This window comes from Ranitomeya imitator, chromosome 2 (assembly GCF_032444005.1).
Source record: "Ranitomeya imitator isolate aRanImi1 chromosome 2, aRanImi1.pri, whole genome shotgun sequence".
Lineage (NCBI taxonomy): Eukaryota > Metazoa > Chordata > Amphibia > Anura > Dendrobatidae > Ranitomeya > Ranitomeya imitator.
Window position 1 is genome coordinate 26,314,738 of NC_091283.1, and position 243,793 is coordinate 26,558,530.

Here is a 243,793-nt window from a genome sequence, read left to right on the forward strand (position 1 = left end):
GAGAGGACATTGAGGCCTGGTGGGGAAGAACAATGATGAGGGTGGTGGAGAGGACAGTGATAGTGGTGGAGGAGAGGACAATGATGGGAAGTGGGGAGAGGACAATGATGGTGCGAAGAAGAAGACACTGAGGTGTGGGAGACATGCAGTCCCAGGTGATGGAATATGCTTCATTCTGTGAGCTAAAGGAAAATGTTTAAAGGGAAGGGAGAAAAATCAAATGGGTTGAATCAGGCAGTTGTTGGAGTGACTTTGAAGGGAGAGGATCCATGCTGGGATGGATGGATTGTCTATGGAGTTTTGGAGATCGGTTGCCAACTGGGCTAGATCCTCCTGCTACGGTTGAGAGATCTGTCGTCTGGATTTAACAAGTTTTCTTAAAGATTATTGATCCTGGATATCCTGTGATATTTGTCATCTGGAGGAGCTTGGACTGTGACTACAGACTATAATGGTGAGAGACACAAAATCTGTGGGCTAACCAAAAGATGGGAGACAGCGAGTATTGCCTTTTACCTGGGCAGTGAGACTATCGGCCCCTGGGAAGGGATCTTGTGTATTGAGGACATTGTATTTTGGCCATCTACCTGGATTTGTTGTACAACCATGGATGTATGGAATAAAAAATACTTACATCATTAACCTGCCTAGGTGATTTTTATAACTCACAACCTCAAATCCTCACATAGATCCATGAGGGTCAGAGAAAAATTTGTTCTGATGCGATTTTGAGGACATGCTCAAAGCGCCTGTAAAAGCGGGCAGCACACCGACACTTACTATGTATAAGCACAGTCCCTTAGTATATAGTGTATTCACTTATGTATAGCACACTCCATTAGTACATAGTGAACTCATTTACTATATATAGCACATTCCCTTAGTATATAGTGAATTAACGTATTATGTATAACACAGTCCCTTAGTATATAGTGTACTCACTTATTATGTATAGGACAGTCCCTTAGTATATAGTGTACTTGCATATTGTGTATAGCACAGTCCCTTAGTATATGGTGTACTCACTTATTATGTATAGTGCCGTCCTTAATTACATTGTTTCCTCTTTTATTATGCATAACACCGTCCTTTATTACAATCCATCCTCTCTAGTTAAATATGGTCCAGTCCCTTATTATATGCCTTCCTCTGATGTCATGTACAGTGCAGTCCCTTACATAGCGTATCTTGCTATTTTTCTTAATCACAGCACCCTCTTTTATTACATAGTCCCCTTTCTTGTTAGATATAACATGACTGCTGATGGAGAAATCGATGCCCAGAAGACTAGTCTATCAGTTCGTCCATCAGAAAAGAAGCTTTCCCTTGCTCCATCAGCAGTCATTGAATTATTATATAGCTAACAAGAGAGGATGGTATGTAATAAAGACAAGGGGTGCTCTAAATAATCCGATATGTAAGGGATGGGGCTGTGCATAACAAGAGAGAGCACTTTGTAATGAGGATCCGCAAGGTACATACTAAAGGAGACTATGTAAGATACAGTATATATACAGTTGTGTATAAAAATGTTTGCCCCCTTCCTGATTTCATATTCTTTTGCATGTCACAGTTAAATGTTTCAGATCACCAAACACATGTAAATATAAGACAAAGATAATACAAATAAACACAAAATGCAGTTTTTAAATTAAAGGGAATCTGTCACCCCAAAAATGGTATATGAGCTAAGGCCACCGGCATCAGGGGCTTATCTACAGCATTCTTTAATGCTGTAGATAAGCCCCCGGATGTAACCTGAAAGGTAAGAAAAAAAGGTTATATTATACTCACCCAGGGGCGGTCTGGGTCCGGTTCGGATGGGTGTCGCGGTCCGGGTCCGGTGCCTCCCATCTTCATGCGATGACGTCCTTTTCTTTGCTTCCTGCTGCGGCTCCTGTGCAAGTGTAATTCTCTGCCCTTTTGAGGGCAGAGCAAAGTACTGCAGTGCGCAGGCGCTGGGCCTCTCTGACCTTTCCCGCCTCCTGCGCACTGCAGTACTTTGCTCTGCCCTCAACAGGACAGACTAAGTACGCCTGCACCAGAGCCGCGGCAGGAAGACAAGAAGAGGACATCATCACATGAAGATGGGAGGCGCCGGACCCGGACCACGACACCCATCGGACCCGAACAGTCCCTGGGTGAGTATAATCTAACCTGTTTTTCTTACCTTTAAGGTTACATGGGGGCTTATCTACAGCATTACAGAATGCCTTAGCTCATATACGATTTTTGGGGTGACAGACTCCCTTTAAGATCTTTATTCTTAAGGGAAAAAGAAATCCAAACCCACAGGGCCCTGTGTGAAAAAGTGATTGCCCCCTAAATCTAATAACCGGCTAGGCCATTTTTAGCAGCAACAACTTCAATCAAGTATTTGCGATAACTGGCAATAAGTCTTTTACAACGTTCTGGAGGAATTTTGGGTACTCATCTTTGCAGAATTGTTGTAATTCAGCCACGATGGAGGGTTTCCAAGCATGAGCCCCCATTTTAAGGTCTTGCCACAGCATCTCAATTACATTATGATCAGGATTTGACTACGCCACTCCAAAGTCTTAATTTTGTTGTTCTTAAGCAATTCAGAGGTGGACTTGATGGTGTGCTTTGGATCACTGTCCTGCTGCATAACCCAAGTGCGCTTCAGTTTGAGGTCACGAACAGATGGCCGGACATTCTCCTTCGGGATTCTTTGGTAGACAGCAGAATTCATGGTTCCATTTATCACAGCAAGTCATTTAGGCCCTGAAGCAGCAAAACAGCCCCAAACCATCACACTACAACCTCCATATTTTACTGTTGGTATGATGTTCCTGTTTATAAGAAGGAAGGTGACGGTCAGAAGGGGGCATTCTCTGCGTCTGGAGGAGAGGAGGTTTTTCCACCAACATAGAAGAGGATTCTTTACTGTTAGGGCAGTGAGAATCTGGAATTCCTTGCCTGAGGAGGTGGTGATGGCAAACTCAGTCGAAGGGTTCAAGAGAGGCTCCCTGGAGTGTAACAATATTGTATCTTACAGTTATTATAATTAGATTTATTCTGATGGAATATAGGCTGAACTGGACGGATAAATGTCTTTTTTCGGCCTTGCTAACTATGTGACTATGTTACACCTTCCAAAAAGTTCCACTTTTGTTGCTTCAGTCCACAGAGTAATCTCCCAAAAGTCGTGGGGATCATCAAGATGTTTTCTGGCAAAACTCAGACAATACTTTATTTCAAAACAGTGGTTTTCGTCTTGGAACTCTGCCATGCTAGCCATTTCTGTCTGGTCTCTTTCTTATGGTGGGGTCATGAACACAGATTTTATCTGAGGCAACTGAGGCCTGCAGTTCTTTGGATGTTGTTGTGCTTTTTTTGTAACTTCTTGGATAAGTCATCGCTGCGCTCTTGGGGTAATTTTGGTCATCTGGCCACTCCTGGCAAGGTTCACCATTGTTTCATGTTTTCATCATTTGTGGATAATGGCTCTCACTGTGGTTCGCTGGAGTCTCAATGCTTTAGAAATGTTTTATAACCTTTTCCAGACTGATAAATATTAATTTCTTTGTTTCTCATTTGTTCCGGAATTCCTTTGGATCGTGACATAATGTCTAGCTTTCGAGAATCTTTTGGTCTACTTCACTTTGTCAGGATTTCTTGATTGAGAACAGCTGTGGCAGTAATCAGGCCTGGTTGTGGCTAGGGAATGTGAACTCAGCTTCCCAAGGATGTGATAAACCACAGTTCATTTATGCTTTAGGGGTGAGGGGGCAATCACTTCTTCATGCAGGGCCCTGTAGGTTTGGATTTCTTTTCCCTTAAAAATAAAGACCTTCATTTAAAAACTGCATTTTGTTATTACCTGTGCTATCTTTGTCTTCTATTTAAATTTGTTCAGTGATCGGAAACATTTAAGTGTGACAAGCATGGAAAAGAATAGGAAATCGGGAAGGGGCAAGCTCTTTTTCACACGGCTGTATGTGTGTGGTTATATATACAGTACAGACCAAAAGTTTGGCCACACCTTCTCATGTAAAGATTTTTCTGTCTTTTCATGACTATGAAAATTGTACATTCACACTGAAGGCATCAAAACTACGAATTAACACATGTGGAATTATATACTTAACAAAACAGTGTGAAACAACTGAAAATATGTCTTATATTCTAGGTTCTTCAAAGTAGCCACCTTTAGCTTTGATGACTGCTTTGCACACTCTTGGCATTCTCTTGATGAGCTTCAAGAGGTAGTCACTGGAAATGGTCTTCCAACAATCTTGAAGGAGTTCCCAGAGATGCTTAGCACTTGTTGGCCCTTTTGCCTTCACTCTGCGGTCCAGATCACCCCAATTCATCTCGATTGGGTTCAGGTCTGGTGACTGTGGAGACCAGGTCATCTGGCGTAGCACCCCATCACTCTCCTTCTTGGTCAAATAGCCCTTACACAGCCTGGAGGTGTGTTTGGGGTCATTGTCCTGTTGAAAAATAAATGATGGTCCAACTAAACGCAAACCGGATGGAATAGCATTCCGCTGCAAGATGCTGTGGTAGCCATTCTGGTTCAGTATGTCTTCAATTTTGAATAAATCTCCAACAGTGTCACCAGCAAAGCACCCGCACACCATCACACCTCCTCCTCCATGCTTCATGGTGGGAACCAGGCATGTAGAGTTCATCCGTTCACCTTTTCTGCGTCACATAAAGACACAGTGGTTGGAACCAAAGATCTCAAATTTGGACTCATCAGACCAAAGCACAGATTTCCACTGGTCTAATGTCCATTCCTTGTGTTCTTTAGCCCAAACAAGTCTCTTCTGCTTGTTGCCTGTCCTTAGCAGTGGTTTCCTAGCAGCTATTTTACCATGAAGGCCTGCTGCCCAAAGTCTCCTCTTAATAGTTGTTGTAGAGATGTGTCTACTGCTAGAACTCTGTGTGGCATTGACCTGGTCTCTAATCTGAGCTGCTGTTACCCTGCGATTTCTGAGGCTGGTGACTCAGATAAACTTATCCTCAGAAGCAGAGGTGACTCTTGGTCTTCCTTTCCTGGGGCTGTCCTCATGTGAGCCAGTTTCTTTGTAGCGCTTGATGGTTTTTGCCACTGCACTTGGGGACACTTTCAAAGTTTGCCAAATTTTTTGGACTGACTGACCTTCATTTCTTAAAGTAATGATGGCCACTCGTTTTTCTTTACTTAGCTGCTTTTTTCTTGCCATAATACAAATTATAAGAGTCTATTCAGTAGGACTATAAGCTGTGTATCCACAAGACTTCTGCACAACACAACTGATGGTCCCAACCCCATTTATAAGGCAAGAAATCCCACTTATTAAACCTGACAGGGCACACCTGTGAAGTGAAAACCATTCCCGGTGACTACCTCTTGAAGCGCATCAAGAGAATGCCAAGAGTGTGCAAAGCAGTCATCAAAGCTAAAGGTGGCTACTTTGAAGAACCTAGAATATAAGACATAATTTCAGTTTTTTCACACTTTTTTGTTAAGTATATAATTCCACATGTGTTAATTCATAGTTTTGATGCCTTCAGTGTGAATGTACAATTTTCACAGTCATGAAAATACAGAAAAATCTTTAAATGAGAAGGTGTGTCCAAACTTTTGGTCTGTACTGTATATATTTATATATATATACAGTGGGGCAAAAAAGTATTTAGTCAATCAGCAATAGTGCAAGTTCCACCACTTAAAAAGATGAGAGGCGTCTGTAATTTACATCATAGGTAGACCTCAACTATGGGAGACAAACTGAGAAAAAAAATCCAGAAAATCACATTGTCTGATTTTTTAACATTTTATTTGCATATTATGGTGGAAAATAAGTATTTGGTCAGAAACAAACAATCAAGATTTCTGGCTCTCACAGACCTGTAACTTCTTCTTTAAGAGTCTCCTCTTTCGTCCACTCATTACCTGTAGTAATGGCACCTGTTTAAACTTGTTATCAGTATAAAAAGACACCTGTGCACACCCTCAAACAGTCTGACTCCAAACTCCACTATGGTGAAGACCAAAGAGCTGTCAAAGGACACCAGAAACAAAATTGTAGCCCTGCACCAGGCTGGGAAGACTGAATCTGCAATAGCCAACCAGCTTGGAGTGAAGAAATCAACAGTGGGAGCAATAATTAGAAAATGGAAGACATACAAGACCACTGATAATCTCCCTCGATCTGGGGCTCCACGCAAAATCCCACCCCGTGGGGTCAGAATGATCACAAGAACGGTGAGCAAAAATCCCAGAACCACGCGGGGGGACCTAGTGAATGAACTGCAGAGAGCTGGGACCAATGTAACAAGGCCTACCATAAGTAACACACTACGCCACCATGGACTCAGATCCTGCAGTGCCAGACGTGTCCCACTGCTTAAGCCAGTACATGTCCGGGCCCGTCTGAAGTTTGCTAGAGAGCATTTGGATGATCCAGAGGAGTTTTGGGAGAATGTCCTATGGTCTGATGAAACCAAACTGGAACTGTTTGGTAGAAACACAACTTGTCGTGTTTGGAGGAAAAAGAATACTGAGTTGCATCCATCAAACACCATACCTACTGTAAAGCATGGTGGTGGAAACATCATGCTTTGGGACTGTTTCTCTGCAAAGGGGCCAGGACGACTGATCCGGGTACATGAAAGAATGAATGGGGCCGTGTATCGTGAGATTTTGAGTGCAAACCTCCTTCCATCAGCAAGGGCATTGAAGATGAAACGTGGCTGGGTCTTTCAACATGACAATGATCCAAAGCACACCGCCAGGGCAACGAAGGAGTGGCTTCGTAAGAAGCATTTCAATGTCCTGGAGTGGCCTAGCCAGTCTCCAGATCTCAACCCTATAGAAAACCTTTGGAGGGAGTTGAAAGTCCGTGTTGCCAAGCGAAAAGCCAAAAACATCACTGCTCTAGAGGAGATCTGCATGGAGGAATGGGCCAACATACCAACAACAGTGTGTGGCAACCTTGTGAAGACTTACAGAAAACGTTTGACCTCTGTCATTGCCAACAAAGGATATATTACAAAGTATTGAGATGAAATTTTGTTTCTGACCAAATACTTATTTTCCACCATAATATGCAAATAAAATGTTAAAAAAACAGACAATGTGATTTTCTGGATTTTTTTTTTCTCAGTTTGTCTCTCATAGTTGAAGTCTACCTATGATGTAAATTACAGACGCCTCTCATCTTTTTAAGTGGTGGAACTTGCACTATTGCTGACTGACTAAATACTTTTTTGCCCCACTGTATTTATCTGTAGCTTTGTCGCCATAAAAGGGGGATGGGGCAGACACATTTCTTGCACAGGGACCCCAAGCTGTCAGTGTCCACTCCATGTAAGTTACTAATTAATGTGTTAGCTAGTAATATGTGTAATATGTTAATGTGCTGTTCTACCACGAGCTTGTCCAGAAGAACGTCTCTATTTTCACCTTTCCATCTTATTTGACATCCTGAGCTGTTCATGAGGATGATGAATCACACGTCTGTAATCCTTACTATGGTAATTGGATCGTTTCCCCGCCCGTCAGCTATTCTTTAAATTATGCCATATTCATTATGTTTTATTCAAATGCTTTTTATATGTCATACATCCTGAATACAAAATAGACAACTTTCTTGATAGTCCTCATTAAAAATGTGTCAAATTTGGCTGCAGTGTCTACCTAAAGGTGTGGTCCAAAACAGAAATTAATTTCCATCCTAAACCCCTATCTATGCAATGCCATAATCTGATTTATTTTTTTAATATACATTAATTAAAAAGTCCCTACCATTTCCTCTCTACACTAACTGCTTTATTTATTTTTAATAGTTCCTAATTGATGACGCTTCTTTTGAGAATCCCAGTGAATCATTGCCGCAGCCTCTGATCCTCCCTAAAACCCGCCATAATCAGAGACATCTGTTTCAGGAGTTGGGCCACTCCCTGCTCGACTGAGCATGCATCGGTTGTCAATTCCAATGTGTGCTCAGTAGATTCCTGTCACTGTGCATTATGCACAATTAAATAGTTAAATAAATAGGGCAGCACACTGCAGCGCCAAAACATGTAAACTTGAAAAAACGAAATTTAAACTGCATTACTGTACTAGAAATATGAAAAATGAGAGCTTTTAGCGCACAAAAATGGCCAATTTTATGTGTACCTCGTAGCCACGTTAAGGCATCTCTCTTATACGAGGTCCTAAGTTTGACCTACCTCACTGAGAATAAACGTCTCCATCTCAATGGGTACATGCAAAAACCTCTTCTTGGACTCAAATTCTCTCTCTATGTGGAGGGGTATTGGACCTACTATAATTAAAACACCTGAAGCTAGGAGGCGGGGAGTGCACGATCAGAAGGCTAGAGAATACATTTCAAAAACCTGACCTGCACATCCAAACATAGACTGAGTGTGAACAGGTGCTGAACCCAGAGTCGCCAACTCGTATATAGTTAAATAAATAGGGCAGCACACTGCAGCGCCAAAACATGTAAACTTGAAAAAAAGAAATTTGAACTGCATTACTGCACTAGAAATATGAAAAATGAGAGCTTTTAGCGCACAAAAATGGCCAATTTTATGTGTACCTCGTAGCCACGTTAAGGCATCTCTCTTATACGAGGTCCTAAGTTTGACCTACCTCACTGAGAATAAACGTCTCCATCTGAATGGGTACATGCAAAAACCTCTTCTTGGACTCAAATTCTCTCTCTATGTGGAGGGGTATTGGACCTACTATAATTAAAACACCTGAAGCTAGGAGGCGGGGAGTGCACGATCAGAAGGCTAGAGAATACATTTCAAAAACCTGACCTGCACATCCAAACATAGACTGAGTGTGAACAGGTGCTGAACCCAGAGTCGCCAACTCGTATATAGTTAAATAAATAGGGCAGCACACTGCAGCGCCAAAACATGTAAACTTGAAAAAACGAAATTTAAACTGCATTACTGTACTAGAAATATGAAAAATGAGAGCTTTTAGCGCACAAAAATGGCCAATTTTATGTGTACCTCGTAGCCACGTTAAGGCATCTCTCTTATACGAGGTCCTAAGTTTGACCTACCTCACTGAGAATAAACGTCTCCATCTGAATGGGTACATGCAAAAACCTCTTCTTGGACTCAAATTCTCTCTCTATGTGGAGGGGTATTGGACCTACTATAATTAAAACACCTGAAGCTAGGAGGCGGGGAGTGCACGATCAGAAGGCTAGAGAATACATTTCAAAAACCTGACCTGCACATCCAAACATAGACTGAGTGTGAACAGGTGCTGAACCCAGAGTCGCCAACTCGTATATAGTTAAATAAATAGGGCAGCACACTGCAGCGCCAAAACATGTAAACTTGAAAAAACGAAATTTAAACTGCATTACTGTACTAGAAATATGAAAAATGAGAGCTTTTAGCGCACAAAAATGGCCAATTTTATGTGTACCTCGTAGCCACGTTAAGGCATCTCTCTTATACGAGGTCCTAAGTTTGACCTACCTCACTGAGAATAAACGTCTCCATCTGAATGGGTACATGCAAAAACCTCTTCTTGGACTCAAATTCTCTCTCTATGTGGAGGGGTATTGGACCTACTATGCATTATGCACAGTGACAGTGCACTTTCTATCTGGCTCTGATCAGAAGTGACGAGCTGGAAAGAAAGCGCACCGTCAGTGCACGTTGTACCCGACATTCACAAACTGGTGCAGCTTCACAGGTGACGTTACAATTGTCTTGATTGTAAACTCTTTGTGCCCTCCCTGTCCACCTTGTCAGTATAAAATTGGCCATATACATGCAATACAGTGGGGGAAATAAGTATTTGATCTCTTGCTGATTTTGTAAATTTGTTCACTGACAAAGACATGAACAGTCTATAATTTTAAAGGTAGGTTAGTTTTAAGATTGAGAGATAGAATATCAAAAATAAAATGCAGAAAAATCACATTGTATAAATTACATACCGTATATACTCGAGTATAAGCCGACCCGAGTATAAGCGGACCCCCTAATTTTGCCACAAAAAACTGGAAAAACTTAATGACTCAAGTATAATGCTCCACAAATGTGGATTATGCCCCCATTAGATGCCCCATACAGATATTTGCCCCATATAATGCTGCACATGGCCCCATACAGATATTTGCCCCATATAATGCTGCACATGGCCCCATAAGATGCTCCATACAGATATTTGCCCCTTACAATGCTGAACATGGCCCCATACAGATATTTGCCCCATACAGATATTTGCCCCCATATCATGCTGCACATGGCCCCATACAGATGCCCCATACAGATATTTGCCCCATATAATGCTGCACATGGCCCCATAAGATGCTCCATACAGATATTTGCCCCTTATAATGCTGCACATGGCCCCATACAGATATTTGCCCCATATAATGCTGGACATGGCCCCATAAGATGCTCCATACAGACATTTGCCCCATATGCTGTTGCTGCGATTAAAAAAAAAAATCACATACTCACCTCTCGTTGCTCAGGCCCCCGGCACTTGCTATACTCACCTTTCCCGTTCCACCGCCGAGCGCCGCTGTCTCTTCCCCGTCTTCTGCACCGACATTCAGGCAGAGGGCGGCGCGCACTAATCGCGTCATCGCGCCCTCTGACCTGAGCGTCACTGCAGAGGACGCGGAAGACGCAGCGGTGCCGACAGTGGAACGGGGAGCAGGTGAATATCCACACTGCGTTATACTCACCTGCTCCTGGCACGGCCCCTGCACGTCTGTTCCCTGGCGCCGGCAGCTTCTTCCTTTAGTGAGCGGTCACATGGTACCGCTCATTACAGTAATGAATATGCGGCTCCACCCCTATGGGAGTGGAGCCGGGTCCATATTCATTACTGTAATGAGCGTTACCATGTTACCGCTCACTACAGGAAGAAGCTGCCGGCGCCCGGAGAACCAGGGACTGCGCCAGGAGCAGGTGAGTATTAATACACAGCTCCGCTCCCCCTCCACTGCCGACACCTGGATATGACTCAAGTATAAGCCGAGAAGGTTACTTTCAGTCCAAAAAAGTGGGCTGAAAATCTCGGCTTATACTCGAGTTTATACGGTAAATTTATTTTTATTTTGCAGTGAGAAATAAGTATTTGATCCCCTACCAACCATTAAGAGTTCTGGCTCCTACAGAGCAGTTAGACGCACCTAATCAACTCGTTACCTGCATTACAGACAGCTGTCTTACATAGTCACCTTTATAAAAGACTCCTGTCCACAGACTCAATTAACCAGTCAGACTCTAACCTCTACAACATGGGCAAGACCAAAGAGCTTTATAAGGATGTCAGGGACAAGATTATAGACCTGCAAAAAGCTGGAATGGGCTATAAAACCATAAGATGCTGGGTGAGAAGGAGGCAACTGTTGGTGCAATAGTAAGAAAATGGAAGAAATACAAAATGACTGTCAATCAACATCGATCTGGGGCACCATGCAAAATCTTACCTTGTGGGGTATCCTTGATCATGAGGAAGATGAGAGATCAGCCTAAAACACTACACAGGGTGAACTTGTTAATGATCTCAATGCAGCTGGGACTACAGTCACCAAGAAAACCTTTGGTAACACATTACGCCGTAAAGATTTAAAATCATGCAGTGCCAGCAAGGTCCCCCTGCTCAGGAAGGCACATGTGCAGGCCCATCTGAAGTTTGCCAGTGAACACCTGGATGATTCTGTGAGTGATTGGGAGAAGGTGCTGTGGTCAGATGATACAAAAATTGAGGTCTTTGCCATTAACTTAACTTGCCATGTTTGGAGGAAGAGAAATGTTGCCTATAACCCAAAGAGCACCGTCCCCACTGTCAAGCATGGAGGTGGAAACATTATGTTTTGGGGGTGTTTATCTGCTAAGGGCACAGGACTACTTCACCACATCAATGGGAGAATGGATGGAGCCATGTACTGTAAAATCCTGAGTGAGTGACAACCTCCTTCCCTCCGCCGGGACATTAAAAATGGATCGTGGCTGGGTCTTCCAGCAAGACAATGACTCAAAACATACAGCCAAGGCAACAAAGGAGTGGCTCAGAAAGAAGCACATTATGGTTATGGAGCGGCCTAGCCAGTCTCCAGACCTTTATCCCATAGAAAACTTATGGAGGGAATTGAAACTCCGAGTTGCCAAGCGACAGCCTCAAAATCTTAATGATTTTGAGACGATCTGCAAAAAGGAGTGGTCCAAAATTCCTCCTGACATGTGCACAAGCCTCATCATCAACTACAAAAAACGTCTGACTGTTGTGCTTGCCAACCAGGGTTTTGCCACCAAGTATTAAGTCTTGTTGGCCAGGGGGATCAAATACTTATTTCTCATTGCAAAATGCAAATAAATTTATATAATTTATACAATGTGATTTTCTGGATTTTTTTTTTCATATTCTATCTCTCAATGTTAAAATTAACCTACCCTTAAAATTATTGACTGTTCATGTCTTTATCAGTGGGCAAACTTACAAAATCAGCAGGGGATCAAATACTTATTTCCCCTACTGTAGATGACAGCCGAGTGATCATTTGGTTTTCAATGCAGACACCCCCTTACACAAAAATGTTCGGTTTGGCAGAACTTTAATGTGTTTTTAAGGTGGAGAGTCAAGAAAGCCACTGTCAAATTGCACAGGGAGTGGGTTATCTACCGAATTAATCAAACTACCTAACTCTTCTCTTACCTGAAATCATGTTTTGAAAGAGATTCAGCTGGTCCTAATAATATCAACAAGTTTGGTCTAATCTGTACAAGGCCTTCAGACTTAACACTAGTAAATAAGAATAGGAATCAAATGGCAAATCAGAGAATAGAGAAGGGGAGAAAGCATCTTCAACCTCTTATCCCAAGAATTCCTGGTTATCTCAAAGACACTTTGGCAATTTTTAAGGTTTTTGACACATTTCAATGGTGTCATAACTTTTTTGTGACCTGTGATCTCAGAGACCTACACTCGTGCATCCCCCACTCGTTGGCCATGATAGCTATCGCACGTCATTTAAACAAGTTTTTCAGCTATTCAGAGTCATTAGAAGAATTTATCCTTTATTACTTAGTAAAACACAACTTCTTCATGTTTCAAAATGAATACTGTATACAGACCCTAGGAGCTCCTATGGGGACTAAATTCTCCCTGTCTCTAGCCATTTTATTTACAGCATGGTGGGAAGAAATTTACATCTTTACAAAGGACAATCCATTTCTCCCATGCCTTAACTGGTATGGGAGATATGTAGATGATATTTTTTTTAATTTGGCAAGTTGATGTGACTCAATTTTGAATGAATGTAACTTGCGTTTTACCTGAAGTATTCCATCCAATGAGGTCCCCTTCTTAGACGTGCTCCTCACTGGCAGCAGCACAACACTTCCCTTCATAGAAAAAGTAATTCAGGCTAGAGATCCTTATGTCCTGAAGCGCACATCCCAACACACCATCCAAGCTCACTAGAGCGAGAAGAATCTGCTCCAGCGAGGAAAGTTTTTAGAAGGAAAGCAGTGCCATTAGCAATAGGCTGCTTGATGGTGGACACAAAAAAGCCAAAATAAAACACGCACTCTTCAAAAATCCCACGAGCTGATTTACTATATTCTGCCAACACAAATTTAAATGCTATTCCTGATACACAGGAATGCAATTCCTCAAAATGGATGCGGAGTAGTGGCCTGGAGAGGCTGAACACTGGGAAATATACTGTCTCCCAGCATGGTGCCTCAGGTCACAACTCCCACATCATGGATATCAGTAAAAAAAAACAAATGTTCTGGCAGCAGATGTAGTGTCTGCAGATTTGCAGACAATAAGAGAACTGCTTTTTCATCCAATCACAATACCATTTATAAAATAAAATCATTTATTAATTGTGATTCGAATCACGTTATATATTGCACAGAATGCCAGGCATGTAACATTTGCTATATAGGTTATACCACAAGGAAAATGAAGAGAAGAATTTCAGAGCACATAGCTAAGGCCGGTTTCACACATCAGTGCCTTCAAATGAATGGGTCTATGCACATGTCAGCGTGTTTTCACAGACCGTGTGCCCATGTGCAAAACACGCAGACATGTCCATTTTTACACGGACACACAGGCAGCAAAATGTGCCACACACGTGCACACGGAGAACAGTGTACACTGTCCTCCGTGTGCACGGACGACCGCTGGGGAAGAAGCGCTACTGTAAGCCGCTGTTCCCCTGCGTGTGGTGCTGAATGCGGCTGTCATCCTTTCTCCCCTGCTCTGCCGGCAGCAAAACTGTTATTATTGTTTCATTTCATTAAAAGATTTTTTTTCTTACTGTGTGGTGTTTTATTAACCCTTTAACAACTATAGGAATAGTAATGGAGATGTGTCTTATTGACACCTCTCCTTTACTAAGCCTGCTTAATGTCACCTTACAATAGCAAGGTGACATTAACCCCGCTACAGGGTAAGTGGGAAGAATCAGGCAAAGTTCCAGATCTAATAGATGCGCCTTTACTGTGCAGATGTGGGCTGCGGTTTTTAGGCTGGGGGGCCCATATCCATGGCCCCTTAGCAGCCTGATAATAGCAGCCCGCACCTGTGAGTTTTGCCAGGTTGGTTTAAAAATATAGGGGGACCCTACGTCGTTTTTTTCTTTTATTCATTCTCCCTTGCTCGGCGGCCGAGCAGGGGAGAAAGGATGACAGCGGGCTTCAGCACCACATGCAGGGGAACAGCGCTTACTGTAGCGCTTCTTCCCCGGCGGCCGTCCGTGTGGTACTGATGCGGCACACCGGCGGCACACGGTTGGCACACGTGTGCGGCATGTAGTACACACACAGACACAGATATCTCCGGTACTGTGTTTTCCGGTACTGGAAATATCAGGACGTGTGAAACCGGCATAACATAAACAGTAATAATTCAGGTTATTCTGGAGCCACAAAACATTTTTTTTCTGTGCACAAGGGAGATTTATTAAATGTCTCATTTTTCAGCATAGACAGGGTTAATCAGTCACCAAGGGGTGGTGACTGGAAGAAACAATTAGCGACTGCCAGGTTTACTAAATGCTAAAACTGACCTGCTGTTATGATTCTCCAGGTCATTACGAGTTCATAGACACCAAACATGTCTAAGTTCTTTTTTATCTAAGGCTACTTTCACACTAGCGTTAACTGCAATACGTTAAAATGCGTCGTTTTGCAGAAAAAACGCATCCAGCAAAATATTTTGCTGGATGCGTTTTTTCCCCATAGACTTGTATTGGCGACGCATTGCGACGGATTTGCATACGTCGGTATGCGTCTTTCGACGGATGCGTCGAAATTAGGCGACACGTCGTCTGGAAAAACGTAGATTGCAACGTTTTTTGCCTCCGACAAAAAAACGTGTCTCGGCGCATCCATCGGCATGCGTCTTTGGCTACAATGAAAGTCTATGAGCGACGGATGCGTCGAGACACGTCGTACGACGCAATGCAGCGCTGCAATACGTTTTTTTCTACTGAGCATGCTCAGAAACAGGATTTTTTTAGCTAATTGGCCAGACATCCCCAAATAGACGGATCCGTCGAAATGCTGTATGCGTTGCATACATTTTGCACTTTTTTGACGCATCCGTTTTTTTGGCAAAAAGACGTTTTTGTGACGGTTTGCAGTTAACGCTAGTGTGAAAGTAGCCTAAGTGGTAAAAAAAATTCCAAAGTTTGCTAAAAAAAAAAAGTTGCGTAATCTTCCGATATCCATAGCGTCCCCATTTTTCGTGATCTGGGGTTGGGTGAGGGATTATTTTTGCGTGCCGAGCTGATGTTTTTAATAATACCACTTTTGTGCAGATACGTTCCTTTGATCGCCTGTTATTGCATTTTAATGCAATGTCACAGTGACCAAAAAAGTAATTCTAGCTTTCCGATTTTTTTTCTCGCTATGCCATTTAGCTATTAGGTTACTCCTTTTTTTATTGATAGGTCGGGCGATTCTGAACTTGGCGATACCAAATAATGTCTATGTTTGATTTTGTTTTTATTGTATTATTTTGAATGGGGCAAAAGGGAGGCGATCTGAACTTTTAATTTTGTTTCCTTTTTTTTAATATTTTTAAAAACATTTTTCTTTAACTTTTGGCATGCTTCAATAGCCTCCATGGGAGGTTAGAAGCTGCCATAGCTTGATCGGCTCTGCTACATAGAGGTGATGCTCAGATCGCCTCTATGTAGCAGAATTACTGCATTGTTATGAGCGCCGACCACAGGGTGGTGCTCATAGTCATCTGGCATCAACAACCACAGAGGTCTCAATGAGTCCTCTGGTTGTTATGCTGATGAATCGATGACCCCCGATCACGTTACGGGGGTCAGCGGTGTGCGTATTTCCGGCCCGATGGCCGAAAGCGCTAGTTAAATGCCACTGTCAGAGTTTGACAGCGGCATTTAATTAGTTAACAGGTGCGGGTGGATCACCATTCCACCCGCACCTATTGCTGGCACATGTCAGCTGTTCAAAACAGCTGACATGCCCTGGCTTGGATGCGGGCTAACCTCCGGAGCCTGCATCAAAGCGGGGGTTCTGCCATCGGACATACTACTCCATCCGATGTCAGTAAGGCTACGTTCACATTTGCGTTGTTGGGCGCAGCGTTGGCGACACAACCAACAACGCATGTACACAATGCAGCGTTTTGTGACGCATGCATTGTCACAAGATCGTACAGAGCAGGAATTTCGGCGCAGGGAAAACGCTATAGCGTCCTCTGCACCCTGTCTGTGCGTCAATATGACGCATGCATCGTAAAACGCAATACAACGCATACCGGCGCATGTTAAAGATAGGGGCGCATGACGCATGCGTTAGCATGCGTTGACGACACTGCGCCCATCAACGCAAATGTGAACGTAGCCTAAGGGGTTAAAATGTCCCAATAAATTTTTTTTCTATTTAAACTGGATGGATGCGCTGGAAACACCCCTCCTTCTACCTCACTTTGGCTGAAATCACCAGCAGGTACAGCACCCACCAGCTATATTCATTTGCAATGGTTTAAGATATATGTCTCAGCGTGTCAAGCTCCAACTTTTCCCTCTCCCCCATAGACACTAATCTACTATATAATTGTCTAAGGGTCACTTTCGTCTTTCTGTCCTTCTTTCTTTCTGTCACGGTTATTCATTCGCTGATTGGTCTCGCCAGCTGCCTGTCATGGCTGCCGCGACCAATCAGCAACAGCCACAGTGCGGAAGAAAATGGCCGCTCCTTACTCCCCGCAGTCAGTGCCTGTCGCCCGCACACTCCCCTCCGGTCACCGCTAACACAGGGTTAATGCCGGCGGTAATGTACCGCGTTATGCCGCAGGTAACGCACTCCGTTACCGCCGCTATTAACCCTGTGTCCCCCAACTTTTTACTATTGACGCTGCCTATGCGGCATCAATAGTAAAAAAATGTAATGTTAAAAATAATTTTTAAAAAAACTGCTATACTCACCCTCCGTTGTAGCTCGCGCTGGCCGCCATCTTTCGTTGCAGGTTCAGGTGGCAGAAGGAACTGCCATGACGTCACGGTCATGTGACCGCGACGTCATCACAGGTCCTGCGCTCATACCAACCCTGGGACCGGAAGCTGCCGTGGACTACAAGGGCTCCCTCGGAAAGGTGAGTATATGTTTTTTTTTTTTTTAACCTGTGACAAACCTGGCTGGGCAATATACTACGTAGCTGGGCAATATACTACGTGACTGGCCAATATAATACGTAGCTGGGCAATATACTACATGGCTCTGTGCTGTATACTACTTCGCTGGGAAATATACTACGTCGCTGTGCAATATACTACGTGCCTCTGCGCTGTATACTACGTTGCTGGGCTATATACTACGTGGTTGTGTGCTGTAAACTACATCACTGGGCAATATACTACGTCGCTGGGCAATATATTACGTGGTTCTGTGCTGTATACTACGTCACTAAGCAATATACTACATCACTGGGCAATATACTACGTAGCTGGGCAATATACTACGTGGCTGGGCAATATACTACGTCACTGGGCAATATACTACATCACTGGGCAATATACTACGTAGCTGGGCAATATACTACGTGGATGGGCAATAAACTACGTGCACATGCATATTCTAGAATACCCGATGCGTTAGAATCGGGCCACCATCTAATCTAATATATAATTGCCTAGAATACTACTTCCTGCAATTTGTGCCAACTTCCTGTCCGGAGCTAATGTCCGGAGCTAATGTCCGGAGATAAGTGACGTCAACAGTGTCCAGTGTCTGATTGGTTGCCGCCTGCTGCGAGCGACCAATCAGAAACGTGCCGTACTGTGACACACTCCGCCCGCCATTTTGGTGTGATTTTTGAATTTTTACCTCACAGCAAGTTTCTACTGCGTGGAGGCGGGCCCAGTGACGTTGCTCTTCAAGCTCCTGCCGAATTTCGTCAAAAAAATGATAATACTATTTACCAACCTTAAATAACAAGAATTGTCAAGAGCTGGTGAGTGCAGCCATTTTTTGTTCTTTCTTACTATTATTTATTAATTGTATTATTCTTACATTTGAATAAATAAAGTATATATGGATTCTAGACTCCCGATTCTTTAGAATCGGGCCGCCATCTAGTAAGTTATAATTACATTGATCTCTAAACTGACACAAAACACAAAATAGAAGCAATTACTAAAACAAAATACAATGTGAAACATACGTGGACTGTTTGATGAAAAAATTGAAAAGGCCATGTTCTATAGATGGCAAATTTTATACCATATTTACAAGTATTGTCCAAAATCTCCCAGAGATAAGTGTCTGGCTGCCATTTTTCTACATTTCACCTGCTCATTTGGCTGAGTTGCTGGGAGGAATTTGACCTTAGGCCATTCTGTCTGTAAATGATCGACTACAGCAGGAATCATCTTATGGTAAGCTAATGACAACTTCATTAAAGAAAGGTTCTTCGGGCATAAAACGAGCAGTCACAAGAGCAAGAAACTCATTGATGCTATGTTAACATCATATAAATATATTTTACTTATACAGGGCATTTTTTATAATAATATAAACGTTCTTTCATTAATTTTTCAGTATTTATTTTTTACTTGGTAAATTTTGTCGACGACCAATCCTTCTTTAATACGTCCAGATCTAAATTTTTCTGGTCTTCCTTGGTTCTTACAGGTAAATAACCAAACACTCTCATAGATCCCTTACACATTAGTTGAACTTGGTGGACAAAATTGAAATCAGCAGCAGTCCTCCATTTCTCGATAACCTTTGAGGACACTCTAGAGAAGGGCATGAATCGTTCAGTTCCTCGAATCTCTTCATGAGTGATGTTATGCATCCATTGTTCCATGTCTTTAGTTATCCGAAGTTCAGCAAAATCAAACATTTGTCTCATGCTTTCAACCGGGTATCTGGCCAGATCCTCATGACGGATGACCATATAGCGATCGTTCAAGAACTTGGAGGTTCTGGCCAGCAAATTAATATCAGCCTGAGCTTTACAAATCTTTGCCATGACTTTGCTTATTGTAGTATTCCTGTTCTTAGAAACGACTTCATTTTTAAGTAAAATCCGGTTCTCGATGTTAAGGACAAAGCTTTTCCTTGATAAGGCAACTGCTCGAGGGTCCCTCACTAGATGAATAATCCTTAGATTTAGATTGGGGTCCCGCAAAAGTGGAAGAAGGATGGAAAGATCCAGGATCCTAACTGTTTTCATCACCACATGAGAATACATTTGACAGACATTCAACATTTTATCCATAGAAGAGTTCACACATCGGAGAAAACAGTTTTGCCTGTTATAGCCTTCAGATGGGATATAGGCAGTGCAAGCTGGTGGGGTGCAAAGAGCTCGACTTTCTGCAAAGAACCCAATCTCCGAAATGTATTTTCCTCCTTTTGGAAGGTAATGTTGGAGGGGGGAGAAATCACATGTGAAGAAAGAATGGAGGAGATCCCTCACTGCATAATGAAGAAGCTCTGAACTTTCGTCTCGAAACTTCATCCACACAGCATGACCAGGCTCGAAAAGGTAGAAGACATTCTCGTGGTGGTTGAAGATCTGTCCAAGGAGCGAAGAACCGGATCTCCAAGAAGAAATAATGAGGACGTGGACGGGCTTTGCTTCGGAAGAAGAGAAGGAAGAAGTACAAGAGGATTTGCTAAAGAGGAATTGTGAAATGCTCAAGAGTGAACAAGACATAAAAAGTAATAAAATCACAAAATGAAAGCGTAGATTCATCACGTGGGAGATTCTTGGGATCATGGAAAGAGGAGAAAGGAGGACTGAAAGAAACGAGGCCTGAGAAGCTGAAGAAACGTCTCCCGGGAATTCATTTACAAAGAAATCACTGAATAGGAGGAACAAATGGAGAAGAAGACAAGATTTAAACATTTGGGGAAAAAAAACACAAAAACAAAGATTTAGTAACTAAAATCCCCAAAATATTAACTAAAATTAGAAATTTAGAATCAGAATTCTGCAGTTAGTAACTTTCTACGAAGATTCATGCCCGTACCTTTTGGAGACTTTTCGAAGGCAGCTGCATAATGTCTAAACTGTCCGGACCATAAATGAGGACTGCAGTTTTTCATTAACAAGAGAGATAGCAGAATAGTCCATAAAACCTGCTGTTACGTCACACTACAGCTCTTATCACCTGTTATTTTCTACGAACCTACTTTTTTTTTCATGCTTGTTCCTTGAAAAAATGAGTCAGGGGATAAGATTCCATCATGGTTTATGCTTTTGGACTTCACCGGGCAAAATTATTGTTCAATTTTTATTATTATAAATTATTAATTATTATCATTATTATTATATAGTGTCACAATGTAAAAAGGTATTGAAGGGATTCGTGTTATGTATTTTTTCTATAAAAAATAAAAGGAGAATTTGACTCTACGGGTTTGTCCTCCAATGGCCGTAATGTACGTGTGAAGGATGCAGGAACGTTACCTCCTAATGGGTTTTTGCCTAGTAAAATTATGGATTAAAAAGTGATCAAAAAGTTGTATGTAAAAAAAAACACGCTAAAGTTTATCCCTCCAAAACATTCTATGCCATCAACTATTATAATACATATGCGAATTCCATACTATTTTTTTAAAATATATTTAAAATATATTTTTGGTGTAATTAGAAGCTGTAACAATTAGAACGATGTCGTTTTGTCTACACAGGACTTAATGGCTACAAACCAGGATATAAACGTAGATTACTGTACAATAAAAGGGATTTATTTCCCTTTGTCCTGCCTGTTAAATGGCTTCTGGCAGATGAAGCAATAAGGAACTGAATAAACAATTATTAGTCACAGCTTTTGACAATAAATAACAAAGGATATAATCACTCTCCCGTATGGTGACATGACGATGGGTAAAAAACATATTAAACCTGAATACAGCAAAAATAGCAAAAAAAATTTCTCATTTTAAAGAAAATGTAAATTTTTGATTTTTGACAATCACTTTTCGTAAAAATGTTAATAGTAGCACCGCAGGGGATGTAAGGAATTACACAGGCAGCTCCCATCGGAACCACTCCCATTCTCATTGGAATGTCCTGAAAAATGGAAAAGAAAAAAAATTCCAGGTGCTGAAAAATCTTAAAATAAAAATAAAAAATAAAAAATCGCAATTCCGCCATTGTTTTTTGGGTTTTGTTTTTACGGCGTTCATTGTGCAGTGACAATGATTCTCCGGGTCCGTATCCTTACGGTGATACCAAACATATATGATTTTTTTGGGGTGGAAAAAAATCTGAAATTTATGTCGCCATTTTCTGGAAGGCGTAACATGATAACTTTTCAGTCCATGGAGCTGAGGGAGGGCTCGTTTTCTGTGTTTCGAGCTGAAGTTTTATTGCTTTTGTTTTAAGGTTCATACTGATCGCTTTTTATTGCTTTTTTTCTATCATATGTGGCACCAAAAACATCAATTCTGGCATTTACATTTGTTTTTTTATTTGTTTATTGTATGAGTTTTTATTATTTCGATGGACTGGATCTTTGAATTTGTTAATGCTTTTTAAATTTTATATTTGTCTATATTTTTAAAGATAAATGCGGGTCATTTGATATTTTTTTAGTTCACTTAGAGGACTTGACCTCTAAGGGAACTAAATCTAAAAAAAACTACAAAAAAACGAAAATCTAAAACTAAAAAACTAGAGCAAGCAATCATCTGATTACTTGCTCTATAAACTGCAACACTGCAAAATTATGTTTTCCTATGAAGCGGTGTTTGTGGCAGAAAACCTAATATGGCGGCACACTGATATCATGTTGTAGTGGGGCAATGAGTACCCTACCCTGCGATGGTCAGAGGTATTTAAGAGGTTAAACAGCAATTATTGGGGCTAACACCGGTTGCAGATGCTGGCTGTATAACACAGCTCCTGAGCCCAACTAAGTTAAAAGAACAGGACCGATTATAACATATATGTAACTTTATTAGCTTACAATAAAATATTCACGGCCGGGGGTGTTGAACATGCTGAGTGTGCAAAGCCAGACGACGGCCGTTTCGTGGTCACCCGACAGGCGCGAAACGGCCGTCGTCTGGCTTTGCACACTCTGCATGTTCAACACCCCTGGCCGTGAAGATTTTATTGTAAGCTAATAAAGTTACCTGACTCGGAGGATCGGTGAGTGCTGCCTTTCTGTTCTTCGTTCATGGAATATTCAGCATGTGTTTTCGGATATAGCACCCGTGGTCCGACGGCCAGCTTCCGCTGCATGTGAGCAGGCTTGGCTATTACTAGTAGCGGTGGTGCGGTCAGCTGTGCTTCTACGAGATTTACGTTATATAACATATATGTGTTATGGACGTAGATCCCACCAAAGCGATGTGCAGCCACTTGACAGTGTGTGACGGAGGCCCTATTCTCAACATCAAACCAGCTCCTATCAGACTCAGACATGACTAATAATCCTGTAGATATTTCATGACTGCCCCAGGTAGAACAAACCCTTTAAATATATGGTTTATAAACCAGACAGCTCCTTTCTTTATCAGCATTTTTACCAGGAAGGCTGAATTTCCACTGTAACTGGGGCTAATATATTTGCCCTGGTTTCAGGTGTAATCCGATTTAAAAAAAAATAAAACTTTAAAATATCCTCAAAGGCCTTTTCTGACCGTAAGGTCAGAAGGAAAAATAATTTAATAAATAAAAAATTTGACAAAAAATAAATGAAAATGCCACAGCCAATCCAAATTGCTGTAATTAGCCCCACCCACATTGGAAAAACAGCAGCGCATCCAATATATAAAAATATTTTTTGCAGAGAGGGGAATTAAATGTAATTTAGTTTAAATGAGATTTAGTTTTCATCACCGCAGCTGAATGATTTACATCTGTTAGGCAGTATAAGTACATGTGGGGGTTGCCTGGCTGCTAGGGAACCCCCACATGTAGTCAAGCTGGCTAAGAGATGTAAATCATACAGCTGAGGTGAGGAAAACTAAATCTCCGAGCACTAAAAAATACTCGGAGGACCCCCGAGCATGCTCGGGAAATCTCGAGAATCGAGTATATTCGGTCATCACTAGTCATTACTAATAAAATATGTGCAAAACAGACAAGATTTTCCTTTATTTTCCCACTGATATCACCCGATATTGGCAAAAAGATAAAAACAGAGAGTATGAATATAACATAAAACCAATGTATCACAAAAAAAGGTGCAAAAATTATTTGACTAATCAAACAAGAAAAAAAATGTGTACAAAGGAAAAACAAACTGTGCGGGGTCAGAAATGGGAGTAAATGGCCCGGGCCTTGTGAAAGACATAAGAGTAATTATTATTTAAGAATAAAATTGGAATTATACAGTATATACAGCACTAAAAAAAATAAAATTTGTTCCCTTTTTGGGAACCTCCATGGGTTAAATAAAAGGTGACCCTTCCCCCATTTATGGCCAGATGCTCCTGCCCCACAATGGCCCAGACAATGATTTATGATGATGTTTTCAGTTCTCGTGATGTCAAAGTGAACAAACTGTTTTCATCTTATAACAATCATCTTCACAAAGTAGTAAAAGGGCAAGGAATATAATAAAGTGCGAGTATGTAAAGATAGACGGAGATAGAAGATGCAGGTGGGCAGAGAATGCAGTTGGGCAGGTTTCCTTCACACACAGGACACTTTGCAGCTTCCTTTATGATCCTCTCTCAGATAAAAGCAGGGGCGTATTCGATCACCGGCACCGAGGTCAAGGAAAGTGTTTTGTGCCCCCCTGACCCATGGACCATTATCACTCCCAGTCCATGCCACCAGTCCAGTATCGAAACCCTCATTCCTCGGGCCCATGTGTTATGTTTTAAGAAAATAGTGATGCACCATAATTACACTTTGTCCTTCACACTTTTACATTTTTATATTTTTTTACTAAAATCCAACAGAAAATGTAAAAAACTAAAACGATATAATTTAAGGAAAAATTAAGTATTTTACTATCCTAGCCCTAAAGGAGAAAAGTTTTACACCCCATCGAATTTGTTACCCTGAGCCATTTTCCCCCACAATGGGCCAGCTCGGCAGATGATTATTGTCCTCACCTCAGTGCCCAGAACCCAAACGTCCTCAATGAAATCATTCATTCCAAATGTATTCTAAATCGAAGAGTTACGAAACATCCAAACTTTGTTTTTTAGGAAAGCATAAATCACTACTCCAAATCCAGGAATAACAGATTCATCCAAGCAACAAGTGTCCTTCATCTTGGCATGTAAGACTGAAGGATGTGGGGCCAAGAGGTGTCGAATGGTGAAGCTGAATTGGAACTGATAAAGAGGTGGTTCACTACCGGATAACCTCGTCTTACATGGTAAAGTGCCCTATAACAAACCCATACTCACCTCCAGGAGCGATGTGGTTCTAGCCATTCTTTTTCTTTTATGTTGTGCTTTGTGGCCGTTAGGAAGGGTTTTCGTGCAGTGGACAAACACTGTAAGCTTTGTACTGATATGATAAATTGCTAGCTTTGTCTTGTGTACTTAGTTTTCTGATTGTTACAGCAAATAATACTTTATTCTCCTGTCATGCCGCATCACAAAAATCACATTATGCAAATCCGAACGGTCACCAAGGAAGCACTAACAAGCAGTAAATGTTCTCACTCTCAGGACAATTCGGTTGTCCCTGATGTATTGTTGTGGGGTTACATGTCTCGGACAATGTGTTCCTCAGGGCCGGATTAAAGAGGTGGGTGGCCCGGGGCCCATTTTGGAGGGAGGCCCATTTTTCAAGGTGTTGCAATATGTCATGCAAAAACACAAAATGAAACGAACGCAAGTTTATTTACAAAAATCATTTACACAGAGTAATTCAGGTAAAATCATTCATTTTTTACAATCCAGGCACTTTCCTTGATTTTCGTGCTGCAAAATCACTAATGATGTCACTAAAGTCCAATTCACACAGTATATCTGACTAGATGCTTGTAAAAAATGTAACGGCACTCAATTGAGTGCCGTTACATTTTTTACAAGCATGATATGGGTGTGGTAACCCTTGTTTCGGGCACCGAAGTTCCAGAGGAGTGACGTGTTAACAGTTGAAAAATTATCTGACTAGATGCTCATGATCGCCAAATTTACAAGCCGCTCCTGCTTCATGGACGTCCTTAATCGCTTTTCAACTAATTTGAGTTTTGAGAAGGAACGCTCACCACTGCAGTTTGCACTGCAGATAAATGTAATGTCCAAGTCATCTGAATAAGACCTGACAAGTTGATCTGCTGTGGCCTTAAGCTGTTCTGAAGACAGTTCTGTCAGATGGCTAAAAAACCTAAATTTGCTTGATATTCTGTATCTTTATATGCTTGAAGATGTTGAGGGCTGAGTTGTACTTCTTCCGAATGGCCATAATCAAATGGATTGAGACACACGTTTCGGCGCCTGTGTCGAGTTATCGTCTGAACATACTCAGATGAACCAGGCAGCTCTTCGCCTTGCTTCTCATAAATTTTGAAGGAGTCATGCTTTGATGCAACATAGTTTTTTAAGCTGGTCAGGGATGCAGTGTTTAGATCAGTTTTGCGTGTTGCTGAATAGGTAGCGCCTAGAAGCTTCTGTTGGGATTCGAGAAGGCTGCCGCATGCCATAAGCTAAGCATTAGGTACAGGGAGGGCACTAAGGAAGTCTGGCTAGGCTAGCCAGGTCGGTGGATGCTGACACAGGTAAGGTACCATGACTCTGCCGCTCTGCGCCAGCCACTGACATGTAGGACCATAGCCAGGTCCTTACACTTTCAATAGTTTGATGTTTGTTAAATGTTCCTTAACATTAGAAGCGGTTCACAGCAAAGAGATGTGTATTTTACATGTTTTGAGATATTTATCCCTATGTTGCTGGGAGGCCCCTGCCTGGTGGGTGGCCCAGGGCCCGGGCCCCTTGGGCCCACCCCTAAATCCGGGCCTGGTGTTCCTTGCTCACCTTCAAGGCACCATGGACCGACCTTTAACAACCCCCACTTCTGAGAAGGATTTCTATAGCATTTTCTAAGCGTCTGTGTGAATTTTTGTCCCTTCATCCAGAAGAGCATTGGAGAGGTCAGACCCTGATGTTGGGGGGAGGCCGTGCTCACAATCTCTAGTGCAGTCGATCATGTTTCCCCCTCCATGTCTGTACAGATCTTGTGCACTGGGCACAGTCATGGGGGACAGGTCAGGGTCTTCTCCAAATTGTTCCCACAAGGCTGAAGCTACATTTTTCCACAATGTCTTGTGCTGAAGGTTACGATTTCCCTTCACAGGAGCTGAGGGTCCGAGGTCGCCCCCTGATAATGACCCCATAGCATTATCCACCTCCACCATCTGTACTGGGGCACAATGCAGTCAGGGGGGAACGTTCTCATGGAATCACCAAACCCAGACTCCTTCATCAGACGCAGATAGAGAAGTATGATCCATCAGTGCACAGAACAAGTCTCCTCCTGAGTCCACTGGATGGTGACAGCTTTACACCACTCTATCCGATGCTCAGCATTGTGCTTGGTGATGTACGGCTGCTCGGCCATGAAGATCCCGTCGGGGGCGCCATGTTTGTACTGATACCAGGTAAGGTCTGGACTCTGCAGTTATGGGGTCAGCAGAGCGGTGGTGGCTTTTCTGCCCTCTGCTCCTCAGCACTCGGCCCCTTATTCTGTAACATTATGATGTTTCCACTTCATGGCTGAGTTGTAGCGCTTCCTTACACTTCTCAACATATCACTCAATGGTAATGGGGAAGATTCAGGAGCAAGAAATGTCATGAACAGATTTGTTACATCGATGGCTCATACTGTGCTGATATCAGAGAACTCTGCACCACCAATCATTCTGTCACATGTTAGTAAAGGCAGACGGCATGGGGGGCAGAGATTATACACCAGGGGCCAGAGATTATACATCGGGGGCAAGGGGCCAGATCTTATACACCGGGGGAAATGGGGCCAGTCTTACACGCTGGGGGCAATGAGAGTAAATGAGAACTCTAAATTCCCTGTTTAAGACAAAGGGCTCAATAATTTAGTGCATATACTGGCAGCCCCATAGACAATGAATGAAGCTGTGGTGCTCAGCTGCTGCTCCATTACAATCAGGTGTTTCAAAGCCCTGTTCTCATGATTAGTGGCGGTCCCAGTGATAAAACCTCCAAGTTATAACCCATACTGCACAAACTCCAGTAATGCAGTGACCTTCCATGGCTAAACGAGCAGGAGATCATCTATGTACCTGCCACACCAAAAGGGTTGTTCACAGAAAAGATTACTTTTTTTCCCACCATGATGAGGAGTAGCAGGACCCCCCAAAAAACTCCACTAACCTGAAAATAAAACTAATTATCAAAACTAAAATAATTATATACAACAGACCCTCCTTCTCCACTGGAGACATAAGCATCCGATTCTGCAGGCCCCGATAGTTAGTTCTGAACCAAGAGTGTGGAAAGCAGAAATCGGGCACACAAAAGAATACTGAATGATACATCGTTTTTGGTTGTGACCTTTGAATTCTGCACCATTTACTGTTGTGATATCGGGACCTTGTACACAACATGATGGAAGTTCTGTATATAAATGACTATTGTTCTCATCCACCTTTACTCTTCTGTATCGATCATCACCTTTATATTCCCATCATAAATACCATGTCATAGCCCAGGCCCACAATAATCAGCACACTGTGTAATGGATAGCACCTGTACAAACAACATAAAGGCACCAGGATCTAATATCTATAAAGCACGACTTCTTCCCAGCAATGATAATATTGGTCTATGATAATCTGCGGCAGTAAATATTATCCAGAACATCAGTAGAATGGATTTTGTACCACAATACAGAGCAGAGAGAATAAACCAAATGTCCAATGCAGCTGTTACAAAACTGTAGTGGCCGGGATCAGAGACAACTCTGATCCTGGTCGTGGGCAGCACAGGGGATCACACTATTTGCTTTACAGAGCTGGATCCTGATGTTTAAACCTGACTACAGGCAACACCTGCATGGAGCTTTCATATTCTCCCCATATTTGTGTGTTTCCCTCCAAAGACACAAGGAATTTAGATTGTGAGACAATGGGGGAATTTATCATCCACTATACATCAGTTTTCGGATTGCTAAAAATCACAAACTTTGGCCCAAATGGAATTTGTAAAAACATTTTGCAACTTTTTGTACTTTTGTGATTGGCATGACAAACTTCCAAAAGATTGGTGGGGCTTCGACCAAGGGGCAAAGACTGTACCAGTGAGACAAATGTGCTATAACATAGCGTACATCTTATCTACGACCTACGGCCACTCATGGTGCCAAAGATTTTATTTCCTCATGTAAAGTGCCAGTTTTGATGAAGAGGATTCAGTGTGCATTGGTCATGCTGCAAAGGGAAAGATTTGCAGCCAGATTTAACATATGGAAGTACTGTGGTAGACAGAGATCCATTAAGGACCACACCTGTGAGTGCATTTCGCCTGATCGGATGTCTCACTGCGGCACGGCACTCATAGGGTCACTGCGGCACGGCACTCATAGGGTCACTGCGGCACGGTACTCATAGGGTCACTGCGGCATGGTACTCATAGGGTCACTGCGGCACGGTACTCATAAGGTCACTGTGACACGGCACTCATAGGGTCACTGCGGCACGGCACTCATAGGGTCACTGCGGCACAACACTCATAGGGTCACTGTGACACGGCACTCATAGGGTCACTGCGACATGGCACTCAAAGGGTCACTGTGGCACGGCACTCATAGGGTCACTGCGGCACGGCTCTCAGGGTCACTGTGGCACGGCACTCATAGGGTCACTGTGGCACAATACTCATAGGGTCACTGTGGCACGGCACTCATATGGGCACTGTGGCACGGCACTCATAGGGTCACTGCGGCATGGCACTCAAAGGGTCACTGTGGCACGGCACTCATAGGGTCACTGCGGCACGGCTCTCAGGGTCACTGTGGCACGGCACTCATAGGGTCACTGTGGCACAATACTCATAGGGTCACTGTGGCACGGCACTCATATGGGCACTGTGGCACGGCACTCATAGGGTCACTGCGGCACGGCACTCACAGGGTCACTGTGGCACGGCACTCATAGGGTCACTGTGGCACGACACTCATAGGGTCACTGTGGCATGGCACTCATAGGGTCACTGTGACATGGTACTCATAGGGTCACTGCGGCACGGCACTCATAGGGTCACTGTGGCACGGTACTCATAGGGTTACTGCGGCACGGCACTCATAGGGTCACTGTGGCACAACACTCATAGGGTCACTGCGGCATGGCACTCATAGGGTCACTGTGGCACGGCACTCATAGGGTAACTGTGGCACGACACTCATAGGGTCACTGTGGCACGACACTCATAGGGTCACTGCGGCATGGCACTCATAGGGTCACTGTGGCACGGCACTCATAGGGTCACTGTGGCACGGCACTCAGAGGGTCACTGTGGCACGGTACTCATAGGGTCACTGTGGCATGGCACTCATAGGGTCACTGTGGCACGGTACTCATAGGGTAACTGTGGCACGACACTCATAGGGTCACTGTGGCACGACACTCATAGGGTCACTGCGGCATGGCACTCATAGGGTCACTGTGGCACGGCACTCATAGGGTCACTGTGGCACGGCACTCAGAGGGTCACTGTGGCACGGTACTCATAGGGTCACTGTGGAACGGCATTCATAGGGTCACTGTGGCAGTGCCTTCATAGGGTCACTGTGGCATGGCACTCATATGGTCACTGTGGCAACTGTGGCACCGCACTCATAGGGTCACTGTGGCACGGCACTCATTGGGTCACTGTGGCACGGCACTCAGGGTCACTGTGGCACGGCACTCATGGGGTCACTGCAGCACGGCACTCATAGGATCACTGCGGCACGGCACTCACAGGGACACTGGCACGGCACTCATAGCGTCACTACAGCACTCATAGGGTCACTGCGGCACGGCACTCATTGGGTCACTGTGGCACGGCACTCATAGGATCATTGTGATATGGCACTCATAGGGTCACTGCGGCACGTCACTCACAAGGTCACTGTGGCACGGCACTCATAGGATCATTGTGATATGGCACTCATAGGGTCACTGCGGCACGTCACTTTAGAGGTAGCCTTGGGGAACATTAGGTGGCAGAGTTATAAGGAAATTCATTATACTAAAGGGCTCTGGCTGCCATTGTTATGAAGAGTAACTAGTAATTCTGGGTGCACTGCGGTTGACATTTTGTTGGGGTAACTGTGGCTGACAGTTTGGGGGGATGCATTTTACTGGATTTGAGCTGGTAGTTAAATATCGCTAATAGTGGAGCTCAATGCAGTGGAGACGATAGTGAACTGTCGGGGATCGCTCCCCCAGATTCCCTACCTGCTGATGTATTACAGTGGTGGCTATAAGTTGGGTGCAATTGGTGACTGGAGCTCACGGGTCCAGAGTCTTGGAACATAAAGGAATATGTTATCAGTGCTTGAACATCGGTTCTGGAGATGTGGTGGTTATTATCAGTGCACGTCCCAGCTCTGCCGCTCCCTCGTACTCACACATTACTACGCTTCCACACCTTTAACCTAAAGTGACATATATGACATATATACATCAATAATGCGTACAGAGAATGTAGATAACAGGAAATGATGATGTATAAGATGGTAAGAGGCTGGTAAATCACCCGCCACGCCTGAGCCAGAAAACGGCAAACATTACATGAACCCAACTGTGAAAAGGACACAGGACTTGTTGATATTGATTAATAAATCATTAATATTCATGTGATGTGACAGATGTCGCATAGGAAATATGAATGATGGCGCCATGACATTTGGGTTCGTGGGTGAGGGTCCGTTGGTGAGAGACCGTGTGCGGGGGTCCGTACAGTGTGAATTTTAAGTTGATATGCACTAAGATGTTGAAGAAAGGGCTGATTCATGGGTCGGTGTGATGGTAGCACTGTCGACATCTTTATGCCCCCTGTAGTGTCTCAGAAAGCATAAATGCCGGGATTGCGCCTTTCCCCGCAGCAGAGGTCAGGCTTATAGACAGCACAGACAGTCACCAGCACCATCAGGCAGTTGAGGTGAACAGAGCTAATGAATAAGTGGTGCCACCCTTGGCTTAGAAAAGCATAACGAGCCTCAAGGCTGAGATGATTTGAACAATGGCGACCTCCCCGCAACGTCAACTCTAATCAAACCCAACCTAAATCACTATCAGTGGGAGACAGGCTGGCCATACTATCTCTAACAATGTATACATAATGCATTACTGTCTGTGGACATATCATTTATAAAAAAGAGTTGAGGAGGCAGTACTGTCTGCACCTACATTATTTACTGGGAGAAGCAAGGAGGCAGTACTGTCTGCACCTACATTATTTACTGGGAGAAACAAGGAGGCAGTACTGTCTGCACCTACATTATTTACTGGGAGAAACAAGGAGGCAGTACTGTCTGCACCTACATTATTTACTGGGAGAAACAAGGAGGCAGTACTGTCTGCACCTACATTATTTACTGGGAGAAGCAAGGAGGTAGTACTGTCTACACCTATATTATTTACCAGGATAGACAAGGTGGCAGTACTGTCTGCACCTACATTATTTACAAGGAGAGACAAGGAGACAGTACCGTTTGCACCTATATTATTTACCAGGAGAGACAAGGTGACAGTACTGTCTGCACCTACATTATTTACTGGGAGAAGCAAGGAGGCAGTACTGTCTGCACCTATATTATTTACTGGGAGAAACAAGGAGGCAGTACTGTCTGCACCTACATTATTTACTGGGAGAAACAAGGAGGCAGTACTGTCTGCACCTACATTATTTACTGGGAGAAACAAGGAGGCAGTACTGTCTGCACCTACATTATTTACTGGGAGAAACAAGGAGGCAGTACTGTCTGCACCTACATTATTTACTGGGAGAAACAAGGAGGCAGTACTGTCTGCACCTACATTATTTACTGGGAGAAGCAAGGAGGCAGTACTGTCTGCACCTATATTATTTACCAGGAGAGACAAGGTGACAGTACTGTCTGCACCTACATTATTTACAAGGAGAGACAAGGAGACAGTACCGTTTGCACCTATATTATTTACCAGGAGAGACAAGGTGGCAGTACTGTCTGCACCTACATTATTTACTGGTAGAGGCAAGGAGGCAGTACTGTCTGCATCTACATTATTTACCGAGAGAGTCAAGGAGACAGTACTGTCTGCACCTATATTATTTACCAGGAGAGACAAGGTGGCAGTACTGTCTGCACCTACATTATTTACTGGGAAGAGGCAAGGAGACAGTACCGTTTGCACCTACATTATTTACCAGGAGAGACAAGGTGGCAGTACTGTCTGCATCTACATTATTTACTGGGAAGAGGCAAGGAGACAGTATTGTCTGCACTTTCATTATTTACTGGTAGAGTCGAGGATTTAGTACTGTCTGAACATGCATTATTTACCAGGAGAATCAAGGAGGCAGTACTATCTGCACCTACATTATTTATAAGAAGAGTCAAGAGGCAGTACTGTCTGCACCTACATTATTTACAGAGAGAGTCAAGGAGGCAGTACTGTCTGCACTTGAATTATTCATAAGGAGAGTCAAGGAGGCAGAGATAAATGACAAAAAACTGATTGGCACATCCAAACTAGTGTGAATTGCTGCATACCAGGAGGCGCTACCTCCATATACAATATGCAAAAAAAGGCTGCACTCTATCGTGCTAAAGCATGAGAAATCTATGAAATATGAAGAGCAATACGGCTTTTGAATATTAGGAAAAAAAATGAGAGGCTTTGCATACAATGTGGCCAAATTAGATCTGCCCATCAACCAACTTCAGGGTGGTCTCAAAGACTGATGGGTCCCTATGTTTGTGAATACCTCAAAATTCTAAGAACCCTTTATAGCTGACTCCCACTCGGCCATCACTATGTACAAGGAAAGTGATTTCACCACTTTTTAAGGAGGCATCACTTATCTCCGACCAATAGATGTCACGGTAAATACTGACGGATTGTCCCGCCAAAGAACAGGATGATGTCAGACTGTTCAGTTGTAGACCCCTTGTCAGTACATACAAGGATGAAACTTTCATGTACTTCTTGGAGTTGGATGTTGCCCCCATTCATTAGTTTTTAGAAGGTTTACACCAGGCTGCAAGTTTCCCAGGGGTATTTAGTCACCAGCTGTAAAAGGAAAAGTCAGTAACGGGGTTAAACTCTCATCAGACGGCACAAGGAGCGGAAATACAATGGTAATCAGTGATAACATCTGCGGCCAATCCAAGGCCGTCCATAGTCAGACTCTCGTGAGTTATGAAGCTACTTTCTATTCTTACTGCTGATAAATTTTCATTTTTCTCCAGGAGCTCAGCCAGAATACCAACCTGAAGAAACTCTGCCAGACCTGAGCTGATGTACCAGGCGGATTAAACTCTGCCAGTCCTCACGAGTATATCACCATGACCTAAATCTGCCAAGTCTAATGAGTATAGCAACCTGTGTGTGACCAGCGCCCTATACAAACCTCTTTGGTGCAATCATATAGTAATCAATCTCCCCTCCATTAGTTGGTAGGTTGTCAGTGATTGCCTCATCAGTATTTTGCGCCTGTATTGCCCCCATTCTATGTTGCCAATAAGTTAAATTAGTGATGGGGGTGTGGTGCCGGGCCCCATAGTGGCCGCATGGTGTGCCGCTATTAGCGGCATGCCACTGGCTGGGGGCCTTTGGAGAATCGGAGGCCCTAGGCAGCTGCCTCGTCTGCCTGCCCCTAACACCGGCCCTACTGGACAGGTAAGAACTACCGTTCCTTTTTTACTGTTTTCATTCTTGAATTTTTGTAGGATTTGTAGTCCTGTTTTGTGGTTTTTCTGTAACACCCTGGTCCCTTTCTGCCAGCCCTGACCTCAGCCAGTATAATGACCTTATGTAACTCTGCTAGCTCTCATCCCCACCAGTATACCAACTTGGTCACTTTCTACCAGCCCTGACCTCAGCCAGTATAATGATCTTACAGTTAGGTCCTTATATATTTGGACAGAGACAACATTTTTCTAATTTTGGTTATAGACATTACCACAATGAATTTTAAACAGATGCAGTTGAAGTTCAGACTTTCAGCTTTCATTTGAGGGTATGCACATTAAAATTGGATGAAGGGTTTAGGAGTTTCAGCTCCTTAACATGTGCCACCCTGTTTTTAAAGGGGCCAAAAGTAATTGGACAGATTAAATAATTTTAAATAAAATGTTCATTTTTAGTACTTGGCTGAAAACCCTTTGTTGGCAATGACTGCCTGAAGTCTTGACCTCATGGACATCACCAGACGTTGTGTTTCCTCCTTTTTGATGCTCTGCCAGGCCTTCACTGCGGTGGTTTTCAGTTGCTGTTTGTCTGTGGCCTTTCTGTCTGAAGTTTAGTCTTTAACAAGTGAAATGCTGCTCAATTGGGTTGAGATCAGGTGACTGACTTCACCATTCAAGAACATTCCACTTCTTTGCTTTAATAAACTCCTGGGTTGCTTTGGCTTTATGTTTTGGGTCACTGTCCATCTGTAGTATGAAACGACGACTAATCACTTTGGCTGCATTTGGCTGGATCTGAGCGCACAGTATGTCGGCTCTGAATACCTCAGAATTCATTCGGCTGCTGCTGTCCTGTGTCACATCATCAATAAACACTAGTGATCCAGTGCCACCGGCAGCCATGCATGCCCGCGCCATCACACTGCCTCCGCCGGGTGTTACAGACGATGTGGTATGCTTTGGATCATGATCTGTACCACGCCTTCACCATACTTTTCTCTTTCCATCATTCTGGTAGAGGTTGATCTTGGTTCCATCTGTCCATAGAATGTTCTTCCAGAACTGTGTGGCTTCTTTAGATGTTTTTAGCCTTTTTATTCTTGATGCTTATGAGTGGCTGCACCGTGCAGTGAACCCTCTGTAGTTACTTTCATGCAGTCTTCTCTTTATGGTAGATTTGGATATTGATACGCCGACCTCCTGGAGAGTGTTGGTCACTTGGTCGGCTGTTGTGAAGGGGTTTCTCTTCACCATGGAGATTATTCTGCGATCATCCACCACTGTTGTCTTCCGTGGGCGCCCAGGGCTTTTTGCATTGATGATTTCACTAGTGCTTTCTTTCTTTCTCAGGATGAACCAAACTGTAGATTTCGCCACTCCTAATATTGTAACAATTTCTCGGATGGGTTTTTTCTGTTTTCGCAGCTTAAGGATGGCTTGTTTCACCTGCACGGAGAGCTCCTTTACCGCATGTTTACTTCACAGCAAAACCTTCCAAATGCAAGCACCACACCTCAAATCAACTCCAGGCCTTTTTATCTGCTTAATTCAGAATGACATAATGAAAAGATTGCCCACACCTGTCCATGAAATAGCCTTGGAGTCAATTGTCCAATTACTTTTGGTCCAATTAAAAACAGGGTGGCACATGTTAAGGAGCTGAAACTCCTAAACCCTTCATCCAATTTTAATGTGGATACCCTCAAATGAAAGCTGAAAGTCTGAACTTCAACTGCATCTGAATTGTTTTGTTTAAAATTCATTGTGGTAATGTCTATAACCAAAATTAGAAAAATGTTGTCTCTGCCCAAATATATATGGACCTAACTGTATGTAACTCTGCTAGCTCTCATCTCCACCAATATACCAACCTGGTCACTTTCTGCCAGCCCTGACCTCAGCCAGTATAATGACCTTATGTAACTCTGCTAGCTCTCATCTCCACCAATATTCCAACATGGTCACTTTCTGCCAGTGGAGCGCCCCCAGACACAGGGCCACAGGTTACTCGGTACTGGTCCTTTCTGTCTCAGTTCTGGGGTTGTCACGGTGGCTGGACCCGGTCCGTGACTCTGCTAAGGGGCGTCCAATAAAAGGTGATAGGAGTCTGTCAAGGTTTCATGACGCCACCTGTGGTGTTCGGTCAGGATGACCGACGCTGCTTGGGGTCCGCTGGGGTGATGGAATGGCAGCTAGATGGTATACCTTCCCACAGGTGAAGTATGTCCCCAGGGCTTCCCAGTGATGTAGATGGCGATGGTGCGAGGTGCAGACAATAACGAGGACACAGGGTTGCAGTCTCTTTACCTCTTTACTGAAGACTTCAGGATCCGCAATCCAGAGCACTGTTAACAGGACTGTCTGAGACCGGCCGGTCCGATGGCACATCCAGAGTTCCCTTTACATGTGGAAATCGTTGCCTACCAATAGCGCCTGTGTGTTGTAGTCCTACCCTGCTGAGCATTCGGAATAGTCCTCACAACTTCTGTTCTAGTTCGTTCGTTCGTTCTTTCTAGTTCTTTCTATTTTGTTCCAGATGTTACTAGTTTCTCGTCCCCCAGGTATGTTATGGCTAGGATGCACCAGTATGACGGGAAGGCTCGGAGCTCTTCCAGGACCCTAGAGACGCCCCTCTCCACGCGTTGCCCCCTATGTCTTCGTAGGAAATTTAAGGTAGACAGCCAACCTATAATTAACTGTCCTGCGGAGTTTGAAGTAAGGCATGGAGTCAGTTACTTCCTCGGTGTTCCGGCCACCGGCTACGCGCCTCTGTAGGATGTTGCCGTTCTCGGGGCACGACTCCTACTGGCTCTCCTTTGTGCTTGATCTCGTTTCTCACTGTTCCACAATATCCTTCCCTTCGTGTCACTTTCTTAGGATACCGCCGCAAGGTAGTGCAGGCGCGGTTCCGTAACGTTCTGTTCGCTAGGTACCTGCCAGGTTCCCACGCCTGACAGGCACCCCCCTGAATCTTCTCCCTGCAACACCCCCTGCCACGGGATGTTGCCTGAATCCAACCCAGTCAGCTTCTGACTAACTTCCTATCCAACCCCAAGTTTCACCAGTGTGAGGAGTGGCCTAATAAATAAAGCCTTTTTCTCCCCCTAGTGGCCGGAGTGTGAAGTGTAATGTGTGCTGGTGATACCTGGTCAGAAGAATTCCTTCAGTGCCATCAGACGTACCATCACTCCCCTTAGCGGCAGAGTGTCATACTGCAACGAACAGATCTCTGGGGTGCTGCACCAGCCCTGACCTCAGCCAGTATAATGACCTTATGTAACTCTTCTAGTTGTCATCTCCACCAGTATACCAACCTGGTCACTTTCTGCCAGCCCTGACCTCAGCCAGTATAATGACCTTATGTAACTCTTCTAGTTGTCATCTCCACCAGTATACCAACCTGGTCACTTTCTGCCAGCCCTGACCTCAGCCAGTATAATGATCTTATGTATCTCTTCTAGTTGTCATCTCCACCAGTATACCAACCTGGTCACATTCTGCCAGCCCTGACCTCAGCCAGTATAATGATCTCAGCTTATCTGTATCTCTGTATCTCCTGCAACAACCACAATTGTTTATGGCTCTGTACTTTGTCCACGTCAGCGGTTGGTCGAGTGCCCTACAATGTAGATTCGTCCTGGGTATCCATCTGAGTAATCAAACAAAGCAATAAACTCCTTGTGACAGGAGTCAATACTGGGAACAGCAGAAAGATACAAATATGTGAATAGGAGTAAAATCTAACTTGTATTTATAGTAATTAAAACGTAACTAGGCGTAATAAAACATATGAGCTAATATCAAATCCCACTATTACCCCAGATGTTACTGTCGCCAGCTGCCACGTCACCATTCTGGTCCTGTCATAAATACTCAGTCTGAATCTCTTCTTCTCTGTATAAAGAGTTCCTGCTATGTGATGACAATGTAATCATGGCGGCAACATCTACACCCGGTATGAGCAGCAAGAAGATGTCATTATGTGTATTGATCTCTATTGACCTACAATCTGCTGATAATAACGGCCTCGTGATTCTGCGCCATGTACGGTGAACCTCCCATAGGAATATGTAGGAACCTAGGAACCTTTCACCACCATTTCCCCTATACATTGCTATGTGTCACTGATACTTTGCTAATCCAAGGAGTCAGAATCAGTGCAGAATATGTAATGTATGTACACAGTGACTGCACCAGCAGAATAGTGAGTGCAGCTCTGGGGTATAATACAGGAGGTAACTCAGGATCAGTAATGTAATGTATGTACACAGTGACTGCACCAGCAGAATAGTGAGTGCAGCTCTGGGGTATAATACAGGATGTAACTCAGGATCAGTAATGTAATGTATGTACACAGTGACTGCACCAGCAGAATAGTGAGTGCAGCTCTGGGGTATAATACAGGAGGTAACTCAGGATCAGTAATGTAATGTCTGTACATAGTGACTGCACCAGCAGAATAGTGAGTGCAGCTCTGGGGTATAATACAGGAGGTAACTCAGGATCAGTAATGTAATGTATGTACACAGTGACTGCACCAGCAGAATAGTGAGTGCAGCTCTGGAGTATAATACAGGATGTAACTCAGGATCAGTAATGTAATGTATGTACACAGTGACTGCACCAGCAGAATAGTGAGTGCAGCTCTGGAGTATAATACAGGATGTAACTCAGGATCAGTAATGTAATGTATGTACACAGTGACTGCACCAGCAGAATAGTGAGTGCAGCTCTGGAGTATAATACAGGATGTAACTCAGGATCAGTAATGTAATGTATGTACACAGTGACTGCACCAGCAGAATAGTGAGTGCAGCTCTGGAGTATAATACAGGATGTAACTCAGGATCAGTAATGTAATGTATGTACACAGTGACTGCACCAGCAGAATAGTGAGTGCAGCTCTGGGGTATAATACAGGATGTAACTCAGGATCAGTAATGTAATGTATGTACACAGTGACTGCACCAGCAGAATAGTGAGTGCAGCTCTGGAGTATAATACAGGAGGTAACTCGGGATCAGTAATGTAATGTATGTACATAGTGACTGTACCAGCAGAATAGTGAGTGCAGCTCTGGAGTATAATACAGGAGGTAACTCAGGATCAGTAATGTAATGTATGTACACAGTGACTGCACCAGCAGAATAGTGAGTGCAGCTCTGGAGTATAATACAGGAGGTAACTCAGGATCAGTAATGTAATGTCTGTACATAGTGACTGCACCAGCAGAATAGCGAGTGCAGCTCTGGGGTATAATACAGGAGGTAACTCAGGATCAGTAATGTAATGTATGTACATAGTGACTCCACCAGCAGAATAGTGAGTGCAGCTCTGGGGTATAATACAGAATGTAACTCAGGATCAGTAATGTATGTACACAGTGACTGCACCAGCAGAATAGTGAGTGCAGCTCTGGAGTATAATACAGGATGTAACTCAGGATCAGTAATGTATGTACACAGTGACTGCACCAGCAGAATAGTGAGTGCAGCTCTGGGGTATAATACAGGATGTAACTCAGGATCAGTAATGTAATGTATGTACACAGTGACTGCACCAGCAGAATAGTGAGTGCAGCTCTGGAGTATAATACAGGATGTAACTCAGGATCAGTAATGTAATGTATGTACACAGTGACTGCACCAGCAGAATAGTGAGCGCAGCTCTGGGGTATAATACAGGAGGTAACTCAGGATCAGTAATGTAATGTATGTACACAGTGACTGCACCAGCAGAATAGTGAGTGCAGCTTTGGGGTATAATACAGGATGTAACTCAGGATCAGTAATGTAATGTATGTACACAGTGACTGCACCAGCATTATAGTGAGCGCAGCTCTGGGGTATAATACAGGAGGTAACTCAGGATCAGTAATGTAATGTATGTACACAGTGACTGCACCAGCAGAATAGTGAGTGCAGCTCTGGGGCATAATACAGGATGTAACGCAGGGTCAGTAATGTATGTACACAGTGACTGCACCAGCAGAATAGTGAGTGCAGCTCTTGAGTATAATACAGGATGTAACTCAGGATCAGTAATGTAATGTATGTACACAGTGACTGCACCAGCAGAATAGTGAGTGCAGCTCTGGGGTATAATACAGGATGTAACTCAGGATCAGTAATGTAATGTATGTACACAGTGACTGCACCAGCAGAATAGTGAGTGCAGCTCTGGAGTATAATACAGGATGCAGGGCCGCCATCAGGGCATTACTGCCCTCTCTGGCGTATAGGGCCCAGTGGGCAGAGGAGGCCCACATCGGGCCCCATCTCATCTGCTCACCGGGCCCCTACCAGCAGGGCCCCCCCTCACTAGGCTTCCAAACCGGCCCTTAGCGGCGCTGCGCAACACTATTGACGTGCAGGTGCCCGCACGTCAATAGTTAACAGCCACCAGCAATCGGAGGCTGGCAGCTGACATCAGTGTCAGTTGTCGGCAAGTGCGCGCTTCAGCTGAGTGGAGGGAGCTTCGTCTTCGCCGCAGGAGCGCGGCCAGGTAAGAAGAACTTTTTTTTGTTATTATTGAGAGCTGCGATCCGGGGGGCCCGGGGCTGAATGCTGGACACACTGGAGGTAGAATGCTGGAGCACTGGGGGCAAAATGCTTGACACACTGGGGGCAGAATGCTGGACACATTGGGGCAGATTGCTGGACACACTGGGGGCAGAATGCTGGACACACTGTTCTGTCTCCGCCATCTAATATTGTTGCCCTGATTATTTGCTTGCATAATTGCAGTTTCCTCAGTATACAGTATTGATATATTCATGCCTTTATTCATCTGTGATGCTTTGGCTCCCTCTAGCAGCCAGAGTTATGTTGGCAGTTCAATCTTGTTTTTGTATTATCCATGTCTGATTCTCTTCCTCCTTTGCAATGCATTATGGTAGCTCAGCCTCAATTTCCCTCCATTTTTCCTTTCACTTTCCTCAGTCTGCCTTCAAGGAAAGACGCTTCACTTCATCCCCCTTGCGATTGCATTGCCGGTATGTCTTTATGCTTCCTATAGATATTTCTGCTCCATATTAGCCTAGCCTAGCCAGTTGTACTCCCAGTTCAGTTACTAGCTTCCTAAATGTTATGCATAATGTACCTCATGTGTAGTATGTATCTGTTCTATACCATGCACTGATTCTATTTATATCATTGTTCACAGTTTCACCGCATCAATATACCACTACGTTTAATAAAGCACAGACTCAACCACAGTCTCCTTATTGGACCCCGGTATAGCGGTTTAGCTGACTGTATAGCTACGTATGAGCCTGCCTCAGCTAGTGAGGACAGAACAGTGAAACGGCAACCATCCAACTAGTGGGATTCAAGTCACCGGCTACACAGAGACTGAATACAGCTGCAGCAATCTCTGCACAGCCAAGCACTTTCCCAAGACACCATGTCTCACAAATCACATAGGACAAGATCTGTTACTTCCGTCTCCTCAAAGACAACATCCATCAGCAGCGCGGTCGCCATTGCCCGCGCAAATGCTGAAGCGGCCAAAATACGAGCGAGCTTTGCTGACCAAGAGATGCAACTTAAATTAGAAAAAGCACGCCTAGATGACGAAGAGAGAAGGTTGCGCTTAGAGAGAGACGAGCAAGAGAGAAGGTCGCGCTTAGAGAGAGACGAGCAAGAGAGAAGAATGCAGTTAGAGAGAGCCGACCAAGAGAGAAGAATGCAGTTAGAGAGAGCCGACCAAGAGAGAAGAACGCAGTTAGAGAAGGCACGTGTGGATGCCGCCTTAGAAAGCCTAGCAGCAAAAAGGGAAGCTGCCGCAGCCCTCGCCGAAGCAGAATCGCTAGAAGCCGCGCAAAATCCCAAGCTGCATAGCCAAAGCAGTACGGGAGTTTCCACTGCAAGACTCACCACAACGCACATCTCAGTATGTTAATGACCTTCCTGATCCAAACTATAACCCTGAACCAGTACCAAAACCAGAATACGACACCTCCAGCGAAGTGAGCGAGAGTCGTCACGAGGCTCAGGACAGAAACAAACTCGAAAATATGAGGCAAAACAACTCTGCTAATGACTACCTTGCCCCTCGTCAGGTAACCAACGTGGATCACCCTGCTGACGCACCATACATCAGGCCGAAGCAATACGACACCGGCTGGCGCCACCATGAGGACACTAACAGGTACGAACGCACCTCACATCACTATCAGGGCGACCCATCACCAGTATACTCTGCTGACAACCGGTTCACGACAGAATTTGCCAAGTTCTTCACACGACGTGAACTGGTTGCCAAGGGACTCATGAAATTCACTGACCGAGCTGAAGGTTAGAGAGCTTGGAAAGCTTCTTTCCAAAATGTCATTAGAGACTTGGGGCTACAACACAGGGAAGAGATAGACCTGTTAGTCAAATACCTGGGAGAAGAGTCAGTCAAACACGCAGTAAGGATCAGAGACATTAATATAAACCGCCCTGAGACTGGCCTCTAAGAGATCTGGAAAAGGCTGGATGAGTGTTACGGTTCAGCAGAAGTAATAGAAAGAGCCTTGTTCAAAAGAATAGATGACTTTCCTAAAATATCTAACAAAGGTCTCCAGAAACTTAGAGAGCTAAGCGACTTGCTAAAGGAAGTCCAAGTTGCCAAATACAAGGACAACCTACAGGGACTTGCATTTCTCGACACAGCCAGAGGTGTTAATCCTATAGTCCAGAAGTTGCCCTACAATCTACAGGAGAGGTGGCTCACACATGGTTCCACGTACAAATACAAACACAGCGTTCCATTCCCTCCCTTCTCCGTTTTTGTAGACTTCATACACCAACAAGCGAGAATTAGAAACGATCCCAGCTTTGACTTTGCAATACCATATGCCACACCATCACCACCTGCAAATCCATGCAGAACATCTGTGGCAGTACACAAGACTTATGTTTCTTCTTCAGATTCTAATTACAGGTCTGCTGGCTGCTCCCAATCAGAGACAAAGGTGCAGGACCCTGACAAGCAGTGCCCACTTCATCAGAAGCCTCATCCTCTCCTGAAATGCAGAGCCTTCAGAGGAAAATCTATGCCAGATCGCAGAAGCTTCCTGAAAGAAAACGGTATCTGCTACAAGTGCTGCTCGTCCACAGCTCATCTCGCCAAGGATTGCAAGGTCAGTGTAAAATGCACAGAATGTGGCACCACAGATCATAACACCGCTCTACACCCTGGCCCAGCTCCATGGAGTACACAAAACACGCCAGCTGACAGTGAGCATGGCGGGGAGGAAAGGAACACTGATACAGCTACGCCAGAGATCACTTCACAATGCACCGAGGTCTGCAAAGGGACAATAGACAGTAGGTCCTGTTCAAAAATATGCCTCGTCAAAGTATGCCCGAAGGGCCATAGAGACCAAGCTGTAAGACTGTATGCTATCTTAGCTGACCAAAGTAATCGATCCTTGGCTAGATCAACGTTCTTTGACCTATTCAACATCAAAGGGCCAAGCACTCCCTACTCCTTAAAGACGTGTGCAGGTACTGTGACAACAGCAGGCAGGAAAGCTACTGACTACCAGATCGAGTCTTTAGACGGACAATTCTGCCTACCACTACCTACGATCATCGAATGTAACCAGATCCCAGACAACAGATCTGAAATCCCTACGCCAGATGTAGCAATCCATCACGCTCACTTAAAACAAATAGCACACCTCATACCGGAACTCGACCATCAGGCCCAGATAATTCTGCTGTTGGGGAGAGATATCCTACAGGTTCATAAAGTGAGACGTCATATCAACGGACTCCACAATGCTCCCTATGCCCAAAGGCTAGACCTAGGATGGGTCATAATTGGTAACGTATGCTTGGGACGCATGCACGCCCCATCTTCTGTGACAAGCATGCTGACAAATACATTGGAGAAAGGACGTCCATCTCTGTTTCAACCTTGTAACAATGAGTTCCATGTCAGGGAACTGCCACACAGCATCCAACTACCCAACCATCTAATAGACTTTACTCACGACAGCAATATAGTGTCGGGAAGCTATGAGGAGCAGTTAGGATGCACAGTCTTCCAGAGAACTAAGCAGGACAACCAAGTGGCAATGTCGGTAGAGGACAAGTTGTTCTTAGAGGTAATGGACAACGGACTCGTTAAAGATGAGACCAACAGCTGGGTCGCACCTCTTCCCTTCAAAACCCACAGACCACGTCTACCGAACAACAGAAATCAAGCATTACAACGTTTCTCCTCTCTCATTCGTAATCTGCAAAAGAAACCAGAGATGAAAAATCACTTTTTCTCCTTCATGTCAAAGATTTTTGAAAACTGTCACGCAGAACTAGCTCCCACTCTCAAAGACTCTGAAGAATGCTGGTTCCTACCCATGTTCGGAGTATACCACCCTAAGAAACCAGGCCAGATCAGAGTCGTGTTTGATTCCAGTGCTAAATTTAATGATGTCTCCCTGAATGACGTTCTGCTGACAGGACCAGACCTCAATAACAAACTACTGGGTGTACTTATGCGCTTCCGTAAGGATTCCATTGCCTTCATCGCTGACATCCAGCAAATGTTCCATTGTTTCCTTGTGAGAGAGAGAGACAGGAACTTCCTAAGATTCTTCTGGTACAGAGACAATGATCCTACTAAAGAAGTCACAGAGTATCGCATGAGAGTGCACATCTTTGGCAACAGTCCTTCACCTGCAGTCGCCATTTACGGAATCAAAAGGTCAGCTCAGGAAGGAGAACCAGAATACAGAGCAGATGTCAGACAATTCATAGAAAAGGACTTTTATGTCGACAACTGTCTAAAAGCCATGCCTTCAAATGAGACTGCCATCAGTCTTCTCAGGAGGGCCCAAGACATGCTTGCCTGCTCGAACCTTAGGCTTCATAAAATAGCCTCAAACAGCCAAGAACTCATGGAAGCGTTCCCTTCTCAAGACCTATGTAATGGTCTCAGAGACCTGGACCTGGGGTCAGACCCTGCACCAATGCAACGCAGCCTCGGGCTTCTCTGGAATCTACAGTCAGACACTTTCACCTTTCAGGTCAGCCAGGAAGAAAGGCCTTTCACACGTAGAGGCGTCCTGTCTACCATCAACAGTCTGTACGATCCCTTGGGTTTCGCAGCTCCTGTTACTATACAAGGCAAGGCCCTACTAAGAGACTTAACTAGGGAAACATCTGACTGGGATGCACCTCTGCCACCTGATAAGAGGATCCAGTGGGAAGAGTGGAAGAACTCATTAGTGGCACTCTCCAACCTGCATGTGCCAAGACCATACACCCCTGTGCCATCTACTGAGATACAGAGCCAAAGACTGTACGTATTTGCAGATGCTTCTGTCAAAGCAATTGCCGCTGTTGCCTACCTCAAAACTGTAGACTCCAAATGTCAGTGCCACATTGGTTTCGTCATGGGAAAGGACAAACTCGCACCACAACCAGAGCACACTATACCCAGGTTAGAGCTTTGTGCCGCAGTCTTAGCCGTTGAGTTAGCGGAGTTCATCGCATGCGAAATGGATATCGACCTGACACAGGCCAAGTTCTACTCAGACAGCAAAGTAGTCCTGGGATATATCCACAACGAAACCAGGCGATTCTACGTTTATGTCAATAACAGAGTGCTACGAATCAGGAGATCAGTTCACCCACAGCAGTGGCATTACATACCCACAGACCAGAATCCCGCGGATCATGCAACTAGAGCAGTTGACGCAAGTCGACTAGGAAGCACAACGTGGCTCTCTGGACCAAAACTATTGTACATTGAGGAATGTTTTCCAGACACCTTTGAACTAGTAGGAGAGGACTCAGATGCTGAAATCCACTCTCAGGTGTGTACACTACATACAATGACCTCTGTTATCCAGCTCGGATCTTGCAAGTTCGACAGATTCTCAAGTTGGAAGTCACTTACTCGAGCCATTACCTGCCTGACTCATATAGCTCGTTCATTCAGGACCACCAGAACTCGTGACATGGAAAAATGTAAAGGAGCAGCGAGGCTCACCCACGAAAGCCTAATCACCTTCATGGCTGAAGCTGCAGCTATAATCAATGCGAGACCCCTGGTTCCAGTTCCTAACGACCCTGGGGAGCCCTTGTTATTAACTCCAGCTACTTTACTTACCCAGAAAACGGGACTGTCCAGTGCCCCTCCAGGAGGATTTGACGCGAAGGACCTCTACAAGCGCCAATGGAGACAGGTACAAAGTCTTGCAAATACTTTCTGGGACAGGTGGCGCAAACAATATTTGTCTACCCTGCAGCCACGTACAAAGTGGCAATCTACTAAACCTAATCTGAACATAGGTGACCTTGTTCTTGTGAAAGACTGTCAGATTCACTGGAACCAGTGGCCACTTGGTCTAGTTACCGCAACGTTCCCGAGCAAGGACGGCAACGTCCGCAAAGTTGAGCTAAGGATGACCAAAGGGAATGAACCTAAGACATTTTCCAGACCGGTATCTGAACTGGTCCTATTGTTGCCTTCGGAAGAAAGGAGTAGTGACATCCGTTGATGCCAGACGGGGAGTGTTCTGTCTCCGCCATCTAATATTGTTGCCCTGATTATTTGCTTGCATAATTGCAGTTTCCTCAGTATACGGTATTGATATATTCATGCCTTTATTCATCTGTGATGCTTTGGCTCCCTCTAGCGGCCAGAGTTATGTTGGCAGTTCAATCTTGTTTTTGTATTATCCATGTCTGATTCTCCTCCTCCTTTGCAATGCATTATGGTAGCTCAGCCTCCATTTCCCTCCATTTTTCCTTTCACTTTCCTCAGTCTGCCTTCAAGGAAAGACGCTTCACTTCATCCCCCTTGCGATTGCATTGCCGGTATGTCTTTATGCTTCCTATAGATATTTTTGCTCCATATTAGCCTAGCCTAGCCAGTTGTACTCCCAGTTCAGTTACTAGCTTCCTAAATGTTATGCATAATGTACCTCATGTGTAGTATGTATCTGTTCTATACCATGCACTGATTCTATTTATATCATTGTTCACAGTTTCACCGCATCAATATACCACTACGTTTAATAAAGCACAGACTCAACCACAGTCTCCTTATTGGACCCCGGTATAGCGGTTTAGCTGACTGTATAGCTACGTATGAGCCTGCCTCAGCTACTGAGGACAGAACACACACTGGGGGGTAGAATGCTGGAGACACTGGGGGCAGAATGCTGGACACACTGGGGGTAGAATGCTGGAGACATTGGGGGCAGAATGCTGGAGCACTGGGGGCAGGACTGGATACACTGGGGGCAGAATGCTGGGCACACTGGGGACAGGACTGGAGACAGGTGGGGCAAGAATGGAGATACGGGGCATGATTGGAGACATGGGGCAGAATGAAAGACATGGGGGCAGGATTGGATACGAAGGAGACAGATGGGTCAGGATGGGGAGATCATATGGGGCAGGATGGATACTCATTAGGGCAGGATGGGAGAACATATGGCTGGAGCCAGGAATGAGATACACGGGGCCAGGATGGGGAACATTATTACCATAGGGGCTAATTAAGGGATATTACTGCAGTGATGTATTTATTTTATTTTTTGAGAACACTGTTTTAAATGGGGGGGCGGTCCTGTTACTGTGTAGAGTAACACTATTTCGCCTTTTTTTCTTCATGTGGTGTAATGTAGAAGTTGGGAAAAATTAACTAATGTGTTCTGCAAGCGGAGCTCGAGATAATTGTGTTATTTCCTCCAGAGGCGAGTCCTGGCTGGATGAAGTGATGGCGGTTTGTGCTGGATGAAAGATGAAGGACTTCACCTAGAGACGTCACTGGTGAGTCAGTGTGTTACCTATACACTGTATACTATATACAGAGCTCCTGTGTATAATACCAACGGTGATCACTGTATTACTTGTACACAGACACTGCATACTAAGTACAGATCTCCTGTGTCTAATGGCACTTATGGTGGTAGTATTGTATTTTTTTTTATTACTGATCAGTAATGTAGTATTCTGTCACTATGTGGTGGAAATATGTGGTCTGGACATGGTGTTGCGGTATTTGTTCCTTGTATATGATATTATTCGATCACTGTGGCGGTAATATGTGGTCTAGTCATGGTGCGGTGGTATTTGTTCCTTGTATGTGCTATTTGGTCACTATGTGGTGGTAATATGGTGTCTGGTCATGGTGCGGTGGTATTTGTTCCTTGTATGTGATATTATTCGGTCATTGGTGGTATTATGTGGTCTGGTCATGGTGTTGTGGTAGTGTTCCCTGTATTTGATATTATGCGATCACTGTGGTGGTAATATGTGGTCTGGACATGGTGTAGCGGTATTTGTTCGTTGTATGTGATATTATTGGTCATTTAAAAAATTGAAAAATTAATAAAAATATACCTAAATTGTATTACAGATTTTAACAAATATTTAGTAGATTACAGTAGAGTAGGGTACGGCCAAAAGTGTCTACCATGTTATGGTGGCGGCTTAAAAAATCTTTCGGCCAAATCAAAAGCTGCCGGCTATATGTGAGATCTGGTGATGGGAACTGTTAATGTGTGATAGGTGAGAAGTGGAGTTTTTCCAAGAGAGAGCGGTAGAGCTGTGGACATTTCGAGGGGTGCAGGTGGGACTGGGGTGGAGCCTGGGCGGAGTCTCAAAGGGGCCTGAAGATTTTGCCAATATGGGGCCCCGAAATTTCTAGTGGCAGCCCTGTATACCAGTATTATATATGCACTTTATGGCGCTGCTATGTATTAATAATAATAATAATATTTATTTTTATGTAGCGCCAACATATTCCGCAGCGCTTTACAGTTTTGCACACATTATCATCGCTGTCCCCATTGGGGCTCACAATCTAAATTCCCTATCAGTATGTCTTTGGAATGTGGAAGGAAACCAGAGAACCCGGAGGAAACCTACGAGACATGGAGAGAACATACAAACTCTTTTGCAGATGTTGTCCTTAGTGGGGTTTGAACCCAGGACTTCAGCGCTGCAAGACTGCTGTGCTAACCACTATGCTGCCCCTATGTATTCACTATATACCAGTATTATATATGCACTTTATGGCGCTGCTATGTATTCCCTTTATTGAACCTTTATGAGCGCACTTTATAGAAGTATTATTAAGGCTAGTTTCACATTTGCGCTCGAATCCGCAGTGTTTAATCCGCTTCTGTTAGTGCAGGAAAAAACGCATAGAAACACGTACAAACACAGTGTTTTTTTAGACGCATGCGGGAACGCATGCGGTTAATAAAACGCCGCGTTTCCACGCTTTTCCATGCATTTTGTCATGCGTTTGCGGTTTTTGTGCGCATGGCGGAAAATTTTACAGGAGAAAAATCTAGATAACCAGACACCGCCAATGGGACTACAGAGGGCGTGTATTATGGGATATCTTTATATAGACCCTTGGACTGCTGAAATCTTAACAGTGTGCTACTGTATCCTGTGTCATGATGGATCTTCGCATGGAGAGCTTTTATTTCAACCTGGATTTAAGCATCAAGCTGTTTCTTGCCTTTGCGTTTGCTTGGGAGCAAGACAGAAATCGCGAAAGATGGAGAAGGACAAGGCGTAGGCGTTTTTGGCGACACCCCATTATCGAACTACGTGAGAGCCGTGGAGCCTATCACACGCTATATGGTGAGCTTAATGCCAACCTGGAGAAAATCCATGAATATACCAGGATGTCGCAAGACTCTTTTCGGGATTTGCTTGGTCGTGTCCATGAGCCATACAGAGACAGGACACCCAGCTCTGTAGAGCGATTCCACCAGAGGAACGTCTGCTGGTTACATTAAGGTACGTAACAAATCTAAACAAATGCTTGTCCTAATTTTGGTTGGTCTGACATGTATTCTTTGTATTTCCTTTATGTCTTTAGCAGAAAAACACCATAAATAGAATTGATTGTAAATTATTTTTTATTTATTTTACTACAGATTTCTGGCAACCGGAGAGAGTTTATCATCCCTCCACTTCCAATACCGGCTTGGAATATCCACCCTGTCCGGAATAGTTGTGGACACCTGTCGGGCTTTGTGGAATGTACTCCGTGATGAGTTTATACCCGTACCCACCGCGGACATGTGGATGGGAATTGCAGAGAAATTCCGGAGTGTGTGTGACTTCCCCAACTGTTTAGGATTGGTGGATGGAAAGCACATCCGCATTATCAAACCAGCCAGAACAGGATCGGAGTACTTCAATTATAAAAAATATTTTTCTGTTGTGCTCATGGCAATAGCAGATGCGGACTGTCGCTTCATCGCTGTGGACATTGGAGCTTTTGGCCGTGGCAACAATTCCCAGACTTTCAAGAACCCGGATATGGGCCGACATGTGTATGGCAAAAATTTTAATTTTCCACGGCCACAACCTCTCCCCAACACTCAAGGTCCACCGATGCCATTCGTTATGGTTGGTGATGAGGCCTTCCAGATGTGTGAAAACCTACTGAAGCCCTATTCCAGTCGGGACTTGAACCACACTAGAAAGATCTTTAACTACAGACTGACCAGGGCCCGAAGAACAGTAGAGTGTTCCTTTGACATTCTGGTCTCTAAATGGCGCATTCTTGCAACGGCCATTAATCTAAAAATGGAGACAGTCGACGAGGTGGTCAAAGCCTGTGTGGTTCTCCACAATTATATAATGGCTAAGGAGCAACCCAATATTGAACTGGATGAACCAGTTGCAAACCCATTGCCAGATTACCAGCATCACCCGCAGTGGTCAACTGTTTTTTTGCCACATTCCATCCGCTAACAACCGCATACGTTTCTTTTACATGTAGCATTTACATGCGTCGTCAAATGCGGCAAAACGCAATCGATTGCAGACACATGTATCTCTAATGTTAAATATAGGAATACACAACGCATGCGGATAATTGCGGAAGAAACGCTGCGGACACAACCGCAAACGTGAAACCAGCCTAAGCCGTATATTGTGCTATAGACTAATTGCAGGGATGTGGTCGGGTTAGGCTACTTTCACACTAGCGTCGTGTGACGGACGTCGCAATGCGTCATTTTGGTGAAAAAAGGCATCCTGCAAATGTGCTTGCAGGATGCGTTTTTTCTCCATACACTTGTATTATCTGGATGGACAAATGTCTTTTTTCGGCCTTACTAACTATGTTACTATGTTACTATGTTACTATGTTATTATCGACGCATTGCGACATATGGCCACACGTCGCATCCGTCGTGCGACGGATGCGTCGTGTTTTAGCGCATTGTCGGAACAAAAAAGTTACATGTAACTTTTTTTGTGCGTCGAGTCCACCATCCGCCCCTCTTCCCCGGACAGTACAATGGGGCAGCGGATGCGTTGTAAAACTGCATCCGCTGCCCACGTTGTGCTAATCAATCACACTGTCCGTCGGTACGTCAGGCCGACGGTTTGCAGCGGCCCATACCGACGGACTAGTGTGAAAGTAGCCTAATGCGGGTTACATGTTTTGCCACGGCTTTACCACAATGCTGGAAGATGTCCGCCTGTCTGACACAGAGCGTTTTTCAGACAGATCAGTGATGGACATCGCTCTTTGGAGACTTCTCTGTGGACAGAAGGATGGACATTTAGATTTTTTAAAGTTCCTCTTCAGAATTGCTGTCCCTCTACCTCCATCTACTGGTCAGTCAGCTGTAGTGCACATCTCACATGGTCATTCTGGCAACAATTTTCTGACATGAGCAGCAGCTGATGATGGAGTCACCTGTGGGGTCCGCACTGCCCAGGTGTCATCAGTGACATGTACAGGGGATCAGTGCTTTGCATGTTCAGAGCTTTTCGCTGCTCTTTATCCTCTTCGATGCTGCTGGAAACGTCGTCCATTGAACCTCCAGCGACATGAATCCGCGGTGCCAATGGCATTGTCCCCAAAGGCCCCTATGTCAACCATGTCTGTACACTACTATATGAGGTACTATATGAGATCCGAATGTCGGATCAGACTATTGAAGTCTACGGGTGCGCACAAAAATCAGATGCCAAATAGATCAAACATATGGCATCTGATTTATACGAACACAATGCAATTCTGAACACCTGAAATTGTATTTGGTTTTGTACATTTTATTCTCTGCCGATGTTTGAAAACGGACTTCATACGGATTTAGAGAACGGAAACATGGAAGAAAATCTGCGCCTTATCCTTGTTGAAAGCCGGACGATTTTTCAAGCCCTCGTCTGAGCTCGGCCTGATGCTACAGTCACATTTTTACAGCCGTGTAAAACAGACCATTTTTTGCTCATGGTAACTGTTCTGCCTCCGTTTTTGTGACAGGAAAAGGAAGTTCAGTTAATAAGTAAGTTTGGACAAGGAGAGAAGTAAGTACACCCCTCCGGTCCAAGTGATCTTCACCGGAGTGTGTGTGTGAACAAGATGATCAGAGAAGCACACAGAGAAGAAAAATGACTAAAGAAAGGAGGTCGAGCGGTGGCCGTGGAACACCTCTAGAAGGCGAGATGAGGAATGGAACTGTCAGGGGGCTACCACGACAAAGAGATTCCAGGGAACCGCAGCGCTCTGGGCCTCATTCACACACGATGAACAAAAGCTCTTCTCCTGAATTCTGACCTGGCTGTTTTGTGCCAGCAGGGCAGGAGTTAAACCTAGTTGCTGAAGTTGCTGAGAGCTTGGTCTCTCAGCTGAATTGGTTTTTGTAATCTCCTCTCCTATATAGACTCAGCTTTGACTACTACTGTTGTCAGTGATCAGTTCTGCTGCCTGGTTTGGAGTGTGAAGGAGCGTAGTGTTGGAGCTTGGAGGCTTATCTACAGAGATTGTTGTCTGCTGTTTTGGTTGCATGTTAAACCTGTTTTCCTTCCTAGTTTTTTCCCCCCTCTTCCCTTCTCTGTGTTTCCTGTTGTGAATTCTGTGGTCAAGCTCCCTCCTGTGGTCATGAGTGGTACTTCGGCTGGTTCTGTCCATGGGCTTCCTATGGTGGATGTGAGTGGGGCTGCGGCTTCTGAGTTTCCTTCCTCAGGTGACGAGGTTAAGTCGTTAGGTGCTGCTCTATTTAACTCCACCTAGTTCTTTGTTCCTTGCCTCCAGTCAATGTTCCAGTATTGGTCTTGCTCTCTTCTGGATCATTCTTGTGGCCTGTCTTCCCTGCATAAGCTAAGTTCTGCTTGTGTTTCTTTTGTTTGCTATTTTTTCTGTCCAGCTTGCTATTTTGGTTTGTCTTGCTTGCTGGAAGCTCTGGGACGCAGAGGGAGCACCTCCGTACCGTTAGTCGGTGCGGAGGGTCTTTTTGCGCCCTCTGCGTGGTTGTTTGTAGGTTTTTGTGCTGACCGCAAACCTATCCTCGGTCTATTCAGTAAGTCGGGCCTCACTTTGCTAAAATGTATTTCATCTCTGTGTTTGTATTTTCATCTTTACTCACAGTCATTATATGTGGGGGCAGCCTTTTCCTTTGGGGAATTTCTCTGAGGCAAGGTAGGCTTATTTTTCTATCTTCAGGGCTAGCTAGTTTCTTAGGCTGTGCCGAGGCGCCTAGGTCTGGTCAGGAGCGCTCCACGGCTACTTCTAGAGTGGTGTGATAGGATTAGGGATTGCGGTCAGCAGAGTTCCCACGTCTCAGAGCTCGTCCTATGTTATTAGTAACTATCAGGTCATTTTGTGTGCTCTTAACCACCTGGTCCATTGTGGTTCTAAACCACCAGTTCATAACAGTACTGGAGGCCCAAAGCACTAATGCTTCTCAATAGAGGGAAAAGAGAAGTTCTGAGACCATTTTTTTTTCTTTGCACTGTGTTTTGTCTTTCTTTTCCCCTTTACATCTGGGTGGTTCAGAACACAGGTGTAGACATGGACATTCAAGGTCTGTCCTCTTTGATGGATAATCTCACTATAAGTGTACAGAACATTCAAGATTTAGTGGTTCAGAATCCTATGTTAGAACCTAAAATTCCTATTCCTGAGTTATTTTCTGGAGATAGAGCTAAGTTTCTGAATTTCAAAAATAATTGTAAACTGTTTCTGGCTTTGAAACCCCGCTCCTCAGGTGACCCTGTTCAACAAGTAAAGATCATTGTTTCTTTATTACGTGGCGACCCTCAAGACTGGGCATTTTCCCTTGCGCCAGGAGATCCTGCATTGTGTGATATTGATGCGTTTTTTCTGGCGCTCGGATGGCTCTATGATGAACCTAATTCAGTGGATCAGGCAGAGATAATCTTGCTGGCTCTGTGTCAGGGTCAGGATGAGGTAGAGATTTATTGCCAGAAGTTTAGGAAGTGGTCTGTGCTCACTCAATGGAATGAATGTGCTCTGGCAGCAATTTTCAGAAAGGGTCTCTCTGAAGCCCTTAAGGATGTCATGGTGGGATTTCCTATGCCTGCTGGTCTGAATGAGTCTATGTCTTTGGCCATTCAGATCGATCGACGCTTACGTGAGCGTAAAACTGTGCACCATTTGGCGGTATTATCTGAGCATAAACCTGAGCCTATGCATTGTGATAGGACTTTGACCAGAGCTGAACGGCAAGAACACAGACGTCGGAATGGGCTGTGTTTTTACTGTGGTGATTCCACTCATGCTATCTCCGATTGTCCTAAGCGCACCAGGCGTTTCGCTAGGTCTGCCACCATTGGTACGGTACAGTCGAAATTTCTTTTGTCCGTTACTTTGATCTGCTCTTTGTCATCCTATTCTGTCATGGCATTTGTGGATTCAGGCGCTGCCCTGAATTTGATGGACTTGGAGTTTGCTAGGCGCTGTGGGTTTTTCTTGGAGCCCTTGCAGTATCCTATTCCATTGAGAGGAATTGATGCTACAACTTTGGCCAAGAATAAGCCTCAGTACTGGACCCAACTGACCATGTGCATGGCTCCTGCACATCAGGAGGATATTCGCTTTTTGGTGTTGCATAATCTGCATGATGTGGTCGTGTTGGGGTTGCCATGGCTACAGGTCCATAACCCAGTATTGGATTGGAAATCTATGTCTGTGTCCAGCTGGGGTTGTCAGGGGGTACATGGTGATGTTCCATTTCTGTCTATTTCATCATCCACCCCTTCTGAGGTCCCAGAGTTCTTGTCGGATTACCGGGATGTATTTGATGAGCCCAAATCCAGTGCCCTACCTCCGCATAGGGATTGCGATTGTGCTATCGATTTGATTCCTGGTAGTAAGTTTCCTAAAGGTCGACTGTTTAATTTGTCTGTGCCTGAGCACGCCGCTATGCGGAGTTATGTAAAGGAATCCTTGGAGAAGGGTCATATTCGCCCGTTGTCGTCGCCATTGGGAGCAGGGTTCTTTTTTGTGGCCAAGAAGGATGGTTCGTTGAGACCTTGTATTGATTACCGCCTTCTTAATAAAATCACAGTCAAATTTCAGTACCCCTTGCCGCTGCTGTCTGATTTGTTTGCTCGGATTAAGGGGGCTAGTTGGTTCACCAAGATAGATCTTCGTGGTGCGTATAATCTTGTGCGTATTAAACAGGGCGATGAATGGAAAACAGCATTTAATACGCCCGAGGGCCATTTTGAGTACCTGGTTATGCCATTCGGGCTTTCCACTGCTCCATCAGTATTTCAGTCCTTTATGCATGACATCTTCCGAGAGTACCTGGACAAGTTCCTGATTGTATACTTGGATGATATTTTGGTCTTCTCGGATGATTGGGAGTCTCACGTGAAGCAGGTTAGAATGGTGTTCCAGGTCCTACGTGCGAATTCTTTGTTTGTGAAGGGGTCTAAGTGTCTCTTTGGTGTTCAGAAGGTTTCATTTTTGGGTTTCATTTTTTCCCCTTCTACTATCGAGATGGACCCTGTTAAAGTTCAGGCCATTTATGATTGGACTCAGCCGACATCTCTGAAGAGTCTGCAAAAGTTCCTGGGCTTTGCTAATTTTTATCGTCGCTTCATCAATAATTTTTCTAGTATTGCTAAACCGTTGACTGATTTAACCAAGAAGGGTGCTGATGTGGTCAATTGGTCTTCTGCTGCTGTGGAAGCTTTTCAGGAGTTGAAGCATCGTTTTTCTTCTGCCCCTGTGTTGTGCCAGCCAGATGTTTCGCTCCCGTTCCAGGTCGAGGTTGATGCTTCTGAAATTGGAGCAGGGGCTGTTTTGTCGCAAAGAAGTTCTGATGGCTCGGTGATGAAACCATGTGCCTTCTTTTCCAGGAAGTTTTCGCCTGCTGAGCGTAATTATGATGTTGGCAATCGAGAGTTGCTGGCCATGAAGTGGGCATTCGAGGAGTGGCGTCATTGGCTTGAAGGAGCTAAGCATCGCGTGGTGGTTTTGACTGATCACAAGAACTTGACTTATCTCGAGTCTGCCAAACGGTTGAATCCTAGACAGGCTCGTTGTTCGTTGTTTTTCTCCCGTTTTGACTTTGTGGTTTCGTACCTTCCGGGCTCTAAGAATGTGAAGGCGGATGCCCTGTCTAGGAGTTTTGTGCCCGACTCTCCGGGTTTGCCTGAGCCGGCGGGTATTCTCAAAGAGGGGGTAATTTTGTCTGCCATCTCCCCTGATTTGCGGCGGGTGCTGCAAAAATTTCAGGCTAATAGACCTGACCATTGCCCAGCGGAGAAACTGTTTGTCCCTGATAAATGGACGAGTAGAGTTATCTCTGAGGTTCATTGTTCGGTGTTGGCTGGTCATCCTGGAATCTTTGGTACCAGAGATTTGGTGGCTAGATCCTTTTGGTGGCCGTCTCTGTCGCGGGATGTGCGTTCGTTTGTGCAGTCCTGTGGGACTTGTGCTCGGGCTAAGCCCTGCTGTTCTCATGCCAGTGGGTTGCTTTTGCCCTTGCCGGTCCCGAAGAGGCCCTGGACACATATCTATATGGATTTTATTTCGGATCTCCCTGTCTCTCAAAAGATGTCGGTCATTTGGGTGGTTTGTGATCGCTTCTCTAAGATGGTCCATTTGGTACCCTTGTCTAAATTGCCTTCCTCCTCTGATTTGGTGCCATTGTTTTTCCAGCATGTGGTTCGTTTACATGGCATTCCGGAGAACATCGTTTCTGACAGAGGTTCCCAGTTTGTTTCGAGGTTTTGGCGAGCCTTTTGTGCTAGGATGGGCATTGATTTGTCTTTTTCCTCGGCTTTCCATCCTCAGACTAATGGCCAAACTGAACGAACCAATCAGACCTTGGAAATATATCTGAGATGCTTTGTTTCTGCTGATCAGGATGATTGGGTGTCCTTTTTGCCTTTGGCTGAGTTCGCCCTTAATAATCGGGCCAGCTCGGCTACTTTGGTTTCGCCGTTTTTCTGCAATTCTGGTTTCCATCCTCGTTTCTCTTCAGGGCAGGTTGAGTCTTCGGACTGTCCTGGTGTGGATACTGTGGTGGATAGGTTGCAGCAGATTTGGACTCATATAGTGGACAATTTGACATTGTCCCAGGAGAAGGCTCAACGTTTCGCTAACCGCAGGCGCTGTGTGGGTCCCCGACTTTGTGTTGGGGATTTGGTTTGGTTGTCATCTCGTCATATTCCTATGAAAGTTTCCTCTCCTAAGTTTAAGCCTTGTTTCATTGGTCCATATAGGATTTCTGAGGTTCTTAATCCTGTGTCGTTTCGTTTGACCCTTCCAGCTTCTTTTTCCATCCATAATGTATTCCATAGGTCATTGTTGCGGAGATACGTGGCACCTGTGGTTCCATCCGTTGATCCTCCTGCCCCGGTTTGGTTGAGGTGGAGTTGGAGTATGTGGTGGAGAAGATTTTGGATTCTCGTATTTCGAGACGGAAACTCCAGTACCTGGTTAAGTGGAAGGGTTATGGTCAGGAAGATAATTCCTGGGTCTTTGCCTCTGATGTTCATGCTGGTGATCTGGTTCGTGCCTTTCATTTGGCTCATCCTGGTCGGCCTGGGGGCTCTGGTGAGGGTTCGGTGACCCCTCCTCAAGGGGGGGGGGTACTGTTGTGAATTCTGTGGTCAAGCTCCCTCCTGTGGTCATGAGTGGTACTTCGGCTGGTTCCGTCCATGGCTTCCTCTGGTGGATGTGAGTGGGGCTGCGGCTTCTGAGTTTCCTTCCTCAGGTGACGAGGTTAAGTCGTTAGGTGCTGCTCTATTTAACTCCACCTAGTTCTTTGTTCCTTGCCTCCAGTCAATGTTCCAGTATTGGTCTTGCTCTCTCCTGGATCGTTCTTGTGGCCTGTCTTCCCTGCATAAGCTAAGTTCTGCTTGTGTTTCTTTTGTTTGCTATTTTTTCTGTCCAGCTTGCTATTTTGGTTTGTCTTGCTTGCTGGAAGCTCTGGGACGCAGAGGGAGCACCTCCGTACCGTTAGTCGGTGCGGAGGGTCTTTTTGCGCCCTCTGCATGGTTGTTTGTAGGTTTTTGTGCTGACCGCAAAGCTATCTTTCCTATCCTCGGTCTATTCAGTAAGTCGGGCCTCACTTTGCTAAAAATCTATTTCATCTCTGTGTTTGTATTTTCATCTTTACTCACAGTCATTATATGTGGGGGGCTGCCTTTTCCTTTGGGGAATTTCTCTGAGGCAAGGTAGGCTTATTTTTCTATCTTCAGGGCTAGCTAGTTTCTTAGGCTGTGCCGAGGCGCCTAGGTCTGGTCAGGAGCGCTCCACGGCTACCTCTAGTGTGGTGTGATAGGATTAGGGATTGCGGTCAGCAGAGTTCCCACGTCTCAGAGCTCGTCCTATGTTATTAGTAACTATCAGGTCATTTTGTGTGCTCTTAACCACCTGGTCCATTGTGGTTCTAAACCACCAGTTCATAACAGTTTCCTCTGTGGCTGTGTGAGCATTTGGTGAGTTTGAGATTTTAGTTACCTTGTCTGCATACCCTGTTTACTTGTCATAGTTATACACTGGTGCAGTCCTCCTCCCTGGGGGGGAGAGGGGGCCACTGATAAGGCCTGCATAGGAGACAGGGATACGCTGGCGGCTCAGGCCTCCTAACCATTATAGGTAGAACTGAGATAAGGGAAAGCCAGGGCCCCTTTACAGTGGCAGGGACAGGTGTGGGTCCCAATACGCCGTCCTGCTCCTTTATCGCCATAAACGGCGTGACAGTATCACTGACCTATAAAAAAATTTTGGTCCAATATGGACCCCATTGCTGCTTTAGCTGGACAATTGCAGCAAGTCAGTCTAGAGGTGGCTGACCTCTGCTCGGCGGTTGTACAGCGCACTCCAGTGGCCACTGCAGGGGTTGCTACACCTCCACAAGCTTCACTGGAGCCTACAATTGCATTACCTGACAGGTTCTCTGAGGGGCGTGACAAATTTGTTACATTCAGGGAGGCCTGTAAATTATACTTTAGGTTGCGTCCTCACACTTCAGGCTCAGAGGACCAGAGGGTTGGAATTGTAGTATCGTTCCTACAGGATGATCCCCAGGCCTGGGCTTTTTCACTTCCCACTGACGCTTTGCCGTTACGGACTGTGGAGGAGTTTTTTGAGCCTTAGGTCAAGTGTATGATGATCCTGATCGCGTCTCCCTCACTGAGTCCACAATACGCCACCTTCGGCAGGGAGACCAGCCAGTAGAGGAGTACTGCTCTGAGTTTCGGAGGTGGGCTACTGACACAAAGTGGAATGACCCTGCACTCCGCAGTCAATTTTATCAGGGACTATCTGATAAGATAAAGGATGCCTTCGCCCTACAGGTGACGCCAACCACACTGGAGGCAGCTATGTCTTTTGCGATCCGTGTGGACCGCCGCCTGCGCCAGAGACTTAATGAATCGCCGTTATTCAAGGGTTACTCAGATTTGGATTTACCAGAACATGAGTCTCTAGGAGAACCTATGCAGTTGGGTGGCGCTTCTTGTTCTAAAGGGGCTACAGTAGTACGGCGTAAGGGAGGTGCATGTTTTTTTGTGGCAGAAGGGGTCATTATGCAAATGTGTGTCCTTCTAGAAGACAACCACCGGAAAACTATTGAGCCCGGGTTGCGGGGAGGTTGGCAACTCGGGTGTACTTGTTTCCTCCATAGGTAAGCCACAATTTTCCTTACCAGTCGAGATTCGTCTTGGTGAAAGTAGGCTCATAATCTCTGCATTCCTGGACTCTGGGGCAGGATTTAATTTAATTGATGCTGGGTTTGTTCAGGCACAGGGCCTTAAAACTCAAGAGTTGTCTAGACCCATATCTATAATTGCTATTGATTCTGCACCTTTGAGCCAGGGAACTTTCAGTCAGATCGTCCGTTGGGTGAGGCTACAAATAGGGGCGTTGCACTCCGAGTTAATAGATTGTTATGTGTTGGGGGGATTGCCGTCGCCTGTAGTTCTCGGTTTACCATGGCTCACGTTACACAACCTGGTGTTAGACTGGCAGACTCGGGAGGTTACTAGATGGAGTGAGTTTTGTCAGGAACATTGCCTGGGCACTCAGCTGGCCGGGTTGAGTTCTCAGGTTCTGCCAGAGTTCATCTCAGATTTTGAGGATGTATTCTCTGAGGAGGGGAGTGAAGAGCTACCTCCACACCGCCCTTATGATTGCGCCATACGTCTCATTCCTGGTGCTAAAGTAGGCTATACAACATCTCTGTCCCAGAGAGACAGGCCATGAAGGACTATATCACGGAGAGTCTGGCCAAGGGTCATATCAGACCCTCGTCATCACCCATTGCTGCTGGGTTCTTCTTTGTAAAGCAGAAGGACGGGGGTTTACGCCCATGTTTAGACTTCCGTGAATTAAATCAGATTACGGTCCGGGATTCTTTCCCACTCCCTCTTATTCCGGACCTCTTTAATCAAATTGTGGGGGCTAAGTAGTTCTCCAAATTAGACCTCAGGGGGGCATATAATCTCATTCGGATGAAGGAGGGGGATGAATGGAAGATGGCGTTTAATACTCCAGAGGGACATTACGAGAACATGGTTATGCCTTTTGGGTTATGTAATGCTCCTGCTGTGTTTCAACACTTTGTCAATGATATACTTAGTCACCTGATTGGTAGGTTTGTGGTGGTATATCTCGATGACATCTTAATTTACTCTCCTGACCTCGAGTCTCATCGGGCTCATGTAAGGCAGGTCCTTCAGGTACTCCGGGACAATAAACTATTTGCCAAACTTGAGAAATGCATGTTCGCGGTCAAAGAGATTCAGTTTTTTGGGTTATTTCTTATCCTCCACAGATTTTGTATGGATCCGGCTAAGGTCAAGGCGGTCTTGGAGTGGGAGCGTCCTGAGGACCTTAAGGCCTTACAGAGGTTTTTACGTTTTGCAAACTGCTATCGCAAATTTATTAAAGACTTTTCAGTGGTAGCCAAAACCTTAACAGACAAGACCAAAAGCGGCACAGACTTCTCTGTCTGGTCCAGTGCAGCCTGCCAGGCTTTTGAAACTTTGAAGAAGTGTTTTTCCACTGCACCCATATTAATACAGCCTGACATCACTCAGCCATTTGTGGTAGAGGTGGATGCCTCTGAGGTGGGGGTGGGAGCTGTATTGTCACAGGGAATTTCTCCGAGTAAGTGGAGTCCATGTGCATTTTTCTCGAAAAAATTATCTCCTACTGAGAGGAATTATGATATTGGTAACAGGGAGCTGTTGGCAATTAAATGGGCATTTGAAGAATGGTGCCATTTTTTGGAGGGAGCACTTCACCCTGTCATGGTGATCACAGATCCCAAAAATCTGTTGTATTTAGAATCTGCGAAGCGTGTCACTCCTAGGCAAGCTTGGTGATCTCTGTTCTTCGCCAGGTTCAATTTCTACATTACGTATAGGCCAGGAAGCAAGAATGTCAAGGCTGATGCGTTATCCAGGGAGTGGGGATAATTGTGAGCCAGGTCCTATACTGCAGAAGGGTGTAATTGTCGCTGCAATTAATTTGGATCTTGAGAAAGAGGTGTTAGAGGCGCAGAGGGACGCCCCAGCAGCCTGTCCTTTAGGTAAACTTTATGTTCCTGCTAATCTTCATCTTAGGGTCATCAATGAACATCATGATTCGGTTTTGGCCGGACACCCTGGAAGTAAAGTTACCACGGGCCTTCTCACTCAGTGTTTTTGGTGGTCTGGGGTAAATCATGATGTACAGGAATATGTCGCTGCCTGCAGTGTGTGTGCGCGTTCCAAGACCCCTCGTACTCGCCGTCTGGGTCTCTCCAACCTATGGAGATTCCCAATAGACCTTGGACCGATTTGTCAATAGACTTCATCACTGACTTACCGGTTTCTGAGGGTAATACAGTTATTTTAGCCGTAGTTTTGGGGGGCTTTTTGCAGCCGGCTGGGGATTCATTTGTCGTTTTCTTCAGCTTTTCATCCTCAATCCAATGGTCAGACTGAACGCGTAAATCAAAATCTTGAAACTTATCTCAGGTGTTTCATTTCAGAATATCAGAAGGACTGGGTTAAGTATTTACCATTGGCAGAGTTTGCAATAAACAACCGTACTCATGAGTCTACTGGTAAGTCCCCGTTTTTCGGGGCATATGGTTTTCATCCTCAATTCAGTTCGTTTAATAGGAAGGATTCCTCAGCGGTGCCTGAAGAGAAGAGGTTTTCTTTGTCCATCACGTCCGTATGGCAAGGGGTTCTTGATAAATTAAAGAGGATGAGTTCCAAATATAAGAATGCGGCTGATCGCAGACGTATGAAAGGTCCGGACCTATGTGTGGGTGATTGGGTTTGGTTGTCCTCAAAGAATATTAAACTGAGAGTTCCCTCGTGGAAATTGGGCCCTAGGTTTATTGGCCCTTATAGGATTGTGGCCGTCATCAATCCTGTTGCATTTCGGCTGGCTTTACCTCAGTTGTTTAGGATCCATAATGTTTTTCATCGCTCATTATTCAAGAGGTTTGTGGTGTCACCTAATCCATCACCTTTACCTCCCTCTCCGGTCCTGGTTGATGGAAATCTTGAGTTCCAGAGAGCCAGGGTCATGGATTCTCGATTTGTTTGCCGGTCTCTACAGTATCTAGTATATTGGAAAGGGTACGGTCCTGAGGAGAGGATGTGGGTACCTGCAGCCGATGTCCATGCGGTTAGGTTAGTCCAGGCATTTCATACAGCTCATCCTGAGAAACCTGGTCCTGAGGTTCCGAAGGTCCCTCGTAGAAGGGGGGGTACTGTCACGGTAGCTGGGGGGGGTACTGTCACGCTCTGGGCCTCATTCACACACGATGAACAAAAGCTCTTTTCCTGAATTCTGACCTGGCTGTTTTGTGCCAGCAGGGCAGGAGTTAAACCTAGTTGCTGAAGTTGCTGAGAGCTTGGTCTCTCAGCTGAATTGGTTTTTGTAATCTCCTCTCCTATATAGACTCAGCAATGACTACTACTGTTGTCAGTGATCAGTTCTGCTGCCTGGCTTGGAGTGTGAAGGAGCGTAGTGTTGGAGCTTGGAGGTTTATCTACAGAGATTGTTGTCTGCTGTTTTGGTTGCATGGTAAACCTGTTTTCCTTCCTAATCCCCCCCCCCTTCCCTTCTCTGTGTTTCCTCTGTGGCTGTGTGAGCATTTGGTGAGTTTGAGATTTTAGTTACCTTGTCTGCATACCCTGTTTACTTGTCATATTTATACACTGGTGCAGTCCTCCTCCCTGGGGGGGAGAGGGGGCCACTGATAGGGCCTGCTCAGGAGACAGTGATACGCTGGCGGTTCAGGCCTCCTAACCATTATAGGTACCCCTGAGATAAGGGAAAGCCAGGGCCCCTTTATAGTGGCAGGGACAGGTGCGGGTCCCAGTACGCCATCCTGCCCCTTTATCGCCATAAATGGCGTGACAGGAACTTTTGTCCAGTAACTTTGTGAGAGTATTCATGCCTAGAGTCCCTCGATTTGCATATTCCAGTGCCATGTTGTCAGAACTCAGTGTAAGGCACTAAATAAATAGTCCATTTTTGGATAAATTGATCCAGGATCCTCCCTTTTTGATTAGGGAACCCAGTGGAAGGATTCCCAGATGAGATCAGCATGGGCCAAGTGCTCCAGTCAGATCTGTAAGCAAAAACAAGTTTGGACATCGTATTTGTCCTTGAAGCCACTGGGTCTCCATACATGGCACCTTCAGTAAGGATTTTGCCCCTTTTGCTCTCTCGTTTGTTTTTGCTCTAAATGATTAGGTATCACACTCTGAGTGTTTCTGTAGGGGACAATGCCATAAGATGACAATCTTGCAACTATGATGGGACCAAAGGACCATCATTCTTTAGTGGCCCAGTCAGATGGGGTCTTCCATAGACCGCTTCATGTTTGTTCTTGGCTTTCACAATTCCTCTGCTCAGTGTGTCTGGGACTCAGTGATAGACAACTCTGTCGTCCTATCCTGTGCTGGGGCATGCGAGATCTTGGTGCTTGATTGACAGCTCAGTTGACCTATCTGAGCCTGGGAGGTGCAGAGATTTCTCCAGGTGCTCCCTGTTCTTAGTAGTTGCCCTGCTATTTAGGTGAGCTGTCTGGCCCAGATCACGGCCAGTCAAGGCTTCTGCTCTCTGGTGTGTGTTTGCCTGATTTCTGTACTTTGAGTTCTGATCTATTGCTGCTGACCTTTGGACCGTGTTCTGATTTCCCATTTGCTTTTGCCCCTTTGCTTAGATCTGCTATTTCTCTGGCATTCTAACCCCGCACTCACTGTGACCTGACTTACGCCTTCATCTTTTCCCTTAGTTTCCTATGTGCTGTCTTGGCTCTGACCCAGGAAATTCTGACTTCTCTGCCTCATGTCCGTGAGTAGTGGCTAGCATCACATTGGCTTTTAATAAAGTTTCTTTGTTTTCTCTTGTTTTTAGGCAATTGTAATAGAAATACAGAAAATCTCATAGAGTGTATGATTTTTTTGAGGTGGAAAAATTCGCCGAGTTTTTCAGGCAGAAGCTTCTTCAGTAAACCGTCCATTTTATGTCATTTTAAAGAAGTTTCTCTTTTTCTGAAGACTTTTTGAAGAATGTTTGCTTGTTTTTCTTGAAGTGTTCTTTGTTTCTATCTGATTAGACAGTTCATTATTTGAAGTAGATTCCATCAGGCTTCACAGAAGTGACATGCACTTTCTTTCTTTTCACCAGACGTTTTTAAAAACGTCTTCAGAATAAAAACCACTTAATAATTTCCTCATATGAACTGCAAAGTGTATCTCCCATACGTTCATGTGTTTTTGCTGAAAAAATAAAAATAAAAACCATGAAAAAATGCACATTTTGCAACAATTTCCGTAAAGAAAGCTCAACAAAAAATCGACAGTCTAGTACATTAGAATGAATTAAAAAATGCACAAAAAATAATGCGATGTGCACTACAGGGGCATTTTCTTATTCAAATGAATGGGAAGCTTTCTGCAGGCAGATGCAAAGTGTTTTTATGTGATTTTTGGTGCAGAGTCCGAACCAAAACCACATCAAGAAACTCTGTGTGAGCATACAGTCATGGCCGAAAGTGTTGGCACCCTTGAAATTGTTCCTGAAAATGAAGTATTTCTCCTAGAAAATGATTGCAAGTACACAAGTTTTGTTAGACACGTTTATTTCCTTTGTGTGAATTTTAACAACACAAAAAAACAGAGAAAAAAGGCAAATTGGACATAATTATACACAATTGTTGGCACCTTTCCAAAATCGTGGGTAAACAAATTTCTTTCAAGCATGTGATGCTCTTTCAAACTCACCCGTAGCAAGTAACAGGTGTGAGCAATATGAAAATAACACCTGAAACCAGATAAAAAGGCGAAAAGTTGTAGCTAATCTCACCGGATGTGGACGGCAGAGAAAAATTGGTGCAATGTAGGATAGTCCAGATGGTGGATTAGCAGCCCCAGTGAAGTTCTCAGGATATATCAGTCAGTTTCAGCGCAAACTATCCATTGACATTTGAATGAAATTAAACACTATGGCAGGATACCCAGGAGGACTCCACTGCTGACACAGAAACATAAAAAAGCTAGACTGCAGTTTGCCAAAATGTACGTGAGAAAGCCAAAATCCTTCTAGAAAAGCGTCTTGTGGACAGATCAGACCAAGATAAAGCTTTTGGTGAAGTACATCAATCTACTGTTTACTGAAAACTGAGTGAGGCCTATAAAGAAAAGAACACAATACATGCCGTCAAATATGATGGAGGTTCAGAGATGTTTTGTGGTTGTTTTTCTGCCTCTGACACTCCCTACCATGACTGCTTGCAAGGTATCATGAAATCTGAAGATTACCAAATGATTTTGGGTCGCAATGTAGTGGCCAGTGTCAGAAAGCTGGGTTTGTGCCCTAGGTCATGGATCTTCCAGCAGGACAATGACCCCAAACATACTTCAAGAAGCCACCAGAAATGGATGGAAACAAAGCAGGACCCTCAGAAGGGTGAGCTGCTCTCTGCCACCGCTCTTCTCGGGTAGGGCAATTTTTGGACATGTTTCCCACCCTTCTGCACGACCAGCACTCACGTCTGCGTCCCTCTGGAGGGCGCTTTAGTCTGGATCATTGACCTCGGCAGGAGACATCTCTCATCTGTGGTTGCTCTTCAACCCAGTATACGGAGTTACACTCTGGGGCCACCACTGAAGCCTTCTTCATGCTCCTCTATCTCTTTCTGGCTGCTTCCACACGTTACTTCAGGGTATGCCGCTGGTCCCCAAAACGGCAGTCAGGGCTTTCCCCAGACTCTCAATCTCTTTCCAGATTCTTCTTATCTTCAACCGGGAATCCTGGATCCATGTCATCTCCTCTTCATTCTCACTGGGTGCTCCGCAATTGTAGCATGTCGGCAGTCTTCTTCGCTGAGCGGCACTAGTCTCACTTTGGGGGGTGGTCTTTCTTTCTCGCACCGGAGGGCTGCACTCTGCAGCAGGGGTCTTCTTATATTCAGCCACTTCCTCATGGACCCGCTTAACCTCCTTCTTCAAGTCTTCTACCCATTGAGGGGCTGTTACCTCCCCGCTCCATACCTTCCCCACTGGCACTACCACCCCTTGCTCTTGCTCGCGCATGCGTGCCTCGCTCCCGACCTCAGAGAAGGTCATATCTGGCTTTACACGCATGCGCAATCGCAGGGCCTGTTTCATCAACACATCTCACAAGCCTGTCACCAGGCCTCGCAGCACAACGTCAACTGACCCCACACCTATGCCATCCTTCCGTATAATGGCAGTATGAAGCACCTGCAGTGCATTCATATATTGCGTCACGGTCTCCCCCTCTCTTTGTACCCGGCAAAACAGTCGCATGTGCAGCTCCCCTACATCAGTGGGGTCCCCATGCATCTCCTCAAGTATACGTAATAATAATAATATTTATTTTTAATAATCTTTATTTTTATATAGCGCTAACATATTCCGCAGCGCTTTACAGTTTGCACACATTATCATCGCTGTCCCAGATGGGGCTCACAATCTAAATTCCCTATCAGTATGTCTTTGGAATGTGGGAGGAAACCGGAGTACCCGGAGGAAACCCACGCAAACACGGAGAGAACATACAAACTCTTTGCAGATATTGTCCTGGGTGGGTTAGAACCCAGGACCCCAGCGCTGCAAGGCTGAAGTGCTAACCACTGAGCCACCGTGCTGCCCTACGTAATACTTTGTCCAGGGTATCTCTCGCCTGGGGGGGGTCTGAGCATAACAGAGTCCCATGCATCCCCCTCTAGGGCCATCACAGCTATTTCCGCATGTAGAGCAGGTGTCATAGGATGCATAAGCATCATCTCTCGGATGTGCACCATCCAACTCCACAACATGACATCACTCCCCGAGAATTTTGGCAGGTTAACTAACATGGCTCCCAGGGAGATGCTAGACCTGGTGCCTCCCCCAACTTCTTGGTGTGCCCTTTCCACGCTACCATGTGACATCCTGCTGACTACGCCAAGTGTAATAGAGTGCAGGGTTGAGTATGTCACCACGGAACAGACAGACCAACTGTTGAGGGGAATTTATTAACAGGAGTTAGATTCTCCTCGTAGGGAGTAAACAGGGGGTTAATAGAGATAAAGCAAGCAGTAAACAGTTAAGCCGAATCAAAATGGTTAATGAGTGTTCTTGTAACTTATCAGTCTAAGGAGGTCCTGACTGGAGGGTCCTTATTCCAACGTGGGTACAGTCACCAGCAGCACTTGAGATCATGAAGTCTCTCCTCTGTCTCCTGGGAACTGGAGACTCCGGGGTTAAGTCTTTGCAGTCTTTTCTCCCAGTGAAGCTGGAATGTTGTGAGTTCTGTTTTTGGGCTCCCTCTGGTGGTTACTGATGGTACTGGGTGATTTGTGTTCTGCTGTCTCTGGTGTCCACCTGTTCTATTAGGATTTGGGAGTTTCCTATTTAACCGGGCTTTCTTGTCATTTCCCCGCCGGCTATCAAGGTTATCAGAGTGTTTTTTTACCTCAGCTTCTGGCTTCAGTAATCTTCAGGACAAGCTAAGTTTTTGATTTTCTTGTTCCACGTTTTGCTTTATTTTTGTCTTGTCCAGCTTGCATATAATTGTTTCTTTGCTGCTGGTTGCTCTAGCGGGCTGTAATTGCTCCTCATGTTCCATGAGTTGGAACATGAGTTCAAGTAATTACAGGATGGTTTTTTGAAGGGTTTTTTGCTGACCGCGCAGTTTACTTTTGTATCCTCTGCTATCTAGTTTTAGCGGGCCTCATTTTGCTGAATCTGTTTTCATACTGTGTATGTGCCTTCCTCTCATTTCACCGTCATTATATGTGGGGGGCTGCTATTTCTGTGGGGTATTTCTCTGGAGGCAAGAGAGGTCTGTGTTTCTTCTAATATGGGAAGTTAGATCTTCGGCTGGTGCGAGACGTCTAGGATCAACGTAGGCACGTTCCCCGGCTATTGTTATTTGTGTGTTCAGGTTTAGGGTCGCGGTCAGCTCAGGTTCCATCACCCTAGAGCTCGTTGGTGCTTGTCCTTTTGTGATTCCCTGCCATTGGAATCATGACACTGGAAGCAGGAAGTAACACAGCCACTCTGCTGCACAGTCACTGTATATTAGGCTGGCAGTCTTTCTGCAGCAGCAATGCTACACACACACTGAGCAGTTTACTTGTCACACTCAGGGGTCCTGGCTTGTCACTGCGGTCACCGGGGCTGCACGCTCAGGTCACTGTCAGAGGATACGTCTTCTCTGATTACGGAGGCTTCCAAGTCCACACTCTCACATCCAGCCTTCACTACAGCTGGTATCTCAGCCTCAGTGCCCTCACAGGGAGCACTCTCTCTCGGGGAGCGCGGCGCTGCAGCCGGCTTTCTCTCTGGCGCCCTGGCGCCCTGTCCCCTCCGTCTCACGCGCTCCGCTTTCCTGCTCTTTTCTGATCACTCCCCTCTCTCTTACTCTCTGCCCCCAGCAGTCACATGGTCCCCTCTGTCCAGGGCAGAAAGTCCTCCCCCAACAACCCAGCTGTCCGACTAAGTGGTTCCAGGTAAGGAGCAGAGAAAGCAACCTCCTTACAAGAGCATCAGATGACGCTCCCTCTCTCATCATTCCCCTCTGCCTCTGACACAGCAGGTGCGCGATGACGTAATTTAATTGCGCACCCGCTGTGTGTGCCAGGCAGACTGCAGCTCAGCTCCTGACACAGGATCAGAGCCGAAATCAGCATGGGAACAAGGAGGAGAGGTGAGTTTTGTGTTTGTTTATATATATATATATATATATATATATATATATATACACATTGTGTGTCGAATTATTAGGCAAGTTGTATTTTAAAGGATTATTTTTATTATTGATCAACAACTATGTTCTCAATCAACCCAAAAGACTCATAAACATAGTAACATAGTAACATAGTTAGTAAGGCCGAAAAAAGACATTTGTCCATCCAGTTCAGCCTATATTCCATCATAATAAATACCCAGATCTACGTCCTTCTACAGAACCTAATAATTGTATGATACAATATTGTTCTGCTCCAGGAAGACATCCAGGCCTCTCTTGAACCCCTCGACTGAGTTCGCCATCACCACCTCCTCAGGCAAGCAATTCCAGATTCTCACTGCCCTAACAGTAAAGAATCCTCTTCTATGTTGGTGGAAAAACCTTCTCTCCTCCAGACGCAAAGCTTAAATATCAAAGCTTAATATTTTTTGAAGTTGGAGTGGGGTTATTTTTAGATTTGGCTAACTTAGGAGGATATCTGTTTGTGCAGGTAACTATTACTGTGCAGAATTATTAGGCAACTTAATAAAAACCAAATATATTCCCATCTCACTTGTTTATTTTCAATATAACTGCACAAAATTTAGAAATAAACATTTCTGACATGCAAAAACAAAACCCAAAAAAATGAGTGACCAATATAGCCACCTTTCTTTATGATGACACTAACAGCCTCCATCCATAGATTCTGACAGTTGCTTGATCTGTTTATGACCAACAATGCATGCAGCAGCCACCACAGCCTCCAGACACTGCTCCGAGAGGTGGACTGTTTTCCCTCCCTGTAGATCTCCCATTTTATGAGGGACCACAGGTTCTCTATGGTAGTGATTTTCAACCTTTTTTGAGCCGTGGCACACTTTTTATACTTAAAAAATCCCGAGGCACACCACCAACCAAAATGGCACAAAATGGTGCATCCAGGTTTGAGATGAAAGTCTGCAGTCATTCTATGTGACTGCAGGCTTCTGAATTCTCACAGCGCAAGCACTGCACACTTTCAGGATTCTCCCTTGCCGGTGGCCAGAGTGGACGGTCATGACAGCACAAGTATGTGATTTGGATACTTCTGGCCACATTCTAACTAGACGTGTCCGGCAGGGGCGGACACAGACAGCTTGGGGCCCCTGTGCAGGAAATGTGTTTGGGCCCCCCCTTCTTTAAAGGCGACAAAGCTAATATATATATATATACTGTAGAATATGCCCATGTATAATAAACACCTGTGTCTACTGCATATGTGACATAGTATACATTAATGTATAAGGGTATGGTTCCACGGTCAGGAATCGGCAGCGCTTTGGATGCAGCACATGTCCGCTCGGTCCAAAGCGCTGCCGGCTTTTGTACGAGTGATGCTTCCGCATGTGTTCATTGAACACATGCGGAATCACCGCATCCTATACATTGGACTGTGATATTTATCTTGTGGAGACTGAGCGTCTCCGCAAGATAAATAGACATGCTACAGTCTAGAAAGATGTGCCGCATGTCCGTCTCTGCAGGGAAGCTGCGGGTGCCGCTGCATACATAGTGGACATTGGATTCCTTGAAATCTCATGCACTATGCTGTAACATCGGGAGCTGCGGACTGGATGCTGCGGATGTACACAGCGTCCAATCCGCAGAGTTTACTGACAGTGGAAACATACCCTTATATGTGTGTTTAATGCAACAGATACAGTATATGTGAAAAAGTCTTCACTGGGGGATGGGCTCAGGGGTCAGTCCCAGCCTGGATCTGATACTGATGACTGGAGTCCAGTCAGAGAATAGACCCAGTGATTTAGTGACTGTGTTCCTGAGCTCTGAACTCTCTGGTCCCTGCTGTGTGTGGATGAAAATCCTGCACTGACCAGAGAACACAAAGCTCCGGGGGTCACAGTCAGTAAATCACTGCTTCTAGTCTCTGACTGCAGCCCCTGTCTCCCCTCTTTACTCTGCAAACAATCCGTCACATTCAGACCGTTCTTTACCTCCTGTTCAGGGGGTGATTGAGGTCCTGCACAGCTGCAGCTTCCTTCCAGGCATGAGTGTGCAGAAGCCAGTGTGCGGCAGCTTCCTGTCTCGCACAGCCGCAGCGCGTAATGATGATGTCATTCAGCTGAGCCGCTGCTGTCTGTGTGAGAAAGGAAGCAGGAAGCATCCATTCCCTGCAGATCCGTTGCCATTTTCTCTTGCAGGCAGCGGAGCTGCAGGGATTGCTCCATGCCTGCCGCACATGAGGGCAATCTGGCCAGGGGGCCCCCGGAGCCTCGGGGCCGGATAGGCTGGCCAGATTGCCCTCTATATTAGCCGCCCTCAGGGGTGAACCTAGCCTCTCTGCTGCCTGAGGCGAACGGAAAAATGGCTCCTAACATAAATAAAAACATGAGAATTAGTTAGTATCACAAATAACATTTACATCCAGGTACCTTATAGATAACGTCGTCTCTGGAGTCGTTCTCCTTCATTTCTTCATCTTGTCCAGATCCCATGATGAGTTTTCTCAGCCACAGCCGTCTCTGCAGACCTCCATCTTTTCCGCTCTTTTGCAGAAAGTCTCCACAAGATGCCCTTAAAGATACAAGTGTCATTATAATGCTCCAGAATAAAAAATTGCCCCTCACTATATTGTCTGCACAAAATATGACCCCCACACTGTCCCTCTTATGGTACATGCTCTTCACACTGACCTCTCCTTTCTATACCGGCCCCCTCTTCACACTGTCCACTCACACTGTGTCCCCCCTATAGGGCCTAGTATTTATACTCCATATTTATACTCCATCCTCCCACTCTGTGTGCATGGCTCCCCCATCCTTCTCCCCTGCGTTCACGGCTCCCGTAATTCCTTCTCCCCTGCGTTCACGGCTCCGCCATCCTTCTCCCCTGCGTTCACGGCTCCCCTATCCTTCTCCCCTGTGTTCACGGCTCCCCCATCCTTCTCCCCTGCGTTCACGGCTCCCCCATCCTTCTCCCCTGCGTGCTGGGCTCCCCCATCCTTCTCCCCTGCGTTCACGGCTCCCCCATCCTTCTCCCCTGCGTGCTGGGCTCCCCCATCCTTCTCCCCTGTGTTCACAGCTCCCCCATCCTTCTCCCCTGCGTGCTGGGCTCCCCCATCCTTCTCCCCTGCGTTCACGGCTCCCCCATCCTTCTCCCCTGCGTGCTGGGCTCCCCCATCCTTCTCCCCTGCTTTCACGGCTCCCCCATCCTTCTCCCTTGCGTTCACGGCTTCCCCATCCTTCTCCCCTGCGTGCATGCCTCCCCTATCCTCCCACCCTGCGTGCATGGCTCCCCCATTCTTCTCCCCTGTCTGCATGGCTCCACATCCTTTTTCCCTGCGTGCATGGCTCCACATCCTTTTTCCCTGCGTGCATGGCTCCACATCCTTTTTCCCTGCGTGCATGGCTCCACATGCTTTTTCCCTGCGTGCATGGCTCCACATCCTTTTTCCCTGCGTGCATGGCTCCACATCCTTTTTCCCTGCGTGCATGGCTCCACATCCTTTTTCCCTGCGTGCATGGCTCCACATCCTTTTTCCCTGCGTGCATGGCTCCACATCCTTTTTCCCTGCGTGCATGGCTCCACATCCTTTTTCCCTGCGTGCATGGCTCCACATCCTTTTTCCCTGCGTGCATGGCTCCACATCCTTTTTCCCTGCGTGCATGGCTCCACATCCTTTTTCCCTGTCATACTTACCTCTCACCGCGCAGCACAGAACAGAACTTCCTTCCTGGCATCTCTTCTGCAGCGTCTTCCTTCCTGTCTTCAGCGGTCACATGATAGCGCTAATTAAGGTCATGAATTTGCGCATATTCATGACCTTAAATTAGCGGTACCATGTGACCGCTGAAGACAGGACGCGCTGCCGGCGCTGGGACGCAGTTGCAGCCACCGCTGGAGGAAGGTGAGTATTACGTCTTCAGGGAGGGGGGCGGGAAGGAGGGAGGGAAGGAGGGAGGAGGGGGGGCGGGCACTTGACCCCGGAGTTTTAGGAAAAAAAAAAAAAAACTAGCAGCGCAAATTCACTTACTATAGAGTCTGCCGCCCTCTCTTCTGCCGCCTGATAGTCAAATCGCCTAATGGTAGCAGCGTCCCTGGCCGCCCTGCAGGGGCCCCCCAGAGCCTCCGGGCCCCGGTGCAGCTGCACCGGTTGAACCGGCGGTATGTCCGCCCATGGTGTCCGGCCTCAGTCAATTAATTTTCATTGAATGAGGCCACACATGTCTAGTCAGCACGTGACCGCATGTACGTAAATCACCAACATCAGATAATTATGATAGCAGTGTGCACTGTGAGAATTCAGAAGTCTGCAGTCACATAGTATGACTGCAGACTCATCACAACCTTGGACATCCCCTTTAATGTTCCTAACAAATAAAAATGAGAATTAGTATCACAAAAAAAACACATTTACATCCAGGTACCTGATAGATGACGTTGTTTGTGGAGTCGCTTCTTTCTTTTCATCTTCACCTTGTCCAGATGCCATGATGACTCTTCTCATCCACCGGCAGAGCTCGTTTCTGCAGACTTCCATCTTCTCCTGTCTTCTGCAGCACATCCCGACACAACACCCTTAAAGATAGCAGTGTTATTATAATGCTCCGGAATAACAATATCTGCCCTAGGCTGAGCCCCTGAGTAAATAATTGCCCCTCACTTTATTCCCAGCACATATGACCCTCACTGTCCCTCTTATGGTACATGCCATCCACACTACCCTCTCTCTCTTTTCCATACTTCACACTGCCTTCTCATACGGTGTCCCTCATAGAGAGCCCAGTCTCTCTACTGTGCCCCTTCATTACACTCCTTCTACTTGGCATACTGTCTCCTCCTGGCTGTTACCCTCACACTACTCAGTATCTATTATGTGTCCACTCACACTTTCATCCCCCCATACTGTCTGCACACATTTCTAATAGCCTCCTCCTGTACATCCCCCCCCTGCTAACATACCCCTTTGCTCTCTCCATATTTTCTCCTCACACATTCCCCCGACTCCCCATACTGTCCTCACACATCCCATCACCGTTGCTCCCAGTACTGTCAGCACACATTTTTCCCCTCGCTACTGTGTCCACCCCCATCTCCCCACTCACCCCCACAGAATATATCCACTGCCCTTCCGATAGAATAAATCCATCCCCTTCCACAGAATAAATGCACCCTGCCCCACACATGCTAAATAAATTCCAGCCCCCCCCCACGTACACACTGAATAAATCCCCCACACACACTGAATAAATCCCCCCACACACTGAATAAATCCCCCCCACACACACTGAATAAATCCCCCAAACTCACTGAATAAATCCCCCACACACACTGAATAAATCCCCCCCACACACACTGAATAAATCCCCCAAACTCACTGAATAAATCCCCCCCACACACTGAATAAATCCCCCCACACACACTGAATAAATCCCCCAAACTCACTGAATAAATCCCCCCACACACTGAATAAATCCCCCCCACACACACTGAATAAATCCCCCAAACTCACTGAATAAATCCCCCACACACACTGAATAAATCCCCCCCCACACACTGAATAAATCCCCCCACACACTGAATAAATCCCCCCACACACTGAATAAATCCCCCCCACACACACTGAATAAATCCCCCAAACTCACTGAATAAATCCCCCACACACACTGAATAAATCCCCCCCACACACACTGAATAAATCCCCCAAACTCACTGAATAAATCCCCCCCACACACTGAATAAATCCCCCCCACACACACTGAATAAATCCCCCAAACTCACTGAATAAATCCCCCCACACACTGAATAAATCCCCCCCACACACACTGAATAAATCCCCCAAACTCACTGAATAAATCCCCCACACACACTGAATAAATCCCCCCACACACACTGAATAAATCCCCCCACACACTGAATAAATCCCCCCCACACACTGAATAAATCCCCCCACACACTGAATAAATCCCCCCCACACACTGAATAAATCCCCCACCACACTGAATAAATCCCCCCCCACACACTGAATAAATCCCCCCACACTTAATAAATCCCCCCACACACTTAATAAATCCCCCCACACACTTAATAAATCCCCCCACATACTCCCCATAAACCCACCCCACGCTGAATCTTCGGTGTCTTCAGCTCCACAGCACAGGAGCACTTACCACCAAGTGTCTTCTGTCTCCTGCGCGCCGGATAGTGACGTCAGCAGCGTGATCACATGACTTGATCACGCTGCTGGCGTCGCTCTGACCCAGCGGTCAGAGCCTCAATTGTACTCGCAGCTGGTAGATGTCTGCGAGTACAATTGATCTCCGGGAGCCGGCGCGCTGCAGCTTCTCTGTGCCGGCTGTCAGCTTGACAGTCGGCACAGAGAACAGCTGACTCCCGTTCCCCGCGGCACACCCGACCATGTGTCGCGGCACACTAGTGTGCCGCGGCACACTGGTTGAAAAACACTGCTCTATGGGGTTCAGATCAGGTGAACAAGGGGGCCATGTCAATATTTTTCTTCTCTGAGACCTTTACTGGCTAGCCACGCTGTGGAGTAGTTGGAGGCATGTGATGGAGCATTGTCCTGCATGAAAATCATGTTTTTCTTGAACGATACCGACTTCTTCCTGTACCACTGCTTGAAGAAGTTGTCTTCCAGAAACTGGCAGTAGGTCTGGGAGTTGAGCTTCACTCCATCCTCAACCCGAAAAGGTCTCACAAGTTCATCTTTGATGATCCCAGCCCATACCAGTACCCCACCTCCACCTCGCTGGCGTCTGAGTCGGAGTGGACCTCTTTGCCCTTTACTGATCCAGCCTCTGGCCCATCCATCTGGCCCATCAAGAGTCACTCTCAATTCATCAGTCCATAAAACCTTTGATAAGTCAGTCTTAAGATATTTCTTGGCCCAGTCTTGACGTTTTATCTTATGTTTCTTGTTCAAAGTTGGTCGTTTTTCACCCTTCCTTACCTTGGCCATGTCCCTGAGTATCACGCACCTTGTGCTTTTTGTTACTCCAGTAACGTTGCAGCTCTGAAATATGGCACAACTGGTGGCAAATGGCATATTGGCAGCTTCACGCTTGATTTTCTTCAATTCATGGGCAGTTATTTTGCGCCTTTTTTGCCCAACACGCTTCTTGCGACCCTATTGGCTATTTGCCCTGAAACGCTTGATTGTTCGGTGATCACGCTTCAAAAGTTTGGCAATTTCAAGACTGCTGCATCCCTCTGCAAGACATCTCACAATTTTGGACTTTTCAGAGCCCGTCAAATCTCTCATCTGACCCATTTTGCCAAAGGAAAAGAAGTTGCCTAATAATTAAGCACACCTTACATAGGGTTTTGATGTCATTAGACAACACCCCTCCTCATTGCAGAGACGCACCTCATCTGAATAACTTAATTGGTAGTTGGCTCTCAAGCCTGAACAGCTTGGAGTAGGACAACATGTATAAAAAGTATCATGTGATCAAAATACAACTTGCCTAATAATTCTGCACACAGTGTATATATATTGTGGTGCGGTAACCCATGTTACAGCCACGGGGCGCTGTGTGTGTGCTTCTGGATGCGCTGGGAGGCATAATTATGGTAATGAGACAAAGTCCGGCAGGACTGTAAATGGCCGGTATCTGTCGCAGAGGTGCTCTGCGCTGTAAGCCCCAAATTATATGGTTATGCTGGGACTTATTAACTAGAGTTTGTTGTATTTACTTATAAGGCCGGGCTTATAGGGTTAGCTGGTGAGGTGGGCGGGACTGGCTAACCACACATACTCCCATCTAGGGGAGTGGTTACAACCATATAATGTGACTGAGGTCTGGTCACAGGGTCAGAGTGTATGGATCTGTTTGGTCCATGTGTAAGGTCCTGGACGATCGGTGTTGGAAGCTCCTGTGACTGGAGTCTTCCTGGAAGCACCTGAGAGACCATGGACCTGGTGGTCTGTGTTGGAGTCTCCTGGGAGTGGAGACTTCCTGGAAGCACCTGAGAGACCGTGAACCTGAACGCTCAGGGTGTTGGATTGTCCTGGGATGAACTGGAGTCCTGCAAGCACCTGGTGAGAGTGTGAGTCCTGGAATGGTCAGGGTGTTGGATTGTTTTGGGATGGACTGGAGTCCTGCAAGCACCTGATGAGACCATGGACTGATGGCCTGTGTGTTGGAAGTTCCTGTGACTGGACTTCCTGAAAGCGCATGGAGAGGCTGCATCGACAGAGCCTGAGACGTCTTCTGTGTTGAGGAAGCTATAGTTCCTACTGTGGGTTTTGACTATCCGAGGTGCCCTGGTCACAAAGACGGTGATCCCAGTGAGGCAGCTTTCCCCTGTGAACCAGCATTGACAGGAGTCAGCGTGAGGAGCGGAGCTCCTGGAAGGTAATCCCGGACAAAGGGGATTGTAATATATAGCAGAGAAGTTAATCTGCTGCATGAACAGACTGGTGGTCGTAATAAGTTCATGAATGTAATGAAATAGACTGTATGTCATGTGGTTTATGTTTAATAAACCAAATAGACTGATTTAAGTGGAGAAATCATGCCTGAGTGCTTAAATCCCATGCCAACCTAGTGTTCCCCAACCCACTCAGGTAGCGTTTCACCACATTTGGTGGACAATGTAGGCAACGGTCCAGAAAGCACGTGTGGACGTAATTGCTGTGGCTCGGTGGGGCCACGAAGATTGCAAGCGTCTGGCTGTAACTCGGCAGGGTTACGAAGTTGACAAGCGTCTTGCAGTGGATCGGCACGTCCACGAAGCTGACAAGCGTCTTGCTGTGGATCGGCGGATCCATGAAGTCTGCGGTGCAGAGCCTTGTGGAGAGTAGTTGCAGTTGCCGCAAGAGGTTCTGCAGCAGCTTGTGATTAGCACACGGAGGTGCTGGTGGTGTGTGACTGCAGCAGGAGCTGTGATAGCACCAGCAGGTGCTGGTGAGGTGTCGTGAGAGGACATTGGTCCAGAAAGTGCAAACTCTTAAAGGGCCAATGCTGACCTGAAAAAAAAAAGAGACTTTTTTTTTATGTGTGAACTGGTGTCTAAGAGTACTGTGCGGAGTCCACGGGGTGTACCCCAGGGAAGGGGTGGTGTCCCTAATAGGGTGGTGTCCCAAAAAAAGGGCGGTAACCCAAACAGCGTTAGTTGCTTAAAAAGGGGCGGAGTCCAAAAAGGGGGCAGTATCCCAAAAGAGCGTAGTTGCCTAGAAGGGGGTGGAGTCCCAAAAGGGGGTAATGACCCTGAAGGGGGAGGATTCCCAAAAGCGACGGTAACCCAAATAGGGGTGGTGGCAAAAAAAGAAGCGGCGGTGAATGCATCATTGGGCTGTCGCCAGGGGCAATTGTGCTATGCAGGTCCACGTTATACTGTGAATTGCTCAGCCAATGATTTATTACAACAGGACTCCTTTTAGTTGGATGGAGAATGTGTGATGGGACTGATAGACTCGGGGAGTGGAGTGTCTTGGATGCGGACCCCTCCTGAATGCACTGTGTCGCCTGGGATAGGGACAAGAATGAATGACACAGGTGAGGACATTAAGGACGTTTGACAGCCTGCCTCTACATTGACTGTGACGTGTCATTGCCAGTAGCAACCGCTAGGGCTGAGTATAACGGTGTGCTGACAGAAGCACTGACGCAGTGGAACGATAGTGCTCCACAAGGTGAAGTCAGGATGACGGTGGTAGCCATGCCAGAACGTATGACCAGACAGGAGTGTGGGTCTGTCCAACCCTGGGACTTGGCAGAGGTGAGCAAAGGTGTGACCGTTGAAGATGGGCCAGACTCGGACCAGACAGTCGGCTCGACTGTAAGCAGGACTTATGACTGTATCAACCGGGGAAGCCGGCCATGGAAAGAAAGGTCATGTGAAAGGGTACACTTGGAATGTGGGTTGACTAAAAAGTGTCTGGTGACACAGATGGATAGTGACTCGGGGGCTGAAGCTCAGGGCCGACATACTGACTGCTGGGGGCGGGGGAGGCCTAACAAAGGTGTGATGCTGAATGTTGACCAAAACCGACTGAGACGTTCCTCTCGACTTGCAGGGCAAGGTGACATGTGTACCCAGTATCGGGACCCATGGTTTATGTCATGTGTGCAACCCCGTAAGTTGAACAGAGGGAGAGGGTATGTTGTGCAGTAACCCATGTTACAGCCAGGGGGCACTGTGTGTGTGCTTCAGGATGCGCTTGGAGGCATAATTATGGTGATGAGACAAAGTCTGGCAGGATTGTAAACGGCCGGTATGTGTCGCAGATGTGCTCTGTGCTGTAAGCCCAAAATGACATGGTTATGCTGGGACTTATAGTTCCACAAGAGTTTGTTGTGTTTACTTACAAGGCCGGGCTTATAGGGTTAGCTGGTGAGCTGGGCGGGACTGGCTAACCACACATACTCCCATCTAGGGGAGTGGTTACAACCATATAATGTGACTGAGGTCTGGTCACAGGGTCAGAGTGTATGGATCTGTTTGGTCCATGTGTAAGGTCCTGGACGGACGGTGTTGGAAGCTCCTGTGAGTGGAGTCTTCCTGGAAGCACCTGAGAGACCGTGGACCTGGTGGTCTGTGTTGGAGTCTCCTGGGAGTGGAGACGTCCTGGAAGCACTTAGAAAGACTGTGGACCTGAATGCTCAGGGTGTTGGATTGTCCTGGGATGGACTGGAGTCCTGCAAGCACCTGGTGAGAGTGTGAGCCTTGGAATGGTCAGGGTGTTGGATTGTTTTGGGATGGACTGGAGTCCTGCAAGCACCTGGTGAGACCATGGACTGATGGCCTGTGTGTTGGAAGTGCCTGTGATTGGACTTCCTGGAAGCGCATGGAGAGGCTGCATCTACAGAGCCTAAGACGGTTTCTGTGTTCGGGAAGCTATAGTTCCTACTGTGGGTCTGGACTATCCGAGGTGCCCTGGTCACAAGGATGGTGATCCCAGTGAGGCAGCTTTCCCCTGTGAACCAGCACTGGCAGGAGTCAGTGTGTGGAGCCGGAGCTCCTGAAAGGTAACCCCGGACAAGGGGATTGTAATATATGGCCGAGAAGTTTCTGCTGCATGAACAGACTGGTGGTCGTGATAAGTTCATGAATGTAATGAAATAGACTGTATGTCATGTGGTTTATGATGTTTAATAAACCGGATTAGACTGTTTAAGTGGAGAAATCATGCCTGAGTGCTTAAATCCCGTGCCAAGAGAGTGTTCCCCAACCCACTCAGGTAGCGTTTCACCACATTATATATATATCGGTGAGTCCTGGTTGCATTATATTCTATGAGGGGGGTGCATTATAACCTATGATGGGGGCAGCATTGTAACCTATGAAGGGGACATCATTATACCTTATGAAGGGGGCAGCATTTTACCCTATGAGGGGGGCAACATTATACCCTCTGCGGGGGGCAGCATTATACCTTATGAGGGGGCAGAATTATACCCTGAGAGGCGCTGCATTGTACCCTATGAGGGAGGCAGCATTGTACCTTATGAGGAGGCATCATTATACCCTATGAGGGGGCTGCATTATCCCTATGTTGGGGGCAGAATTATACCCTATGAGGAGGATTGTAGCATTATACCCTATGAGGGGGCAGCATTATACCCTATGAGGGGGGCAGCATTATACCCTATGAGGGGGACTGCATTATACCCTGTGAGGAGGGCAGCATTATACCTTATGAGGGGCTGCATTATACCCTATGAGGAGGGCTGCATTATATTCTGAGGGGGCAGTATTATACCCTATGGGAGGGGCTGCATTATATTCTATGAGGGGGCAGCATTATACCCTATGAGGGGGGCAGCAATATACACTATGAGTGGAGAATCATTATACCTTACAAAGGGGCAGCATTATCCCCTATGAGGGGGGCTGCACTATATTCTGTGGGGGCTACATTATACTATATAAGAGGGGCTACATTAAACTATATGAGGGGGCTACATTATACTCTGAGGTGGGCTACATTATATTATATGGGGGCTGCATTAAAGTACATGAAGAGGTCTGCATTATACCCTATGAGATGGCTACATTTTATTCTATAGAGGGGCTGCATTATACCCTATGAGGGGGCTGCATTACACTCTATGGGAGGCTGCATTATACCTTATGAGGAGGTGCATTATACTTTGAATGAGCTTCATTATTTTCTGTGGGGGTCTGCATTATAATATATCAGGCTGGCTGCATTATACCCTATGAAGGGGTTACATTATATTCTATTGGGGGGCTGCATTATAGTCTATGGGGACTGCATTGTATTCTATGAGGGGGATTACATTATATTCTATGAGGGGGCTGCATTATACTATATGAGTGCTGCATTATATTCTATGAGGGGGCTACTTTATATTCTATGAGGGGACTGCATTATATTCTAAGAGGGGGCTTCATTATATTCTATGAGAGGGCTACATTATTTCTATGTGGGGGCTGCATTATACTATATGAGGGGGCTACATTATATTCTATGAGGGGGCTACCCCAACTCCTGCTATATCATTAAGATTTGTACTACCTTATATTATACCCTATTATACCCTATTACTGTGCTTTACTACACAATTGGTGGTCTTGTATTTATTTCTATGTAGCTACATAGTGGGCCCCAAGAATGATTTTCTCTGGTGGGCCCAAGGTGCTCCAGTCCAACGCTGATTGCAGTTATTTATTCAAAAGTGTGCAACCAGATATTAAGTTGAGGGTGCCAATAATTGTGTCCGGCCCATTTTTGGAGTTTTGGGTGAAATTATGTCCAATTTGTCTTTTTTTTCTTTATTTTTTGTGTTGTTCCAATACACACAAAGGAAATAAACCTGTGTATAACAAAACATATGTAATTGCGATAATTTTCTGGGAAAAATACTTCTTTTTCAGGAACAGTTTTAAGGGTACCAACACATTCGGACATGACTGTATTAGAGATGGAACTCGAAGCTTATGGGCCACAAATTGTCTAGCAGGACCCCCAATCATCACTGGTCTCTTTCTCAAAATTTTCCATGTTGAACTGGACACATTATGTTATTGTGTCTGCAGAGCAGAATTACTCTTTTTTTTTTAATTTCACGCCTCTGTTGAAGAGATATTAGCAATCAAATATTTGGCGCCACATATTACATATTTCACAGGGGGCGTGTACTTCTGCCTCCTGTACGACACTGTCCAATCATAAACAGGCAGCAACATAGAAGTGCAGAAGGACCTGTGATGATATCATCAGAGTCACATGACCTGAGTCCACAGATCCTGACAGTGTGCAGCCTAAATAAGCACTGAAGATCTATTACACAGCATAGAAATCTCCAGTTTCTATTTCCAGGCAAAAATGTAAAAAAAAAAAGACAAAAACTAAAAAATTTTATTTCGTTCTGCACTTATTACAATTTGTGTTGAATTCAACATGAAAAATGTGGTGAAAGGTTCTGATTCAGAGGGAAGAGTTACATTTTGTGGGGGAATGTTCCAGGTCTGTTATTGGGCATAGGGCACAGGCTGTAGTCTTGGTGTTGTCAGAGAGGTCTCGTTGCAGCTTTGTGATTTATACAGTAATTTCACAGCATGCAGTTACACTCCTTATCCTCATGGAGGTGATAGAACTCCATGAATAATCATGTGCCGCTCCTTTATTCTCCTTATCTCAGGGGCTGCACTGCGCCCCCGCTCTGCTCTTGTTCTCCAGCAAACCCCTCTGTGCCTCTTCTACAAGCATGGCCTCTATGGCCAGATCATTGGGCCTCTGGGTTCTGCTAAGCAGGAGGTTGTGGATCGGCTGCAGGTCACGAGGATTTCCCATTCAGTGCACTTATAGATTGGGGTCCTGTATGTCGCTAGGCCATTATCATCTGCAGTTTCCCTGAGTGGAACTACAAGTATCAAACTTCTGGAGGGAGTGGAATTAATCTAGAAAAGTCCAGCGAATGTGAATTCCTAGATTTAATGCAAATAATTTCAGCGTCACAAAATTTGTTCAATTCATGTTTGTGTTTTTTTTTCTGCATCAAGTTCTATGTAGATGTATTGAGCTGTTAGGCTGGAGTCACACTAAACGTATAAAAAAAAAAATCGGTCCAAGTCTCTCTGCTGAGAGTGACATGTAATGCGAGTACAATCCGATTTTTCACACAACATGGCGTCCCATCTCAATTCCAGCCAATTTTGCATTGAAAAGGTAAAACGGTAAAACAGCGCTCCTTCCCTTCCGAGCTCTGCCATGCGCCCAAACAGTAGTTTACCCCCACATATGGGGTATCAGCGTACTCAGGACAAATTGCACAACAGCGTTTGGGGTCCAATTTCTCCTGTTACCCTTGGGAAAATGAAAAATTGGAGGCAAAAAAGATTATTTTTGTGGAAAAAATATGATTTTTTATTTTCACGGCTCTGCATTATAAACTTCTGTGAAGCACTTGGGGGTTCAAAGTGCTCACCACACATCTAGATAAGTTCCTTGGGGGTCTACTGTCCAAAATTGCGTAACTTGTGGGGGGTTTCAATGTTTAGGCACATCAGAGCCTCTCTAAACGCAACATTGTGTCCGATCTTAATTCCAGCCAATTTTGCATTGAAAAGTCAAATGGCGCTCCTTCCCTTCCGAGCTCTGCCGTGCGCCTAAACAGTGGTTTACCCCCCACATATAGGGTATCAGCGTACTCAGAACAAATTGCACAACAACTATATGGGTCTAATTTCTCTTGTTACCCTTGGTAAAATTAAAAAAAAATTGGAAGCAAATTTTTTGTGGAAAAAAAGTGAAATGTTATTTTTTTTAAACATTACAGCAACTCCTGTGAAGCACCTGAAGGGTTAATAAACTTCTTGAATGTGGTTTTGAGCACCTTGAGGGGTGCAGTTTTTAGATATAGTTTTTGGGTATTTTCTATCATTTAGACCCCTCAAAGTTACTTCAAATGTAAGGTTGTCCCTAAAAAAAAAAAGAGAAATCGCTGGTCAACTTTTAACTGTAAGAAAAAAAAATGTTGGTTCCAGAATTGGCTGATGTAAAGTAGACATGTGGGAAATGTTACTTAAGTATTTTGTGTAACATATTGTTAGGACTAGCGGAACGCATCAAATAATAAAGAGGTAGATATGAGATGCGTTCGCAGCCCGGGTTCCACCGTGCAGAGATGGTACCTGCTGCTGAGTAATGGTGGACGGACACTTGCTCACACGTGGGTTAGACTTCGCCCAGTGTGAATGGAAGCGAACTCTGTTGCTTCACAGAGTCGCCAAAACACGCTGCATCCTGTTAGCAGTCACAGGATGCAGCTGCAAGACACTAGTGGGATCCCTATGAATCACCCCCACTAAACAGGTGATTGGACTCGCTGTGACCCTCGGTGGCTTTTGAGCCCGCGCCTGAGGACGCCCTGAGTCAGATGCAGAGTCCAAGCGGGAATTCCCACCCTACACTAACAGGCTGTCAGGAAAGCGCACTGATTACGTACGGTGCCGTACAGACGGGCACTACGTGTGCTACGTGTGCCGGTAGCACTGTCGGGCGCTAGATAGCTTCCACCATTCGCGAGCAGACAACAACACAAGAAATGGGAATGATTAAGGAGCTTTCATCCATCGACAGTCATTCATCTACACACACACGTTATCAAGTTTATACTAGCGCATGGCCGTGCGGCCATGCAAACCTTTTATAGTGGAAGCTCTCTGGGACCTTCCTAGTGATCCAATAGGAGCTGCTACAGGACCTGAGCATGTGACCCCCGACCTCCAATGAGAGGTCGTCCCTTGGGCATGCTCAGTAGAGAAAAAGCAGGACTTAGTCCAAGGAGCGTCTGCTCGCCGCTGATCAGTGCTGGTTACAATGGCAGGACCTGGAAGGGAAGCAGTAACCAAGCGCACAGTATCTGCCTGAGCCAGACGCTGGGACCGACGTCTCTGCAGCGGACATGGTTTGAGATTCCCCCTGTGCAGAGGCGGGAACTCGACACCTAACACACATCTCTGTGATTTAAGGGCATAAAAATTCAAAGTTGGAAAATTATGAAATTATCCCCAAATATCAGTTTTTTCACAAATAATCTCAAGTGATACCAAAGAAATTTTACCACTATCGTGAAGTACAATATGTCATGAGAAAACAATGTCAGAATCACTGGGATCCGTTGAAGCGTTCCAGAGTTATAACCTCATAAAGGGACAGTGGTCAGAATTGTAAAAATTGGCCTGGTCATTAAAATGCAAACCACCCTCGGGGGTAAAAGGGTTAAACTCCTCTTAGTGGTCAGGAAGGTACGGTCACCATTTTACTGCCCTAGACCCTTGTGGAAGCACCCAGAAATCCCTTTATTGTTGCAAGTAAAAGGTATTAGAACAATCCACTGTAATTTACTCTCTAACCAGCGGATGGCGCCTGCGTCCCATTACTGCGAGGATTTGTCTTGTTGACACAATGTTGATAGAAGTGGATGTAATGAAAATAGTAATTATCTCGTAAATGTATCACATTATTGCTGTGTAATTGTGTGACATACCGCCATTATGTGTAACAGGTAGATAAATAATGTTCCAGGGCAGCGGATAAATCAGACCCAGCATCATCATCATCATCGTCATCATCCAGCCTTGTAGAGATGCTGTCACTGATTCATCGCAGGATCATTCCTGGTGATAACACGCATCCTCCTGAAGTCTGCGCTGAGGCTCCTGCTGTAATGGAGTCGCTGCCCGTCAGAGTCCGGAGAAAGCTGAGCGCAGGCTCCAATGTGCAGGAAGAGCTCCAGAGCTTTATTCATCCAACCATGCAGGAAATCAGGATCTTTCACTTTTTTTTGCATATTGGGAACTTGTACAACGTTTTTCCCTCATTTTGCTTTTTGTGTGTGGTTTATGGACAGGATTCTGACAATGCAGCAATAGGAGTCTGGTTACAGCGGGGATCCATGAATGTAATTTATATTTGCTGCTGATCTACATTACTTAAAACACAAGAAATAAGAAGGAATTAACTTAATTATACCCTGTTACATCTATGTCACAGCACAAAGTCAGAATAGTTAGAATAGACTACTATAATACTGCACCTATGTGTAAGAATATAACAACTATAATACTGCCCCTATGTACAAGAATATAATTACTATAATACTGCTCCTATGTACAAGAATATAACTACTATAATACTGCCCCTATGTACAAGAATATAACTACTATAATACTGCTCCTATGTACAAGAATATAACTACTATAATACTGCCCCTATGTACAAGAATATAACTACTATAATACTGCCCCTATGTACAAGAATATAACTACTATAATACTGCTCCTATGTACAAGAATATAACTACTATAATACTGCTCCTATGTACAAGAATATAACTACTATAATACTGCCCCTATGTACAAGAATATAACTATTATAATACTGCTCCTATGTACAAGAATATAACTACTATAATACTGCCCCTATGTACAAGAATATAACTACTATAATACTGCTCCTATGTACAAGAATATAACTACTATAATACTGCTCCTATGTACAAGAATATAACTACTATAATACTGCTCCTATGTACAAGAATATAATTATTATAATACTGCCCCCATGTACAAGAATATAACTACTATAATACTGCTCCTATGTACAAGAATATAACTACTATAATACTGCTCCTATGTACAAGAATATAACTATTATAATACTGCTCCTATGTACAAGAATATAACTACTATAATACTGCTCCTATGTACAAGAATATAATTATTATAATACTGCCCCCATGTACAAGAATATAACTACTATAATACTGCTCCTATGTACAAGAATATAACTACTATAATACTGCTCCTATGTACAAGAATATAACTACTATAATACTGCCCCTATGTACAAGAATATAACTACTATAATGCTGCTCCTATGTACAAGAATATAACTACTATAATACTGCCCCCTATATACAAGAATATAACTACTATAATACTGCTCCTATGTACAAGAATATAACTACTATAATACTGCTCCTATGTACAAGAATATAACTACTATAATACTGCTCCTATGTACAAGAATATAACTACTATAATACTGCTCCTATGTACAAGAATATAACTACTATAATACTGCTCCTATGTACAAGAATATAATTATTATAATACTGCCCCCATGTACAAGAATATAACTACTATAATACTGCTCCTATGTACAAGAATATAACTACTATAATACTGCCCCTATATACAACAATATAACTACTATAATACTGCTCCTATGTACAAGAATATAACTACTATAATACTGCTCCTATGTACAAGAATATAACTACTATAATTCTGCTCCTATGTATAAGAATATAACTACTATAATACTGCCCCTATATACAACAATATAACTACTATAATACTGCTCCTATGTACAAGAATATAACTACTATAATACTGCTCCTATGTACAAGAATATAACTACTATAATGCTGCTCCTATGTATAAGAATATAACTACTATAATACTGCCCCCTATATACAAGAATATAACTACTATAATACTGCTCCTATGTACAAGAATATAACTACTATAATACTGCTCCTATGTACAAGAATATAACTACTATAATACTGCTCCTATGTACAAGAATATAACTACTATAATACTGCTCCTATGTACAAGAATATAACTACTATAAAACTGCTCCTATGTACAAGAATATAGTTATTATAATACTGCCCCCATGTACAAGAATATAACTACTATAATACTGCTCCTATGTACAAGAATATAACTACTATAATACTGCCCCTATATACAACAATATAACTACTATAATACTGCTCCTATGTACAAGAATATAACTACTATAATACTGCTCCTATGTACAAGAATATAACTACTATAATTCTGCTCCTATGTACAAGAATATAACTACTATAATACTGCTCCTATGTACATGAATATAACTACTATAATACTGCTCCTATGTACAAGAATATAACTACTATAATACTGCTCCTATGTACAAGAATATAACTACTATAATACTGCCCCTACATACAAGAATATAACTACTATAATGCTGCTCCTATGTACAAGAATATAACTACTATAATACTGCCCCCTATATACAAGAATATAACTACTATAATACTGCTCCTATGTACAAGAATATAACTACTATAATACTGCTCCTATGTACAAGAATATAACTACTATAATACTGCTCCTATGTACAAGAATATAACTACTATAATACTGCTCCTATGTACAAGAATATAACTACTATAATACTGCCCCTATATACAACAATATAACTACTATAATACTGCTCCTATGTACAAGAATATAACTACTATAATACTGCTCCTATGTACAAGAATATAACTACTATAATTCTGCTCCTATGTATAAGAATATAACTACTATAATACTGCCCCTATATACAACAATATAACTACTATAATACTGCTCCTATGTACAACAATATAACTACTATAATACTGCTCCTATGTACAAGAATATAACTACTATAATGCTGCTCCTATGTATAAGAATATAACTACTATAATACTGCCCCCTATATACAAGAATATAACTACTATAATACTGCTCCTATGTACAAGAATATAACTACTATAATACTGCTCCTATGTACAAGAATATAACTACTATAATACTGCTCCTATGTACAAGAATATAACTACTATAATACTGCTCCTATGTACAAGAATATAACTACTATAATACTGCTCCTATGTACAAGAATATAATTATTATAATACTGCCCCCATGTACAAGAATATAACTACTATAATACTGCTCCTATGTACAAGAATATAACTACTATAATACTGCCCCTATATACAACAATATAACTACTATAATACTGCTCCTATGTACAAGAATATAACTACTATAATACTGCTCCTATGTACAAGAATATAACTACTATAATTCTGCTCCTATGTACAAGAATATAACTACTATAATACTGCTCCTATGTACATGAATATAACTACTATAATACTGCTCCTATGTACAAGAATATAACTACTATAATACTGCTCCTATGTACAAGAATATAACTACTATAATACTGCCCCTACATACAAGAATATAACTACTATAATACTGCTCCTATGTACAAGAATATAACTACTATAATACTGCCCTTATATACAAGAATATAACTACTATAATACTGCCCCTATATACAACAATATAACTACTATAATACTGCTCCTATGTACAAGAATATAACTACTATAATACTGCTCCTATGTACAAGAATATAACTACTATAATTCTGCTCCTATGTACAAGAATATAACTACTATAATACTGCCCCCTATGTACAAGAATATAACTACTATAATACTGCTCCTATGTACATGAATATAACTACTATAACACTGCTCCTATGTACAAGAATATAACTACTATAATACTGCCCCTATGTACAAGAATATAACTACTATAATACTGCCCCTATGTACAAGAATATAACTACTATAATACTGCCCCTATATACAAGAATATAACTACTATAATACTGCCCCCTATGTACAAGAATATAACTACTATAATACTGCCCCCTATGTACAAGAATATAACTACTATAATACTGCTCCTATATACAAGAATATAACTACTATAATACTGCCCCTATGTGCAAGAATATAACTACTATGATACTGCTCTTATGTACAAGAATATAACTACTATAATACTGCCCCTATGTGCAAGAATATAACTACTATAATACTGCTCCTATGTGCAAGAATATAACTACTATATTACTGCTCCTATGTACAAGAATATAACTACTATATTACTGCTCCTATGTACAAGAATATAACTACTATAATGCTGCTCCTATGTACAAGAATATAACTACTATAATGCTGCTCCTATGTACAAGAATATAACTACTATAATACTGCCCCTATGTACAAGAATATAACTACTATAATACTGCTCTTATGTACAAGAATATAACTACTATAATACTGCTCCTATGTGCAAGAATATAACTACTATAATACTGCTCCTATGTACAAGAATATAACTACTATAATACTGCCCCTATGTACAAGAATATAACTACTATAATACTGCTCTTATGTACAAGAATATAACTACTATAATACTGCCCCTATGTACAAGAATATAACTACTATAATACTGCTCCTATGTACAAGAATATAACTACTATAATGCTGCTCCTATGTACAAGAATATAACTACTATAATGCTGCTCCTATGTACAAGAATATAACTACTATAATGCTGCTCCTATGTACAAGAATATAACTACTATAATGCTGCTCCTATGTACAAGAATATAACTACTATAATACTGCCCCTATGTACAAGAATATAACTACTATAATACTGCTAGAATATGTACAAGAATATAATTACTATAACACAAAACTAACAAGACTACATTTTTACAAGGGATAGTGGTAGCCATATCTCAGAGAGGCTCAGAAACAAAAGCAACGCAACGCTGGATGCAGAAGAACAGTGGCATTTACACCAGGCAAAGAAAATGTACATTTGTGATTGGATAAAATGAGGAGAAAGAAAGAAAAAAAAAGTCATAAGTTCAATATAAAAAATAAATTTTATTGAAAAATGTAAAAAAAATTACATAGGATATTTAATTTGAGCATTATATAGATAAAACTGATGAATATGATCAGTTATATCTAGCACATGTGTTTGGTCAGCAGGAGGCACCACTGGTAATACTGTAGCTGTTATTTATTGATTTTTTATCAACTTGAATTTTTATTCCCTTTCCTTATTTTTTAGGATTATTTCCTTCATTCTTCATGCCTGATCCCACCTGATCCCACCTGTGAATCATTTTTTGCGCTCTGCATTCCTCATGTCCCGAGCGAAGCCAATGAAACAGTAATAACACCGTCTGTACGAGAACTTACATCTCATCTTTTGTCAAGGTCATCCTTGTAGTTGTGAGATTGCACAGAGCAGATCTGAACCCGGAGCTTTGACCCGAAACGCTCCAATTATAATCCACCTCAAAAGATCAATACCAATCTGCAGCGATTGATCAGAAGTCACTGGTGAAGCCTCGCGGACGGCTGTCATTCATACCGCCGGATCAATATCTTCTCTGAAAAACAAGCTTTCTTTCTGCACACAATCGGAATTTTAAATGGGAAGAATTGTTGTGGTTCTCTTTTTTCTCCAAGTTTTTGTAGAACCGGTGGATCACAACAGATTCAACTAATTTATTCCTTTATTGTGGGACATGAAGCCAGATAAGAAAAATAAAAAAAAACCTCCCAGTCCGAGATAACACCGATTTAGTCCTTCATTCCTTGCAGAAAAATGATCTCTGGCACCATCGGCCACTCCATAGCGGTCCTGCGTCTATTTAGAGAGGAATTTCTCGTAAGTTCACATCATTGTGTGAAAAGTTGGGGGACAAGGCAGTGATGACAAAAAATGTATTGGTCTGTTTAACCCCTTCTCCGCATAGGACATAAAAGTACATCCTGTGCAAGGTTTCCATATAAATGGCTGGCTCAGGAGCTGAGCCTGCACCATAAAATGCAATATGTAACAGCCTGTATCTGCAGCAACCAGAGCTTGCTCTAGTCGCTGTAGTTTATTTATATGCCACTGTCCATCTCTGATTTAAAAGTCATTTAAATCACTAACTTTATTGCCAGTGCACATGTGCCAGCTCCCATCTACTAAGTGATACTCAATCGCGGTAAACCAATAGGTTACAATGTTGGTCCTCTCATGAAGCTCAGCCACAGGCTGAGCTTCACAAGAGAGCTGAAAATTTTCTATACACTGCAATATAAGTGGGACTAAAAAAAAAGAAAGTAAAGAAAAAAGTTTCTAAAAATATAAAAACAAAAATGTAAAAAATATAAAGGCTCGAATCACCCCGCTTTTCCCACATTAAAAATAAAGAAAGAAATAATAAACATATTTAATGTGGCTGTGTCCGTAAAAGTCCAATTTATGCGGAAAAGAGAAAAATGACGAAATTAGTTTTTTTTGCCAAAAATGCAATCAAAATGTCATACATATCCAAAATTGATATAAATAAAAACGGCGGCTTTCCATGCTAAAAACAGGTTCTCACACAGCGTGACCAACTGCAAACAATACGGGTCTTGGAAAATGGCGACAAAAACAGATTTTTTTTTTAATAATTTTTCACCACTTAAATAAAAAAAATACAAGTCTGATATTGCCGTTATCGTACTGACCTGGAGAATCGTATCAGCGGGTCAATTTTAGAGCACAATGACTATTGTCAAAACAAAAAAAAACTATTGTTTTTCGCAATTTCAACACATTTGGATTTTTTTACAAGATTTTCAATAAACTGAATGGCAAATTGAAGGGTCAAATTAAAACCTACAACTCGTGCTGCAGAAAACAATCCCTCATATGGTAATGAAGGCGGGAAAATAAGAAAAGTTATGGCTCTTGGAAGAAGGAGGAAGAAAAAAAAAAGGAAGCGCAAAAATTGAAAATCGCCTGGTCAGGAGGGGAATTAAATAAATTCCTTCTGTTTGCTTTCAGTGGATAGAAACGTCAATCTTTATAGCCATGGATTGAAATTTAAAGAATAGGTAAGATAATATTACAAAATGTTTTGTGTTACTTTCTGTCTGCTGGACCTTCTGACCAGCCCTGGTGGAAGGAGTCCAGGGAACAATGTAGGGGACATACATTAGATATATTGCTCCATTTGTTCTGGCACCTTATCTCACTGCTCTTTGTCCATGTTGACTCAGTAGATAAGAGCACTCTAAAGGTACCGTCACACATAGCGACGCTTAAGCGATCCCGACAACGATACGACCTGTCAGGGATCGTTGCTGCGTCGCTATGTGGTCGCTGGTGAGATGTCACACAGTGCGATCTCCCCAACGACGCAGCAGCGATGCGGCGACCTGTAGCGACCTGTACAACGATGCTATTTCATGACGATTCAGTGGGACGTCCTGTCAACGAGGTCGTTGGTAAGGTGTCAAACACAGCGATGTGTGCTACCCATCGGGACCTCAACGATCAAAAAATGGTCCAGGCCATTCCGACACGACCAGCGATCTCACAGCAGGGGCCTGGTCGCTGCTACGTGTCACACATAGCGAGATCGCTACTGAGGTCGCTGTTGCGTCACAAAACTTGTGACTCAGCAGCGATCTCGCTAGCGATCTCGCTATGTGTGACGGGGGCTAAAGTGGAGTGAGCACAGATTACGGATGTCACAGGTTTTTTCACCTTCGGCCTTTATGGTCCATTTTACCTGGATAACAAAAGTAAAAAAAATGCTTCTAAAACAATTTGCCAATTCTAATTTCTTTTGGTCCCAATCTTTTCAGCGATCCTTTAAATATTAGTTTAGTCATATAAAATGTTCTACAAAATCCAGTGGGATTCATTTGAAGGCATGAGACATGGAAAACAATTGAAGTTGACTTCTCTTTTTCTGGACTCAACCATATCCATACTCAAGCAGTGAAGAATTTGTGGAAATATTCGGAAGGAACCCATGGTTCTTCAGAGCCACCAAGAAAAAGGTTACTGCTATGGACTTCAGCCTTCAAGGGTTTCTCCACCAGTGGATTTGAGACCAGTACTAACTCACCTAAAGTCCATGGACTCCCGTTCAACACTGAGAAATGAGATTCCTGGACCAATATAATAAAATGGTATCACAGGGTGTGGAAATTGTGCTTGGAAAGTATAGAGGGGCTCAAAGGTGTCCACATCATAAAATGAAATCCTTCCATTCTCATAGTCTAGAAGCGTGCCAACTCTCTTTATCCTTTCAGGTTCATGTGTTCCTTGATCATTGAGTAAACCAGGTATTTGTGGTCTCGGTGTGCGAGAACGTACAATAATAGGCTCTGGAGGTGAAGAAAGAGCATAGTAACCGTCCACTGTTCCTCTGATTGCCCATATCCCATTTTCCGGACACTCTCTTTGCCCTCCTGTCCTCCTCACGGTTTCAACAGCCACCCCAAGGGACCAAAACTTTCCAGTTTTCTCATGGATTTCCGTCTCCCAGTAACGAGTCCCATGTTGGAAAGAAGTCTGACCAAGTACGCAGGGCTCAGTGTCAAACCTTTCAATGTTTTGAGGGACATTTTGAACAGTTTTACTGGTTGAGATGTGACGTCTGTCCGGAGAGACGATGAGACCAGCGTAAGCTGTGAGAGGGTCAAAGAAGATGGATTCTGAAAAGAAGTTAGAAAAGTGACATGATGATTAGTGATGAGGAAATAAAAATATGTTATTTGTTGCAAAGATGTTTTCTCTGATTGATCCTTGTTTCCAAGTTCACTTCTATGGGAGATAAGGAAACAATGTAGCTCAGCTGCTTCCGGAGACCACCCCGGATGTTGGCACTTAGATGCTGATATACATGTGCCCGGTATGAACGACTGAGATAGTGTAGGGATGAGGCTGGGGTGATGAAGACTTCGTAGCAACAGGGGGGTTGTTATGATGATGTTTGATGTACTGATGTTGATGTGTGAATATTTATATGTGTGATAAAAAGGGTTTTATTATATTCCTATGGCCGGTGTGTGTTCGGTTCTCCTATAGGTTTTGCCTAAGGCCGTCCCTGGGAGGTCTGTACACTAGGGGAACCACACTAAGGAATATAGCTTGTACTACACTAGGGTTAGATAGTTAATATACTTGGGATTAGCCCACAGTTGGGGAGGGGTTAGGCCGGTTTTATAGAAAAGTTTTTTCCAGGTGAGTGTGAGTTAGAATCTAGGACTCAGGACGAGTTCAGAGTGGAGTGCAGTCAGTGAAGGAGAGTGGAGTGAAGAGTAAATCTGGACAAGACAGTGTAGCAGGTGCAAGAAGAGGCAGAGCTGAACGGGTGCTGTCAGTCCAGGTTTCCCCACAACATGAGGACACATTCTGAGATTTGTCTGGATGCCGCGACAGTCTTGGGCTTGAGGTCCAAAAGGGGCACTGAGAGCCTTACCCCTGTTCCCCCTGTGAGGAAGCTGTTGGCCGAGTCACAGAGAATGGAAAGGATTATGGTCCTCAGGGGAGTGGTTGTGCCAGGAGGAGGGTCCCTGGGGCCGGCTAGGACAGTTGGGATAGGGACTAGTCGGGCAGAAAGGAGACGAAGACTGACAGGCCAGGTTACAAAGGAAACATCACTAAAGTGGGATTATGTCTTATTCTGTATGCTGCAGTCATGTGTAACCAAATTCCACAGTAAAGCTGAACCTGTTAACCTGGACCCAAGGTCTCCTGACTTGTCTGAAGCTACAGCCTGATCTGATCCCATGGAAAGGGAGGTAGAAGGTACTCCTGAAGGAACAGTGAGTAAAGCACAAACTTCACAGCACAACATCCTGCACCTGAGAAACTCATGTTTAGAAGATGGGTTTCAGGGCACAGTAAACTCAGTTCTGGCCCACAGCATACCGTCCCTGTCCCTCCTTTAATAGGAAGCACCATTTATGGTTTCCATATTCTCAAGATAGCTGTAAACTTGTTTGGCCAAGTCCACCTTATCCTCCATACACATACATACTCGGTTTCTCCAAATGTGCACATGTTCTCAATAAAGGACCACATCGGCCACATCAGTGGTCTTTGGCACCTGACTAGAATCCTGTAATCCTCCTTCTACTTCCTGGCATGCTCGGTACCTATTCTGATTTGTAGAAACGGACCAACGTCTTTATTTAATGCATACTAATCAAAGGAGGAGCCAGGGATTCCGTCTGGCAGGAGAAGGTCCATAGTGCTCTAATCCAGTGCCACTGACCATTGAACCAGGGTCCTGAAAGTCTTTTTGCTCAACTCTAGTTACCAATATGGAAAGGGGAGGAAACATTTGGCCAACACAAAAGGGTCTAGAAATAAAGTTCTTGACACCCATTGTTACGCCTCAAGGGAGAGTCTCGAGGCCACCAGATACATTAGAAGGTCAGCTAATCCTGTCAAGATCAGCAAGTTGGGCCAACATTTTACTAATGGGACCTTTATGGTCACCAGGGAAACAGTTCTAAAGACTAGTGATGAGTGAATATACTCGTTATACACGCTCGGGTGGTCTCCGAGTATTTGTGACTGCTCGGAGATTGTTTTCTTCGCCTCAGCTGCATGATTTATGGATGCTAGCAAGCTTGATTACATGTGGGGATTCCCTAGCAACCAGACAACCCCCACATGTACTCAGGCTGGCTAGCAGCCATAAATCATGCAGCTGAGTCAACAAAAACAAAATCTCAGAGCAGTCGCAAATACTCGGAGACCACCCGAGCAACGAGTATATTCGCTCATCACTACTAAAGACCCAACCTCCATCTAAACAGACCATATGAAGTTGTATCATGGACACAGAGTCCGTCCCACCAGAGAATCCTATACTGTGGTGGGCCAGTCCCCGTTGGGTGGTCCTATGACTGGGTAACTTTGGTGGGCTATCCGGGCCAGTGAAGGTTATGCAGATAACTAAAGAAATAAATAATGTAAAATAAAAGAAAAACAGAGAAAAGGGTATAGACATTCTCCTACCTTTCTTTGTGGATACTTTTCTCCATTCTAAAAATAAAACACGAAGATAAGGTGGGAATTAGGATCATTATTGCAGAGTCTGCCCTACACACTGACTAATGGCTGAATAATGACATTGTACTCTCACGTTGAGTAGGATCCTTGAGGTGTAACATGATCGATATATCGACAAGGTCACATTGGAGGTAAACAATTTGAGGGAATAATTAATGATAACGCGGCTCGCCAGGAACTGGTGACATCACAGCGGCATAAGCGGCAGCCGCCCCGGAGATCTCGAGAGTATTGGATTGGTCAATGTCGTACATTATGTTCCAGGACAGCTTCATATTAGATAATGCAAACATAATGGAGATTGAAAAATGTACAATAGGTTGTGTCCCATCATTGTTCTGCTTCCTTTACGGTGAATAACCCCTTTAAAGGGTAGGTATACTTTATCTAAAATAAACAGTAAAACAACTCTGTAAATAGTCTTGATTAAAAATCTACAGTTTGGTGTCTACAGCTCCTGTGTAGTGATGAGCACGTGTACTCATTGCTGGGGTTTTCCAGAGCACGCTCGGGTGGTCTCCGAGTATTTGTGGCTGCTCGGTAATTTAGTTTTCCTTGCGGCAGCTAGATGATTTGCAGCTACTAGTCATCTTGATTACATGCAGGGATTCCCTAGCAACCAGTCAACCCCCACATGTACTCAGGCTGGCTAGTAGCTGTAAATCATTCAGCTGCCCCGATGAAAACTAAATCTCCGACCAGTCATAAATACTTGGAGACCACCCTAGCAACGAGTACACTCGCTCATCGCTACTCCTGTGGTGAACTATGTGAGTTCATGGCTACAGACTACAAAAGTTGTCATGTGTTCTCCACACCCTTTTCTCCCTCCTCTTTTTACTCTGGAGACAAATTAAGGTACCGTCACAATCAGCGACACTGCAGCGATACCGACAACGATGTCGATCGCTGCAGCGTCGCTGTTTGGTCGCTGGAGAGCTGTCACACAGACAGCTCTCCAGCGACCAATGATCCCGAGGTCCCCGGTAACCAGGGTAAACATCGGGTTACTAAGCGCAGGGCCACGCTTAGTAACCCGATGTTTACCCTGGTTACCAGCGTAAACGTTAAAAAAACAAACACTACATACTTACATTCCGTGTCTGTCCTCCGGCGCTATGCTTTCCTCTGCACTGTCAGCGCCGGCCAGCCGGAAAGCAGAGCGGTGACGTCACCACTGTGCTTTCCGGCTGGCCGGCGCTGACACAGGATGCAGGAGGAGTGCAGAGAAGCACAGCGCCGGGGACAGACAGCTGAAGGTAAGTATGTAGTGTTTGTTTTTTTAACGTTTACGCTGGTAACCAGCGTAAACATCGGGTTACTAAGCGCGGCCCTGCGCTTAGTAACCCGATGTTTACCCTGGTTACCAGTGAAGACATCGCTGGATCGGCGTCACACACGCCGATTCAGCGATGTCAGCAGGGAGTCCAGCGACGAAATAAAGTTTTGGACTTTCGTCAGCGACCAACGATCTCCCAGCAGGGGCCTAATCCTTGGTCGCTGTCACACATAACGATTTCCTTAACGATATCGTTGCTACGTCACAAAAAGCAACGATATCGTTAACGATATCGTTATGTGTGACGGTACCTTAAGTGACTGCAAGATCAGACTACATAGGTTTGTTTGTAGTCTGTAACCATGCAGACACATTAGCCTGCATAGGAGCTGTAAGCACAAAATGGTAGGATTAATAGTCAATCAGTTTATTTTATTTTTTTTATTTTAGATAGATATATAATAGTTGCTAAAGCTTACACATCTTTCTATTTTATTTTTTTGTGATTGGGACTGACGGGGGCTGTGTGGAGGGGACATGAAATAAAAAGCAGGGACACTCACCAACTTCCCACTTGAGCTGCTCTGTTAATAAAACAAAAGAAAAATATCTCAGATGAACAATGTATGATGCAAGGAGAACATGAAGCTTCCAGCAGAGTAAGGGTGAGCCGTGTCGGCCATGCCCCGTTCCCACCATGGTCACAATATCTTTCACTATTGTGACTCTGCCCACTAATATGTGCTCGCACCGCCGATCCCTTGAAGATATCGTGATGTGTTCTGCTTCTTATATATTAGCTAATAGTCAATAAAGGGTTCCATTAATAAGGACCCTCAGCCATTCACCAGAACACAGAGCAATTCTGGAGGACCCGACACATCCCTGCATTACAAGGACATCCTATTGATAGTGTAATGCCTTATTTCACCCGTGGAGGTGCTGTAGGGAACATTTACACTTCATTATCATCAAGATGTGGTATAATCAGATTATTATGGATGCAAGTGAGATTGTGCAAAGGAAATAGTCCCCATAAAGGCAATGGCTTCATCCATCTTCCCCAACGAGAATCTCTGATGTCTTCACGTTATGACCCCAATTATTGTTTAAATATACTAATTACTATCCTTTGGGTGGTATAGTCAAAACAGACAATGGCAGAAAAAAAGGAATCTGAAACTCATGTACAAGACAGGACATTATAAATAAACTCTTCCCAAGTAGCTGCCGATGATCTGACTTAAAGGGGTTTTCCATTCTGGTCTGGCCTTCATCTAAATGTCCTCTGAAGGACTTGACACAAAAGAATTGATCAATATAGCCTTAACCAGAGACAAACCCGTTAAGATTGGAGCCATCACGGCGATCCGACCAGACATTTGCTTAGCACGGCCACTACAGGGAACATTTAGTATTGCATGAATTGGTGTCCATTGACGGATCGAGTCTGCCAGATGGGAAGCCATCTTGGAACCACTCTCTACGATGGAGAAGTTTTATCTTCATGGGGTAATCTCTTAAAAGGGTTCCCGGTAGGAAAACCCTGCCCACCTAGCAATTAAAGACCTCCCCTTTATTAAGCATTAATGACCACCCAAAACGAGGCTAAACACAGCTATGTATGTCATATTCATCTACATTTATCATTGGGGCTTGAGCCCATGGGCAGCTTCATTCTACAAAGAGGTCCTCCAGGTCAAGTCAAGGAATTAAATGGTGGAGGACCATGTGTCGCGTGCCGAGCACAAGTAAAAACATGTAAGGCACAATGTAGAACGAAGGGGGACAGTTGTAAACAAACAACACAAGAAGATTACTAGGATTAGAAGATGAAGAGAGTCACTTCTGTAAAAGGCAACTCAGCCAGTAAAACTAGAAAATGAGGTTCCACTACCTCCATTTATCACCCAGTATCTGCAGCTGCTCGTCCTATATTATCTAATTGATACAAAACCAATTTTTGCCACCTCTAAATCTCCACTTTTGGTTTGATAGGAAACATCAAGGTTAGAAAAATATAGCTGTTATCTTCCCAAAACAGCACTCCCGCAGGTTGTGTGCAGTACTGCAGTGCTGGAGCATGATTGGCCCGGACAGACATGAGGGACACTCGTGTGCAGAAGTTTTCATATTAAGACGCAAAGAATCAACTAAAGTGTCTGAATGTGTGCAGGTGCAGGACCCGTTATACGGGAGGGCTGTGTACACAGGACGAGCCGCGCAGAGACCACGGCAGCTGTAAGGAATGGAAGCAAAGTATATGGAAACATAAAAACCATGAAATGTGCTGCGATTAAAGCTGAGACACCATAAAGCCCCTTCTCTGCAATGTGTCGAGGAGCCGGTGTTATATCCGTCATTTTCAGTCTAGTGTCAGTAGGACGCGGAGTGGAATTTATGGTGTAATTTACAATTACTGTCAAATGTTCAGATACTGAGAGACGTGAGAACAATATATCCGGCGAGTGCTGCGGCGTCCTGCAGGTGCTCAGTAATAACCACAAAGCTACGCAGGAAAGAAACAAAACTTCACAAGATTAGTGTGTCACCTACAGAGAGACACAAATAAGGTCAGCAGAATAGTGAGCGCAGCTCTGGATACAGGAGGTAACTCAGGATCAGTAATGTATGTACACAGTGACTGCACCAGCAGAATAGTGAGTACAGCTCTAGGGTATAATACAGGATGTAACTCAGGATCAGTAATGTAATGTATGTACACAGTGACTGCACCAGCAGAATAGTGAGTGCAGCTCTGGAGTATAATACAGGATGTAACTCAGGATCAGTAATGTAATGTATGTACACAGTGACTGCACCAGCAGAATAGTGAGTGCAGCTCTGGAGTATAATACAGGATGTAACTCAGGATCAGTAATATAATGTATGTACACAGTGACTGCACCAGCAGAATAGTGAGTGCAGCTCTGGAGTATAATACAGGATGTAACTCAGGATCAGTAATGTAATGTATGTACACAGTGATTGCACCATCAGAATAGTGAGTGCAGCTCTGGAGTATAATACAGGAGGTAACTCAGGATCAGTAATGTAATGTATGTACACAGTGATTGCACCATCAGAATAGTGAGTGCAGCTCTGGAGTATAATACAGGAGGTAACTCAGGATCAGTGATGTAATGTATGTACACAGTGACTGCACCATCAGAATAGTGAGTGCAGCTCTGGAGTATAATGCCGCATATAACTCAGGATCAGTTTGTCAGGTTGAACTTGATTCTGGTTTTTCTTGATTTTTTCGTGCACATGATAGAACCGGTCAAAACAGTTTCCAGTAAACGTTGGTTACGATAACAGAGGGACTGATCAGGTGGGATCCGGAGGCGGGAGGGTAATAGGAATGTCAGATACTGAGGACCACAGCCATGCGGCACCAACACTGCTGAGCCAGTCTTATGACAGGGGTCCCGTGGGCCCCTAGGAGCCTCTGTGGACCCCAATCGTGCAGACCCTCCGCATTGTAAACCCTGCACAACGCAGTCACGGCCATCAGATCTGGTGATGACTGAGCGCAGGACGGAGGAGAACTCACCAATATGGACGTCCTTCTCCTTCAGCCGCATTTCTGCAATTACAAAAGGAAAGAATTCCATTTTTAGAAGTGATTTATTCTAGAACAATTGAATAGTTTACAGGGGAGAAGATTGGGCTTCTGACCCGACCTCCTTTTCTAGGAGGAACCTGAACATTGGACTTTTAGGAGCAGCCGGAATATTTCCCCTATGGTTATGAACGGGCGGAAATGGATGACAACATCGTGCATTGTGACATCTACGGCAGGGTTATTTCTATATAACCATTATGTGGCGATATTAATTGCATGCTGTATGGAAGCAGAAATCCTGCAGCAGATGGTGGTATAATAAATACACGGATTCTTTACTGTAACAGCAGGGAAACTAAGCACTCCTACAATTACCAGCCAGCATTGTAGAATGAATTATTGGATAGACTACTATGAAGTAAAATAAAACACAGGATTACCGACACAAATATCACATTATTAGTTTATGTTCTTGCCATTTCTGTGTGATCCTTTATGTGAAATTTATTGGGTTTAAAAAAAAAATGCTTGGGGGGGGGCGCTCTTGTATTGGCGTCTATGATAAAACATGCCGTCCAAAGTGGTAAGAAGTGGTACTGCAGCAGATATGTTGGACTACACATTAAAGTTTGGCGAACGTATTCACACAATAATATTCTGCTTCTACTTTACCGCTCCTTTTTTGTTTTGAGTAGAGAAGCCAAGCCATCACTGCGGAAACGGCAATAGTGACCATCAAGAGTAACCAGAAGAGGATCGCCCAGGGCGAGGTGCGGGGAAATATGGCATCTGCATGACAAAAGCATACAACAGTGATAAATATACTAATAATGACTGGTAAGTACAAGCTACGCCTTATTCAGAATTAGTCGAGAACTTTTTACTTTTTTGAAAACTTTGCCCCCCCCATTATAGGTCCCACCCCCACAATGATCATCAAAGTTCCTCCATCTGAAGGCAGAATGATGCAAGTTACAGAGCCAGTAAAGTTCCCTTACTGAATATGCTTCCTATAGAGTGCCCCCCAAAGTATCAAAATGCTGCCTGATTGCATCCACCACTAGGGGGAGCTCACAGCACACAACTGTATACAGTGTGATCAGTATCACCCATGTGCAGCAGTTTCCTCCACTGGTGGCTCCAACAGTCCCTCTACTTGGTGTGTGGGAGGCTTCCTTTAATCTGGGAGTCCTACAGACAATCTGGGGCAGTAGAGGAGCACAATATGCTGATCCCCTCTCTTTAAAGCAAATTTGTACCTAAAAGCATCCAATGATCTACTATTAGATCATAAAATAATGATTTTATGAACTATTAGAGCATAAAATAAAGGAGGCCCAGGAAGCCATCAGAATTAAACTTGAAAAGAAACTGTCCCACAATAATACCAGGGAGGTTTGGTCAGGAATGAAATTACTGACTGGGCTTAAGCTGAGGCCTGAAAATGATGGAGGAACAATGGACAAGGCTAATGAGATGAATGAGTATTTCAATAGATTCAGCAGTACATGTGTAATGCCAACTGATAGTGGATGGGAACTGGGTGCAAATTCTGCAACATCGATATTGGAGGAGGAGCAGACTAAATTTAGAGTATCCGAAAATGATGTGAGGAGGCAGTTTAAGTCACTTAACATTGGTAAAGCTGCAGGACCTGATGGACTCAGCTCACGTGTCCTTAGTTTGTGCAGACCAGCTGTGTACTGTCTTTACGCGCCTATTTAATGGAAGTCTACAAACACAGAGGGTACCGGTGTTATGGAAAACTTCCCGTCTGGTGCCGGTACCCAAGACTTCTTCTCCTGTAACCCTAAATGACTATCGTCCTGTAGCCTTAACATCTCACGCTATGAAGGCCTTGGAAAGAGTAGTGCTTGCTCACTTAAGACCGAGGGTCAATGCTTTTATCGATCCCCTTCAGTTTGCCTACCGACATAGATTGGGGGTGGATGATGCTATTCTTTCTCTGTTACATAGGGTACATTCATTTCTGGAGTCTGACGGAACCACGGTGCGAGCGATGTTCTTCGATTTCTCGAGTGCATTTAACTCCCTGCAGCCACTTTTACTACACAAAAAGATGACTGATATGAAGGTTGAGGAGGGGATGAGAAATTGGATAACTGACTACCTATCAAATCGGCCACAGTTGGTACAGATGGGAGCAGTGGTGTCAAGCAGATTATTGAGCAGTGTAGGTGCCCCCCAGGGAACGGTGCTTGCACCCTTTCTATTCACACTGTATACTTCAGACTTTCAGTATAAATCTGAACTTTGCCACCTTCAAAAATTTTCGGATGACTCTGTGGTTGTGGGATGCATTAGGGGAGATCAGGGGGATGAGGAATATAGAAGGGTGGTGTCGAATTTCGTGGATTGGTGCAATGGTAACTATCTACAACTAAATGTTAAGAAAACTAAGGAGTTGGTGGCCAACTATAGCAGGATAAAGTTGGAATGCTTACCGAGCACTATTGCTGGTCAGGAGGTCGAGCAGGTGGAGAGTTACAAATATTTGGGGGTCCATTTGGATAGCAAACTGGACTGGAGATGCCACTCAGAGTTTGTCTATAAGAAGGGGATGAGCAGATTGTATTTCCTAAGGAAACTGAGGTCTTTTAATGTGTGCAGCAAAATGTTAGAAATGTTCTACCAATCTGTGGTGGCAAGTGCCATCTTTTTTGCAATCACGTGCTGGGGTAGTAGTGTGCGGGCCTCTGATGCTAATAAGCTGAATAAGCTTATTAAGAAGGCAAGTTCTGCTGTGGGCTGTAATCTGGACTCTTTTGGGGAGGTAGTGGAGAAAAGAACTCTGAGAAAGTGTATGGCGATTATGAACAATAATGCACATCCATTATATGAGCTATTCATGAGACAGAAGAGCACCTTCAGTAACCGGCTAATACTTCTGAGGTGTAAGAAGGAAAAATATAGGAAATCGTTTGTACCAACTGCCATGGGGATGTACAACAATAACACTAGGGTTAAACCACCAAGGTGAAAGTCTACTTATTTCTCTACATTTCAGTTCACTCGTTGTGTATGTCCTATTCTAATGTATAATGTTCTTCTGTCAACTCCACTGTCATGTCAACTATGTAATTCCTTTATGATTTTTATGATTTAAGTTGTGCTGCTGTGATACCATAATTTCCCACGGGATCAATAAAGTATATCGTATCGCATCGTATCGTATTATTGGGAGTGACAACCGGTACGGCAGCCATGACAGCGCATACATAAGTTGTCACTCTGGTTTTCCCGAAATCTGAATGATAGATCTGCCTGGATGAATCATTGCTAATCTGGTCGGCTTCAACATTCTGGAAAATCTGGTGATAACATCTAATGAAGACCTATAAAAAAAAAGCAGAAAAACAGGTAGGGGGCACATACATTGGGAATTTTTGTATTCTTGGGGGGTCACAAACCTGAAACTTTCACATATAAGCCGGTCTCTTTCCCAGTTACTGGGTGTCTCAAGCCACAGTAGACTTGTCCCTCCGAGGAGCCGTTCAGAAGAATACGGCTCTTCACACGGATCAGTTCACCCATGTCAGTATTGGTTTCTATATCAGTTGGATCCAGGTCTCCATTTTCCTTTTTCCAGAAGATTGTGGGTTTTGGAAACCAACCATCAGAAGAACAGGAGACAACCACAGCGCTGTCCTGGAGAGCAACAGCTATAAGCGGAGGAGACCCTGACCCTAGGAGAGGAAATTCACATCAGTGAAGGTTTTGTGTGGTCATTTATTTATACATCGTCCATATATCTACCAGTCGACACACTGCTCCACTACTCCCAGCTACAACTACAGTCTACACACTGCTCCACTCTACCAAGGAACATCTACAGTCTACACAGTGTTCCACTACACCCGGCTACATCTACAGTCTACACATTGCTCCACTACTCCCCGCTATAACTACAGTCTACACACTGCTCCACTACACCCAGGAGCATCTACAGTCTACACAGTGTTCCACTACACCCGAATACATCTACAATCTACAGACTGCTCCACTACACCAAGGAACATCTACAGTCTATAGACTGCTCCACTACACCAAGGAACATCTACAGTCTACAGACTGCTCCACTACACCCAGGAGCATCTACAGTCTACACAGTGTTCCACTACACCCGAATACATCTACAATCTACAGACTGCTCCACTACACCAAGGAACATCTACAGTCTATAGACTGCTCCACTACACCAAGGAACATCTACAGTCTACAGACTGCTCCACTACACCCTGCTACATCTACAGTCTACACATTGTTCCACTACTCCCCGCTATAACTACAGTCTACACACTGCTCCACTACACCCAGGAGCATCTACAGTCTACACAGTGTTCCACTACACCCGAATACATCTACAATCTACAGACTGCTCCACTACACCAAGGAACATCTACAGTCTATAGACTGCTCCACTACACCAAGGAACATCTACAGTCTACAGACTGCTCCACTACACCCTGCTACATCTACAGTCTACACATTGTTCCACTACTCCCCGCTATAACTACAGTCTACACACTGCTCCACTACACCCAGGAGCATCTACAGTCTACACAGTGTTCCACTACACCCGAATACATCTACAATCTACAGACTGCTCCACTACACCAAGGAACATCTACAGTCTATAGACTGCTCCACTACACCAAGGAACATCTACAGTCTACAGACTGCTCCACTACACCCAGGAGCATCTACAGTCTACACAGTGTTCCACTACACCCGAATGCATCTACAATCTACAGACTGCTCCACTACACCAAGGAACATCTACAGTCTATAGACTGCTCCACTACACCAAGGAACATCTACAGTCTACAGACTGCTCCACTACACCCTGCTACATCTACACTCTACACACTGCTCCACTACACCCTGCTACATCTACACTCTACACACTGCTCCACTACACCCTGCTACATCTACACTCTACACACTGCTCCACTACACCCGGCTACATCTACAGTCTACAGACTGCTCCACTACACCCAGGCACATCTACAGTCTACACACTGCTCCACTGCACCCAGGAATATTTACAGCCTACACACTGCTCCACTGCACCCAGGAATATCTACAGTCTACACACTGCTCTACTCCACCCGGCTACATCTACAGTCTACACACTGCTCCACTACACCCGGCTATATCTATAATCTACACACTGCTCCACTACACCCGGCTACATCGACAGTCTACACACTGCTCCAGTACACCCTGTTATATCTAGAGTCTACACACTGCTCTACTACACCCAGTTATATTTACAGTCTGCTCACTGCTCCACTACACCCGGCTATATCTACAGTCTACACACTGCTCTACTACACCCAGTTATATTTACAGTCTGCTCACTGCTCCACTACACCCGGCTATATCTACAGTCTACACACTGCTCCACTACACCCGGCTACATCGACAGTCTACACACTGCTCCACTACACCCGGGTATATCTGTAGTCTACACAGTGCTCCACTACACCCGACTATATGTACAGTGTACCCACTGCTCCAGTACACCCGGCTATATCTACAGTCTACACACTGCTCCACTACACCCGGCTATATCTATAGTCTACACACTGCTCCACTACACCCGGCTACATCGACAGTCTACACACTGCTCCACTACACCCTGTTATATCTAGAGTCTACACACTGCTCTACTACACCCAGTTATATTTACAGTCTGCTCACTGCTCCACTACACCCGGCTCCATCTACAGTCTACACACTGCTCCACTACACCCGGGTATATCTAGAGTCTACACACTGCTCCATTACACCCAGGAACATCTACAGTGTACACACTGCTCCACTACACCCAGATGCATCTACAGTCTACACACTGCTCCACTTACATCCAGCTATATCTACAGTCTACACTTGCTCCACTACACCCAGCTACACCTACAGTCTACACACTGCTCCACTATACCTGGCTATATATACAGACTACACACTGCTCCACTACACCCAGTTATATTTACAGTCTGCTCACTGCTCCACTACACCCGGCTCCATCTACAGTCTACACACTGCCCCACTACACCCGACTATATGTACAGTGTACCCACTGCTCCAGTACACCCGGCTACATCGACAGTCTACACACTGCTCCATTACACCCAGGAACATCTATAGTGTACACACTGCTCCACTACACCCAGATGCATCTACAGTCTACACACTGCTCCACTACACCCGGCTATATCTATAGTCTACACACTGCTCCACTACACCCAGCTACATCGACAGTCTACACACTGCTCCACTACACCCGGCTACATCGACAGTCTACACACTGCTCCATTACACCCAGGAACATCTATAGTGTACACACTGCTCCACTACACCCAGATGCATCTACAGTCTACACACTGCTCCACTACACCCGGCTATATCTATAGTCTACACACTGCTCCACTACACCCGGCTACATCGACAGTCTACACACTGCTCCATTACACCCAGGAACATCTATAGTGTACACACTGCTCCACTACACCCAGCTACACCTACAGTCTACACACTGCTTCACTACACCCGGCTATATCTATAGTCTACACACTGCTCCACTACACCCGGCTCCATCTATAGTCTACACACTGCTCCACTACACCCGGCTACATCGACAGTCTACACACTGCTCCACTACACCCGGTTATATCTAGAGTCTACACACTGCTCCACTACACCCGGCTATGTATACAGTCTACACACTGCTCCACTACACCGGGCTATATCTATAGTCTACACACTGCTCCACTACACCCGGCTCCATCTATAGTCTACACACTGCTCCACTACACCCGGCTACATCGACAGTCTACACACTGCTCCACTACACCCGGTTATATCTAGAGTCTACACACTGCTTCACTACACCCGGCTATATCTATAGTCTACACACTGCTCCACTACACCCGGCTCCATCTATAGTCTACACACTGCTCCACTACACCCGGCTACATCGACAGTCTACACACTGCTCCACTACACCCGGTTATATCTAGAGTCTACACACTGCTCCACTACACCCGGCTATGTATACAGTCTACACACTGCTCCACTACACCGGGCTATATCTACAGTCTACACACTGCTCCACTACACCCGGTTATATCTACAGTCTACACATTGCTCCAGTACACCCAGCTATGTATACAGTGTGCTGCTCAGTTTATTATGATAGACTTTCAGCCATACATGGACATTATGTAGTGCTAATAAGCCTGGTTCTATAATTTGTTATACTTTGCTGCCATCTACTGGCCGTTTGCTATATCACTGTAATATTTGTTATGGAATTTTCCCACAACACCTTTCTGTCTTTAGCTCCTCCTATCTTTTTCCTTCTCTTCCTGTTTTGTACTCCGTGCCATCTTGGATCCCACATGTGCTGCAGAGCTGGAGAAAGGATTCTCTTGTTACCTCTAACCTGAAGCTTCTATTATCTCTGTCTGGTGATTCTGTAACAGCTCTAACCTACAGTCCTCACTCTCACCAAGGTACTGTAAATAAACCTGTTGAATGTATCACTGCATCATCCTTCCGGATCACCACGCGCGGCTGATAGAGACTGGCGGCACAGGTTGGCGAGTAACGCTACCTGCCATTGCTTATATAGCGATTTGTGATCACATCCCTCAGACACATCTCATCCACGTATATCGGTGGCAGAATAGTAACAAGAGACCTAAGTCTACAGTGTCTGCGTGCATATGCATTGTCTGCTAGCAAGTCTTAACTGTCCGCCATCTTATCTAAAACATGTCCACAAAGGGCACCGTGGACCCATCTGCAAGTGAAGCACATCAGGTTCCCGACACCATAGATGCTGCAGGAGCAGAGTCCACACTTACTGCAGAGCAGGACGTACGACCCAAACGTGTAACCAAGCCGACACAAAAGGCCAGAGAGAACTTTGAGACTACTAGAGACGAGTTCCATGATAACCTAGAACATTTATGGGGCAGAGTTGATCACTATTTAGCAGCTCTTCCACGTTACCACAGTGACGCTGCAGGTTTAACCGCCACATTGAAGAGTTTATCTGCCGCCTATGATCGCTACCAGAGACTGTCTGCAAAGTTCATCACATTCCTGAGTAACTGTGACATGGAAGATGCCCCAGCAGAAGTAACTGAAAGGGAAACTCTTCTCCAAGAAAAGACCTCATTAGTGCGAGATGCCCAGGATAAAGCAGAACTCCGCATCGCTCACCTCCAAGAGGTTAGGTCACATCGCACAACATCGACCAAAATCACAGCTCGGTCTTCCAGATCATCTCATTCCAGGAAGTCAACATTGTCCGACAAGCTACTGGAGATCCGTGCAGCTGCAGAGGAAGCTAGAGTAAAAAGCTCCTTTGCTAAAAGGGAGGCTGAAGTGGAAGTGGAAGCTCAAAGAAATGAGATGGAAGCTCAAAGGAAATTAAAAATACTCCAAGCAGAAAGGGAAGAAGCAACAGCCCTTGCTAAACTGAAGGTCCTTGAACAAGCATTGGGACAAGAAGACAACTCGGACTGTCTTATTCCAGAAGAAATGGAGGACTCAGCTGATCGCACCTCTGACTACGTGCTAAGACATCTAACATCTGCACCAGCACCACCTCCAGTTTCTAACACGGATGCGCCCGCAAGTCAAGAAATGTCGCCACCTACTGCCGACAAGGTAACTTCCAGCACTAACTCACAATTTAGGCCACAGCCAGCAGAACCTATAGAGACTAAACCGCAGTTTAACCCTTATGCCGCATCATTTCGTCCTGATTTGTCGCAGTCATATAAGCCAGAGAACTTACATTCCCTACGGATACCACAAGTTCATCCTGCAACAATGACCGGGAGATCGGATATGTCTGACTTCGCCAGATACATGATTCGCCGGGAGTTAATAAACATTAGTCTCTCAAAGTTTGATGATCGTGCTGAGAATTATAGAGCCTGGAAATCCACCTTTCAAGCAGTGATCCAAGACCTTAATCTCACCGGCAAGGAACAACTGGATTTGCTTGTTAACTGGTTAGGCCCTGAATCAGCAGAGCGCATAAAGACAATAAGGGCAGTTCATGTGGACTATTCAGATGCAGGTCTTATTGCAGCCTGGGAGAGACTGGAACAAACCTATGGCAGCTCAGAAGCTATAGAATGTGCCTTATTTAAAAGACTGCAAACCTTCCCAAAGATAACTAACAAGGACAATAGAAAACTTCAAGATCTGAGCGACCTGCTAAAGGAAATAGAATTGGCAAAATTAGACCCACGTCTCTCAGGACTGAGCTACCTAGATACTGCTCATGGCGTTAATCCAATAGTGTCCAAGTTGCCACACGGCATGCAGGATAAATGGGCAGACCACGGCTCACGGTATAAAAGGCAGCATGATGTGTCCTTTCCCCCCTTTTCATATTTTTCCAGGTTCATCAGTGACCAAGCTCGGAAGAAGAATGATCCCAGCTTCGACTTCACTGAGCCTACTCCACCAGCATCATCATCATCTACAAGGTATGATAACATTGCCAAACGTAGCGATTCAAGGAACACAGTATCTGTGAGAAAGACTGACGTTCCACTTACTGCACCTGCCTTCACTAAGACAAATAATGTTGCTCCTAAAGTCATGGACAATAACTGTATGTGCCCTATCCACAAAAGGCCTCACCCACTTAAAGAATGCCGTGGATTCAGAGCAAGGACTTTGCAGGAGCGTAAAGATACCCTCAAGGAGCTTGGGATATGTTATAAGTGTTGCACCTCCTCAGACCACCTCGCTAAGGACTGTAAGGCCGCCATTAAGTGCACTGAATGCAGCAGTGATAAACACGTCACAGCCATGCATCCCACGCCAGCTCCATACAACTCACAACCTTCTGCAGCATCTAACCCTGCTCAAAAGCATGGCGGGGAGCCACAGGTCCCTGACCCAACTGCAACTGCTGTTTCCTCCTCATGTACTGAGGTATGTGGAGAAGGGACTGATCCTAAATGCTGTGCCAAGGTATGTCTGATTGAGGTCTATCCAGAAGGACAACCCGACAAGGCCTCCAAAATGTATGCCATAATAGATGAGCAAAGTAACCGATCTCTAGCAAGGCCCAAATTCTTTGAGATCTTCAACATAAAGGGACAAACGACTCCATACATCCTCAACACCTGCTCTGGTCGTGTTGAGACTTCTGGCAGGAGAGCCTCTGGGTACATAGTCTCTTCAATCAAGGGAAACGTGCATATACCCTTGCCAACCCTAATTGAATGTGACCAGATACCTGATAACAGGGAGGAGATTCCCACTCCGGAAGCCGCACTTCATCATCGCCACTTGAGGCACCTGATTAATGAAATTCCTCCTCTGGACATGAATGCTGATATTCTAATCCTACTCGGAAGGGACATTCTGAAGGTCCACAAGGTACGCCAACAATGCAACGACCCAGATGATGCTCCATACGCCCAAAGACTCGACCTAGGCTGGGTAATCGTGGGCGATGTATGTCTGGATAGGAGTCACAAGGCTTCCGAAGTCAACGCCTGTAAAACGTATGTGCTCCAAAATGGTCGAGCAACTCACTTTAAGCCATGCCTTCATCACTACGAAGTGAAAGAGAGGTTCTCTGATTGCATCCAGGAGCCTGACATCATTCCCACTCCCTACGGTGATGACTTAGGGAGAACAGTGTTTCACACAACAAAAGATGACAACAAAGTCGCCTTATCCATAGAAGACAAGGAGTTTCTTAAAATCATGGACAGTGGATTCTTCAAAAATGAATCTGACCGCTGGGTTGCTCCCTTACCCTTCAAGGCTTCAAGGACCAGGCTTCCTAACAACAGAGAACAGGCCTTATCTAGATTCATCTCACTGCAGAGAACATTAAGGAACAAGCCTGAAATGAAAGAACATTTCATAGCTTTTATGGACAAGATATTTCGCAATGATCACGCAGAGCCAGCTCCACCATTGCAAGCTGATGAAGAATGCTGGTATCTACCTTCCTTTGGAGTGTATCATCCAAGAAAGCCGAAACAAATCAGGGTGGTGTTCGATTCAAGCGCCAAACATGACGGCGTATCTCTGAATGACGTTCTCCTCACTGGTCCGAACCTGACTAACAACCTGGTTGGAGTGCTCATGAGATTCAGAAAGGAACCGGTCGCCATTACCGCCGACATCGAACAAATGTTCCATTGTTTCATCGTGCAACAAGATCACAGAAATTATCTCCGTTTTCTATGGCACCGAGACAACGACACCAACAAGGAAATGATCGAATACCGCATGAAGGTGCACGTTTTCGGAAACAGTCCTTCTGCAGTCGCTACCTGCCTACGTAGGACCGCCTCCGATGGTGCAGCAGAGTTCGGGAAGGATGCCCAACAGTTCGTTGAAAAGGACTTCTACGTGGACGATGGTCTTAAATCCCTGCCCACGGCGGAAGAAGCCACAGATCTGCTCAAACGGACACAAGGTATGCTTTCTAAAGCTCATTTAAGATTGCATAAAATTGCCTCCAATAGTGCTGTTGTCATGAAGGTCTTTCACCCTACTGATCATGCCGCAGAATTTAGGGACTTGAACCTAGGCTCAGACAATCCACCAGTACAGAGAAGTCTAGGCCTGAGGTGGAACTTGCTAAATGACTCCTTCAGCTTTCAGGTTAGTGGTGCAGAAAAACCATTTACTAAGCGTGGGGTTCTGTCAGTGGTGAACAGTCTATATGATCCACTTGGGTTTGTCGCACCCCTGACTATACAAGGAAAGCTCCTGCTGAGACAACTCTCAGAGTACATTAAGGACTGGGATATACCACTCCCTGCAGACAAACAACTAAAGTGGAAGTCATGGAGAGAATCTCTTTGCGCCTTGGATAAGATCCACATACCAAGTTGTTACACTCCAGCATCCCTAACTACAAGTCAAAGGAAGGAGATTCATGTATTCGCTGATGCCTCCACTGAAGCTATTGCCGCTGTCGCTTACTTGAAGGTTGTAGACTCTAATAATGAAGCCCATGTTGGATTTCTGTTTGGAAAGGCTAAACTGGCTCCTAAACCCGAGCACACCATACCCAGACTCGAGCTCTGTGGGGCTGTACTAGCCATAGAGATTGCAGACTTCATACAGAGCGAACTAGCTATTCACGTGGATGACATAAGATTCTACACAGACAGTAAGGTAGTTCTGGGCTACATATACAACCAGACGAAACGCTTCTACGTCTATGTCAGTAACCGAGTGGAAAGGATCAGGAAATCCTCCAAACCCCAGCAATGGCAGCACGTCCCATCCCATCTTAACCCTGCGGACCTTGCTACTAGACCAGTGTCTATTGGTGCCTTCGCAAGCTCTTCTTGGTTGACCAGACCGGAGTTCCTTCACGAACAGTGCAAAGAGACTGCCGTTGAAGACAGCTTCAGCCTTGAGGATCCAGATGTCGACCCAGAGATCCGTCCTGATGTCAGCACCTTCATCACCAAATTCAAGGAGAAAATTGGCTTGGACTGTCAGCGTTTTGATCGCTTCTCAAGATGGACGAGGCTGGTTCGTGCCATTGCAAGGTTAGTACACATTGTACAATGCTATCGCAATAAGGACAGTAACACTGATTGTCATGGTTGGCATATCTGCCATAAGACTCTCTCTGCTGAAGACATTGCTCTGAGTGAACTCATTGTGATACGCAATGTGCAGCAGAATGTTTTTCACAAGGAACTGGAATCTATGCTGATGGACTCAAATCTTTCAAGACTCACTCACGAGACCTTGACCACTTTCTTAGCAGAAGTCTCTGCTATAGTAAACTCAAGACCACTTGTACCCATATCTACGGATCCAGAATCTCCTACAATTCTCACTCCAGCAACTCTCCTCACCCAGAAACTTGGAACTGTTCCAAACCCGCCTGAAGACTCTGTGTCTGGTAACAAATATCAGAGACGGTGGAAATATGTGCAACATCTGGCTAATTGTTTCTGGAATAGATGGAAGAGGGAGTACCTGACACTTCTCCAAAAATGAAGAAAATGGCAACAAGTAAAGCCAAATTTACAAGTAGGAGATATTATCCTCATGAAAGACCAGAAGGAGGAAAGAGACAAATGGCCTATGGGACTTATATCTAAAACCTTTCCAAGTGACGATGGCAAGGTACGCAAGGTAGAAGTGACAGTTACTAAGCAAGGTGACCCCAAAACTTTCATTAGGCCTATATCAGAGATTATTTTACTCATACCGGTTGAGGATTGATTATCCATCCAATCAGTAGGAACTCTTTCAAGGAACTTCAACCTTTGGATTACAAATGGGTTGGAGACAGTTTGGCCTAGCGCGGCTTCTCCAATCCGAAGATGGGTTATCCTTTGGATTACTTCAAGAAATGGTTCTAGACTTGTTATTCAATATGTTATTGTTGCATTGCATGCGTTGTTTTTATCTTACAGGTTGAGGTATCCCTCCATGCACTTCTGGTGAACACTCCCAATTCGAGACTTATGGTATAGTGAAATCCAAGGATTTCAGACGGGGAGTGTGCTGCTCAGTTTATTATGATAGACTTTCAGCCATACATGGACATTATGTAGTGCTAATAAGCCTGGTTCTATCATTTGTTATACTTTGCTGCCATCTACTGGCCGTTTGCTATATCACTGTAATATTTGTTATGGAATTTTCCCACAACACCTTTCTGTCTTTAGCTCCTCCTATCTTTTTCCTTCTCTTCCTGTTTTGTACTCCGTGCCATCTTGGATCCCACATGTGCTGCAGAGCTGGAGAAAGGATTCTCTTGTTACCTCTAACCTGAAGCTTCTATTATCTCTGTCTGGTGATTCTGTAACAGCTCTAACCTACAGTCCTCATCTCACCAAGGTACTGTAAATAAACCTGTTGAATGTATCACTGCATCATCCTTCCGGATCACCACGCGCGGCTGATAGAGACTGGCGGCACAGGTTGGCGAGTAACGCTACCTGCCATTGCTTATATAGCGATTTGTGATCACATCCCTCAGACACATCTCATCCACGTATATCGGTGGCAGAATATACAGTCTACACACTGCTCCACTACACCCGGCTATATCTATAGTCTACATACTGCTCCACTACACCCGGCTACATCGACAGTCTACACACTGCTCCACTGATTGTTTTCTTTTTAGGCTTTGTCACATAATTTGGAAACTCCCCAGTTCGCTTCTAGTCACAATTTCTTTTTTGAAGGTAAACTTCACATTTGAGGAACCACTCAACATTTCACAAAAAAGATCTTTGTCAGATGCTGAGGCATATTGTAAACACTTTTCTTGTCATGCACTGATATATTCTTCCATGGGAGGGTACATGTCGAGTTTGCCTCGGTTGTGGTGCTTTACAAATTTTGTTGAGCAGTTTTATGGTAGGGAACTCAATGAATTGTGACAAGGATGAATCACTGACCCACAACATTGAGCTCCATAGAATCCTCTTCATAGTCCTTTGTGGTGGTGTTTTCGACAAAGCAGTTATATATCCCAGCATCAGAAAGTTGTACATTATGCAGATTGAGCGATAAATTGCCACTGGTAGGCCGCTCCTTCATGAAGGCTCTGCCCCGGTAAGCTGGGCTCTGATGCTGCCGGTCCTCAATTCCATCTTTAAGCAAGAAGACTATATTGGTAAAGAGGTTGTGAAACCAGCGCACTTCCAGCTCGGCCTCGGGCAGTACTGGGGTGAGGGTACATGGCAAGAGTACGTTAGATCCCACCTCTGCCACCAATTCTTTACTTGGAGAGTGGACCTCAAAATGCCCTGCAATAGAGATAATTAGCATCAGAATGATCAGGAATGACATAGGAAAGGACCTAGACCCTACTTTAGGTACAATCATAGGCGGATTATAATGAGGGCAATCTGGGTGACCTCTTGGGGCCCGAGGCTACAGGGGGGCCCATGGACTGAATACCCTCATTATGTTTTGTCAGTGCCCATATCCCAGCAGTGTAGACGCTGTAATGTATGGGCTCCTTCCAGGTATGATGTCACTTCCGTCATGTGTTATGGTGTGTTCTAGCGTCGCATTATGGGTGTGTTCTGATATAGCAAGGCGCGATGCACGCCATTGACTTGTGGACGCCATTGTCTCATTTGTCTCTGCCCTGCATAGATGATAAGCTAAAGATACAGGCAAACAAGGGGAGTGTTCTCAGAATTAAAAGCAGGAGTTGTTGTTTTTTTTTGTTGGTTTGCTGTTTTTTTTTTATTTTTTATCAAGGGGGCTTGATACTGGGGGCTGTGTTCTGAAATTTGGGTGGTTAATGCTGTGAGCCCCATGTGGTGAGGGCTTATGCTTGGAGGGCTGTCTGATGGGATTTGGAGTGGAGGGTTATGCTTGGGTGGCTGTGTGGTGGGATTTATGCTTAAGGGGGCTGTCTTGTGGGCATTTATGTTTGGGGGCTGTTTGGTAGGATTTTATGCTTGGGTGGCTGTCTGGTGGGGGTTTATGCTTGGGGGGACTGTCTGGTGAATGGGAGCTCAGCACGATGATATCATCAGCCAGTGCACACCAGCATGTATGCTCTGGCCACAAATAAAAGTGGAGCCTCGGGGACTGGAGCAGAGCACTGAGGTAAAGGGAGTGAGGTGAGTATGTGTTTGTTTTATTTAATTAATATGTGTATGGGATGTGTGCTTATATATATGGGCTATGTGGGGGCTTGTACTGTATACAGGAGGCAATGTGGGGGCTCATACTGCATATAGGAGGCTATGTGGGGGCTCATACTGCATATAGGAGGCTATGTGAGGGCTCATACTGCATATAGGAGGCTATGTGAGGGCTCAAACTGTATATTGGAGGCTATATGATGGCTCATACTGTACATAGGGAACTATGTACCGGCTCATACTGTTAAGGACTGAGCTGAGTTAGAGTAGTGATATTGCAACCAATAGGGGCAGCACCAGGAGGTGGCGTACTCAGGAAATAGCCAGAGGTACACGGTAGCATCAGTAGAATCTTGAGGATAAGCAGCAGGTAGGAAGAAGCTAGACTAAAGGCCGGTAGCTCAGTAATCTCACAAGGAAAGAAGTGAAGTGCTGGTTGGTTTTAAGTAGTGTGTTCAACCAGGAGATCACAGGGTTAAGCCAATCAGGAACTCGTGTGGAGACAATCAGAAACAACACAGGTACTAGTATCTGGTATAGCTTCTGGGTTCGAGTCCTGACAGTACTCTCCTCCTTCCAGGATGGCCTCTGAACATCTCAGGTGTTGGCTTCTCTGGTTGTCTCTGGTGAAAGGCTCTTTTAAGCTGGGTGCATGGACGTTACCCTCCGGCTCCCATGAATTATCTTCTGGTCCGTAACCCCTCCATTGAACAAAATATTGAAATCTTCCTCTAAGTCTTCTAGAGTCCAGAATTTAATGCACAATGTACTCTTCTTCACCATGGACTTTATCTGGTGGAGGATGTGGCTGAGTTCTTCCTGGAAAAGGGTTTTCTCTGAATGGTTTGAGGCTTGAGCAAGGATACATGAAATACAGAGGGCATTTTCAGGCTGTTAGGAAGTTTTAAATGGAAAACAAGCAGGTTATTTTGTGCAAAAATGTGAAACGGGCCTATGAATGTTTGACCCAACTTAGAAGACGGTACGTTCATTTTCAGATTTTTTTGCTGAAAGCCAAACTTTGTCATCAACCTGAAGGATAGGAGGGGCTTTGCGATGTTTTTCTGCTGTTTCTTTGTAATCTTCTTGGACCTTTTGTAACATCTCAATTAGTTCTTCTTGAGCTTTCAGTAACTTTTAAGTCTGTCAGTAACAGCAGAAACCAAAGTATTCAACAAAAGATTAGGAATAAATACCGAATGCAAGCCATAGTTATCAAAAAATGGACTTTGGGATGTAAAACTGTACATGGAGTTATTATAGGCAGATTCTGCTGTTGGTAAATAATCCACCCAGTCATCTTGAAGGTAAGAAATAAACTATTGTTCAAGGGTTTCGTTAGTTCTTTCAGTCTATCCATTGGATTGTGGGTGGAAGGGAGTAGACAAATTGACAGTAACTCCTAACGCTGTACAGAAGCTTTTCCAAAATTCTGATGTAAACTGAACACCTCTATCAGAAATTACATTTCCAGGCATTCCATGCAGCCTAAATACATCTTTGACCACTAATTCTGCGGTTTGTCGGCAGTAGGAATCCCTTTAGTTGAAATAAAATGGGCCATCTTTGTGAGCCGATCCACCACAAGAAGGAAAACAGTCATTTCTTCTGAAGGAGGTACAGTAGGTCCACGATAAAATCCATTGAGATTGATCCCCGAGGCCCGGATGGAACTGGAAAAGGTTGAAGGAGTCCTAGAGGTGAAGATCGTGGCGTTTTGTTCCGTGCACATGTTGAACAGCAGGAAACATATTTTCTCACATCCTTCTACAATTAGGCCACCATAAAGATCGAAACAGTAGTTCTTGCATTTTCATGACTCCAGGGTGTCCTACAAGTTTCCTTAAAAGAAATAACAACATCTATAGAAGGATAGTCAAGAAAAAAGTCAGTTTGGTGTCCATCTTTAATCTTTGTTAAAAATTCTTTGGTGTCCAGTATTCCCCAAACATTTTTGGGGCATAGAATGATACCGTCAGTGTTAGACCTCTCCCGAGGTTCAGTAAATATCCTGGACAGAGAAGAAATTATAAAATTTAACCTGGAGAAAAATAAGGACCAACAAGCTTGTCGTGCAGTCAAGTTCTTAGCTGTACGGATGAATTTTAAAGGGAACCTGTCACCCCCAAAATCGATGGTGAGGTAAGCTCACTGTCATCAGGGGCTTATCTACAGCATTCTGTAATGCATTCTGTAATGCTGTAGATAAGCCCCCGATGTTACCTGAAAGATGAGAAAAAGACGTTAGATTATACTCACCCAGGGGCGGTCCCGCTGCGGTCTGGTCAAATGGGTGTCTCAGGTCCGCTCTGGCGCCTCCTATCTTCATTCCATGACGTCCTCTTCTGGTCTTCACGCCGCGGCTCCGGCGCAGGCGTACTTTTTCTGCCCTGTTGAGGGCAGAGGAAAGTACTGCAGTGCGCAGGCGCCGGAAAGGTCAGAGAGGCCTGGCGCCTGCGTACTGCAGTACTTTGCTCTGCCCTCAATGGGGCAGACAAAGTACGCCTGCACAGGAGCCGCGGCATGAAGACCAGAAGAGGACGTCATGGAATGAAGATGGGAGGCGCCGGAGCGGACCTGAGACACCCATCGTACCGGACCACTGCAGGACTGCCCCTGGGTGATAATAATCTAACCTCTTTTTCTCCTCTTTGAGGTTACATCGGGCGCTTATCTACAGCATTACAGAATGCTTTAGATAACCCCTGATGACGGTGAGCTTACCTCACCATCGATTTTGGGGGTGACAGGTTCCCTTTAAGTTTTTGTGGTCAGTAAGAAAAGTCACTGGATGATTGGCCCCTTCCAAAAGATGTCTCCATTCGGAGAAATCGACTTTAATAGCTAAAAGTTCCTTATTTCCAATGTCATAATCCTTTCCTGCAGATGGCATAGTGTGAGAAAGGAATGCACATGGATGAAGCTGCATCTTGCTTCCAACTCGCTGTGATAAAACGGTTCCCCCCCCCCGCAGAGTCTGAGGCAGATCAGGATTTGGATGGACCAGTAATCGTGTGAAAGTAAAAAGAGTCTTTAGTTTGTCAAAAGCCACTTGTGCATCTGGAGACCAGGAAGACACTTTAGTAAAATGATTTGGGAAAAGTTTTGGCAGGTGATGTAATTTTTTTTTTGGGGGGGGACAGATTTGTGAATATGGCGCTGGAGATGGGTCTCTACTTGTGCTTTTGCTTTTTCTGGCATCTACTAGATTATTTGCTTTCACAATCTCAAAATCACCGGTGAAACATGTTTGTACAAAGAAGCTTTCCAAAGTTTCGTAAGTAGGTGTGTACCCGAGAATCACACATGATAAGCTTAGATACGTAAGCTCCAGAGGAAGTATCACACATGATAAGCTGAGACATACAAGCTCAACATGATAATGTGAGATACATAAGGGGGCCATAGGTACTGTGTACAAGTTAGTCACTCACGGATCTCCCCTTCCTAAATGTAATAGCAAATGTGGCTGGTAGAAATTCACATATGTCTGTATCGGCCCTAAGAATATCCCAATGTTTGTTTATGATCTTCCTAACCTCGTAGGAGCAGTCATCAAAGTTTTCTATGAGTCTCACAAGGGGTCCTTATTTTTATCATCAATCAGTCATAATAGACTAGTTCTTGCTTGTGATTCAGCATAGTTGAAAGTTTCCTTTATGACTCCCTTTTGGTAAACTCTGTCCAAAAACCTTTCCCTTAGTTCTCGTGCTGGGGTATATAAAGATGATGTGGAGGAACAATTCATTTTGACTCTTAAATATTGTCCCTTTTGGATCCCTCTTCTAAAACTAAAGGAGTGATGAATGTTCCATCTAAGTAGATTGTTCGTCGAGATGGGATTTCTATAGATGTTGGCTTGTTAGCGGCCTTCGCTATCCTTCCTGATATTGATATCCAGGAAGTTAATAGAATTAGAGTCAATTTTAGACCTGTACTATTGTCATTTAATTCCCGGACGAATTTGTTGAAGGAGGAGACATCTTCTGTCCAAAGAATAAGGATGTCGTCGATGTAGCAACCTCAGAACATTATCTGAGCACACCGCCAGGATGACCTATCCTCACCAAAAATGACGGTATCCTCCCACCAGCCCAGGAGCGGGTTGGCATAGGTGGGGGTGCAGGGACTGCCCATGGCTGTGCCCCTGGGATGATGGTAGAATTTACCATTGAATAAGAAATAATTCTGCATCAATACAAATTTTAGAGATTCACAGATGAATTGACGATGCGAATTCTGGCGTTTGAGGCCGAGCGCACCATGACACGCTAAGCTGTTAATTCGGCCTAGATCTCTGGGGCGCACTCTGACATGCACGCAGTCTAGATGCGTTTCCGGCTGAGGTGGAGGGCTTCCACACCTGCACAGGTGAATTGGGCAGTTATTTTGGACGCTATATAATGGTTAGTTTTGCCAGTTGTACTTGGGCACTATATCAGAAGGGATTGGACCTTGTGAGCCATCGACCTCACGGACATCATTGTCATCCAGTACTATATGGATAACTGTCGGCTAAGTAGTCCTTTTTTACCAACTGTCTACCATTATTTCACTCTTGACGAACCTTTCAGAGGCGAAACGCATTGAGTGTTAAGGTTTTAAAAAATATTGATATATATTTTGAATATGAGTCGCTTCCCCATGGGCTTTAGAGAAAAAAACAACATTATAATTTATCTGTGATTATCTTTAATTCTACGTACTATTATCACAACCTGACATGTATAGTTTGCCATATTGTCCCCATCTGATACACTTATCAAATGGGTTCATCTTCATTTAATTATTTAAAGAATTGTGTGATTATTTCGGAGTAACACGACTATGTGATATGAGTCACACAAATATATCCTCTTTCAGGATTTCAGAATTTTTTAGAATTTTTTCCTATTACATGATGAGCTCCTATTTCTGAGCGTGTCACTCTACTGCTGAACCACTCGTCCACCACATCATGAGTTCTGTATGTTTGCCTTTGTGTGTGAGGCTTTAAGCACTTTTCATTGGATTAATGATTCTTGGACTGTATGACTAAGCTCATCAGAGGGCTAGGAGGGTCAGCTGTCGAAGAGCGGAGGCACCATCTTTGTCATCATAGGGTGCCAACCTCCTCAGTCAGGCTGAGATAATACAGGGGCAAAATATCCCCCCCATCTTTTCCTGTCTTAAATATACAGTGGGGGGGAAAGTATTTAGTCAGCCACCAATTGTGCAAGTTCTCCTACTTAAAAAGATGAGAGAGGCCTGTAAATGACATCATAGGTAGACCACAACTATGAGAGTCAAAATGAGAAAAAAAAATCCAGAAAACCACCTTGTCTGACTTGGTAAGATTTATTTTGCAAATTATAGTAGAAAATAAGTATTTGGTCACCTAAAAACACGCAAGATTTCTGGCTCTCACAGACCTGTAACTTCTTCTTTAAGAGGCTCCTCTGTCCTCCACTCATTACCTGTAGTAATGGCACCTGTCATAGTAACATAGTAACATAGTAACATAGTTAGTAAGGCCGAAAAAAGACATTTGTCCATCCAGTTCAGCCTATATTCCATCATAATAAATACCCAGATCTACGTCCTTCTACAGAACCTAATAATTGTATGATACAATATTGTTCTGCTCCAGGAAGACATCCAGGCCTCTCTTGAACCCCTCGACTGAGTTCGCCATCACCACCTCCTCAGGCAAGCAATTCCAGATTCTCACTGCCCTAACAGTAAAGAATCCTCTTCTATGTTGGTGGAAAAACCTTCTCTCCTCCAGACGCAAAGAATGCCCCCTTGTGCCCGTCACCTTCCTTGGTATAAACAGATCCTCAGCGAGATATTTGTATTGTCCCCTTATATACTTATACATGGTTATTAGATCGCCCCTCAGTCGTCTTTTTTCTAGACTAAATAATCCTAATTTCGCTAATCTATCTGGGTATTGTAGTTCTCCCATCCCCTTTATTAATTTTGTTGCCCTCCTTTGTACTCTCTCTAGTTCCATTATATCCTTCCTGAGCACCGGTGCCCAAAACTGGACACAGTACTCCATGTGCGGTCTAACTAGGGATTTGTACAGAGGCAGTATAATGCTCTCATCATGTGTATCCAGACCTCTTTTAATGCACCCCATGATCCTGTTTGCCTTGGCAGCTGCTGCCTGGCACTGGCTGCTCCAGGTAAGTTTATCATTAACTAGGATCCCCAAGTCCTTCTCCCTGTCAGATTTACCCAGTGGTTTCCCGTTCAGTGTGTAATGGTGATATTGATTCCCTCTTCCCATGTGTATAACCTTACATTTATCATTGTTAAACCTCATCTGCCACCTTTCAGCCCAAGTTTCCAACTTATCCAGATCCATCTGTAGCAGAATACTATCTTCTCTTGTATTAACTGCTTTACATAGTTTTGTATCATCTGCAAATATCGATATTTTACTGTGTAAACCTTTTACCAGATCATTAATGAATATGTTGAAGAGAACAGGTCCCAATACTGACCCCTGCGGTACCCCACTGGTCACAGCGACCCAGTTAGAGACTATACCATTTATAACCACCCTCTGCTTTCTATCACTAAGCCAGTTACTAACCCATTTACACACAATTTCCCCCAGATCAAGCATTCTCATTTTGTGTACCAACCTCTTGTGCGGCACGGTATCAAACGCTTTGGAAAAATCGAGATATACCACGTCCAATGACTCACCGTGGTCCAGCCTATAGCTTACCTCTTCATAAAAACTGATTAGATTGGTTTGACAGGAGCGATTTCTCATAAACCCATGCTGATATGGAGTTAAACAGTTATTCTCATTGAGATAATCCAGAATAACATCCCTCAGAAACCCTTCAAATATTTTACCAACAATAGAGGTTAGACTTACTGGCCTATAATTTCCAGGTTCACTTTTAGAGCCCTTTTTGAATATTGGCACCACATTTGCTATGCGCCAGTCCTGCGGAACAGACCCTGTCGCTATAGAGTCACTAAAAATAAGAAATAATGGTTTATCTATTACATTACTTAGTTCTCTTAGTACTCGTGGGTGTATGCCATCCGGACCCGGAGATTTATCTATTTTAATCTTATTTAGCCGGTTTCGCACCTCTTCTTGGGTTAGATTGGTGACCCTTAATATAGGGTTTTCATTGTTTCTTGGGATTTCACTTAGCATTTCATTTTCCACCGTGAATACCGTGGAGAAGAAGGTGTTTAATATGTTAGCTTTTTCCTCGTCATCTACAACCATTCTTTCCTCACTATTTTTTAAGGGGCCTACATTTTCAGTTTTTATTCTTTTACTATTGATATAGTTGAAGAACAGTTTGGGATTAGTTTTACTCTCCTTAGCAATGTGCTTCTCTGTTTCCTTTTTGGCAGCTTTAATTAGTTTTTTAGATAAAGTATTTTTCTCCCTATAGTTTTTTAGAGCTTCAATGGTGCCATCCTGCTTTAATAGTGCAAATGCTTTCTTTTTACTGTTAATTGCCTGTCTTACTTCTTTGTTTAGCCACATTGGGTTTTTCCTATTTCTAGTCCTTTTATTCCCACAAGGTATAAACCGCTTACACTGCCTATTTAGGATGTTCTTAAACATTTCCCATTTATTATCTGTATTCTTATTTCTGAGGATATTGTCCCAGTCTACCAGATTAAGGGCATCTCTAAGCTGTTCAAACTTTGCCTTCCTAAAGTTCAATGTTTTTGTGACTCCCTGACAAGTCCCCCTAGTGAAAGACAGGTGAAACTGCACAATATTGTGGTCGCTATTTCCTAAATGCCCGACCACCTGCAGATTTGTTATTCTGTCAGGTCTATTAGATAGTATTAGGTCTAAAAGTGCTGCTCCTCTGGTTGGATTCTGCACCAATTGTGAAAGATAATTTTTCTTGGTTATTAGCAGAAACCTGTTGCCTTTATGGGTTTCACAGGTTTCTGTTTCCCAGTTAATATCCGGGTAGTTAAAGTCCCCCATAACCAGGACCTCATTATGGGTTGCAGCTTCATCTATCTGCTTTAGAAGTAGACTTTCCATGCTTTCTGTTATATTTGGGGGTTTGTAACAGACCCCAATGAGAATTTTGTTACCATTTTTCCCTCCATGAATTTCAACCCATATGGACTCGACATCCTCATTCCCTTCGCTAATATCCTCCCTTAAAGTGGACTTTAGACAAGACTTTACATAGAGACAAACCCCTCCTCCTCTCCGATTTTTACGATCCTTTCTAAACAGACTGTAACCCTGTAAGTTGACTGCCCAGTCATAGCTTTCATCTAACCATGTCTCGGTTATTCCCACTATGTCAAAGTTACCTGTAGATATTTCTGCTTCTAGTTCTTCCATCTTGTTTGTCAGGCTTCTGGCGTTTGCGAGCATGCAGTTTAGAGGATTTTGTTTTGTTCCAATCTCCTCACTGTGGATTGTTTTAGAAATGTTCTTACCTCCCTTCAGAGTATGTTTTCCTGGGTCGTCTTTGTTCGAGTCTAATGTTTTTCTTCCCGTCCCCTCTTCTTCTAGTTTAACGCCCTCCTGATGAGTGTAGCGAGTCTTCTGGCGAATGTGTGTTTCCCAGGTTTGTTGAGGTGTAGTCCGTCTCTGGCGAGGAGTCCATCATACCAGTAATTCACACCGTGGTCCAGGAATCCGAATCCTTGTTGTCTGCACCATCGTCTTAGCCAGTTGTTTGCATCAAGGATCCTGTTCCATCTCCTGGTGCCATGCCCGTCTACTGGAAGGATAGAAGAAAAAACTACCTGTGCATCCAGTTCCTTTACTTTCTTCCCCAACTCTTCAAAGTCCTTGCAGATTGTCGGTAGGTCCTTCCTTGCCGTGTCATTGGTGCCAACATGTATCAGAAGAAATGGGTGGACGTCCTTGGAGCTGAAGAGCTTTGGTATCCTATCGGTCACATCCTTGATCATCGCACCTGGAAGGCAGCATACTTCTCTTGCAGTTATGTCCGATCTGCAGATGGCTGCTTCTGTGCCTCTCAGTAGTGAGTCTCCCACCACCACCACTCTTCGTTGCTTCTTGGCTGTACTTTTTGCTGTCACTTGTTGCTGTGTGCCCTTTTCTTTTTTGCTTGCTAGTATTGCTTCATTCTTAGGTGTGCCATCTTCATCCTCTACAAAAATTTGATATCGGTTCTTCAGTTGTGTGGTTGGTGATTTCTCCATGGTCTTCTTGCTTCTTTTGGTCACATGCTTCCACTCATCTGCTTTTGGAGGTTCTCTGACACTTTTTTCACCTTCTGTGACCAGTAGAGATGCTTCTGTTCTGTCTAGAAAGTCTTCATTCTCTTTGATGAGTTTCAAAGTTGCTATTCTTTCTTCCAGACCCCGCACCTTTTCTTCTAAAAGGGCCACTAGTCTACACTTCTGACAGGTGAAATTGGATTCTTCTTCTGGTCGATCTGTGAACATGTAGCACATGCTGCAGCTCACCATGTAGGTTGTCACATCTGCCATGTTGCTCCTAGATCCTGCTGACTTGCTGTGTGTTTTCCTTCTTGTGTAATCTACTCAGCCAAGCTCTCTTGCAATAATGACCTACAGGCAAGGTTTGGTGATGCTTTCCAAGCAGCTGGTCCCGGCTGTACCCAACGATCTTCTAGCTTAGGGAGACTTCGCTTCTCCCAGAAGGCACCTGGAATATGCAAATTAGCCTCCTGAAGCTTGAATCCCTGGTTTGGTGATGCTTTCGAAGCAGCTGGTCCCGGCTGTACCCAACGATCTTCTAGCTTAGGGAGACTTCGCTTCTCCCAGAAGGCACCTGGAATATGCAAATTAGCCTCCTGAAGCTTGAATCCCTGGTTTGGTGATGCTTTCGAAGCAGCTGGTCCCGGCTGTACCCAACGATCTTCTAGCTTAGGGAGACTTCGCTTCTCCCAGAAGGCACCTGGAATATGCAAATTAGCCTCCTGAAGCTTGAATCCCTGGTCTGTCTGAACTTATTAGTATAAAAGACACCTGTGCACACCCTCAAACAGTCACACTCCAAACTCTACTATGGTGAAGACCAAAGAGCTGTCGAAGGACAGCAGAAACAAAATTGTAGCCCTGCCCCAGGCTGGTAAGACTGAATCTGCAATAAGCAAGCAGCTTGGTGTGATGAAATCAACTGTGGGAGCAATAATAAGAAAATGGAAGACATACAAGACCACTGATAATCTCCCTCAATCTGGGGCTTCACGCAAGATCTTATCCCGTGTGGTCCAAATGATCACGAGAACAATGAGCAAGAATCCCAGAACCACACGGGGGACCTAGTGAATGACCTGCATAGAGCTGGGAAAACCATAACAAATGCTACCATCAGTAACACACTACACTGCCAGGGACTCAGGTCCTGCAATGCCAGACATGTCCCCCTGCTTAAGCCAGTACATATCCGGGCCCATCTGAAGTTTGCTAGAGAGCATTGGATTATCCAGAAGAGTATTGGCAGAATGTCATATGGTCTGATGAAACCAAAGTAGAACTGTTTGGTAGAAACAAAACTCATCGTGTTTGGAGGAGACAGAATGCTGAGTTGCATCCAAAGAACACCATACCTACTGTGAAGCATGGGGGTGGCAATATCATGCTTTGGTCTGTTTCTCTGCAAAGGGACCAGGATGACTGATCCATGTACATGATAGAATGAATGGGGCCATGTATCGTGAGATTTTGAGTGCAAACCTCCTTCCATCAGCAAGGGCATTGAAGATGAAACGTGGATGGGTCTTTCAGCATGATAATTACCCCAAACACACCACCAGGGCAACGAAGGAGTGGCTTCGTAAGAAGCATATGAAGGTCCTGGAGCGGCCTAGCCAGTCTCCAGATCTCAACCCCATAGAAAACCTTTGGAGGGAGTTCAAAGTCTGTGTTGCCCAGCGACAAGCTCAAAACATCACTGCTCTAGAGGAGATCTGCAAGGAGGAATGGGCCAACATACCAACAACAGTGTGTGGCAACCTTGTGAAGACTTACAGAAAACGTTTGACCTCTGTCATTGCCAGCAAAGGATATATTACAAAGTATTGAAATGAACTTTTGTTAATGACCAAATACTTATTTTCCACCATAATTAGCAAAATAAATCTTGCCTAATCAGACAAGGTGGTTTTCTGGATGTTTTCTCATGTTGACTCTCACAGTTGTGGTTGCCTATGATGTCAATTACAGGCCTCTCTTATCTATTTAGGTGGGAGAACTTGCACAATTGGGGGCTGACTAATTGCTTTTTTCCCTACTGTATATATTTTCTTACATATCATCATTACTGCTGACCCTCTACGTCATGTGGCCCCGGTGTTCTCACAGTTATGACGAGGTACGTGGACTCTGACCTCCGCTACACTGAGCTCCAGCCTGTGTTTTTAGTGGTGATAGTTTCTGCCCCTCTGTCCTACATGGGGCTTTTTAGGGCCAGCAAGGTGAGCTGCCGAGGAGCGATGTAGGGTGCCCACCTCCGCTACCAGGCAGGGGGGATCAGTAGTAGGGCCGGGTCAGGCGCCCCCGCTGTACTCTCTAGGTGTTGTCTCTCTGATAAGCATCTGATGGTGGTTGGGTTTTCCTTCACTCTTGTACAATTTTTATGAACAAATAAAAGTTATATTTTAATATATTCTAATAAAGTACAGAGTCTGCATGGTGAATTAGATACATAAAGCCAGAGGACAGTATCACACAGGATTAGATACATAACCTCAAGAGACAGTATCACACAGGATTAGATACATAACCTCAAGAGACAGTATCACACAGGATTAGATACATAGCCTCAATAGACAGTATCACACAGGATTAGATACATAGCCTCAAGAGACAGTATCACACAGGATTAGATACATAGCCTCAATAGACAGTATCACACAGGATTAGATACATAGCCTCAAGAGACAGTATCACACAGGATTAGATACATAGCCTCAAGAGACAGTATCACACAGGATTAGATACATAGCCTCAAGAGACAGTATCACACAGGATTAGATACATAGCCTCAAGAGACAGTATCACACAGGATTAGATACATAGCCTCAAGAGACAGTATCACACAGGATTAGATACATAACCTCAAGAGACAGTATCACACAGGATTAGATACATAGCCTCAATAGACAGTATCACACAGGATTAGATACATAACCTCAAGAGACAGTATCACACAGGATTAGATACATAGCCTCAAGAGACAGTATCACACAGGATTAGATACATAGCCTCAATAGACAGTATCACACAGGATTAGATACATAACCTCAAGAGACAGTATCACACAGGATTAGATACATAACCTCAAGAGACAGTATCACACAGGATTAGATACATAACCTCAAGAGACAGTATCACACAGGATTAGATACATAGCCTCAATAGACAGTATCACACAGGATTAGATACATAACCTCAATAGACAGTATCACACAGGATTAGATACATAGCCTCAAGAGACAGTATCACACAGGATTAGATACATAGCCTCAATAGACAGTATCACACAGGATTAGATACATAACCTCAAGAGACAGTATCACACAGGATTAGATACATAACCTCAAGAGACAGTATCACACAGGATTAGATACATAGCCTCAAGAGACAGTATCACACAGGATTAGATACATAGCCTCAAGAGACAGTATCACACAGGATTAGATACATAACCTCAAGAGACAGTATCACACAGGATTAGATACATAACCTCAAGAGACAGTATCACACAGGATTAGATACATAAAGCCAGAGGACAGAATCACACAGGATTAGATACATAACCTCAAGAGACAGTATCACACAGGATTAGATACATAACCTCAAGAGACAGTATCACACAGGATTAGATACATAGCCTCAAGAGACAGTATCACACAGGATTAGATACATAACCTCAAGAGACAGTATCACACAGGATTAGATACATAGCATCAATAGACAGTATCACACAGGATTAGATACATAACCTCAAGAGACAGTATCACACAGGATTAGATACATAACCTCAAGAGACAGTATCACACAGGATTAGATACATAACCTCAAGAGACAGTATCACACAGGATTAGATACATAACCTCAAGAGACAGTATCACACAGGATTAGATACATAGCCTCAAGAGACAGTATCACAGGATTAGATACATAGCCTCAAGAGACAGTATCACACAGGATTAGATACATAACCTCAAGAGACAGTATCACACAGGATTAGATACATAACCTCAAGAGACAGTATCACACAGGATTAGATACATAAAGCCAGAGGACAGAATCACACAGGATTAGATACATAAAGCCAGAGGACAGAATCACACAGGATTAGATACATAACCTCAAGAGACAGTATCACACAGGATTAGATACATAGCCTCAATAGACAGTATCACACAGGATTAGATACATAGCCTCAAGAGACAGTATCACACAGGATTAGATACATAGCCTCAAGAGACAGTATCACACAGGATTAGATACATAGCCTCAAGAGACAGTATCACACAGGATTAGATACATAGCCTCAATAGACAGTATCACACAGGATTAGATACATAACCTCAAGAGACAGTATCACACAGGATTAGATACATAACCTCAAGAGATAGTATCACACAGGATTAGATACATAGCCTCAATAGACAGTATCACACAGGATTAGATACATAACCTCAAGAGACAGTATCACACAGGATTAGATACATAGCCTCAAGAGACAGTATCACACAGGATTAGATACATAGCCTCAATAGACAGTATCACACAGGATTAGATACATAACCTCAAGAGACAGTATCACACAGGATTAGATACATAACCTCAAGAGACAGTATCACACAGGATTAGATACATAGCCTCAAGAGACAGTATCACACAGGATTAGATACATGGCCTCAAGAGACAGTATCACACAGGATTAGATACATAACCTCAAGAGACAGTATCACACAGGATTAGATACATAGCCTCAAGAGACAGTATCACACAGGATTAGATACATAGCCTCAATAGACAGTATCACACAGGATTAGATACATAACCTCAAGAGACAGTATCACACAGGATTAGATACATAACCTCAAGAGACAGTATCACACAGGATTAGATACATAGCCTCAAGAGACAGTATCACACAGGATTAGATACATGGCCTCAAGAGACAGTATCACACAGGATTAGATACATAACCTCAAGAGACAGTATCACACAGGATTAGATACATAGCCTCAAGAGACAGTATCACACAGGATTAGATACATAGCCTCAAGAGACAGTATCACACAGGATTAGATACATAGCCTCAATAGACAGTATCACACAGGATTAGATACATAACCTCAAGAGACAGTATCACACAGGATTAGATACATAGCCTCAAGAGACAGTATCACACAGGATTAGATACATAGCCTCAAGAGACAGTATCACACAGGATTAGATACATGGCCTCAAGAGACAGTATCACACAGGATTAGATACATAACCTCAAGAGACAGTATCACACAGGATTAGATACATAGCCTCAATAGACAGTATCACACAGGATTAGATACATGGCCTCAAGAGACAGTATCACACAGGATTAGATACATAACCTCAAGAGACAGTATCACACAGGATTAGATACATAGCCTCAATAGACAGTATCACACAGGATTAGATACATAACCTCAAGAGACAGTATCACACAGGATTAGATACATAGCCTCAAGAGACAGTATCACACATATAATTTGGCTCAGGTGACAATAACACACATGAATGAATTAGTTACAGTGATTCTGCCGACTGTATCACACATTGCAGACTTAGATACTTTAACTCCACAGACAGTATCACACAGGATAGGATTAGATACACAGCTCAGCACAGTATCACACAAGAGAGGATTAGATACACAGCTCAGCACAGTATCACACAGGATGGATAAGATACATAGGACAGCACAGTATCACACAAGAGAGGATTAGATACACAGCTCGGCACAGTATCACACAGGAGAGGATTAGATACACAGCTCAGCACAGTACCACACAGAATAGGATTAGATACACGGCTCAGCACAGTATCACACAGGAGAGGATTAGATACATAGAACAGCACAGTATCACACAAGAGAGGATTAGATACACAGCTCAGCACAGTATCACACATGATGGATTAGATACATAGAACAGCACAGTATCACACATGATGGATTAGATACATAGAACAGCACAGTATCACACATGATGGATTAGATACATAGAACAGCACAGTATCACACAGGAGAGGATTAGATACACAGCTCAGCACAGTATCACACATGATGGATTAGATACATAGAACTGCACAGTATCACACATGATGGATTAGATACACAGCTCACCACAGTATCACACATGAGAGGATTAGATACACAGCTCAGCACAGTATCACACAGGAGAGGATTAGATACATAGCGCAGCACAGTATAATACATTATAGGATTAGATACACAGCTCAGTACAGTATCACATGATAGGATTAGATACACAGCTCGGCACAGTATCACACAGGGTAGCATTAGATACAGAAATCATCTAGATCCTATTATTAGGGGATGTCTGATCCCTAAAATACCCCGATATAAAGAGGCCATAGTGCGGTAACCCTTTCCTGTCGCACCCGATGATTTCCATCATTGGACCCAGCTCTGAGCCCATTGGAGCAGATCTATGAATCTATCCTCTTTGCAACCAATCACAGCGCGGCTTCTACTGTCAGCCCCTCAAGCACAGGGCGATTTTTCGCTTTTGCACTTTTATCTGATACGTAAAGTGCTTCCTGGCCAGAAACGACTGATAACAGAAAACAATAGATATCAGAGAGCAATAAAGACACAGCTGGAGCTTCGTGACAATGCAGCAGGACGGTCTCCGGACACAAGTCTTGTATGTTATCTAGATTGGGGTCCGATTCACTGACTGCAAGCAGAAAACTGATCATTATTATTATTTTAGTTCTATTTATTCCATGGCGCTGTACATGTGAGGAGGGGTGTACATAATAAAAACAAGCGCAGGAATCTTAACAATACAAGGGACAAGTCATTTTTAAGAAGGAAGTTAATTTTATGACCGCCCACCCTAAACCACAAATACCCCTCAATAGCAGCTGAGCCCATCAGTATGGAAGGCGAGGAGGATACCTGAGGCTGCCGGGAGCAGGAGCAGAGAGGCGAGCAGAGACAGGAGCAGAGTCTCCATTCCTCGCCCCGAACCGTCTGAGATCCTGTCCTCTCTCGCCCCTCCAGTCGCCGCCTCTCACCCTTTATTAAATTCCATCAGCGTTATTTCCTCAAACAGAAAAACCACATGATCAGAGACTTACAACACAGAGGGGCGGATAGTGAGCACATGAGACGAATGGGGCGAGCTGACGGAGAGAGCGGGCGACGAGGAAAATGGAGACACTCTGCTGGTTTTCTTCTGTGACCCTCCTGGCTGCTGCCGCTTCAGGTACAGTGACCTTATAGATCTATAGGAACCTCTATACAGAGCCATATAGTGTATGTGTATACATACATGCACAGAATTGTTATATCCTGCACAAATATATTCATATACATTACCGACATAAATAATACAGCCCTATGGTGCCTAAGTAAAATTACATCTATACTGTAAAGTCAGTCAGAAGCAAGAAAAAAAAGCCTACATCGGCCAGACTTGGCTTAAGCCACTGTTATAGCAGATCCCAGGGGAACACGGCCTTAACCCCCACATATACTTGGTACAGGGCCCCCGGGTTGTGTCCACGGAGTCGCTGCTCACCAGAAAAACGAGGCAGAGGGAAGGAAAGTCTGGTACAGAAGCAGTAGAAAAAAGTGAAGTTGGAAGGAAATCTGAGGTCAGATACCAGGAGGTCAGTCAGGAGTGAGTCAGGCAACCTGGGGTCAGAATCTGAAGGGAACACAGAGTAAGCTTTGTCAGGGTGAGAGTCGGATTAGTGGCAGCAGAGATGCAGGAAAACCGAACAATAGCTGGCAATTCACTGCTGAATTCTGGAAGTTTAAGTAGGGTGTGGTGCTGCCCCATAGGCCATGTGAAGGAGATGATTACACCTGCTGAGTGGCTGGACCACACACATTCCCATTGTGCCCAGCCATATTGGCCGTAAAATTTCCTCAGTTACCAGCACCACTCGCAGGATGAACACGGCACCACCTGGCCGCAGAGGCAGATGTGGCTACAGCAGAGATGGAACAGTACCACTCTCCGGAACCTTTGGTCCAGATTTATCAGGAAAATGGAGATGACATTTCTGGATCAGGTTGTTCATTGGCGTTACTAGCCAGGAAGTAGGAACGAGGATCTCTCGACCATCAAATGCCTGGATGCTAGAGTATTATTAAGCCCTTGGAGACCTGCGAGAAATGAATTCTGGTATTTCTGGAAATCTCAAAAAAGAAGTGACCGTCCATTCTTCAGGTGGCTTCTGTTCTGAAGCTACTCACCATTGCATTTATATACACTGCTCAAAAAAATAAAGGGAACACTCAAATAACACATCCTAGATATCACTGAATGAAATATTCCAGTTGCAAATCTTTATTCATTACATAGTGGGATGCGTTGAGAAGAATAAAACATAAAAATGATCAATGTAAATCAAAATGAATTTCCCATGGAGATCTGGATTTGGACCGATACTCAAAATCAAAGTGGAAACTCAAATTACAGGCTGATCCAACTTCAGTGGAAATGCCTCAAGACAAGGAAATGATGCTCAGTAGTGTCTGTGACCTCCACGTGCCTGTATGACCTCCCTACAATGCCTGGGCAGGCTCTTGATGAGGCGGCAGATGGTCTCTTGAGGAAACTCCTCCCAGACCTGGACTAAAGCATCAGTCAACCCCCGGACAGTCTGTGGTGCAACGTGACGTTGGTGGATGGAGCGACACATGATGCCCCAGATGTGCTGAATCGGATTCAGGTCTGGGTAATGGGTGGGCCAGTCCATAGCTTCAATGCGTTCATCTTGCAGGAACTGCTGACACTCCAGCCACATGAGGTCTGGCATTGTCCTGCACTAGGAGGAACCCAGGACCAACTGCACAAGCACATGGTCTCATAAGGGGTCTGAGGATCTCATCGCGGTACCTAATGGCAGTCAGGCTCCCTCTGGCGAGCACATGGAGGGCTGTGCGGCCCTCCAAAGAAATGCCACCCCACACCATTACTGACCCACTGCCAAGCCAGTCATGCTGAAGGATGTTGCAGGCAGCAGATCGCTCTCCACGGCGTCTCCAGACTCTGTCACGTCTGTCACATATGCTGTGTGTGAACCTGCTTTTATCTGTGAAGAGCACAGGGAGCCAGTGGCGAATTTGCCAATCCTGGTGTTCTGTGGCAAATGCCAAGCATCCTGCACGCACGGTGTTGGGCTGTGAGCACAACCCCCATCTGTGGACGTCAGGCACTCAGACCATCCTCGTGGAGTCGGTTTCTAACCATTTGTGCAGACACATGCACATTTGTAGCCTGCTGGAGGTCATTTTGCAGGGCTCTGGCAGTGCTCCTACTGTTCCTCCTTGCAAATCGCTGAGGTAGCAGTCCTGCTGCTGGGTTGCTGTCCTCTTACGGCCCCCTCCACATCTCCTGGTGTACTGCGTGTCTCCTGGTAGCGCTTCCAGCCTCTGGACACTACTTTGGCAGACACAGAAAACCTTCTTGCCACAGCTTATATTGATGTGCCATCCTGGATGAGCTGCACTACCTGAGCCACTTGTGTGGGTTGTAGAGTCCGTCTCATGCTACCACGAGTGTGAAAGCACAACCAACATTCAAAAGTGACCAAAACATCAGCCAGAAAACATTGGTACTAAGATGTGGTCTGTGGTCCTCACCTGCAGAACCACTCCTTTTATTGAGGGTGTCTTGATAGTTGCCAATAATTTCCATCTGTTGTCTATTCCATTTGCACAACTCAGCCTAAGGTTACACTGCTCCAACTCCAGCCTCCGAGACACCGACCTCCACTACTAATGGAGTTCCAGTTAGCTGCGACAACCTCCTTTTTAGCCGGAACAGTTTGTGGTTTTGCAATTTTAGAAAAAAATGTTGCAAACATTTCAGGGACCCACTCCAAAATATTTTGGACCTTCGAGAGTGACGTTTAGTGGCTAGAAAATTTACCTCCTGAACCTAGAATTTGTTTTTTTTACAATTTAGCAAATAAGATATTGTCTTGGAGTACGGTACGTACATGGTGGATGTGTGACTAAATATCAGGCAGGGGCAGATTGATAGTAGCCAGGGACCCCGCACAGTTTAGAAGGTGTGCCCCCCCCAGTACCCAATGTGTCATGTGACATGTCACATGAAACCCATGATAGATCATGTGATAGGCTATGTGAGTAACACACAGGTGCGCTGGGACACATCTGTACATGGAAAATGTCAGAGAAGGGGCCCGCAAATTTTCCCCTTATGTACAGCACTGTACATAACGTAGCACTATACAAAATAGAGAAGGGGTGGAAGATTAATTTTCCCAAGGGGCCACATGACAGACCATGACTATTGTGAAGGCTGCACCAATAGGCTGAAATCAATTCTGCTCAATATTAATATTAACATAATATAACAAAATAATTATTATTATATGTATAACTTGATATTGAGCAGAATTTAGTATGTCTCCTATAAACAGTATGATGCCCTACATAAACTTATATAGTGTAAGAGCCCCCTATATAGACTCCTATAACGGTATGAGCCCCCATAAAGCCTCCAATATACAGTACGAGACCTCACATCCCATACACATATTAATTTTAAAAAAACACCGCACATACAGACATACTCACCTTAATCCTGTTCCCTTGGCGCTCTGCTCTGGTCCAGGAGGCTCCACTTCTAGTCTGGCCAGCGCGTACATGCTGTCGTGTGATGTCTGATGGTGTCATTGTGCCGGCACAGCAGAGGCGGCACAATGGTGTCATTGTGCCGGCACAGCAGAGGCGACGAGAGCTCCCCTGCAGCTGCGCTACCAATCTGCATCGTTGTCAGCGCTGCGCCAGGAAAGCTCCTTGCCGGAATATGTGCGCCACCACCATTATAATGAGGGCAATCAGGCGATGGGCCCCCTGAAGCCCAGATTGCCATCATTATAATCCGCCTATGATATCAGGTGAATAAACCAAGATTTCATCCAGGTAGTATTAGACATATAATGTTCCTGTGTACGCTCCTCGCTCTGTGTCTTCTGGTGTTTTCTGGTCCACTTGTCTGTCTCTCATCCTGCATACCGTGCTGTCCCATTTTTCACTGATGCATATGCGGTCCTTGAAGTCCTGCCCGCTTTACGATAATCTTCAGTCCATGCCTCTCATTCTGACCTATGATTTAAATAATCCACCTCAATAGATGGGCCCATAAAAGTTAAATTCTCATTGTGATACTACAGATTGGCTCTCAGGAAAAGTTTTTATATAAAATCTGTCCATAATATGGTTGTATGAAATTAGAGAAACATGTCTGCTTTCTTCTAACAGTGCTACCTTTACCCATAGATATTACATGGGAATGGCACTGAATTGTAACACTAGGCAGAGCCAATGGAGCAGAGTAGCACTGTTTCTGCATTAAGCAACGTGATGTTTGGGTACACTAATAGATCACAGACTGCACATGAGTCAACAGTGAGATGCAGCAGCAAAAAAGGCAAATACAGTTCTAGCATTAAGAGAAGCATAGAGTCTAGGTCACATGAAGTCATTATCCCCCTCTCTAATTCTCCTTGGTCAGGCCTCATCTGGAATACTGTGTCCAGTTCTGGGCACCACATTTTAACAAAGATATTGAAAAACTGGAGGAAGTTCAGAGAAGAGCTACCAGGATGGTGAGCGGACTGCAAAGTACGTCCTATGAAGAACAGTTAAAGGATCTGGGAATGTTTAGCTTGCAAAAAAGAAGGCTAAGAGGAGACTTAAAGGGAATCTGTCACCCCCGAGACATATATGACATATTAATATGGGCATACAGGTAACAGAAATGTTACACTAGTTCTACCTGTCTGCTTCTTATCAATGGTCTTGTTGTTGAGAAATGATATATTTAGTCTTTATGCTAACGATGTCTTCCAGGCTCCGGGATGTGCGGTGCCTGGTAGAAATCCCTGCCTCCTCTCCTCATTGTAATACTTACCCCCTCTCCCAGCAGCGTCAGTTACGGCCCCAGAATCCTGCGCCTGAGCCCTGCACTCCATCAGAAATATGCACCTCATCCTCCCGTCTGTGGGCACTGCATTCAGGTATCTTCTGCGCAGGCGCCGACAGCTTCCGCTCCAGTGACCTCTGGCGTGCGAGCCGATAAGGTGCTCTCCTCACTTCCTCCCTGCATAGTCATAACTATGTACACATGGTTCCTAGCGATGACTGTGCAGGGAGGAAGTGGGTAGAGCATATTATCGGCGTCCACACAGGAGGTCACAGTGACTCGCTGACGCCTTCGCAGAAGATCCCTGAATGAAGTGCTCACAAAAGCGAGGATGAGGTATGTATTTCTGTGGAAGTGCAGAGCGCAGGTGTGAGATTCCGGAGCCGTAAGTGACGCTGATGGGAGGTGGGTAGTATGATAATGAGGCAGCAGGCTGGGATTTCTTACAGCACCGCATGCCCCGGAGCCTGGAAGACATCAATACCATAAAGAAAGCATATATGAGGCATACAGGCAGAACTACTGAAACATTTCTATCACCTGTATGCCCATATTAATACGTCACAGATGTCCTGGGGGTACAGATTCCCTTTAATAGCTTTCTACAAATATCTGAAGGGCTGTCACAGTGTAGAGGGATCATCATTATTCTCATTTCCACGTGGAAACACGAGAAGCAATGGAATGAAACTGAATGGGAGAAGATACAGATTAGATATTAGAAAAAACTTTTTGAAATTGAGGGCGATCAATGAGTGGAACAGGCGGCCATGAGAGACGGTGAGTTCTCCTTAAATGGAAGTCTTCAATCAGAGGCCGGACAGACATCTGTCTGAGATGGGTTAGTGACTCCTGCATTGAGTAGGGGGTTGGACACGATGACCCTGGAGGTCCCTTCCAATGATTCTATGTTTTTTTATCTTATGCAACCCCTTTAGGCAGAATTCAGCCTGAGTAGCGCTTTGTACGCAGTATATTTTTTGCCTTCCAATGAACGCAGGTAAATACACATGTGATCACTGAACTATGAACTGATTTACCGCGATCAACACATTGTATTGATTACATTTCTAGCGTCTCCGCTAGAGGAATTGACATGCTGCGGTCCTGGAAGACACGCCACATATCAATTTCCGCAGGCGTCTATGCACGCATAGTGGACATGGGATTTCTAGACATCATCCTATGCTCTATGTATGCTGTAACATCTGGCTGCAGCGTCAAAACTGCAAACATTCCTGAATATGGGAACATATCCTTAACGTACATACAAGGCAGGGAAACCCCAGGCTGAGGTTGGCTGTTACTTCTGTGTTTTAGTTTCTTAATAAGAAAAAAACGTATCCATGGTGTCAATAACAACTTCCTGTATGTGCTGTAGAGAGAGTTCACCGTGCTGGCAAAGAAAGCCGAAATTCTGGTAACACTAAGTAAGTGTACAAACATGCCAGAAGTCTGAGAAAAAAGAATCATTGAGAGCATTAAGTGGATAGAAAAAGAACATAACTGCTATAATACTGCCTTATATACAAGAATATAACACTATAATACTGCTCATATATACAAGAATATAACTACTATAATACTGCTCCTATATACAAGAATATAACTACTATAATACTGCTCCTATGTACAAGAATATAACTACTATAATACTGCCCCCTATGTACAAGAATATAACTACTATAATACTGCTCCTATATACAAGAATATAACTACTATAATACTGCTCCTATGTACAAGAATATAACTACTATAATACTGCTCCTATGTACAAGAATATAACTACTATAATACTGCTCCTATGTACAAGAATATAACTACTATAATACTGCTCCTATGTACGAGAATATAACTACTATAATACTGCTCCTATGTACAAGAATATAACCACTATAATACTGTCACCTATGTACAAGAATATAACTACTATAATACTGCCCCAATGTACAAGAATATAACTACTATAATACTGCCCCTATGTACAGGAATATAACTGCTATAATACTGCCCTAATGTACAAGAATATAACTACTATAATACTGCTCCTATGTACAAGAATATAACTACTATAATACTGCTCCTATGTACAAGAATATAACCACTATAATACTGTCCCCTATGTACAAGAATATAACTACTATAATACTGCCCTTATGTACAAGAATATAACCACTATAATGCTGTCCCCTATGTACAAGAATATAACTACTATAATACTGCCCTAATGTACAAGAATATAACTACTATAATACTGCCCCTATGTACAGGAATATAACTACTATAATACTGCTCCTATGTACAAGAATATAACCACTATAATACTGTCCCCTATGTACAAGAATATAACTACTATAATACTGCCCTTATGTACAAGAATATAACCACTATAATACTGTCCCCTATGTACAAGAATATAACTACTATAATACTGCTCCTATGTACAGGAATATAACTACTATAATACTGCCCTTATGTACAAGAATATAACTACTATAATACTGCCCCTATATACAGGAATATAACTACTATAATACTGCACTTATTTACAAGAATATAACTACTATAATACTGTCCCATGTACAAGAATATAACTACTATAAAACTGCCCCTATGTACAGAAATATAACTACTATAATACTGCACTTATGTACAAGAATATAACTACTATAATACTGCTCCTATGTACAAGAATATAACTACTATAATACTGATCCTATGTACAAGAATATAACTACTATAATACTGCCCTATATACAAGAATATAACTACTTTAATACTGCTCCTATGTACAAGAATATAACTACTATAATACTGCCCTATATACAAGAATATAACTACTATAATACTGCTCCATGTACAAGAATATAACTACTATAATACTGCTCCTATGTACAAGAATATAACTACTATAATACTGCTCCTATGTACAAGAATATAATTACTATAATACTGCCCCCTATGTACAAGATTAGAATATAACTACTATAATACTGCTCCTGTGTACAAGAATATAACTACAATACTGCCCACTATGTTCAAGAATATAACTACTATAATACTGCTTCTATGTACAAGAATTTAACTACTATAATACTGCTTCTATGTACAAGAATATTACTACTATAATACTGCCCCTATGTACAAGAATATAACCACTATAATACTGTCCCCTATGTACAAGAATATAACTACTATAATACTGCCCTTATGTACAAGAATATAACCACTATAATACTGTCCCCTATGTACAAGAATATAACTACTATAATACTGCTCCTATGTACAGGAATATAACTACTATAATACTGCCCTTATGTACAAGAATATAACTACTATAATACTGCCCCTATGTACAGGAATATAACTACTATAATACTGCACTTATGTACAAGAATATAACTACTATAATACTGTCCCATGTACAAGAATATAACTACTATAAAACTGCCCCTATGTACAGGAATATAACTACTATAATACTGCCCTTATGTACAAGAATATAACTACTATAATACTGCCCTATATACAAGAATATAACTACTATAATACTGCTCCTATGTACAAGAAGATAACTACTATATTACTGCTCCTATGTACAAGAATATAACTACTATAATACTGCCCCTATGTACAAGAATATAACTACTATAATACTGCCCTATATACAAGAATATAACTACTATAATACTGCTCCTATGTACAAGAATATAACTACTATAATACTGCCCTATATACAAGAATATAACTACTATAATACTGCTCCTATGTACAAGAATATAACTACTATAATACTGTCCCATGTACAAGAATATAACTACTATAAAACTGCCCCTATGTACAGGAATATAACTACTATAATACTGCCTTTATGTACAAGAATATAACTACTATAATACTGCCCTATATACAAGAATATAACTACTATAATACTGCTCCTATGTACAAGAATATAACTACTATATTACTGCTCCTATGTACAAGAATATAACTACTATAATACTGCCCCTATGTACAAGAATATAACTACTATAATACTGCCCTATATACAAGAATATAACTACTATAATACTGCTCCTATGTACAAGAATATAACTACTATAATACTGTCCCATGTACAAGAATATAACTACTATAAAACTGCCCCTATGTACAGGAATATAACTACTATAATACTGCCCTTATGTACAAGAATATAACTACTATAATACTGCCCTATATACAAGAATATAACTACTATAATACTGCTCCTATGTACAAGAATATAACTACTATATTACTGCTCCTATGTACAAGAATATAACTACTATAATACTGCCCCTATGTACAAGAATATAACTACTATAATACTGCCCTATATACAAGAATATAACTACTATAATACTGCTCCTATGTACAAGAATATAACTACTATAATACTGCCCTATATACAAGAATATAACTACTATAATACTGCTCCTATGTACAAGAATATAACTACTATAATACTGATCCTATGTACAAGAATATAACTACTATAATACTGCCCTATATACAAGAATATAACTACTTTAATACTGCTCCTATGTACAAGAATATAACTACTATAATACTGCCCTATATACAAGAATATAACTACTATAATACTGCTCCATGTACAAGAATATAACTACTATAATACTGCTCCTATGTACAAGAATATAACTACTATAATACTGCTCCTATGTACAAGAATATAATTACTATAATACTGCCCCCTATATACAAGATTAAAATATAACTACTATAATACTGCTCCTATGTACAAGAATATAACTACAATACTGCCCACTATGTTCAAGAATATAACTACTATAATACTGCTTCTATGTACAAGAATTTAACTACTATAATACTGCTTCTATGTACAAGAATATTACTACTATAATACTGCCCCTATGTACAAGAATATAACTACTATAATACTGCTCCTATGTACAAGAATATAACCACTATAATACTGTCCCCTATGTACAAGAATATAACTACTATAATACTGCCCTTATGTACAAGAATATAACCACTATAATACTGTCCCCTATGTACAAGAATATAACTACTATAATACTGCTCCTATGTACAGGAATATAACTACTATAATACTGCCCTTATGTACAAGAATATAACTACTATAATACTGCCCCTATGTACAGGAATATAACTACTATAATACTGCACTTATGTACAAGAATATAACTACTATAATACTGTCCCATGTACAAGAATATAACTACTATAAAACTGCCCTTATGTACAGGAATATAACTACTATAATACTGCCCTTATGTACAAGAATATAACTACTATAATACTGCCCTATATACAAGAATATAACTACTATAATACTGCCCTTATGTACAAGAATATAACCACTATAATACTGTCCCCTATGTACAAGAATATAACTACTATAATACTGCTCCTATGTACAGGAATATAACTACTATAATACTGCCCTTATGTACAAGAATATAACTACTATAATACTGCCCCTATATACAGGAATATAACTACTATAATACTGCACTTATGTACAAGAATATAACTACTATAATACTGCCCTATATACAAGAATATAACTACTATAATACTGCTCCTATGTACAAGAATATAACTACTATAATACTGCCCTATATACAAGAATATAACTACTATAATACTGCTCCTATATACAAGAATATAACTACTATAATACTGCTCCTATGTACAAGAATATAACTACTATAATACTGCCCCCTATGTACAAGAATATAACTACTATAATACTGCTCCTATATACAAGAATATAACTACTATAATACTGCTCCTATGTACAAGAATATAACTACTATAATACTGCTCCTATGTACAAGAATATAACTACTATAATACTGCTCCTATGTACAAGAATATAACTACTATAATACTGCTCCTATGTACGAGAATATAACTACTATAATACTGCTCCTATGTACAAGAATATAACCACTATAATACTGTCACCTATGTACAAGAATATAACTACTATAATACTGCCCCAATGTACAAGAATATAACTACTATAATACTGCCCCTATGTACAGGAATATAACTGCTATAATACTGCCCTAATGTACAAGAATATAACTACTATAATACTGCTCCTATGTACAAGAATATAACTACTATAATACTGCTCCTATGTACAAGAATATAACCACTATAATACTGTCCCCTATGTACAAGAATATAACTACTATAATACTGCCCTTATGTACAAGAATATAACCACTATAATGCTGTCCCCTATGTACAAGAATATAACTACTATAATACTGCCCTAATGTACAAGAATATAACTACTATAATACTGCCCCTATGTACAGGAATATAACTACTATAATACTGCTCCTATGTACAAGAATATAACCACTATAATACTGTCCCCTATGTACAAGAATATAACTACTATAATACTGCCCTTATGTACAAGAATATAACCACTATAATACTGTCCCCTATGTACAAGAATATAACTACTATAATACTGCTCCTATGTACAGGAATATAACTACTATAATACTGCCCTTATGTACAAGAATATAACTACTATAATACTGCCCCTATATACAGGAATATAACTACTATAATACTGCACTTATTTACAAGAATATAACTACTATAATACTGTCCCATGTACAAGAATATAACTACTATAAAACTGCCCCTATGTACAGAAATATAACTACTATAATACTGCACTTATGTACAAGAATATAACTACTATAATACTGCTCCTATGTACAAGAATATAACTACTATAATACTGATCCTATGTACAAGAATATAACTACTATAATACTGCCCTATATACAAGAATATAACTACTTTAATACTGCTCCTATGTACAAGAATATAACTACTATAATACTGCCCTATATACAAGAATATAACTACTATAATACTGCTCCATGTACAAGAATATAACTACTATAATACTGCTCCTATGTACAAGAATATAACTACTATAATACTGCTCCTATGTACAAGAATATAATTACTATAATACTGCCCCCTATGTACAAGATTAGAATATAACTACTATAATACTGCTCCTGTGTACAAGAATATAACTACAATACTGCCCACTATGTTCAAGAATATAACTACTATAATACTGCTTCTATGTACAAGAATTTAACTACTATAATACTGCTTCTATGTACAAGAATATTACTACTATAATACTGCCCCTATGTACAAGAATATAACCACTATAATACTGTCCCCTATGTACAAGAATATAACTACTATAATACTGCCCTTATGTACAAGAATATAACCACTATAATACTGTCCCCTATGTACAAGAATATAACTACTATAATACTGCTCCTATGTACAGGAATATAACTACTATAATACTGCCCTTATGTACAAGAATATAACTACTATAATACTGCCCCTATGTACAGGAATATAACTACTATAATACTGCACTTATGTACAAGAATATAACTACTATAATACTGTCCCATGTACAAGAATATAACTACTATAAAACTGCCCCTATGTACAGGAATATAACTACTATAATACTGCCCTTATGTACAAGAATATAACTACTATAATACTGCCCTATATACAAGAATATAACTACTATAATACTGCTCCTATGTACAAGAAGATAACTACTATATTACTGCTCCTATGTACAAGAATATAACTACTATAATACTGCCCCTATGTACAAGAATATAACTACTATAATACTGCCCTATATACAAGAATATAACTACTATAATACTGCTCCTATGTACAAGAATATAACTACTATAATACTGCCCTATATACAAGAATATAACTACTATAATACTGCTCCTATGTACAAGAATATAACTACTATAATACTGTCCCATGTACAAGAATATAACTACTATAAAACTGCCCCTATGTACAGGAATATAACTACTATAATACTGCCTTTATGTACAAGAATATAACTACTATAATACTGCCCTATATACAAGAATATAACTACTATAATACTGCTCCTATGTACAAGAATATAACTACTATATTACTGCTCCTATGTACAAGAATATAACTACTATAATACTGCCCCTATGTACAAGAATATAACTACTATAATACTGCCCTATATACAAGAATATAACTACTATAATACTGCTCCTATGTACAAGAATATAACTACTATAATACTGTCCCATGTACAAGAATATAACTACTATAAAACTGCCCCTATGTACAGGAATATAACTACTATAATACTGCCCTTATGTACAAGAATATAACTACTATAATACTGCCCTATATACAAGAATATAACTACTATAATACTGCTCCTATGTACAAGAATATAACTACTATATTACTGCTCCTATGTACAAGAATATAACTACTATAATACTGCCCCTATGTACAAGAATATAACTACTATAATACTGCCCTATATACAAGAATATAACTACTATAATACTGCTCCTATGTACAAGAATATAACTACTATAATACTGCCCTATATACAAGAATATAACTACTATAATACTGCTCCTATGTACAAGAATATAACTACTATAATACTGATCCTATGTACAAGAATATAACTACTATAATACTGCCCTATATACAAGAATATAACTACTTTAATACTGCTCCTATGTACAAGAATATAACTACTATAATACTGCCCTATATACAAGAATATAACTACTATAATACTGCTCCATGTACAAGAATATAACTACTATAATACTGCTCCTATGTACAAGAATATAACTACTATAATACTGCTCCTATGTACAAGAATATAATTACTATAATACTGCCCCCTATATACAAGATTAAAATATAACTACTATAATACTGCTCCTATGTACAAGAATATAACTACAATACTGCCCACTATGTTCAAGAATATAACTACTATAATACTGCTTCTATGTACAAGAATTTAACTACTATAATACTGCTTCTATGTACAAGAATATTACTACTATAATACTGCCCCTATGTACAAGAATATAACTACTATAATACTGCTCCTATGTACAAGAATATAACCACTATAATACTGTCCCCTATGTACAAGAATATAACTACTATAATACTGCCCTTATGTACAAGAATATAACCACTATAATACTGTCCCCTATGTACAAGAATATAACTACTATAATACTGCTCCTATGTACAGGAATATAACTACTATAATACTGCCCTTATGTACAAGAATATAACTACTATAATACTGCCCCTATGTACAGGAATATAACTACTATAATACTGCACTTATGTACAAGAATATAACTACTATAATACTGTCCCATGTACAAGAATATAACTACTATAAAACTGCCCTTATGTACAGGAATATAACTACTATAATACTGCCCTTATGTACAAGAATATAACTACTATAATACTGCCCTATATACAAGAATATAACTACTATAATACTGCCCTTATGTACAAGAATATAACCACTATAATACTGTCCCCTATGTACAAGAATATAACTACTATAATACTGCTCCTATGTACAGGAATATAACTACTATAATACTGCCCTTATGTACAAGAATATAACTACTATAATACTGCCCCTATATACAGGAATATAACTACTATAATACTGCACTTATGTACAAGAATATAACTACTATAATACTGCCCTATATACAAGAATATAACTACTATAATACTGCTCCTATGTACAAGAATATAACTACTATAATACTGCCCTATATACAAGAATATAACTACTATAATACTGCTCCTATGTACAAGAATATAACTACTATATTACTGCTCCTATGTACAAGAATATAACTACTATATTACTGCTCCTATGTACAAGAATATAACTACTGTAATACTGCCCCTATGTACAAGAATATAACTACTATAATACTGCCCTATATACAAGAATATAACTACTATAATACTGCTCCTATGTACAAGAATATAACTACTATAATACTGCCCTATATACAAGAATATAACTACTATAATACTGCCCTTATGTACAAGAATATAACCACTATAATACTGTCCCCTATGTACAAGAATATAACTACTATAATACTGCTCCTATGTACAGGAATATAACTACTATAATACTGCCCTTATGTACAAGAATATAACTACTATAATACTGCCCCTATATACAGGAATATAACTACTATAATACTGCACTTATTTACAAGAATATAACTACTATAATACTGTCCCATGTACAAGAATATAACTACTATAAAACTGCCCCTATGTACAAGAATATAACTACTATAATACTGCACTTATGTACAAGAATATAACTACTATAATACTGCCCTATATACAAGAATATAACTACTATAATACTGCTCCTATGTACAAGAATATAACTACTATAATACTGCCCTATATACAAGAATATAACTACTATAATACTGCTCCTATGTACAAGAATATAACTACTATATTACTGCTCCTATGTACAAGAATATAACTACTATATTACTGCTCCTATGTACAAGAATATAACTACTGTAATACTGCCCCTATGTACAAGAATATAACTACTATAATACTGCCCTATATACAAGAATATAACTACTATAATACTGCTCCTATGTACAAGAATATAACTACTATAATACTGCCCTATATACAAGAATATAACTACTATAATACTGCTCCTATGTACAAGAATATAACTACTATAATACTGATCCTATGTACAAGAATATAACTACTATAATACTGCCCTATATACAAGAATATAACTACTTTAATACTGCTCCTATGTACAAGAATATAACTACTATAATACTGCCCTATATACAAGAATATAACTACTATAATACTGCTCCATGTACAAGAATATAACTACTATAATACTGCTCCTATGTACAAGAATATAACTACTATAATACTGCTCCTATGTACAAGAATATAATTACTATAATACTGCCCCCTATGTACAAGATTAGAATATAACTACTATAATACTGCTCCTATGTACAAGAATATAACTACAATACTGCCCACTATGTTCAAGAATATAACTACTATAATACTGCTTCTATGTACAAGAATTTAACTACTATAATACTGCTTCTATGTACAAGAATATTACTACTATAATACTGCCCCTATGTACAAGAATATAACTACTATAATACTGCTCCTATGTACAAGAATATAACCACTATAATACTGTCCCTTATGTACAAGAATATAACTACTATAATACTGCCCTTATGTACAAGAATATAACCACTATAATATTGTCCCCTATGTACAAGAATATAACTACTATAATACTGCTCCTATGTACAGGAATATAACTACTATAATACAGCCCTTATGTACAAGAATATAACTACTATAATACTGCCCCTATGTACAGGAATATAACTACTATAATACTGCACTTATGTACAAGAATATAACTACTATAATACTGTCCCATGTACAAGAATATAACTACTATAAAACTGCCCCTATGTACAGGAATATAACTACTATAATACTGCCCTTATGTACAAGAATATAACTACTATAATACTGCCCTATATACAAGAATATAACTACTATAATACTGCTCCTATGTACAAGAGTATAACTACTATATTACTGCTCCTATGTACAAGAATATAACTACTATATTACTGCTCCTATGTACAAGAATATAACTACTATAATACTGCCCCTATGTACAAGAATATAACTACTATAATACTGCCCTATATACAAGAATATAACTACTATAATACTGCTCCTATGTACAAGAATATAACTACTATAATACTGCCCCTATGTACAAGAATATAACTACTATAATACTGCCCTATATACAAGAATATAACTACTATAATACTGCTCCTATGTACAAGAATATAACTACTATAATACTGCCCTATATACAATAATATAACTACTATAATACTGCTACTATGTACAAGAATATAACTACTATAATACTGCTCCATGTACAAGAATATAACTACTATAATACTGCTCCTATGTACAAGAATATAACTACTATAATATTGCTCCTATGTACAAGAATATAATTACTATAATACTGCCCCCTATGTACAAGAATATAACTACTATAATACTGCTCCTATGTACAAGAATATAACTACTATAATACCGCCCCCTATGTACAAGAATATAACTACTATAATACTGCTCCTATGTACAAGAATATAACTACTATAATACTGCCCACTATGTTCAAGAATATAACTACTATAATACTGCTTCTATGTACAAGAATTTAACTACTATAATACTGCTTCTATGTACAAGAATATAACTACTATAATACTGCTTCTATGTACAAGAATATAACTACTATAATACTGCCCACTATGTTCAAGAATATAACTACTATAATACTGCTCCTATGTACAAGAATATAACTACTATAATACTGCCCCTATGTACAAGAATATAACTACTATAATACTGCTCCTATGTACAAGAATATAACCACTATAATACTTCTGTGAGGGCATTTGAAGAAGGTCCATCATTCAGAAGATACATGTTGTGTAGTGCATTGGTATCGGAGTTGGCAGCTCCACATTCCCAGATGGGACACAGCCACCATTGACTGGGGTGAATTTTGCTAGTATTCCTAAAATAGATAGTGACCTTTTAGTTATTGGAAACCAACCCAGGGCCTGCATTATTTATCTTGGTTTGACCAACTATCAGGGTATTTTGAGCTCTGGCTGTGGGACTGCGATATAAATATGGCCCCTTAGTGTAACTCTCCATTTTTTGGATGATTCGACATGTTATTGGCCTCCAGAGAGGCCACACTTCCGTGAATTTACGTATCTGATCCGTGAAGCTGCCGATGTACAGAACCCTGGAGGATTGAGCTGACCCCTCATCTGGTCATACCCCTGTTGGTCCGCTGGCCTAATGTAAGACTGGAAAGAACCCTACTAAATGATGTCTCTCTTCAATAATTGAGAACCTTTGAAGCCTCACCTTCTCTAGCTCTTTGAGTGGTTTCCTTCAGAGAAGCCCCAAGGGTTACATGGGGGTCATTAGGGCCCACTGACGGGAATGAGAACAGGTTTAATGAGTTCATGATGGAGATTGATGAAGTTTTGTCTCACAAACCCTGGGAGAACACTCCTGACATGTTCACATTCCAGATTCAGTGATTGAGCAGCCGGTGGTGCAGGGGAAACCATTTTACTGTGTCTCCCCGACATGTTTTCCAGTAGTTTGTGTCAATGTACACCGCGTCCCCCAGGAGATCTCTGAAGTCTCTTATTTCCGACCACCATTGGTCTGACCCTACATTTCTTGGATGGTCAGAAATCCCTGGGCAGTGATCGACAGAGCTCTCTCACCTGTGAAATCAATGAGAGTCACAGATTCTCTAAAGTTTGGACAGGAGGGTTAACATAATAGGTTGCAGCCTGGGAGAGATTTCGGGAGTTATGGACACAACTGTACTTGCTTTCTAACTCTTTGCAGAAAAGTTGACCTCACGCTCGGACATTTCACAGCATTCTGACCTGATTTTAGGACATTTTGACCACTCATCCCAGACTAGAACGTAGAGAATCGCTGTAGAACAATGATGGTCTATAATGGACTCGAATTCCCATTTGGAAGTTTAGTTTGTAAAGGCTTTATTTGAAGTCTTGGCTTTTTCCTACATTTTTTTGCCACAATTTATAAACTCATCTTAAAAAGTTTCCACAAAAAAAGCTTGATATAAATTTATCTAAAATCTCTCTCCAACATGTAGTCATGGACTGTGCAGTAAGTGATCTCTACCAGTAGGGGGCACTAGTGACTGTATGATGCTGCGGTGCCCCCTCACAGTTTACCTGCTGCTTTTTATTATTACAATGTGATGGTTGTTTTTTGTGTGTCTGTATATGCAGTATCATTTTATATATAAGGTTTTTTTATGATCAGGTTGTGTTCGGCACAAGCTCCGGACTGTAACGGGCTAAGACCTGCAGATGTACAATTATCAGTATTAACTTCAAGGTTCTGGAGTCAATATTTTAAAGGGGTTGTCTGGGACTTTAACATTGATGGCCTGTCCTTGGGATAGTTCATCAATGTCTGACCGGTGGGGTTGCCGGGTGTAGCAGTTGTTCCTGGTGTCGGCGGCGGAAGAATCTGCACAGCACTGCTCTGTCAACGGATTAGTGGCTGCGCCCGGATATTGCCCATCCACTCCCTATTATTTGAATAAGGGGTGGATGTGCAGTACCCTGCCGCAGCCACTCGTCCGTGGACAGAGCAGTGTTGTGCAGCACCATAACTGAGCAGATCCGGCCGCCGCTGACCCTAGAAGAGCTGATCGGTGGAGGTGCTGGGTGTTGCAACTCCCCCGATCAGACATTGAATAGATCATCAATGTTATAGTCCTGGACAACCCTCTTAATGGTTTGGTCTGGGGTCTCTATTTAGTGGAGCTAGTTTTGTAGTTCCTTAGGGATCTGAGTAACTTTTGGGAAGTACTTAGGGGCCGTCATACATAATAATTTAGAAAGTTCCTGGTTTGGGCTGGAAATTTCCATCCTAGCCTTCCAGATACAGTGAAGTGGTCCTCGTCTGAACCTTTTTGGAAGCCCATATCTATGGGGGTGTCATCCTGGGGGAGACAACCCATTGGGACAACTCGTTGGAGAGTTAGCGACAGAGTTAATTCCTGTCGGCACTTGGGTTGGCGCCATATTGACCTCGGCCGATAACATCTCGAACGCAAACTGAGAGCAAACAAAGCAAATACCGATGCGAGAGCGATACCTGGAAACTTCACAGGTGAACGCACCTTTATGGGATCAGCCAAGGAGAACCAAGAGGGCGACCCAACCCGGTGATGTTAGTAGATGCAGGGCATTGATCGCACCATCAAATATTCCCTGCACTGACGACAGACGGACATTTCCTCCATCATTAATGCGCGGCATCAGTCGCCTCCTGGATGTATGGACTGTGACGGCCGTGTCATCTGCTCCGCCACCGGAGGTTCCTCTTTGTACGAGTCTCGAGGAATGTTGTGAAATGACAGAAGCAAAATGTGTCATCGGAAAGATAATAACCTCCATGAGAGGGTCAATAGTGAGAAGGTCACGCCGAGTGAGGGACATGAGGGTGGACAAATACCGGTAGCAAAAATACGGTACATCAAAATTACTCAAATAACCAGTTCATTAAATAAAATATTACATGAGTATAACACTGGGTAATAAAGTGACATTGCAGTTCCCCTCCAGGCCACTAGAGGCAGTCACTCCCTCTGCTGGCGGAGTTCACGCACACTGTGCTATGTCAACACTTTATATCCATATTAGTCGTTTTCCTCACACTAGAATGTGATACATGAAATGCCCGAGCATGATGAGGGTTGTAGTCACACCCTAATTGGTCACCCTACAATCCCAATCTTTTTTTTTTGTAAAGTCTAAAAAAGTTTACAAACATTTCTTTAATTGTTGGGATCAAGAGTTTAGAGTAAACTACTGGTGTCCAACCTGCGGCACCAAGTCAGCTCTGATCGAGGGGTCGAGCCTTGTTGGGAGTTGTAGTTTCACAGCAGTTGAAGGGCTGCCACCATGCTACCAGTCTATGAGTCGCTGCAATTGGTCAGAACTGTAGTTCGGCTTTGTTTCAAATGTTCAATGCCCCAATTGCCCCCTCCCAGCTACCCCCATGGGGTGCTGTCCATTGGAGCCACACTAGTAGAATCTAGGGCCAGTCTTGTACATTTTCCATGATGAGTCCAGTATTGAGTCTGAGTATTGAGTATATGAAAAATAGATGTGGAAAGATGCAAGGGGATGGAGCTGCTCCTTTATAGTAAATGTTTATATTATCCAGGTCAGGACTCACCACAACATTGCTCAGTAGTGCTGTATAATGTCCTCCATGCTGCTGCTTCCTGGTAAATGTTTTAGTTCAGTCAAGTGCTGGATTCACAGCTACACTGCTCAGTATTGCCATATAATGTTCTTCATGCTGTAGTCTATTAAGTGTTTTATGTTACCACCTAGATGGATTCACAGCTACACTGCTCATTATTGCTGTTTAATGTCCTCAATGATGCTACTTTCTAGTAAGTGTTTTATGTTACCCTAGTACTGAACTCACAGCTATACAGTCTGTATTGCTATATTAAATCCTCTATGGTTCTGTTCTTTTAGTTAAAGCGACTCTGTCACCCCCTCCAGCCGTTAGAAACTAAAAGAGCCACCTTGTGCAGCAGTAATGCAGCATTCTGATAAGGTGGCTCTTTTAGTTATTGGTGCAGTTAAAGCCAAAATAAAGTGTTTTATAATTTCGCCAAAATACCTGTCTTTAGTCCTGGAGGCAGGTCTTAATCTGCCTGCTGCAAACGCCTCACTTCAGTCACTCAAATCTTCTTCGGCGCCGGGCGCCGCCCCTCCGCACTGTTTTCCAATCAAATCCGGCGCCTGCGCTGTTTAGTACTGGCTGGGGCAGGCGCATTGAGCTCTGGCCGTCTGACCTCAGATGCAGTCTCGGAGACTGCGCCTGTGCGGCCGCCCTGCCTGTGAATCCCAGCCCCGCAGTGTGTTATGCATTATCCAGAGTGCGGGGCTGGGATTCACAGGCAGGGCGGCCGCACAGGCGCAGTCTCCGAGACAGACTGAATCTGAGGTCAGACGGCCAGAACTCACTGCGCCTGCCCCAGGCAGAACAAAACAGCGCAGGCGCCGAATTTGATTGGAAAACAGCGCGGGGGGGGGGCGGCGCCCGGCGCCGAAGAAGATTTGAGTGACAGCTGTGAGGCGTGTGCTGCAGGGGGGTTAAGACCTGCCTCCAGGACTGAAGACAGGTATTTTGGCGAAATTATAAAACGCTTTATTTTGGCTTTAACTGCACCAATAACTAAAAGAGCCACCTTGTCAGAATGTTGCATTACTGCTGCACAAGGTGGCTCTTTTAGTTTCTAACGGCTGGAGGGGGTGACAGAGTCGCTTTAAGTATTATATCTCAACACACAGCTGGATACACAGCTACACTGCTCAGTACGGCCGTATATTGTTCTCCATGCTTCTGTTTCTGAACATGTGGTCCATAGACGCAGAAGAGCAGGAATCCATCATGTCTGTGTGTGATGTACGAGTATATGGGAGACATCATCTCCACATGCTAGCTTATGGACAACTGAAAATTAGAGAAAACTGATGAGAAATGCAAAATACAAGTCTAATTGACAGAAAGTATTTTTACTATTTATATACACACACGACAACTTATTCAAAAGCTACAGGTGCACGTTGAGGTGACACACAGAATTTCCCTTGATAAGCAGTCACCCCTGAGAACTGATGTCCTGCCCTCGGCAGCTGTGAGGATTTGCCGCTGTGTTCGTTTTTCCTTTGACGTCGTCCTCACTTTTGAATAAGATAAATTCTCCTTTTTCTACTGTGAACGTGGCTAATTGATAAGAAAACTGAGAGCGAGAAAGAGCAAGATGCAACAATGGCCACTAAAGCGGAATCACAAGTATAAGAAATAACTCCGGATCTCGCCCAGAAGATGGAAGTCATTATCCACGACCCCTCATCACCATCTCGTTTCTGAGCCCGTGACCGTGTCACTACATCCCCTCCTCATATGTCATTATCACCAACAATCAAGTGGCACATGTCGACTGTACGATGCCCGCAGCTGGGGAAGTGCTCGTCTGTACAGTCCTTTCATCAGGAGGACTCAATGATCTGGCACCAGGACCCGCTCCCAAGGTCCTTTTGGTACATCCACATTGACCCTTTAAAGACTGCAGCACAGTCATAGCATTTGCTGCAAAAAGTGAAAATGGCGTATACATGCGTGACATACTGTATGTTGTATATAGAAATATCTATACTGATCCTGACCACCCTATTGTCTTCATTTGGCAATTGTGCTAAGTGAAGCACAACCAATTTGTACACTTTGGCTTCACCCTAGTAATGCCTATTATACTTATGTATACTGTACTATTCTGCCACAGTGTCCAGATAAATAATGCCCAACATTGTCGAAATAAAGCTCCAACATTGTCCAGATGAATAATGCCCTACTGTGTCCAAATAAATAATACTCTACAGTGTTGAGATAAATAATGCCCTACAGTGTCCAGATAAATCATGTCCTGCAATATCCAGATAATGAATTCCCTACAGTGTCCAGGTAAATAATGCTCTATAGTGTCCAGATAATATGCTACAGTGTCCAGATAAATAATGCACTACAATATCGAGGAAAAGAATGCACTACAGTATCCAGATATACAGTATAATGCACTTCAGTGCCCAGATAAATAATGCACTACAATGTCCAGATAAATAATGCATTGCAGTGCCCAGATAAGTGATGCACTACAACATCCAGGTAAATAATTTGCTGCAGTGCCCAGATAAATGATGATCCACAGTGTACTGATAAATAATCCCCTACAATGTCTAGATAAACACACACACACACACATTCCCCCAGGAAGAAGTAACACGTGAAACACGTGTTACATAGTAACATAGTAACATAGTTAGTAAGGCCGAAAAAAGACATTTGTCCATCCAGTTCAGCCTATATTCCATCATAATAAATCCCCAGATCTACGTCCTTCTACAGAACATAATTGTATGATACAATATTGTTCTGCTCCAGGAAGACATCCAGGCCTCTCTTGAACCCCTCGACTGAGTTCGCCATCACCACCTCCTCAGGCAAGCAATTCCAGATTCTCACTGCCCTAACAGTAAAGAATCCTCTTCTATGTTGGTGGAAAAACCTTCTCTCCTCCAGACGCAAAGAATGCCCCCTTGTGCCCGTCACCTTCCTTGGTATAAACAGATCCTCAGCGAGATATTTGTATTGTCCCCTTATATACTTATACATGGTTATTAGATCGCCCCTCAGTCGTCTTTTTTCTAGACTAAATAATCCTAATTTCGCTAATCTATCTGGGTATTGTAGTTCTCCCATCCCCTTTATTAATTTTGTTGCCCTCCTTTGTACTCTCTCTAGTTCCATTATATCCTTCCTGAGCACCGGTGCCCAAAACTGGACACAGTACTCCATGTGCGGTCTAACTAGGGATTTGTACAGAGGCAGTATAATGCTCTCATCATGTGTATCCAGACCTCTTTTAATGCACCCCATGATCCTGTTTGCCTTGGCAGCTGCTGCCTGGCACTGGCTGCTCCAGGTAAGTTGATCATTAACTGGGATCCCCAAGTCCTTCTCCCTGTCAGATTTACCCAGTGGTTTCCCGTTCAGTGTGTAATGGTGACATTGATTCCTTCTTCCCATGTGTATAACCTTACATTTATCATTGTTAAACCTCATCTGCCACCTTTCAGCCCAAGTTTCCAACTTATCCAGATCCATCTGTAGCAGAATACTATCTTCTCTTGTATTAACTGCTTTACATAGTTTTGTATCATCTGCAAATATCGATATTTTACTGTGTAAACCTTCTACCAGATCATTAATGAATATGTTGAAGAGAACAGGTCCCAATACTGACCCCTGCGGTACCCCACTGGTCACAGCGACCCAGTTAGAGACTATACCATTTATAACCACCCTCTGCTTTCTATCACTAAGCCAGTTACTAACCCATTTACACACATTTTCCCCCAGACCAAGCATTCTCATTTTGTGTACCAACCTCTTGTGCGGCACGGTATCAAACGCTTTGGAAAAATCGAGATATACCACGTCCAATGACTCACCGTGGTCCAGCCTATAGCTTACCTCTTCATAAAAACTGATTAGATTGGTTTGACAGGAGCGATTTCTCATAAACCCATGCTGATATGGAGTTAAACAGTTATTCTCATTGAGATAATCCAGAATAACATCCCTCAGAAACCCTTCAAATATTTTACCAACAATAGAGGTTAGACTTACTGGCCTATAATTTCCGTGTTGGGGCACTGTACTACACTCTGCTTGTTGTTTTCTGTGTATCATCCATGTCTGTCATATCTACTGCTATTACTTGCTGCTCTGTATAAGGTACCTATACTAATCTGGCTAGTTTTTACACTATAGAGTTATGTTAGTTATGTGGCACTATCACTGCACTTTACAAATTATGCTAGCTATATGGCACTATTAGAGCACTTTGTAAACATGCACCGTTATTAATGTTTGAACCCATGGGTCGCCTCTACTTATTTCGTTTTTCCTAGACTCAGCAGTTCCTGGGAGTCTCTAAACCTCCACCAGGGTATGTAGGTCCTCCCGAGTGTTGATACACCGCATTCACACTATTTAGTATACCTCCGTGTAACCTCATCCCACACCTGAGTACACAGGCTTAATTTGACTCTTTGTATCCGGACATTGGTCCTACTATAAGTGGTATACACCCCATGAATATACTTTAATTTTTCATTTGAATTCATGCTAAAATGTTTACATTTTAATTATAATAATATACTAGCTGAAGAGCCCGGCGTTGCCTGGGCATAGTAAATATCTGTGGTTAGTTATAGAACCTCAGTTCTCTTATTTTCCCATCACGTACTCATTTTCCCCCTCACATCTCTCATTTTCTCCATTACACCTCTCATTTTCCCCTCACTTCTCTTATTTTCCCCCTCACTCCTCTCATTCCCCCCTAACACTTGTCATTTCGACCTCACATCTGTCATTTTCTGATCACTCCACTATTTTCCCTCACTCCTCTCATTTTGCACTCACACCTTTTCATTTTCACCTCACACCCCTCATTTTCACCTCACACCTCTCATTTTCCCCTGACATGTTTGTCATCTCCCTTATATATAGTATACACCTGTATGTCATCTCCTGTATATAGTATATACCTGCATGTCATCTCCCCTGTAAATAGTATATACCTGCTGTATGTCATCTCCTCCTGTATATTGTATATACCTATGTGTCATCTCCTCCTGTATATAGTATAAACCTGTATGTCATCTCTTCTGTATATACTATATACCTGTATGTCATCTCCTCCTATATATAGTATATACCTGTATGTCATCTCCTCCTATATATAGTATATACCTGTATGTCATCTCCTGTATATACAGTAGTATATACCTGTATGTCATCTCCCCTATAAATAGTATATACCTGCTGTATGTCATCTCCTCCTCTATATACCTATGTGCCATCGCCTCTTTTATATAGTATATACCTGTATGTCATCTCCTCCTGTATATAGTATATACCTGTGTGTCATCTCCCCTGAAAATAGTATATACCTGCTGTATGTCATCTCCTCCTGTATATAGTATATACCTGTATGTCATCTCTTCTGTATACACTATATACCTGTATGTCATCTCCTCCTATATATAGTATATACCTGTATGTTATCTCCCCTGTTTATAGCATTTACCTGCTGTAGGTCATCTCCTCTATATACCTATGTGTCATCTCCTCTTTTATATAGAATATACCGCACATGGAGTACTGTGTCCAGTTTTGGGCACCGGTGCTCAGGAAGGATATAATGGAACTAGAGAGAGTACAAAGGAGGGCAACAAAATTAATAAAGGGGATGGGAGAACTACAATACCCAGATAGATTAGCGAAATTAGGATTATTTAGTCTAGAAAAAAGACGACTGAGGGGCGATCTAATAACCATGTATAAGTATATAAGGGGACAATACAAATATCTCGCTGAGGATCTGTTTATACCAAGGAAGGTGACGGGCACAAGGGGGCATTCTTTGCGTCTGGAGGAGAGAAGGTTTTTCCACCAACATAGAAGAGGATTCTTTACTGTTAGGGCAGTGAGAATCTGGAATTGCTTGCCTGAGGAGGTGGTGATGGCGAACTCAGTCGAGGGGTTCAAGAGAGGCCTGGATGTCTTCCTGGAGCAGAACAATATTGTATCATACAATTATTAGGTTCTGTAGAAGGACGTAGATCTGGGTATTTATTATGATGGAATATAGGCTGAACTGGATGGACAAATGTCTTTTTTCGGCCTTACTAACTATGTTACTATGTTACTATGTTACCTGTATGTCATCTCCTCCTGTATATAGTATATACGTGTGTCATCTCCTCCTGTATGTAGTATATACCTGTAAATCATCTCCTCCTGTATATAGTATATACCTGTGTCATCTCCTCCTGTATATAGTATGTACCTGTAAGTCATCTCCTCCTGTATATAGTATATACGTGTGTCATCTCCTCCTGTATGTAGTATATACCTGTAAGTCATCTCCTTCTGTATATAGTATGTACCTGTAAGTCATCTCCTCCTGTATATAGTATATACCTGTGTGTCATCTCCTCCTGTATATAGTATATACCTGTGTGTCATCTGCTCCTGTATATAGTATATATCTGTGGGTCATCTCCTCCTGTATATAGTATATACGTGTGTCATCTCCCCTGTACATAGTATATACCTGTGTGTCATCTCCTCCTGTAGATAGTATATATCTGTGTGTCATCTCCTCCTGTATACAGCATATATCTGTGTGTCATTTCCTCCTGTATATAGTATATACCTGTGTGTCATCTCCTGTATATAGTATGTACCTGTATGTCATCTCCTCCTGTATATAGTATATGCCTGTGTGTCATCTCCCCTGTATATAGTATGTACCTGTATGTCATCTCCTCTGTATATAGTATATACCAGTGTGTCATCTCCTCCTGTATATAGTATATACCTGTGTGTCATCTCCTCCTGTATATAGTATATACCTGTGTGTCATCTCCCCTGTATATAGTATATACCTGTGTGTCATTTCCCCTGTATATAGTATGTACCTGTATGTCATCCCCCCTGTATATAGTATATACCTGTATGTCATCTCCTCCTGTATATAGTATATACCTGTGTGTCATCTCCCCTGTATATAGTATATATGTGTGTGCCATCTCCCCTGTATATAGTATATACCTGTGTGTTATCTCTTCCTATATATAGTATATACCTGTGTGTCAGCTCCCCTGTATATAGTATATATGTGTGTGTCATCTCCTCCTGTATATAGTATATACTGTACGTGTATTATGTCCTCCTGTATATGGTATATATCTCTGTGTCATCTCTCCTGTATATAGTATATACCTGTGTGTCATCTCCCCTGTATATAGTATATATCTGTGTGTCATCTCCTCCTGTATTAGACCGCGTTCACACGTTATTTGGTCAGTATTTTTACCTCAGTATTTTTAAGCTAAATTGGCAGCCTGATAAATCCCCAGCCAACAGGAAGCCCTCCCCCCTGGCAGTATATATCAGCTCACACATACACATAATAGACAGGTCATGTGACTGACAGCTGCCGTATTTCCTATATGGTACATTTGTTGCTCTTGTAGTTTGTCTGCCTATTAATCAGATTTTTATTTTTGAAGGATAATACCAGACTTGTGTGTGTTTTAGGGTGAGTTTCATGTGTCAAGTTGTGTGTGTTGAGTTGCATGTGGCGACATGCATGTAGCGACTTTTGTGAGATGAGTTTAGTGTGGCGACATGCGTGTAGCAACTTTTTGTGTGTTGATGTGATTTTGTGTTGCATGTGACAGGTTAGTGTAGCAAGTTGTGTGCAGCAAGTTTTGCGCATGGCGAGTTTTGCGCATGCCGAGTTTTATGTGTGGTGCGTTTTGAGTATGTGCAGGCTTTGTGTGAGGCAACTTTTTGCATGTGTTGCAACTTTTGTGCATGTGGCAATTTTTCCGCGTGTGCAAGTTTTGCGTGTGGCGAGTTTTCCATGAGGTGAGTTTTGCACATGTGACGAGTTTTGCGTGAGCCTTGTTTTGCATGTGGCGAGTTTTGTGTCATCTCCTCCTGTATATAGCATATACCTGTATGTCATCTCTTCTGTATATACTATATACCTGTGTCATCTCCTCCTATATATAGTATATACCTGTATGTCATCTCCTGTATATAGTATATACCTGTATGTGATCTCCTCCTGTATATAGTATATACGTGTGTCATCTCCTCCTGTATATAGTATATACCTGTAAGTCATCTCCTCCTGTATATTGTATATACCTGTGTGTCGTGTGTCATCTGCTTCTGTATATAGTATATACCTGTATGTCATCTCCTCCTGTATATAGTATATACGTGTGTCATCTCCTCCTGTACATAGTATATACCTGTAAGTCATCTCCTCCTGTATATTGTATATACCTGTGTGTCATCTCCTCCTGTATAGAGTATTTACCTGTGTGTCATCTCCTCCTGTATATAGTATATTCCTGTGTGTCATCTCCCCTGTATATGGTATATACCTGTATGTCATCTCCTCCTGTATATAGTATATACGTGTGTCATCTCCTCCTGTATATAGTATATACCTGTAAGTCATCTCCTCCTGTATAGAGTATATACCTGTGTGTCATCTCCTCCTGTATATAGTATATTCCTGTGTGTCATCTCCTGTATATAGTGTATACTTGTGTGTCATCTCCCCTGTATATAGTGTATATGTGCGTGTCATCTCCCCTGTATATAGTGTATATGTGTGTGTCATCTCCTCCTGTATATAGTATATACCTGTATGTCATCTCTTCCTGTATATAGAACATACCAGGAACACAGATAAATAAACTGTGGTCCAAGAAGTGTCGCAAAAATATATATAAAATAAAGTCTTTTTATTTACAAATTAGTTAAAATACAAACATACACATAAATAAACAATGAGGTGCCTCTATACAACCGAAAAAAATGCGGTCAGCATGAGCAGGACACTTTTTTTGGAGCAAAGAACTAGGAGTGTGACAGATTCTAGCAATATCAAGTCATGCGTATAATTCCCTCAATTTAACCACTACATATATCCCAATCACAGAAACCGGTGTGACTGGATCCTAAATGATCAAATCATGCATATAATCCATTATAATTTAAACACTATATATGTCCCAGTCACATAAACCAGTTAAGGGTGCTCTGACTTGTCAAATGTATAACACACTACTCCAAGTACTAATCAGGGTTTAGCTACAACCACCGCCATGTAATATCTTCTCTGGTTTGTACTCTAATGACAACAACATTTACGCAATCCAGGCATGTAAAGTGGTGTACCCTATGCCCCACACATATTACCTGCTCCGTGTCTTCACCTAACGTGCTCAGCCTAATGGCGTGCTGTGTCCGCAAGCCCCGACGCGCGTTTCGCGTGCTGCTTCTTCCTGGGGGTGTGTCTTAGGCGATGAGTCTCAGAGGTCTTATATGGTCATCATTCAATCATGCAAGTAAAGGCGGGACTAGAGTATACGCGTCATATTGCACATGCCCACTCACTCCGAAACATACTGACGGCCATAGAATCTAAACTGCCATCTAATCTTATAAATAAACTGTGCATTTTGGGATTGTGTCCATTAATAGAAAAAAAAGGGGAGACAAAACGCAAAGATACCGCATAGAGAAACACAGCAGTGATAGTCGGGTTAGAAAAACATCCTGTGAGGATAAAAAATAGTGAAGTGAAAGATATTAAATATACTAAATAAATTTAATAAACATGATTACATGTAGAGGCCAAGTGCTTTAAACATGAGAAAGGCTCTCATGTAAGTGAACGTTTGGTGTTTATGACTACAATCATGGCGTATATACCCAAGATGAAATTGAGGGCGACACCCCCCCCCCCCCTGCAGGTAGGGGGCAAACTACGCCACCATCATTCATCACCGGATCTCACCAGATGTGTCCATCAAACGTATACTATATATGTATATTTATTTTTATTTGTAAAATTATTATTAAAAGTGGTGAAGTGAAGTAAGATAAGTGATACCAATCATGGAAATAATTGTGACAGGTGATTTAATAAAAATTAAAACTTGTACATAGATATGAGTGTAAATAGAAAATTGTGATAACCCAATATAATACTGTATCATAGATAATGAAGCAAAATTTGACCCCCCCCCCCTAATATCTACATCTCACCGTAAAAGACTAAAACTGATGCTAACAAACATATAGACAGAGTATATTATTCAAGAATACAATAGAATTCCAGATGTAACTAAAGTCATTCACAAGAAGGCACTGAAACCCAGGTTTTCATTTAGGCCTTGCGGGGTCAGTGTACCTAATCTGTAAATCCATCTACTTTCGACTTGGGCAAGAACGTTGCCCAGGTCGCCACCTCTAGGTCCCAATGTGACCACATCAATACCCTTAACCTTCATAAGGTAAGGGTTACAGTCGTGAAATTTCTTATAGTGTCGGGGAATGGTCTTCAAGGTCGAAACATCATCTATCGTTTTTGCCTTGGTAATGTCTAGATGGTGTTCTCGAACACAAATTTTGAGTTCTCTGGTAGCGAGGCCTACGTATACCTTGCCACATGGGCAGGTAGAATGGTAAATGACCCCTTTAGTTGTACAGGTAATGAATTTTCTAATATCATAACTTTTGGACCCATTGAAGTTAGTAAAGGTTCTCCCCTTGACACAATTTGCACAAGCCTTACAACGGCCACACGGGAAAAAGCCTGCAGTTTTTGGATCCCACCCATTCGTTGTTTTCTTTTTATCCTCATAGTGGCTATGCACCAAAATATCTCCAAGATTTCTAGATCTTTTAGCCACTATGGACGGAACAGAAGGCAGAAAAAGTTTTAGGGTAGGATCAGTATATAACACCGATCAGTGTTTCTGAATTATCTGCCTAAATTTGAACCATTTGTTGTGATGCCCTGTAATATACCAGATCTGGTTATCATTATCCTCGTTAGTCTTAATCTGACTATTATACAGAAGCATATTTCTCGGCGTATTTTTGGCCCTGATGTATCCTTTACGTTTCATTTTACGACTATAGCCCCACTCTTTAAATCTTTCGGTCAATTCTTTAGATTGATTCTCAAAATCATTTCTATCTGAACAGATGCGTTTTACCCGCAAAAATTGGCCGATAGGGATTCCCTGTATAGTGGACTGTAGATGGGCAGATTGCGCATGTAGTACCGAGTTGGTGGCCGTCATTTTACGAAAGACATCAGTAGTGATGTCCCCATTGGGCAAGGCACGTATCCGCAAATCCAAGAAATCTACCGTTGTGCCATACACAAATGTGAGTTTAATATTAAGACAGTTCTGATTTAGATTTCCCATCATGGCATTAAGGTCCTCTGCGCTTCCCTCCCATACGAACCAAATGTCATCTATGTATCTCATCCACTCCTGGATATGACATGACCGGGGGATGGGATTACAGAGGAAAATATCCCTCTCCCATGCCCCCAGAAACAGGTTCGCATAGGAGGGAGCGCAGCAGGCACCCATGGCAGTTCCATTTACTTGCAGATACGTGCCCCGCCCAAAATCAAACACATTATGTGTCAATACAACCTCTAAAAGTTTTTTTAAGCAATTGAATCAGATTTCTATCTAAACTCCTGGACTCCAAATATGATGCCACAGCCTTGATACCGTCAGAGTGTCTAATCGATGTATATAGGGCTTCGACATTGGCCGTTACCATGACACTGTTGGGGCCAAGATGTAAATTGTCCAATCTACGTAACGCTGCAGTGGTGTCTTTAATCTATGATGGAAGTTCACTCACCAGTGGTTTCAAATAGTAATCAAGAATCTGTGTTATGACCTCACATAGGCCTCCATTGCCCGAAACTATGGGTCTTCCAGGTGGATCGCTTGGGTAATTATGGATCTTTGGGATTAAATATAATGTTGGCATACGTGGGTGCATATTTTCAATTAATTCAACCAGCCTTTTAGGAATGATTCCATCTATAAAAGCTTCTTCCAGGATAATACACAATTCATCCTGGAATGTTTTAATCGGGTTGATAACCATCTTTTTATAACACTCCTTGTTGTCCAACAATATATGTGCCTGTTTTTCGTATAGATCGTGTGGCCACACGACAAGGTTTCCACCTTTGTCGGCGGGTTTAAAAACAACATCATCCCAACCTTTTAATATCTCCAATGCTTGTCTATCTGATTGAGACATATTAAAGTGCCCGAATCCCTTCTTAGAGAGTTCTTCAATGTCCTTAGGCACTAGTTTAGTAAAAATATCAACTGCCGGGCAAATATGATGGGAATTTTTTAGGTCTGCTAATTAGATAGTTAGGGAAGCCACTTACCTTGCTGGGATTGCTCTCAATGGCCAAGGCCTCCAAATTAGCTAAAGCTTCCTTCTCCTCATCAGTAGTTTAAGTCCTCATCACCTTGACCTTTATAGTGAAGTTTTTTCAAGATTAATTTTCGTGAAAAGAGATGCAAGTCCTTTATTAATGCAAATATTTCTGAGGAATATGAAGGACAAAAAGTGAGACCCTTTTCAAGAATACTAATTTTCTGTTCAGATAATTTGTGTGATGACAAGTTAATCACCTTAAATTGGTCATTTTTTTATATGCTCTCGTTTTGAAGAAGTCATTCGTTTTTGAGTTGCCCCCATGCCTGTTACGTTCATTCCATGGTGTAATTTCAACCATTTGTTTTGAAGACCCGGCATCGGACACCGATGAGACTGAGCTCAAAGAGGCGCTTCTAGACATTTTGCCTGCTTCACCCGACTTAAATCCTTGCCACTTATATAATCTATTATTCTCGTAATCTGCGACATCTGTTTGGTATTTTTTGCTCTTAATGGAACATATGTCTTTTTCCCATTTTTCTAAGTCGTTGCTAACATCTTTAAGGAATACATCCTCATTTTCTTCTTTCATATCTTTCTTGAAAGTGTCTTCTAATTTTCTTAACTCATCTTCAATTTTTTTTAGTAGATATGGTGTTGCTGTCAATTATTATTTGGAGAAACTCAAGAGAGCACGCGGTGGCGGCCTTTGCCCACTGATCTACTAATCCTTGTTCCCCAAGATCAAATGTAGGAAAAAGTTGCACCCTTAGGCCTCTAGGAATGATTTTTTGGCTGACATAATTCTCCAATGCAGTTTTTGTCCACCAAATTTTTATGTTTTATGTACAAAGTTCTAATATTGTTTCATTATATCTCTCTCTATGTTTGTAGCATGTGTAGTAGGTTGTGAGGCACCTGTACGGAACATGTCCGACGCTTTTTGTCGCCGTGAAGATTCTCTGGCGGAAAAATCCATTTTAGTAAAGCGGGCCAACTGTCTGGAGACAGAAATACAAATTGTAAGCATAACGCCCAAACCCATAACCCCAACGGGGAGTGGGCAACACTTCATATAACTCTAGAACATACCAGGAACACAAATAAATAAACTGTGGTCCAAGAAGTGCCGCAAAAATATATTTAAAACAAACTCTTTTTATTTACAAATTAGTTAAAATACAAACATACATAAATAAACAAACAATGAGGTGCCTCTATACAACCGAAAAAAATGCGGTCAGCATGAGCAAGACACTTTTTTTGGAGCAAAGAACTAGGTGTGACAGATTCTAGCAATATCAAGTCATGCGTATAATCCCCTCAATTTAACCACTACATATATCCCAATCACAAAACCGGTGTGACTGGATCCTAAATTATCAATCATAAATATAATCCATTATAATTTAAACACTATATAGTATATAATTAAAAGGATACCAGTGCTGTGCAAATATCCATCATTGAGGCAATACTCAATATGCAATAATATAGAAGGGAGGACTTTGAGTTTTAGCACAAAATACAAACTTTATTAGAAACCAAAAAACAATACAACAATAAAAATGGATATCATAGGTCAAACAAGTAGTGATCAGTGAACCATACCCAGGTAAAGTTACTAAACCAGAGATTCACACTTAGAAAAATTCTATCTGGGTAATGATATAGAGTGTGGGTATATTGTAAATATTTTCTCAGGGACTAATATTCCCAAGTTCCCAAACACCCACTGCTCATATACATAAGCCCACATGGGACACTCGTAGCCAGTACATCAATATCAAATTTCAATCAATAATTACCCATGTCCAGAAAGTATGTGAATCCCGGTAGCCCCAACGCGCGTTTCGCGTGCCAATAGTAGCCTCGCTTCCTCAGGGGGCGTGGCTTAACTCCAGTCTTAGTGCTCCTTAAATACTACACCGTTCCGGTCACCCGACCGCACGGCATCCAATCCCTACCATCTGAAAGTGCGCCTGCGCGCTTGTGACGTGTCATCGTCATGGAGACCAGCGGCGCTAACACGTCGCTGGTGCATCCATCTATAATCACCAAGTGATCACGTGTTATGTTTATGTACTGGTGCCGACAAGCACCACACGTCCCGCAGTGGCCCCCCCCACGTAGCAGGGTCCCCGCCCATCCCAGTCACATGAGCGAGCCGGCGCCTGGCCGCAACATGTTCTCGGAGGGAGCAGGGGACATCACTCCAGGGAAGAGGACAGCGCAAGACATATTTGATATTGATGTACTGGCTACGAGTGTCCCATGTGGGCTTATGTATATGAGCAGTGGGTGTTTGGGAACTTGGGAATATTAGTCCCTGAGAAAATATTTACAATATACCCACACTCTATATCATTACCCAGATAGAATTTTTCTAAGTGTGAATCTCTGGTTTAGTAACTTTACCTGGGTATGGTTCACTGATCACTACTTGTTTGACCTATGATATCCATTTTTATTGTTGTATTGTTTTTTGGTTTCTAATAAAGTTTGTATTTTGTGCTAAAACTCAAAGTCCTCCCTTCTATATTATTGCATATTGAGTATTGCCTCAATGATGGATATTTGCACAGCACTGGTATCCTTTTAATTATCTATGCATTTCTGTGTTTTTCACAGCTTATAAAACCAGTATTACTATGGATTACAGGGCACGTGAACAAACGTGGCTCACGCAACTTAAAGATGTTTTCAGTGACGAACCTCAGGTGTCTCTGGTAGGAGGTGGTAAAGAAAAACAGGAATTATTTAAAAAACTTAAAGAGATTCTCAATAAACGCATGAGAATCTGGTGGAATCGGGCTTTTCTAAACAAATACTTGGAAAGGGGATTGATACCACGGGGACTTAGAGTCCAGGTATTCCCCTCATTTGAGGTGGAAGATGATATGTTCCGAGCTAAATGGGAAGAGCTGGCCAATACTTGTTCAAGGGGCTTTATGGATCTGTTGACACAACTTAATCAGACGGCCATTGATGCAATGGACAAGGAAATTGAGGATATCTAAGCCAGATTGAAACAGGATATTCCCAATGACATGCTTACAGCATTTAATGCGGAATTGGATCAGGACTGGATGCCGTGCGGTCGGGTGACCGGAACGGTGTAGTATTTAAGGAGCACTAAGACTGGAGTTAAGCCACGCCCCCTGAGGAAGCGAGGCTACTATTGGCACGCGAAACGCGCGTTGGGGTTACCGGGATTCACATACTTTCTGGACATGGGTAATTATTGATTGAAATTTGATATTGATGTACTGGCTACGAGTGTCCCATGTGGGCTTATGTATATGAGCAGTGGGTGTTTGGGAACTTGGGAATATTAGTCCCTGAGAAAATATTTACAATATACCCACACTCTATATCATTACCCAGATAGAATTTTTCTAAGTGTGAATCTCTGGTTTAGTAACTTTACCTGGGTATGGTTCACTGATCACTACTTGTTTGACCTATGATATCCATTTTTATTGTTGTATTGTTTTTTGGTTTCTAATAAAGTTTGTATTTTGTGCTAAAACTCAAAGTCCTCCCTTCTATATTACTATATAGTATATACCTGTATGTCATCTCCTCCTATATACGAGGTGCGATCCAAAAGTAATGATAATCAATACTAAACACAATGAATCTAGTCAAAAAATAAATTTATTTTTCTACATAGTCTCCTAACAAGTCTAAACATTTAGTCCATCTCTTTTCTAAACTTAGAATTTCCTTCGAAAAAAATTCTTGATCTTGACCCTCAAAAAAATCCCCAACAGTGGTTATCACGTCGCTATTGTCGTCAAATTTCTTGCCCCGGAGGTGTTCCTTGAGCCGAGGAAAGAGAAAGAAGTCACTGGGGGCTAGATCTGGTGAATACGGGGGGTGTTCCACCAGTTCAAAGCCCGCTTCTTGAATGGTAGCCATGGCAACAGCAGCTTTGTGAGCTGGCGCGTTATCTTGGTGAAACAACACTCCAGCCCGCAGTTTGCCGCGCCTTTTCTCCTTGATAGCCTCCCGCAATCTTCTTATTTGTTCTGCGTAGTAGGAGCCCGTAATAGTGACTCCCTTCTCCAAATAGTCCACCATAATAATTCCTTCAGCGTCCCAAAAAACGGACGCCATAACCTGCCCTGCTGAGCTTGACACTTTGAATTTCTTCGGCGTCGGTTCGTTGGCTCGTTTCCATGTCATCGATTGTTGTTTAGTTTCGGGATCAAAGTGGTGGATCCAGGTCTCGTCCATGGTCAAAAAACGGGACAAAAAATTTTCCTTGTCTGCTTGGAACTTTTCGAGATTTGCTATTGAAATGTCAACTCGTTTCTTCTTTTGTTCGTCGGTTAACATTTTTGGCACCCAACGCGCGGAGACCTTTCTCATATGCAATTCTTTTGCAAGGATTCTTTGAATACTGCCATATGAGATCCCCGTGACCTCAGCTGCATGCCTGATAGTCACTCTTCGATCTGCCAATACAACTTCTTCAACTTTTTTCACGTTTTCTTCATTGAGGGACGTGGATGGGCGTCCTTCACGATGTTCATTTTCCGTCGATGTTCTTCCCAGCTTAAATTCCTTGGCCCAGCGTGCAACTGTGGAATATGGAGGAGAAGAGTCCCCCAATGTTTCCACCAAGTCGCTGTGTATGTCTTTGGTAGTCATTTTTTTCAAGCAGAGGTATTTGATGACAGCTCTGAGCTCGTTTTTTTCCATTTTGATGTTCACTCCTCGGCAGTTCATATTCAAATGAATGTAGCTCCCGGGAATCGTGGTCTATTTAAGTAATTTTTTTTTCCTGGACTAGTGGGTACCTAAGAGAGAAGAAAACATTTTATTTTAATTTCTGTGTGCAATAGAAATAACTGATTATCATTACTTTTGGATCGCCCCTCGTATAGTATATACGTGTGTCATCTCCTCCTGTATATAGTATATACCTGTGTGTCACCTCCTCCTGTATATAGTATATATCTGTGTGTCATCTGCTCCTGTATATAGTATATACCTGTGTGTCATCTCCCCTGTATATAGTATATACATGTGTGTCATCTCCTCCTGTAAAGAGTATATACCTGTGTGTCATCTCCTCCTGTATATAGTATATACAGTCATGGCCAAAAGTATTGACACCCCTGCAATTCTGTCAGATAATACTCATTTTCTTCCTGAAAATGATTGCAAACACAAATTATTTGGTATTATTATTTTCATTTAATTTGTCTTAAATGAAAAAACACAAAAAGAATTGTCCTAAAGCCAAACTGGATATTATTCCATACCAAACTTAAAAAAAGGGGGTGGACAAAAGTATTGGCACTGTTCGAAAAATCATGTGATGCTTCTCTAATTTGTGTAATTAACAGCACCTGTAACTTACCTGTGGCACCTAACAGGTGTTGGCAATAACTAAATCACACTTGCAGCCAGTTGACATGGATTAAAGCTGACTCAACCGCTGTCGTGTGTCCTTATGTGTACCACATTGAGCATGGAGAAAAGAAATAAGACCAAAGAACTGTCTGAGGACTTCAGAAACCAAATTGTGAGGAAGCATGAGCAATCTCAAGGCTACAAGTCCATCTCCAAAGACCTGAATGTTCCTGTGTCTACCGTATGCAGTGTCATCAAGAAGTTTAAAGCCCATGGCACTGTGGCTGACCTCCCTAGATGTGGACGGAAAAGACAAATTGACAAGAGATTTCAACGCAAGATTGTGCGGATTTTGGATAAAGAACCTCGACTAACATCGACACAAGTTCAAGCTGCCCTGCAGTCCGAGGGTACAACAGTGTCAACCAGTACTATCCGTCGGCATCTGAATGAAATGGGACTGTATGGTAGAAGACCCAGGAAGACCCCACTTCTTACCCCGAGACATAAAAAAGCCAGGCTGGAGTTTGCCAAAACTTACCTGAAAAAGCCTAAAACGTTTTGGAAGAATGTTCTCTGGTCAGATGAGACAAAAGTTGAGCTTTTTGGGCAAAGGCATCAACAAAGAGTTTACAGGAGAAAAAAAGAGGCATTCAAAGAAAAGAACATGGTCCCTACAGTCAAACATGGTGGAGGTTCCCTGATGTTTTGGGGTTGCTTTGCTGCCTCTGACACTGGACTGCTTGACCGTGTGCATGGCATTATGAAGTCTGAAGACTACCACAAATTTTGCAGCATAATGTAGGGCCCAGTGTGAGAAAGCTGGGTCTCCCTCAGAGGTCATGGGTCTTCCAGCAGGACAATGACCCAAAACACACTTCAAAAAGCACTAGAAAATGGTTTGAGAGAAAGCACTGGAGACTTCTAAGGTAGCCAGCAATGAGTCCAGACCTGAATCCCATAGAACACCTGAGGAGAGATCTAAAAATGGCAGTTTGGAGAAGGCACCCTTCAAATATCAGGGACCTGGAGCAGTTTGCCAAAGAAGAATGGTCTAAAATTCCAGCAGAGCATTGTAAGAAAATCATTGATGGTTAGCAGAAGCGGTTGGTCGCAGTTATTTTGGCTAAAGGTTGTGCAACCAAGTATTAGGCTGAGGGTGCCAATAATTTTGTCTGGCCCATTTTTGGAGTTTTGTGTGAAATGATCAATGTTTTGCTTTTTGCTTCATTCTCTTTTGTGTTTTTTCATTTAAGACAAATTAAATGAAGATAATAATACCAAATAATTTGTGTTTGCAATCATTTTCAGGAAGAAAATGAGTATTATCTGACAGAATTGCAGGGGTGTCAATACTTTTGGCCATGACTGTACCTGTGTGTCATCTCCCCTGTATATAGTATATACGTGTGTCATCTCCCCTGTATATAGTATATACCTGTGTGTCATCTCCCCTGTATATAGTATATACCTGTGTGTCATCTCCCCTGTATATAGTATGTACCTATGTGTCATCTCCCCTGTATATAGTATATACAGTACAGGCCAAAAGTTTGGACACACCTTCTCATTTAAAGATTTTTCTGTATTTTCATGACTATGAAAATTGTACATTCACACTGAAGGCATCAAAACTATGAATTAACACATGTGGAATTATATACTTAACAAAAAAAAGTGTGAAACAACTGAATATGTCTTATATTCTAGGTTCTTCAAAGTAGCCATTTTTTGCTTTGATGACTACTTTGCACACTCTTGGCATTCTCTTGATGAGCTTCAAGAGGTTTTATTCAAAATTGAAGGCATACTGAACCAGCATGGCTACCACTGCATCTTGCAGGAGCATGCTATTCCATCCGGTTTGCGTTTAGTTGGACCATCATTTATTTTTCAACAGGACAATGACCCCAAACACACCTCCAGGCTGTGTAAGGGCTATTTGACCAAGAAGGAGAGTGATGGGGTGCCAGATGACCTTGCCTCCACAGACCTGAACCCAATTGAGATGGTTTGGGGTGAGCTGGACCGTAGAGTGAAGGCAAAAGGGCCAACAAGTGCTAAGCATCTCTGGGAACTCCTTCAAGATTGTTGGAAGACCATTCCCAGTGCCTACCTCTTGAAGCTCATCAAGAGAATCCCAAGAGTGTGCGAAGCAGTCATCAAAGCAAATGGTGGCTACTTTGAAGAACCTAGAATATAAGACATAATTTCAGTTGTTTCACACTTTTTTGTTAAGTATATAATTCCACATGTGTTAATTCATAGTTTTGATGCCTTCAGTGTAAATACACAATTTCCATAGTCATGAAAATACGGAAAAATCTTTAAATGAGAAGGTGTGTCCAAACTTTTGGTCTGTACTGTATGTGTGTGTCATCTCCTCCTGTATATAGTATATACCTGTGTGTCATCTCTGTTGTGAATTCTGTGGCAAAGCTCCCTCCTGTGGTCACAAGTGGTACTTCGGCTGATTCTCTCTGTGAGCTTCTGTTGGTGGAGGGAAGTGGTACTGCGGCTTCTGAGTTTCCTCCCTCAGGTGATCTGGTGAGGTCGTTAGGTGCTTCTCTACTTAACTCCACCTAATGCTTTGATCCTGGCTTCCTGTCAATGTTCCAGTGTTGGACTTGCTTTTCCCTGGATCATTCCTGTGGCCTGCTGCTCTGCATAGCTAGGTTCTTCTTTGCTATTTGTTTGCTATTTTTTCTCTCCAGCTTGTCTAGTTTTTTGCTGGAGGCTCTGGGACGCAAAGGGTGTACCTCCGTGCCGTTAGTTCGGTACGGAGGGTCTTTTTGCCCCCTTTGCGTGGTTTTCTTTAGGGTTTTGTGTAGACCTCAAAGTTACCTTTTCTGTCCTCGCTCTGTTAAGAAAGTCGGGCCTCACTTTGCTGAATCTATTTCATCTCTATGTTTGTCTTTTCATCTTAACTCACAGTCATTATATGTGGGGGGCTGCCTTTTCCTTTGGGGTATTTCTCTGAGGCAAGGTAGGCTTATTTTCTATCTTCAGGCTAGTTAGTTTCTCAGGCTGTGCCGAGTTGCATAGGCAGAGTTAGGCGCAATCCACGGCTGCCTCTAGTGTTGTTTGGAGAGGATTAGGGATTGCCGTCTGCAGAGTTCCCACGTCTCAGAGCTCGTTCTATGATTTTGGGTTATTGTCAGATCACTGTATGTGCTCTGACCGCTATGTCCATTGTGGTACTGAATTGCCTATCATAACACATCTCCTCCTGTATATACTATATACCTGTGCGTCATCTCCCCTGTATATAGTATATACTTGTGTGTCATCTCCCCTGTATATAGTATGTGCCTGTATGTCATCTCCCCTGTATATAGTATGTGCCTGTATGTCATCTCCCCTGTATATAGTATATACCAGTGTGTCATCTCCTCCTGTATATAGTAAATACCTGTATGTCATCTCCTCCTGTTTTTAGTATATACCTGTGTGTCATCTCCCCTGTATATAGTATATATGTGTGTGTCATCTCCCCTGTATATAGTATATACATGTGTGTCATCTCCTCCTGTATATAGTATATACCTGTATGTCATCTCCTCCTGTGTATAGTATATACCTGTGTCATCTCCCCTGTATATAGTATATACATGTGTGTCATCTCCTCCTGTATATAGTATATACCTGTATGTCATCTCCTCCTGTATATAGTATATACCTGTGTGTCATCTCCTCCTGTATATAGTATATACCGGTGTCATCTCCTCCTGTATATAGTATATACCTGTGTGTCATCTCCCCTGTATATAGTATATACCAGTGTGTCATCTCCTCCTGTATATAGTATATACCTGTGTCATCTCCTCCTGTATATAGTATATACCTGTGTGTCATCTCCCCTGTATATAGTATATACATGTGTGTCATCTCCTCCTGTATATAGTATATACCTGTATGTCATCTCCTCCTGTGTATAGTATATACCTGTGTGTCATCTCCCCTGTATATAATATATATGTGTGTGTCATCTCCTCTTGTATATAGTATAAACCTGTGTGTCATCTCCTCCTGTATATAGTATATACCTGTTTCATCTCTCCTGTATATAGTATATATCTGTGTGTCATCTCCCCTGTATATAGTATGTACCTGTAAGTCATCTCCCCTGTATATAGTATATACCAGTGTGTCATCTCCTCCTGTACATAGTATATACCTGTATGTTATCTCCTCCTGTGTATAGTATATACCTGTGTGTCATCTCCTCCTGTATATAGTATATACCTGTGTGTCATCTCCCCTGTATATAGTATATACCTGTGTGTTATCCCCCCTGTATATAGTATATATCTGTGTGTCATCTCCCCTGTATATAGTATGTACCTGTATGTCATCTCCCCTGTATATAGTATATACCAGTGTGTCATCTCCTCCTGTATATAGTATATACCTGTATGTCTTCTCCTCCTGTATATAGTATATACCTGTGTGTCATCTCCCCTGTATATAGTATATATGTGTGTGTCATCTCCTCCTGTATACAGTATATACCTGTGTGTTATCTCCTCCTGTATATAGTATACAGTACAGACCAAAAGTTTGGACAAGCGTTCTCATTTAAAGATTTTTCTGTATTTTCATGACTATGAAAATTTTAAATTCACACTGAAGGCATCAAAACTATGAATTAACACATGTGGAATTATATACTTAACAAAAAAGTGTGAAACAACTGAAAATATGTCTTATATTCTAGGTTCTTCAAAGTAACCACCTTTTGCTTTGATGACTGCTTTGCACACTCTTGGCATTCTCTTGATGAGCTTCAAGAGGTAGGTTGTGCAGAAGTCTGGTGGATACACAGATGATAGTCCTACTGAATAGACTGTTAGAATTTGTATTATGGCAAGAAAAAAGCAGCTAAGTAAAGTAAAATGGGTGGCCATCATTACTTTAAGAAATGAAGGTCAGTCAGTCCGAAAAATTGGGAAAACTTTGAAAGTGTCCCCAAGTGCAGTTGCAAAAACCATCAAGCGCTACAAAGAAACTGGCTCACATGAGGACTGCCCCAGGAAAGGAAGACCAAGAGTCACCTCTGCTTCCGAGGACAAGTTTATCCGAGTCACCAGCCTCAGAAATCGCAGGTTAACAGCAGCTCAGATTACAGACCAGGTCAATACCACACAGAGTTCTAGCAGTGGACACATCTCTACAACAACTGTTAAGAGGAGACTTTGTGCAGCAGGCCTTCATGGTAAAATAGCTGCTAGGAAACCACTGCTAAGGACAGGCAACAAGCAGAAGAGACTTGTTTGGGCTAAAATACACAAGGAATGGACATTAGACCAGTGGAAATCTGTGCTTTGGTCTGATGAGTCCAAATTTGATATCTTTGGTTCCAACCACCGTGTTTTTGTGCGACGCAGAAAAGGTGAACGGATGGACTCTACATGCCAGGTTCCCACCGTGAAGCATGGAGGAGGAGGTGTGATGGAGTGGGGGTGCTTTACTGGTGACACCGTTGGGGATTTATTAAAAATTGAAGGCATACTGAACCAGCATGGCTACAACAGCATCTTGCAGCGGCATGCTATTCCATCCGGTTTGCACTTAGTTGGACCATCATTTATTTTTCAACAGGACAATGACCCCAAGCACACCTCCAGGCTGTGTAAGGGCTATTTGACAAAGAAGGAGACTGGTGGGGTGCTATGCCCTCCACAGACACCAAACCTGAGGTGATCTGGACCGCAGAGTGAAGGAAAAAAGGCCAACAAGTGCTAAGCATCTCTGGGAACAACTTCAAGATTGTTGGAAGACCATTCCCGGTGACTACCTCTTGAAGCTCATCAAGAGAATGCCAAGAGTGTGCAAAGCAGTCATAAAAGCAAAAGGTGGCTACTTTGAAGAACCTAGAATATAAGTTGTTTCACACTTTTTTGTTAAGTATATAATTCCACATGTGTTAATTCATAGTTTTGATGCCTTCAGTATGAATTTACAATTTTCATAGTCATGAAAATACAGAAAAATCTTTAAATGAGAAGGTGTGTCCAAACTTTTGGTCTGTACTGTATACCTGTGTGTCATCTCCCCTGTATATAGTATATACGTGTGCCATCTACCCTGTATATATTATATACCAGTGTGTCATCTCCTCCTGTATATAGTATATACCTGTGTGTCATCTCTCCTGTATATAGTATATACCTGTGTGTCATGTCCTCCTGTATATAGTATATACCTGTATGTAATCTCCTCATGTATATAGTATATACCTGTGTGTCATCTCCCCTGTATACAGTATATATGTGTGTGTCATCTCCTCCTGTATATAGTATATACCTGTGTGTCATCTCCCCTGTATATAGTATATATGTGTGTGTCATCTCCCCTGTATATAGTATATACCTGTATGTCATCTCCTCCTGTATATAGTATGTACCTATGTGTCATCTCTCCTGTATATAGTATATATCTGTGTGTCATCTCCCCCTGTATATAGTATATATCTGTGTGTCATCTCCTCCTGTATTAGACCGCGTTCACACGTTATTTGGTCAAAATTTTTACCTCAGTATTTGTAAGCTAAATTGGCAGCCTGATAAATCCCCAGCCAACAGGAAGCCCTCCCCCCTGGCAGTATATATTAGCTCACCGTTACACATAATAGACAGGTCATGTGACTGACAGCTGTCGTATTTCCTATATGGTACAGTTGTTGCTCTTGTAGTTTGTCTGCTTATTAATCAGATTTTTATTTTTGAAGGATAATACCAGACTTGTGTGTGTTTTAGGGCGAGTTTCATGTGTCAAGTTGTGTGTGTTGAGTTGCGTGTGGCGACATACATGTAGCGACTTTTGTGAGATGAGTTTTGTGTGGCGACATGCGTGTAGCAACTTTTTGTGTGTCGAGTTGCATGTGACAGGTTAGTGTAGCAAGTTGTGTGCAGCAAGTTTTGTGCATGGTGAGTTTTGCGCGTGGCGAGTTTTATGTGTGGTGCATTTTGAGTATGTGCAAGTGTTGTGTGAGGCAACTTTTGCATGTGTTGCAACTTTTGTGCATGTGGCAATTTTTCGGCGTGTGCAAGTTTTGCGTGTGGCGAGTTTTCCTTGAGGTGAGGTTTGCACGTGTGGCGAGTTTTGCGTGAGCCTAGTTTTGCATGTGGCGAGTTTTGCGCGTGGCGAGTTTTGAGCCGCGACTTTTGTGTTTCAACTTTGATGTGGCGAGGTTGGTGTATGTGTGGTGAAATGTGTGCTGAGGGTGATATGTGTTCAAGCACGTGGTAGTGTTTGGCGCATTTTGTGTGGTGAGTATCCCATGTCGGGGCCCCACCTTAGCAACTGTACGGTATATACTCTTTGGCGCCATCGCTCTCACTCTTTAAGTCCCCCTTGTTCACATCTGGCAGCTGTCAATTTGCCTCTAACACTTTTCCTTTCACTTTTTCCCCATTATGTAGATAGGGGCAATATTGTTTGGTGAATTGGAACGCGTGAGGTTAAAATTTCGCCTCACAACATAGCCTATGACGCTCTCGGGGTCTAGACGTGTGACTGTGCAAAATGTTGTGGCTGTAGCTGCGACGGTGCCGATGCCAATCCCGGACATACACACCTACATACATACACACACACATTCAGCTTTATATATTAGATGTCTCAATAAAGCTTTTTATTTTATTTGGCATAAACTTCCTTACTATTTTGGATTACGTCTAGATAAATAATACTTTACAATGTCCAGGTAAATAATGCAGGTAAACAATTATCCAGATAAATAATTCACTACAATATCCGGGTAAATATTTATCTACAGTGTCCAGATAAAATATTCTCTGTAGTTTATAGATAAATTATGCTCTGTGGTGTGAAGGTAAATAATGTTCAACAATGTCCAGATATGACAGCCGGTAAGCTTCTAGTACCAACTTTATGGCGCACGTCTAATATTCCAAGTGAAAATCAACTATTCCTAAAGATTGACCAACTGGCAGCGCTTTCCACACATAATTTTTCCTCCTTTACACGTGTCTGGAACTTCTAGGTAACTTTTAGGAACTCGGATAAATTTATATCCTTATGGGTGCCGGATCCCACACCTTGATTTCGTACATGACCGATGCACCAGCGGACCTATTTCCCTTCCATCTTCCCTCCCCCTCCACCTTTCCATGACACCGTCCTTCAGTTCCATTTACACCTTTATGTGTTCTTTGTTTCTAGTTGGTTTCATAACTATCTAATGGCGACTTTTTGATCCCCAGAGCTTCAGTTAACCAACTTAATTTGGTTTATCTGTTAATAGAAATCAAAAATCTTTCAATTTCTGTATTAATGATGTTTTGACGGAGGCAATTATTTCTTATTTCTGGCATTTTAGGTACATTACTTGATGTCATTTATTCCTTTGAGACTTGGTTTTTTAAAAAGTGAAATTTCTATGCCTCTTCTGTTTTTCGAGTTTACCCTAATTGATTCTTTGTTTGCTGATGTCAACCATCTTATGATTCTCAATAAATAAAACATTGAAAACAAACAAAACATTGTCCAGATAAATAATGCCCTGCAGTGTCCAGATAAATAGTGATTTAAAGTGTCAAGGTAAATAACAATTATTATTATTATTATTTATTTACATAGCACCATTAATTCCATGGTGCTGTACATGAGAAGGGGTTACATCAAAATTCAAATATCACTTACAGTAAACAAAACTAACAATGACAGACAGACAGACAGAAGACCCTGCCCTTGCGGGCTTACATTCTACAGGATTATGGGGAAGGAGACAGTAGGTCTGGGGTTGCAGTAGCTCCGATGGTATTGAGGTGGCCGTGTGGTCATTACAGGTTGTAAGCTTCTTTGAAGAGATGGGTTATCAGGTTTCTTTTGAAGGATCCAAATGTGGTGGATAACCGGAAGTGTTGGGGCAGAGAATTCCAGAGGATGGGGGATATTCAGAAGAAGACTTGGAGGCGATTGGGTAAGGAGCGAATAAGTGTGGAGGCGAGAAGGAGGTCTTGGGAGGACCGGAGATTACGCGAGGGAAGGTATTGAGAGATTAGTTTGGAAATATACAGAGGAGAAAGGTTATGGATGGCTTTGTAGGTCATTGTTAGTTGTTTAAACTGTATACGCTGGGAAATTGGGAGCTAGTGAAGGGATTTGCAAAGAGAGGAAGCAGGAGTGTAGCGAGGAGAGAGATTAATTAGTCGGGCAGCAGAGTTAAGGATGGACTGGAGAGGTGCGAGAGTGTTAGAAGGTAGGCCACAGAGGAGTATGTTGCAGTAGTCGAGGCGTTAGATGATTAGGCCATGCACAAGCATTTTGGTAGAGTGAGGGTTGAGGAAAGGATGGATTCTGAAAATATTTTTGAGCTGGAGGCGACAGGAGGTGGCGAGAGCTTGGATGTGCGGTTTGAAGGACATGGCAGAGTCCAAGGTTACTCTGCGGCAGCTGATTTTGGGGACAGGGGAAAGTGTGATTTCATTTATTTTGATAGATAGATCAGGTAGGGAAGATATGCGAGATGGAGGAAAGATAATTAGTTCAGATATGTCCACATTGAGCTTGAGGAAGCGAGAGGAGAAGAAGGAGGATATGGCTGATAGACACTCCGGGATTCTGAAGAGCAGAGAGGTGACATCTGAGCCAGAGAGGTAGATCTGAGTGTCATCAGCATATAGATGGTACTGGAAGCCATAGGACCTTATGAGTTGTCCCAGGCCGAGTGTATAGATTGAGAAGAGTAAGGGCCAAAGGACAAAGGTGGTATGGGAGTAGGAAACGCGAAATGTGCGGTTGGTAAGGTATGAGAAGATCCAAGATAGGGCAAGGTCTTTGACCCCAAAGGAAGAGAGGATCTGTAGTAGGAGGCAGTGGTTAACTGTGTTGAAGGCAGAGGACAGGTCTAGAAGGAGGAGTATAGAGAATTGTCTGCTAGCTTTGGCTGTAAGTAAGTCGTTAGTAATTTTGGTCAGGCCAGTCTCAGTGGAATGGTGGGGACGGAAGCCAGATTGTAGCTTGTCGAAGAGAGAGTTAGATGCAAAGTGAGAGGAAAGTATAGCATGGACGTGCTGCTCAAGGAGTTTGGATGCAAATGGGAGCAAAGATATGGGGCAATAGCTGGACATAGCGCTTGGGTCTAGGGATGGCTTTTTGAGGATAGGTGTGATTGTGTCATGTTTGAAAGCAATGGGAAGGTACCAGAAGTTAGTAATAGGTTGAAGAGATGGGTTAGGGATGGGATTAGTGTGGTAGGTTGGGGAGGAGGTGGGATGGGATGGGGTCAAGTGCACAAGTGGTGAGGTGTGATTTTGAGAGAAGATGAGCAAGCTCCCCTTCAGTGATTTTGGAGAGGGATGTTGTGGGGATTGGGCATTGGTCTGGTACAAGGGGGTTGTGGTGGCTTGACGACAAAGATTTGCCTTCTTTGGTCGATCTTATTTTTGAAGTGCGTGGCAAAGTCCTCGACCACGATTAGGAAACTCGGAGGGGGCAGAGGTGGGCGGAGGAGGTAGTCAAAAGTGTTGAACAAATAATGCACTAGAGTGTCCAGATAAATAATGCACTGCAGTGTCCAGATAAATAGTGATTTAAAGTGTCAAGGTAAATAATGCTCTAATGTACAGCATTCACTAGTGTCCAGAAACATAATGCTCTGTAGTTTGTAGATAACTAGTCATTTAGATTTTTCAGGCATATAATGCACTGCAGTGACTACATGAATAATGAACTATAGTGTTCAGATAAACGATGATTTACAATGTCCAGGTAAATAATGTTCTACAGTACCAGATAAATTATGCTCTGCTGTGCCCGGGTAAATTGTGCTCCATAATGCCCAAATTAATAGCATTCTAACGTGTCCCAATGCTCAGTCATCTACAGTGTCTTGATATATAGTGAATTGATATACTAGCCCAGATAAATGGTGATTTATAAAGTCCCAACAAATAGTTCTATACAGTACCCACATAATTATCATCCTACAGTGTCCAGATAAATAGATGAATAATAGCAGTTCCAGTCCGCTGCTTGCATTGCACAGATTCATCAGCGTCCACTTTGTGCATATGTGTTGCATCGTACTATACTTTGCCAAGATAGTGTCTGTTATGACCGCAGTGACATACTTGGGTTACTTTTACTCCGTATTCCATGCCATATTTGTATTCCCCTTTAAGGACGACTTTGCAAATATAGGCGCCAACTTTGCACCAGTGGCGATTTTAAAATTGGCTAATCTCACCAAGTATAACATATTGTGTAACTTATTGCAGACGTTCGGTTGTAAATGTCATGTCAGTGCACGTGACACTATGACGCATCTCCAGAGTCGTCCCGTTTGATCAAACTTACAAGCAATATCTCCATTAAAAGATTAACAAAACACTATTGCCGGAGGCAAATATCTCCACCGCCAGCTGCTGTAAAAAACACCAGCACATTATGGAAAATCTGGTTTTGTGGAATAAATGTCACATATTTTCCGTCTCATAAGTGACATAGCTGACAACGTGTGCAAACAGAACAGGTTAAACCAGCGTAGCAGTGATCCGCGCAGGAACGTTCCTAATTCAGGACAAATCTTGTTCTACAAAGTAAAGGCAGAGGTGACTGCTGGGATACATGGGCAGGAGCAGAACCACCATGGTGGCAAACATAGCAGCTGTAATGGACCCCCGAAGCTCAGGGGGCCACTCTCATCTCACACATAATGTTCAGGTAGTGAAAACTACGTAAGAAGTAATAACATGCTGCCTATAATGTTACCATTTTGCTCTATTGTAAGTGTCGGACTGGGTGATTCCACAGGACTCTCCCTCCTAATACTGTACATGGGAGTTTTACCTGCTTATACTCAGCCTCTTGCACATGAGATGCAATGCCGAGAGGGCGTCTTCATGAATTTGGTGCATTGTGCAGCTTCCATGGGTCACCACCAGGAATGTCCTACAGTCGGAGACAGGCTTGCACTTCTTTTGAATTTATGACACTTTTTAAATGAACCTTTTCCTTTTTTAAAAAAAAAAGAAGTTAGCAGAGCAAAAACTTTACAACATTTCAAACCGTTTAACACCAAAATTTTGACAAATGTAGTTTGATAAGACCAATGTGTATATGTAGATTGTGAGCCCTCGCGGGCAGGGTCCTCTCTCCTCCTGTACCAGTTGTGACTTGTATTTTTCAAGATTATTGTACTTGTTTTATTATGTATACCCCTCCTCACATGTAAAGCGCCATGGAATAAATGGCGCTATAATAATAAATAATAATAATAATAATAATAATAATATACACGGAGAGACCTGTCAGTCCAGGAGAGTCTGGCGGAGAGGAGTCTGTTGGGGAGAAGTCTGAGGGGAAAGTCTGTGGAGAGAGGGTATGTGAGAAGTTTGTGAGGAACGTCTGTGGGGAGAAGTCTGAGGGGAAAGTCTGCAGAGAGAGGGTCTGTGAGAAGTTTGTGAGGAACGTCTGTGGGGAGAAGTCTGAGGGGAAAGTCTGCAGAGAGAGGGTCTGTGAGGAGAAGTTTGTGAAGAATGTCTGTGGGGAGAAGGCTATGAGGAGAAATTTGTGAAGAAAGTCTGTGGGGAGAAGTCTGCGGGGGAAGTCTGTGAGAGCGGTCTATGAGGAGAAGTTTGTGAGGGAATCTGTGAGGAGAAGCCTGCAGGAGAAGTTTATGAGCAAAGTCTTTGGGGAGAAGTCTTTAGGTATAAGTCTGTGGGGGGGGGGAAGTCTGTGGAGAGAGGTCTATGAGGAGAAGTTTGTGAGGAAAGTCTCTGTGTAGAAGTCTGCAGGAGAAGTTTATGAGCAAAGTCTGTGGGGAGACGTCTGTGAGAAAAGTCTGTGGGGGAAGTCTGTAGAGAGAGGTCTATGAGGAGAAGTTTGTGAGGAAAGTCTGTGGGGAGAAGTCTGCGGGGGAAGTCTGTGAGAAAAGTCTGTAGGAAGAAGTCTGAGGGGAAAGTATGTGGAGAGATCTGTGAGAAGTTTGTGAGGAAAGTGTGAGGAAGGTTTGTGGGGAGAAGTCTGTGGCAGATGTCTGTGAGGAGAAGTCTGTGAGGAGAAGTTTGTGGGGAGATGTCTGTGAGGAGAAGTCTGTGGGGAGAAGTCTGCAGGTGAAGTCTGAGGGGGAAGTCTGTGGAGAGAAGTCTGCAGGGGAAGTGTGGGGAGAGAGGTCTATGAGGAGACATTTGTGAGAAAAGTCTGTGGGAAGAAGTCTGTGGGGAGAAGTCTGCAGGGGAAGTGTGGGGAGAAGTCTGCAGGGGAAGTGTGGGGAGAAGTCTGAGGGGAAAGTCTGTGGGGAGAAGTCTGCAGGGAAAGTGTGGGGAGAGAGGTCTATGAGGAGACGTTTGTGAGAAAAGTCTGAGGGGAGAAGTCTGAGGGGAGAAGTCTGAGGGGGAAGTCTGAGGGGAGAAGTCTGAGGGGGAAGTTTGCGGAAAGACATCATCCCCCACGACTGGACAGTTTATAAGGATAATGGCTCCTGGTCACTTCACATCTGATTCTTCTTGTATCTTTGACAGTTTTTCTGCAGCTTTGTTTTTTCATGTTTTTTGATTCTTGGTGACTATTTACAGCAAAACTTCTGCTGTTCTACGATGACACCAGTATCTGACAATCTCAGCAGCTGCGTCCTCTGTAGACAGGGAATAATCTGCGACTTTTCAGAGTCGGAGAAATTTCTTTTTTGTTTTTAGGAAAACATGCTCCTAATAATTCTTAACACCCTGATAATGGGGCGGGGCATCCTGTGACCACACCCTTTATTACACAAATACAGGCGACCTGATCTGCTTCATCTGATCAGCATTCTGGTTTATACAGCTCAGAGGTGGGAAAACTGCATAACAATGATGACTGGGTGACAATAATCACCGCTTAATAATTCTGCACACAGGGGACATGCAGATGGGAAGAGGCTTAGTTCTGAGATCACCTTTCCATTTGCACCATTACAGGTGCATTGGAACCTCTATGTATCTATTGACATTACATTGGGGGGGTGAGCAATGCATTGATTTGACCAGGAAGAAATATGCAGATCTATAAATAAAGAGACTATTAATAAATAATATCAATAATAATATATCAGTACATATTGAGCTTGTGCGAGGTCCTGAGCTGGGTGTATCCAGAGATAAGGCTGCAGTATCAGCCCGTCGAAGCTTACTAGGTACAAGGTCTATTCTTCCTTCTATTCAAATGCCATCACCTGGAACTGGTCTACTATAGTCAAACAATGCAACTTTCTAATAATATTGGTTATAAATCAAAGAGTTGGTCATGGAGAATTTGTCTTTGACCTGTAGGAGATATTGCTTTTAGGTGGGAAGGTATAAACTTTTTGTATTGAAGGTGACCCCTTCTAGTGCCAGTTCACATCTCAACATTCACTCTTCAGCTTGAAACAGGTGCGTCTCGAATTGGTTTGCTCCATCGTGGAAAAGTAGGGACAGGGCGGACTAATCGTCAAAGGGCAATCAATACATTGAGGTGCTGCATCTAGTAGAATAGCATGTACAAATCAAGGAAGGGGGAAAAGAAGCACTACAAGATGATGTGCACACTTGTCATATATATATATATATATATATATATATATATATATATTATAAAAATACTGCAATTTTTATTAACATAAGAAAAGGAGAGGAGCAAGGAAGCATGTAAGGATGAGGGGCTATGCCGCTCATCCTTACATGCTTCCTTGCTCCGCTTCTCCTCCTTTGCTTGCTACCTTGCTGTCAGTAGATATATTGTTCATGTCTATTCTTTTGCACTTTGGCACTTTAAGGACATAGGCTATCATTCCCCTATTTGTCCCAGTACCTCTATCCCAGTGCTGCCTGTTTTCTTCGTTCTCCACATGCATTACTAGGGCACCTCCAACATCCTAACTGTACATTTACTATCACACATGTGTGAGGTTGGATTTGTCATGTTTAGGTTTGCGATTGGTCTCATGTGATATTATTCATCCTTTTGTATGTGTATCCACATTGATATATGTCTTCCCATCCCACCTGTATGTTATTGAGGCTGTCTTGGAGCAATTATTATTATTATTATTATCATTATGATTATTATAGATGATGTATTGCTATTTATGAAGCTATAAGATCTGGACTTTGACCTGTTTTTACTTGATTTTATATGTAAGGTCCACCCCCTCCACCTTCTCATGTTAATAAAAATTGCAGTATTTTTATAATATATCTACGAGTGTGCACATCATCTTGCAATGCTTCTTTTTTTCCCTTCCTCGATTGGTTTGCTCCATCTTCATTGAGAAGAATCTAGTCCTCTCTTTTTTTTGTCAGTTACGTCCAGCCTTATCATGGGTGTCCAGATGTGGTCAATCTGAGCAGAGACCTCATCTTCAGTGGTCTTGCAGCAGAAACACAGAGCTTACACCCAATGACATTCCTGGTCTATAGCAAGAGTTGGTCTGGAGACTTTGTACCTTATTGTTGGGGGTCTTCTGATTTGGAAAACATTTGATCTTCATTCTCCATTTTTATAGGATTCAGAAGCCCTCCACCCTTCACCCCAATCATATTATTGTACAAGAGTAGAGTTCCATCAAAATAGGGACCCTTAGAGGGTATCTATATATATAATTGTCTAAGGGTTTTTCCGTCTGTCTGTCTGTCTGTCTGTCCTGGAAATCCCGGCTCTCTGATTGGTCGAGGCCGCCAGGCCTCGACCAATCAGCGACGGGCACAGCATCGACGTAGAAATCCCGCGTCTCTGATTGGTCGAGGCCGCCAGGCCTCGACCAATCAGCAACGGGCACAGCGACGATGATGTCATAAAGGACGTAGAAATCCCACGTTTCTGATTCAGCGACGGGCACAGTATCGACGTAGATGTCATAATGGTTGCCATGGCGACGATGATGTCATAAAGGTTGCCTCGACCAATCAGCGACGGGCACAGTCTGCCGCGAATTCTGTTATCATCATTGTCCATATACTAAAGGGACATGCATATTCTAGAATACCCGATGCGTTAGAATCGGGCCACAATCTAGTCTATATATATAATTGTCTAAGGGTTTTTCCGTCTGTCTGTCTGTCTTTCTGTCTGTCTGTCTGTCTGTCCTGGAAATCCTGCATCTCTGATTGGTCGAGGCCGCCAGGCCTCAACCAATCAGTGACGGGCACAGCGACGATGATGTCATAAAGGACGTAGAAATCCCACGTTTCTGATTCAGCGACGGGCACAGTATCGACGTAGATGTCATAATGGTTGCCATGGCGACGATGATGTCATAAAGGTTGCCTCGACCAATCAGCGACAGGCACAGTCTGCCACGAATTCTGCAATAATCATTGTCCATATACTACGTGGACATGCATATTCTAGAATACCCGATGCGTTAGAATCGGGCCACAATCTAGTAAATTCATAAAAGTGTAGTGCAACCCTAGTTCCCAACCAGCAGATCTTCACTTGCTGTAGAACTTCAACGCCCATCAAACTCTGACAGCCGCAGCCAAAAAATATGCAAAATATTAATAATCTGAAAACCGATGAAGTGGCTCTGGCTTTCAGGCAGTAAGATCATGTTACATTTATGCCCTGCTTTTTGGCTGTAAATGGTCTTGTATATTCTTCTAGGTAGACGCCCCGCTGCCATGGAGAGAGCAGGGACAGCAGGGGAGGCTGACAGCTCAGTACGGAGCTCTGGTCTCGCAGCATAATCGTACTCATAATGTGCTGGAAGCAGAAATGACACTTTATCTCATCCCACTGTCAGAAGATATGATCATGTACACGGTATTCGGCCGCTGGTGACTCCTCTGCCGTCAAACTCATCATTATCTAATGTTATAATCTGATCATTCTCAGTCCAGGAATCCAGGAATATGTCAGATGAATGTGTAACGCTAACATGAGACGGTCGGCAAGCAAAAGATCGAGGATCACAAGGATAATGCCACCTTTAGTAGATGTGGTCAACTGGGCCATTTTGGAAGAGTTTTTTCTAATATGCTAAGTCATTATAGTTCTGTGTTTTCATGTCTTCTATGGACTCTTAAGGTACCTTCACAGTGAACAACATTACAACGATAACGATAGCGATCCGTGACGTTGCAGCGTCCTGGATAGCGATATCGTTGTGTTTGACACGCAGCAGCGATCAGGATCCTGCTGTAACATATCGCAGGTCGGGGCTAGAAGGCCAGAACTTTATTTAGTCGCTGGATCACCCGCTGACATCGCTGAATCGGCGTGTGTGACGCCGATCCATCGACGTTTTCACTGGTAACCAAGGTAAATATCGGGTTACTAAGCGCAGGGCTGCGCTTAGTAACCCGATGTTTACCCTGGTTACCATTGTAAATGTTAAAAAAAAAAAAACACATGCTCACATTCCGGTGCCTGTCACGTCCTCGGCGTCAGCTTCCCTGCACTCCTCCTGCATCCTGTGTCAGCGCCGGCCGGCCGTAAGGGTACCGTCACACTATACGATTTACCAACGATCACGACCAGCGATACGACCTGGCCGTGATCGTTGGTAAGTCGTTGTGTGGTCGCTGGAGAGCTGTCACACAGACCGCTCTCCAGCGACCAACGATGCCGGTAACCAGGGTAAACATCGGGTTACTAAGCGCAGGGCCGCGCTTAGTAACCCGATGTTTACCCTGGTTACCATCCTAAAAGTAAAAAAAACAAACGCTTCATACTTACCTTCGGCTGTCTGTCCCCGGCGCTCTGCTTCTCTGCTCTGGCTGTGAGCACAGCGGCCGGAAAGCAGAGCGGTGACGTCACCGCTCTGCTTTCCGGCCGCTGTGCTCACAGTGAGTGCAGGAAAGCACAGCGCCGAGGGACAGACAGTCGAAGGTAAGTATGAAGCGTTTGTTTTTTTTACTTTTAGGATGGTAACCAGGGTAAACATCGGGTTACTAAGCGTGGCCCTGCGCTTAGTAACCCGATGTTTACCCTGGTTACAAGCGAACGCATCGCTGGATCGGTGTCACACACACCGATCCAGCGATGACAGCGGGAGATCCAGCGACGAAAGAAAGTTCCAAACGATCTGCTACGACGTACGATTCTCAGCAGGGTCCCTGATCGCTGCTGCGTGTCAGACACAGCGATATCGTATGGATATCGCTGGAACGTCACGAATCGTACCGTCGTAGCGATCAAAATGGCACTGTGTGACGGTACCCTAAAGCAGAGCACAGCAGTGACGTCACCGCTCTGCTTTACGGCCGGCGCTGACACAGGATGCAGGAGGAGTGCAGGGAAGCGGACGCCGGGGACGTGACAGGCACCGGAATGTAAGTATGTGTTTTTTTTTAACATTTACAATGGTAACCAGGGTAAACATCGGGTTACTAAGCGCGGCCCTGCGCTTAGTAACCCGATGTTTACCCTGGTTACCCGGGGACTTCGGCATAGTTGGTCGCTGGAGAGCTGTCTGTGTGACAGCTCTCCAGCGACCACACAAGGACTTTCCAACGATCACGACCAGGTCGTATCGCTGGTCGTGATCGTTGGAAAGTTGCTGAGTGTGACGGTACCTTTAGTGGTTTAGGCCTGGGACAGATATGTTAGTGTATATGCACATAAGACAAACTGGGAAAACAAAAAGCAACTTGCATACAAAAACACCCAATAAGGTGATCAAGAAATAAATGGAAGAATAGGTACAAACCAAATGGGAATATGATCATGGAAAAAGCATTCATCCAAAAACAGCAAAAAACAATCTCCAGCAGCAACTATGAATCCCAACTTCAGTACTCCAAATCCAGCAAACCAGGAAGTAAAACTTTCCCAGCTCAGGGATGAGACAGTCTGGTCAGGTTTTATAGAGAGACAAAGCAAGCAGGTCAGTAGCTGTTTGTCTCTAATTAGCATTCAAATAGTCATTATCCTCTTCAGTGCCAAAGGAAAGGAAGTCCATTTAATATGAGGAACAAAACAAACAGGCTAAATGGAAGACCCCTGATTCACAGTATGCAAAGATTGGCTAAGGTGACCGTCACACAGTGCAATTTTCATCGCTACGACGGCACAATTCGTGACGTTCGAGCGATATAGTTACGATATTGCAGTGTCTGACACGCTCCTGCGATCAGGGACCCCGCTGAGAATTGTACGTCGTAGCAGATCGTTTGAAACTTTCTTTCGTCATCTTTCTTTCGCTGTCATTCCGGGCTCACCTGCATAGGAGCAATCCAAGCTCCCATCACCATAAAGCCCTGATACATGAAGGTGAAACAGAAAAACCAGAACCCCCGGAACAGCCCAGCCAAACCCAACCGGAGCAGAACACCAATCACAACAACCTGACAAAAGCCGGAATTAGGAAGATGGCAGATGAAGGCCAGGAGAGGTATGTCAGTGACTGGAAGAATGATATCATCAGCTCACAGAAACTGACCATGTACCGGAGCCTACAGAGAGACTACAGACTGGCCCCATATCTGGAGAAACTCCCGGACCCCAGAGACCGCCAGATCCTGAGCCGATATAGACTCAGTGCCCACAGTCTGGCCATCGAATGTGGCCGACACAGGCAGAGCTACAAGCCCAGGGAGGAAAGACTGTGCCAACACTGTGATCAGGAGGCCATAGAGGACGAAACCCACTTCCTGCTACACTGCTCCAAATACTCAGCAGTGAGGGACACTCACTTCAGGAGACTCTCGCATCTCTTCCCAGACTTCATCACCATGAAGGAGGAAGAGAAAACCTATATCTTGCTGGGAGAAGAAGAGAGAGCGGTGGAGATAGCAGCGCGGTATGTGAGCGAATGTCATAGACTACGAGAAAGAGAACTATGATGCCATGGACTATAGCCCCCAACCTGGACCTGCCCCATCCACCTCCCCTATGCCATGGACTATAGCCCCCACCCTGGATCTGCCCCATCCATCTCCCCTATGCCATGGACTATAGCCCCCACCCTGGATCTGCCCCATCCACCTCCCCCCACAGCTCCTACCCAACATCCCCTCAGTCCCTATCCCTATTGCCTCTATACACTTGCTTTGGCAAAACTGATGTGTATTTGGTCCTGCCAATAAAGCTTCTTTGAATCTTGAATCTTGAATCTTGTGTCCCGCTGTGGCGGCATGATCGCATGGTGTAACATATATCGTATACGATGTGCGCATAGTAACCAACGGCTTCTACATCGCACATACGTCATGAAATTATCGCTCCAGCGTCGTAGATTGCAAAGTGTGACAGCAGTCTACGACGCTGGAGCGATATTGTTACGATGCTGGAGCGTCATGGATCGTACCGTTGTAGCGATGAAAATTGCACTGTGTGACGGTACCCTAACCCCAGATCTCCCAGGAGGACGTGACACACTTGTGACACTAACAGCTGATGCAAAAAGCTACTACAGGAAAAAGGATGTCCTCTTGCTCTTATAGAAATCTCAGGAAGGCGACCACCTTAAATGGGAGATGTGAAACCATCATCTGTCCATGGGAAAACTCCTGGTGGCCAAAATTGCTTGGGAAAGCTGACCATATAATGTGTGTTGGGGTCTGTAGACTCTCCCGTTGGCAGATGTTTGGGGAAACAACGATCAAAGTTGGATATCTAAATGCTTTTCCTTTCTTTTCAAGGAATGCACAAGCATGCAAGTGTATAGGATGATAGGAAAGATATTTGTCTCCCAATCCTTTTGTTTTAGTAGTAGTTAATAGTAGTTTGAGGGAACCATTACAGATTTTTCATTGTACCCCAGGAGCTATAAGCCACACATCTGTCTAGCAGTCACATGGACATTAGATTTTTTGTGCATTCCAATGAGATGGACAGGACACTATTAGAAGGCGATGTAGAAAAGCCGTGGAGACACCATCACATGTTTCTCAACGCAAGCAATAAATAGCCAGGTCTTTCACCGGGAAGGAACAACCACGGGAAGGGCAGCATCCAAAAAGGAAAACCACCTATGCCAAAACATGGTATTCATCCACAGACAGCTGTTTCGGGGTATTTGCCCCTCATCAGTGTGGAGTAGGAAACTGGCTATTAGGAGCAGTGCCTAGTAAAAGGACTATAAACATAAGGATGAATGACCTCAATGAGGTCATTCATCCTTATGTTTATACTATTAGAAGTGGAACTTTGTACAGGATTTATTACATGTACAATTTATCTCATTCATTTTTCTGTCTCTTCCAGGTGAATTTCATCTACAGACCCAGGACACAAAGCAAGTAGCAGAAGTGGGGTCAGATACCTTCTTGCCGTGCTCCTTGTCATCTGCGCAGGGTCTCTCTGGGTTGAAGGTGCGCTGGTTCCGTTCTCTTTATGTCACGACTGTATTGGAACTGAAGAACGGGAAGGAGGATAAGGAGCGGCAGAATCCTGAGTATAGTGGAAGGACAGCTTTCCGGGGTCAACCTGCCTCTGGAGACCTGACACTGATATTGCGCAATGTCAGCCTCTCGGACGCAGATATGTATCACTGTCTAGTGGAGAATATCAGCAGCGAACTCTATCATGAAGTGGTTGTAGAGCTGATTGTCATAGGTAGGTGTTAAGGTTAGGGGTTATAGTTGTTCCTTGTGCTCTTCTTTGGGATGAGTTTCGAACTGGATTACCAAGTAGAGCCAATGTTTTGAAATCTGTATTCTCCAGTTTCGGCAAATTTTGGTGTTAAAATTTGTATGCAGTGAATTAATTCAGCATGAATCTCAAGTACTCCAACTACCCTATATTAGACTAATCTAACACACAAACACTCTTTAGTACAAACACAGCCTAAGTAACAACAAAGTGACATCAGTATATTTGGCTATGCATAAATGAATGGTAGCCGTTCTTCACTGTTGAACTGTCACACACTATCTGTAGAGTTTTTTCAGTGCTTTATGGTTTCTCTCTCTATCTCTATGGCTAAATATAGTGCCGGATTCCCTGTACGCAGCATCTCTTCCCCCAGCAGGGACTTCAAGTCATTCACCGAGGCAGCCCCCGGCCAGCACTACTTCCTCCTCGGCTGCTGCCCAGGGTATGCAAATGTCGTACAGATCCCCGGGCACTGTGCTTAGGGCACGCTTCCTATTTCTTAAAGGGGATGCTCGCACCGATGGCTGGGAGACGCTTATCATTTAAGGCACCTCCACCAGTGCAACGTTGTTAGATAATTCACCAACATGCTTTCTAATTCTCCGGTCCCTGTCCATTAGTCCCCACTAGTTTGTCTAGTGTCTATCAGTCCCTAACGTCCGTGCCAGTATCTGCCTTGTCAGTTTTTATTTCAGCTGAACCCACCTTCACTAGCCGTGCCAAACTGTATATCAGCCGGACCTGCTCACACCTGCCGTGCCAGTCTGTATATCGGTCGGTCCTACCAGCACATGTTGAGCCACTCTGTACATCAGCTGGTCCTGCCTGCACCTGCCATGACATTCTCTATCTCAGACTGGACCTGCCTGCATCTGCTATGCCAATCTGTATATCTGCTGGACCTGCCCTTGCCAATCTGTATATCAACCAGACCTACCTGCACCTGCATTGCCAATCTGTATAACAGCCTGACCAGTCCGCACCTGCCAGTGCCTATCTGTACACCAGCTGTACCAATCTGCATCTGTGCTACCTGTGTTCCTGCCATGCCTGCCTGTATCAGCTGTACTCTCTAACGGAGCCATTCCAGTTCCTATCCCTTGTGGGTTAGCTGCTGTGCATTTGAGGTCTGCCCTGGAGTAGCACTTGGTGTCCATCGGGAACAAGCCTAACCCCACTATCATGGACTATAGTAAAAAGTCAGGTGCTCACCTAGTCATGCCCCTCCAGGCTCTTCTCGGACTAAGGCACAGTGGTTCCACCACTCCCGTTCCACTAAGCTGTGAGCTGTGACATCCTCTTGCTATCCAGATTCACCAAAAGTGACTGCTGCATTCCCAGCCTTTATAGAGACTATGTTAGTCCCCTCTGATTGTCTGTAATGTGAAAGATGCAAGCTATTATGGGAAAGTTCGGCCTGCCACGCCTGAAGTTATTTGAGCCTTCTGTGGTAAACTGTGTAAAATGGCAACAGGCATTTTTGGTAATTTGCACAAATAAAATTGTAAATTGTTTGAATTTGTCGGTTTCATCAACTTTTGTAAATTTTTGACACAATTTCGATTGACATCAAATTAATTCGCCCATCTCATTTCTGTTAGACCAGAAAAATAAAGTCTTATGTAGTGTGAACCTTCTACGGAACATTTCTGCAGAATGACAATAAAGGGCGCACACTCTAGGCCAGTGGTCCCAACCTTTCTAACCTTGAGAGCCACATTCAGCTCTGCAAGAGGGTCAGGAGCCACATCCAGCCCCCACAGTAGTGGCAACCAAAGCCAAAGGATTTGATGATAACCAAAGCTTTTCCACACAAATCACCCTGAAGCAGTATACCAAGATCCAGGGGTTACTACAACACCCCACCACATTCAGCATTCTCCCATTACGCAGTCCCAACACAGTTACATCCATCTTCAAGCACCTCCTCTGGCCGGTAGTATCATCCTGTCTCCAGCGTACCATACTTAAATTATCTCTAAACCCCCAAGACCAGTAGATGTGTACCCAGATCTGCTCTGCTGTGCAGGGCTACTCACGAAGTTCACCATTTTGAGATGTGCTCTTCATACCAGTTTACACTAAATCTGAAGCTAATGCACCAAGCTGGCAGACAGCCGCGAGCCACAGTTCATGAGTTAGAAGTTGAGACCCCTGCTCTAGGCAGTGAGGTTTTTGATAATTTTATTTTTGTCCATTGCTTTATTTTCCAATTTAATGTTTTTGGGAGACCCATGGCACCTTTCCACTTTAGGCAGCAAAAAGCAACTGCCATTATCTTGCTTTCTATTTCTGTCTTTATGCTGCTCAATGGCAGGACGTTCCATTTTTCTACTGGTCTTCATCCATTTCTTTCAACTCAATTAACTTTTCCAGTGAACTTAGAGATCCTTTACTGGTTAATATAATATTTCTTCACTACCCAGCATCAAGGATAGCAAAAATTTTGTAATCCAAATTTTACACTACATGGGCAACTTTCCATCTGATTTTGCTCTTCAAAAACATTCTGAATTCTTGGGCAATTCTTCACCTCCACAATCTTCTGATTTCTGTGAAATTATCTTTGTCTTTCAAGATATTTGCAGATAACAATTTTCAGCTGGAGTGCTCCCGTAGAACTGATACACTGCTCCATACATGAGACAGAGGTGTATAGGGAATGTAGTTGTCATATTTGTTGAAATATATCATACGTTGGGTGTTCAGGCCCTGACATGTCAAACTGTGTAAGTTGAAGGCACAGCTCCGGTCTGGCAGCTGATATTCTTGGCAGCGTAGTTTTCTTGAATATTTTAGTTTGCTTGTTCCTTGATTCACCTCTACAAGTCACAACAAAGTCAATTGAAAGAACAACAGATTATCCCAAAACAATTATTTTTCATGAGGAAATCATGACGTTCCCATCAAATCCAAATAAGCATGAAATTTAATTACATGAATTTACAAGAAGGTTTTAAGTTGTAAACCTCTTTCTGTAGAATCCACGTGGAGGGTGTCAATGCTAGGTCGCAATGCTGTAGGGTTACCTTAGGACATCCGTCTTGCCAAAATAGATGCATGGACCCTGGGGTCTCACAAGATCCATCTGACCCTTGTTTAAAGCTTTTGGTAGAATGACTGACTACCAAAAAAAAACATTTGTTTCGGTGTGCAAAGACTTACCGGCGAGTCTCTTGTAAATGACAATTTTCACTAGGACCACTCAAGTCTAGGCCGAATAACAAGACACATTTTTAGTGCATCAATCTAAACTGTCAGGGTGGACTGACCACACTGGAGAGAAACGATGAGCAATGTCCGCCAAAATTGTTGTGTTTCATCTTTTTATCGAGGTCCTTTGATGACAGCTCTGAAGCTACTCAGCTGTGGCTTTATTGCTCCACTTTTCAGGATGACGTAAGAGATCGGTGTTCCTGATGGTCTAGGGTGGTTTAGGAAAGAATGATAATTTCCTTGGACGTCTGGATTGGTTATGGGAGTATAGATATTATTCCTGGTGGTGTAGGTTCAGAGGTTAATACATTTTAATCCTGTGTGGCTTAGTGGAATTCAAAGATGACTTGTCACGTGGGAAAAAAACACAGATATATAAAGGGTTTTTTACTGGTGTAAATGTTACTGTTCTCCTGAATCGGATGATATTTTTCTTCTGTCCCTGAAACTCTCCATTCCTGATATATGACCCGTTCTTCCATGTATATAAATCTAGTCTTGTTAGACAAATGGGCAAGGTCATCAAGAAGACGCTGACAGAAGAGTTGATGACCACATCCACTTGGCTTAAAAAGTCTTGATTTATACTTAGGGAAGAAGAGGCCATATCTCAGGAACAGAGAAGAGCAGGAAGAAAAGAAAAACATCGCCAGATTCAGGAGAACAGCGGCATTTACAACAGGTGAAAAATACATATTTATGGCACGTGACAGGTCCTCTTGAAGGTTATTTTATTTATTCTCATGACGGCTTCCACTAGTTTAGGATGGTTTAGAGGTTCATACATTATATCCCTAGTAGTGAGAAGTTAATAATGGTCTAGGAAAGAGCTTAGTCATGTAATGTTGGCATCTACTGGGCTCTTCTGTACTACATGCTCCAGCGCTATCCTTCTTCTTTGACCATATGGACTCACAGATTGGCTTTTACCCCCTAAGAACCTCCCTGCTTCTAAAGCTCGGTGCCAATTCTAGGGCTCACCATACAAACATTCGGTTCACTAAAACCTTCCATATATTTACAACAAGGTAATCTGCTGCTTCAAAGATTGAAGACGATAACTCCAGCCATGGATCGCTTGCTTCTACAGATACTTCTTAAAGCTTTTCCCCTCAGACTGGCACAATTGACTATAGTTGACCCCAATTTCCTAATTACATCTGATTCATTCACAAATGAAGCTGGGACATGGGATGATGTGTCATGGGTCTCCCCATTGTATTATAGTGGCTCCCCAGGATGGATCAGGGAGACATCCGTTCTGGAGCCCTCGCCTGTAAGGTACATGCCCACCCTCACTAATAGTAGTGTTTTGGACAAAGCGTATTTTCATTGCGTTCCACATACGCACTTGTCTTTTAGGACTATTTTAGGATTTACTGTGGAGCGCCCCCGTGGGCAAGGGGTGCTCGGTACCAGGTCCCGCGGTTCACAGGGGGATGTCATGGTGGCTGACCCGGTCTGTGGCCCTGGGACGTCCGTGTAAAAGGGAAAGGTCTTTAAAAGGATATGTTCGTGACGCCACCTGTGGTATTAGGTCAGGATGACCGACGCTGCTTAAGGGGTCCACTGGGGTGACGTTATGGCAGCTAGATGGTATACCTTCCCACAGGTGAAGTATGACCCCAGGGCTTCCCAGTGTGTAGATGGTGGATGGTGAGAGGCGCACTGAAGAACGAGGACACAAGGTTGCAGTCTCTTTACCTTTACTGAAGACTTCAGCATCCACAGTCCAGAGCACCAGATCACAGGGCAGGCAGAGTCCGGCTGGTTTGGAGGCAAATCCAGAGTCCCCTTATCCAGGTGGAAATCAGTAGCCTTCCTTTAGCACCTGGGTGTTGTAGTACCTTACTGCTAAGCTTCTCATAAGGTCCTCACAACTGTTGTAGATGTTATGTCTCTCTCTCTGTCCCCCAGATAGGATAGGACAAACCCGTATGACTGGTGGATTGAGGCGGTTTATAGGGACTCTAGCATGCCCCAGCCTCTGGAAGTTGCCACCGTGCCTCCTGGGTATAGGTCGGACAGGTACCGTGGAAATAGCTGTCCTGCCGGTCTCTGAAGTAAAGCGTAGAGATCCTTACTCCCTCTGTATTCCGGCCACCGGATTTCTGCACCTCAGAAGGAAGCAGCTTGCTCCTGGCTGATCTCCCTCTGATATCCTCTCCTTTGCTCTGCTTTCCTTCACGCTTACTGCAATATGTTCTGCTTTCTATCCGTCTGTTTTCAAGGAGCTGCAGCACTTCAGGCCACAGGACTCCTCTGCTTCCTGACAGGAGCTGAACCCTTTCCCTCCAGATCAGGATGTCCTTATAGGGGAGTTTACCTTAAACAGGCTTAGAGCTCCCCCTTCTGGTCTGGAGTGTGAACATGTTGCATGAATTGTGTTACCTGACAAAGTTCTCCTTCATTGCCTCCAAACATAGCATCACTCTCCTCGAGAGGAAAGCAATGCCACTGCGACGACCAGGACCCTGGGGCGCCGCAACTGCATCTAATGTCTATTGAGGGAAAGTTCACAGAGGAGACAAGCATCTCCAGTACAGAAATTAACGTGCTGCGGCTCAGAAACCCACATCACAGAGCAATTTACGCAGCATTAAAAAGGAGAACCGTGAACACAGAATTTATAGAAATCCAATCCATTGTGCTTCTAATGTAGCTGCGCCTAAAACGCTACTATTCCCGATCGTGGGCAAGCAAATTCCAGGTCCTAAATCTTGAGTGCTTTTCAAGTCGTCCTCGGTGGGACATCCATATAACTGATCATTCAATTACATAAGGAAGAATAATTACACTTGTTGCTAATCGCTCGACCCATTTTCGACTTTTGACCGTTTCTCAGGTCCGTTCTGTCTGATCTCCAGGGATTATTGGCTTCACATGAGCCTGAAAACAGATCTAATGACCCCAGACACTGGACTTTGGAAATGACCATGATATTATTATCCCATGTTAAGAAAATAACTTTAAGTGCCAAGGTTAGAAATAGTCTTCGGGCTCCTCCAAGGCACCTCCATCACTTGGGAAGACATCAGATTTAGGATTTTCGAAGTTTATTTCTGAAGCAGCAAAATATATGTAGCGTTCAGCGCTCTCATCCTAGATCCTGGTGTACAGGATCATTATCCTTTTAAGTGTTTTCCAATATGTCAGTGGTTGTTAATTAAAATATATATACAGTTAGGTCCATATATATTTGGACAGAGACAACATTTTTCTAATTTTGGTTATAGACATTACCACAATGAATTTTAAACAAAACAATTCAGATGCAGTTGAAGTTCAGACTTTCAGCTTTCATTTGAAGGTATCCACATTAAAATTGGATGAAGGGTTTAGGAATTTCAGCTCCTAAACATGTGCCACCCTGTTTTTAAAGGGACCAAACGTAATTGGACATATTCAATCATTTTAAATAAAATGTTCATTTCTAGTACTTGGTTGAAAACCCTTTGTTGGCAACGACTGCCTGGCCTGAAGTCTTGAACTCATGGACATCACCAGACGCTGTGTTTCCTCCTTTTTGATGATCTGCCAGGCCTTCACTGCGGTGGTTTTCAGTTGCTGTTTGTTTGTGGCCTTTCTGTCTGAAGTTTAGTCTTTAACAAGTGAAATGCATGCTCAATCGGGATGAGATCAGGTGACTGACTTGGCCATTCAAGAATATTCCACTTCTTTGCTTTAATAAACTCCTGGGTTGCTTTGACTTTATGTTTTGGGTCATTGTCCATCTGTAGTATGGAATGACGACCAATCAGTTTTGTTGCATTTGGCTGGATCTGAGCACACAGTATGGCGGCTCTGAATACCTCAGAATTCATTCGGCTGCTTTTGTCTTGTGTCACATCATCAATAAACACTAGTGACCCAGTGCCACTGGCAGCCATGCATGCCCAAGCCATCACACTGCCTCCGCCGTGTTTTACAGATGATGTGGTATGCTTTGGATCATGAGTTGTACCACGCCCTCTCCATACTTTTCTCTTTCCATCATTCTGGTAGAGGTTGATCTTGGTTTCATCTGTCCAAAGAATGTTCTTCCAGAACTGTGCTGGGTTTTTTAGATGTTTTTTAGCAAAGTCCAGTCTAGCCTTTTTCTTCTTGATGCTTATGAGTGGCTTGCACCGTGCAGTGAACCATCTGTATTTACTTTCATGCAGTCTTCTCTTTATGGCAGATTTGGATATTGATACGCCGACCTCCTGGAGAGTGCTGTTCACTTGGTTGGCTGTTGTGAAGGGGTTTCTCTTCACCATGGAGATAATTCTGCGATCATCCACCACTGTTGTCTTCCGTGGGCGCCCAGGTCTTTTTGCATTGATGAGTTCACCAGTGCTTTCTTTCTTTCTCAGGATGTACCAAACTGTAGATTTTGCCACTCCTAATATTGTAGGAATTTCTCGGATGGGTTTTTTTCTGTTTTCACAGCTTAAGGATGGCTTGTTTCACCGGCATGGAGAGCTCCTTTGACCGCATGTTTACTTCACAGCAAAACCTTCCAAATGCAAGCACCACACCTCAAATCAGCTCCAGGCCTTTTATCTGCTTAATTAAGAATGACATAACGAAGGGATTGCCCACACCTGTCCATGAAACAGCCTTGGAGTCAATTGTCCAATTACTTTTGAGCCCTTTAAAAACAGGGTGGCACATGTTAAGAAGCTGACGCTCCTAAACCCTTCATCCAATTTTAATGTGGATACCCTCAAATGAAAGCTGAAAGTCTGAACTTCAACTGCATCTGAAGTGATTTTTTTTAAATTCATTGTGGTAATGTCTATAACAAAAATTCGAAAAATGTTGTCTCTGTCCAAATATATATGGACCTAACTGTATGACCTTAGAAAATCCATATACCTCGCTCTGAATATTTCTTATATATTTCACTGTGGGGTATAATAGACAAGAGAAGCCACTGACACCAGCTGAAAATCAGCAATAAATCTTTAATGTCACCCTTCACCTCCTCGCAAGACACGTCATTTATAGAAATGAGGCATGCAGGCATGGAAAGGTCACCTCCTCCAAAAACACCTTATAATGTCTGACATTGGTCAAGTAGATGAATAATGCAGCATTTACCTATTCTTCTTCTCCTTTGGCTCCTCGTATGGGGTCATCGTGCAACTCTGAGGCAAAAGCTAAAAAATTCAGCTTTTGTCTAGAAATAGGACTATCGACAACTCACAAATGCTCAGTTATCTCTTTGCTGCTCAGATAGGTCACTGCTTGTGCAGTGGTCCCGAGACGGCTTGTCGAGCCTCGTGGGAATCTTGGGGGTTTGGGGTTTCTCCTATATTGGGATCATAAGTAGATCAGAAGTAGATGTTGACTTGGGTGCTGGACGGCTGCACGGATCTAGAAAATACTGTTGGAATGAGTGTAACACCAAAGTCTCCGGGAGTCCGGCAAACATGAGCCCAACAAAAAGATGATTGTGTCAGGACAAGATGCAGCCATCAGCGGTCGTACATGGCAGCCATAACGAAGAATCCTCTGTTCCCTAAAGCCAGTCTGGGCTTCCCCTGGGGGATCAAACTCTTGATTATTTGAGCACAGTATGGCACAGTTATTTGTCACTTCATAGTACTGTGATTTGGACACTCTATACTACTGTGATTTGGACGCTCTATAGTAATGTGATTTGGACACTCTATACTACTGTGATTTGGACGCTCTATAGTAATGTGATTTGGACACTCTATAGTACTGTGATTTGGATACTCTATAGTAATGTGATTTGGACACTCTATACTACTGTGATTTGGACGCTCTATAGTAATGTGATTTGGACGCTCTATAGTACTGTGATTTGGATACTCTATAGTACTGTGATTTGGACACTCCATAGTAATGTGATTTGGACACTCTATAGTACTGTGATTTGGACACTCTATAGTACTGTGATTTGGATACTCTATAGTACTGTGATTTGGACGCTCTATAGTACTGTGATTTGGACACTCTATAGTACTGTGATTTGGACACTCCATAGTACTGTGATTTGGATACTCTATAGTAATGTGATTTGGACACTCCATAGTAATGTGATTTGGACACTCTATAGTACTGTGATTTGGACACTCTATAGTACTGTGATTTGGACACTCTATAGTAATGTGATTTGGACGCTCTATAGTACTGTGATTTGGACGCTCCATAGTAATGTGATTTGGACGCTCTATAGTACTGTGATTTGGATACTCTATAGTAATGTGATTTGGACACTCTATAGTACTGTGATTTGGATACTCTATAGTACTGTGATTTGGACACTCCATGGTAATGTGATTTGGACACTCTATAGTACTGTGATTTGGACACTCTATAGTACTGTGATTTGGATACTCTATAGTACTGTGATTTGGACGCTCTATAGTACTGTGATTTGGACACTCTATAGTACTGTGATTTGGACACTCTATAGTACTGTGATTTGGATACTCTATAGTAATGTGATTTGGACACTCCATAGTAATGTGATTTGGACACTCTATAGTACTGTGATTTGGACACTCTATAGTACTGTGATTTGGACACTCTATAGTACTGTGATTTGGACGCTCTATAGTACTGTGATTTGGACGCTCCATAGTAATGTGATTTGGACGCTCTATAGTACTGTGATTTGGACGCTCTATAGTAATGTGATTTGGACGCTCTATAGTACTGTGATTTTGACGCTCTATAGTACTGTGATTTGGACGCTCTATAGTACTGTGATTTGGACGCTCTATAGTACTGTGATTTGGACGCTCTATAGTACTGTGATTTGGACGCTCCATAGTAATGTGATTTGGACGCTCTATAGTACTGTGATTTGGACGCTCTATAGTAATGTGATTTGGACGCTCTATAGTAATGTGATTTGGACGCTCTATAGTACTGTGATTTGGACACTCTATAGTACTGTGATTTGGACGCTCTATAGTACTGTGATTTGGACACTCTATAGTGCTGTGATTTGGACATTCTATAGTACTGTGATTTGGACGCTCTATAGTACTGTGATTTGGATACTCTATAGTACTGTGATTTGGACTCTCTATACTACTGTGATTTGGACTCTCTATACTACTGTGATTTGGACACTGTATGTCACTGTTATTTTGCGCTCTATTTCACCTAATTTGGATGCTGCATGACATTGTTAATAGGCATTTTATAGCATTTTAAACGGCTATATGGCACTGTAATTCGGGCATTCTATTGTACTGTGATTTGGACACTGAATGGCACTAATATTTGGGCACACTATATTACTATGATTTGGACGTTGTATGGCATTATCATTTGTACTCTATATTATCTCATTTATATGCTGTGACAATGTATGGCACTGCTATTGTTACGGTGTATAGCACTGTATGCAGTAATACTGTATGGCACTGTTAATGAGCATTCTATAGTCCTGTTACTTGTTCACTGTATGGTACTATTATTTGGGCATGGTACAGTACTATTACTTGGACACTGTATGGTACTATTATTTGGGCATGGTACAGTACTATTACTTGGACACTGTTTGGTACTATTATTTGGGCATGGTACAGTACTATTACTTGGACACTGTATGGTACTATTATTTGGGCATGGTACAGTACTATTACTTGGACACTGTTTGGTACTATTATTTGGGCATGGTACAGTACTATTACTTGGACACTGTATGGTACTATTATTTGGGCATGGTACAGTACTATTACTTGGACACTGTTTGGTACTATTATTTGGGCATGGTACAGTACTATTACTTGGACACTGTATGGTACTATTATTTGGGCATGGTATAGTACTGTTACTTGGACACTGTTTGGTACTATTATTTGGGCATGGTACAGTACTGTTACTTGGACACTGTATGGTACTATTATTTGGGCATGGTACAGTACTGTTACTTGGACACTGTATGGTACTATTATTTGGGCATGGTACAGTACTGTTACTTGGACACTGTATGGTACTATTATTTGGGCATGGTACAGTACTATTGCTTGGACACTGTATGGTACTATTATTTGGGCATGGTACAGTACTGTTACTTGGACACTGTATGGTACTATTATTTGGGCATGGTACAGTACTATTGCTTGGACACTGTATGGTATTATTATTTGGGCATGGTACAGTACTGTTACTTGGACACTGTGTAGCACTGTAAATTGTACACTGCATATTACTTTGACTTGGATGCTGTGTGGTACTATTAGTTGGGTACAGTATATTACTATAATTTGGATACTGTATGGCACTGTTATTTCACCACTTATATATTCATTATGTGGCATTATATAGAGAATATTACTGTTACTTGGGCACTGTACATAACCGTTTTTACTTTTTATGAACTATTCTCACTTTCCCTTTTATCAGAGATGACGAGAGAGACGCCATATTTTTCCCAGGGGTCCCAGCCTTGGTCCAGCCTTGGTGGCAGCTACTCTTCTGCCCCAGTGAACATATCACATTGTCCTGTAATGTCCATAGACGGCATCATCATAGACCACATATAAAAAGTGATAACAATTAAAAATATGCATCAAAAAGTGAGCGCTCACATATCAACGTTTTCACTGTGGGTCATAGTGAGGAGCCCGGCTTTGTACATGCATGATGATGATGTCCAGTAATGACACTTCTTGTTATCTTACACTTCTTGGATCTTAGGTTTTTACGTTGCCTGTTTTGCAGGTATAGGCTCCGTCCCTGTCTTGGGTTTTTTTTCTTCAGGATGATGCCATTGCTATCTCTTTCGTTACGTCAGACTGGTTCCCAAGTCCAGAAATGCGCTGGGAGGTGGACAGTGGCCCAGCAGCCATAGATCGGGATCACATTCACAACCAGAGCAATGGTCTGTTCCAACTAGAGAGCAGAATTTTGCTCAAAAGCCCCAGCGATGGACATGTGTACGGCGCAGTGAGGCATCCAGTGACCGGCAAGGAGGTTGGACTTTATATGGAAGTTGCAGGTACTGTATGTCCCATGTTACTGGCTGGGTCACTTCCCCACCATGGCTGGTGTCAACATTCAAAATGTTGGTCTTTGTTACCCTTGTGCCTGTTACTTGTCTTGCCCCCATTGTAAATCCTTGTACATCAGTAAGGCTTTCTTTGTCTCCTTAGAGGACATGTTTCCACGTCTGTCGTCATGGGCCTACGCCTTCATCTTCACCTTTGTGATACTGTTGGCTGGAGCCATACTTGGTATTATGTACATTCGGAACCAGCACAGACAGAAAGGTGGGAATTATAGGAGCTTTGTAGTGTAAATAACTAATTTTCAAGTGCCCCAGTAGTTCATTATAAGTTTAATTGAAGAAGAGGTCATCTGGTCAGGATCCTCCTCTATTAAATAAATTGGAAAGAAGGTACCAAGACTCTGGAGGACCCAGTGCGTCCATACATCACATGGACATCTCACTGATTGTAACGGGCCGCATGTAATTCCTCTTTTCACCTGTAGTGTCACTGTAGGGAAATATTACACCTGATTGCAGGTTCCTCTGTGGATTATAACTGATCGGTAATGGTCACAGCGATATTCTAGATGGACCCTTCAACCAAAAGGAATTTTCTGAAGAAGACAACCGCTTTGTGTAATTTGGAATTTGCAAGAGCAATAGGAATATGACTGTTAGTCCAATCTTATAGCCATCATTGTTGAATTCTTTTTTTCTGTAACAACATGGAAATGTTTTCTATTCGGTGATGGAATTTTATCTTGTTTTTTTTTCTTGGTTTTAGTGGACCTCAATAGGACTAAAGGTGAGTTTGACCCAGTATGCGATCATACCATTCAAACCAGTGTAGTATATACGGCCTAATAGGCTTTTTTTTCCGTTTTCACAGATGCCCTTTCTTCTGAAGTAGGTACGTCTCACATTAGAAGATGCTAGTTTAAAAAATGACAAAAAATAGTTCATCAAAACGATAAGATTCTAGCCAATTATCTTCTCTCCAATGTGATGAAATTCAGAAATGAAAGTGCCACCTAAAAAATGAGGAAAAAAAAAATTAACTTCACTGGTCCTACGTTCAGTTTGGTCCTCTGGTGGGAGCCGGACCAGAGCAGAGTTCGCTTCTAAGTCAACAATTCTTGGCACCTCTGCCACTTACATTAGGCCCCTACAATATTATGATGAGCGTTGTGTCGCGATGCCATGACATGCATTATTCCATGACACCATGACGTTTGCGAGAGCCTAGCAGAGGATCCCAAGGCTCCACACTCAGAATTGCTGGCTCAGAAGTGAACATTGCCTTAGTTAGATTGCTACAAAGAACCAAATTTGATGTAACATCATGACAAAATGGTGTTTTGTTATAGTCAATAAGAACAGTTTTATGACCTGTAAAGTTTATACATATTTTTTTTTAACTTTAGCTTGGAGGAAAGCTGTGATGACTCCAGGTAAGTGGCCATATTGGCCTCCAGTCTTCTACTCATCTTCCATCACCATTACTTTTATTTTACTCCAGCTTAACTGTGCCTTTTTCTTTCAGAATTCATCACATTACGTCCAGAGACGGCCCACCCTGAGCTATCCGTTGCCCCCAATCTCGTAACGTTGATGAATAAACCACCAGTAGACCAACCTCCTCCAAACAATTCTCGTTTTGAAACTGAGCGTTGCTGCCTTGGTCTTCCTGTCTTTTCCACTGGCTGCCATTACTGGGAGGTTGAGTTAGGGAATTGTCTGGAGTGGGCTGTTGGAGTGGCCTCCAATGAGGTCAAGAGAAGTGGACATGCATACATGTTTCGTCCAGAGGAACATATTTGGTGCATTTCCCGTTTCATAGATGACTTTAAAGCCCTAGACACTCCAGAAGCTACTTTGCCAGTGAGGGGACAGATTGAGCGAGTTGGGGTCTACCTAAATCTATCAGGGCCTCGACAAATTACTTTCTATGATCCTATGAGTTGGGATTCCCTCTATACATTCAATGATGTTGGACATATTGGAGTAAGTGTCCTACCTTTTTTTTGGTTGGGCAAAAATGGAGATACGGTGAGGTTAATTGGTAGAGGCCAATGATAAATCCAAAAAGAGAATAAAGGAAAAGTCACATCTACAGCTCAACTGGAGGGGTCATGGTAATGAAAAACATTAGCGCAAGAGGCTGAGTTTTTCCTTTTGGAGGACAGTTATTTTGCATACTCCTTTCCATGGGGCATTGTCTCTATAAACCAGCTGGGTCTCCTAAATGAGCAACCCTTTATTATTATTTATTATTATTGTACATTTTTATAGAGCCATTTATTTCATGGCACTTTACATGTGAAAAAGGGGCAAATATAGACAATACAAATAAACATGAGCAGAAAAACAAGGCACACAGGTACATAAGGAGGGAGAACCCTGTACACGAGGGCTCACAGTCTGCAGGGGATGGGTGAGGATACACTAGGAGAGGGTAGAGCTGGTTGTGCGGCGGTTCAGTAGGTTGAGGATCACTGCAGGTTGTAGGCTTGTCAGAAGAGGTGGGTCTTCAGGTTCTTTTTGAAGGTTTCTATGGTAGGCGAGAGTCTGATGTGTTGGGGTAGAGAGTTCCAGAGTATGGGGGAAGCGCGGGAGAGGTCTTGGATGCGATTGTGGGAAGAATAGATGAGAGGGGAGTAGAGGAGGAGATCTTGAGAGGATCGGAGGTTGCGTGTAGGTAAGTACCGGGAGACCATGTCAGGGATGTATGGAGGAGACAGGTTGTGGATGGCTTTGTACCTTTGAACCCTTATCAACGCATCCCATCCTGCCAACCATTACCCCACTCTGCACTGATGAGGAGAACAAGAAACCCCAAATCAGCATCAACTTAACTTACAGAGTAGCTTCCTCAAATTCCTCCAATAGGTGGCACAAGGTAAACTCTTTTCTTTCTTTGGGTGGAGAACTCATTTGCATACATTTTCCCATGGAGCATTGCCTGTAAGTCTCTAACCACCAGGGTCTCCTGAATGACGATTCCTACTCCCCAGAACAATGTAAACTGTCCATGTGGTAGCAAAAAAATTATGGAAGATGGTGGAAAAAAGAAACACATAAATATCTTCTAAGTCCCAAAAGACTTTTTATTGAGCAAATTACGCCAAAATTCAGACGCCTTCAGTTTAATAATTTTGCCCTTAATGTATATACTTCTGTATCAGTTCAGGGCGTTAGGACGTTTGCAGGAAGAAACCAGTTTTTGATCAAGTATTTCAGTAATCCAGCACTAGGCAAAGTCCTGGCTGATGGCGAACAATCTCACCAGATATGTTTTACAGGGAATGTGTTATATGTATGTTTTTGTACAAATTAAAACTATATAATGTTTCGTATTATTTTCTTTGAATCCATTTTTTCATTACTTGACTGTATACTTTTGTATTCTAGTTTCTTAATGTGATCATGGAGGCGGCCATCGCTCCTCAGCCGCTGCTCTTCTCAGCTCAGAAATTTGTTTTACAGCAGCCACATGAAAATAAGAAAATGATGAAAAAGACTCTTTGACTTCTATGAGGGATTGCAGTGGGCATGCTCTGTGACATGTGCAGAGGACACGGTACCGGGAGGTGGAGGAGGACAGTAAATTCAATGGTTTCTAAAAGGGAGGCCTACAATGTGGACCTTTTTATATTAGCTATATTGATGGACGTAACCTGGCCATAAAGGCAAGCTTTCCCTGGGCGATATCACCTGATTGACCTCTCCCATTCCTTATGGACACATGAATGCAGTACCTTGTTATTCCGAGGATTAAAGGGAACCTGTCACCAGGTTTGGCTGATATGAGATGCCGCCATCACCTTTCAGAGCTGATATACTATTAAAATTGTACCTGTCATTTCAGGTGACTTTTCAGGAAATGGCGTGTGTGTGCATGAGGAAATAGCACTATTTCTGACCTGTTTCCTTCCACCATATTTAACCCATTTTCCTCTCTGCAGGCTCTTTCTCTCATTTTCAGTCGTCTCTGAGCTAGTGGGTGGACACTAGTTGCTACTACGTCTCCCACACACAGAAATGATGGATTCCTGCTCTCCTGTCTATAAGTAGCCCATGTCTAGAAACCGCAGCATCACCGAGGACATAATACAGCATAATTGAGCAGTGTAGCTGTGAACTCAGCGCTTATAGGAGATAAAACACTTTTACAGGAAAACGTCTTTCTGTCTCACTTTCTGTTACTCCCTCCTTTTCCTTTTCCCTTCTCCACTGACTTAAATGGGTAGTTGTAATCTGATCCCTCAGTGGTCTGGCAGTACATTTTGATCTTGAGCAATGTGGATTTTAGCAGTTTTACAGAGTAAATGATGAGAAGACGTCACTCATAAGTGGATAAAGAAGCATATTTCTCTAACGAGATATATTACACAGATTCTCATATTTGCATATACTATTGATTTATGCAAAGTTTATGGAAACAACAGCGAGCCTTTAATGACTACTAGAGAGATCTTTATCACTATCTATGGGAAGTATTTGCAGTGCCCCTAGGACCTGGTCGTTGCAGTATGGCCCCAAGGCGAGTAGCGGTACGTCCGATGGCACTAAGGAGCTCTCCTGACCAGGTATCACCAGAACACATTACACTTCACACTCCGGCCACTAGGGGGAGGAAAAGGCTTCATTTATTGGGCCACTCCCCACACTGGTAAAACTAGGGGCTGGGGAGGAAGTTAGAGAGAAGCTGACTGGGTTGGAACCAGGCAACATCCCGTGGCAGGGGGTGTTGCGGGGAGAAGACACAGGGGGGTCCCTGTCAGGCGTGGGAACCTGGCAGGCGCCTAGCGAACAGAACAGAACGTTACGGAACCGCGCCTGCACACCTTGCGGCGGTATCCTAAGAAAGAGACAAGAGGGGAAGAATATTGTGGAACAGTGTAAACGAGATCAGCACAAAGGAGAGCCAGTAAGAGTCGTGCCGAGAGAGGAAGGCAACATCTTACTGAGGCGCGTAGTCGGTGGCCGGATCACCGTAGGAGTAACTGATTTCAGGCCTTACTTCAAATTCCGCTGGACAGTCAATTATAGGTTGGCTGTCTACATTCTACACCTGCGAAGACATAGGGGGCAACATTGGGAGAGGGGCGTCTCTAGGGTCCCGGAAGACCTCCAAGCCTTCCCGTCAAACGGGTGGCGTCCTAGCCATACTTTATCTGGGGGACGTTAGAAACTAGCAACATCTGGAACCAAAGAACGAGAGAGAGAGAGAGAGGAAGTTGTAGAGAACGAACGAACGAGAGCAGCAGTTGTGAGGACTATTCCGAGTGCTCAGCAGGGTAGGACTACAACACACAGGCGCTATTGGTAGGCAACGATTTCCATCTGCGAGGGAAACTCCGGATGTGCCCATCGGACCGGCCGGTCTCTGATAGCCCGGTTGAACGTGCTCTGGACTGAGTGTACTGAAGCCTTCAGGAAAAGGTAAAGAGACTGCAACCCTGTGTCGTCGTTATTGCCTGCACCTCACACCATCACCATCTACCTAAGCGTACCGTCACACAGTAGCATTTTGATCGCTACGACGGCACGATCCGTGACGCTCCAGCATCGTAACAATATCGCTCCAGCGTCGTAGACTGCTGTCACACTTTGCAATGTACGACGCTGGAGCGATAATTTCATGACGTATGTGCGATGTAGAAGCCGTTGGTTACTATGCGCACATCGTATTCAATATCGTGCACACCTTTGTTACACCATGCGATCATGCCGCCACAGCGGGACACTAGACGACGAAAGAAAGTTTCAAACGATCTGCTACGACGTACGATTCTCAGCGGGGTCCCTGATCGCAGGAGCGTGTCAGACACAGCGAGATCGCTGGAACGTCACGGATATATCGCTGGAACGTCACAAATCGTGCCGTCGTAGCGATCAAATTGCCACTGTGTGACGGTACCCTTACTGGGAAGCCCTGGGGACATACTTCACCTGTGGGAAGGTATACCATCCGGCTGCTATTCCATCACCCCAGCGGACCCCACAGCAGCGTCGGTCACCCTGACCGAACACCACAGGTGGCGTCACGAACTCCTGACAGACTGTACTACCACCTTCATTGGATGCCCCTTAGCAGGGTCGCGGACCGGGTCTAGCCACCGTGACAGCCTCAGAACCGAACCAGAGAGGCCCGGTACCGAAACGCGTGGCCCTGTGTCTGGGGGCGCTCCATATATAAAGGGAACCTGTCGCTCCCAAAATGGAAGTTGAGCTAAGCCCACCAGCATCGGGGGCTTATCTACAGGATCCCCCCCCCCCCTTCCCGATGTAACCTGAAAGATAAAAAAAAAGAGGTTAGATTATACTCACCCAGGGGCGGTCCCACTGCGGTCCGGTCCGGGGCTTCCCATCTTCATAGGATGATGTCCTCTTCTTGTCTTCACGCTGCGGCTCCGGCGTACTGATTTGTCCTATTGAGGGCAGCGCAAAGTACTGCAGTGCGCAGGTGCTGGGCCTCTCTGACCTTTCCCGGCGCCTGTGCCGGGAAAGGACGTCATCGTAAGAAGATGGGAGGCCCCGGACCGCGACGCCTATCGGACCGGACCGCAGCGGGAAAGCCCCTGAGTGAGTATAATTTAATCTCTTTTTATCATCTTTCAGGATACATCGGGGTTTATCTACACCATTCCAGAATGCTGTAGATAAGCCCCTGATGCTGGTGGGCTTAGCTCATCTTCCATTTTGAGGGTGACAGGTTCCCTTTAAACTTCTGAGCCACATACTAAAATCTAAAGGTACCTTCACACATAACGATATCGTTAACGATATCGTTGCTTTTTGTGACGTAGCAACGATATCGTTAAGGAAATCGTTCTGTGTGACAGCGACCAACGATCAGGCCCCTGCTGGGAGATCGTTGGTCGCTGAGGAAAGTCCAGAACTTTATTTCGTCGCTGGACTCCCTGCAGACATGTCTTCACTGGTAACCAGGGTAAACATCGGGTTACTAAGCGCAGGGCAGCGCTTAGTAACCCGATGTTTACCCTGGTTACCAGCGTAAAAGTAAAAAAAACAAACACTACATACTTACCTACCGCTGTCTGTCCCCGGCGCTCAGCTTCTCTGCACTCCTCCTGCACTGGCTGTGAGCGTCGGTCAGCCGGAAAGCAGAGCGGTGACGTCACCGCTCTGCTTTCCGGCCGCTGTGTTCACAGCCAGTGCAGGAGGAGTGCAGAGAAGCTGAGCGCCGGGGACAGACAGCGGTAGGTAAGTATGTAGTGTTTGTTTTTTTTACTTTTACGCTGGTAACCAGGGTAAACATCGGGTTACTAAGCGCTGCCCTGCGCTTAGTAACCCGATGTTTACCCTGGTTACCCGGGGACCTTGGGATCGTTGGTCGCTGGAGAGCTGTCTGTGTGACAGCTCTCCAGCGACCAAACAGCGACGCTGCAGTGATCGACATCGTTGTCGGTATCGCTGCAGCGTCGCTGAGTGTGAAGGTACCTTAAGGGTCATCCCTCAACCCAGTGCTGCATCTTGCACCCTTGGGTAGCAGATCACTAGATTTCCAGACAAACATGTTGCTGATTCAGGAAGAGCCAGTCTTGAGACAAGGGTGTGATTTATAATCATCTATTAGAACAATGGCTACAGTTTGCATATATTTGCATATTAGTGCACTGAAACCGGCTAGCATGAGCACAGTGTTCAGATTATATTAGTATTATTGTGCTTCCTGCTAAATGTTGCTTACATTTGAACAGCTTCAAGTATTTTGTGTGTTTGCTTCTAGACTAGAATAACCATTTGGACAATAGGCAAGGACCTGAGGTGGCACCAATAGTAATTGGGAGCCCATTGTTCTTTAGCTATTTGTAGCCCTTTTTACAGTGGTATACTAACAATACATGATCATGATATATCCTCAGTACCACACCTATGATAGACTAGGGGTACTACACTGCTCATTTTATTCCACGGTACCTAAAGCACTCTCAATGCCACCCTGAGGAATGAGATCATGATTTTGTAATGGGTTCCCATTGCCAATATCAAATTAATGAATCTGCAACAGCAGAAGCGAGCACAGTAATTGGAGGAACTGATGTACCAATGTGAACAATGAACATTGAGCTGTCCACTACTGTAGTGGTACCGCCATGGGTCCCAAAGCTAGGCCATTAATGTTTAAGTGGCGGGGAAGCTTTTTCTTAGTCTTGCTGGGATCATGACAGGGTATTTAGATCAAGGGCTAAGGCAGTTAAGTAATCTTTTTCCCCAATAAAGGAGAACTGGTTCCTCACTTTTAGGACGTTTCCACTGTGGATTATAGATAAGTTTTAATCTTTTAGTGGATCAACCAGTACGAAAAAGGGAACTAGCAGACCTACCAAAACAAAGAATCATATGAGACCTGCCATCTAATGAGTTGGTTTCATGGTAGACACTGTAGACTGCTAAATACCTGTCATCATTCAAGCAGAAACACGTAGGTGGATAAAGCAATGACATCACTGATGCCAGGTGTGTGCATAGGTTATGTAAGTCGCGTCTCATGTTTATTGTGTATCTGTGCGAAGAGTTGTGCTGCGATGGATGAGCGGTATACTTTACAAGATGGAAGTTTACTCTGCAGGATGACTGTGCTTTCTTGGGTTAGAAGCTTCCAGCTAAGGAAAGTGGAACATAAAACACAAACATAACAGCACTGTCACCACCACATATATGTCAATGCCTAGAAAAGGCGCCGTACGTCATGACTCCTGTCAGCAGTTTTATCACAGATCAAGGATATTTTCTCTTTTGTTGCTCGGTGACTGTTTCACTAAATCAGGAAAGTTTATAGACTGCAGTAAAGGCACAGGATGTCACTATTTACTGCTCATCACGTCTTTACAAACTTTCTAATTCACTTTGTCATTCAAGCTCCCATTATTTCTACCGACTTCAAGTGCCCTAAAAATGATGAAAACGTGTCTTGATCGTATACGTCTCACAGCTGAGGGTTTGTTCCAACTGTTTCCACTTCAAACAATCCCCTGTAAGCTAAGCAACACAGCAACACAAATGTATATTCTATGTAAGCGATCAGTTGGAGTGTATCAGTGCAAGTAAACAGAGTAGATCACAGAGGATTGTCTAGACTACTGTAGATACAATTGTAGAAAACCTCCAGTAGTGAAAAGTTTGACCAGATCAGCAGACAATATTGTGTAGGACCTTATGGCACCGAAACTACTCTGACTCATTAAGATCTGAACTTCACAAGATCTCTGTAGGTGTCCTGTGGTATCTGAACCAAGGCCTGTAAGATTTCAAGTAGATCTGGCTGAATTCAGAGCACATCCTACAAATAACTTATTACACCTGCCGTATACCGGGAACATCGCAAACATTAATACGCAAGACACGGCGAATAACGGGAACACCCCACAAGACCTGCCGTATACTGGGAACACCCCACAAGACTTGCCGTATACTGGGAACACCCCATAAGACCTGCCGTATACTGGGAACATCCCACAAGACCTGCCGTATACTGGGAAGACCCAACAAGACCTGCCGTATACCAGGAACACCCCACAAGACCTGCCATATACCAGGAACATCCCACAAGACCCGCCGTATACCGGGAACACCCCACAAGACCTGCCGTATACTGGGAACACCCCACAAGACCTGCCGTATACTGGGAACACCCCACAAGACCTGCCGTATACTGGGAAGACCCAACCATACCTGCCGTATACAAGGAACACCCCACAAGACCTGCCGTACACCAGGAACATCCCACAAGACCCGCCGTATACCGGGAACACCCCACAAGACCTGCCGTATACCAGTAACACCCCACAAGACCTGCCGTATACCAGGAACACCCCACAAGACCTGCCCTATACCAGGAACACCCCACAAGACCTGCCCTATACCGGGAACACCCCACAAGACCTGCCGTATACCGGGAAAACGCCACAAGACCTGCCGTATACCAGGAAAACTCCACAAGACCTGCCATATACCAGGAACATCCCACAAGACCTGCCGTATACTGGGAACACCCCACAAGACCTGCCGTATACCGGAAACATCCGACAAAACCTGCCGTATACCAGGAACATCCCACAAGACCTGCCATATACCAGGAACATCCCACAAGACCTGCTGTATACCGGGAACACGCCACAAGACCTGCAGTATACCAGGAACACCCCACAAGACCTGCTGTATACCGGAAACATCCGACAAGACCTGCCGTATACCAGGAACATCCCACAAGACCTGCCCTATACCAGGAACACCCCACAAGACCTGCCGTATACCGGGAAAACGCCACAAGACCTGCCGTATACCAGAAAAACTCCACAAGACCTGCCATATACCAGGAACATCCCACAAGACCTGCCGTATACTGGGAACACCCCACAAGACCTGGCGTATACCGGAAACATCCGACAAGACCTGCCGTATACCAGGAACACCCCACAAGACCTGCCGTATACCAGGAACATCCCACAAGACCTGCTGTATACCGGGAACACCCCACAAGACCTGCAGTATACCAGGAACATCCCACAAGACCTGCCGTATACCGGAAACATCCGACAAGACCTGCCGTATACCAGGAACACCCCACAAGACCTGCCGTATACCAGGAACATCCCACAAGACCTGCTGTATACCGGGAACACCCCACAAGACCTGCCGTATACCAGGAACACCCCACAAGACCTGCCGTATACCAGGAACATCCCACAAGACCTGCTGTATACCGGGAACACCCCACAAGACCTGCAGTATACCAGGAACACCCCACAAGACCTGCCGTATACCAGGAACATCCCACAAGACCTGCCATATACCAGGAACATCCCACAAGACCTGCCGTATACTGGGAACACCCCACAAGACCCCACAAGGAAAGTTCATTACCTCTATATACATTGTTTTTTAGGGTTATTATGTGGAATAGTATTGACATCTCAGGTTTTGTGCGATGAATCGTAATTTGTTATGAATCATTCATAAGGAATTGTTATCCATTCATTATGCACTGTATGAACATTCAATTTATTGAACACTAGAGCACTTTTGCCCTTTGGTTTGATTCTTAAAGCTATTTTTCATGTACCCTAATAGCACCTTACATTAACCTTGTATGATATGTCATAAAAAGAAATTACTAAATTACTAATTGAATATATATTTTAAAGGTCCAATGCAATGGAGATTATTGATTACAAATAACTAATATATTATATTGATTTTCTGTCTTTCTAATTACTATGCACTTTGATACTAGAATTACTTTTATGTAATCATGTCCAGTTGACGCAATCTAAGGCTACTTTCACACTAGCGTTTTTTTTAATACGTCGCAATGTGTCGTTTAGGGGAAAAAACGCATCCTGCAAAGTTGTTTGCAGGATGCGTTTTTGCCCCATAGCGTAACATTACCGACGCATTGCGACGTATTGACACGGTGGCGGACCACCGGGAGCAAAAAACATTAAATGTAACGTTTTTTGCTCCAGACGGACCGCTTTTTCCGACCTCACATGCGCGGCCGGAACTCCGCCCTTACCTCCCCGCACCTCACAATGGGGCAGCGGATGCGCCGGAGAATGCATCCGTTGCACCCGTTGTGCGGTGCTAACAACGCTAGCGTCAGAATCTCGGCCCGACGCAATGCGACGGGCCGAATTCCGACGCTAGTGTGAAAGTAGCCTAAGAGAGTTGTAACACTTGTTGCAAAATGTATTTGTATGCTCCGGTCCCTCTATCTTCATCCTTCTTCGTATGTTTTTATATGAGTAATAATTTACTAAAAATATTTTTTAACATATACAGTTTTTTTAAACAATTCTTTTTTTACCCAAGGTCTACATTCACCTAGGGTTATTTGTAGTAACTCCATATACGGTAACACCCCACAAGACTTGCCGTATAACGGAAACACCCCTCAAGACCTGCCGTATACCGGAAACACCCCACAAGACGTGTCACATACCGGGAACACCCCACAAGACCTGCCGTATACCGGAAACACCCCACAAGACGTGTCACATACCGGGAACACCCCACAAGACCTGCCGTATACCGGAAACACCCCACAAGACGTGCCACATACCGGGAACACCCCACAAGACCTGCCGTATACCGGTAACACCCAAGACCTGCCGTATACCAGGAACACCACACAAGACCTGCTGTATACCGGGAACACCCCACAAGACCTGCTGTATACCAGGAACACCCCACAACACCTGCCGAATACCGGTAACACCCCACAAGACCTGCTGTATACCAGAAACACCCCACAAGACCTGCCGTATACCGGTAACATCCCACAAGTCCTGCCATATACCAGAAACACCCCACAAGACCTGCTGTATACTGAGAACACCCCACAAGACCTGCTGTATACCAGGAACACCCCACAACACCTGCCGAATACCGGTAACACCCCACAAGACCTGCTGTATACCAGAAACACCCCACAAGACCTGCCGTATACCGGTAACACCCCACAAGACCTGCCGTATACCGGTAACACCCCACAAGACCTGCCGTATACCGGTAACACCCCACAAGTCTTGCCATATACCAGAAACACCCCACAAGACCTGCCATATATCGGAAACACCCCACAAGACCTGCCATATACCAGAAACACCCCACAAGACCTGCCGTATACCGGAAACATCCCACAAGACCTGCCGTATACCGGAAACATCCCACAAGACCTGCCGTATACCTGAAACATCCCACAAGACCTGCCGTATACCGGAAACATCCCACAAGACCTGCCGTATACCGGAAACATCCCACAAGACCTGTCGTATACCGGAAACATCCCACAAGACCTGTCGCATACCGGAAACACCCTACAAGACCTGCCGTATACCAGGAACACCCCACAAGACTTGCTGTATACCAGGAACACCCCACAAGACCTGCTGTATACCAGGAACACCCCTCAAGACCTGCCGTGTACTGGAAACACCCCACAAGACCTGCTGTATACCGGAAACACCCCACAAGACCCATCGTATACAGAAACACCCCACAAGACCTGCCATATACCAGAAACACCCCACAAGACCCATCATATACAGAAACACCCCACAAGACCTGCCATATACCAGAAACACCCCACAAGAACTGCCGTATACCAGAAACACCCCACAAGATCTGCTGCATACCAGAAACACCCCACAAGACCTGCCGTATACCAGAGACACCCCACAAGGCCTGTCATATACCGGGAACACCCCACAAGACCCGCTGTATACTGGCAAAACCTCATGAGGTCTATCGTGTTACAGGAATATCCCACAAGAGCTGCTGTATACTGGGAACACCACACACATTACTCCATAAGACAATGCATATACTGTGAACCCCACAAAAATTTGCCTTATACAAGGAACACCCCACAAGAGCTGCTGCATACTGGTAACACCCCACAAGATCTGCCATATAACAGGAACACTCCAGAAGTGCTGTGGAATATGTTGGCGCTATATAAATAAAAAATATTATTATTATTATAATTATTATTATTAGAAGACCCCATGTATACTGTGAAAACCTTACAAGACCTGCCGTATACTGGGAACACCCCATAAGATCTGCCATACACCAGGAAAACCCAACAAGACCTACCGCATACCGGAAACACCACACAAGACTTGATGTCTACCGAGGATACTCCACAAGATACAGCATATACCGGGAACACTCCACAAGACCTGACATATACATGGAACACCCTGCAAGACCTGCCGTATACCGGGAACACCCCACAGGACCCGCCATATACCGGGGACACCCCACAATACCCACAGTATCCCGGAAACACCCCATAAGACCCTCTATACTGGAAACACCCCACAAGACCTGATGTATACCAGGAACACCCCACAAGACCTGATGTATACCAGGAACACCCCACAAGACCCGTCATATGCCAGGAACACCCCAGAAGACACGGCAAATACTGGGAGCACAAGACCTGCCATTTTGGAGATGCGTGACCCAGTAATCTAGACATCGTGTCTGTCCTGTATCACACAGACCATCACACTCGCTCTTTATTGCTGTTTCCATGTGATGAAGTTAGAGAACTGACCGGTCTGTTATTTATCCACCAACGACAAGCGTTACTGTTATTAATGTTATGGCTGACCCTGTCACTAATTATAACTTTATGCCTTTTGTAGTTGAGAGACAGGACAGGGCTAAATATAAACCCGAGCCTTTATGACATCCTGGGCATTATAGTCCTACCACGGTTTACTCTTGGCTTGCCCTAGTCGTCTATCCTGAATGTGACCCCTGCAGAATACGATATGTACAGTAACTTTGATGACTTTGCTTGGCTGTTTTCTGTCCCCTCCTTTATACCGGGCCCGGTCACCCCTCCAGGGGAGGTCCCGTCTGGGCCACTTGCGTCACTGGGACAATCGCTATAGGTGACGAGTCCCTTATCAATGCACCTGCCGAGAGAGGGAGTGACGAGGAGAAGGACGGAGCCGGCACTAGGTGAGACTTCCAGACCGACAGGTTGGGCGAGATTCCCTCAGCTGCACTGGGCCAGTGTAGACAACCTGAAAAACTGTCCGTAAGGTAACAGGCGATCATAAGAAAGGGGCACTCTGCGGGATGAGGAGACGTGTGAGAATACTGCGAAATATGATGTAACCTCCAACCTCGGAGACCCAGGAGGTAAGAGATTACGAGAGTCCGGCAGATAAGAGAGCGCGGAGCAGCCGGTACCGGCGTCACCATGCAAATACATCCTGCCGGGCACAGGCGCCGGTGTGGAGCACAGCTGGCACTTATCCGGCTGCCCACTACCCCATCCTATTACAGGATTATCACCTGTGCAATACTAAGGAAATCCTGAAAACATGACCTGTGGGGGCCGGGAGATTTGTCTAGTCTTTATGCAGTTGTGGAAAAGCTTCAGCTGTGAGAATGAATGCGTCTCTATGGGTTTTCATGTTTGCATGTTCCAAATCACTGACAGCAAACAGAGATCTGGAAAATGGGGAGGAACTTAAATATAAAGGGGGCAGGTGCCATGAGGGGAATTTTTGAAGTCAGTTTCGTTTGCTGAGATTTGTGCCTAACGTATTAATGTGTTGCAGAATTTGGCACAGTTCAGGGCTGATTTCCAGTTTTTATGTCATCGCCCTACTGAGGTGAGCGTGTAACCTTTCTTACCACATTTAAAAAATTCAATCAATGCTCAGATCATGCACATTTTTTCTTAATGTGTCATAAAATAGCAAAAAGTCCCCACATTTTTGAGCAAACAGGCGTGTAGCAAAATTTGCCAATATTTTTAGGCCAAAAAAAAGGGTACAAAAACCTTGACAAATTTGCCGAAAAATTAAATAAGTTGGAGAACTTTCCATTGTCCAAGATAAAGGCGTCATAAGGCACAGAAGATTGGATGCTATTGTAGCAAACCCACAGCTGTGAAAAGCTATAGAGCCAAAACATGAAAACTACCTGCCCAATGTTGTGTAGATCCCCTGCAAGGAACCAAATTATTGCCCTGACCCATTTGAAGGGCACGTAAAGCTGGCAGATGCCCCCATTTAAATATAAGGGGTCCCGGGAGGGTTAAGTATTTATTTATTATTATTTTTATATTATTTCCTGTTTTGCATTATTAAAATGAATTATTTTTATGATTTTTACTTTTCTTTTTCTGTTGTGTTTGTTCTGTATTACTTGTAACCTTCTCGTCAGCAGAATTCTCATTAGACGAGGAAATCTGAGGCTAAAAATAAAAATGAAAATCTAATAATATAGCATTTAACAAATCCACTGTAGTGTCTATATACGCACACGGCACAGCTCATGCTCATAAGATCACAATGCGGCTTTTACATAGGACTGCAGGTGTATTTAATTAAATACCTTTCATGGCTGAGATGAGAAGCAGCGGCCTCAGAATAAGACGCTACGTAGATAGCCAAACGGGCTGAGTTACATTGTTTGCATAGCTCCCATGGAAGTAGGTGGGAGTTACAGAAAGAGCGAGGGCGTAAGTAATGGGTGCTGGGGTTGCAATTGTACCCGCGCCCTGGAATCTAGGGGGCCCATTGGTCTCTTTGGCCCATATGAAGACTCTCCATACTGGTCGCAGCTGTGACCTGTCTCAACCAGTGAGTGACCAGTATTGTTTGGTAATTTCTATAGCATTGAGATGGAAGTAGAGGTCCACAGGATAAGCTGCAGGGATCAATAAGGGTGAATACTACTTTTTTTTATTTTTTCTAAGTACCTTCAGTTCCTTAAAAATTATTCCCATCCCCTCCCAAAGCCCCCAGACAATCCCTTTAAAATTAATATTTGTAGGTTTTACTGTGTGATTAATAACTCCTAGATCTTATTTCTCAACAGATCGCTATCATGGAGGACGAACCCCCAACATCTATCGTTGATGAAGATGGAATATCAGAGTGTGTGATCTGTTTCACATCGTATGACACTCTTTTCCATCTACCCAAGGTCCTCTCGTGTGGTCATGTCTTCTGCCTGGAGTGTCTGTCTCGAATCATAGTTGGCTCAATGGAGCCAGAATCTCTTCCTTGCCCAATATGTCGGGTACCAACCCCAGTTCCACCAAAGAAGGGTCCTCCTGCACTGTCAACTGACAAAGACTTGCTAAAAATGCTGAACCAGTCACTAACGTGCCCGGCGCCCTCTTTGAGATTCAGCCGAAAAAAGGGCCGATTGTATGTGCCACAAAACAACAGTCTCAACGTCAGCTCTGTCAGCCTCAGCATAGACCTTGGTCGGCCCCCACCAGAACCTCATTCTCCTAGAAGACTGTGCCAACTCATGAGGTCAGGAGGATGTGTTTTCTATGGTTCAATTATTTTAATTGTGATCCTTACAGTGGCCCTGATCCTGGCTGGAGTCTATATTTTCTACCTACTTCCTTGGCGTTACAATAATTATCAGGGGAATGGTGGCTACAACGAAACCCAAAACCAAAATAAAACAACGACCACCACCGCCATAATGAATACGATCTTTTAACCGACTGTACTTGTCTTCACCAGTGAATACATTTTGTCTTCAACAGAAATATGATTTCCCGCCATACGCTTGGGGAACAAGATGTGCCGTCTCCATTATGTGATAATATGGGAGGACGTCCAACGTTTTGGAGGAAATTCCCAAGAAGAATGTTTTGGTGGAGTCTTATTCACACCTCAGACCTAGTGATATATTCCTGGAAATAATTTCTTCATTCTCATACTGTTGACTGTAATTTCAGGATCCTATAAATAGTAAATGCTGATGTAAGTCTTTCCGATGTGTCCTGTAGATTGAGGCTTCATCTGAACAAGATGGTAACGAGACGCAGCGCTGTGATTGAGCCATGACGATCCAAGGACTGAGACTGAACTTTGTTATTAACCTCCAGCTTTGTAATAGACAATTACTGAGCTAAATTATTTTCACAATGGACTTATTTAGCATCTAAATCAGGATATTAATCATAGACTTTTGGATCCTTCATGTGGAGTATGAAGAACTGTTTCTTTCATAGAGTTGGCTTTGGGTGGAAGTTATTTGTAGATAAAGGATGAGCATGATTTTATAGTATGGTTCTATTTGAGTTGAGGAAGCCAAACATATAAGGAGGAGACCCCATCCAGGTTCACACAATGGGAAAATGGGGCAAACACTTTGATTTGACCCTTGGTCAGGCTTCTGTCTCCCTTGTTTGCTTTGAGGTATCTGCAGAGAGGGTGAGTTTCATGCAAATCTGCATAGGGGATTGGTGACAAAATGAACCTGAGCAGATCCTTGAGTCTCCATTACACCTATAGCAGTCCCAAAGATGTCTCTATAGCACAGAACTCGAAAAGTAAATTTGTCCACACACGGTTGGTTGAACCTGTGATTTCAGTAGGACTGACTGACTACTTACGTGTATGTAAACCTGCCACCCCCATCCCCAACAGCAAACATCAGGGGGAAAGAGAAAGAAATCCAGGAACCACGGGACCAGACGTCCTCCTTTTTGTAACTTATTAGTACAGAAAAATCACAAAGTTTCAGTCACGAAGGGCCTTTATCAAGCCACAAAAAAACAGAGATGTGCTTGATAAAGGTCCCGTGTGGCTGAAACATTGTGGTCTTTCTTTACTAATAGAGTTACCAAAAGGAGGACATTTGGTGCCCTGATTACTGGACTTCTCTGTACTGCTACAACCTTGTGGAGGGTTGCAACAAGTGTGTATGGACATCAGGGTGGTGCATGGGACTCATCTATAGAAAGAATCAGTGGAAACATAGGTCTTGTATGTAGAAATTTGATATGCCTGATCCACTGATCCCACAGGACATAGACTGCTGACTTACAATTCTCTCCACAATAACACCACATGCATGGCTGATCGAGCATATGGGGTAGTCAGGAGAAATAACAGGCAGCTGAAAGGGTGCACAATCAACAACTATCGGAAGTCTATGGCCATTTTTAAGGGAACTGGGGTTGGGTTTGTTTTTAGGGTTGTTTAAATGAGAATGGGTGAGTTTGTAGGATATAGATTTTGGGTGATCTCCTCATCATCTCTATGGGCCAACCCCAGAATTTAGGTAACCTGCTGATATCAGTGGGGTCTACAAACGGAAAAGAGACCCTTGCCATGAGTGACTGTGACCATGTGAAATGCAGAGATCCATGGCAATCAATACTCCACGTTATAGTAACATTTCTGGGTATTAGGGCCTAAGACAAGCTCTAAAGAGAGAAACACGTTACGCAATTGTGATTTCAAATGCAACTCACTACCTCGTGGTGTGAGGCTTGGTCTCTTCACCTCCTCCGAATTGTCACCCCATTACTAATAAACTGGACTTGGGTCCCGACGGGACATGAGCCGAAAAGAGTGAGAGGGCCAACTCACAATGTAAATGACCGTCAAAGTGCCTAGATGACTGAACTCGGGGCTGTTGGGCACTTAGGGAAGTTAAGGGAGCAAGGAGCCCCAAAGTTTAGGTTGAGAGAGTCAATTGGTTGAGTATCAATAACACATGTGGTGTAAATCACCGCTGGTCCAACAGACGATCCAGTCCAAATACTGACAAAAGTAGTTCTTACTCTCCAATTGTAGTTGTTACTCTCCAATTACAGATGAGATGTTTCTTCCAAACACAGCGCCACTCCCATTTACAGGTTCAGTTTGGTATTGCAGCTCGGTATGTGTCTTGGCGTGCCACAAACCATAGGCAGGCATAGCACTGTATGTGCAAAATATCCATGTTTGTCCACTCCTTTCACTGTCATGGCCTCCTTATCACATTCTGTACTGTGTCGCCCTCGTATTCTTCAAAATATCAGCAAAACAGCATCATTGACATTTAGCAGGTGGAGGTCACATGATTTAGTGTGACAGCACCTCTGAAAAAGAAAAGAAGGGCGTCACGTGAGGCATTTCGGGAAGGCCAGGGCCGGGCCTGTGCACAGATTTATCCAAACTATCTTTGTTGCTCATATCAACAAATCAGAGCGTAGCTTTCATTTTACCAAAGCAGTTTAAAATATGAAAGCTGCGCTCTGATTGGTTGCTACAGGCATCAAAGACAGTTTCTCTTTTACACCGTTTTGACAAATGGGGCCGTAGTCTTGTACCTCAGTAATGGTTATTAGGGTTAGTATTTATAGTCGGCACTGATCGGGTGACAATTACGTGACTGTATTATCCTTGGTATGTGCCAAACCTGCCGATACTGTGAATAAGATCCCAATAATGGGGCGAGCAGTGAATATGGATGTATATTTGTTTTTTTGCGATGTTTTAGAAAGAAAAAGATTCTAGAAGTCAGTATCTTACAAAGTGCAGATGGAACTAACACACATTTTCTTTGTACCGTTTCTTTAAATCCTATCATGGGGAAGGGTTATGCAAAAAAATGATTGGAAGAGCAAAATGGGCGGGTTCCCTGTGGCAACCAATCAGAAGCTGGACTTGATTTTACTCCTGTCAGTTGGGATCTGATTGGTTCTTATTAGGTGAACATTGTAGACGCTCATTTTTATTAAAGAGCCCCGGCTTTATTGGCCTCGGCACTCACATCTGTCTTTATATTCTTGATCAATTTAAAAAAATAAACCTGAGGATTCAGAAATGTGTCTGCTGCGTCATTCTTAGTTCTTTAATACAAGCCGGCTGTTGAGGTTCTTGTTGTGCTATGGTGGGGGTAGTAGTTAGTGCTTCACAGGCTCTAGTACCATATGACATAATTACTCAGTGGAGATTTACAACACTCAAGGAATTTATTTATACCCATCCTTACTTTGTCCCACAGAAATGAGAACAATGATCGCGCCACTGCAAAGATGGCGGCCGCTTATCTCCCTAATCATCAGGCCTGCCGCGGGATCGACAGGCCTGCCACGGGATCATTAGACCTGCCACAGGATCATCAGGCATACCACGGGATCATTAGGCCTACCACGGGATCATCAGGCGTGCCACGGGATCATCAGGCCTGCTGTGGGATCATCAGGCCTGCAGCGGGATCGACAGGCCTGCCACGGGATCATTAGACCTGCCACGGGATCATCAGGCTTGCCACGGGATCATTAGACCTGCCACAGGGTCATCAGGCCTGCCGCGGGATCATTAGGCCTGCCACGAGATCATCAGGCGTGCCACGGGATCATCAGGCCTGCCGCGGGATCATCAGGCCTGCCGTGGGATCATTAGACCTGCCACAGGGTCATCAGGCCTGCCGCGGGATCATTAGGCCTGCCACGGAATCATCAGGCGTGCCGCAGGATCATCAGGCCTGCAGTGGGATCATTAGACCTGCCACAAGATCATTAGCCCTGCCACGGGATCATTAGACCTGCCACGGGATCATCAGGCCTGCTACGGGATCATTAGGCCTGCCGCAGCATTACCAGGCCTGCCGAGGGATCGTCAGACCCATTACGGGATCATCAGACCTGCCATGGGATCATTAAAGCTGCAGCGGAATCATCAGGCATGTCGAGGGCTCATCAGGCCTGCCACAAGTTCACCAGGCCTACCATGGGATCAACAGGCCTGTTGCGCGATCTGTCCGCCATATATACTGTATTCTTCATTATAAAGGAAAAAAGGTTTCAAACATACTTTTACTTTTAATCTTCACCATGCGCAAGACATGAGCTGTGAGAAACCACATCCAGTTACCTTGTATAATGCACTACATCCAGTCACCCTGTATAATGTACCAAATCCGGCCCATCCTGTATAATGTACCACATCCAGCCTGTCCTGTATGATGTACCACATCCAGCCTGTCCTGTATGATGTACCACATCCAGCCTGTCCGGTATAATGTACCACATCCGGCCCATCCTGTATAATGTACCACATCCAGCCTGTCCTGCATGCTGTACCACATCCGGCCTGTCCTGTATAATGTACCACATCCGGCCCATCCTGTATAATATACCACATCCGGCCCATCCTGTATAATGTACCACATCCGGACCATCCTGTATAATGTACCACATCCGGCCCATCCTGTATAATGTACCACATCCGGACCGTCCTGTATAATGTACCACATCCGGCCCATCCTGTTTAATGTACCACGTCCAGTCACCCTGTGTAATGTACCACATCCAGCCTGTCCTGTATAATGTACCACGTCTGGCCCATCCTGTATAATGTACCACATCCGGCCCATCCTGTATAATGTACCACATCCGGCCCATCCTGTATAATGTACCACATCTGGCCCATCCTGTATAATGTACCACATCCAGACCATCCTGTATAATGTACCACATCCAGTCACCCTGTATAATGTACAACATCCAGCCTGTCCTGTATAATGTACCACATCCAGCCTGTCCTGTATGATGTACCACATCCAGCCCGTCCTGTATAATGCACCACATCCGGCCCGTCCTGTATAATGTACCACATCCGGACCATCCTGTATAATGTAGCACATCTGTACCATCCTGTATAATGTAGCACATCCGGCCCATCCTGTATAATGTACCACATCTGGCCCATCCTGTATAATGTACCACATCCGGACCATCCTGTATAATGTACCACATCCAGCCTGTCCAGTATAATGTACCACGTCCATCCCATCCTGTATAATGTACCACATCCGGCCCGTCCTGTATAATGTACCACATCCGGACCATCCTGTATAATGTACCACATCCGACCCATCCTGTATAATGTACCACATCCGGCCCATCCTGTATAATGTACCACATCCGGCCCATCCTGTATAATGTACCACATCCGGACCATCCTGTATAATGTACCACATCCAGCCTGTCCAGTATAATGTACCACGTCCATCCCATCCTGTATAATGTACCACATCCGGCCCATCCTGTATAATGTACCACATCTGGCCCATCCTGTATAATGTACCACATCCGGACCATCCTGTATAATGTACCACATCCGGACCATCCTGTATAATGTACCACATCCGGCCCATCCTGTATAATGTACCACATCCGGACCATCCTGTATAATGTACCACATCCAGCCTGTCCAGTATAATGTACCACATCCGGACCATCCTGTATAATGTACCACATCCGGACCATCCTGTATAATGTACACGTCCATCCCATCCTGTATAATGTACCACATCTGGACCATCCTGTATAATGTACCACATCTGGACCATCCTGTATAATGTACCACATCCGGCCCATCCTGTATAATGTAGCACATCCAGCCCATCCTGTATAATGTACCACATCCGGCCCATCCTGTATAATGTACCAAATCCGGGCCATCCTGTATAATGTACACGTCCATCCCTTCCTGTGTAATGTACCACATCCGGCCCATCCTGTATAATGTACCACATCCGGCCCATCCTGTATAATGTACCACATCCGGACCATCCTGTATAATGTACCACATCCGGCCCATCCTGTATAATGTACCACATCCGGCCCATCCTGTATAATGTACACGTCCATCCCATCCTGTATAATGTACCACATCCGGCCCATCCTGTATAATGTACTACATCTGGCCCATCCTGTATAATGTACCACATCCGGCCCATCCTGTATAATGTACACGTCCATCCCATCCTGTATAATGTACCACATCCGGCCCATCCTGTATAATGTACTACATCCGGCCCATCCTGTAAAATGTACCACATCCGGCCCATCCTGTAAAATGTAGCACATCCGGACCATCCTGTATAATGTACCACAACCGGCCCTTCCTGTATAATGTACCACATCCGGCCTGTCCAGTATAATGTACCACATCTGGCCCATCCTGTATAATATACCACATCCGGACCGTCCTGTATAATGTACCACATCCGGCCCATCCTGTATAATGTACCACATCTGGACCATCCTGTATAATGTACCACATCCGGCCCATCCTGTATAATGTACCACATCTGGACCATCCTGTATAATGTACCACATCCGGACCCTCCTGTATAATGTACCACATCCAGCCTGTCCAGTATAATGTACCACATCCAGCCCTTCCTGTATAATGTACCACATCCGGCCCATCCTGTATAATGTACCACATCCGGACCATCCTGTATAATGTACCACATCCGGCCCATCCTGTATAATGTACCACAGGCGGCCCATCCTGTATAATGTACCACATCCGGACCATCCTGTATAATGTACCACATCCGGACCATCCTGTATAATGTACACGTCCATCCCATCCTGTATAATGTACCACATCCAGCCCATCCTGTATAATGTACCACATCCAGCCTGTTCTGTATAATGTACCACATCCGGCCCATCCTGTATAATGTACCACATCCGGCCCATCCTGTATAATGTACCACATCCGGCCCATCCTGTATAATGTACCACATCCGGCCCATCCTGTATAATGTACCACATCCGGCCTATCCTGTATAATGTACCACATCCGGCCCATCCTGTATAATGTACCACATCCGGACCATCCTGTATAATGTAAACATCCATCCCATCCTGTATAATGTACCACATCCGGCCCATCCTGTATAATGTACCACATCTGTTATGATCTGGTGGTTTAAAAGTAGCATGGGACGAGCTCTGAAGGAAGTGGTACCTGTACTGACCGCAGTCCCTAAGCTCAACACAACACTAGAAGTAGCCGTGGAATGCTCCTAACTCTCTCTAGGCATCTCGTCACAGCCTGAGAACTAACTACCCCTAAAGATAGAAACAGGAAAACTATCTTGCCTCAGAGAAAATCCCCAAAGGATAGATAGCCCCCCACAAGTAATGACTGTGAGTGGAGAGGGAAAAGACATACACAGAATGAAACCAGGATGAGCAGAGGAGGCCAGTCTAGCTAGATAGATAGGACAGGATGGAATACTGTGCGGTCAGTATAAAACACTACAAAAAATCCACACAGAGTTTACAAAAATCTCCACACCTGACTAAAGGTGTGGAGGGTAAATCTGCTTCCCAGAGCTTCCAGCTACACAGAATTAATTCATACTGACAAGCTGGACAAACATAGAAAGCACAGAACAGATAAGTCCACAACCTGTGGACAGAAAAGAGCAAGCAAGGACTTAGCTTTGCTGAACTGGTCAGGATAACAGGGAAATCCAAAGAGATGTGAATCCAACCAAGAACCATTGACAAGTGGCACCAGCTGAAGGAAAGAGCCAGGCTAAATAGCCGAGCAGAATAGACAATCAGTGGAAGCAGCTGCTGACTGCTAAATCCAAGGAGCAGCCATTCCACTTAAAACCACCGGATGGAGCCCAAGAGCAGAACTCACAAAAGTGCCACTTACAACCACCGGAGGGAGCCCAAGAGCGGAATTCACAACAGTACCCCTCCTTGAGGAGGGGTCACCGAACCCTCACCAGAGCCCCCTGGCCGATCAGGACGAGCCAAGTGAAAAGCACGAACCAAATCGGTGGCATGGACATCGGAGGCAACAACCCAAGAATTATCCTCCTGGCCATAACCCTTCCACTTGACAAGATACTGAAGCCTCCGCCTCGAAAAACGAGAATCCAAAATTTTCTCAACCTCATATTCCAACTCTCCCTCAACCAACACCGGGACAGGAGGATCAACTGAGGGAACAACGGGCACCACATATCTCCGCAACAAAGATCTATGGAAAACATTATGAATGGCAAAAGAGGCTGGAAGAGCCAAACGAAAAGACACCGGATTGATAATTTCAGAAATCTTATAAGGACCAATAAACCGAGGCTTAAACTTAGGGGAAGAAACCTTCATAGGAACATGACGAGAAGACAACCAAACCAAATCCCCCACACGAAGCCGGGGACCAACACACCGACGGCGGTTAGCAAAACGTTGAGCCCTTTCCTGAGACAACGTCAAATTGTCCACCACATGAGTCCAAATCTGCTGCAGCCTATCCACCACAGAATCCACACCAGGACAATCAGAAGGCTCAACCTGTCCAGAAGAAAAACGAGGATGAAAACCAAAATTACAAAAGAAAGGTGAAACCAAAGTAGCCGAACTAGCCCGATTATTAAGGGCAAACTCGGCCAACGGCAAGAAAGCCACCCAATCATCCTGATCAGCAGACACAAAGCATCTCAAATAGGTCTCCAAAGTCTGATTAGTTCGCTCAGTTTGGCCATAAGTCTGAGGATGAAACGCCGAAGAAAAAGACAAATCAATGCCCATCCTAGCACAAAAGGCCCGCCAAAACCTAGAGACAAACTGAGAACCTCTGTCAGACACAATATTCTCCGGAATGCCATGCAAACGAACCACATGCTGAAAAAACAATGGAACCAAATCTGAGGAGGAAGGCAACTTAGGCAAAGTTACCAGATGGACCATTTTAGAGAACCGGTCACAAACAACCCAGATAACAGACATCTTCTGGGAAACAGGAAGATCCTAAATAAAATCCATGGAAATATGTGTCCAGGGCCTCTCAGGGACCGGCAAAGGCAAAAGCAACCCACTAGCGTGGGAACAGCAAGGCTTGGCCCGGGCGCAAGTCCCACAGGACTGCACAAAAGCACACACATCGCGCGACAAGGAAGGCCACCAAAAGGACCTAGCAACCAAATCTCTGGTACCAAAAATCCCAGGATGACCAGCCAACACTGAACAATGAACCTCAGAAATCACCTTACTTGTCCATCTATCAGGAACAAACAGCTTCCCCACTGGACAGCGGTCAGGCCTATCAGCCTGAAATTCCCGAAGCACCCGCCGCAAATCAGGGGAGATGGCAGAAAGAATCACCTCTTCCTTAAGAATGCCAACCGGCTCAAGGACTCCAGGAGAATCAGGCGAAAAACTCCTAGAGAGGGCATCAGCCTTAACATTCTTAGATCCCGGAAGATACGAGACCACAAAATCAAAACGGGAGAAAAACAGGGACCATCGAGCCTGTCTAGGATTCAGCCGATTGGCCGACTCGAGGTAAATCAGATTCTTATGATCAGTCAAGAGTAGACCACAACGCGGTGCTTAGCTCCCTCAAGCCAATGTCGCCACTCCTCAAACGCCCACTTCATAGCCAACAACTCCCAATTGCCGACATCATAATTGCGTTCTGCAGGCGAAAACTGAATCCCTCTGAGACAAAACGGCCCCTGCCCCAATCTCAGAAGCGTCAACCTCAACCTGAAAAGGAAGAGAAACATCCGGCTGACGCAACACAGGGGCAGAAGTAAATCGGCGCTTAAGTTCCCGAAAGGCCTCAACAGCCACAGAGGACCAATTCGTCACATCAGCGCCTTTCTTCGTCAAATCAGTAAGGGGCTTAACCACACTGGAAAAGTTGGCAATGAAATGGCGATAGAAATTAGCAAAGCCAAAAAATGTTTGAAGGCTCTTCACAGATGTGGGTTGAATCCAGTCATGAATAGCTTGGACCTTAACAGGATCCATTTCCATAGACGAGGGAGAAAAAATAAAACCCAAAAAAGAGACCTTCTGAACTCCGAATAGGCACTTAGACCCCTTCACAAATAAAGCATTATCACGAAGGATCTGGAACACCATCCTGACCTGCTTCACATGAGACTCCCAATCATCGTAAAAAATCTAAATATCATCCAAATATACAACCATGAATTTATCAAGATAATTGCGGAAAATATCATGCATGAAGGATTGGAACACCGATGGTGCATTAGAGAGCCCGAATGGCATCACAAGGTATTCAAAATGGCCTTCGGGCGTATTAAATGCAGTTTTCCATTCGTCACCCTGTTTAATACGAACAAGATTATATGCCCCTCGGAGGTCAATCTTAGTAAACCAACTAGCCCCCTTAATCTGAGCAAACAAATCAGAAAGCAAAGGCAAGGGGTATTGGAATTTGACCGTGATCTTATTAAGAAGACGATAATCTATACAGGGTCTCAAGGAGCCATCCTTCTTAGCAACAAAAAAGAAACCCGCTCCCAATGGTGACGAAGACGGCCGAATATGCCCTTTCTCCAAAGATTCCTTAACATAGCTCCGCATGACGGCATGCTTTGGCACAGACAGATTGAAAAGTCGGCCCTTAGGTAACTTACAACCAGGAATCAAGTTAATAGCACAATCACAGTCCCTATGTGGAGGAAGGGAACTGGACTTGGGCTCATCAAATACATCCTGGAAATCCGACAAAAACTCAGGGACCTCAGAAGATGGGGAAGAGGAAATTGACATCAAAGGAACGTGACTATGTACCCCTTGACAACCCCAACTAGTCACAGGCATAGTTTTCCAATCCAGCACCGGATTATGTTCCTATAACCATGGAAAACCCAGTACAACAACATCATGCAGGTTATGCAACACCAGAAAACGGCAATTTTCCTGATGTGCAGGAGCCATGTACATAGTCATCTGCGTCCAGTACTGAGGTTTATCCTTGGCCAATGGTGTAGCATCAATGCCCCTCAAAGGAATAGGGCTCTGCAAAGGCTGCAAGGAAAAACCACAGCGCCTGGCGAATTCTAAGTCCATTAAGTTCAGGGCAGCGCCTGAATCCACAAATGCCATGACAGAAAAGGACGACAATGAGCAAATCAGGGTCACAGATAAAAGAAATTTAGGCTGTACAGTACTAATGGTAACAGACCTAGCGACCCTCCTAGTACGTTTAAGGCAATCAGAAATAACATGATCAGAATCACCACAGTAAAAACACAGCCTATTCTGACGTCTGAATTCCTGCCGTTCTGTTCTAGTCAAAATCCTACCACATTGCATAGGTTCAGGACTCTGCTCAGAGGACACTGCCATATGGTGCATAGCTTTGCGCTCGCGCAGACGCTGATCAATCTGAATGGCTAGAGACATAGATCTGCTCAAACCAGTAGGTGTAGGGAAGCCCACCATAACATCTTTAAGGGCTTCAGAAAGACCTTTCCTGAAAATTGCAGCCAGAGCATCCTCATTCCATTTAGTGAGCACAGACCATTTCCTAAATTTCTGGCAGTATAATTCTGCCGCTTCCTGACCTTGACACAAGCCCAACAGGGTTTTTTCTGCATGATCCACAGAATTAGGTTCGTCATACAATAATCCGAGCGCTTGAAAAAATGCGTCTACATTCAGCAATGCCGGATCCCCTGATTCAAGGGAGAATGCCCAGTCCTGAGGGTCACCACGCAGCAAGGATATGATGATTTTAACTTGCTGAATGGGATCACCAGAAGAACGGGGTTTCAAAGCAAAAAACAATTTGCAGTTATTTTTAAAGTTCAAAAACTTGGATCTGTCCCCAAAAAACAAATCAGGAGTAGGAATTCTAGGCTCCAAAGCCGGAGTCTGGACAACATAATCTTGGATACTCTGTACTCTTGCAGCAAGTTGATCCACACGAGAAAACAAACCCTGAACATCCATGCCAGAGCATAAATCCTGAACCACCCAGAGATCAAGAGGAAAAAAAAGACAAAACAGAGCACAGAAAAAAAAATGGCTCAGAATTTTTTCCTTCTTTTGAGATGCATTTAATTCATTTCTGGCCACTTGTACTGTTATGATCTGGTGGTTTAGGAGCAACATGGGACGAGCTCTGAAGGAAGTGGTACCTGTACTGACCGCAGTCCCTAAGCTCAACACAACACTAGAAGTAGCCGTGGGATGCTCCTGACACTCCCTAGGCACCTCGTCACAGCCTGAGAACTAACCACCCCTAAAGATAGAAACAGGAAAACTATATTGCCTCAGAGAAAATCCCCAAAGGATAGATAGCCCCCCACAAGTAATGACTGAGTGGAGAGGGAAAAGACATACACAGAATGAAACCAGGATGAGCACAGGAGGCCAGTCTAGCTAGATAGATAGGACAGGATGGAATACTGTGCGGTCAGTATAAAACACTACAAAAAATCCACACAGAGTTTACAAAAATCTCCACACCTGACTTAAGGACGGATAAGTCCACAACCTGTGGACAGAAAAGAGCAAGCAAGGACTTAGCTTTGCTGAACTGTTCAGGATAACAGGGAAATCCAAAGAGATGTGAATCCAACCAGGAACCATTGACAAGTGGCACCAGCTGAAGGAAAGAGCCAGGCTAAATAGCCGAGCAAAATAGGCAATCAGTGGAAGCAGCTGCTGACTGCTAAATCCAAGGAGCAGCCATTCCACTTAAAACCACCGGAGGGAGCCCAAGAGCAGAACTCACAAAAGTGCCACTTACAACCACCGGAGGGAGCCCAAGAGCGGAATTCACAACACACATCCGGACCATCCTGTATAATGTACACGTCCATCCCATCCTGTATAATGTACCACATCTGGACCATCCTGTATAATGTACCACATCTGGACCATCCTGTATAATGTACCACATCCGGACCATCCTGTATAATGTACCACATCCGGCCCATTCTGTATAATGTACCACATCATATCCGTCCTGTCCTATGTACCACATCCGGCCTGTTCTGTATAATGTAAGATATCCGGTCCGTCCTGTATAATGTACCACGTCCGGCCTGTCCTGTATAATGTACCACGTCCGGCCTGTCCTGTATAATGTACCACGTCCGCCCCGTCCTGTATAATGTACCACATCTGGCCTGTCCTGTATCGTGTACCCCGTCTGGCCCGTCCTGTGTAATGTATCACATTCGGCCTGTCCTGTATAGGGTACCATATCCGTCCTGTCCTGTATAATGTACCACGTCCGGCCTGTCCTGTATAATATAACACGTCCGGACTGTCCTGTATAATGTACCACATCCGGCCCGTCCTGTATAATGTACCACGTCCGGCCTTTCCTGTATAATGTACCACATCCGGCCCATCCTGTATAATGTACCACGTCCGCCCCACCCTGTATAATGTACCACGTCCGGCCATTCCTGTATAATGTACCACGTCCGGCCTGTCCTTTATAATGTTCCACGTCCGGCCTGTCCTGTATAATGTACCACGTCCAGCCTGTCCTGTATAATGTACCACGTCCGGCCTGTCCTGTATAATGTACCACATCCGGCCTGTCCTGTATAATGTACCACGTCCGCCCCTCCCTGTATAATGTACCACGTCCGGCCTGTCCTGTATAATGTACCACGTCCGGCTATTCCTGTATAATGTACCACGTCCGGCCTGTCCTTTATAATGTTCCACGTCCGGCCTGTCCTGTATAATGTACCACGTCCGGCTATTCCTGTATAATGTACCACGTCCGGCCTGTCCTTTATAATGTTCCATGTCCGGCCTGTCCTGTATAATGTACCACGTCCGGCCTGTCCTGTATAATGTACCACGTCCGGCCTGTCTTGTATAATGTAAGACATCCAGTCCGTCCTGTATAATGTACCACGTCCGGCCTGTACTGTATAATGTACCACGTCCGGCCTGTCCTGTATAATGTAACACATCTGGCCTGTCCTGTATAATGTTCCACATCCGGCTTGTCCTGTATAATGTACCACGTCCGGCCTGTCCTGTATAATGTACCACGTCCGGCCTGTCCTGTATAATGTACCAAGTCCGGCCTGTCCTTTATAATGTTCCACGTCCGGCCTGTCCTGTATAATGTACCACGTCCGGCCTGTCCTGTATAATGTACCACGTCCGGCCTGTCCTGTATAATGTACCACATCCGGCCCGTCCTGTATAATGTACCACGTCCGCCCCTCCCTGTATAATGTACCACGTCCGGCCTGTCCTGTATAATGTACCACGTCCGGCTATTCCTGTATAATGTACCACGTCCGGCCTGTCCTGTATAATGTACCACGTCCGGCCTGTCTTGTATAATGTAAGACATCCAGTCCGTCCTGTATAATGTACCACGTCCGGCTATTCCTGTATAATGTACCACGTCCGGCCTGTCCTGTATAATGTACCACGTCCGGCTATTCCTGTATAATGTACCACGTCCGGCCTGTCCTTTATAATGTTCCACGTCCGGCCTGTCCTGTATAATGTACCACGTCCGGCTATTCCTGTATAATGTACCACGTCCGGCCTGTCCTTTATAATGTTCCACGTCCGGCCTGTCCTGTATAATGTACCACGTCCAGCCTGTCCTGTATAATGTACCACGTCCGGCCTGTCCTGTATAATGTACCACATCCGGCCTGTCCTGTATAATGTACCACGTCCGCCCCTCCCTGTATAATGTACCACGTCCGGCCTGTCCTGTATAATGTACCACGTCCGGCTATTCCTGTATAATGTACCACGTCCGGCCTGTCCTTTATAATGTTCCACGTCCGGCCTGTCCTGTATAATGTACCACGTCCGGCTATTCCTGTATAATGTACCACGTCCGGCCTGTCCTTTATAATGTTCCATGTCCGGCCTGTCCTGTATAATGTACCACGTCCGGCCTGTCCTGTATAATGTACCACGTCCGGCCTGTCTTGTATAATGTAAGACATCCAGTCCGTCCTGTATAATGTACCACGTCCGGCCTGTACTGTATAATGTACCACGTCCGGCCTGTCCTGTATAATGTAACACATCTGGCCTGTCCTGTATAATGTTCCACATCCGGCTTGTCCTGTATAATGTACCACGTCCGGCCTGTCCTGTATAATGTACCACGTCCGGCCTGTCCTGTATAATGTACCAAGTCCGGCCTGTCCTTTATAATGTTCCACGTCCGGCCTGTCCTGTATAATGTACCACGTCCGGCCTGTCCTGTATAATGTACCACGTCCGGCCTGTCCTGTATAATGTACCACATCCGGCCCGTCCTGTATAATGTACCACGTCCGCCCCTCCCTGTATAATGTACCACGTCCGGCCTGTCCTGTATAATGTACCACGTCCGGCTATTCCTGTATAATGTACCACGTCCGGCCTGTCCTGTATAATGTACCACGTCCGGCCTGTCTTGTATAATGTAAGACATCCAGTCCGTCCTGTATAATGTACCACGTCCGGCCTGTACTGTATAATGTACCACTTCCGGCCTTTCCTGTATAATGTACCACATCCGGCCCATCCTGTATAATGTACCACGTCCGGCCCGTCCTGTATAATGTACCACGTCCGCCCCACCCTGTATAATGTACCACGTCCGGCCTGTCCTGTATAATGTACCACGTCCGGCCATTCCTGTATAATGTACCACGTCCGGCCTGTCCTTTATAATGTTCCACATCCGGCTTGTCCTGTATAATGTACCACGTCCGGCCTGTCCTGTATAATGTACCACGTCCGGCCTGTCCTGTATAATGTACCACGCCAAGTCCGGCCTGTCCTTTATAATGTTCCACGTCCGGCCTGTCCTGTATAATGTACCACGTCCGGCCTGTCCTGTATAATGTACCACTTCCGGCCTGTCCTGTATAATGTACCACATCCGGCCCGTCCTGTATAATGTACCACGTCCGCCCCACCCTGTATAATGTACCACGTCCGGCCTGTCCTGTATAATGTACCACGTCCGGCCATTCCTGTATAATGTACCACGTCCGGCCTGTCCTTTATAATGTTCCACATCCGGCTTGTCCTGTATAATGTACCACGTCCGGCCTGTCCTGTATAATGTACCACGCCCGGCCTGTCCTGTATAATGTACCACGTCCGGCCTGTCCTGTATAATGTAAGACATCCAGTCCGTCCTGTATAATGTACCACGTCCGGCCTGTACTGTATAATGTACCACGTCCGGCCTGTCCTGTATAATGTAACACGTCCGGCCTGTCCTGTATAATGTACCACGCCAAGTCCGGCCTGTCCTTTATAATGTTCCACGTCCGGCCTGTCCTGTATAATGTACCACGTCCGGCCTGTCCTGTATAATGTACCACTTCCGGCCTGTCCTGTATAATGTACCACATCCGGCCCGTCCTGTATAATGTACCACGTCCGGCCCGTCCTGTATAATGTACCACGTCCGCCCCACCCTGTATAATGTACCACGTCCGGCCTGTCCTGTATAATGTACCACGTCCGGCCATTCCTGTATAATGTACCACGTCCGGCCTGTCCTTTATAATGTTCCACGTCCGGCTTGTCCTGTATAATGTACCACGTCCGGCCTGTCCTGTATAATGTACCACGTCCGGCCTGTCCTGTATAATGTACCACGCCCGGCCTGTCCTGTATAATGTACCACGTCCGGCCTGTCCTGTATAATGTAAGACATCCAGTCCGTCCTGTATAATGTACCACGTCCGGCCTGTACTGTATAATGTACCACGTCCGGCCTGTCCTGTATAATGTAACACGTCCGGCCTGTCCTGTATAATGTACCACGTCCAGCCTTTCCTGTATAATGTACCACATCCGGCCTTTCCTGTATAATGTACCACATCCGGCCCATTCTGGCCACTTGTACTGTTATGATCTGGTGGTTTAGGAGCAACATGGGACGAGCTCTGAAGGAAGTGGTACCTGTACTGACCGCAGTCCCTAAGCTCAACACAACACTAGAAGTAGCCGTGGGATGCTCCTGACACTCCCTAGGCACCTCGTCACAGCCTGAGAACTAACCACCCCTAAAGATAGAAACAGGAAAACTATATTGCCTCAGAGAAAATCCCCAAAGGATAGATAGCCCCCCACAAGTAATGACTGAGTGGAGAGGGAAAAGACATACACAGAATGAAACCAGGATGAGCACAGGAGGCCAGTCTAGCTAGATAGATAGGACAGGATGGAATACTGTGCGGTCAGTATAAAACACTACAAAAAATCCACACAGAGTTTACAAAAATCTCCACACCTGACTAAAGGACGGATAAGTCCACAACCTGTGGACAGAAAAGAGCAAGCAAGGACTTAGCTTTGCTGAACTGTTCAGGATAACAGGGAAATCCAAAGAGATGTGAATCCAACCAGGAACCATTGACAAGTGGCACCAGCTGAAGGAAAGAGCCAGGCTAAATAGCCGAGCAGAATAGGCAATCAGTGGAAGCAGCTGCTGACTGCTAAATCCAAGGAGCAGCCATTCCACTTAAAACCACCGGAGGGAGCCCAAGAGCAGAACTCACAAAAGTGCCACTTACAACCACCGGAGGGAGCCCAAGAGCGGAATTCACAACACACATCCGGACCATCCTGTATAATGTACACGTCCATCCCATCCTGTATAATGTACCACATCTGGACCATCCTGTATAATGTACCACATCTGGACCATCCTGTATAATGTACCACATCCGGACCATCCTGTATAATGTACCACATCCGGCCCATTCTGTATAATGTACCACATCATATCCGTCCTGTCCTATGTACCACGTCCGGCCTGTTCTGTATAATGTAAGATATCCGGTCCGTCCTGTATAATGTACCACGTCCGGCCTGTCCTGTATAATGTACCACGTCCGGCCTGTCCTGTATAATGTACCACGTCCGCCCCGTCCTGTATAATGTACCACATCTGGCCTGTCCTGTATCGTGTACCCCGTCTGGCCCGTCCTGTGTAATGTATCACATTCGGCCTGTCCTGTATAGGGTACCATATCCGTCCTGTCCTGTATAATGTACCACGTCCGGCCTGTCCTGTATAATATAACACGTCCGGACTGTCCTGTATAATGTACCACATCCGGCCCGTCCTGTATAATGTACCACGTCCGGCCTTTCCTGTATAATGTACCACATCCGGCCCATCCTGTATAATGTACCACGTCCGCCCCACCCTGTATAATGTACCACGTCCGGCCATTCCTGTATAATGTACCACGTCCGGCCTGTCCTTTATAATGTTCCACGTCCGGCCTGTCCTGTATAATGTACCACGTCCAGCCTGTCCTGTATAATGTACCACGTCCGGCCTGTCCTGTATAATGTACCACATCCGGCCTGTCCTGTATAATGTACCACGTCAGCCCCTCCCTGTATAATGTACCACGTCCGGCCTGTCCTGTATAATGTACCACGTCCGGCTATTCCTGTATAATGTACCACGTCCGGCCTGTCCTTTATAATGTTCCACGTCCGGCCTGTCCTGTATAATGTACCACGTCCGGCTATTCCTGTATAATGTACCACGTCCGGCCTGTCCTTTATAATGTTCCATGTCCGGCCTGTCCTGTGTAATGTACCACGTCCGGCCTGTCCTGTATAATGTACCACGTCCGGCCTGTCTTGTATAATGTAAGACATCCAGTCCGTCCTGTATAATGTACCACGTCCGGCCTGTACTGTATAATGTACCACGTCCGGCCTGTCCTGTATAATGTAACACATCTGGCCTGTCCTGTATAATGTACCACATCCGGCCCATCCTGTATAATGTACCACGTCCGCCCCACCCTGTATAATGTACCACGTCCGGCCATTCCTGTATAATGTACCACGTCCGGCCTGTCCTTTATAATGTTCCACGTCCGGCCTGTCCTGTATAATGTACCACGTCCGGCCTGTCCTGTATAATGTACCACGTCCGGCCTGTCCTGTATAATGTACCACATCCGGCCCGTCCTGTATAATGTACCACGTCCGCCCCTCCCTGTATAATGTACCACGTCCGGCCTGTCCTGTATAATGTACCACGTCCGGCTATTCCTGTATAATGTACCACGTCCGGCCTGTCCTGTATAATGTACCACGTCCGGCCTGTCTTGTATAATGTAAGACATCCAGTCCGTCCTGTATAATGTACCACGTCCGGCCTGTACTGTATAATGTACCACGTCCGGCCTGTCCTGTATAATGTACCACTTCCGGCCTTTCCTGTATAATGTACCACATCCGGCCCATCCTGTATAATGTACCACGTCCGGCCCGTCCTGTGTAATGTATCACATTCGGCCTGTCCTGTATAGGGTACCATATCCGTCCTGTCCTGTATAATGTACCACGTCCGGCCTGTCCTGTATAATATAACACGTCCGGACTGTCCTGTATAATGTACCACATCCGGCCCGTCCTGTATAATGTACCACGTCCGGCCTTTCCTGTATAATGTACCACATCCGGCCCATCCTGTATAATGTACCACGTCCGCCCCACCCTGTATAATGTACCACGTCCGGCCATTCCTGTATAATGTACCACGTCCAGCCTGTCCTTTATAATGTTCCACGTCCGGCCTGTCCTGTATAATGTACCACGTCCAGCCTGTCCTGTATAATGTACCACGTCCAGCCTGTCCTGTATAATGTACCACATCCGGCCTGTCCTGTATAATGTACCACGTCAGCCCCTCCCTGTATAATGTACCACGTCCGGCCTGTCCTGTATAATGTACCACGTCCGGCTATTCCTGTATAATGTACCACGTCCGGCCTGTCCTTTATAATGTTCCACGTCCGGCCTGTCCTGTATAATGTACCACGTCCGGCTATTCCTGTATAATGTAACACGTCCGGCCTTTCCTTTATAATGTTCCATGTCCGGCCTGTCCTGTATAATGTACCACGTCCGGCCTGTCCTGTATAATGTACCACGTCCGGCCTGTCTTGTATAATGTAAGACATCCAGTCCGTCCTGTGTAATGTACCACGTCCGGCCTGTACTGTATAATGTACCACGTCCGGCCTGTCCTGTATAATGTAACACATCTGGCCTGTCCTGTATAATGTACCACATCCGGCCCATCCTGTATAATGTACCACGTCCGCCCCACCCTGTATAATGTACCACGTCCGGCCATTCCTGTATAATGTACCACGTCCGGCCTGTCCTTTATAATGTTCCACGTCCGGCCTGTCCTGTATAATGTACCACGTCCGGCCTGTCCTGTATAATGTACCACGTCCGGCCTGTCCTGTATAATGTACCACATCCGGCCCGTCCTGTATAATGTACCACGTCCGCCCCTCCCTGTATACTGTACCACGTCCGGCCTGTCCTGTATAATGTACCACGTCCGCCCCACCCTGTATAATGTACCATGTCCGGCCCGTCCTGTATAATGTACCACGTCCGGCCTGTCCTGTATAATGTACCACGTCCGACCTGTCCTGTATAATGTACCACGTCCGGCCTGTCCTGTATAATGTACCACGTCCGGCCTGTCCTGTATGACCTCTCATGTTTGGTGATAACTTTCCCTCTGTCCCGACACTTGTACTTCTTCCACGTGTCAGTAAATCCCTCGCTGTCCTGACTAACGTAGCAGCGATTCCTGCAGAGGCCATAAATCAGTTGCGAGGATCCACGAATGATATAAGATGTGTCGGCAGCCATCAGATACGTCATTACTCTGCATCACACAGATTATGTGTAATTAACATCAGGCTAATCCGTGCCTAATGAGGGCGCTCTGTCATGCTGG

The 243,793-nt window shown here is 43.8% G+C and overlaps 3 protein-coding genes and 1 pseudogene across 6 annotated transcripts; 2 read left to right on the forward strand and 2 right to left on the reverse strand.

Moving 5' to 3' along the window:
- Positions 1-18,968: 18,968 nt before the first annotated feature.
- On the reverse strand, positions 18,969-20,555 carry LOC138661495 (carbohydrate sulfotransferase 4-like). Its single transcript, XM_069746215.1, has 2 exons — positions 20,493-20,555; positions 18,969-20,324 (listed from the first exon to the last, which is right to left on the reverse strand). Exon 2 carries the CDS (start codon positions 20,237-20,239, stop codon positions 19,061-19,063), a length of 1,179 nt encoding a protein of 392 aa, XP_069602316.1. The 5' UTR covers positions 20,240-20,324; positions 20,493-20,555; the 3' UTR covers positions 18,969-19,060.
- A 70,751-nt stretch (positions 20,556-91,306) lies between these two features.
- Positions 91,307-134,114, reverse strand: LOC138661496 (butyrophilin subfamily 1 member A1-like). Of its 2 annotated transcripts, XM_069746216.1 has the most exons (8): positions 133,981-134,114; positions 116,628-116,978; positions 105,591-105,866; positions 102,832-102,948; positions 102,148-102,180; positions 99,155-99,175; positions 97,259-97,285; positions 91,307-94,941 (listed from the first exon to the last, which is right to left on the reverse strand). In XM_069746216.1, exons 1-8 carry the CDS (start codon positions 134,036-134,038, stop codon positions 94,346-94,348), a joined length of 1,479 nt encoding a protein of 492 aa, XP_069602317.1. In that variant the 5' UTR covers positions 134,039-134,114; the 3' UTR covers positions 91,307-94,345. The 2 variants fall into 2 exon arrangements, with proteins under 2 accessions (XP_069602317.1, XP_069602318.1); XM_069746217.1 differs by lacking the exons at positions 97,259-97,285; positions 99,155-99,175.
- Positions 134,115-134,152: 38 nt separating this feature from the next.
- On the forward strand, positions 134,153-210,037 carry LOC138661497 (butyrophilin subfamily 2 member A2-like; annotated as a pseudogene).
- A 10,557-nt stretch (positions 210,038-220,594) lies between these two features.
- RNF225 (ring finger protein 225) lies at positions 220,595-226,283 on the forward strand. 3 transcript variants are annotated; one of them, XM_069746226.1, is made up of 3 exons: positions 220,668-220,844; positions 221,270-221,323; positions 222,537-226,283. In XM_069746226.1, exon 3 carries the CDS (start codon positions 222,546-222,548, stop codon positions 223,176-223,178), a length of 633 nt encoding a protein of 210 aa, XP_069602327.1. In that variant the 5' UTR covers positions 220,668-220,844; positions 221,270-221,323; positions 222,537-222,545; the 3' UTR covers positions 223,179-226,283. The 3 variants fall into 3 exon arrangements, with proteins under 3 accessions (XP_069602328.1, XP_069602327.1, XP_069602326.1); XM_069746227.1 differs by lacking the exons at positions 220,668-220,844; positions 221,270-221,323 and adding an exon at positions 220,595-220,661; XM_069746225.1 differs by lacking the exon at positions 221,270-221,323.
- The last annotated feature ends 17,510 nt before the right edge of the window (positions 226,284-243,793 follow it).

Excerpts from the sequence above, each read along its gene's own strand:
- LOC138661495 (XM_069746215.1), bottom strand. The coding sequence starts at position 20,239 with ATGATCCCAAGAATCTCCCACGTGATGAATCTACGCTTTCATTTTGTG.
- LOC138661496 (XM_069746216.1), bottom strand. The coding sequence starts at position 134,038 with ATGGAGACTCTGCTCCTGTCTCTGCTCGCCTCTCTGCTCCTGCTCCCG. Across the intron at positions 97,286-99,154 it reads GCAGCTCAAGTGGGAAGTTG|AATGGAGAAAAGTATCCACA; the intron begins GTGAGTGTCCCT and ends TTTTATTTTTAG. Across the intron at positions 94,942-97,258 it reads AAAAGTATCCACAAAGAAAG|AATCCATCTTCTTTGACCCT; the intron begins GTAGGAGAATGT and ends ACTTCTTTTCAG.
- RNF225 (XM_069746227.1), top strand. The coding sequence starts at position 222,546 with ATGGAGGACGAACCCCCAACATCTATCGTTGATGAAGATGGAATATCA.